The 227,821-nt window shown below is 42.6% G+C and overlaps 5 protein-coding genes across 12 annotated transcripts; 2 read left to right on the top strand and 3 right to left on the bottom strand.

Annotated features, from left to right (window-relative positions):
• The first annotated feature begins 991 nt into the window (after positions 1 to 991).
• On the top strand, positions 992 to 46,003 carry ABL2 (ABL proto-oncogene 2, non-receptor tyrosine kinase). 2 transcript variants are annotated; one of them, XM_059477989.1, is made up of 11 exons: positions 992 to 1,172; positions 30,539 to 30,709; positions 31,453 to 31,748; positions 32,979 to 33,251; positions 33,960 to 34,044; positions 35,633 to 35,810; positions 36,386 to 36,570; positions 36,834 to 36,986; positions 37,789 to 37,878; positions 39,051 to 39,224; positions 39,715 to 46,003. In XM_059477989.1, the coding sequence occupies exons 1-11, from the start codon at positions 992 to 994 to the stop codon at positions 41,409 to 41,411; spliced, it is 3,483 nt and encodes a 1,160-aa protein (XP_059333972.1). In that variant the 3' UTR covers positions 41,412 to 46,003. The 2 variants fall into 2 exon arrangements, with proteins under 2 accessions (XP_059333972.1, XP_059333974.1); XM_059477991.1 differs by lacking the exon at positions 992 to 1,172 and adding an exon at positions 26,877 to 27,099.
• A 191-nt stretch (positions 46,004 to 46,194) lies between these two features.
• On the bottom strand, positions 46,195 to 53,312 carry TOR3A (torsin family 3 member A). The gene is made up of 6 exons (XM_059477992.1): positions 52,838 to 53,312; positions 52,393 to 52,506; positions 51,433 to 51,698; positions 50,733 to 50,908; positions 48,732 to 48,856; positions 46,195 to 48,320 (listed from the first exon to the last, which is right to left on the bottom strand). Exons 1-6 carry the CDS (start codon positions 53,136 to 53,138, stop codon positions 48,070 to 48,072), a joined length of 1,233 nt encoding a protein of 410 aa, XP_059333975.1. The 5' UTR covers positions 53,139 to 53,312; the 3' UTR covers positions 46,195 to 48,069.
• Positions 53,313 to 57,073: 3,761 nt separating this feature from the next.
• FAM20B (FAM20B glycosaminoglycan xylosylkinase) lies at positions 57,074 to 82,683 on the bottom strand. 3 transcript variants are annotated; one of them, XM_059478335.1, is made up of 9 exons: positions 82,647 to 82,672; positions 81,736 to 81,975; positions 75,740 to 76,172; positions 72,332 to 72,418; positions 70,347 to 70,456; positions 68,096 to 68,267; positions 64,269 to 64,460; positions 61,922 to 61,981; positions 57,074 to 59,843 (listed from the first exon to the last, which is right to left on the bottom strand). In XM_059478335.1, exons 3-9 carry the CDS (start codon positions 76,114 to 76,116, stop codon positions 59,612 to 59,614), a joined length of 1,230 nt encoding a protein of 409 aa, XP_059334318.1. In that variant the 5' UTR covers positions 76,117 to 76,172; positions 81,736 to 81,975; positions 82,647 to 82,672; the 3' UTR covers positions 57,074 to 59,611. The 3 variants fall into 3 exon arrangements, with proteins under 3 accessions (XP_059334318.1, XP_059334316.1, XP_059334319.1); XM_059478333.1 differs by lacking the exon at positions 81,736 to 81,975 and having other exon boundaries at positions 75,740 to 76,270; positions 82,647 to 82,683; XM_059478336.1 differs by lacking the exon at positions 81,736 to 81,975 and having other exon boundaries at positions 82,647 to 82,671.
• A 25,514-nt stretch (positions 82,684 to 108,197) lies between these two features.
• RALGPS2 (Ral GEF with PH domain and SH3 binding motif 2) lies at positions 108,198 to 222,168 on the bottom strand. 5 transcript variants are annotated; one of them, XM_059477795.1, is made up of 20 exons: positions 221,967 to 222,168; positions 199,138 to 199,269; positions 196,415 to 196,522; positions 187,032 to 187,082; positions 181,432 to 181,515; positions 175,669 to 175,758; positions 172,423 to 172,515; positions 168,342 to 168,468; positions 143,782 to 143,919; positions 142,783 to 142,873; positions 140,382 to 140,449; positions 139,597 to 139,732; positions 138,584 to 138,735; positions 129,099 to 129,153; positions 125,767 to 125,844; positions 124,112 to 124,217; positions 123,266 to 123,358; positions 117,332 to 117,437; positions 116,062 to 116,153; positions 108,198 to 114,271 (listed from the first exon to the last, which is right to left on the bottom strand). In XM_059477795.1, the coding sequence occupies exons 2-20, from the start codon at positions 199,192 to 199,194 to the stop codon at positions 114,242 to 114,244; spliced, it is 1,755 nt and encodes a 584-aa protein (XP_059333778.1). In that variant the 5' UTR covers positions 199,195 to 199,269; positions 221,967 to 222,168; the 3' UTR covers positions 108,198 to 114,241. The 5 variants fall into 5 exon arrangements, with proteins under 5 accessions (XP_059333778.1, XP_059333779.1, XP_059333777.1 ...); XM_059477796.1 differs by lacking the exon at positions 221,967 to 222,168 and adding an exon at positions 221,494 to 221,666; XM_059477794.1 differs by lacking the exon at positions 221,967 to 222,168 and adding an exon at positions 215,326 to 215,419.
• On the top strand, positions 146,240 to 164,243 carry ANGPTL1 (angiopoietin like 1). The gene is made up of 5 exons (XM_059478507.1): positions 146,240 to 146,548; positions 153,038 to 153,893; positions 159,865 to 160,058; positions 161,541 to 161,811; positions 162,775 to 164,243. The coding sequence occupies exons 2-5, from the start codon at positions 153,068 to 153,070 to the stop codon at positions 162,960 to 162,962; spliced, it is 1,479 nt and encodes a 492-aa protein (XP_059334490.1). The 5' UTR covers positions 146,240 to 146,548; positions 153,038 to 153,067; the 3' UTR covers positions 162,963 to 164,243.
• Positions 222,169 to 227,821: the final 5,653 nt, after the last annotated feature.

The raw sequence follows: 227,821 nt of genomic DNA on the forward strand, positions 1-227,821 counted from the left end.
CAGCTGGGCACATGGCCCTGGCTTTACCCTCATGCCTGCTCAGCTTTGTAGGCAAACCAGCCTGGCTGTAGCCTAAAGGGACAGTGTTGCTCAGACTGGGGCAGCCTTGAGGCCACGGCCAGTGCTTGACAAAGTTCAAGAAGTATTTTGGACGACAGTCTCAGGTTTGGTTCTTGGGGCTGTCCTGTGCAAGGCTGAGAGATGGACTTAAGAGGTTCTTTCCATCTCAGGAGATTCTGTGATTCTCCTGGACTGCCTTCATGGCCGGGATGAGAGGCCTCTCCTGGGGTGACCTGGCGAGTCACCTGGGTGGCTGTTGCCCCTCAGCCTGTGCCCATGTGCATTCTTTCGTGTGCTGGTCCCCCCTAATGTGTCTGCCTGTGGCAGTGCCAAGAGGATGGTGCCATACTCTTCAGTGGTGCCCAGAGACAGGAGGAAGGAGCAATGGCCATAAACTGAAGCACGAGAAATTCCACCTCAACATGAGTAAGAACTCCTTTACGTTGAGGGTGGCAGAGCACTGGAACAGGCTACCCAGGGAAGGCGTGGAGTCTCCCTCTCTGGAGAAATTCAAAACCCGCCTGAACGTACGTGTTCCTGTCACCTGCTCCAGGTGACCCTGCCTTGGGCCTGGCTGATCCACAGAGCTCCCTTCCAACCCAAACAATCCTGGGATTCTGCCGCGGGAGGGCGGTCTGGGCTGCGGGGGCAGCCGCCCTCCCTCTATCCCAGCTTCCCTTCCTCCCTCCCTCCCTCCTTTCCTCCCTCGCTCCCTCCCCTCCCTGGGCGGACCGGAGGCGGCTGCGGGAGCCGCTCCGTCCCCGCTCCGCCGGCGCTCTGTGGTTTAAGATGGCGGCGGGGGCTGCGGGGGCGAGCCCGTGAGCCCCAGCCCGGAGCTCCGCGGGAGCCGCCGGGACCGGCCTCGGGAGAAGCGGGACGCGCCTGCCGGGCCGGCAGCGGCGGGAGCGGCGGGATGTGAGCGCGGCCCGCCATGGGGCAGCAGGTGGGCCGCGTCGGGGAGCCGGGCGCGGGGCTCCAGCACCAGCCGCCGCCGCAGCAGCAGCAGCAGCCGCGGGGTCTGCGGGGGAGCAGCGCGGCCAGGCCGGCGGGCCGCCGGCGGGAGGCGGCCGGGCGCTCCGCAGAGGGAGGATTCAATGTCTTCACCCAGCACGGTGAGCGGCCGGGGCGAGGGCGAAAGGGGCGCGATCGGCCTTCCTCCCCTCCCTCTTTTGTTGTGGTGGGTTTACTGGGGGAGGGGAGAGGCAGGCGGGGGGAGCGGGGCAGCCACGTCCCGGGGGATGCTCGCCCCGGCCGCCACGTCCCGGGGGATGCTCGGCTTCGGAGGAGCTTCCCCCCGACCCGCTGGAGTTGGGGATCGGCACTGCCCGCCAGCCCCGGCGGGAGCGAGGTGGCACCGCCGGGAATCGGGACCTGCGGGGTTCGGTCGCTGTCACCGCAGCGATTCCGAGCTCTGGTTTTGTTTACAAAGGTAAAGGTAACATGTGCCTTGTCCGACTGCTTGCCGAGGCGTTTGTGACTTGCCGTTGTACGTCTGTGGGACTGTCTAGGTCCTGACAGAGCGAGCAATTTCGTTTTGACTGGGCTATTACAGCTGCCATCTGATTCTAGGTTGAAGTTTCTGTCCACTTCTATTCTTACTGCTATGAACCGAGACCGGAAATGTACACGTTTCTGTAACCTCTCTTAGAACGACCCACACACCTTCAAATCTCCTTTGTAACCATGTTTCTTTTTTTTTTTTTTTTAATATATACTTATTTATGCATTATGTTAAGATGTCGCCAAGTTTTGGAAGGAAAGATCAACTGAAACCTTTCTGCCTTGACAAGCATGTTGAGAGTAGATGTGCGGATGCATCTCAAATTTTAAAGACCTGAATCAGCTCTGGAGAGCTTGGCTGGCTTGGCTTTAAGCAGAGAGAGAGTTGTCAGTGTTTGTAAAGTAAGGCTGCTTCTGACAGTACACGTTTTCTTTTGCTCAATAGAATGAGCTCAAGCAAAAAGATTAAGGAACGTGCAACCAGCAGTCTAAAAGTAAATATCATCTTCTGTGACTGCTGACCTGTAAGTATCTATCAAAACAAGAGCACTCCACTAAATCTGGTTCTTAAAAATCTCAGTGTTATCACAGCTTTTGAGTTCAGGGAGCAGTATCAGCTTTAAAGCCAAAACAGCACATGCTTGCCAAGTGCCTGACCCACAGTTAAACTAAGAGTTATTTTATTGCAACTTCACGTTTTACTCTTTGTATCTTTGTACGTTAAAAGGCACTTTGGCTAAAACATTGCTATCACAGACTGCACACTCACAGTGTTGAGGACATCTCAGAAGTCATGCACATCCCCACTTCTTTCAGTGGGGTGTGTCTAAGTTTTTAGTAGCAGGGCAGAATGCTGTAGAGACCGCTGTGTACACTCCTGCTGATGTCAAACTGTCTTCTCATGCTTTGGCCAGGATGACTCTTTGATTCCTGCTCCTACAAGGCAAGGACAGAAAGGACGTTTGGGGAAGTGCTTTACAGCATGTGGGGATGTGTAGTGACTTCCCAATAACCCAGTTGACACTGACTCAAGCACTTCTTTTTGTTGTTGCTGCATGTTTTGGTAGTAATTTAGTTCAGCATCCTGAACAATTCCTTCTAGCTCCTCTCCATACCCTACTAAATTTCAAAGGTAGATAGTAGGGAGAATTATTTACATGTAGTGGCAGGGAAATGGAGAGGAAAAGCTTTCTGAAGCATGCATGCATACTAAGAAGACAAATTATGTGCCCTGCCAGCCCTTCTGCTCTGTCTTCCATAAAATGAGAAACAAGAATGAGCCTGGAAGGCCAATACACTGAATAAAACTGTTAGTGCCACATAAAAAGAACATTGCTCTGGGATAAGAGTGATGGTATCTTTCAAAATAATTTCACTGCTATTTATATTGCTTAGGTTATCTGCTTCAGTGCTAAGGTAATGGATGTAGCTTTACTTAGGGTCTTTACTTAGGATTGTTTTTGTTATTTCCCTTGTAGACTGTAGCGGAAGGTGTGACTTAAAAACAAGAAACAGTTTTTTATTCTGTTAGATTATGTAGAAGGGGGGGACTTTTTGGCAACCCAGGTTTTGAGAGTTTCAGAGCAGGTTTCAAACTTCTCTTCCATCTTGGTGAATGCCTCAGCTGTGTTAAACTGTTTCCTGATTCCATTCGCATTTTACTAGGAGTTAACAAGTTAATATTAATAATCTGTAGCAAATGCTGATAAAGTTGGGTACCTTTTTAAATACTTGTCTTGGGCAAAAACTAAAATGCATGTAGTGTTCCTAAATCTGGAGTCCACTTCCTTTGTCAGAGAAACTGTTTCCTGTGATCCTGACTCTCCTTGTCTAAGGGAATTTTTTATCATCAACTTGTATTCTTATTTTTCATTTAATGACCTTGCTCTCCTGTTTTACTTAGCCAGCAGCAAGCCAGGTTTTCTTTAAGTGAGTCATATGCTTCTGCTGCTGAGATGCTCTGGTTGCTGGTGGTGTTACTTGATCCAGATGCCTCTTTTCTAGTAATTTCTCTCTGAACTCCACCTTCCATCCTTTTTCTGGGACATATATTCACAGTGTATGGAAAGTGATGCAAAAGCACAGGATTGTGGGTTAGCACTCTTGGACCAGTGGCTAAACCAGCCAGTCACAGGATGGGGCTGGATTTTCTCCCTTCCTTGGTGCAGTCATGGATGTGAAGAAGACAACCTGTTTATAAATCCCTACCTCATGTTGGCAGCTTTCCTACCACATTGTGCCAGCAGCAAACCTTGCTGAGTGCTCCTGCCAAGGTTCATTTTGAGGAGTTGCTTCTTCTGGATTGTTTATGAAAAGGGTGGAAATAAACAATGTTTTCAGCCTCAGACCTGTTTTGCTACAGAATTTTGAAGAGCAGTTTGACTCAAATGGGTGAAGTGTAAAACCCTCTTTGCTAAGCTACTGGAAATCTGAGACAAACATTTTCACCCAGCTGATTTGAACCATAGATGTCCTTGAGAATCAAGAGATTGAGTAGAGCCAGTCTGTTCCATGATTATTTGCTGGGTTATGGTTTGTGTGGCAGAAGCTCTACAGGAGAGGCACTTGCAACAAAGAATTTGAAGATGTTTTCTGGAAAGAGCAAGGGATCTGCAATGTGGCACCCCACTATTCCATCATGAGAACAGACACCTGGGCTGCTGGGGCTTTCAGCTCACTGTGGTATTGAGTTCTGTGTGTGACATTGAGCAGAAAAGTCCTAAGCAAGCTGATACCCTCATGTGATTCCATTAGTTATGGGGTTCTCCAGGATGCAAGAAGATAATAATGGAATTTGCAATCTTCTGCAGTTAGCCCTTTAAAACACCCCTTTGTGAGCATTGCTGGCATGTTGTCAGTGACTCACAGAAGCAGGCTATGGATTGTAAGCATGCTGGTTGCTGTTGGTGTAGTAGAAAGGGTGAGTGTGAACATGAGGATTGTTCAAACTGGTGTTTCCATGTGCACTCCACTGGAATTCATGAGTGCCACAACTCCAGAGGGAAGAGCTGCAGTGAGCAGTACTTAGAACCAAATTCTTACAGATCAGTGCAACCAGCAAAGACAAGAAGTGCTTGCATTACAGGGTGAGCTTTCCCTTCCAGAGAAGGCACAGGAGAGTGAAGAGGAAGTCAGTTATCTCCTTGTCCTTTCAGAAATTTGTTTGAGGAAAGGGGAACAAGCAACAACAACCAACAACCTCCAAGCTGCACGGACTCTACTGAGCTGCTTTGACCTTTGCCCAGTGACACTTGTAATTTTCTTTCAGAAGAGCCCTGATAACAGCCTACTGTACCAAGATACTCTTTGGAATGGTGTTAGCATGCTTTTCATCTCCAAAAAGACTTGCTGAGTGTTGTAGAGCGCATACTTCAGGAAAATCAGATTATTTAAATCCTGGCTGGGAAGCCTTTGCAATACCTGTTTGCAATACTGCTACAGTTGCCTTGGTGATATATTTTGGGGTAGTGGAAGGCTCTGCCACACTTGAGCTTTTGATCCAGCAGGCACAGGACATTTGTTCCCTGTTTTGTTTTCTAGAGGAGGAGTTTAGCAACCGTTTATTATGTGCATCAAGGTCAGACTAGATAGGCCTATACTTTTAAAAATAAAATTATCATTAAAGCTCCCCTAAGGCAGTCAGAGTGCTATGACACATGATAAAAACATTCTAAAATAGGAAGAAGCATAAATAACACTGTCCCTTTGAAATTCTGAAACTGAAAAGCTGGATGCTGGAAAATGGAAAGGAGAGAAAATAGGGTCAGTTTAACAACTGCACTTTGTGGGCTGCCTAAAATGTTCTTTATTCTTCATCCCAGTGAAATGCAGCAAGCTCAGGCCAGAGCTACTTGCCCACAGACTTTCCTGTCAGTAAATGCCCTGTGCAGATGGAGTATAATCACTGTATTCAGTGCCTGGCTTTTTGTACTGTAAATCAGAAATCTTGTGGGACCACAATATATAAATAACTCTTAACTAATTATTTGGGGAATAAAGGACAGTTCAGCTGAGTGTCTAGGGGAACATCCCTTGTAGAACATGAATTTGTAGGCGTGTTCTCTATTGCATCCTTCTCCATGATATCTAAATTATTCCTGCAGATCCATTGCATTAAATATTGATTTTTATACCTTGTGTTAAGCTGGGATTTTTGTATAATGAATTTTGCAAAAGAGAGGAGGCTACCAGCTGGAAGGGACAATATAATACTGACTACTGATCTAATTCTTTTCACATAGGCAGGGAACACAGTCTGAAGAAGGTAAGACTGAAATGAAGTTACCTCAAAAATTTTTTACTCAGAATCAACTTAAAAATCAAATTTCAAATCCCAGACATATCTCTAACTTCTCAGTTCTCCCCAAGTAGCAGATGGTGTGGTACAAGTTGTTCTAGCAATATTTCACAAACTTGCTATTGCTTGCAAGTGCAATGTTTTGCAAAAAAAAAAAAAATTTTGTGGGATTTTTTTTGGAATTAAGGACATGGCCAAGTGAACAAATCGGTGGAAAATGAACAGAGACACTACAAGCAAATTACTGTAAGTGTCTTAAACCATCCTATTTTAATCTAGTGGCATCACCAGCTCACAGAATTAGAGTGGAGAGAGTTGGACTATCTCCTGGAGATGCTCTAGCAGGCTTGGCTTCAGGAATATTTCATGGCTGGTACTTATTGCAGATTCTGGGACAGTAAGAAAACCATGTCTGGTGTTCAGGAGGAGTGACCTGCTCTGTGACCCACTTCAGCATATATCATGTTTGTTTGTTCCTAAAGCAGGCCAGTCCTTGCCCAAGTCAAACTGTACCTTGTAGATCTTTGCTTTACAGCTGAAGCCAGAGATCCTTAGCATGATTTATTCTAGCTCATTTCTCTTAGTTGTCACAACTTCATGTTTCCAGGATACTTACTATCCATTAACTGCCTTCTAAGTACTGCTGACAGCTGGCTGGTTTACAGCCATGAGAAACTATCAAAATCCAGCTAATACAAACCAAGAACTTTGTACTTACTCCAGTAGGGATGGGTGGGGAAGTTGTTAAAAGTAACAGAGGTGGGTTTTGTGTGTTGGCTTGCAGAGCTCATTTTCACCTGGTTGTGTTTCAGAAAGCCAGGGATGGATGGATGGATGGATGGATAGATGGATGGATGGATGGATGGATGGATGAGCACAGACCAAAGCCTCAGGTGCATCCTGTGTCCAGCCTGATCTCCCAGATCCCCAATCCCTTAGCAGTGCTTCAGCAGCCTGTAATTACAGGTGACACAAGGCTTGCAGTGCCAATGGCCCCAGGGCTGGCTCTGCAGGTGAATCTGCAATGTAGGCATAGAGTTTCCTTCTTAGCAGCCTTCAGCACAGTATTGACTGGTAAAGAAATACTTCTCTTGGTTGTTTGGGCCAGTGGCAGCCCTCTTTCCCTCCCCACAGCAGGAAAGAAAACTTGTGCTGAGGTGCAGCAGCATTGACTTGCTGGCTCTGAGGTCGCGGTTTTCTCACCTTACTGCATCATCCTTCACATTTCTCTGGCTTTGTGGTTATGAAATACTTTATTTTAAAGTATTTCTTGGTATTACCCATAGAGATTGTTCTCTCTGGAATAAGTGACACTTACAAAACCATTGAGGCTTCCTGTTGGTAATGCTGCAAACCACAACAACAAAGCTTCGTTCTATTACCCATTTCTGCTTAGGAAGTTGCCTGTGCTTTGTGGGTTTCTCTATAGAGACACGAGCATCTCTCACTATGATTACTTGTCTGCAGCTGGGTGTAAATTAACTTTTTAATAGGTGGCTTTCAGTACCAATTAATTCAGCAGAACAATTAAAAAAAAAAAAAAAAAACCAAAACCCTGAAATAACTTTGCCTTTTTTGAAGGGGAGACAAAGATGTACAGAATTACTTCACTAAAAATTAAATTAGTTTTATTTCAATCTTCTGGTGCTCTTTAGAGGTCTGTTAAACATACTTCTTTTTCAAGAATTTCCCCTTCTCTTCTACCATTAACCTTAGAATCTTAATCTTACTAGAATACTTCAATTAAAAATAACTACATGTATTAATAAACATGGAGCTTCACTTACAATAACTTGAAAGTTTTCTGTGACAATAGTGATGCAAGAATTGGGACTACAGTTATGTAAGAAAAGTAGCTCTTCAATGAAGGAACACTCATTTTTCTATAGGACAGCATGCCTCATCCTTTCATTTATAATGCTGCTGAGTTGGATCTTGGCCTCTTTCCTGGTTTATTTGATGTTTTCTTGGCTTTATTATTTATTATAAGTGAAAAGGATGTAGCTGCTTCTTGTTATAAGCTATATATGGCAAAGGCATAGGAACCATCTCCTGCTGCTTTTGGGTCAAGTTAGCAATTGAATTATAGGATAAGAGGATGAGAACATTCTGGATTTGTGACCCTGTGCACCTCCATGTCCATTTCTCCTTTGTTTCTTTAGTGATAATCCCAACAAAGCATCAAGCATGTCTTGGCTATTCCTGTTTGTTGTCATCTCAGCTGAGATCAGCACCATGGCTAATTTTGAAACAGGTTTCAGGCTTGCTTCTGGTTGAAAGAAATTGTGTGAATTTTGGCTAAATTATATAAATATTAGACATTTTGGAGCATGTAGCATAGACTATGAAGTGTTCCTGTTTTTCAGATTGTGTTTTCAGTTAATTTTTTTTCAAAAAGTTAACTGCAGAGAGTGGTGCTCCTCAGCAAACACCCCAAAACCCACAGGAACTGCAAAGTGAAGAGACATTTCCCCATCACAAATCTGGCCTGGGCTAGGAGCTTGTTTAAGTATTATCATATCCAAGTAGATTGGTATTACCTCCTACATTAACCCTAAATATCAGAGATCTAAAAGGTGTTTACAGAGCACAGATCTGTTTCCTAGACAAAACCCCAAAATATTTGTACATTTGAATTTCGTATCCCCTGGATTGTGAAGATAACCCTTCAAACCCAAGCTGGAGTGTAAATTAATATAATGAGGCCTTCCTTAGGCTGCAAGGGCAGCTCAGTTTCTCAAGATGATTTCCAAGCCTTTTCTGCTCAGGGTTGCTTTTGCTAACCAGCAGTGTCACAGAGTTAACAAGACTGTTCAGTTTTTACTGCTGCTATTCAAAAACCCGTGGGAGGCTGCACGACTGATGAGAATATCAATTTTGGGCTGCTGCTTAGGAAAGCCAAGAGCAGAAGCAGAGCTAAGGTACAGCTGTAATGGTATTTCTGAAAATTGCTTAATAATAGAAGGAAATTGGAAAGATGATTTAGATTAGCCTTAAAGGGTTTTTTAAAAAAGAAATTTTAAAGTGTTGTTTCCCACCCAGCAATCTGTCAAAACTGGCCAATTAATGAAAGTGTACTGCTGTTTAGCAGTAAAAAAGCCTATTTATGCCAATCTTTTAAAAACTGATACAAATTGGGTCATCTAGGAAGAAGGAAACGCACTCTAAGAAATGTGAATAACCTTGAAGATGTTTTGAACAGTGACCTAGCTTCCTTCTTCCATTAGGTCACTGGGTGCAGCAGAGCTCAAGGTCATACAGGCCTGACTGGTTTGCATAAACATGGACTTAATGCTTGTGTTTAATGCAATTTTTTCCTTAAAAGACAAGTTTGAATTATAAGGCTTTTTCTGTGTTCACCATTCCCTTCAGTACAAGTGAAAGAGAAACAGCATCCATTGTCTGAGAGCTGATTTGTGGTTCATTTTATCTTGTAAATTTAGTTTTTTCATCTATAAACTGACAAATAAAAAATTTCAGTCTAATAAGTGGCAGCTCTCAGGCTCAGTTCCTAGATACTAAAGTTAAAATAGCAAGTTTTAACAGCTTGAACTGTGAATTGCTGAGTGTTCTTTGTGTGCTTTTTGGAATATTTTTGTTTTTAATAGGAGTGTTGGTAAAGTTCCTCTCCCAGTGGCACCTTGATCAAGGCATAAAGGCTGGGGTGGAGGTGGGACCTTGAACAGGTGCTCTGAAAATGCTTTTTTGATTATTTTATGAGATATCACTCAATTCTGGTTTGTTTTCAAACCTGCTTTCCACTGACCTGAATGGCATCAAGTAAGCCTGATGAGCTTTATCATTTGTGGCAGTAAAATAGAAATTAAAACTAAAATAGTGAGAGCCACCTCTCTGCAGGATTCCTGTGCTCTCCTCTCCTGCCTGGGAAGATGAGCAGGGGTTGGGGAGGTTTTGGCATCTGTTTCTGAGGCAGGGAGAGGTCTGAGCTTGGGGAGGGATGAGCAGAGCTTGTGGGATCAATAGCACTGTGAAACCTGTGCTCTGGCCTGATTACTCACTGGAGCACAGCAAAATACTTCTGCACTAGTCATCAGTTGTATGCTCATTATTCAGGGTTGTGTTTGTTGGGTTTACATCATTTTATGTTGGAATAAATAGAGAAAGCAGAGGGACTTTATGATATTAAAAAGCCTTTATCTACAGAGGATCCTTAGAATAAATAGGAAAATGGGAAGGTTTTGTAGTGTTAGTGTTTCAAGTTGTATTTAGCCTTTCTTTTTTAAATTCAGGATCTTAACCCTGGGGATATAAGGTTTGCAGCATAGATGTGGGGAAGGAGCTGATTTTTCATGTTAAAGAAACTGTAATTTAAATTTTTTTTTTACTAATTAATAAATTTGAGTCCAGTAATATAACTACAGAAGAACAACAAGCCAATTTTTAATATTTTTTTCTTCCAGAGGTGCATTAGATGCCTTGGGATTGCTTTGCTCACTCAGTAGGTGCCCAAATGCTGATTGGAGTGGCTTGGCCTGCCATGGCTATCCTAAGAGATAGAAATCCAGCAGGTTGAACCCTTGTTACATCCTCTTTGTTAGAAAATGTTTTCATTTTAGGTCATCATAAATAAATCTATTTGAGTTTTTAGGGGTAAAATGTACTTAAAGAAGGCACTGTCCTCTAAATCAGACTCATTGTTTATGTGGTAATTCTTGCACTTAGTTAGAAATACAGATGTGCTTTAAAAAGTTGAATTAGACCACAGGGCTTATGTCTGTCAAAGCTGAGGTTGGCTGTAGTTTTGTGCAGAAATTCAAATTCTTGTTTTGAATATGCCTGTATATTCAAGTGTATGCCTGTAATATTCCATCTACTGTTGTCAAAGGGCTGAGCTAAATTTGGCTCAGAGCCTTGGCACGTGTCTTTCTTTCCATGCACACACAGGCGCCCTGACAGCAGAAGCGCAGGGACATTCTCTGTGTGCCATGGCAGCATTTCTGCTCAATAAAACACCTTGGTTCTCATTTCCTGCTCGGTGGCAAGCCTGGAACTGCTCCTAGGTGCAGCCTGGCTCTGGAATAAAGCTCAGCTGGGCTCCCCGTGCCTGCTCTGCCCCAGGTGGGGACTCGGTGTAAACTCTGAAATTTTCAGCTAACAAGGTAAAAGGATTGATCTCAGCTGCTCGTTCCAAACGCTATTTCAGCCTGCCACGAGAGGGTGCTCCAATGCCTTCATTTATCCCTTGCTAAAAGGTTTTTCCCACTAAGAAAAGTGGGGTGTGTTATTTAACAATACTGTGTTGCAGTGCTTTAAGTAAGTGTTGGGTTATGAAAGCAGGCAGGACCCACACAGCAAAAGGCAGATGTGGCTGTATTGAGATGTAACAATACATGTTTATTTTGTTTTTGCCATTAAGAGCTGGGCTGTTTCCCTTTTAGTTGTTTTGTTTCTGTTGGGCTTTATCCTAAGTTAACTTCATCTGCCAGCAAGGGAAGTTTCCCAACTTGTTTATGTGCAAGCATGCAGACAGCTTTTGTGCATGGAAGGACATTAAATCTGATACTTTTGCTAGGTAATCTGAGCACTCAAATTAAGAATCACTTCTCTTTGCTTCTGTGCACTTCTCATCTGTAAAATTACAATTATGCTTGCTTGGTTTATGGAGCTGTTTAGACTTAATTTTGGCACAAACAAATCCAGGAAAGCTGTCTGCAGGCTAAATTAAATGTTCAGTCATACACTCTTGTCTCATCCTGTAGGCTTTAGAGAAATATGTTTGTTGTGGCTCTAGCCTGTATTTCAAAACATTTGTGGCGTGGTAATAGGTCCAAGGGAAGGGTAATGTTTGTATTAATTGTTGGACTTGAAAAGGAATCCCAAAGCACAGCACTTTGCTCAGTGTTATCTCTCAAATATCCATAAAGAGACTGAAGCTCCAGTGAATTAAAACAGAGGGAGAACTGTGGAGTAATGGCTTTGGCTGCCCAGCAGTAGGGAAATGCAAAGGGAATTGCAATAAAACATTCATGCACTTGGGCTGGTGCCTGGGAAACAGGATCTCTGCAAGGACATCCCAAACCTGGTGTTAAGGGCAGGTAATTACCAAAAAATAAAATCACCTGACACAGCAGTGGGGTTAGCCATTGACTGCTAAGTTGTTACACTAAACTGGGATGCATTTGTGTTTTTCTAAAAGTCACGTATTAATACAAGCCAGTGAAAGGCCATGCTGAAAGAAACACATTAATCAGTCCTAAACCTGCCTCCTACCAAGGAGATATGAAAACCTGTTTAAAATACAACCAAGAGAGACTTCCTATCTTGTATATTGTCATGCAAAAGCAAAGGCATGACTTCTGGCATGCTGTAGATGCCCTTTTATTCTCCCACAAACTCTCCTAACTTGCTACAAAGTTGAGATCTTAGATGCATTTCAGGCCTTGGCATCTGGTTTTTTATTACATCATCCTCCCATCTATTCTTCCTCTCACAGAAAAATACTCTTCATCACACAGTTACCCCTGAGCTGCAGGGAGATGGGCTTGTAATGTTTGAAACCTAATAAAGGCTATTGGGCAAACAACACCTCTGTTCACAGTTAGTAGAGAAGTGGGCTTTAGTACATAGAATTTACTGTTTTCATACACCAAAGTGAAGGCTGCAACTCCAAGGATTGCTCCTGTGCTTTCAGAAATTAGATAGTGGCCCTTGGGAAGTGTCATTCCATGGACAATATGTGTGAAATGAGGGTGCTTGAGGCTTAAGGGGAAACAGAATTGAATGTCCAGGAATTTATGCTGGTGACTAAATAGGAAGAAAGATTCCCTTTCCTCAGAGCATTTAGCATTCTTACTCAGCTGGTGTCTTATTTGGAGCCATATCTATTCTGAAAATGGAACAGTTGATGCACAATGTCTTTCTCTCTGACTGTGTGCTCCTAATTTGTTCCCAAATTCTTTGGCTTTGCTGACAAAAGATGTCAGCTCTAGAACCTGGAATACAGATGTGCAGGAACTGGAGAAAATAATTTCTCCCTATGAGGGTACCATCTCTCTCTCTCCCTCTCTCTCTATATATACATACATACACATATATATAAGATACTAGCATGAGTAAAAATCTCTGCAGTTAGGAAAGCTATTTTCCACAACAGTTAACTATTTAATTTTTTTTTCTTCACTGGCAGAGCAGTCAGTTTTATCAAAGGAAGACTGTTTTGTCACACAGATAAGTGAGTCGTGAGCACACAAGATGGTTTATGCAGCACATCTCTAGCAGGACTATGGATGCAGCACCCTTTCCACAGGCCTTTTTTCCAAGTTTGACTATAGAGGCTTTCTGTTATGCTTTGCCCCATGGCAAGTTTTTTAACCTTTTTTGATGCTTGAACTCAAAGCTGTTTATTTTAATCCTACTTCATTAGTGCGAGTAAGAGTAGGAGTTTTTGTTTAGGCATCATCAATAGTTGGGACAGTAGCTGTTTTCAGAGTCTTTTATGACTTTGATTGAAAGTGTTATTTATTAGTGTGAAGGTTTTGTAATGAAAGCTCTGAGTATTGCACTTTAGGTAGGATCACTGATCAACACCAACTTGAGTCCTGCTCTGGAAGCCATAGCTTCCAGATATTTAGGAAATTACTTTTGCTTTGCTTTAGACCTCCTTCATAGCACAAATTTATCCTACTACTCTGTAGGGCTGTCAAAAGAATAAAATACCAAAACTGCAAGACACTCAATATATATCAAGTGCTACAGAAATATCCTGTGTAGTATCAAGCCATAATATTAGCATGCCCTGACTGAGAATGTTGTGTGGGCTGTGAATTTAATGTGTCTGAGAATAGGCATTTACTGCTGGGTAGAGCCTGGTTAGCAGCAGTGAGAGGAGTCACCCACAAAGCAGGTACAGCCCCAGCAGAAGTCTGGGATTTAATACATTCTCCTGCTCTTCCTTCCTTTCATTGCTCATAAAACATTTCAGCAAAACTTGTGGATCTTACTGTTTAGTTACCTGAGCAGGGGAGATGGTTACCTGCTAGAGGGTTTAGAAATAAATCTTACTAGAATTCGTATCCTCAATGGAAAAACATCATTGCCTCTTGTGACAAATCTAGAAGGCAATGATTCAGATTTAGCAAACCTCATAGTTTGGGATGAAATACTCATGCTGCTGTTTCCTGACTGCCTCTTGACTAAAAGAAAATCAGTGGGTGGCAGGTGAGCCCTCTCAGCTTTGTATGGTAGCCCTCATGCAACTTTAAATCTGAAAAAAAATGTGCCTGCACACCTCATTGCAAGGATGAATGCCTGGTCCTTGCTTCTAGAGACAGCTGCACAGCCAGCACATGTGTCTGCACCATGATCCCACCCCAAAGCTCCAGACAAAAGCAGGAGAGGAATCCCAACAGCTGCAGAAGGTTCAGTTTATGAGTCTTAATTAGGGTTAGGAGGTGGTGGAGGTGTTTCTTTTCATAATTGTCTAGTGATGGTTGGAAGGGCTCCAAATCCCAGTTCAGGTTGTCTGGGCAATGCTGTGTCTTCACAGGGGAGGAGTTCTGAGCCTGTGTTACTGCCACATCCCTCTAAAAATACAGAATGCTTTTATGGACCATAGGGTTTTTCTGTGCCCTACCAGGGTGCTCTTAGTTCTCCTTCCTCTTTTCCCCGCCCAAGTTACACATGTTTTTGCACAGCCTCATTTTTCCACTTGTGTTTTTTCTTTGAGAGGAGGGTACCACCCTTGCAGCTCTTATGACATTGGCAAAACTCCCACAAAAACTGGTTTGAGTCCTCCACACCCAGACCTGGTTATTTTTCCTCATCAGTTTAAAGGAAAAACCTGTATTTTATGTATTTGTCTTAGATTACAGCAGCCACCTTCATGCACTAAAAACAAAGCCAAGACTGTCAGTTTTCTATTTTACCTGTTTTTCTATTTTACCTGTCATCATGTAGGATGCCCTACCCTTGCTTTAGAAACAGAATCATTAGACTCATATATTTTGAGTAACTTAGTTTCAACCCTGCTTCTGCAGCATGTATCTTTTGTATGAAGTCTGTTATAAATAATCTGCCTGTAATATTCACAATACATAGTTTCTAAAAGATTGACTAGGAATTTTCAAAATAAGAGGAGTAGTTTGGGGGTTTTTTGGTTGGTTGGTTGGTTGGGTTTTTCCCCCTGTGATAGGGAGGAGTTATAAGTTGATCTAGGAAGTACCTGATCTCAAAGTAAAGTTTTACAGGATATTGCCTACTTGTATCCTGGACATCTGAATAGCAATGTGATAAGGCTGAATGGATGGGAACTTGTCAAAAAAGACCAATATTTGTGCCCAAAGAGTCTAGTTCTGCCAATGAATCTGTTAGTCTGGTTTTGTAGTAATTAGGAACGAAGTTCAGAATCTAGTTCTGCCAATGAATCTGTTGGTCTGGTTTTGTAGTAACTAGGAATGAAGTTCCTACCCTGGTAATCTTTCACTGCATTTTCATGAGACCCAATTCAGATGTGGAAGTTTTACTGAGTTTGACATTGCTGGGAAGAGGAGAACCATCCCAGATTAGTCAGTCCTTCTGAGGGCTGATTCCACTCACTGCATTTGCTCACAACTATTTGATGTTTGCCATTACTCAGTCTCTGGCGTCAGAGCACAAGGTGTGACCCTGTGTGTTTAAGTCACTGATCTTTTTAGAGGGAAAAAATCAAAATCTTGCTTTATGCAGGTTCCTGCTGGATGTTCTCCAGGCTGTCATTTTTTGTCTATCAGTCATTGATTTGGGTGCTGTTCAGAGGCTTTCCCTTTTTGGGGCACTATTCATGATGAAAGCATGACCTTGAGGGGTGTTGGTCCCACAGCCTCTGCTGATGCATCGTGCTGGAACTTCAGCATCCTTGCTGGAGGAACTTAGTGTGCTGGGTGCTTCCAGTTTACACCTCTTGGGTCAGTTTATCAGGGACTGATCATACAGGATTTTAAAAAATTTAACATTGTTATGCATGTGTGGTTTGTTTTAGACTTAGACACTTAGCTCCCAAAGCAGCAATAAGTCCATATTTCCTTGCCTCACTATTTTTGACAGTTTTGGCACTTGCTCAGCTCTATAACCTATCCAGGTTACTTCTAAGCAGCAGCAGCTCTGTTATATTGCCTTTTAAGTGCTTAAAGTAGCTTGCAAATAGGGAGAAGACAGTTTCTGGCAGTGATGTAGATGAACAGGAAACATGTCATTAATTCTAAAGACCCTTCAAATAACTTCCAAATATTAATTAGCTCCTGATTCTTCTAAGCAAAGTCCTTCTAAGCTAAAAACCCATTTTAAACCTGAAGCACAGCAGCTTTTAGTCAGGAGTTAATGGGATCTGCCTCTGGATGCTCCATGGCTTGCCAAGGAGCAGCTCCTGGGCTGAGGCATGACTTGGAGTTTGCCTCAAGGGTACTTTTTCCAAAGAAATTTGCAAATTAAGTACCAGTCACAGCAGCTTGGAATTCCAAAAGAGAACTGCCCTGAAGGGCAAGTTTAGTGGCATCTCCAGAAGCTGGAAGTGGCTGACTGGCTTGTAGTAAATAAGGGGTGTCCATAAGGGTGGGGTAGAGAAGCCCTTGGCTGGAAACGGGATCTGCACGGGATGGTAAATGTTCTGCTTTCTAACTACTGTACTGAGGAGAGCTATGGTCATTTAAATATCTTCAAAATACAGCATTGCCATAGGTAACTGCTGTTAATAATAGAAATGAAACTGAAAGGTCTCCCAAGCTGCCAAAAGCTTTGGAGTGGCTTTAATTTCCAGTACGTGGACAAAAGACAGAAGACAGGATCCCTTTGCTGTAAGAGGCTGAGTCAGAGTGAGTACAAGTTCCCCATGACTTTTGGTTGCTTTAGTAGCTGATTTAGAGCAGTTTGTACTTTGAGAGGCTCAAGAGAGAATGTTTTGAGAGGAGCTGCCTGTTGTCTTGGGATTTCCAACTTCAAGACAGCACCTGGTGTGCTGGTAGAGCCCAGCAGTGAGCCCTGATCCCCCTTTGTGTGGCTGGGTCCTGCAGGGATACAATACAGCCCTGTGTAATCCAAGCAGTCAGCTGTCTGACAGCCAATACAGGCCAGCAACAACTGGGAATGTTTTTCTGTGGAGTGGGAGGAAGAAGGAATGAGGTGGAACTCTGTCAAATTAGAAAAAAGAAAATATCTCAGTTGAGCAAGACAAAGGGACCTTTCTTGGCCTTTCAGACCAGAAGATATGGGGATGCTGCAAGTTGGCATAGCCAGACTTTGGTCTCAATTTCAGTTTTAAATGGACATTTCATAAAACAACACTCCCAAATGAAGCAGCTCCCTGGAGGCAGCTGTATGGCACAACTGGCAAAAGTCTTGCCATGGATGTAGCAATGTCCTTCTGGCAGAGCCTTTTATTGGAAAAGCATCTTGCTGTGCCCAGTAAAATCACCCAAACTGCTGTTGTGGATGGATGCAGTTTAGGAACTAAGCACTGCTTTCCAGAGCAAGAGGAAACCAACTGCTGAGTGAGGCACAATGTTACACCTCCCACTGGGAATTTCCAGCCCTTTCCCTCTTCCTTCCTCCCTCAGAATATATATAGTAAATACACTAAATTAAGCCCTGGGGGAGGTGGCTCCCAAAGGCAGGAGCTGTAGCAGAGGCTGAGTGGCCCCAGTTAAAAGTGGCTGACAATACCATGGCCAATGCTGGGAGCATCCCAGTCATACCACCCGGCCTGGCAGCAGGGGAGATGTCTCAGACAGCTATGCTGGTATTGAGTGGGAGGAAAGCTCCTTAAATAGCCACCAGTGGCTCCTGTTCCCTCAGCGTGTCAACACTAAGTTGTTGTTTTATTCTCTGAACAGGAAAAAGTAGTCAAGTCATTGTGTGGCAAGCAAGTGATAGAAATGAAATAATGTTTTTTGCTTTTTCTAGCTGCTGGATCTGTTTTAGCACACAGCAGATACTTTCCTAGTCATTTTGCATTTCTATTCAAAAACCTCCAAGGAGCAGATGAAAACCAGAACAGAAGAGGAATAGATTTGGGTAAAATCAGGAGAGTACCATTCTATTGAACCTCATCACTGACTGCTCCAAAAGAACTTATCTAGGTTTTGGGTTTGGAATACCTGCGTTTTGAGGGGGTAAGGCAGCATTGGTACCTTCCCCATCATTGTTAATCTTAGTATGTGGTTAAATTACAGTTCATAATCCATTCTTGAAAAGCCTTACTCTTAATATACCTTACACTGTCTGCTTGTTCTTATTCCAGGTGAATGGCAAGTGTTGTTGTGGTGCCAAATCAATAAAATAGAATTTCATTTAATTAATATTGTCTCACAGCCCATTACAATCCTAGATAATTCCAAACAACTGTTTTCCTCTTTCAAATTTCCCCAGCAACAGGAGGGGATGTTGGCAGTGGTATGGAAAAACAAACCATTAGTATTCAGGTTAGCATTGTAAATTGGCAACAGATCTCAGCTCTTTAGGGGATTTGTCTTTTGACAAATTGTTAGATAAATCTGAAATTGTAACTAGCTCCCTTGTGATGTTTGTTTGTCTGTAGGCCAGATTCTGTCCTTGCTAGCCAAATTGAAGGTTAATCTAAGCATTTTCCATGTAATTTCTGCTTTTTGAAATGGCAGTCATGAACCTAGGAAAGAGATGTGGCCTAATGTGTCTGGGGAATTAAGTCACTCATTTCCACACTGTTGTACTTTGTTTGCTTTTCTTTACTGCTCTGAAAACAAATTAGTAGAAAAAACATCATCTGCAGGATGGTTTTGCTCTCTTGGCATCCAGGGAGAGCCAAGTTTTCCTCCTCCTGGGTTATTTCTCCCTAGAGCAAATGATGCTTTCTTTAACTAGATGACTTCTAGCATCCTTTGCAAGGTAATTTTTATCTTTTTTTTAAAGTGCTCCTCACCTTAGGAGAGCAATATCTGCTGACTTAACCAGACCATACACTACCAACCACTGCTTGTAGTATATTACTTGTTGGAAGACCTCAATTTTTTTAGTGAATAGGGTCTAGAAATTCAAAAGCTCTCAAACAGGAATAAAGTCTTTTACTCAGCTTTCTAACTTTCCTTAAATTCAACTCTTTGTTGGTTTTTTTTTAATTAAAAGCAGACAAATGAGATGAAGAAGAAAGCAAATGGCAAGTGCTAAACTTGCAGGAGGTTGAAGAAGCAGAAGAGGATTCAGTGTGATCATGTAGAAGGTGGAACCCTGAGGAAAATGGTTCTGCCTTTGCATGTGAGGTATTAAGTTCTGAGCTGCCCCTGTAACAACAGGAATACATTTCTGAGCCTTAATAAGACTTATCATGACAACATTTATAGGCTCCCTTCAGCCTGGAGGAGAGGTGGCTGAGGTAGAATGAGAGAAGGGCTTATAAAAATCATGAGTAGCAGAGAAAGCACCTGCAGGTACTGATCATTTGGGATTTGCCTTGTAGAGACTGAGCATCAGCAAATGAAATTAGGAGATGTACGGAACAGTCAGAGCCTGTTCTTTGTTCTGCAAGGTGCTCTGAGCTCTTGATACTGTGGCAGCAGGATTTTGTTTATGTGTGAGGTTAGCTTGCAATACTTCAGACAGCAACTGGACAAAATAAGGCCTGTCAGGAAGTTTAACTGCAACAACACAAGCTCTGGCTCCAAAACACCTCGAGTGCAACATGTTGGAGGCTTGGAAAGTATTCTGGAATTATATGATTACCCTTTTGCCAGGCAGGATGCTGGGCTGTAAGTGACCCAGGACTGTGGTTGTTGTGTGCCTGAAGAATCCTAGTTGTCAGCTGGCTGACTTGCTTTTGACATATTTAAGTGTTCTGCTAAAAATGAGTGTTCTGCTATCATACTTCCGTTAAATGTTCTGTAGTTTTGATGTTAACAGTCAAAAAGTGCTCTACTCCCTAAAAGATAATCCAGAACTTGTAAAGCATCTTTAGTAGCAGACAGATGAAATGTGTATCTTAATTGCATAAACTCCATCAAGTTTAATACATTGGCTAGTCTTACCTCTCTTGAAATAATTAAAAAATTATTGTTTCTTCTATTATTCTGTCTTAAAATATTTGATCTACTGAATAATATCCATTACAAACATACTAAATTATATAAACGTTTTCAACCCAGCTCCACTTTACTTATGCACAATTTTGTCTATTCACCTGCTGTTATCTTTCTTTGTAATAAAATTGATTTCATTTCTACATCAGCAAGTCAAACCTTTTGTAGTTTTAAGTGCTTTTAGGGGTGCTGAACCTGCTGAGTCTTACATTGGCTTCCCTTCCTTCAAAGCTGTATTAATTCTTCCATAACCCAGGAAGGATTTTCCAAAGACATTATTTCAGGGAGTACATTCTTGACTTCATACTGAATTCAGATACTGCAGTTAGATTTGGAAAAGCAAATGCAGTGACACAGCCTGAAACTGCAAAGCTGTGGCAGCACTGGGCTCAGAATTCTCCCTCTGGAGAGGCTGGGTTTGGAATTCTCCCTCTGGAGAGGCTGGGTTTGGAATTCTCCCTCTGGAGAGGCTGGAGCTCGTGTTACCCTGCTCCCTGAGCAGCTGCTGGGCTGGTGCTGGTGAATGGAGCCCCTTGTCTGCTCGCTGGAGCCAATGACAAGTGTCTGGCTTTCACCGAGGGGAAGCGGTTCCGCAGCCGGAGCTAAGTTTAGTGCCATGGATTTGTTCCTCTGACTTCACATTCCCGCTGCCCCCCCTGCAAGGAAATCAGGCCAGAGGGCTGAGGAGGAGCAGGACAACTAAACCTGCCTCAGCCAGGGCTCAGCTGGATGTCAGGGGCTTTCCAGCTTAGGAGTTTTCCCTGGTTCTGAAGTTCACAACACGACATGCAATTTTTGGGCAAGTATTCACACTAAAGCTCAGCTTTTCTTGGAGGAAAGGAAACACTTGGTTGTTTTCTAAGACAAATGTATTTCAAAGGAGGCAAGATCACAAGGGTATTTTAGTCAAATGAAGTAAATATTCTAAAAAGGATCCCCCTTCTTTGTTCAACAGAAGAAAATGGCTGTGGACAATGGTTTGAACAGCATATTGGTTGCTGACAAATGAGGTTGAGAGTTTTGTGATTTATTTTTAGCTGGAGAATTTTTTTTTAAAACAGAAGTACTGTGTAGCCTTGGCAGTTGCTGCATATTCGGTGTGGGTGGATGGAACTGAGAGATCACATCTGTGCTAAACAAGCGTTTTGGGATTCCATTAAAAAATTAAACTCATGTACTGGAAACTGAAGCTGTACCAGCTCACCTGGGGAGCTCTGCCCTCCGAATATCCTACACAAGGTAAGCACTGCTGCCTGCCCAAGGCACTTGCAAAAATACTTGGCCTCAAGATATGACATCAACTCGGATTTGGGCTATTAGAGACATTTTCTTTCTCTCCTGACATTACAGGTCAATGAGTTAATCTCTATCCTTTCCTTCCAAGTTTTCCTTCTAACTAAAAAGGCTAAAAATAAATTTCAAAAAGGCAGCTGAGAAACAGTTTAATGTGGTTGTTGATCCAAGTGCTGAGTCTAAGGAGAGTACCTAATACTGTAAGGTATCTAATAAGATGTAATTATGTCACTGGGAAAGCAGCTTGGACATTTATATCATGTTAGCTCAAAGGTCTGATCAGTTAGTGCTTTACAGCTGCAAAATAAACCTCTCTCCAGCTAGACTTTGTGAGTGTGGGTATTTCTGGTTTATTCAGAGATCAGCTGAGCTGTGATTTCTCAAGCAGCCTTTTTGCAGAAGAGCTCTTACTGCAAGTGTTTGTGTTGCACTGTGTGTAAATAAGTACCCAAGTGATTTGCTTAGAAGTAGATAATATCTGGCTTTGATGTGGCCAGTAGTAGCAACTCCCCAGGAATTCTGTTGCAGTGAAGTGTAATCCCCATTAAGCAACTTCTCTCCCAAGGTACTGATTTAAAATAGTGCTAAATGACTTGCTGTAAGCTGGCGTGTATTTGGCCATCCCACCTTTCCTGGAGCAGGACTGGGTGACCTAATCCTCCTCACCCTTCACACTGGAGAGGCTTACTGGAACTTGCCAGGACAGAGGAAGAATGTCAGACACTTTTGATCTACAGTTTCCCAGTTAGGTTTGAAACCTGTGTCCCTTCATAGCACTCCTTTCCCTAACTCTGACATTGTGGCAGTAGTTGCTGTCTGCTGTGGGCAGCATTCAGAGGAAGAGACTGGAGCTTCAGTACTCAATGGAAGGAGGTATGTGGTACAGAGCATTTACACTTGCTGCTCTCTGCTTGTTTCTAGACTCTTGCAGTTGCAAAGCTGACTGCCTCTATAGGAGCTGAGCAAATCCTTGGGAATTAAAGGAGCAAACACTAGGATACAATATTCACAATTTTGCAAAAGGGTTACATTTGTAGTTTTTTGTTCTAAGAACCTCTTTGTATTTAATTTTAATTACATTAAAATCTCTCTTCAGGAAAGGAAAAGGTTTTTTCCTTATCTGCTGTGCTGTTGGGTTTTGGTTCCTCATCCAGAGACCCATGTAAAGAAGTCAGACTTGAACTGTGTCTGGTCTGGTGCTTCTGACCATTCCCAGTACCTGTGCCAAGATACAGCTGTTCTACCTTCTAACAGCTGCTAGCTCCAGCTCTCTTGTGCTCACATGGGAACCTCACCCTAAAGTGCTTTGTAAATGTTTCTAAACCCCTGCATCATTTTGCTGGCTGCAGTTACCAGAATTGCTTTTCTGACAGAGTTCTGTGAAGATCTTAGAGGTGATGAGAGCCAGACTATTTGGTTAATAGTATTGTACTGAACATGATCTATACTTCATCTACTTCAAAATTCTCTCTTAAAACAGCAGAGCTACCAAATGCTGCTGTGGATGGTTCAGTCACAGCCTATACTTTGATCTATGAAGAAATTGATGCATCTTGGTTTCAAGGAATGAAGATTTTCAAATGAAGGCTTGGGAGTTTAAGCTTGATTTATTTCCTACTGGATTCTGCACCAAAAAGCTACTTCACCAGAAATTAGTTGGGGAAGAAATAGGGAAGCACTGCATTGTGTTGATAATGGGAGAAATGTGTCACTGACATCTAAGCAAAGAAATTGGCTGAGGGACACCTCTGATTGCATTAATAACCAGGGAAACAGAAGACATGCAGTTTTTCTAAAATCTTAACACAGCTAACCCCTTGTAATGTTCAGGTAGACAAACAATGTTTTGAATTCTTCATACATTGGTGGAACTAAATCAATTGAGATCAATATCTCTCTCTCTCCTTTTACCAATTAGATTCACTAACACCAAATCCCAAAACCTTGTCTTCCCTTGGATTTCTGTATTAAGCTAGCCAAGAAGCCCCTCTCCTAGGCAAAGACCTAGACACACTTTAAACCACTTTAACCCCTGTTTCATATCAGCACTTCATCATGTTGCAAAATTAATCTGTTTGCAAGGGATGAATCATATAGAGATCTCTTTCTCCATGTATTTCTCACCTGAAAACAAAGATCCCTTTTATCTATGTCAGATATATTTTGATAATTGAGGCATGACAGTGCTGCCAGCTTGAACTATTTCTTTTTATATGATGTGAGCTGTTCATGATGCAATTTTGTCACTGACTCTGAAATCTCCTCCCTTTCTGTCTCTCCCAGCCTGGTGCCATAAATAGAAACCTACTCCTTGCCCATGCCGAGTTCCTGGCTTGGAGCTGTATTTCTTGGCTTTCCTCAGTGGGTTGTTTACAATACTTCAACCTTGCCCCACTCTGTGGGAGGCCCCAGGACTAACTATGGGTCTGTGCTTGGCTCTAGCAAACCACATTATTAAGAGTCTGGTTGCTTGCAGGAGAGGAACACCTAGGAATGGCATTTAGGTAGTGCCTGCATTTCACCAAGGCCATATGTGAGCTGTCTGACCCCTTCTAACCAGTGTTTTGCCTGGCCACAGGGATGTCAGCAGAAAATCTAGGTGGTCCATTTAGGTGAAGGCTGCAGTCTGTTCCAGGCTAAAGGAAGTTCATAGGTCTGCTTCAATACTACCACATTATTAGACAGCAGAAAGTTGGCCTGTTCAGCACTGGTTGCTTTTCAGTGTGTAACTTGTCTTGAGTATTTTTGGTTAGCAGGAAGCACTGTTCAGAAACAAAGCTGCTGTAGAACTTGATACTGTTCCAATCATGTCAGCAAAATAGGAAACCCACTTGCTGCTGTGTTATCAGTTTTGTTTCCTTGTATTCATTAAGGCAGAAATCCTCCCACTACGAAGCCAGTTAAAGATCTGAAGGTCCAGTGGTGTAATGTTTTGTATGTGATGTATGTTTTGAAGGTGCAGTGGAAAATACCAATTATACCAGCACTTATTAAGTACTTGATGGTCTACTTTCCATGAGTTGATGACCAATGCCTGTTCTTTGCTGGTCTTATAAGTAAGAAAATAAAATGAGTCTGTCTATAAAACTGCATCCTACATAATTTATTGGTGTTTAGTTCAAGGACTCAAGAGGAAAATAAAATATGTGGCATGTTCAGGGATCTTGGTGGCTTTGTGTTTGAGTTGTCCCTACGTGAAAAAATACACACAAGTCTACACCCTGTGGGTTTTGTTGTATAATATATCAGATTAAGGCTGTATGCAATTACCAGTATTTGCCCCGTAAGCCTCCTTGTCTCTTTCCTTCCATTGACAAACCAGTCACTTAGGCCTATGGCAAACAACACCAAATCAATTTCAGGGCTGTATTTTCATTACCACATTCTTTTCTTTGATTAAGAGATGTTGAAATTCAGAGTATAGCAAGTTTTCTAGAAGCTCCCTGAACTATACATTACCAAGTAGCACAGTCAGCAAGATTTCCTTTTATTCAACTTTTCCCCACTGCTGGAAGAACTAGAAAAATGCTTCTAAATGGATGACTTAAGTTGTACAGGAAGGGTAGCCACTCTCAGGAAACAGCTTTGAAGGGCACCACAGGGAATAGGGTAAAGAGCTGGGAAGAGCTGCTGTGCCTGAAAGGTGGATTCTTCCACTGAGGAAGTTGAGTGTGCCAGAATTAAGATTTTATGTCATGCACTTACTGTGAAGAGCACAGGAACAGGATGCAGATGTGGTAGATGCAGGTGTCAAAGTGATGGCCTGTTGTGTAAAATATCTATCTAGGAAAATCAGTTTTAAGAGAGAGACTGGCCATCTAGAAGGCAGAAAGATGCTTGGTTTTATTCTGGCTGGGTGCTTTTGACAGGACCTTATGAACTGCTGTGTACTCTGTGTCCTTTCCACTGGAGAGCACCTTCAGGAGGGTGCCTGGAAAGAGTGTAGGCACAAAATTACTCTGCTGCAGGAGACTTACAGGCAAAATGTTTCTCACCAATAGTGCCACTGCTGCCAACTACATGGTTCCCATCAGGAGCTCTTAGCACACCAGCCAGCCATTAGGCTGTGGCTACAGACTCTTCTGACAGAGGCTAAAATTGATGGGGTAAGTAGGGATATGTGCAAAATACATTATTAATCCAATTTAACTTCCTGCTAATCCTTCTTTGTTTGAAACACCAATTACTCATCCCTTGTACTTTAACTAAGAAGTAAATGTGTTATTTTAGCTAAGGTTAGTAACTGTTACAGCTGAGGCTAATCTAGCCACAAATCCATACATAGCTTGCCCTTTCCTGGTACCATTTTAGGTAAGGGTGATTGTCACAAAGCTTGTCCTTGTCTTTCTGAAGCTGTGCTGGCTTTCTCCACAAATTCTGATTATTCTTTGTGTATCAACAGATATGCTAAGCTTAGTACAAATGCCAGTGTAATTCAGAGTACTTGGAGCAAATGCAAACTGAGAAAACAATAAACTGCAAGAAGCAAAACAAAGAAGAAAAGAGAGAAAGCCTAGGAGCTCTCAAGTAAAGGTGTCTCAACGTCTGGCCACTGGGTAGCATGCTGCAGGATTCACTGAGCTTGGTTTTGGAAGAGGAAGAAAAGAGATCACCCCCTTGTCAGAACTTAAGGAACAACAATATTCAGGTGTCCTAAGCTAATTCTTTGCCTAGTTAGTTTTCCACAAATGTTGGTTGTTGGTTGCAGGGGAAATAACTCTTGTCAGAAGCAATATGGGAAAGGCAACTCCTCATCATCACAGCATCTCCACAGTTCTATATACACTTTTTCTACATTCACAACCTTACAAAACACAGATATTTGGAATAAGCCTGCTTGCTTACCTTTAGTCTGGTTTGAGTCATCATGACACAGTGCAGCTGCCCCATCACAGAAGGTGAAGTTCACAGATCATGGAAGTGCTGCTTTCTTACCTCACTGGACTGCAGCAGCTCCTCTCCCCCTACCAAAGCCTAAACCACAGACTTCCCTTTCCCTGCTCCCTTTTATACCCCTCTGCAGGCCCACCACCCTCCCAGGTGTGAGACTGCCCTGGTGAGTGCTGGTTTGTTAACCCTTCCATGACCAGGAAGGAACCTGTCCTGCCACAAGGCAGCTCTACTAGAAAACCAGGGCTTTTAAAGAATTCATCAACCAATCTGGGGGGTTTGAGAGGTAATTTGATGGAAACTGTCCCAAATGTAATTAAATCAGCAAATGTGCAGCTCAGACTGAGTGTACTGTGCTGGCCTTGCTTTCTGTGTCTTTCTGAGTTCTTGACACGTCCAAGAGTGTTCATGTGCTCAGTGTTTGTACCTCTCCAAGATGTGGGTTTTCACCAACATCATTTGCTGTTGATTCCTGTAAGTAGAGCTCCAGCAGTGGTATGTGGAGTGGAAAAGTGAATCAATCTGGGCGGTCCCCTTAATGGGTGATCTGTTTTGTAATTTGTGCGAAGGAATTTCTCCAAGGAAACTGTTTGCTTTCTTCCCAAACACTTTGTTACCTAACTCATAGTGGAACAAAACTCTGTCTCTCCAGCTCATCTCAAAGTTGTTTCAACTTGCAGTCCAGTCCCCACATCCTCTGTGTGTTGAGCAGTCCTGGAAAGCTCCACCCTCCCATCCAGTTAATAACCAGTTAGCCCAGGGTCTGATTTTCCAGTCTCTGCTCTGCCTGCCTGGAAACACTTCCTTCCCCTTGGCCCCCGGCCTTGCTGGCAGTGACTGCTGTGTGTGGAGCCCTTGTGCTCAGCCCAGCACTGGTGGTGCCAAGCAGCCTCTTTGCTCTCTGGGCAGCACAGAAAATGAGTGTGGGGACAGTCCTGTTCCAGTCCAGCAGCTATGGGAAGGAGGGCAGGCTGCTCTGCTGCCTCAGCGAGGGCACCTCTGAACCCACTGTGAGCTTCACAGGTAGGATGCTCGGGGTGGAATCCTGTCCTGTCCCTTTCCTGTGTTTGTCCAAGTGCTTCAGTGAGGATGAGGTCCTTTCAAATTTGTCTTGTAGTATGAGGCCAGCCACAGGCAGGTGTGAGATTGCCAGCTTTTATTGGGATTTTAGGATTAGTGAAATGCTTCTTTTCTATGAGCAGTTACACAGTATTTCAGAAATAGAGACCACTTCAGCACCTAATGTGACTCTGAAATTTAAAATTTAGCATATTCTGCCTCCTGCTCTGAGACCAAAGAGATTAGTAATTATAGTGTTTGAGACCAAAGAGATTGGTAACTGGAGTGTTTGCAGCAAAGGTGGGGGACAAAGCCCCCCCTCACATGGTGGCTGGATAGGAAAGCTTTCATATCCGGAGAGAGGCAAATTGTATTGTGGGAATAAAGGAAAGGAAGGAGATGGATGAAGCATAACCTCCTTGTGTGACTGTGTATTACTTGCTCACTAGGTGATGATGTAAGTTTTCCATTGCATGGGAAATGAAGGTGATAATATAAGATTTATGGTTAGCCTTGAAAAGGAGCTGATATAAAATGGAATTTCCCAGCTCATTTCCTGACTTTTGGTGCGGACTGAGCTCACAAACTGTTTGGCTGGAGGGGCAGCATTGGTGGCATGCTTTGGTTATCTCTGTGGTGATCATATTTCTGTCTGTGATGGATGGTGTAGATACCTCACTGTATGGAACAGCGTGGGCTGGTATGGAATTATAACCTGCAAGAAATACTTTTGTAACCTGGTAAAAACCCCTTTAGGTGTTGGGTAAGCTTTACAGTTATTTAGGCATTCAGGTCACTTTAACAAGTGAAGGAAGTTAGTGAGACATGAACTCTTAAAAGCATTTGATTTTTAGGTAATAAGATTTTTAGGTAAGCACTGTAGCTAAGTGATTGAAGCTTCTCATCAAACATTAACTTATGGCTTTTTTGTACATCAAGTGGGTGTTAAGAACTTGTGCCAGCCTCCCAGGCATTCCCAAGAAAGGGCTAAGAGTCCCACATCTGCTTTGACTCCCCTCTGCCAGTCCAGCACAGCCCCACACGTTTCCATGTGGGCAGAACTCCTAGTACTGAGCAGGTGGCATTTCTGCTGGCTTCACCTTGCAGAGGGCTCAGCTGGGCACAGGGCTTGCTGCAGCACCTCTGGGGCTGGGCTGGCCCTGGGCTGCTCCAGGCTATCCATGGCTGCATGGATGAGCACTTAACTTTGGGCTTGGCTGCTCAATGTGTGAGCTTTTCTGGCTGGAGAAGGAAACTTAAAGGATGCTTTGACTTAGAATAAATGCTATATTTTTGTTTAAAGCCTTTCACTGGTTGGCAGATACATAATTGAAAGTAAGAAGGTAATTAACACCATTAAAGGATTTTTGAGCTGAAAAGTTGGGATTTTTTTGGAAGTTACCTACTTTTGTGTTTGCTCTCTAGCAGAGATGTGTAAGTCAGGGTTCTCATACAGCACATTTGACTTTGCTTAAAGCACTGAAACACTCATAACACAACTCACTGTGGAGCATAAAGAATGTATTATTAAATTAAATAGTATTTTTACTCCATAAAGAGAGCTGGATTTAGGAACTGGTGTTCTTTCATGGAGCTGAGTATGCACACATCCAGCCCCAAGAAAATACAGTGGGATGTTGGCAGCCATGCTGTAATGTAGGTGGCTGAGCACTGGGATTTCTTATTTTCCATGATAGCTTCCAGCCTGATGGGTTAACATCTTGTAAAACTAATTGCAGTTGAAAGTTAGGAATAAGAAGTGTGTGTAAATATTGCATCTGCAGGCAGTGCAATCAAGGAACTGACATTTTGGTGCCTTAGTCTGTAGGCTCTTCTTTTTGTGCTAGGAGAACCTTGACAGAAGGCTACTTTTAGGTTATTAAGGAATTGCAAGGTGAGCAGGTTATGCAAGAAATAGAACTCTGAATAATTACCAGAAATGCAGTCAAAAGCCACTTAGCTAAGTTTAAAATGGAAACAGAGCAAACCTCAACCACTTACTTTCTCATATACTTACAGTACAGTTAAAAAATTACATTTTAGGCTGGAAACCCCCCATAGTCCTCATTTTCCAGGCTTGAGCTCTGGCCTGTGACACAGATGTGGCACATTACTGTGCCTGATACATGGCACAGGCTTCTTCCTGTTTTGTGTCTCACTGACTTCCCAGTTTTCCTGTCCTGTGCTGCATTTGAGCTCTTTGTTCCTTTTTCAAGTGCCTTACAGAGCAGCTCTTGCTCATGAGTGTACATCTCAGGGGCCTGTGGAGAAGGGGGTAAGTGTAGCCATACACACATTCTCTGGCAGTGTCTGCTTAAAAACTTCCCAAGCCTGACTTCTCAGCCATCAGAAATGGGCCAAACCAATGTCTGTTAGACAAAGAAAGCCTCTGATTTTTTTAGAGAGAACTTTTTATGTTTAGTGCATTTAATGAAATCTCTTTGCAGTATACATTTCTCTAAGTAAGTTCAACTAGAGAATTCAGAAGTAGATATTGGGACAGGGACTTAAAACTTTGCTGTCAGAGAAAAAATATATAACTTTAATAAGTATATACCTTTACACCTCCATATGTTGTTGTTCCCTTGAGCAACCCTCATGTATGAAACCACATAATTACTCTTTTTCTTTCTTAATATTGACATTTATTCTACTACATGTTCCTGGAAAACCTTCCCATGACTTAAAAAGCCAGTGATGGTCTTGACATAGCACTAGCATGAAGTGTTCTCAGTTTTGCTTCTTACTACAGTTCTTCCTAAACCCCTGTGGATTTAGATTAGTTTTAATAATCACAAGAACTGTAGGGACTTCTTTCTTTTGTTTCTAAAACATGGCTGATTCCTCCCCCCACTCCCTTGTAGTGACAAGTTGCATCAGTTGTCCATTGAAACAGCAAAACAAAATGCTGCTGCTAAATACCCAGCATCACCTATACTGCCTTCTGTCCCTGCTCCTGTCAGTTTTCCACCTCTGTTTGCACAGTCTCGAAATGTATTACAAATCACTGGCATTCCTGTTAATACTGAACCAGTTACTCTCCCAGCTTACACATCTCATTTGTGCCATAATTCACTCTTACTTGTATTTGTAATGTTGGTTTCAGATCCAGGCTGTGTCCACCACAGAAACAATAACATTTTGTGATTGAAAGGTTTTCTTCACTCCTTTATGTAATTTTAAAAAGTGCTTTTAGTCGTGCACCTACAGGTGTAGATATATAATAAATATTAAATAGAAATTTTATATACATAGCTTGCTATTTGGCTTATAGCAGTTAAATCACCTTCTCCAGGAGTTGGACTGGATGATCCTTGTGGCCACCTTCCAGCTCAGGAAGGGAAATGATTAGAGCTGTACACAAAGTGATTCCCTGCCCTGTCCTGTCCTTTCCTTTCCCCAGAGGCCCTGCACCGCCCCTACGGCTGCGACGTCGAGCCCCAGGCACTGAACGAAGCCATCAGGTGGAGCTCCAAGGAGAACCTGCTTGGAGCCACTGAGAGTGACCCCAATCTCTTTGTTGCACTTTACGATTTTGTAGCAAGTGGTGACAACACACTCAGCATCACCAAAGGTAACACTGGGAGTGCAGAGCACCTGTGGGCTTGAAAACTTAGCAACAGAGATCAGGAAATGGAATCCCTGCCTGGACAGGAATGGGAATAGTGCACTTAGAGACTGGGAATAGTGCACTTAGAGAATGGGAATAGTGCACTTAAGAGAAGGTGATTCCCTACGGCAGTGGTGGGAAGCAGACAGCCCGTCCCTCATGGTGCTGGAGGGACACCTGCTGGGCATTTCTGCTGGGACAGGCACAGTCCAGCCCTCTCCTGTGCCAGCTCCCCACATCACTGGCCCTGTGAGGAACCTGCTGTAGGAAGGGCAGAGAGAAATGGGTATGTCACAAATGCAGTAACAGAACTCTGCAATTTCAGCTGGGGGCAGAATCAAGAATTAAGCTTGCACAGACACTTTCTGATTCTGGTCAGTACATTTGTCAGAACTGTTAAATCGTATGGCATTTAAAGCTTCAAGAAAACAAACCTGAGCCCTCCAAGAAAATAAAGTCTTCCTATTCTAATAAGCTGGATATGAGAAGCTTTTTGAGTTTAACTCACAGCACTACATCAGTGAACAGTATCCTAGGTATTCTGTCTGAGCCTTTGCTTCATAAATACCTTGTATGTAGCAGTTTATTTAGAAGATGATTTCTTTTGTTAAGCTACAAACCCAGGCTCAACTTATGCTGAGTTTCTCCCTCAAGAAGACCCAGGAGCTTGCACTGTGCTTATTTTGGTTTTTCCTTTCTGGGCCCAGGTGAGAAGTTGCGAGTCCTGGGTTACAACCAGAATGGTGAATGGAGTGAGGTACGTTCAAAGAACGGGCAGGGCTGGGTTCCAAGCAACTACATCACGCCAGTGAACAGCCTGGAGAAGCACTCGTGGTACCACGGGCCTGTGTCCCGCAGCGCTGCCGAGTACCTGCTCAGCAGCCTCATCAATGGCAGCTTCCTGGTGCGGGAGAGCGAGAGCAGCCCGGGCCAGCTGTCCATCTCGCTCAGGTACGAGGGACGTGTGTACCACTACAGGATCAACACCACCTCAGATGGCAAGGTGAGCACCTCTGGCAGTGCTGTGGGGAGAGGAGATGGAGATAGCATCTTGCAGAACCTCAAGTTGGAGATCCAGGATTAATATAAAAGAACACGTGTGCCAAGGGTTTGGTGGTGACTCCCCAAAAAGCACTTTGGAAGAAGTGCAGACAGTTCTTGTCTGGGCTGAAAGTAGCTGGGTAGCAAGGCAGCTGTGGTTGGAGGTGGGGATAGCCTTCCACTGATCCTCTTAGAAGCAGCAAAGCTTTGGTAAATGTCCTGGTTTAGGGCAAATTTGGGAGAAAACCTCCAAAGGGCGCCCCTTCAGAAAGTAAACCCACACGGCCTCTCCCCACAATCGGTTCAGGAAGGATTCCTCAGAGAGAAGGGGAAAGAAAGAACCTGTTTATTTAACAGGCACAGCACCCCCAGCACACAAAAGGAACAATACCGGATGACAAAACTCTTTCACTGTTCTGAAAGATGACAAATTCAGAAAGTCTCTCTTGGGGGTGGTCGCTCTGTTATCAGTCCCTCTGGGTAGCTGCTGCAGCCCAAAGGTGCAAACTCTCAGTGTTCCCAGGTCCCAGTCCAGAGCAGGTTTGAGTAGGTCCAAAAAAAGGAAAGGAGAAACAGTCCAGGAAAAATTTGGACTGTTTAGCTAAACTAACTAATGAGCAGGAAGCAAAAAGCAAGAGCAAAGCAGGAGCAAGAGCAAAGCGAAAAGTCAAGCAAAAAGCCAAAGCAGCATCATGTACTGCCCCGTCTGTGGGTCCCGCCAGCTGTGGGGGAGTGGCTGATAGCAAAACCAAAACAAAACTTTCACTCTTCACAGCCAGTCTTGAAGGCACAGAACATAATATCCAGCATAAACAGAACACATGAATGGGGATACAAGCATCAGAACATCACTCTAGGACAGTAAGTCAGGATTTTTAACCAAAATGAAGTAGTGGCATGTTCTGTTGAGATACCTAAGAATTCCAGCTTCTAGTCCTGTAAAGCATGAGGCAGGAGACATTTTGTCACAAGAACTAACACAGATCTTAAGTGATGGCTTACATGTAGTTGCCTTCTGCAGGTAAAAATCCCATAGATTAATAGTTATTTGCCCAACAGGAAGAGAACAAATATTTTAAAGTCCTGGTTTTCTGATTAAAAAAAAAAATAGAATGTTTGTACCTGTTTTCCAACGTTACTGAAAACTTGCAGCTGCCTTCATTTAAGCAGGTTCCTGTTTCTTGCTTTGCAGGTCTATGTGACAGCAGAAAGCCGTTTCAGCACGCTGGCAGAGCTGGTGCACCATCACTCCACGGTGGCAGATGGCCTGGTGACAACCCTGCATTACCCAGCCCCCAAGTGCAATAAGCCCACGGTGTACGGGGTGTCCCCCATCCATGACAAGTGGGAGATGGAGCGCACCGACATCACCATGAAGCACAAGCTCGGGGGAGGGCAGTATGGAGAGGTCTACGTGGGGGTCTGGAAGAAATACAATCTCACAGTGGCTGTGAAAACGTTAAAGGTGAGTTCTCACATTCTGGGCACTGCTCATTTGGTCACTGTTTATGACATGAGTAAGGAAATTGGAATGTTCTCAACTACATCTCGTGATATGAACATCAGAGAGTGCAGTGTGCTGCTCTGCATAAAATCCCTGCTTGGGAGTAGCTTTGCAAATCAAAGTGACCCCATCAAATTTGCACCAGTGCACATGGCTTAGAAACAAATTGGAATTTTGGCCCAGCAGGAGCTACATGGCCAAGTCAGACCAATAGAAATTGTTACAAACCCAACTTCCCTTCCTCCAGAGTAGCTGTGGAGGCTTTAAGAAATCAAAGATGTAGAAAATAGCTTCTATAAGCTGTCCTCCACTCCTGAAAAGATTCAGCCTCTCCATTTGTCTTCCTTTTCAAAACCTTTGTTTCAACATTAACAACTGCAATTCTAAGTGGCCCATGAGTAAGTTAATTTTTATAGCTATACAGGGGAACAAAGTCAGTGATCCTGAGTCTTCCTCTCACCAACCACAACACCAAATGAGCAAGCCTGGCCCTGCCAGGGTAATGCAGATGGGTCTGCAGGACAGCCAGGCAGCTGTTCAGGGCTGGTACAGTTTGCTTTGGTAAAAGCCAAAACAACAGAATGGAGACAAAGATGCCATTATTTATATTTAACCAGACCTTGGTCATGAAGGTAAATGTTCCCTTCTTTTGCCTCTCTGTCTATCTAGGAAGATACCATGGAGGTGGAAGAGTTCTTGAAGGAAGCTGCTGTGATGAAGGAGATCAAGCACCCAAATCTAGTGCAGTTGTTAGGTGAGTGAAATGCCTTGCTCTTTGTGTTCTTACTTAGTCTTCATTTTGGCAGAAACTTGCCTGGTTTAAATGCAGTGGCAGCTTTTCTGTATTTATATAACTTTATGAATCAGGTCAGGTTATGGGGTGGTATTTTTGACAGCTTTATGTAATACTGGAGCTAAGAGACACTAATTTTAAATAAAACATCAAATACAGTCACTTACATTAGTAGACAACTTTGCTGTTGAGGCACAACTGTTACATAAAAGTTTGTAATATCAGCCTCCTGCTGCTTTGTGTCCTTGGCCTTAACATGCTCCAGGGTTCAGTGATCAGGTTCAGATTCCTTCTCTGCTCGGTTAAATCAGATTTACAGAATAATTTTCTGTGGCTTATTTTCCTGAGAGAACGAGAAAAAATGTAAGAAAATTCAAAGTGAAATGAAAAATTCTGTTGGAAGCACAACAAATACCATTCTCCATACTTCTCAAATCAGAGACATTTACAGAAAAGGCTGCATTGAAAAGAACAAATTAGTCCATAATTAGGCAGAAGACACCAGATTGCTGCTGCTGTGAGGAACTCTGTGTATCACCAAATAAGTACATGAGATCTAACAACCCAGGACTGGAAAAAATCCACAGGCTTTACATGGTGACTGTGCCCTGTTGTCTCACTGGCAGATGCATGATATGATGATCATTATTAAATAGTTTGCATAGCTGTTAAATCCACATGCACAAAGATTCTTAGGGAGACACCCTAAACCTTTACTAGTGTTTAATTGCCTCTGGATTTCTGGCACTTTCAGAAGCAGAGCTGTCAAGCCAAGCCTAGGATGAAAGGAGAAATGTGAAGAATGTGAAGGCTTTTAGTAATGGCAACTGTTCTGTACCCACTTTAAAAACAGGGCACAGATGAAATTGTGTGCCAGCCCTGTCTGGTTCCAGGAGCAGCAGCTCAGAGATTTGTCACCAGAGAGGTGCATTTTTGCTCTTTCTGATGCACAGTGCTTTACTCCTGAATGTGTAAAGAGCTGCAGGGGGATCCCAGAGCTGTGACAAGAGTATCCTGTTGCCCTCCTCCTCCGCCTTTACATGCTTTGTACGGTGACTGTAGCAAGGAGTCATCCCAGGAATGTGTGAGAATGCTGCTCTAGGAGCAGGTCCCACCGTGCTGATTCCCTACCCAGCACATGGGAGTGCCTCACATCACTCTGTAGTGACATTTCAGCCTGGAAATCCTGCCAGCTGACAGGTACCTGCTTCCAGTTGGCCACTCTTCAGCTTTGTGGAGGCAGAGAAAGGAAGAAAAGCTAACTGTGTGTTCATAATTCCTCTTTTTTCATTCTGTAACCTTTCAAAGAACAGAACTACTGCTTCATGAATATTAGATAGGAATAGTGATGCTTTCATAGACATGTTTCTCTCTAGCCATAAAGTGGATGGAGAGAAAAACAGATTGAAGCCCTGAGTTTGGGCTGCACTGACCTGGGTGCATGGGAGTCTTCACTTTCCCAGAGGAGCACTCAGTGGTACAAAATGCAGTGTTGAATCAGGAGCAGTGGTGAGGAAGGGAAGCTCTGTTCACCTGCTGCTCCCTGCAGGTGTGTGCACCCTGGAGCCCCCGTTTTACATCGTGACAGAGTACATGCCCTACGGGAACCTGCTGGACTACCTGCGCGAGTGCAACCGCGAGGAGGTCAGCGCTGTCGTGCTGCTCTACATGGCCACCCAGATCTCCTCTGCCATGGAGTACCTGGAGAAGAAGAACTTCATCCACAGGTGGGGGAGGTCGTGTTGAGCTGCTGCAGTTTCAGATTGCAGTGATAAACAGGCCACCAGAATGATGGGCTGGGAATTCCAGCTCTTGGGGAGGTTTCTGCCACAGCTGGGATTCGCACTGGCTCATCCATTGGCTCTGGTGGCTTCACTGCTGTTTTTCAATAGCTTTTCCCCAGGACTTTGATAGCAATCTTGTGCCCAACTGCCTGGCAATACCTGTGTGCAGACAGTGCCCACCCACAGTCTTGCTGAAATGCAGATAAAGCTGTGTCATAAACCTGTTACCAGTGTGTGATGAGCTGCTGATCCCATCCTGTCCCATCCTATCCTTGACACTGTAACAGCCACCATTACTGAAAATTTAATGGAATTTAAAAAGTTAATCCTAATCCAGATTTACCTCATTGCTCCTAAGAATAAATCCACTCAGTTTCTGACATTGTTCAGGGCAAAGCTCACCTTGCCTCTACCTGCTCTATACTGAGAGCACTTCCTCGTCCAGGGGAGCAGGGCCCCAAAAGTGCATTCTGAAGCCCTGCTCCTGCTGCAGTGGTGTCCTTTGTTCCTTTGTACAGGGACCTGGCAGCACGGAACTGCTTAGTTGGAGAAAACCACGTGGTGAAGGTGGCTGACTTTGGCTTGAGTCGACTCATGACTGGTGATACCTACACAGCCCATGCTGGGGCCAAGTTCCCAATCAAATGGACAGCTCCTGAGAGCCTGGCCTACAACACCTTTTCAATCAAATCAGATGTGTGGGGTAAGAAAACTCACCTTCAGTGCCCTTTTCTTGTTCATTTTGCTTTTTTCTGCCAGCCCAGATAATAACTTGCTTTCTGGCCTGGGCAGAAACCCTTGTGAAGACAGTCACATGCCAGGCCAGAACTTCATGAATCAATAACATCTTTAGCATGTGATATCTCCACATAGACTGGCCTGAAATACCTGCAAGGAAGGCCACAGAGTAATGAACAACAAGAGGGCAGACTCATGACCAGGAATTTTGTTTTCCTCCTTTTGCAGCCTTTGGGGTGCTGTTATGGGAAATTGCTACCTATGGGATGTCACCATACCCAGGCATTGACCTCTCTCAGGTGTATGATCTGCTGGAAAAGGGCTATCGGATGGAGCAGCCAGAGGGGTGCCCTCCCAAGGTGTATGAGCTGATGAGGGCATGTGAGTATCTTCTTCCAGTTGTGGGAACAAAGCCTGGGAAGGTGGGAGGAATCTGGAATTAACAGCAATACCTGATCCTCAGCATATCAAAGTTAGAGTAGATTTCAGTTATGAAACAAAGAAGGTGGGGAATGATGAAGGATGTTACTGCTTAAAAAACCTTAAGGAAGCTGACAAAAGCCCAAAAGCTGGGAATTCATATGATCATAATGCAAAACAAGCAGAATGCCAGTCACTTTCCAGACCTTTTGCTGATACCAGCAGACAGTGCTTCCAGAATACATCCTTCTAGTGCAGATTTCTAACTGCAGAAATTACACTTTTCATCATGATACTCTTCTGTAACTTTCCAAGCTCCATCTAGGATCAAGGCACTCTCCTCCTCTTTCCCCTAGAGGGTCCACACATCCTTCTTTTGGAAGGGTCTGCCTGAAATATTAAGAGCATGGGAGCAGGATGGTGCCTGAAGCTTTACATACTCAGTTATGTGTTCAGTCCAAGCAGCCAGGGTAGCAGATACAGAATTGTCCTTTGCCCAAACAATTCAGAAAGGGGGATGGGGAGATCAGAAAAACCTGTAGAGCTAGCAGAGAGCTGGGATTTCTAGACTTGGTTCCTTTTTCTCATTATTTGTCTGTGAGGATCAGTAGGGTGCTAACTGCTGCCATGAGTCAGCACCTGTGAATGACTCTAAAGCCTGTTTAACAGTGGGTCAGAGTGTGACAACTTTCTGTCTGCTTGGAAAGAAGAAAAGTTCATCTCCCTGTTTCAGGCTCTGAGACTTTGCTTTGTGGCATTGCAGGCTGGAAGTGGAACCCACCAGACCGACCTTCCTTTGCTGAGACCCACCAGGCTTTTGAAACCATGTTCCACGACTCGAGCATCTCAGAGGGTGAGAGCTGCTGTTGTTTTCTTCCTGGAGCACTGGAGGTTATCCCCAGAGTGCTGTGTCTCAGGGATGGGCCCTTAAGGCTCATTTGCTGGCAGTGGGGTTGAAATGGAGCTCCATCCCTTATTGTTTTAGCCATAATTCGGATAAATAACTTGTTTCATAAATACTGAATAAAGTTCAGACACATGCCAGGGCAGGGAACAGTGTAATTTCATTTGAGCAGTAAATGCCAAAGAGCTGATTTAAAGAATATTGTCTCCTCTATCAGAGGAAATCTCTTGTTTTTCAGGTGAAGAGTGAGGAATAGTAAGTGATGGAGAGAGAGAAAGATGTATGCATATCACAGTCCCTTGCTGACTGCAGCAATTAGGTCATGAAATATTATTCTACCAGCCTCCACTTTTAACAAAGTGTGCTTTAATCTCTGGATTTTCTGCTTAGCTACTTCTAGGAGCAAATCTGTGCAGCTCAAGTCTGAAATATAATCTACGAGGAGGTAAATACTGGTGAGGAATGTGATACTATTCAGCAGACAAGCAGAAATGTCAGAGCATTCTGCTCAGTTTTTAAATTAAACATGCAACTGATCCATCAACTTCCCTGCTAATCAAAAAGGCACCAGATGGAATTTTACCAGTGAGGATCTGTAATAGACACATCCAGTGGCCACACAAATGCCAAGCTGGGTCTGGCCAGGAGGTTATGGGGTTTTTCTGTGTTTGTTTTCTTTTTGTTGACCTATTGTTGACATGCAATCTTCATTTCTTCATCTAGGAGGATGCAGTGCTTTGCCACAAGCAAAGCAGCTTAGACCCAGATCCAGGGAGGACACAACTTTGGGGGTGCATCAGTAGGAGGCACCTTGATTAAAGACAGGCAAACGCATCCAGTGCTGCCTTTAGCTCTTGAGCAGCCTTTAATAGACCCCTGGTACAGATCCTACCACTGCTGGGTTTTTTTTCCTGAATTTATAAAGGTGTAAGGAAGGTTGTTAGGAAAAACACCTGACCCTAAATACTTCTAGACTTGAACAAAGACTAAATGTATAAATTATGTATTTCTCAGTCATGGATCTCTTCCTGCCAGTCTGTGTTTGCAGTAAAGACCCAGAGTTTTTTTCCCTCTTCCTTTTTCTGATCTCTGTTATTGACTGTTCCCTTTTTTCCTTACAGAGGTAGCAGAGGAGCTTGGAAGAACAGCCTCATCCTCATCCATAGTTCCTTACCTGCCCCGCTTACCCATGCTTCCCTCCAAGACAAGGACCCTGAAGAAGCAGGCAGAGAACAAGGAGAACATTGAGGGAGCACAGGACACTGTGGAGCACTCAGCATCCAGCTCAGCACCAGGTGTGAAACAAAGAACAACCTGACATGGGCATGTTTTGTGCTGCTGTGTGAATTATTTACTAGCAAGTAGTTTTTTCAATGTTCTTTTAGTAAATCCCATTGTGTTTTTTTTCTTTCCATTTCAGTTTTGCTGCTCTTTTTTAAATGACAGCTTCAAAACTGAAGTTAACAATGCAGCAAGAGATTTTCTCCTATACTTAGGGTGTTTGGAAAGGAGCAGAAAATTATGGGAAGGGAGCAATAAACTGAAAGAAAAGAGCAGCTCTTTTCTGATCTCTTTCCAAAGTGGCCTTCTCAGTATAGACAACAGACAAGTCAGATACAGGAAAAAAGTAAAGAAAAGATAAAATACAAGTGCTTGCTTCTTCCCTCACTGTATCTCTGCAGCACCTGGGCAGGTAAATATACCAGGCCTGTAAAACCCAGTGCAGGACAGGGAGGTGGAAATGGAAATAGATTGTCCAGCTTGACACCTGTCTCTCCTGGCCAGGTTTCATCAGAAGCACACAGCCAGCAGGCGGGTCCCCCGCACTGCCCCGCAAGCAGAGGGACAAGTCCCCCAGCAGCCTCCTGGAGGATGCCAAAGAGACCACGTTCACCAGGGACAGGAAAGGGGGCTTCTTCAGCTCCTTCATGAAGAAGAGGAACGCTCCCACGCCTCCCAAGCGCAGCAGCTCCTTCCGGGAGATGGAGAACCAGCCCCACAAGAAATACGAGCTGACGGGTAACTTTTCCTCTGTGGCCTCCTTGCAGCACGTGGACGGGTTCTCCTTTGCTCCAGCACAGCAGGACACGAGCCTGGCTCCCCCCAAGTGCTACGGAGGGGGCTTTGTGCAGAGGACCTTCTACAGCGAGGAGGGCACTGGGCCCAGCAGTGCTGGGGCTGTGAGCACTGGTGGAGGGTGGTCGGGCATCACTGGCTTCTTCACGCCACGCTTGATTAAAAAGACGCTGGGTTTGCGAGCAGGAAAACCCACTGGCAATGAAGAAGCTTCAAAGCCTTTTCCAAGGTCAAACTCTACATCTTCCATGTCCTCAGGGCTTCCAGAGCAGGATAGGATGGCAATGACCCTTCCCAGAAATTCCCAGAGGTCAAAAATTCAGCTGGAACGGACTGTGTCCACCTCCTCCCAGCCCGATGAGAGCACAGAGAGGGCCAGTGACCTGATTCCCAAAAGGTTTGAAGAAGGTCCTTCTTTGACCAGAGAGAGACCAAAAGCAAAACTCTTGCCAAGGGGTGCCACAGCGCTCCCTTTTCGAACTCCCTCCGCGTCGGAAGAAAAGGAGGGTCCGGGGCTGGTGGCAGCTCCAAAGGGCAAGGAAAAAAACAGCAGCCCACGACAAGGGGCCCTTGAGGATGGCGAGAGGCCGGGGTGGTCATCTCCGGTAAAGGCTGCAGCAATACTTCCAACCACTCATAACCACAAAGTGCCAGTCCTAATCTCACCCACTCTAAAACACACTCCAGCAGACGTGCAGCTCATTGGCACAGACTCTCAGGGTAATAAATTTAAGCTCTTATCTGAGCATCAGGTCACTTCTTCCGGCGACAGGGACCGGCCCAGACGGGTAAAACCAAAGTGTGCTCCACCTCCACCACCGGTGATGCGGCTCCTCCAGCAGCCGGCTGCCTGCTCGGACGCAGCAGAAGAGCTGAGCAGCGCGGCGGGAGCGCAGCACGGACTGGAACCCAGCGAAGGGAGTAAGAAGGCAGCAGCAGCAGCAGCACCTGTCGGTGGAAAATCCGGGAGGCCCGTGATGCCTCCGCCCCAAGTGCCTCTGTCAACGTCTTCCACCTCCCCACTGAAAATGGCCAACGGCACGGCCGGCGCCAAGGTAGCGCTGAGAAAGACCAAGCAGGCGGCCGAGAAAATCCCCGCAGACAAGATCAGCAAGGAGGCGCTGCTGGAGTGCGCCGATCTCCTGTCCAGCGCCATCGCCGAGCCCACGCCCAACAGCCAGCTGGTGGACACGGGGCACCAGCTGCTGGATTACTGCTCAGGCTACGTGGACTGCATCCCCCACACGCGCAACAAATTCGCCTTCCGGGAAGCCGTGAGCAAACTGGAACTCAGCCTGCAGGAGCTGCAGGTGTCCTCGACAGCTGCTGGCGTCCACGGGGCGAACCCCGTCCTTAATAACTTATTGTCATGTGTCCAAGAAATCAGTGATGTGGTGCAAAGGTAGCTACTGTCAATCTGGGTAAGAGAAACACACACGGGGAGGGCGGGACTGTTTTTCTGTACTGATGCTTTCAAAAGGAAAGACTGATACTTGAGTATGTGAAGTACCTCAGATCACTGAGTTCTCCTCACGTTTACAGGTTCATCTCAAAAAATTGGGGATGGAGAGGGTAGATTAAAGCTGTAAGGGGCAGAACATCAAGGATCTGTCCCTACCTAGCCAGGCTGATCAGCTTGGTATGGCAAGGGAAAGAAAGTTCCCTCTCCTGCCCTGGAGAGGCAGGAGAACCCATGGCAGGTTCTCCCTCTGGGCAGGTCGGTGGTGACTGCCGGAGCCCTGGGCTGGCTGCAGCTGCCTGGCTGCACAGATCCCACCCTGGCTGCTCTCACCTGTGCTCTGCTGTCCTGTCAAGGCCAAGGAAAGGCACTGGGGCTCTGCTGGTACCAAGGGCAGAGCAGCTCCAGAGTGGGGTCATGTACAGCTGGGAGAAAGGTCTAATGCACTGACAGTATTCAGAGCTGCTGGAGGTGGATGCACTGGTCTGGATGGCTTAACTTCCACGGCACTGTTGCTGCTGTAGTGAGAACTGCAAGATTAGTTAATATATGGAACTGTCCCTTTTCCCTCCTGTCCACCTCATCCACCACGTTCTCATTGTCATTGTATTGGAAGTGTCAGGGATGCTGGGCAGACTTACCACTGGAATTCCCCTTCCCACCACACAGCCTTCAGCTGATACCTATTTCTAGTGATCTAGCACAGGTGCTGCTTGATGGTCATTTTTGAGTAGTTAGGGGCCCTTGCACAACTTGCCAGTGTTGTTGTTGGGGTGGGTGGGTTGTTCCTTTTTTGAAGCTCTAGATTGTTTTTAACTTGTTACCACGTTTACCCCAGTTCAGTCTGATCACCGTGAGGACCCATGGTAGGTAAGGCAGAGCCTCTGCCCCCCTGGCTGTTCTCCACATTCCTTTAGCAGTCACAGCACTGCAGGGCCAGCTGGAGAACCACAAAGTACAGCCCAGCCTGCCCACCACGTGTCCTTACTGCTGCAGGATTCCCTGCACCTGTCCCTTGCCCTTCACACTGCCAGATTCCTGGGATTTGTTCTGGTATTTGCTGTCTCACAAGCTTCTCTGCATCCCAAGGTGATAAAGTATGGCAGCACACAGGAAACACCACAGGTATCTCCATGGATTTGTTCCCTTAGTTTAAAGGCTAGACCAGAATCCTACACTGTGGTGTAGGGAATGTGCACATAACCTGTGCACTGCTGTGCCTGAGGCGTGGCAACAAAAGCTGTGGCTCTGCCTTGAAGGGCTCCCAGTGGGTCTCTGATGCCTTCTAACAACCCCAGAATGAGAGCAGCTGAGTGGTTGGTGTTGTTATCCTGGGTCCTGGTGCTGTTTGCAGACTGTTGTGGCCTCAAAAAGCTGCTCTGTGTCTATGCACAGCTCCCCAAGGTGTGAATGTACTGGCAAGTAGGAAGAGCTCAGATGCTGGTTTGTGAGAGGAAGGGAAACAGGCCTGAAACCTGGCTCCAAATACACCTTCCTGCATGCTGCTGCTCACTGCACACTGCTGGTGATAGAGGGTCTTGCTTGCTTTGCACCTTAAGCCTTTATTTGTTTGGCTAAAATGCTTTCTAAACTTGTTTTTGAAGTGTGGCTGTGCTGCTTTCAGTCTGAGCATTTAGAGTGGAGCTGTGGCAGGGGTGTGACTTTAGAGGATGGGCACTTTGTTTCTGTCTAGAAGCACGTGGTGGTGACTGGAAGCAGGCTGGGTGTCTCAGCAAGTGTCCCTGCCTTTTCCACAGAGCATGAGACAGGCCTGGAAACATCTTCAGAAATGTGCTGAGAATCCTCATTTCATTTCTGTTGGAGCCAAGCACAGTTGTTTCAGGGTGTGTGGAGGCACAGCAGAGGAGCAGCATGTGAGGTACAATGGACCAGTGAGCTTCTGGCCCAGGAAGGGAAGTGCTCGGGGGGGAAAGAACCAAGCAACTCCTCGAGGTGGCAATTCCTGATCCCTGCAGCCCTGAGATGTCCCAAGGCTCTCCACAGGCAGAGCACCAACCCCTTATCTCCTAGACTTTACTGAGGGCTTTTGTGGTTTACCTTATCTCTTTCAGCCATCTTCATGGAAGGTGTGCATCCCAACTGACTGCCTTGGGAAAGGTGACCTGCAAAGGGAAGGTGCCTTGTGGCATTGCTTCACAGGGCCTGTCAAACAATCAGAAGCATTTAGAAGGTGGGGGGCTCTTCCCTTGGGGGCAGAAGGCCAGGTCATGCTGGCAGGCCATCACATGGTTCCATGGTTGTACTGCTGCTCAGCCTGGGACAAATGGGCTGGAACTGAAGGGATCCCAGGGAAAGGAATTTTAACCAGAACATTTTAAAGTTTAGCCCAATTCTGATGAGCATTTTGAAATAAACTTTTTTTTTTCCCTAAATGCCAGTCTTCCAGAAAAGCTACAGCAAAAGTGGTAGAATAGCAATATGGAATTTCTAACTACTAGAACTCCCCTCTCGCAGAAGAAAGCAGCTGTGTCCCAATGAACACTGTGGGCCATCCCCACTTCCTTTCAGGTGCCACATTTTCTCCTTGCCCCTGCAGCAGAGATGGGCAGTGGGACAGGGCAGCATCCAGCTGATTTCCAGTCACAGAATGGCTGAGGTTGGAGGGAACTTTGGAGGTCTCCTGGTCCAAACACTCCCCAAACAGGGCCACCAGGAGTCACCTGTGAGGACCACGTCCAGGCAGCCTTTGGGCATCTCCAACACAGAGACTCTACAACCCCTGTGCCCCACACAGGAGTGTTTAGTTCTGACCCCTCCTCTGGGTCAAAATCAAAGGCTGGTGGAAACTGGGGACTGTCACTCTCATGGGAAGTGTTTTCCCTGCCCTCACCTACCATCTAACATCAGGTGGGCAGATTGGCAGAGGTAGTGCTGACTTGGCAGGTTTTTTTCCCCCTGGATTGAAGGCTGTGGGATTGCTGGGACTTCTGCTGCCCTAGGGTGTTTTATTTCCAAACTGCAATGCTGCCCTGCCCTCTGGCAGGATAGCAAAAGGAATCTGGGAAAACTGGTTCTGCTGTAAATTACCATCCAGTTGTCTTTGCTTCCACTGCTGCTTCTAGGACTTCTACCATTCCCTCTCCCTTTAGCTAGGTCTGCCTTTCTCTTCAGCCTTAAAGGTCTCCACTGTGGCCAATTCTCTGCTTTCAGCCTGGCACCAGATGTGCAAAGGAACAAACCCCATTATTTGTCCCAGTGAAGAGCACTTCCTACTCCATGGTTTGGGGCAGGCAGGGGACAAGGCAGAAGTCCCGTTGTTTCTTCTCCCCAGCACTGTCAGACAGCTGTGGGGCACAGCTGGAGCTGGGCTGGCTCTCTTGCACTGCTGTGGGCCAGAATTTAAAGCAGTTGTCTTTGCCATGGGGAAGGCACCCACGGGCCTGCTGCTGCCAAGCACAAAGCACAGAGTGAGCTCAGGGGGGCACTTTCTCTTCCTACCACTGTGGGAATCAGCTGACTCACAGGTGCAATTCTCTCTTCTTCCTGCACTGTACACCCCTCCTAACCCCAAAGTGGTGCACTTGATTTAGTCATGTTCTTCATTAGTGTGGGCAGGGTGAGGCTGAGCTAGGAGTCTGGGTCTTGGGACTGCACCAGATTCAGCCAGTGGGAATGGGGAATGGCAGGGGGCAGCATCGCTGATGGCACAGCAGGGAGGGAGAGAGGAGAGGCTGTGCTTGTCCTCCTCAGGACTTTGTCCTGGGTGCCACTGGCCCTGTGGCTGTGAGACACAGCCAAACATGAGGGCTGACAGCTGTCAGGGTGCTTTGGGGGACTTGTGGGGCACAGGGAGCCAAACCCCACAGTGGAGACAGAGCAGCCCCTCCCCACCAGGCTGAGGTGTGGGTGGGTCACACTGCAGCCACAGAGCAATCCCAACCCTCGTGTCCTACCACTCACCTGAGGCAGGCTTGGCCTCCGGGGCATCCACAGCACTGACAGGCACCAGTGACTCCCCAGGATGGTGCTTCCAAAGCCATCAGGCTGCTGCCTTCTCTGGGACACGCTCAGCTCAGCCCTGCTGCCCACCAGGAGCTGGCAGGGACACTTCAAGGGAACTGCAGCATGTGTGGAGGCTGCTGGGGTGGTGCTGCTCCTCCCTGGAGTGTGGAACAAAGGCCTCAGCCCGTTCTCTGGCAGCAGGTCCCAGGAGGCTCTGGGACACTGATCTGTTTCTCCCAGCTCCAGGCTAAGCAATGTCTGTACCAAAGGAGGTCGTTCTTCCTTCCCCATGTGTCTGTTGTGCACGGGAGGTGGAGCCTGCTGGGCTCACATGGCACTGTTTGAATTGGTAGTGAACTCGTTGAGGGCAGGAATGGATTGAAATGAATCACGTTAATCACCAATCACTCTTAGCAGTGTTGTCAACTGTTTTTGTTTTTTAATTGTTATTGTAATATATTTTGGTTGTTTTTCTAATTTAATTCTCTCACTATCGTCTGACTGTGAACTGCGAACAGTGTTAAACTTGATGTAAATAAGGCCTTGGAAGGGCCTCTTTGCCTGTCGTTCCACAAAGTTTTGCCAATTTGCATTTTGTTTTAAATAAAGGTTGCAATATTTTATTGGCAAAAACCACTTGAGTAAATGCTGCGGTTTTTTTTTTTTTTTCCCTCAATGAATATTTGAAACTGCTCAGTCCTAACCAGAAGCTCTTTCATTTGGGTAGAAAAACTGTTAAAAAAGAGAGAGAATTTATTTCCAGCAGGTTGCAGAAAAAGCAGTATCTTTATTTTAGAACCAAACTGTTGCCCTGGCGTGGTCAGAGAGCAGCTGTTGCTGTGGTGGGGCTGATCAGAGCTCACCCAGGTGTGACACACACAGGTGACCCAGCAGAGTGCAGCTCTGGCCTCCCTCTTGTCAGTGTCACCCCCACCTCCCTCAGCAGCCACAGCCAGAGCTGCTCCATGCCCCCCTCAAACCAGTCCCCAGTGACCTCCTGCCACCCCACCCTGGGGCAGCCTAACCCAGCTGAACACTTCTTGACATTCAGGAAAAATCCTGGCTTATCCTGGCTTGCACACACAACCTTTAGGCTACTCACCTTCAGCACACAGCTTGCTAAACTTCTGCCCAGGTGACCAAACACAAGCTGAGCCGTGTCCTGTGAGGCAGCACCTGGAGGCACCACCCCAATGGTGCCCAGGTTTCTGACACCTGAGATTAACCATAAGCCCAGTGTCAGAAATGCCTGATCACCCCCCTGGCACAGCCCCAAGGTCTGTTCCACACAGCTGGGTTAAGGCAGCTGCACTGGCTGAGAGTGGGAGAGCAGCAGGCTCATCCCTGCCTGGGGCTGTGACACCTCCTCAGGTAACAGAGCCTGGAGGGACGCAGGGACTCAGAGGCTGCAGGGCCGGACTGTCTGTCTGGTCACTCCTCCCCAGAGGCCACACTGCTCATCACTGGCACCACAAAATGGCTCAGGGCTTAAAATAGACCAAAGGTCCCCCTGTGGGGGTGGCTGGGAAGCCGAGCCCTGTCCTTGGCAGGGGCTGTGTCACTCCTGGCCAGCACAGCCCTGTTGGAAGGGAGTTTTGACCCAGAGGTCACAGAGCGATTCCCGTAACGCTGATGAAATGTTTTGGAGCTGCTGCAACACTCTTATCACCTGGCCAGTACCCAGACAGCAAACAGCCCCTTGGAGTAATAATAATAATAATAATAATAATAATAATAATAATACTGTACCAGACAAAAAGCCACAGCATGAAATGTACTGAAGACAAAAACGAAAAAAGGAAGGAAAAAACCCCAAGCTTTTACTGCATCCATGAAAACTCGTCCATGAAAATTCAGCTGCAGCATCAGGATGCTTCAGCCACCATCCTCCTCACCTGCCCTCTGCCCTTGGGCAGAGGAGTTCTCTCCCCTTTTTGCTTCTGCAGTGAAGGCAATGGGCTCTGCACCAACCTGCTCAGTAAAATAACTGCAGCAGAAGTTCCCCTCAGCCCAGCAGCTGCTTCCATACAACGGAAGACTCCAGTGAGAGGTGGACACTCCAAGGTGAGAGCTATGGATTTGGCATCTCCAGAGGAGACTATTCAGTCCTTTTTTCCCTGCACAGACTGCAGTCCTGGCACATGTGTCCCTGAGCAGCAGACACCTTAGAAAGGCATGAGAGCAACAGAGGGGAAAAACTCTACTCCAGCAAAGCAGTTCTGTGTGATGTTGGAAAATGACAGAGAAAACTGGGGACAGGGACATGGCTTTGGCCACACTGTCTCAACAGGACCAGCCTGTCCAAGGCCTCCCGTCACCACACAGCAACAAAACAAGGACTTGGACATTCCCAGTCCCCACTCACATGGAACAGCATCTGTCAGCAGAACCACATCACCCCTCCAGCTAAAGAAGGGACTTAGAACAGCAGACAGGCTCCAAAAGCAGCCAAGCACAGGCTGTCCCCACATCCCAGGAGTAAGGGATGCACCTCCTTCCCTGCAACAGCTCTGAGGGGCTTGAGTCTCTGTTAAGCCCCTGTGCAAGTGCCTGGCTGGGTCATTGCCTCTGACCCTGTGCAATGAGAGCAGCAGCTCCCGGAGTGCAGAACCCCTTCAGCACACGTCTGGTCCCCCTGGTGTTCAAGGAAGGAAATAATTGATGCGCTGGGGCACGGATTTGCAGCCCTGTGCAGAGAAAAGCTTCTCCTCTTTGGGGACAAACACCATCATCTGGGCCACCTGGTCGAGCGTTGCCTCGGTGTAGGGAAGGCCCCGGGCCAGGAAGGCGTCCCGTGCACACAGCCTCACGTGCTGGTACTCCAGGGGCAGGAACGGCACCACGAAATCAATCAGCTTCTCCCTGAGGAGCTGTCTGTGGGCATAGCTGTTCTCTGGAGCACAGCAAAGGACAAGGCAAACTCAGAAACTTCACCTGAGAGCATCATCCCACCAGGCTTGGCTCCGAGGGGCTCATCCAGTGGGACCCCCTAGTGCAGAGCTGCTCAGCACTCTGAGCACAGAGCATGTCTAGGAGTCACACCAAGAGAAGCCCCAGAGAAGCCTCAGCACTGCCCTGTGAGGCTGAGCTGCCTCTTGCCCCAGCCATTTTCAGGGCTGAAGGGGCCTGAAGCCTCTTGGCTCACAGGGACAAGGCTGGAGCTCTCATTGTCAACAACCCCTGGAGTGAGGGCCTGTTCCCCCAGCACAGCCCTGTGTGGCACTCAGTGGATGGGACACTGCAGAGGGGCAGCCTTGCAGCAGCCTTGCAGCAGTCCCAGCCCCCAGGCAAGCCCAGGCCTTACCTGCAGCCTCCTGCAGCTCCAGGCGCAGCCGCTGCTCCAGCAGCTCCAGGGGAATCTCCTCCCGTGCCCGCCCGGCTCGCCAGAAGTCCAGGGCCACCTCATTGATGGTGTTGCCACCAAGATTGCTGTGGACACAGAGGGAGGTCACTCAAGATTTCCCCCAGAGAGCTGCCAGCACCTTCCCTGCAGGCTGGCCCCAGCAGTGCTGCAGAGGATTTGCTGTCTAGGATCAGCACATGGAGAGCCAGTGTTCTTCCCAAAGAGCCCCTTTCCACAGGAATGCAGCTGTCTGCCATCCTGCCAGGGGCAGCAGGATCCTCCATCTCCCTCAGTCCCCTGTCCTGGCTTGGGAAGCCACCAACCTTGCAGGTGACACCTGGCTCCACACCAAACGCTGAACAAGCCACCACAAAGTCCAGGTTAAAGGGCAGAGCACGTGGCAGGAGCCCCACTGGAAGTAAAGGTCCAGGACAGGGATTCCTGGCAGCCCAGGAATTGGCACAGCATCCTCTGCCCATGGGACAAAGCAGCAACACAGCTCCCACTTAAGGGCTCCTCTGGACACCCATGGGGGCAGCTCTGGGGTGGGGTTTGCAAGGTCCTGCAGCTGTTGAGGGTCCCAGGACAGCCCTTCAGCCTGGAAAGCAGGTCCAGGAAAGCTGTCCCCCCTCCCCAAGTGCTGGTGAGGGGCTTGTCCCCAGCCCTGAATGCCCCAGTGGACTGGGAAGCAGCTGGATGCAGAGTTTGTGTGGGTGGGAGGCAGAGAGGCAGTGGGAGGCACAGATCTTGCACCCCACCCTCATGTCAGAGGCTCTGGACCCCAAACTGAAGGCAGAGAAAACTGAAAAGCCAGCACTGTTTCCCACCATGCCACCACCCAGTGTCAGGGAGAAAACAGCCTGTACTGATCCTGCTCCCAACCCAGAGCCCCTTGAGGCTGGACAGGCAGCCAGCCCCACCCCATCTGCAGGACTGTGCCAGTGCCCACAGCAGCCCTGGGGCACAGCCATCCTGCTAAAACAGGTCAGTGTCACACTGCCACAGGAGTGATGAAACCCCTGGGGTGACACTGCTGCAGTTCAGGGCACCCTGCTCCCCTCTGCCTGCTGACACTGTGACATTCCTGACCTGCAGGGCTGCCAAGCAGGACACCAGGCCCTGTGCAGCTGGGCCACGTCCACCCCTGCTGAGCAACAGGGCAGGACCTGCCCCTTGCCCCACAGCCCCTTGCACACAGGTGGGACCAGAGTGAGGGGAGCTCCACAGGCACTGGGCTCACACAGGGAAACCTCTCTGAGGGAAGCACCGAGCTGGGAGGTTGGAAGCCTTGCCTGGATGGTGGAAGTGGAGGAGGAAAGCTCTGCTCACCTCCAACCACCAGGAACAGCTCTGCCAGAGCCAAGCCCAAGGCTGCAATTCCCAAACTGAAGGGAGCCCAAGATGCTGATCCTGATCTCTCACTCTTTAGGGGCACTTCAGTCAGGTGCCTGCCTCACATCCTGGTTCTGAGATGTCCCATTTCTCCCTCCAGCTGCATCCCACACAGACAGTGCTGGGGTGCACTTCCTGGGAAAGGAACCAGCTAAACCAGGCTGTGCTGATGCCAGGATCAGCCTCACAGCACCTCAGTCTGCAGCCACAGCCAGGCAGTGGGAACTCCCCAGCTCCTCACAATGCATGACAACTTCCCACCAAGGCCTTCAGCCCCAGCTCTGCTCCCTGGAGTGTGACATCTGCCCAGCTGGGCAGGGTGACACCGTGTTAACTGACTGTCCTTCCTTGCCTCCAACTCCAGACTCTGGCTCAGGTGTCCCAACCCAGCTGGACCTCAGCTCCTCCTACAGATGTTCCCAGGGAGGATGCCCAGCATCCACAGGTAAAACCGAACATGGATGCAACCACCATGAAGGAATGAGGTTCCTGTGCCCTCCCCTGCCACCTCAGCCCCTTGTATCACACACCTCTGGGGACAAACACCATTACTTGGGGACCAGAAATCACCTGAGGAAGAGGAAGATGGATCTCTGCTGATCTGCCTGGCCCTTGCTGGTGTGCTGAGCCATGAAGGGTGTGATGGCATCCAGGAGGTTGGAGTGCAGCTTCTCGGCCTCGTCGAAGATGAGCAGGGCCTGCCTGCAGCGCTGCAGGGTCTCGCTGATCTGCCTCTGCAGCTGGGCCTGCAGCAGGGAGGGCACTCAGGAACCCTGGCATCCCCTGGCATCCCACAGCTGCTCCATCCCCTCCCACCCAGCAGGACAGGGCAGAGAACAGAAGAGCAAAGGCAGGAAAACGAGTGAGGTGAGATTCATTAGTTTAATAAGTGAAGGAAAGAGGAAAGAAAGACATCAGGTGGTGCAAAGGCAGCCACCCCCTGCCACTAACAGACTGATGCCCAGCCCGTCTCTGAGCAATGGCTTCCTGCCCCCAAACCCCTCCCTGCAGCTTTTATTCCAGAGCATGGCAGCACATGGGATATCCCTCTGGCACTAGGACTCAGCTCTTTGGTGTGTCCCAAACTTCTTGTACTCAGCTCATGGGCTGAGTGGGAGAGGGGGGAAGCCCTGAGGCTGTGCAGGCACTGCTCAGCAGTGACCAGCCAGTGCTGAGGGACCCAGTTTTACCCATAAACCCAAGGCACAGCCCCACATGGACATGAACTCCAGCCCAGCCCACGGGACCATCCCCTGATGTTGGCTCTCACCTTGTAGGAGTCCACGTAGTTGTGGTGTGGGAAGTGGAGCAGGGACACGAACACCCTGACACAGTCACTCCTCAGCCCGTCCCGGAACAGGTGAGTGGCCACCATGCGAGCCACAAAGTTCTTCCCTGTGCCAGACCAGCCATGGAAGGACAGCACCAGAGCCTTGGGGGGCCGTGGGCTCTGCAGGAAGCCCTGCACCGCCCGCAGCACCACGGCCTTGGCCAGGTGCTGCCCGTGCAGCTGCCCATTGAGCTCTGCCTCCAGCCCTGCACAGAGAGCACAGGCTCAGCTCCTGCCAGCACTGCTACTGCACGTGGGGTTAAGAGGAGAAAACGTGGCAGGGATGCCTGGCCAAGAGGACTGTGAAGTGGCATTAAAGCCACAGGCTGCCTGTGCCCCGCCTCTGGCCCCAAAAAGACACAAATCTTCCACTGACTCCTTTTTTCCTTTAGGAAAAGGCAGAGATGCTTGGCAGCTGCAGAGAGCATTGGTGCCCCAAGGCCCTCCCAAGCTCCCAGTGCAGGGTTTGCATCCCAGGAGTCTCAGGGACAGCAAACACAAAGACACCTACTCATGGCTTACACACAAGTCTCAGTGTGCCCTCCCGACCTAGGGCAGGGTCCTGGGCCAGTTTGGATCCTGCTATATGTGCCTGGAAGCTATGGGATGCAGGCAGGGCTCGTGGCAAGCTGGAGCAGATACTTATGCAGTAAGGAACAAACTCTCTTTGGTCTCAGAACTTCAAATGGGACACAGGGCTGAGCTCAGCCTCTCACCCTCCCACAGCTCAGCACTCCACTCAGAAAAGCCCTTTACTAACGTTCTAGAATACACTTTAACAGGGAAAAAGCCTCAAAACAAGCCACAAAGCAGCACAGCCCCTTTACTAACTTTCTAGAATAGACTTTAATAGGAAAAAAAAAAGCCACAAAACAAGCAACAAAGCAGCACAGCCCCTACCTGTGATGTTGTTGATGATCCTGCAGTCTCCTGTCTCGCAGCACTTGCCGAAGCTGCAGTACCAGGCAGAGAGGATCTCCAGGTAATCCTGGCCAACCAGAGGAAAGCCCCAGCCTGGCAACGGGAGCAGAATGAGCAGAGAGGTTCCAGGAAAGGCTTTTTTACATTTTGGGCTCACGGCAATCCTCTCTCAGGTGCAGGGACTCAGCCATGTCCCTGCGGACAGCCCTGGCTGTGGGGACAGTGAGCTCGGAACTGGCAGCAGCCCGAGATGGCTCCGAGTGCCCAAGAAGTGCAAGAGCCTCATCCCGGGGTGTGCCAAGGAGGGAGATGCCCGGGGTAGCACCTCGGGAAGGAAGGGCAGCGCCACAGGAGCCGGGGCACAGCAGGGTCCGGATCTGCTGTTCCCTCCTGGGCACGGGAGAGAGCAGAGCAAGGCGCTTACCTGGGATGGGACTGGCCTCTCGTTCTGCTTGCTGCTTCTCCTCCTCCTCGCAGCCCTCCTGCCACACCTTGCACGCCAGGTACTGCCAGTAGTGCTTGGAGAGGGCTCCCAGATGCTTTTTCACGGCCTCGTACCTCACCCTGCCCCACGGTGTCCCCTCCGGGACGGCTCCCTGCTCCTCTGCCCAGGGCGCCCGGGGCGGCGGCGTTGTCCCGGGGCTGCCCGAGCCGCCCAGGAGCAGCAGCAGCACCAGTACAAAGCAGCCGAGCCCGCGGGGGGCCGGGAGCCTGGCCGGGCCCATGGCAGCGATGAGGGATCGGGAATGGAGCGGGTCCGGGAATAGAGCGGGCCTGGCCCGGCCCCGCTGGGCCCCGCGGCCGGCCTGGCCCGAGCCGCCCTCACTTCCTGAGGCGTTGCTGGGAGCAGCCACGGGCGGTGCCGGTGCCGGCCCCCGGCCAGACGTGGCTGCCCTGTCGCCGTCGCAGCCAAGGGGACCCGACAAAAGCCAAGCCTGGGGCCAGCGGCGGCTGCGGCCCCGCCCCGGGCCCGGCCCGCCCCGGCCGTGAGGGGAAAGGCTGAGGAGGGGCCCGGGGAGGCTCCCGGCCGTGAGGAGAAGGGCTGGGGAAGGGCCGGGAAGGGCCCGGGGAGGCTCCCGGCCGTGAGGGGAAGGGCTGAGGAGGCTCCCGGCCACCGCCTCCCACAGAGCTGCGGCACCGGCAACGAACGCCTGGGGAAGGCAGTGATCTGGATTTTAAACTGCCCAGCGGCTCGGCTGAGGTTGTGCAGCCGCAGACACAGGAGAAAAGGACATTGAGGCAGCTGTTCCTCAGTGTCCTTTCAAAGGGGACACAAAAATAAAAGATGAGGAAATAAAAACAAGGGAGCAGCGGGGGAGAAGCAGGGCTGTCCAGGCTGCGTTGGCTGCCCGCTGTCCTGATATCCTGAGCTCAAGGCCAAAATGCTTTGGAAATAGAAAGGATTTCAAGGTTATCCCACACGCTCAGAAAAATAAAAGTAAGGAGGATCATAAATAGAATTAATCCAGCCCGGTAATTGCCTGGTCCAGGTGGATGGAGGGGGGATGCAGCCCAGGCGTGGAGCAGAGCGCATCACCATCTACAGGTGCCTGCAAATATTACACAGCAGCATTTCACATACTGGGACCAACAAAACGGCCCCTTCAGCTACAAAAACAGTCAGGCCGAGACCTGAACACCACTTGCAACAACTTAAACAGAGCTAAAAATAATGCATTAAAGAAATAAATTTAAATCAAACTTGCTGTAGCTATAGCAAAAAAACTCAGAAAAACCTGCTGTCAGCCTTTCTAGAAACTAGTTGAGGTACCTCAAGCGTTTATACAGATTTATAAAAAATTAATAGCTGGAACATTCAAACTTGGCCCACCCAGGATAACTGCTCTAGCTGAAAAGGGCTTATTAAAAGGGACAGATGCCATAAAAAATAGATGGTTACATGTTCTAAAGGAGAAAAGAAAATTTTGAAGGATAAACTGACTGTCCAACACTGCACTAGCTCAGGGTATAACTCCTGGGATGTCGGCCCTGCCCCAGTGCAGCAGACAGTCGGAGCCAGAAGGAAAACCAGCTCTTTAGGAGGGCCTGGCACAGGGTGCCCAGAGAAGCTGTGTCTGCCCCAGCCCTGGAAGTGTCCAAGGCCAGGCTGGATGGGGTTTGGAGCACCCTGGTCTGGTAGAAGGTGTCACTGCCCATGGCAGAGGCTTGGAACAGAGGGATCTTTAAGGTCCCTTCCAAACCCAGCCATTTTGGGATTCTTTGAAGGGGCATAGGAAGCACATGGGGTTTCCCTTGCTCTGCTGAAACCCCAAGTGCAGTTTGCTGATCCTGAGGTGAGGCTGGCAGCAGAGGCAGCTGCACAGCCCCAGAGCTGATGGGAGGATGCTCAGCTTGTCACTCGCAGCTGGTTATTCCAGGCAGTCAGTCCTGGTCAGCAGCAAGCTCCTGATTAAGGCTCCACCACCTCAGCTCAGCTCAGCTGCCATCTGAAGAGAAAAAGCACCACAAGAATTGGTTATGCCTGGCTTATTCCACACCCCAGTGCAGCTCAGGACAAGCAAACACTCAGAGGGAACCTCACAGTCCAGAATTTCATTTACAGGCTCTCCAGGGAAATGCCATACACCCATCTTTTAGTTTTTTTCCCCATTTCCATACAGCATTTTCTTCTGCACTCTGACAGAAGGCAGGAGGAGAAGAGCCTCTCTCCAGAGCTCAGTATAAAACAGCTATGGATTAGATCACTAAATAAAAGAAAGATCTAGAATAAAGGGTATGAGAGTAGTCCTTTCCCCTCCTTCCTTTTTCCCCCACAAAGCCCTATCTATCCCCAGTCTCTTAAAAATATTGAGATTCTACAAAGAACCAATCACCAGTTCCACACTTGGGATATGTGAACTAAGGACTTCTTTTCCTAATTTTCAGATTCAATAAAAAAATTGTAGGGAAAGGATTTGAGGACCTCAGGGAAAGTGCTTATTTTCAACCCCCTTTGGTTCTCCATTGGCTCAAAGCTGTTTGTGCTCATTCTTTTGTAAAAGTACATTCATTACATAATCAGAAACACTAAAATCTCCCAGTTATACAAATTCTCACTCTGTTACTATGGCAAACCACTCCAAAAATACAGAGCAGCAGAACAACAAAGTGCTTGGAACAACGGCTCTCAACTGCCAGTTTCTGCATGTCAGAACTTAAAAGCATCTGTAGCTGTTGAACTGTTCATACACAAGCAAGAATCCTGTCCTGCTCCCTGAGCAACTGGCACCTCAAAAATAGAGATGGAGGAAAGGAAAAGTTACTGTCAGCACACAATGCTAGGAAACAAAAAATCCCAGAATATCCTCCCCCACAAAACCCTCAAAATAAACCCCAGAAAGCACTTCTTACAGGATTCAACAATGCTGAAATCCAAAGTTTCAGTGAGAAACTCTAGTTTAAAGCAAACCAGGTTTCACACTACTAGTTGATGGTACAGGGCAGGTCAAAGATCCCTGAGATCAGAAGTATCTCACCTCCTGCCTCTGAAACACTCCCTGCTGGGGCATTAGGAAAAGCTCTGCTGCAGCCTGAGTACAGCTCTGCTCTGGGGGAGCAGTGTCCATCCCTATAAAAGCTCAGCAAGGCAGCCACGAGCACCTGCAGCTCTAGAGACCCCCTGACAACCCAGGATTCCTCCCTGGCTCCTGGAACCAGCTCTTGGTTCCATGGCCAGCAGATGCAGGGCCATGGGATGGATGCATGGGCAGAACCACACCTCAATTTAGGTGTGTTTTATTTCTGTATCCCTTTGGGACACTCTTCCTTCCTTACCAACAAGGCTCTGGCAAACCATCTGCATTTTTTGGATATACATGACTGGAGTAAATGCCACTGACAGCCATTAGCAGAGGAGGAACTGGGAGACAGCAGCAGCAAAACACTTCACACATTCAGCCCACCACATGTTGGAACTGCAGAGAGACAGAGAGGGGAGGGAGAGAGACACTTAGACAATCCATCAGTGTTGCTTTATTAAAATCTTTATTCACACAATGTTGCTTTATGTGGGATCTGACCCCGGGGTATAGGAGTAGAAAGTCATGATTGCATTCTGTTTGCTTATTAGCAACTCCATTTGTGCAGCAGCTCCCAGGGGCCTCCTCTGGCACATCCAAGAGGGGGAGTCTGCTTCCAGCATCCTGCTCCAGCTGCTGCACTAAATAAATTACCTTCTTAATAAATTAGTACTTTTGAGCTGAAGTTTGTTTTTGGCAAGACACACTCCAGTTCATCAGCTGCCGGAAGGAGAGCTGACTCGAGTGTCTCCTCCCCCTGATGGCTGACTTGGGAAGGAGAAGGAGGTAAATAGCAGATGGCTGATGAGGCTCTTTAATTAGTTCTTGATTTCTGTGCTTCCAGTGCTCTGATATCATTGATAGCACGACACAACCAGTGTGTAACCTCTGGGGCCAGTGGGTGACACGTGCACAGTGAACAAGAATCAGAAGGTGTCTGGAAACCTCCTCCCAGAGCACCTGCCTTGCAAACAATGCTATTTTTGAGATTCAAGCAGACCCTGTTGGAACGTGGATGCTGCTCCTCATTTCCTTTGCAATGGTTACAATTTAAAATCTCCCAGGGTTCTGTGTTTGAGCAAAACAACCATCACTGCCAAAAAGGCAGAAATTGTCACAAGGCCAAAACCAGATCTTGCCGATTTTGGTTTAAGAGAGGAATTTATTTTTCTTTCTTGCTGCAGAACACCAACCTCCAGTAGTGTTTACAACAAGAGGCATCAATATCACAAATAAAAAACCAATCCCAAAAACCAACCATTTCTTGCTTCCTTCTACTGATAATGCTGGACTTCATGCCCTTTGTCCACAAGTAAACCAAAATAAACCAATACCCTGCTTTAAATCTTTGACATTTATACTGGGGAAAAACTCATCCCCAGGTTCCATCTGACAGTAAAAGCTTTAGCTAAGAGCAACATGTAAATCCTCAACATTAATTTAATTTCAAAGACTGAAAGGCCTTTTTTTGAGCCCATTATTAAATCAAATGTAAATATCAAGAGTGATCATATAGAAGTCAAAAATTAAATTTTGGTAGATCCCTCCCAAAATATTAAGAGCTCATGTTTAAGCTCAAAAGAAGAATATGCTTTCAGAAATGCTACAAGCCACCAATCATGTGCTTCACTATCTCCTCTTTGGGTAAATCATCTGAAATTTCCTTGGAAACAGCTTAAACCAGCTTGCTCCTGCCACAAAGGCACCATCCAAAGTTTGTTCTGTTATCAGCTGATAGAGGCAAGAGCTTCACAGTGTCCTCAGAGCTGGCTGTGTGTCACCATCCTGACTAGGAACTCCAGGAAATAACTCCAGATCCCATCCCATCATCTCATTGCTCTATGGCATCTATGGTTGTGGCCAAGTCCAGAAGAGAGCAAGAATAACAGAGAATTCAATCCCAGGTAAACAGTCACATTCTACTTTCAAGATACTCTGCTCGTGCAGTGAGAAAAAGACTTCAACAAAATAAAGCAGTGCCTGCATTTTTCAGATAAACCCTCTCCCTGACACCTCCTGGACCAGGTGTGGCCAAGGTGCAAGAACAGAAAACAGCTCTTCACCTGCCTGCCACCCTGCAGTTAGAGAAGAGGAAGTTAGATTTTCCTGACAAGAAAATCAAGGAAAAGGGCTCAAACTGACATTTTGGTGCTCCTGCTCTTGAGTTCAGTAACCTGTAATCACTTGGGGAAGGGAGCTCCTTCCTTACACTAAGGACCATGCTGGCTGAACACTGATCCAAAGCTGTTCAATTTGGAAACAATGATGAAGCTGCTTCTCTTCTGGAGACACAAACTGAGACCTGCCCCAAGGTGATCAGTTCCATGACACAAACTCAGCACAGGCTGCAGTGCTGAAGGACAACAGGACTAGCACAAGGTGAGTGTTGCAGGCCTGTCCTGAAAGCCAACTCTTCTCTATCTGTGGCAAAACCACTAGTGAGGACTCCTGATGACCATCCCAGGCAGAACATTGCAGAGGGGGTTGCAGGAAGCAACTGGGGAAGGCAGAAAACCTCCTGGAAGTGGTCACAGCTTCTGAGCTCAGCCACAGCCAAGCCAGGTGAACGTGGGACCCTAGCACTGGTGTCCCCAGAACAGCAGTGCTGAACTGTGGTCACAGGGAGCAGCAGGAAGCTCTCTCAGGTGAGATGAAGACAGAGCAGAGCTCAGGGATGTCTGCACACCTCAGGTGACTGACTGCTGGTGGCTGGGGAAGTCCAGCAGACACCTCTTCCTCCAGTCCCACATGCCCAGCGGCTGCACAGCACTCAGGGCTCACAGTAAAGCAGCCTGACCTCGCCACACAGAACTGCTGCCAAGGACAGATTCTGTCCTCCTCAGCTACAAGAGAATGAACATTTGGTTATAATGGACACAGGACCGCAAGGATATTTTCTCTACTCAGACCTTGCCAGATTAATTGAAAAAAAGAGGGACAAGACACATGGAAACTTACTATAACCCCTTAACTATCAAGTGCTGTATAACCACCCTGTCCTCTCCTAAATCTCCAACCCTGTGCATAAACCTTCGATAGGACTTCAGCAAAAACACTGAAGCATTATCACATATGAGGCAGCCCCCTTTCCCAGCCTTTTATCAAGGAAAAGCCAAGTGAGCAGCAGGTCCCCTCTCCCACCCCTCAGACAGCCAGAAGAACATCCCACCCCGGGGGGAGGCACAACTCTTCAGTCCAACAGTTATTTTATTCACCCCTGCTCGTTCTCTAGAGAAGCAGTAAAATGCCCAACCAGCTCAGAGCTGATTGTGTACAACCCTGAATGAACAAACTCGCCAGAGTAAAGGGGGAAGAGAAGGGGAAGGGACTGTTCTGTCCATCTCTGAGGGTCCCCTGCAATGCAGTCCACAGAGGATTCAGTGTTCCACACTCTGCACAGCACCCAGAGCCGCGTTCATCCAGCGCGGTGCCCACTGCTGGCAATGGACACGGCACAGAGGCCACCACGGGGCTGAGCGACCCAGGCTCCTTCCCACCTCTCACTGCTGCCAGCCCAAGGAGACAGCCACTGTCACCTCCCTTCCTCTGGCCTGGGAGCTGTCCTGTTCATGTCAGTCCATTTGGCCACAGCCCTTCTGAACTGATTGTGCTGTTTTTCTATCGCTTGTTTGTTTGTTTGTTTTTTAAAAAAGGAGTTTCATCTCGTGTTCCTGCTAGGATTACAAGTGAGACAGAGTCATCCTGTCTTCCACCAGCACCACATCTGGCCCAAACTGGTCTGTGCACTGCTTCACTGTAGCCAGGATGCTGAGGAGCCGCTGGTCCAGGGCGTCCAGGTGAGGGGTGGAGAGCACAGGTGAGATGGGGTCATGAGACATGGCAGTTTTTAAGGCAGACTTCAGGACTCCATTCTTCAGGTAATTCAGCCTGTTCCAGGTAGAAACCCGGATGCTGCAAAAGAAACAAACACACATCACCACACCAGGCTCCTGCTGCATCCCTCTGGGAATACTGGCTCTTCAAGAATGGAGACTCAGCGCAGAAGTGGGTTTGGGATGGCAGGGTCCAGGTGGAACTGCATCTCAGACAGGATCTAATGGAATTTGAAAATTAAAGGTGATGAAGAATCAATCTGGTGTGACAAAACTCTGATGTTACACAGGAACACTTCCAGCTGAGAGCACAGAAGGTCTTCCATCCTGAGGCCTCCCAGACACAGTCTGGAAAGGAAAGGAAGGAAAATCAACAAATTCAAACAAAGGTCACCTCAGGAAGAGCATCACTGACCAATAATGAATCACAAAGGACAAAAGGCAGTTGACCAAACTTCCAAGAAAGAGAACACAGCAGTGACCTTTCCTCTTCACTGGCCACTGAGCTTGCTTGTGTCAGCTCATCTCAGCTCCCATGTTCTGTGAAGTCTCTTGGGATTCTCCCCCAAACCTTTCAGGGCAAAATCTTTAGCATCCCTGGTCTAAACCCTTGGGTTTGATGGCTTCCAATAAAACCAGCAAAATAAAGTGTTGTAACAAACCTATAGTTAAAACAATTATGCAAAGTAATTATCATATGGCATTTGCCCAGTACCAGAAAGAAGGAAAATCTGAAAAGCAGGAAATTGCATAGTCTCACAGAGATAAACTTCTTCTCTGGTTGCATTTGGGGGAATCAAGATGACAAAGACACCAGAAGAATTTCAATAAAGCACGAAATTAAACATATATTTAAAACTAATGCAGGAAAACTAAAGAATTTAGAAGTTTTTTAATTGTTCTGCATGTGACTTTTAAAAAGATCTTGCAGAACATGGGCCAGGTGTACTGCAGCATGCAGGAAGCTGTGCTTAGTGCAAGATGAGAGCCCAGGCTTTCTGCAAAGGTCCCAGGCTTCAAAGGTCCCAGAGAATTTGGAAGACAGAACCTTTCAAGACAAGCTTCACAGACAAGCTCCATTTGGAAGGCTTGAAGGAGTTCATGTTGAAGTATCAGAGTCAGGAAATTGGTATCTCAGTATTTTTCTGTCTGGAAATTTTCACAGAAGCCCAGAAAGGCCTGGACTGGAAGGGACCTTAAAGAACATCTCATTCCACCCCCCCTGCCATGGGCAGGGACACCCTCCACTAGATCAGGTTGTTCCAGACCCTGTCTTACCTGGCCTTGGACATTTCCAGGGATGGGGCAGCCACAGCTTCTCCACAAAACCTGTGCCAGGGCCTCCTCAGAGGGCAGAAATTCTTCTCAATATCCCATCTAACTGCCCTCTGTCAGTGTGAAGCCATTCCCCCCTTGTCCTGTCACTGCAGGCCCTTGTCCAAGTCCCTCTCCAGCTCTCTTGGAGCCTCTTTAGACACTGAAGGGGCTCTGAGGTCTCCTCAGGGCCTTCTCTTCTCCAGGTTGAACACCCCAGCTCTCTCAGGCTGTTCCAGAGGAGAGGTATTCCAGCCCTTAGAGCATTTATTTCCTAATGAGAAGTAGCAATGGCCTGGTAAGAGACTGGACACAGAACAGAAATCAAAAAGTCACAGCCTCTGAAAATAAAACCACAGCTCACCAGGCCAAAGCAGAAACAAAACTCTGCAAAGAAACTACACATTTTACTTGAGAGGAGCCCCCTTAGCAGGGCTGCAGGCTTTTTTTATAAACCGTGTTTGGAATTCTTAAATTGCCTTTATTAAATTGCCATCCTTCACTACTGTCAGGGAGAAGTCAAGCAGGGATGTGAATGCTGATTTGCCAGGAGCTGGGTGGGACAGCTGCAGATGCAAAGTGCCTGTCACACTGACTGTGGGTAGAGCTGAACCACTGACCTGGAGGTGAGAACACTTTCTGCAGCCAACCTCTGCCTTCATGAAAATGGATTCCTCAGCTTCTTGGGCAGTGCCCATCCATCAGACAGACAATATCTCAAAAAGTACAGCACTGTGGACCCAAGCAAACCTTTTCAGGTTGCCAGAATGCTCCCAAGTTAATGAAATTGCAAACCTAAGGACAGAATTACATAAGTGAACAGCACCCCTGTGTTTCACTTACATGCAGCACTGATAGAGAGGAGCCAAGATGCTTCTTTCATCCAGGGCAGGGTTTCCAAAGCTGAAAAGCAAAATGAAACCCAAGTGAACCAGCTGAACTCCTAAGGTTGTTCTCAGCATAAAGGGCTTTGTAAAGAATTCAGAGAAATCAATACTAGGCAATTTCATGCTCCAAGAGATCAAACAATATAAATTAAAATAAAAACAGTCAAAGACCAGTTGCAGATATAACTTTCATCAGCATGAGCTAAGCAGGTAAACAGAAGCAGCATCAGCATACCCAGTTCTTTATCAGACCAAGATAAGTTTAGAAATGATGCAGGGGTAAGGAATAACTGCTATTCTGGGCATGCAGAATGGGAGCTTTGCCTGTCTGACACAGCTGGGCAGGGAAGGAGCCCAACAGCACCAACAGTTCACTAACAAGGTGATCAACTTAAACAGTTCAAGCCAGAAAGCTTCCATAGTATTTCAAGTTTCATCCAAACACATGCTGGATTTATTTTTCATAGTTTCACCTTCCTCATAATACTGTTTTAAACTAAGAACTTTCCCTTCAATAAAGATGAGTTGCTGCAGGGGCCTGGCCTTATGCTGCCCAAATAATTCTGTTATTCATAGCTTTAAAACTCAATAAGCTCCCAGGGAAGTGGTCATGGCACCAAGGAGCATCTGCTCTTACTCACATGGTTTAGTTTTAGGTAGCCCTGTAAGAAATAAGGAGTTGGGGTCAGTGACCCTTATGGGTCCCTTCCAAATTGAGATCTACCATGGTTCTATGAAAAACTGTCCCCTACCCATTATTTCAAAGGAGCTGAAAGTAATTTAAAATTTTATTATAAATAAATCACTTAAATTTTCAAGAAAACAATTTTCTGTCAGCCTGCAAAGCCCCACCACAAATATTTTCATAATGCCATAGGAAAGGACCATAACAAAAGGACCTGACCTTCAAACCCCATATTCACTTCCAGTGACTAATCCTTACCTTCCTTCCTCCTAGCACACTGTCAGTGAGGAACAGAAAGAACATTTTTGCCAAATTCACCTAAAGCAGCAGTAATTAAGCAGTCCCAAGGTGGAATGCATCCTGCTGTCATACTGGAGTATTACTGAATAGGCTGATGTCAGAAGGATGGATGGAAAGATGGATGGAACAACAGAACCACTATACAAAAGATAAATGGGAAAGGAAAGGTAACTCCAAGCCTTGCAAGGATCTGCAAGGTCTCAAGTGCTGTGTACACTGGGTACAAGTGCTGTGCAAAGCCAGGGCAGAGCCTGCCACAGGAACTGCTGGTCCTTCACAGCCACCAGAAAAATAAACAATCCAGAATTGCTGGACTAAATTATGAGTAGGCAAATAGATGACCTTTATGTTTTTAAGAAAAATCAATCAAATTGTTATGATTTAAACAAGGCTGTGTCTTCAATGTGATTTTTAACCTAAACTATAGTGGACAATCTAAAAAAACTATAGCAAGGACAGAAGAATTCACATTCTAAACACATTTTTAAAATATTTTTGTTCAGGTAAGAGTTAATGTCGACATTTAGAACATGATCATTTTTGTGTTTGGTATCACTTCTACCTCCATTCTAAACTGGGAACCTTTCAAAGCCAGAGTAGGCATATCCAGAAGGCAGGGAATGCCCAATAATTCAGAAACACATCTTAGAAAGATCTGCTTTTATTACAGCACTCACTTTTACTGACTGGTGATAAATAAAAAAGCCAAAGTTTTCAATCTTCCATTAATTAAAAGCCTAAAAGGAAAGGGCATTTCTGGGATAGGAGGAGAGACTTGAGCAAGCCTTTGAAAGTTGTTTTGGGAAATACTGTGTTAACTGGGGAGTTTCTGTAAATTGAGTAGGACTTTGCCAAGACAGAAGAGTATCTAAAGCACAATCACAGAGTCCTAAAATGGTTTGGGTTGGAAGAGTTGGGTTAAAGCTCATCTTGTTCCATCCCCCTGCCATGGGCAGGGACACTTCCCACCAGACCAAGGTGCTCCAAGCCCTGTCCAACCTGGCCTTGGATACTTCCAGGGATGGGGCAACCTGTGCCAGGGCCTCCCCACCCTCAGAGGGAAGAATTTCTTCCTAATATCTGATATAAATCCACTTTCTCACTTTCTTTCAGTTTGAATCCATTCCCCCACGTCCTGTCAGCACCACAGCCTTGGAAGGACCCTAAGATTTGGTGAGTAATTTCTGATAAAAAGGAAAGAGTATTACAAAAGCTACTAAAGAATAAAGAGAGGAAACAGAGAGAGAGAGACAGAGCAGCTAACTGTGTGCCCTTGCAGCCAGCACTGCCAGGGCAGCAGGAGCATGGCCAGGCTCACCTTTTGGCATTGTCCAGCAGGATGAGCATGCTGGCTCCCTCGTCGTCCTGGAAGCTCTCGTAGTGGTGCCGGTCGGCGTTGCCGATCAGGTAGTCGAAGATGGCCGTGTCGATGATGTCCAGCAGGCGCGGGCCCGAGTCGTACGGGGACGTTTTCTTCACAGCGTCGCAGTAGCTCTCGTCATACTCCCACCTGCAGCACAGGGAACCAAGCAGCCTTCAGGGAACCACCCTGCTCAGCAGCAGCAGCTACAGCTGCCCTGGGGCACTTTGGGTGCACCAAGAAAGGGCAGCAGCCCAGGCTAGAGCAAGAAGGCAGAGCTGGACAAGTGTTTATGAGCAGAGTAAAGCCTGCATTGACATCCCAGCCTATGGAGTAGTTCAAAGATACACAAAGATCATCTTCCTATGGAAAACAAAGAGTCTGCTTCCTCACAACTCCACAGTAGCCAGCCTGTGTTATGGGAAGATTACTGCCATGCCTTGCCTCCCTCAACTTCCCAAGGAACACCTCAGTTCTGTGTGTGTTTCCACTGCCTTGAGCTGCTTCCATCAGGCTTTCCATCCTCTTCCTTTTTTCTTTTTAATGGGCCCCTCTGCCCCCAGAAGGGCTTCACAGTGGTCACTGTCCCTCACTCACAGCTGTCTCTTTCCTCCCCTCCTCTGTACAGTATCTCACCTTCTCCACTGACATGATTTCAAGCTTCCCTCTTATCTCCTTCTCCACATAATTTCATAACACAGATGTCATGTCTCAATTCTCCAAAGCTAGGATTTTAAATTTCCTCATTTTCTTCTTTACAGCTTTCAAAGCTGTTCAACACCACCAGCAAAAGAGCCAAATCTCTGGTGTATATCCTTTCCATCTGTCCACCTAAATAACAAGGACATCTTCCACGTAAGGACTGAAACAATCCTTCACAAAATAGCAGTTAAATTGGAAATGCCTTAAACCATCTGTGATTTGGAAACAGAGATGGAAGAAACACAAGCTGGAGAGACTTTCTGACATGCTCAAAACTGCAGATAGTCATAAAAGTAGGAAGATCAGAATTTACTGACTACAAAAGCCACATATCCCACTTCATCTTCTAGTGGTCTGGAACCAGAGATCCCAATATCCCACCTTTCTTCCAGGTGTCCAAATCAGAGAGCTTAAAAATTTATCTTCTCAATGTTCCTAATAACAGATCACCATGCTCCTCAAATGCTGTGCCTAAATCCCCCTGGGAAGAGGGATCTTTGCACCAAGGTCCAACTCACACTCAAGGTGTTGCACAAATCCACACAGCAGTGGATTTGTCTCAGAACCTCATCTCCTTGTTCTGGCTACATTTCTTATGCTGCATCCCACTCTCCCTCAAGTGTTTCTTTTTCTCTCCTTTTACTTCAGAGCAGTACTTAATCTCCTTGCCACAATTGTTCAGATATGGTATGCTCTCTCATTGTCCATGCAGTGCTTCAAGAGACACTTTCATCCAACACTCATTTCTGATAATTTACATTGTATTAGCACAGGCCTTGGAAGGTCAGAGATTTTGTCCATTACACCTCCATTAAAAATTACATACACTAATGTGCCTGTGTGAATTACGTTCAAAAGGTCAGCTTAAAACAGCAGCTAGAGCAGGAAAAAATTCTTACAGTTATTTTTTCACAATTACCAGGCACAGAAAAAGGAGAGCATGACACCAAGAACCTTTAATTCTGATCTCTCAAAGTGAAATGTGCAGCATGACATGGTGAAAAACACCAGAACCTTGTAACCTCATCTGAAGGAGGTAAGTGTGAGTTCAAATACACCAAATATCAAATCAGCACAGGACTCAAGGTAAACCCCTGTGTAAGCAGGCAGGGTGTGATGAAAAGGAGCCTCTCAACAGGAGGAACACCTCCAAGAAATTCATCCTGTTCATCACTGCATGTATCATGTACTGAACACAGCTGATTTTGACCTGCTGGGAAAGAAAAAACATCTGCTGCTCAAAATTCAATCTGTGCATTTTGTACCCTAAAACAATTCAAGAGAGCCTTTGGATGAGATTCTTTCTGAGAACAATCACATAATTGGAAATCAATGGATACTTTAGATAAAGGACTGAAAATCTCTTCTAATCACTTTCAAGTTCAAGACAGAGTCAGAAAAATTTACTAAGCTCAAACCCAGTTGTTCAGGTCATGGCAAAAACATTCCCACCTCAAGAACTCAGATGTGTTACATCTATTGCAGAATGGTGCTTACAGAAGAACAAATGTGGGATTTGGCATTCTTGACATGCTGAGCATGGTCACCAAATACTGATGGCATTCAAAGCAAAGGACTTTCCAGGGTGTGTTGATGTGGCACTGCCTGATTTTTTGGTAACAGGGGAAGGACACAAGTTTGGCTTCTGTGAAAAGCTGCTGGAAGCTTCCAGCATGTCTGACAGAGCCAATCTCTGATGGCCAGCAGTGGAAACATGACAAGTGACTCCCCAGCACAGAACCTGGATGGGATTGGCCTCTGGGCACTGTGGGATCTTGCAACAATCTTTGAATTGGTGCAAGTTGACAATGGTACCTACAGGCAGCAGTTTTTCTTCTAGTTGAAGAGGAGGAGGAAGTGAGGACATGTGAGGAAAACAACATGGAGACACCAAGGTCAGTGGAAAAGAAAGAATGGGAGGAGGTGCTCCAGATGTCTCCAGGAGCCAAGATTCCTCTGCAAACCATGGTGAGGACATTGATAAAACAAACTGTCCCCCTGCAATGCATGAAGTCCAGGGGGGATGCAGAGATCCACGCACAGCCCATGGGAAAAGTGCTCATGGCAGAGTGGGTGGATGTCAGAGAAAGCTGTGGTCCAGTGAGAGGCCTGAAGAGAGAGAGGGCCCCTGCTTCCAGAGAAAGAGAGAGCTTTATTGTTCTCTCCTTGCTCCCAGACTGGAGCAGCCTATCCTTAAGACTGCATCCCATAGAAAAGTGACCCACAACAGTTTTATGATAACTGTTTGCCTGTGGGAGGGACCCAATGGCATAGCAGAGAAAAGACTTCTTTCCATGAGTGAACAGGAAAAGCTCTCCAATGATGAACCAAAACTCCCACACCCTGTCTTCCTGCACTGTTGGTGGAAAGGAAGGTGGGGTTGGGTGGAAAAGAGGTGGTTTTTTTACTTCTCATTATCCTCCTCTGACTCTGTTAATAACAAATCTACTTTATACCTTTAAATTTGGACCTGTTTTGCCCTTAGAGTGTTTTTTTTTCTCCTAGTCGTTATCTCAACTCATGAGTCCTTTGTTAATTTTCTTCCCTCTCCTCTGCCCAACTGTAACAGAAGAGGGTAAGTGAACAACTTTTATGAGTGCCTGGTGTTTGGCCAGTGTCAAACCATGACATAGGGCCTAGCTTAAGTTAAACCAGTCCACAACTCTGAAAATTAACTACAAGGATCATGAAATTAGGTATGGCACAGTGCTGCCACATTTCAGGGGCCACAGCATCAACAGAAGGTCCAGTGGCACAGGAGAAGAATCTTAGCCTGCCCACAGACAAGATTTTCAGAGCTTGGAGTGCCTGCATTGTGGAGTTCTGTTCCAGCCAAGATACAGGAAAAGGGCAGTGCTTAGTATTGTGGAAAACACGGAAGATTTTTTTTTTTCTCCCTCATTTTAATTTCAATTTTATTCTGGACTTCTCAGCTTCTACGGCTGTGCTAAGAAAGCTGTCAACACAACTAGTTTTGTGTTGGGTAGGTTTTGAAACCACTCAGAGCTCTTTAATTAACCACGGGCCATTTCAGTGCTAATGATCATCTGTAAGGAATGACACTGCCACGTTCCCTCTCATACCTGGCAAGTTTGCCCTCACGGTAGGTCCTGCCCCAGGGGTGCCGGTGCTTCTGCAGGGGCCAAACGTCCGGCAGCCACAGGGTCACCGAGCCCTCCATGATGTCCCCATCTGCACAGGCTGGCTCTGTCTCCCGACAGTAGTAGCACTTCCCATAGAAGCAGGTGTTATTGCCTTCACAAGAAAAATTAAGAGGTATCAAATGAAGAGGTATTAATCCAAGGAATCCAACTGAAATTCAGGAGCGTGTTGTTGCAGCAGAGGTTTCCCCATGACAGGATTTCACTGTGCTTGTCTTTGTGGTTCCTGTCTCTGAGAGGCTCAAAAGAGATTACACAGACATCCATTCCTTCAGAGCAATTAAAGAATAATATGACAAGGAGAGAGCAATTAAATTATATTTTCTAATGACTTTATCACTCTGAAAATTAATACATCACACTCTCAACAAGTTTTTGTGATTCCTTCCTAGTCCTGAGGACCCTGACTTTGCAATGTTAACACTGCTTGTTTTTCACAATTCATACTTCATGTGTCAGATTTCCGACTTGAAAAAGCTGACCAAAGAGAAATAAGTGAAAAGAGACCCAAAGGGATTTGGTGCCCTGAGACCTGCCACACATCTCAGTACACAAGCTGACTCAGCAGAGGAGACAGAACCAAGTATCATTCTCACATGATCTAGCAATGCAGATCTGTCACAGCTTCATCAGTGTGTTCTGACAGGAGAGGAGCAACAAAACACTGCAGCCTTTAGTCCACTAACACTGATGCATCCTGGAGTAGCCTGCATTAGTAGTTTTAGTTTAACCTTTTCTATCTTCCCCTTTTTAACCCACCTTTGCTTGAACCTCGCCAAGTTAAATCCAGTTCCATGCTCACAGATGTTCTTCCAGAATATTCTTCAGCTATGTCTCACTTGGTTGTGATGACCCTCTGTCCTTTCTTCCTTTGGTTCTATATCCAATATCCTCCCCAGAGCAGGCTCAGCTCTCCAAATGCCATGTTCCTCCCTTTCCACCCTCACACATCCCTGCCTCTCAGGCCTCCATCCACACCCTGAGCTCCCAGAATCCTGTCACTCAACCTGAGGATGTCACAGATCATCACCAACACAGAGCTTGCAGACCAGATCTCTCATTTGTATGGAAAGCCTGCAAGTCTCTCTTCCCATCCAGGGGCTGCAGCAGGTCTAGCAAGACACAGAATTCTTTTAGATTCTAGCTGTAACTCCAGTAAACCTGCACTGAGTATGAATGAATTCTCTCTTCTTCAAAAACTCAAGAACTTGGTCAAATTTGGCCTAACAAAACATCATAACCTCCTCCAAAGATCCACCCATTTCTTTAGTTCCTGCTTTGCAGAATAGCAGTTCCAAGGAATCTAAGAAGGAGCAATGAACATTTCTGGAGCCTTACTTCTCAAGTCAGCACTGCTGCTAGCAAACAGCTTGGTTATCTTGGCTGAAATTGGAAAATGGAAAGCCTGCCTGAGGCAGGAACCCCATGTGAATGCCAGGAGAGGCTGATGAGGCTGAGCTGAAACTTTCATCTGGAAGTTGCACCTTGTAAGTGGCAGTGTCAGGCAGCAGGTGAGACTGCCAGCAGGGCTGCTAATAGGAACGTTACCAGCGGTAAGGAACAATCATCTCTGGAGCCTTCTGATTAGGAAATGAAACAAACAAACAAAAGAGTAATAATTGGATGGTTTATGAAAGCCTCAGGGAGTTAAGGCTGCAGCATAAGTAATTTCTTGGTGCTTAATGACCACCTGGTAGGAGTTCACATTAATAGCTTCCATTATGTGTCCTTCACAGCATTATTGCTGTAAACAACACAGGGAAGTTCTGCCATTGGTTGTAAATGCTCTGCAGGCTCTGATGCAGCACAAACAACATCTAATACCAACCAGTGTGTCAGCTCTATAAATTACCCCAAATCACCACTCTCTTCACATTAAATACAACTTTATTCTCTTCTTTTCAGGTCTAATCACAGACTTTTCTAACCATTTTTGACAGCAGAGAGAAAATTCTTACTCAAAAAATAAAAATCCCATCTGTAACAGCAGCATGAGGGAACAGTACTTGAAGAAAACCAAGTCCTCCTTGGGGTTATCCAAGATCTCTCCTGGCACAGAAAGAGCTTCCTGCATCATGGTTAACTGCTCTGAACTGTGTCAGGCTCCCACAGCTCTTTTTTCCCATGAAGGATTTTCCCTTCCCTGGGCAGCACAGCCCATGAATGCACTTACCCACAGTCATGAAGGTGCCCAGGAGCTGCTCCGTGGCCACGGGCTTGATCTCCGTGCGCAGATTCACAAACCTGCCAACCACCAGCGGGGCTCGGCGGAAACCCAGGATTCTGATTTGGGTAGAAAAAACACAGCCTGAGAACTGGCAACACAGGCAGCAGTTCAAAACTAAGACAAAAAACCCTCTCGGTCTCTGTCAGAGATGATAGAGACCAAAGAGTAAAGCTGGAGCCCTGCAGCAACCTCCTCTCTTCTCTGAGGCAAAGTAAGGAAACTCATTTTTCTTATGTGCCTGGATATTAAACTTACTTTATAGGCCATCAGTGACATCCTTTGTTAAAGCAACAGAGGATGCACCATGCTCCAACTCTCAGAACTCAGACCTCACACCAGAAATATCCATCATGTGTCTGAAGCAGGCTGAAGCAGGAAAACCATATGGGCTGTGGGTTGGTCACCTGGAAAGATAATTTCTAATTTGTGGGAACCACTATCTATTAAAATGTTGTGCTTAAGCCAAATTCAATTACACTTGAAAGCAACCAATCCAAGAGTTGTTTTGTTTGGCACAAGGAAAGAGAAGGGAAGAGAGAATGGTAGAATAAAAGTGAATGCCTGAGAAGGGCCTGGAAAAACAGAGGTGGGAAGAATACCCATAAAACTTGCAGTTACAAGATCCAGGTTCCACTCCCATGCCTGCCACAGCCTTTGCTCTGTGACCACAAATGACTTGGGTGTTTGTAATGGAATTTTAAAAGTGCTTAAAGTACAAACATCAAAGGAGTGTCAGCCCCAACTCTCTTCATGCACTTTTGACACCCTCTGGATAAAGATCCTGAAAAGGTATTCCTGAAGAATAAAGAGGTGCAGAGCCACAGACAAAGACCAGAGAAAAGAAGCAAAAATCATGACCAAATGGAGAGCAAAGAAGAGTTAAGTGAGATTTGGACACTTGAGAGAGGCTTTGATTGAATGTTCAATCATTGCTTTTTCAGGGAACCTGAAGCCTGTATGCTCCTTGAAAGCACAAATGGACTGACATCTGGCTCCTTTATCTTTTTATCTTCTTAATATACCCCGAGTTTGGCCCACAGCACAAGCTGGCTGTAGCAGCAATGGGTGTTACTCAACTACTAATCATCCTGGATATTCTAATTCTTCCTAGAATTACTGATTTCTACTGTGCAATGAGCTCCACAGGTGAATCAGGACTAACAGACATCTCTGTCACCACCTGTGAGTTTAGTCACAGTGATATGTACTCTTTTCTATGTACTGAGAAACTTCAGTTTCAGTTTTTCTATCCTTTGTTACATTTGTCCCTCCTTATTCCTTTTCTCAAGATTTTATGTGTTTTCACCTCCAAATCTTCCTATGAGGAAACAGAGACTGTGCTCATTTCTGTTATGTGAAATTGCAGCTCTAGCAGCATTTCATAACTATTGACATTCAGTGCCTGCTGTATTCTGTCCCATTCTTTGAACATCCTGTCATTTTCATTTTTTCCTGTAATTGCACCTCCAGCACAGGTCCACCAAAGCACCTGGGTACTCCAAGCACAATTAGGATATGAATAACTGGATTTCCTCTAGGATGCACTGATGTATATTTACTCTAGACTAAATTGTTAGTCTAGACATCACTCTTGACTTTTTAGTGAACTGGACATAAACTTAGCACACACATTTAGTATTTCAGACTCTTCCACAGCATTTGGCTAAGCTCTTTCTCCCCTGTAATATTAACTAAAGTGGTTTCAGGGCTCATTCTCCTTTCCAAACTTTTCACAAGTATCTAAAATGTTACATTCTTGAACAGATCTCAGAAAGAAAGTTTCACAGAATGAACTAATTCTTATTTTGGCTTCAGTGTGGTAAATTGGCAGGTCAGAGGCAACTCCCATCTGAGGTGCATTCTTCAAAGAACCCCTTTCTTTCTGGTGTTTTCCACAGACAATCAAACCAGGTAAAGCAGCAATTCCATACCTATCCAAGTGAAAGGCTGCCACCTCTGCGTTGTGTCTGTCGTAGCCAGCGTAGGGCTCTCCTTCCACTATATAATCCCTGGCATATCTGGAATTGAAATAAATCAAATTTAGTGAGTCTATGTAGAATCCTATCAATTCTGCTGTTCAGAGTAACAATTTAATAATAGTTAGAGTCACTGGGTCACTTTGCAAGTGACTGCCAATGGAGAGTGGAAAAGCATCAATGGGATTAAAGTGCCCAGACTGTTGAAGTGGTAAATAAGGAGGAAAGGTCAGTGATGTACAGTGGTGTCCAGAGCTTGGGAAGCAGCTCACATTCCAACCAATACATTTTAATCCAACCATATGCCAGGTCACATCTTAGAGCAAAGAGCACAGACCCTGCTGTGGAACAGGGGGCTATTTGTTCTGGAAAGCAGCAACTCCACAGATGATTTTGGGGTTAGAAAGAATTGTACATTAACAATTCTCATTAACAAATACAATCTTATATTGTGGAGGAGATGGCAAATGCAATCTTTAGTAGATAGAAAATCAGCAAGTGTGAACCTGAGGACGATGCTGGGTATAAACAGAGCCTTTAATCTGGCAGAGAAAAGACATGGTGAACAGCAAAAAACAGAAATTAGTCACTCATTGCAAAAACAATGGTGCATTTTGGTGAAGTGCAAGGCTTTTTGCTCCCCTTTTTATCTTTTAGTAGATGGTACTTAGTCAAGGCAAACACCAATTTCTCAGTTGCCTGACATTTGAATCAGGGCAGATACTGCCTCAGCACCACACTGCAGCTGAGTGTGAAACACCACAATCAATACTAAGCAAAGGGGTGAAATGCAACATGTTTTCAAATAAAAAAGGCCAGATTAGGTTATCTATTTTCTTATTTCCATCTATGTATCAAATTGTGTAAAGTGGATTATTTCCAGCAGAATTTGTGTTCAAGCAGCAGCAACAGCAGTGTAAGAGCAGGCACAGAGCTGGACCTTGCTGTTTTAGCCTTGCTCAGGGAGGATGTGGGGTGAGAAGACAATCCACTTCCCCAGCCTGAGCAATGCTCCAGCTTCTCTGCAGGGCAGCTCAAAAGAGAATTCAGCAGTGCAGGATTCCTGCCAAATGGGAGCCTTCACCAAACCAGCACCTTCTGTCACATATACCACCAGATGTGATGACAGCAAGTATTATTTGCTAGTAAATAGGGCTGAATTTCAAGTAAATTTGAAATGAGACAGTGAATCCTCAGAACATGTCCTCCAAGGCAGGTCTTTGGTAGGCACTTACAGCTGGCTTTTGGAAACATGGTCACATTTTGAAAGCTGCAGAGCTAAAATTTATTAGTAAATCCTGACCAAACTCTTTGTTTCCATGCACAGTAGGCACCTAGTCCTTTCCAGAGCAAAAGTAATGAGGTAATTCCTTCTTCCCCTGCTGGGAAGTTTGCTCAGAACTTTTCTTAGCAGTAACTTTGACAGAGCTTTCAGGTCCAAAGCTGGTTAAATAGACTCTCTTGCAATGCCAGAACAGGACTCTGCCCACAAGCCTGGCTATTCAGCAGTCACAAACAAAACATGGGCCTACCAGGATGGCCAAGCCACCCTCTCCAGTGCTCCTATAAACACTCCCAGCTGCATGTGTCCTTGCTGGAGCTCAGAGCCTGGGTTTGCCTGCACAGACAGGGCATTACAGAATGCAGTTTAACTCTCAGTTAATGCTTGACTGCACTCCCTGGCACAGAAAGCTCTATGGGAATGCCGTGAATCCCCAGTGCTTCCACTGGAGGAGATGCCTCCTGTACCACCAGGACTTTGTGTGCAAGGCTGACACTGCCTGGGCCTGCAGGGGAGCTCCAGCCAGAGCAGGAATTGGCTGTACAGAGATTTTTTTTTTTTCTCATTCTCTAATCATAGAATCACAGATTGGTTTGGGCTGGAAAAACATTTCATTCCAATTCTGCTGCCATGGGCAGAGACACTTTCCACTAGACCAGGCTGTTCCAAGCCCTGTCAGACCTGGCCTTTGAACACTTCCAGGGATCTTCTTCTGGACAACCTGTGCCAGGGCCTCACCATCCTCAGAGGGAAGAATTTCTTCCCACTATCCTATCTATCCCTGTTCTCTGTCACTGTGAAGCCATTCCCCCTGGTCCTGTCACTGCAGGCCCCTGTCCCAAGTCCCTCTCCATCTCCCTTGAGCCCCTTTATGCACAGGAAGGGGCTCTAAAGTCTCCCTGGAGTCTTCTGTTTTCCAGGTGAACAGTCCCAGCTCTCTCAGCCTGATTCCAAGCAGAGGTGCTCCCACCCTCAGAGCATCTTTGTGGCCTCTGCACTCACTCATTAACAGGAAATCTTAATGCCTGCTTAGCCCAAAATCTTTTTCTGTGAAGACACTTCTCATCTGCAGTGAAATCTCCTAAAACACACCCAGTCTTACTTTTTAACAGCTTTCTTCTCCTTTTCCCCAAAGACAAAGAGTTCAAAAAGCTTTACAGCCAAGACTTTCCAAAACTTTTCAGAACATTTAATCATGTCAGTTTTTTCTGAGGATCATTGTAAACTGAGGCCATACCAAGGAAGTATCACTACCCTCCATTCTCCAGTACTCACTGCTGGCAGACAGAAGGCTCAGGGGCCCTCACTCTGACCTACCCAAACCATTTTTACAGCTACATTCAACTACACCAGACACACAGATGTACTTTTGAGACCACTGCCAAGTTTCCTTCCTTCCTTCCCTGCTCCTGAACTGCACCCTCTCCTGACAGTCTGACACAACAAGGAGGCAAAGCTTGTCTCCAAACTGCCAGAAGCTGCACTTCCACAGGCAGGAAGATACTGCTCAGAAACACCAGATCCCCTCAGGACTGAACACAGTGATTATTCTTTTAATCTACAGACAGGCTGTATCAAGGCTGTACAGCCTGAGAGACAGCTAATGTTACTAGAGCACCAGCAAGGTTCTATTCTGTGGATGCCATGGGACAGAGAGAGAGAAACAGCAAGTGTTTCTCACAGTGACTTGTGAGGAATTTCAGGGAGCTGGAAAGATGTGATAACCTGTTGACTATAAACAATTTGCAGGTGCTGTTTGTCTACTTTATTTTAATCTGTTCCTCTCAAGGACAGTGCGTGAGCAAGATGTTTCTGTAAGTTAGCCAATAGAATAGAATCTATCCTACCACTGTATAAAAATCGTGTGGTTCTTTTGAATAAAGCCTTCTTTGCCTTTTCTACAATCCTGCCTCTTGCCTGTTCCTGCCCCGACCCCAGTGCATGAGTGACATTATTCTGTCTCAAAAATAACAGGATGGTCTTTCAAAATTCCTAACTTAAACACTAATGTGACAACATGGAGAAGAATAGTGTATGTAAATGAAGCAGCTGTTAACGCAGACATTGAAAGCAGTATTTACCTCTTGGGCTTGAAGACAACCTTCTGTCCTCCTTCAAGTATCAGCAGAGCTTTCAGCTGCGTCCCTTTGTAGCCCACATCAGCCTTGATGATCTTCTTGGTGCTCATGGCGTGCATGACAGCGCCCAGCTCGGGGGTGTCCTCGGGGTACACCTCTCGGGGCACCACCCACTGCGCGGCGATCTCCCAGGGCGACTGCAGCGTGTGCTCCAGGCGCGGCTCCAGCGCCACGCGCAGCCCCGCCAGCATGCGCTGGAACGCGCGCTGGTCCTCGCGGTGCGCGGCCGACGTGTCCAGGTTGTCGATGAGGAAAACCTTGGTGAAGATGAAGATGACGAGGAGGATGGCCAAGAGCACGACTCGCTGCTTCAGCTTCATGGTGCCTTCCGGCCCTTCTCCCCTGAGCCTTTCTTCCGAGCGTTACGGGAAGTCTGCTGGAGATCAGGGTGAGGAAGGGGGTGTTAGTTGGTGAATTTCATGCCTAACTTGCATTGTAAAAGATGTCTCAGCACTGAAGCGTCTCCTGGTACCCCTAAAAATAAACAAAACACAAACTTACAATCCCGCAGATCCCGCCAAACTCAAAATCAAGTTTATGCTTGGAGCATAAGCCTGCACTCATAGAAACCTGTATCCTACAGCCTGAACACTTGTGTTAAAACACACTGGCCTTGCTGCCTTCCTGCAGCCTGGCTGTGATCTGCACAGAAGGGGAAATTGCCAGACAGCATCTCTGCACAGCTGAAATCATAGCAGCTGCAACCACCACAGGCAAGACTTTTGCAGGGAACTGTAGTTTAGCGTGATTGCTCCAATTTCACACGCACTCTTCCATTAGTGCAAGATCCCATGATTGCTGGGGTCCTAAAGACCAATCCCTCAGCAAAGCTCCCAGGTCGATTTTAAGACAGCTCACAACAGTGAGAACAGCTGCTCAACCTTCTTTCTTGAAGGTACAACACATAAGCACAGAATAGACTTAATTGTTTATTGCCCTTCATTTGCTGCCATTATAATTTACTCAGCTTTTTTTCCATTCTTAAAAAAATATGAGCTGGGGTGGGGGATGACATCTTTACTTCCTCACAGTTAGCTAAGTTCCTTCTGCACTCAACTGTAAAACCCATAACCACAGAAAATACATAAAGTGTCTGCAATCTCAACCAAATTAACTAGAAAAAATATCCCAGACCACTTGCCTGTTCTCATATCCTCACCTACAACAGTTAAAACCACATCTGTTTCCATATTTACAGTGGGCTCCAAGACACATCTGGTCCCTCAAGAAGCCTTGGCCAGGGCAGTGTTTGCATGTAAGGACCAGAGAATGCACCATCAACTGTACTGGGTTATAAAGACAGAATTACCTTCCTAGCACTAGCTGAATGCAGTCAGAAGCCAAAGAGAAAGGGGACATGAGGCACACCTCTGAGGGGCACTGGGAGCCAGCAGGAATTTCTCTTCAGCAGCCACAGTGATCATGCAAACCCCAGAGAGCACCCTGAGCTGAGGGAGGACTGACACAGAAAAGCCTTTTCATGCAATTCAACAGTAAGTGTATAAATCAGCCATAATTAATCATGGCACTGGAAAAAATGAGCTGCCACAGGCTCCTTCACCAGCAGCAACCACAGGACAGCCAGGCCATGCCTGGTGAGGCACACACAGGTCACAGCCCTCAGTGCACAATCAGGCTGGCATGGTGTAAGAGTATAGTATAAAAGTATAAAAGGACATGCAAAGCCACAGAGGACTCCACAGCACCCAGAACAAATTTACATGAGGTCTAGAGCAGACCCACACAGCTCTCCCACATCCCTGTTAGCACTCACAGCAGGACAGAGATCCCAGCAAGGGCAGAAGCCTCTGGGATGCTTCAGACTAGAACCACAGTGTCCTGTTAACTGTGTAATACTGATTTTAACCTGCTGGAAAATAAGTGCTTGTGCTCATACTGAAAGAGAACAAATCACATGTTTATATGGAAATTAGAACATATTATTATTCTTCATCTAGTTCTGTTTTGGCAGCCTGTTCTTCTCCAGACAGCACTGCCACCTGCACATTACCCACTGCAAGCACAAGAATGTGAAGCACACACAAGGAAGATGCACCTGACCCAAAAGCTCTCACTCCTGCAGATACAGACTCACCCAGGAACAGATCCTTAAATAATAATCACATTATTCTTAAACCTAAGCAGACAAGCAAAGCGGATTGGCTGCACCTGCACCCTCTCATTTTAACTGCATAATTCACCTCTTTAAAACTACTAATTCTGAATCATTTTGAGCACTGCTTCCACTCATTTTTAAAATCTATTAGAGTTTGTAAGGAGTTAGGCAGAAGAACAGAGGTCATTTCAGAACAGTTACTCCTGGCTGTGGGATATGAGTATGTCTACACTCACATTTTAAGAAAGCCTCACAGTGCAGTGCTGGCTGATTAAAGCACTAAAGCTCAGGGCAGGGTGTTTCACACCTCTGCAGCTCAATATGAGCACTCACTTTTCTACACTGATTTCCAGGAATGCTGAGTTTCTCTAGGGATATTCTTCCTGGGACCTGGGGGGAGAATACAACTACAGTCACCCAAATGAAAGGTAATTTACTTAGTTTATCTTCTGTTACGGCTTTGAAACTAATTTTGGCTGAAACCCTCCAATGAGGTAAACAGAAGTTACAAAAACAAATAAAATTCAGTATTTAACTATTTGCTGGTGAGCTGGCCGTCACTTTTTAGTGACATCTGAGGACATGAGTCATCGGCTGCCTTCCTCCAACAAACACCAAAGCACCCCCGAGGTTGCCATGCAATCAATTTCCCAGTGCTCCAAGCACAGCCTGCACTTTGCTCCTTGGTGCCAACATTACACTCTCTGCTCTGCAAGCCAAGGGATTTGAATCCTTTTTTGAACAAGTTTACCACGGACAGCAAGAACTTGAGGTTACTGTTCTAAATTGAAGATGGCAAGGGTGACAGCATCAAGGCAATGTAAGAAAATATTTATGCTGTTTTGGAAGAAAGTAATTTGAAAAAGACAAGTCTTTGGCAAAGTCTTGGATTGGAAAGGAAGATTATGAGAAGTCCAGAAGTGTCAAGCTGGCCCTGGAATGAGGTCAGAGATGAGAAAATTGAAATAACAATACACCACCAAAATTTTAAAAGGGAAAAAATAAGGTGAGCGTGAGCAGATCTCTGGAATGAACAGCAAAAGGGTCTTGGACAATGACAAAACTAAACCCAGCCAAAAAGAGAAAACAGCCAGAAATAAACAGCCCTACCAGCTTTTTAATGCTGTAGTCAACTGCAAGGTTTGCCTAAGAAATGTTTCTTGTTCTTCACTACCTCTTTGGGAAATTTCCTGATCAGTTCTTTCTCTTATTACAACCAGGTCTTTATTCTCAGCAAGTAGGAGTCTCCCAAGTCAATATACAAATAACAGCATCTCCTCAGTATCATGGAGGGTCACTGTGCACACAAAATTAAAGAATTAAAGCATGTCTTCTGGCATTAAATACCAACATCAGACCACTTCACTCCCAGTTCAAAAAACAACATGCAATTTGCCTGTTACCAAAATTACAGCTACTATAAGCAGCCTGCAAAGTTACCAGAAAAATCCCACAAGACATTTTTTATTGGAGTCACAAAATCAATGGCGTGCCTCATATCACAATCTTATTTTTATATCATAAAGCTTTTTAGCTGCTATGTCAAAAATACTTGTGTGTACAATTTGCCAGGATTTCATTATGCTCCAAGTCACAAATCAGGTCCAGGGCCAGGCAAAGGTTTAGTTTGGCAGCATAAGTACACAAAAAATCATAGCTCAAACAGACACTGATCTGAAATGGATATGGTGAAAGTAGAGTCTAATTCCTGTTTAAAGCAAGGGGTTTTTCTTATATACACTATACCTTTTGGGATCACCTATCAAAAGGCCTTTAGAAGTTCTCCAGTAAATCCTGGAAAACGCCTTGAAGAAACATCGCACACAGTAGTGACATTTTCCTCTCCCCAAAACATCCTTCAGTCTCACCAGATCAATCTTCCTGCCCATCCTCCCCTCTCTGGCCAGCTCCTTGGTGGCTCATGCCTCCCTTCTCTGCGTGAGCCTTGTTATTCCAGTTTCCACAGGCAGGCTCCCACAGACCTTTCCTTGGATTTCTCAGACTCATTCTGTCACTTCCACTATCTGCGTGCTGCCTGCTTTGTGTACAAGTTTAGTCATCCAGTGCTCAAGGCTTCCCACGTATTTACTTGTCTGCTCTTTCTCCATCTCCTTTCTTCCTAAAACCCTCGTTATCTACAGGCAAAATCTGTGACAGTCTACACTCAAACTTTCCACAAACACAACTGCACCCCTGGTTGAGAGCTATAACACTGATAAATGTGAAAGACCACGAGCATTTTAACCACTGCAATATCTCTGCCTGCAGCTGCAACAATCAGTAACGGCCTGAAATATTCTCACACAGCTCTGGAAAGAAACAAAATCATTTTGTCCATCTGTCTGCCCACCTTGGCCTGCTACATCCCTTAGTTAACTCAAGAATCTGTCACCTGCATTTCTGCCAAATTTGTCAGAGGACTATCTGCATGAGCTTTACAAAAACCACAGGCCAGATAGAGGACAGAAGCCTTGAGAAGCCAAGGACAACTGGGTAAATATCCTGAATCTCTCCCAGCTGCCGGCACAGCAAACAGGAACACCTGACTCAGCTGGCTGCACAAATAAGGACAGGGTGGGTGGGATCCAGGCAGCTCCTGGGTGCAGCCCTGGGGAAGGAGAAGCCACCAGGCACTGAGGCCCCTGGGAGCCAGGCAGGAGCTGCTGGGGTAGGAAGTGGCAAACAACTCCTCAGGAAAGCAGGCTGCGTGAATCCTCCTTGCTGAATGACTTTCCACCAAGCACCCTTTCCTATGGAAACAAAGTTTATATAATCACACTTTTCACTTAGATCCACCAGCCAATTCCAAACGCATCTGAGAGGACAGTGGATGTTTTGAAGCCAGGGTTTATGTATTTATTGGAAGCTGGCAGCCAGGGGTGCTGCAGGAAGGGCCACAGTGTTGGCTCAACAGTTGTCTGCTTGCCTTGGCCATGTGGGCAACCCAGGGGCAGGGAGCTGGGAATGCCACGTGGGCAGGGAGGGATTGGGAGCACTGAAAGGGGGAATGGAACAGGACAGGGGCAGGAGCCAAAGGCACTGATACAGAGGGTGCTGGGACCTGGTCAGAAGACAGCCAGAACAACCCTCCCTTGTTCCCATCCCAGTTCCTGACATTCCCCCTGACCACTACAGGTCAATAAAACCAGCTGGAAATGCTTTAAGGAGCCTTGTTCCACTTGGAAATGAAGCCAAGGCAGTGAGAAAATTCTGCAGTTTCCCTTCTCCACTTGACATGTTTATTCATCTCCTACATAAGACTGACATTAAAAATTTAGTGAGGGTCCATGTACCAATCTGGATTTTAGCAGTGATGAGCCTGTCTCTGCTGGAGGATGGTGCCAATCAGCCTGCTCCACTCCTGAGGAGAGGCAGGAATTCTGGGGTCAGAACCGAGCTGACAACTTCGTACCATGAAGCAAAATAAACTCTCCACCTCAAATGGAGGCAAATCTTGTAGTAACTATGTGGGTCAGACTTAAGGACACGACGGGTGCATGGAGTAATTTTCAAATTAAAACAAGACACGAGAACATCTGTTCTGTAATAAATACAAGGTGAGATCCAATCACAATGAATCCACTGCAAACCTAGGATCTACATTTTACAGTTTACTCTGTTTGCTCAGCCCCTAAAGCACTATGGATGTTGTAGGGCCTCAGAAGGTACAATGAAACAGCTGCAGTGCTTATGCATATCTGTATCCAGAAAGGATCCAAAGAGAGATATCCTTAAAAAGGGGTCAAACCCATGCCTTGAACAACCACAGCCAGCACTCTTCTATGGACACACACATTGAATTTTTCCACCAGTGGACAATGACCTTCGCCAAGCTGCGCCAGGCACTGGGTGAGAGCCCACGGTGCAGACGGCTGTTCCCAAGGGTTAGCAGATGGCCAGAGAGGCTTCACAGCTGTACGGGGCTCGGTCCCCAACTCAAAGCGAGCATCCAGAAGAGGAACGAACCGCAGGAGCGCAGATACAAATCCCATCTGCCAGAGCCGCGTCCGTGCAGCCCCCGCCGAGCGGGGCTGTCCGGGGCCGGAGCCGGGCTCGGCCGGACCTGTCAGGAAGGACGGGAGGGGCTGGAGCGAGTCCAGAGAAGGGAACAGGGCTGGGGAAGGGTCTGGAGCACCAGTCTGGGGCTGAGGGAGCTGGGGGGGCTCAGCCTGCAGAAAAGGCGGCTCAGGGGACCTCACTGCTCTGCACAACTCCCTGACAGGAGGATGCGGCCAGGTGAGGGTGGGCTCTCCCCTCAGGTAAAAAGCGATAGGACAACAGTACGGAGCCTCACCCTGCGCCAGAGGAAGGGGTTGGTCACAGGGAGGAATTTTTTTCACGGTAAGGGTGATTAGACATTGGAACGGGCTGCCCGGGGAGGCGGCGGAGTCACCGTCCCCGGAGGTGGGTAAGGAAAGCCCGGACGTGGCACTTGGTGCCGTGGGCTGCTTGACAAGGCGCTGCTGGGTCACCGCCTGGACTGGAGATCCCGGAGGTCTTTTCCAGCCGCACCGACTCCCGGATCCTGCGATTCTCCCGCCGCTCCGGCCGCGGGGGCCCCTCCGGCGCTCCGCGGGGCGCAGCCGCCCCTCCGCCCCCTCCCTCCCGCCGCCAGGCCCGGGAGCCCCTGCTGTACCCGCCCCGGGCCGTAGCAGCGCCGCGTCGCGTCCCGTCCCGCTCCCGTCCCTCAGGCGCCGCCGGCCCAGCCCCGCCGCCCGCGCCCGCCTCACTCACCGCGCCCGCCGCCCGCCCGCCATGGCCCGGCCACCGCCGGCCCCCGCCAGCCCCACAACATGGTGCCGCCCAGCTCCCCGCTCCCGCCTCCCAGCCAATGGGCGCCCGCCCCGCCCGCCGCGCGCCGCCCGCCCGCCAATCAGCCGCCAGCGCTGCCCTGGCCGGGGAGACGCGGCCGGGCGCCTCCAATGGGAACGGCTGGGGGGGCGCCCGCCAATGGGGCGGCGGCAGCGGCGGCGGGGTTAACCCTGGTCCGGCCGGTGCCGCTGCTCGGCTGCGGGGAGGATCCCCGGCTTTTGGGGGAAAGCCAGCGAATACATTTGTCACACGCGTTGTCACACACATTTGTCAAGTGCATATGGAAAATACTGAGCCGGGGCTGCGCGCAGCAGGAGCAGGATGCTGTGGCAACGGGTCCTGTAACAACGCGCGCCGCCCTCAGAGGCACTCGGCTCTTCGGACTTTGGAATTACAGAATTATAGTTTAGAATTACAGCCCTCTTAAACAATATTATTATACTATATAGCCCTATTATACTACACATTATGACTATGTGCAGTCTTGAGCAATACACCTCCTTTTATAATCTAGCACCAATAAATTGGATGCTATTCAACCATAACATCAATAGAATTTTATCTCTCCCCGTTCAACTACAAATAACGAATTAATTTAAAAATTTCCCCCGTTCAACTACAAATAACATATTAATTTAAATTTCCCCTCTACGCTCACACACTCCCAATATGAAATAACGCTCCAGTGTCAATTCCATCTGGCAGGCAGCGCTGGAAGTTTGGCAGGGAAGGCGCCGCTGGTGCAATGCCAGCCCGGCTCAGCAGGAGCCACCACCCAGCAGCACCGAAATGTGCTCCAGAAACTCGGCAAGGACGGCAGAGCCGAGCAGAGCTCACGGACAGTCCAGTCCGGCACATCCCACCACAGGTACAGCCCCTGCATCCCCTTCCTCCACAGCTCCTCACTGTCCAGGACGTTTTCTCCATTGCTTCTGCTCCACTTACTGTTCCTCATCCTTTTTTTGGTCCCCACAGAATCATTTAGGTTGGAAAAGACCTCTCAGATCATTGCATCCAATGTAGTCTCTTGGGCTACCTTAACACTGCAACAAATACTGCACTTGCAGACTGGCCTGAAGTGGAAAATAAATGTATTTCTTTCCAGGAATTTTCCCTTTCCATCCTCCATTTTTAGGACTGGGAACGAAAACTTTTAATGGGACTTTTTAAAACCCCTTTGAAAAAAATAATTAAATCATACCTAGTGCTTTAGTACTTGCTGCTGCAAGGTTCCAAGTGCCTCAAGCAAACATCTTTGCAGACATCCACACTCAGGATACTTCTCTTGTGCAATGCTCTTGCTAGAAGGAAAGATATTTAAACATATAGATATAGATATATATAGATAGATCTAGATAGATCGATCTCTATATATAATAGATAGATATAGATATAGATAACACAGTTTCATTGTTATGGACTGCTCCTCTGCCAGCTCCTCACCCAATTAAAGTTTTAAACCTAACTACAATCTCAGCTTTCATTATTAATTAGCACATTAATATTTAAGTGCTGAGCAATTGTCTACAGCTATAGAAACACTAAGGGCTAAGAAGTGGCCAAGTGCATCAGGTTACAGACCAGGCAAGGGGCTGGGGATGTGGGATGGCCAGGGGACCAGCAGGACACAGGGTGGTCATGAAGGGCCATCATCTTCCAAAGGTGACAGGCAGAAGAGCTTTGTTATCCCTTGCCAAGGGCAGAGCCCAGGAAGATCAGGAGAAAGAGCTGGAATAAGGACTGTCTCAGGCTGGAGAACAAGGTCTGGCTGGGGAAGAACAGCAGCCAAAGGGCATCTCAAAAGCTGGGGCTGGTGTGGGTAGGAAGCCATGGAGGCTGTGAAATAATTCTATCTCTCCAGGAAAACCTCCCCATGCTCAAAAGAAGAAAGCTTTAGATCAACATGCACTCTCACCAGATACTGCACAGATCTTCCTGTTCAAAGAGCTGTGTGATCCTGGCAGCAGGCTGAAGTCAGATTTACACAACACAAAAGAAATTCCTGAGTCAAGGATGGCACTTAGACCTAGCAAAGCATGTTAAGCATGGCTTTGCAGAAGATACCTGTACAAAATAAATCCACGTGTCCATAAGCTGAAGGCACAGAAATAATTTGAGGCAGGGTGCCTCTGAGGTCAGGTATTAAGCAAAGGTGCCATCCCCAACTCTCTCCTTCCCTGCCAGGCAGTGGAGAGACAAACTGGAGTCACTGCTTTGACTCACCCAGGAAGAGGAGTCCTTGGATCCTGTGAAATGGGGAAGAACATAAGAGACATGAGACAGCAGGGAAGGACAGGGCAGGTGAGCTGAGGAGCATATAATGTGCACTTAATGTGCACCAAGGCTTGTCACACCAGTGTGAGAAATTCACTCAGCTCAGAGCCCAACTCAGTGCCCACCTTCCCCTGCCTTCCCTGCAGTGTGACCTGTGGGGAGAAGGAAGGGCCACAAGGTCATTGCTCAGTGGAAAGGTGCCACAGGAAAGCTTTCACTGGGACTACAGAGTGGCAAAGAGGTCCTTCAGCACATGGTCAAAAAGGCCAGATCCTTGGTACTGGGGTTAGATGGATGGAACCAGGTTTGGACAATGTGTAAACCCTCAGGAGTGCCCCAAGCACAAAACCCCAAGTGTGGCTGTGCTGACTCAGTCCAGGTGACCTCACAATCAGTGATAGCAGCTCTGCCTGCACCTCAGGAACAGACAGGCCAGCTCAGGCTGGCTCCTCTCCTGAACCTCTCCTGAACTTCTGTTCAGCAAGAGACTTCCCTCTGCAGATCCAGCTGCTGGAGCTCCATCACTTCACCAGTGAGCATATGAAGTCTCTAGCACCAAATGTCTGCTGCTCAGCATTTCTGTCTCATGACTCCTTAATCTGTTTCAGGGAAAAATCAACAGGGTTAGTTTGTATAGGTGCTTTGAGCCATCTGGGTGACTTTGCCTGGAGCAGATTAGGAAATGCACACCCCAGTTGCTCCCAGACAATGCTGGATACAGGAGTTACAATAAGAAATTACATGTGTCAGGGTTTTAACAGAACACCACACCCTGTACATGAAGTTAAAGTAGTTATGCAAGGCATTAAAAAATCTTTTTAAAACTGTCAGGCTTATTTATACAGTTGTAAGTGTGTAATTAAATATTTGGGAGATTTTTTTCCCTCCAAAACTGTGTTTAACTGGAAAGACAAAACACACATTTAACATTTAAACCTCCTTAACTGCTTTTAAATGTCACCACAAATTAAACAGTGTTTATTCTCAGTTTAATTGACAGCACCACGAGACGTCACCTCTCCACCTGAGCACAAAGGCTTTAAGGGAACAGCAATGCACATTTGCATTGCACAAAACTGATTTTATTCTGCCTGCCTCCTCACCAGCACCTCTGTGTACCTTTGATGGCCCTGTGCCTGTTCTCCTGCATAGGAGCTGATAATCCCAGATTCATTCACTGGAGGAGCAGCCGCCAGCTCACTACAGAGCAGGTCTCCTCTTGGAAAGGAGGAAGAGTCCTGGTCCTTTGGGAGAAGGAAACCAAGAGTAGTTAAACAAAGCCCACATGTTTTGTTGGGGTCCCCTGGAGGACAACTAACTCCCCTCTGCATCCTTTCACCAGAGACTGTGCCAGGAGAAGACAGAATTGTTAACATCTCATCAGAGCTGCACGTACTGGAAACCTGACAAGGGAAATGGAGTGGCCATTTCAAATGGACTGAAACTGGATAAAACAATAAATAAATTTTAAAATATCTTTTTAAAATTCAGACTAATTTTAAGCTAAAGTGCAAGACTAGTTTGGCAATTTCATGAAGCATCAGTGCCCAAAATCAACTTTTGGAAAGTAGAATCCCTGCCCATAGCAAGGAGTTGGAACTAGAGGATCCTTTAAGTCCTTTTCCAACTGAAACCATTCTGGGATTCTATGAATAAAAGCAGTGGGCAGTTGTTATGAGCCTTCTGTAAAATTTTAGGGTTCAGCACAGCCTGGGAAAAAGAAAGGGAGAAGAGAGACTGCCTTGCTTGGAAAACAAACTCCAGAGACAGATGCTGCCAAGGAAAAGGGGCAGTACCCATAGTACCAAGATTTTACCTTTCTTTCTCTCTAGGGAAGTGTTGGAGATATTGGATTAAATCAATTCTCAAGCTTCTAACAACAAATCAAGCTCTGTTGAGCTGGGGGGTTGAAACAAGTCACTGTGCTGTGCCAACATGCCAGCCAGGCTGTTGTGCGTCTTCTCTTGTACGTGGGTATGAGCCCAGAATAACTCAAGATATTTAAATCACAACTAGCTGACTTCAGAGCAAACCCAGTAAGCTGTGCAGAGACTCTGATGGTTCTTCCTATCACTTTCTCAGGCTGTCACCAGAACATGGGGATTTATTTTTAATGTGTGGCCTTCATCAGATTCCTGGTATGAAAGTCCTTCCTTCTTCATGTGAGCCTTGTGAAAGAGAGAGGTCACAGCAAGGATCCTGAACACAGCCTTGAGAACTGACCTGGAGAACTTCTAAGTCATTTAGCCTTGACCCCAACTTGGCTGCTAATACAACAGCTACAGAATGAGAACTGCTTTCATGAAAAAGGCTTCTAATTCCTCTCCTGGTGATTCAAGACATCACTCAAATTTACCCAACCTTACTAAAGGAGTAATTGATGCTGAGTGTCCTCCATGGCTACCCAGCTGACACTTCCTTGCAGATAACCCCCTTGATGGTTTCCCTTCAGGGCTGTAGGCAACTGCTGCAGAATGCAGGGTGAATTTCCCTTTTGTTCAGAAGGTTGTGGTGTTGTTCAGTGGCAGCAAATTCCACAGACAACTGGAAGGAAATGCTCCTCTGTGAACAGCAATCCTCAGGACCAAAGGTGGTTTGTGAGAGGGACAGCCTGTGTGACCTCATGCACAGCTGTGGATATTGCATCTGGAGCACAACCAGGAGAGCTTTCAATGGGGTAAGGACAAGGAGAGAGCAACCAGCCTTTTTGGAGCTAAGCTATTCACATGTCAAGTCTAATTCTATTTCCATGAACACCTCCTGTCTTGGAAGCTGGATCTTTCTGTAAGAATTTTTTCAGTGTCTGTAAATACTTTTAATCTCAAAGGTTTTTCTGAATGGACATTGGCTCTGTGCAGAAATCCCTTCCTTGTTCACTGGGATGGGATCTACAGGGGATACTGCTCCCAGGGCTGCAGCTCTGCTCACTGCTCCCAGCAGGATGAGAGCACAGAGCTCAGGGAGGGGTGACATGGCTGGAGGTGAAGGAAAACCATAGCACAGTCTGAAACTGCTGTGATTTTGAGATGGGAGATGGTATCTTTATAGTCACTGATACACTGGAGCTTGAACTTCCTCTGGGATGGAGTGAGGGTCTAGAACTGAGGCTGATCAACCAGCACCAGTGGGAAAATGGTTCCTGAAGTGTAAGACTAATGATATCCAACCTTGCTCACTCACAAATAACTCCTGCTCTAGCAAACTGAGTTTATGTGACAACTAATTTCTACGGCACATTCTGGTTCTGCTCAGCCCAGTTTGTTTCAGTTTCCCCTTCTGCAGACCATGTAAATATCTGAAAATTAAACATCCTATCACCCTTGGAGGAAACCAATAAGACCAGGCAACTCTCAAGGTGAAGAGTGCACTTGCAGCACTCAGGTGCTCCAGGCAGCAGGTGAGGAATGGGACAGCTCCCAGGCTGCCTGCAGTGCTGGCTGCTCTCACATCACCAGGAGCCTCCTCAAACACCCCCCTCCTCTTTCTAACCTTTAATCCTGCACAGAAAGGGGATCCTGTGCTCAGCCTGGAGTGAGAAAGGAAACTGATCCTTTTTTAACCAGGATGCTCTCTGCCCAGAGCACAAGCACAGGAAGGCATCCAAGACATGTTCCAAAGAGCCAGACCATCCTGTGAGTGATCTGCAGCAAGAACAAACACAGAGCTGCTGCTCTGCATATTCACAGTGCACATTTGCCAATAAACTTTGCAGCTGTTGCATTTTTAACCAAGAGTCCAGACTGGAAAGGAAATGATTACCACCCTGACTTCACTTTGCCATGAAGAGCTCCCTCCAATGCTTCCAGCTGTGCCCAAGAAAGTCCCTCAGGAAACTCAACTCACTGCAGGCACATTCTTCAGATCTTGTTAGAACATTCCTCATCATCCTCTTTTTGGTAATTGAGCTTTTGTGGTTTAGCCACGGGACTAAAGAAATATTTCTAATAGAAAAGATACAAAGGATTTTCACTTTTTAATCTGACTTTGTAGACAACAAAACATTCATTGGAAAAAATAAAAAATTTCTCTAAAAGATGGCATGAATGAATCTAATCACTGGCCTAAAGTATCAGAAACAAAAATCAGCAAGACCTGGAGAAGGTCCCTCCAAACATCTCCACAGGGTGTCAGTGTTATTTCAAATTTGGGTCATTTTATGCTGGAATCACACTAATTTCTCACCACATTATTTTTATGAGTCTATTCCTCAGAGAGCAGCTGCCACCACAGAATTTTGCCCATATTTTTCATTCTATTTAAATTAAATTCATTTAATTAAAACAAAACATCTTAAAACAGGGAGATGGAAACACACACTTACCGTGGTCTGGGGACAATGGGAGATTTCAGAAGGATCTGCAATGGGATCACCATTGTAAATCTGCTCCCAATTTGCTGCTGGGATTCTCAGTTGCTGCTGGGCAAGGATCTTCCAGCAGCTGATCCAGAGCCCTTCCAGAGGCACCAGCCCAGGGCTCCATGTCCTTTTCCTGACATGACCACCACAAGAGTCTGCCACGACCCATTCAGCAATTGAGAGCCATTTGAGAGCTGACTCTGAGGCAGAACAAAGCTGTTTAAGTTGACCCTTGCCAAAAATTATTTTCCAGACATGTTACTACCATGGCTGGGCTGGAACAAGGTCCCACTGTGCTCTGGCAGCTGTGGCAGATGTGTCTGTGACACACAATATTCCCCCAACGTGGGTGCCCCAGCTTTGCCCATCTTCCAGTGGCCCAGCTTTCTACAACACTCCTATAACAGCTCCTCTTCTAACCTGGAATTATGAGAGTTACTGGAAGCACTGCTGGATGTCCAACAGGGATGAATCCCGAGTCAGGAAGGTTCTACAACTATTTACTACTCAGCATTTCAGTTCTTTATCATATTATTCTAAAATTTGCCATTTCTTATGTTTCAGTGTTAGGGACATCATCCCAAAGAACTTCTCCTGAAAGCAACACTCAGGAAGGTGCCTGTAACAGGCAGCAAACAGGCAGCACATTGTGTTAGCCCTGCACAGAACAGGTTCTGCCTCACATATCAGGCAGCACTTGGACCAACAGGGGTGGTTTTCAGCAGGAACATCAATTTAAGCTGCCTCTGCCACACTCCTCACCATTTATCCTCCCACCCCTCTGCCAGCCTTTCAATGTGCCAATCCCATGGCCTGTGAGGCTGGGCAATAAGTTGAATTGCAGAACTGACCTAAATTAAAAATAATTTGGCATCAAAGTAAGTCAGTATATATTTAACCCAGATTAATGATCCCATCCAATTCCCAAACTGCCCAGTAGTTGTGCCACCAGGACCAAGTGTGAGAAGAGCACTGGGTGGGAAGGAGACATTTAAATCAGAGCAGTTCAGTTTATATCCCTGGAGTCTGACTTGCTTAAAGTAACAAAGATATGAAACCCCAGATCTCCAAAAATGCCTAAAAATTCAACTTTCCATAGACTACAAAATGGTTTGGGTTGGAAGGGACCTTAAAGATCCTCTCATTCCACCCCCCTGACATGGGCAGAGATACCTTCCACTTATATATTTCCACTCCAAGCCCCATCCAGCCTGGCCTCGGACACTTTCAGGGATAGGGCAGCCACAGCTTCTCTGGGCACCCTGTGCCATGGCCTCCCCACCCTCAGAGGGAAGAATTTCTTCCCAGATTTCAGGATTTTCTTGTTCTTACATATTTGGTGTTTATGTCCTCCATAAGCAAAGAAGGGCAACAAACAGCATCATGCCCAGAGGAGAGGAACAGAGGTGGGGAAGGAGCTGGGGCTGTTAAGCCTGGAGAAAAGGAGGTTCAGGGGACACCCTGGTACTCTCTACAACCACCTCACAGGCAGTTATAGCCATGTGGGCGTCAGGCTCTTCTCCCAGGTTAACAAGTGATGAGACAAGAGGAAATGTTGCACTAGGGGAGGTTTCCATTGGGTATTAGGAAAAATTTCCTCATGGAAAGGGCTGTCAAGCCATGGAGCAGGCTGCCCAGGGGAGTGGGGGTGGAATCACCATTCCTGAAACTGTTTAAAAACCCTGTATGTGGCACTTGAGGACACAGTTCAGAGGCGAGCACTGTGGTGGTGTTGGGGGAACAGTTGGATTTGATGATCTTAGAGGCCTTTTCCAGCCTTAGCAATTCCATGACTCTAAGACAGCTGCTTCTTTCTGCTTTCCCCCACCACAGAGAGCAGGGCACCAGGCAGAGGACCAGCCTCACAGCAAGCCCAGCTCCTGCTCAAAGCTACCTGGTGGTCTGCAGAACATAAAAATATTTTGGAACAGCTGCCCTGGATGATGGCAGAGAAGGAATATTGACTGGCACCGCTGCGGCTGCTTCTTAAGTCTTTAAAAACGAAACATCATGGCAGCTATTTAGTATGGCTTTTGAAAATTCAAATATTGACAGAAGGAAGTTTTCCAAAGGTTTTGCAGGAACCCCAGCAGTCGAAACACTGCGGTGTCAGATGTGGGCAGCAGCACAAGCAAGCCCCACAGAGGCAGGAGAAGTTCCAGCACTGTGCCCTCTGCAAGGCCTGCACTGGAGCTGGGGGTGGCAGGGCTCAGGGTGGAAGGGAGAGGCTCAAATGCCCTGAGGAACTACAGTCACACATGCCAAATCCTGCATTTTACTGGGAGAAAGTGACTTCACTCTTTACCTCCCCTTCCCCACTTCCCCTGCCCCAAATGGACAGATGTGGCTTTGCAAGAAATTAATTACAGATGGAGGCTAAAAAAAAAATAAAGGGGAACCCCCCTCCTCCCCCACCTCTCAACCACAAAGCTTTTTCCTTTGCAGAGTTGAGGATGGATGGGGCGACCTGGGAAAACTGGCAGATGGAAAACCCATTACAGATGTGAGGTTTGGAGAATAAGGTTGAGGGACAATTTGAGAGTTGTAAATTTTAACTTTGGGGGTTTAAATGCATTGCTTAGCAACACAAAACAAATAGGAAACAGGAAGCCTCGTGAGAGAGATGCTTAAATATTTTAAAATCCCTATTTGAGCTGAAGACTACATTACCAGAGACCTGAGGGGCTGCTATTCTCAACAGCTCCAGTCAAGTCAAAAAGAAAATAAGGGCTGTAATCTCATTTCCACACCAAAATGTACATAATTTATTTTGGTCAAGGAAAAGAGTTATTTGTTTATTCCTGCTCCTGTTTTGCATGGTACAAACCCGAATAAGATCAGAATACATAATGAAATTTTAAGCATTTTGCTGCTCAGGAAAGGATATCATAACATGTTCAAAGACAGGCAGGGAAGCTGCTTTACTGGGGATGTATGTATTGTATATGATCATTGCTACCATATGTCTGACCCTCACTGCATGGTCCAATGCCATTTTATGCTGCTGCATAAATCATCTCCTGAAACTCCTGACATCTCAGAGGATGGCAGGGGCCTCCATCTCCAGGGAGAGAAGGAGAGGGATGAAAAAGAACAGATCACCTGGAAACAAATGTTGAACTTTTTACACTATTTCTTCACCATGAAAAGGGTAAGCGGGGAGGAAAAATAACAACAAAAAAGACATTACCAGATTTGAAAGGTCAAATATTAGTTTTGGCCTTTTTTGTTTTTTTCATCTACTGAAACAGTGGAGACACCAAGTAAAGCAATGTATGAAGCTTCTGAACAAACCTGTGGCCAAAGCCTTGCCTTCTGCAGCAAAACATGAAGGAAAAATTTGTTAAAAGATTAAAAAAGGAATTCCCAAGGAACCAAAACTCCTTTCAAAAATTCTCTTCTTCTCAGAGCCTGTAAAGGCAGTTCTTCAAACATACATACATTTTTAAATACAAAAAAAGAGCAGACATCAGGTAGTTCTTTGCCTTGTTCTGTGGCATCAGCCCATGGTGTTACCTCTGGGGTGTGCTGAGCTGGATGCACCATGCACTGATCCTCTCCTGAGCTGCTGAATGTGACATCATCCTGCTGCCTTCATGAAGGAGGGCCACATCAGTGGAGTTCAGAAATAACCCAGACATTCCCACTTGGTTTCACTGCTTGAGCAAGAAGGGATAAGGCAGGCCCACAGTTTTGGAGGCTTTTTTCTTTCTTTTTTTTTTCCCCTTATCTGAAAAAAGCCAAGCACAGAAGCTCAACCATAAATAACCTGAAATAACTAATGCTTGCAAGAGTTAAAATCAGTAGAAAAGCTCCTCAGTGGCTTAGAACTCCAGGCCAATAAAACCAGCTGTTCATAGAAATACTTAAACTTCAAAATCACTGAAAAAACTAGAGGCATAATGGACACATCTTGCTTAATCTAATGGCCAGAAATATGGAGAGCAAAGAGCACTTAGAGAAAAGGCATTGTGACATAGAATCATGGAATGGTTTGGGTTGGAAGGGACCTCAAAGATCTATTCTAAGCCATCCCAATCCTAGTGGACACCTTCCACTAGACCAGGTTGCTCCAAGCTTTGTCCAGCCTGGCCCTGGACCCTTCCAGGGATGGGGCAGCCACAGCTTCTCTGGGCATCCTGTGCCAGGGCCTCCCCATCCTCACAGGGAAGAGGGAAGAATTTCTTCCTAATGTCCAGTTAAAATCTGCTCTCTGTTAGTTTGAAACCATTTCCCCTTATCCTGTCACTCCACACCCTTGTAAATAGTCTCTCCCCATCTTTCCTGCAGGCTCCCTTCAGGCACTGAAGGCCACCATGAGGTCACCCCAAAGCCTTCTCTTCTCCAGGCTGAACAATCCCAACTCCCTCAGCCTTTCCTCAGAGCAGAGCTGCCCCATCCCCCTGATCATCCTGGTGCCTCCTTTGGATACTCCAGCAGGTCCTTGTCCTTCCCCAGGGCTGGAGTCAGCTCTGCAGGTGGGAAGTATTTCTGTACAGACCCTCAGCAGTTTATAAGCAGCACTACACCAGCTGAGATTACCAGAGGTAAAGACCATGGAGAAGACTCAAAGATCCAACTCCAGCTGTGCTGGATCCTGGCAGCAAGAGATGTTCAAAATGCAGCTAAACACTGTTTTGTGGGCATGCCACAATGATGGTGTAAATCAGCAGTGTCTGCTGTCTGTACACCTGCCTAAAGCCAGCACTAAGCCATGCCTGGAACAGGGGCTTTTGGGAAACACCTTGATCTTGGGCCAAAAGAGGCATGGATGAAAATCTCCTAAAGGAAGGATTTTAGATGGATGCTTTTAGCTTGGCCAGGGACAGGAGCAGAGACCACAGGCAGGGTGATGGTAGAAACAGTGTGTGTGGTGGGTGAGTGTTCCCTTTCCCCATGTTCCATTTTCCCATCTTCCTATCCACACCCATGGCACAGAACTATCAAAACTTCTTTCCTCCACAGTCCTTGCAACGCTCTTTTTGTTTTGTTTTTTTTTTTTTTTTGCTTTGCAGATTGGAAAAGTGAAGGGTCATCTTTTCAGTCCCTGAATTATATACTAGGTTATTATATCACCCACATTTACCAGATCTAACTTGAGAAAAGACCTACTGAAAAAAATCACTTGGTGGACAGCACCAGCAGATGACCCTAAACAAGGCCCCAGCAGCTCCCAGGAGGTTTTTCTACAATCAGTTAAAACTACTTGCCGAGATGGTAAATACATGCTAGAAACTGATGGTCTCATCTAAGCACAGACTCCCTGCTGCTGCTGGTACCACCCCTAACTTGGGGTAACATTGGCTGGAAAGTTTTCCAAAATTCCCCTGGATAGCTAAGGGTCTAGTTTTCCAGGATTAAAAAGGCAAGCAAGCCTGGCATCTTACACCATAAAAAAAGCCCTTATAACTTTATTCTACTCTGCAAAATTCTCATGGGTATTCAATGCACAACATGGAAAGCAAAATGAAACACAAATTCATTATTTCCCCTTTGCCAGCTGCTTTTCCTTGCAGTGAAACTTCCTGTCATGTTTCCATCACAGATGTGCTGTGAGACTGGCCTGCTGCAGCACTGCTGCCCAGCTTGGCTTGCATTTATTTTGGAAGAGAATGGCATAGAGAAGGCATAGTGAAAAGTGAGCCTTGTTTTGTTGGATTCTTTCCTGGATAAAGGCAGGAGTTCCTAGCAAACCCCACTGTTTGTGGCCAGAAGGTTCCCCTAGCCAAGGATGTGACACCAGGTCACTTGACACAGGGAGCTTAACAAAGGGAAAAAGCCCTCAGAGTTTACTCCTGCTCTTGGCTGAAAGCAGGCTGCTAAAAACTGCACTGGAATTGAAGGGCATTGTGGTGTGGAAACTGAAATCTCATCAGATGTTCCAGTGGAAAACAGAAGGAGCAGCTTCTCCAGGCACGAGGCAGCGCTGCTGCTCTTGGAGCGCCTGAGGCAGCCAGAGCCAAGGGGCTGGGCAGGCCCTGCTGAACAAGACTCACTTCTCTGCATGCTGCTGAGACTTGTTGGTGAAACCTGGCTTTGACACGAGCTTCAGGCAGAGGAGATAGATGTGGGGCAGGAGAGATGACAGGGAAAAAGAGCACGGAGAGAGATAGGAGGGGAAAGGGGCTGCCTTGTTCCCAGCGCACTGCCTGCCCCATCCCTCGTGAAAAGGCCCCTTCAGGCAGACCTATCTGTCAGCCTCTGACCTGCCTTTCAACATTATGATGCTCTTTGATTTTATTCATTCCTGCTGGAGGTTTTGCTTAAATATAAACAGCAGAGCATTTCAGCCGGAATTAAAAAAATACAAATAAAAGAAATGAGAAATTCCCCAAGCCTCCAGGCACATTTTAAAACACATTAAAAAGGATAGGACAGTACCAGCTTCATACATACCACAGCTGCAGTGACTCGCAGCAAAAGTAAGGAAGGTTGAATGTGCTAGTGTTTTGTTTTAAAATATGGCCTTCACATTCAGAGAGATCTCTACAACACCACAACCTGAAGGAGAGATTGAGAAATTCAGTGATTCCCACCTTCCCCACCTTGATATTTCTGCTTTTCCATGTGCAGGCAGGCTGGACTGTGAGAGAGCAGAAGCTTTTGTGAGGTCCCCAGGACTCCTGGAAACACAGGCAGCTTTACACCAGGATTTACAACCAGTAGGTAAAGAACAGCTCCAAAGGTGTTTTATTACTTGTGATGAGGGACTATCAAAGAAGCCACAGGCTACTTTGCCAACTGTTTGGTGTTACTCCTTTAGTTCTTACTGGCAACCCTCTAGGCGATTGCTCTATTTTTCTTTCCCTCTCCCACTCGCTTATCTTTCATCTTCCAGTTTCTAATATTAACTCAATTTCATGTTGGAAATCAATCTGCACAAATGCTAAAGAAGTTCTGCTGCTAAAAGAGAAAAATAGAAAAGAAAAAAGGCAGCAGGTCAAGTGCCTGACACACACAGAGGCCAGGATAAATTACACACACACTGAGGCCAGGATGCTACTCCAGCACTTTATCACAACACTGGTTGTGCAAACAGAAGATGAGCTCTTGAGTTCTTTTAAATGAGTCACCAGTAAAGGCAGAAAGCTTTTTTGCACAGATTTTGACATTCCTATTTTCTGGTTTGAAACATGGCCAAAGGATGAACATGGATGATTTTCCTTTGGTAAGCACAGGGCTTTAATGACATGCCCCACCTTGTGATTAACAGTAATGTCTGGGTTTCTTGATTCTTCTGACACGAAGACCAAACAGTGTTGGAAACTGTGTATATTTACCATATCCTTCTGCTTTTAGCAGTTTTCAAATACTGCCCAAAATATAAGTTCAGACTTGCACTGTGATTGACACTTGTACAATCACTGTGGGAGACAAAAGATTAAGAAATGTAAGTGAATATTGACTGACACTTGTTTGCCCTGGGAGAAAATAAAGAGGCCCAGGCCAGGGCAGTCATGTGCTGCAGCATCAGTACAGATGGACTGGCTGCCTGTGTAACTTAAACAAAAATGGGGAGAGAGAGGTGGTCTATGCTGTTAATCTATACTGGAGGATTTAGAAGCAAATAAAGCTCTATTAATCTTTTCTAGCTTGTAAGTACAGATGTTTTACTTTTTGTAACACTATTTCTAGTTAAACCCAGATGGTCTAAATCAAGCTGTAATGCTTATTAAAGATATTTTCAAAAAAACCATTTATTCCATCCCTTCAGCATTCCAAGCAGTTCAGCAGGGCAGAGCACCCACCCTGAGCAAGGACTGCACATGGCATACTTGAGTCTGGTAAGGGAACACAGTTCCAGCCGGGGCTCCCTGCAAATGGCTCCTGCAGCCAAGACTGAGACTTCCAGACCAGGAGTCACTGGTGGGTGTAAAATGCACCCAGTTTCTAAGCTGACAACAGCCACAAGTACTTTTGTACACCAGTGTACAAAAGATGTACACTAGGGTATATCTTTTTTGAACAAAATACTTTTTTTTCTCCTCTCAACAGAGAGCTACAAGGCATTTTGGGAACCAGAATGGAATCTTTGAAGTATTAATAATTTTTCTTCTTTTTTCCTTCTCTTTGTAAATTGTATCTTCACCAAGAATTATGTTTACAAAACTGCCTATACATCTTTTCCATGGATTACACTGTTTATAGTGACCATTAAATTCTACACAGAGCACTATGTAAATGACCAGCTAAGCCTGGGTAAACATCTACCTTGTTTTTCCAATCCCACCACTACTTTTGCATTTACTCTTGTTTATCTGCTGTCTTGCAATGCCTTTTCTTGGTCTTACAACCACATTAACTTGCTCCTGCAGTCCTTTCTATGAGCATATTGTTTAAAAGAAATACCTATGTTTTTATGTAATAAAATGTGAAAAAGCAAAACCCCAAAGATGCAGTCCAGCGTAAATCATGATGGAACACTGATAATAAACGAAACCTTATTCATGCCAGATAAAGCAACAAATCCTAATTTAACACACCAAATAATTTATCCTTAGCCAGAAAGACACTCAGACATTCAAACAGCCGTCTTTGTACATATGGAGAAGCTGCCAAGTCTCCATACTTGAATGATCTCATAGACTCTGGAAAAAAAAAAAAAAAGAAAAACAAAACATTTTACCATACTAGCTGAATACACAGGGGGAGAAAAGGACCAAAATGAAAGCATTTTAGTGGTCTGGGTCCTAGTACAGATCTGCAGAGAAGTGTGGGGAAAAATTATGGCCATAAAGTCACAGAGAAAAAACAGAGCTAAGCAAAACCTTCTCTAAGTTTTCTGGCCTGTAATGGTGCTGTCTATGGAGCAATGAGGAATAACCACTCCTGATTATCTACTGCTGTTGTTCTCTCCCCAACTCACATCAAGCTTAACACAAATTTCTCTCTGAAACAAGGAAAAGAGACTCTTTACAAGAGCATGGAGTGACAGGACAAGAGGGAAATGGCTTCACACTGACAGAAGGCAGGTTTAGTTGGGATATTGGGAAGAAATTCTTCCCTGTGAGGGTGGGGAGGCCCTGGCACAGATTGTCCAGAGAACCTGTGGCTGCCCCATCCCTAAAAATGTTGGATGGGGCTTGGAGCAATGTGGGATAGTGGAAGCCACCTGCCCATAGCAGGGGATTGGAAGGAGATGAGCTCTAAGGTCCTTTCCAATCCAAACCTTTCTGGGATTCTGTGAAAAGGTCTGCAGCAAATGATGAGGACTGTTGGAGAAGTTAATGTGTAAAGGCAGTAAATTCCTCTGAATCATCAGGAAAAGGTGTTCAGTTTTCACCTACAATGCCTTTTCCTTTTGGTGTGAGGACTGCTGAGTTAGAGGGGTAAGGAGAGCAGGGGACAACAAGGATACAAGCAAACAAGAGGACATTGATCCATGTGCTGCTGCCTAGGAGAAATATCTGTGTGCAGCCCAGTTGGCTTGGGCTGAGGACTGAGCACAGATAGTTATTGAGCTCAGCTTGGTTCCCAGCTGTGTACACTGGACCTGATCCTCCACTTGGGTAAATTTCCAGCTCAATTAGGCTGTGGATGATGACAATTTTACCAGCTGGAGACTGGCTGCATTTGGGGTTTGCTGCTGTGCCTTTTATCAGGCAGCTGCACGTGTAAAACCAGCTCTGAGATCATACACCTTACCCTGCTCAGGTGAGACACGGGCAAACACAAATCTCAGGTGTAAACAGCAACTGAGCAGTTGGGATTTCAGCTTTGTCAGTTGTTAGGTCAGCATGGGATGAAATTCCAAATGTGCCACATACTCAAACTCCCAGCTGACAAGAGAGACCTAAACAATCCATTATAGAACTGAAAATGTGAATTTTCTTGAAGCTTTACATCTTGTTACCTACCTGTAACTCAGTATCTCCCTACACTGCTGTTCATAAATGAGGAGAGCAACCTCAGATGGGAGACCCAACCCTGTCTCAGCACCTCTCACCCCACCTCAGCCTCTCCTGGATTCCACAGCATTCTCCCCAAATTGGGATGGCACAGGCAGGGCCACGTTTGGTGACTCTGAGCGTGCAGGGCACAAGCCCAGCTCTGTGTCTGTGTGGGATGAAGCAGCCCAGCCCAGGCCATCCCAGCCCACCACACACCTGCAGGGACTCCACACTCAGCCCACAGCTCTGGAATCTCTCTCCTCAGCCCTCTCTGCATAAATCAAGCAGCAGGGAGGCTCAGAAACATGACGAAAACGTTGGCTAGAATATCTCCTGCTGTAAAGACACAGGAGGAAGGGGGATACTAAACTAACCTTGCCTTGGATGGAAAAGCAGCTGGAATTTAATGTTCTTGGAAGCCAGCCCTGGCTGTTCAGACATGGATCTGCCAGGGAAGTCCCCAGTGGAGGCATCGCTCATTCTCCAAAACTAAAACGTCAAGAGAAAGCCCTGGAAATCATTAAGCACTCTGTTCAACATTTCTTGAACAATCTCAGGCAGGAGAGGGAGGAAAAAACCCAAAAAGTCTCTCAACCAGACAAATTCTCAGTGTTAATATAAAACAGAGGGGGGATCACCAGCAATCTGAAGTGGAATTTTGCTTAATTGTGTCAATCTGAAATGATTACAACATTAAACCAGCCTCAAAAAAAAAATAAAAAAACAAAAACAAAAAAAAAAAAAAAAAAAAAAAAAAACCCCAAAAAAATCCCCCCAAAAAAGAAGGAAAAGAGCAGGAAAAGATAAAACTGAAGTGTGCTTGGCCTGGGCTTTCAGAGTCTTCACTATCACAGCCCACCCTGTGCAAGTGCCCTGCCCCAGCTGCACCCCCACACGTGGCAAACTGCTTGGCCACCAGGAACTCCCAGTGGGACAGAAATGGTGCTCAAACAGGAGGCAAAGAGAAAACCCTCCCTGGAGAAGAGCTAGCAGATCCCACAGAAGCTGTGCCTCACTGGCACCAGCCCCACTTGGAAGTACGTCACTGCTTTTTCCTAGGGTTCCAATTAAAAAGAAAGGAGGTAATTTTGCCATCTGCCACAGAAGCACAGCTCTAGAAAAAGAGTGTGTGTGAGTTCTAATGCTGCACCAATTTAGACACACACCCCAAGTGGCTTTTATGAAAATACACTTCTGGAGTTTGTTCTTTCCAGCCTTTCCTTTCTCACAGATGTCCTGCTTCTCCAAACACTTTGCTGGTGAGGTGGCTCCTAAGTCACTGACACAGAGTCAGGGTGGAAACACACCCCAGGCACCACCACCTTCCACTAGAAACACAAATGTTAAAGTCATGCCCACTGAAAGAACTAAAAACCCACCTGCCATATTTGTAGAAGAGAAGCAAACAAGATTCTGCATTTTATGAGTTGGGTAAACAGGTTGCTTATTGTTGGCTGATCCAGTAGGTGCCAGAAACAATTTCTCTTTTCTGTGTGATCCAGAAAGCATTTGGCAATCTCTTCTGGATGAAAGCTGTATCAAGGAAAAAACAAATCATTCTGTACTTAAGTATCAGACTCTCAAGAGTTTGAGAGTGCTAACTAAGATCAACTAAGTGCTAAACTTGATTGTTTTTTTTTTTCTTTTAGGATCAGTAGCATTTCTTACAATGCTGGAAAACACAGGTAACAATGATCCTACTGAGGACTGCTGCAGGCTGATGGAGCTGTTAACTCTGGTGGCAACAGAAAAATAGACTTTATTCTGTTCCCTGGTGTCTGGACAAGTTATGTCTACAAAGCAGCTATGGAGCAGATGGAAGGGGCAGGCTTTGAAGCAGGCTGGAAGACAAGGAGCAGAAGGATCCCCAAAAGCAGCCCTGAGGGAAGCCTGGCACTTCCTTGAGGGCTGGGGAAAGAGGGAGAGAAGCACAAATCTGAGGCACTAGTGAGAATTACCCAAATTTGTTTATGCACATCTATTATTGCACACATTTCAGCAGAAAAGATAGACATTGCTTTAAAAAACAACACAATAAAATGAGAAACAGCCTTTGTGCATTGAGATGAGACACCTCTTCCTAAACCAGGCTTCCCAGCTGAAACTAACCACGTTTATTCCAATATCTAGCAGCATACATTGGATTTAAGTTGACAGAAATAAAGAAGTTTTATCCTCCCACAAGTTGACTGCTATAGCAATTTTCATCTAAAGCAGCAGCAGATTACCAGGACAAACATATTCACAGGGGTTTCCTTTCAAAAATCACTCTAAGACAAACATATTTTAGTGGCAGAAAGGAAAAAAGCTCACTAGTCACACCAGCAAAATACTATTTCCATTTAAAATGAAGAGCGTGGCAGCTCCAGTTTAATGGAAATTAAAGTGTGTTGGCACTGTCAACTTACTGTAAACCACTTGAAAGCTTTGTTTAATTTTTAATTTAAAAAATAATACAGGAACAGGACATACTGTCAATACTTTTCCAGATCCAATCCCACTTTCCATGTGTGCTTACAGTTCTTGATTCACATGACTTCAATTTGAGTTACCACAAGAAATGTGTTACGACTTCAAATCTTCAGCCTGATCTTTCAGGGAAAATTAAAAGAGCATTTTTCTGTGGTTTGTAAGTAATTATACAAAGTTAATAGTACAAAATATCTGTTTTCCATTCATCTTTAATATAATCTTTAATAATCTGTTCTGATTAGTCTTTAATACCAACAAAGGAACTAGGGCCCAGCTTTGGAGAAACTGTATCAATTAAAGTTTATTTTCAGCACAGCTGAGACCCCCATGATTTAAATTAGGATAAACAAAGGCTCAGAGGTATTTGAAACCTCAGATTCTTTAATGTTCAGATATCATAATGTGAATTCTCAACTTGCAAACTCAGATTTTGATAGAAGGTGTGACCAAAGGAAACTTTGGGCTACTCTCACTAAGTGGCAGGTTTCAGAGCTGCACCATTTTGGACCTGCCTGTACAACAGGACTCAGTATTTTGTACTAATAAATTATTTTAAAAAAGAACCTTTAGAAGATTGGTTTTGCTTTGATATTTAACTGTCTGACAGTGTTCATAAGAGCCCACAGCAGCCTTCTCACATTGCCAAGCTGTGCCTTGTGGCATTGCACACATCTCACTAAGAGTGGCATTTCTCTCATGACCTGATTAAACCCCACAGAAACCCCCACACTTATGGGTTTGCTCCCCACTGTTCCTTTGAGGAGCTGGAACAGAAACTTGCCCTCCTTGCTGGTGTGAAACCTATCTTTAATCTACAGCCAGATTATACAGATTTGCTGCTCATGTGACAATATTCTCTTATTTTAGATGTTTCTTTTCCATTTCTTGTGTTCCAGGATATGCGTAAGGAGCAGCTTCGAGTTTCACAATGTGGGAATAATACATTTTTGAAATACTAAAGTGAATTAGGAAGTAGATTTAAAACAGTAACATAACCTTAAAATATGAAGTGTTTGCCTAAACGGCTCTTTTAAAGAACCATGAGAAATTAAAATTCATCTAGTTACCAACATTCAAAACAGCATTGACTAAATCCAATTTGTTATTTCCTTGCCAGCAGCAGATTTTTACTTTAATCTGACTGGCTATTACATTTTCATTGCCTATCCTTGACACTGAAGGAACAAATGCTGGGTTGATATTATCAGAGCATTCGATGTCATTATCTAACTAGAAGTAACAGGCAGCACAATATATTTTAGAACTCTTGCTTAACTAAAGGACTGGATGAGCTCAAGGTGAACCAGTCTGATGCATCCCAAAAGTCTCCTTTGGAAGTTCTTACTACATACATGGCAGGAGGGAAAAAAAAAAAAAATCTGTATTTGCTCATTTACATTCAGCACTGAAAAAGCAGCACTTCAAGGATCAAATGGAACAACACAAAGCACTGAGTTAGAGAAAATAATAAATGTATAAGCCTTGCAGGATTTGTGACCTGCTTTTAGTCTTGAAAAGGATCAGAATATGGGGGTGAATTGAGAGTTTTGCATACTTTCCCTTTTAAACTTGGACCTAATAAATAGTTTTTCCTTACTGTTTTATTTGAATAAACTATTTTACTCATATTTTCCCTGGCCACTTTTATGCAGACAGAATGACAAGAAGAACACAGAGCTACCCCTTCTGAGGCTGGCAGGAGACTGAGCAGGAGCAGTGGGCTCAGTTACCCAAATGCATCATTAACCTTGGGAGCATTACTGATGAGCTATTGGAAACCCTTCAGCTCAGTGAGCTTTGTCTAGAGAATTGTTTTTATTTTTGATACTTTAAGCTTCTTTGAGTGCAAGAGATCGCTCTGTCTGCACAGAGTCTCACAAAATCCCTGAGGTTCCATGTCCACAGACACCCCCCTACAGCCCTGGTACTACCAGGATTTGAATGATTTACCTTGCCCTGAATTTTTCTTGGGCTGACTGTCTGAGACACACAGCAAGGTCACTGATGGGCTCTACCTCCACACATCATCACTGTCAAAAAGTGATTTAAATCAGGGTAGCTGATGGATTTTGGCAAGAAACACCAGAGCAGACCTGCTCTGACAAGTTCTTCCATTATTTTATGCATTTATGATCCACTGGAAAGTGCACTGGATACCATTCTGTTAGTGCTGCACAATGAACGTGAGATTTATTTCTCTGCTGTGCCTCAGTTTCTCCACTGTAGCACAAGGACAGGATGATAGCAGCTCCCTCTCTGGAAGGCACTCAACTGACGGATGAATCCCATGGAAGATCAAACATATGAACTTGCTGATGTCCTGAACTAAGGCATCACCACATTCTTGAGGAACAGCTTCCCCTGCAATCTTAGAACCAACAAGGTACTGAATTTTCAAGCTTTGATTTGGACAAATGGGACTGGAAGCAGAGCAGCACAACAGAGAGGATTTCAGCTGTTTAGTAAATATTCATTAGATACCAGAGTAGCAAGCTGGTGTATCCATGTACAATGGCTAGGAGATAGATAACAAAAATGGCATCTACCCTGAAACAGTTTCCTCATTCTAGTTAAGGTCTCTGAAGGAACCTCACAAATGTCCTTCAGACCCTGAAGGGAGCCCGTAAGACAGATGGAGAGAGATTGTTCACAAGGGCATGGAGTGACAGGACAAGGGAGAATGGCTTCAAACTGGTAAGGGGCAGGGTTGGATGGGATATTGGGAGGAAATTCTTCCCTCTGAGGGTGCCCAGAGAAGCTGTGGCTGCCCCTGGATCCCTGGAAGTGTCCAAGGCCAGGCTGGACAGGGCTTGGAGCAAGTTGGGATAGTGGAAGGTGTCCCTGCCCATGGCAGGGGGTGGAATGAGATGAACTTTAAGGCACCTTCCAATCCAAACTATTCTGGGATTCTATGAAATTAAATGCAAAGCTGTGTGCAAGAACCCTATGTGTCATTGACATTGCATGAAGTATTTTAACTCCTAAAAGTAATAAAATACAGATGTCTCTGACAAGATGTGAACCAAGATTTAACACAAATCTGGGGTACAGTTCACATTGGCTCTGTGTTAGTGTGTTCATACCACATTCCTTCTGCTCTTTATCATCTTACAGCTTCTTTTCAAAGAAACCAAAAGATTTGCAGGAACATTGCAGGAACATTTTCACTATTGAGCCATTATCCTATTGAATGAAATTGAGAAAATGAAACTGTAAAGCTTTCAATACACAGAAGTCATTAAGAGTCAGAACTTACTTACCTGGTTAAAAGTTCCCTCACTGTATGTTTACTCCTGAAGCCTCTGATACAGGTGTCAGAGACAGGGAATTAGAACAAAAGCAGCACTGGTGTAACAACACAGAATTTAATACTGATGGGGACCTGATTACTGAGGTGAGAGTGACTCAGGTTTGGTAACTCCTATACACAGTATTTTGGATGTGCAATTCTAATCAGTTCATAAAATGCTTGCCAACACCAAATATATCCAAATCAAGAAATTATAAGAGATCATAATTAGCCCATTTTGACTGTCTTGCTTTGACTAACTCTTAGATTCATGTTTATACTCATTAAAGAGAATCCTGCTGTTCCAGCACTAAGAACTCAGGGCTTGCATTTGCTTTTCCCAGCTCCACCATGACACATTACTGAGCTACTCCCACCACCATCAGTTTGTCCCTGAGCCACTGCTTTGGGACTGCTCCCGAATGAGGGAATGGCTCCCTCCTCTCATATTTCATATTCCAGTCACTCTGGACCACTGCAGCAGATCTGCAGAGTCAGGCAGTGAGAAACACAGGCCACAGTTTACCCTTGGCTGTCTCGTGCCATCTCCAACAAGCAATGCTTTGGTCAAAGGCTTAGCTGCTCTCTTTGACCTTAGAACAATTCAGCTCCTTATCCCTTTTCCTCAATGAAAATGACACATTTTCCTACCTGAAAAGAAAATGAAAGAGAGATTAGCACTTTGCTGCTGGCTGTGCTCTTGAATGAGGTTTCTCTTTAGCTTAATAAATGCTTGGACTCACTTTGTGTTTTGATACACATAAACCCCACACTTTTTTAACCGGAAAAAATATGCTTTTATTTTGCTCTTTGCAGGTCTCCTTTGAGCAGGCCCTTTCCAATGTTTTAGAATTAAAACAATATTGTCTTATACACTGGAATTATTCATCAGGTGCTTGACATGCTCTATAACACTAAACACATCACAGAAAAACCACTTCTCTTACAGAGCAAGACAAAGACATTCAGAAAAGACAAGTTTTGCACAGTCTTCTGTAGCAGCTCAGGGAGACAAGCAGAAGGTTTTATTTTGGATCTACATTTTGTCCTCAAGCACCAAACTGAACTAAAAATGAGAAACTGAATGAGGCAAAGATAAGCATTACCCATGTAAGGATGCTTCAGTATAAATGCTCAATTAAAGCAAAAAGCTAATAAAACTAAGAAAAACATTACTCACAAGTTATGAGCATGGATTCACTCTTCTGTATTCAATTTATTTGTTGATATAAAAACCATAACCCTGCTCTGTTCTGTGAAAGCATGTAGGCTGTGCCAAAACAGTATCATCTGTTTACATCTGGCTGTCTTCTGCTCACATTTTTGTTACCTAACATTCTCACTTAAAAAACTAACATTAAAAAAGAGGAAAAGATCATCTTCTTCCAGCTGGGTTATTTCATACTTCTGTGGTCTGGTTTCTCTGCTTTTCCCACAGATGTGAATCCCTCCCCCAGCACTGTGGCTTCTTCCCATGCAAAAGGAAAAAAAAAGGCAAAATGAAGATGAAGTTACAAAATCAAGGCAATTTCAATTCTTTCAAATCTTACAGTTTCACAAAGAACATTCATTTGGTGGATTCAGCATACACACCTGGGGAAAGAGCAGAAGTGCATCTGGAAATAAAATCATTCCAGTTGGGAAGCAAGGAAGGGATCAGATGCCTTTCCCACACCTCTCTTCTCATTCTGTGGATTTGGAGGCCATCTCCAAATGTACACAGCAGCCTGAGAGGCAAGAACATAAGGAAAGGGGCAAAAGGAGTCCTTGACATGGTCCTTGACTTGGAAAAAAGTTAAAATTAAAAAATACACTGAAGATTGTCACTCCAGCCAGTTCTATCAGGCTCTGCAGAGCTGCTACAGCCTTTCAATATCTAAAGGCAAGGGAGAACCTGACTGACAAAGTCAAGGATGAAAACAGAGCCTGACTTGGAATCTTTGCTGTGGACAGAGATGCAGCTCAAACAGGTGAGAGAAAGTCTTTTCCAAGAAGGATCTGAAACAAGAACGTCTTTGCTCTGTGCCTCCCACCTTGCAGAGTCTGGAGTCAGCTTTTGAGTTAATAAAGCAGCTTACCTGAAAATGTTTGCTATGAAATCAGCATCTTTCAAAAGGGGAGGATGAGAGAGAAGAGAGAGAAGAGAGAGAAGAGAGAGAAGAGAGAGAAGAGAGAGAAGAGAGAGAAGAGAGAGAAGAGAGAGAAGAGAGAGAAGAGAGAGAAGAGAGAGAAGAGAGAGAAGAGAGAGAAGAGAGAGAAGAGAGAGAAGAGAGAGAAGAGAGAGAAGAGAGAGAAGAGAGAGAAGAGAGAGAAGAGAGAGAAGAGAGAGAAGAGAGAGAAGAGAGAGAAGAGAGAGAAGAGAGAGAAGAGAGAGAAGAGAGAGAAGAGAGAGAAGAGAGAGAAGAGAGAGAAGAGAGAGAAGAGAGAGAAGAGAGAGAAGAGAGAGAAGAGAAAAGAGAGAAGGTCACCAGCTCATTAATTTTGTTTTTCTTTTCACACTATTGAGCAGAAAGCATTTCTCAAACTCAGTAATCTGGAAGTAAGAAAAAGGAGGGGGTTACAAAATTCTACTTTATTCCTTCTCTCTTTGTAAATACATTTGAAATGAATGGTTCCATTAAGGAGAAAAGGTGAAGGAGCCCAAGGCTCACATTCTGACAAGCATTTCACAGCATTTCCCCCAGGGCTGTATGATCAGTAAGCCTTCACAGCATTACAAAGGCACAGAGAGTAGGGAAGCAACACCAAACAAAGAGCTAAGGAAATACAAGGCTTTGCATGCTATTCATCCATTCTTCATTTTCAATTTCTCTTCCATGTAGTTGCTCCTTAAGAGCCAATCTGCTGATGACTGCCTTCAGTGAGTTTAAATTTACCACAGCTTTAAGTATAGAAGCAAAAGACAAAAAACCCTGATAAACTACCAAGGAGAGAAAAACCACATAATTTAACAGAAAGATCTCTGAGACCAGACATCCATCTCTTCAATGAACTGTACTTCCCTGCTAGTCTCTAGATTTCCTTTGCACCAGTGGACAATGGTATCTTTACATGCTTCATTTCAAAGGTTCATTGAAAAATGCCACCAAAATTTCAGCTGATCTCAGCACCATTCCAAAAGACAGTCAGATAACACCTAGCTGGAGTTTGGATGCAGTTTTTTAAACGAGAAATTAAAACTTCAGACACAGTCCATCTTTTAAATCATTTATTTCAGTAGGAAAGATTTTTGAAACCTGTTCTTAAATTCAATTAAACTAGCTTATGCAAACACACAATTTTCACACACACACACACACACACAGAACAAAGTATTAAAAAAGGTGAAGGAAGAGGCTTGAGGACAGCCAAACTGCACATCACTCAGAGAGATCATAGTGCAATCCCTCCATCCCTGGAATGCCTCACACCAGCAGGGAACATTAAAAATGGCTTGTGTTTACTGCATGACACCTTGATCCCCCTTCCAAGGATGGCTGGTCCTTACAGGATAATTATAAAACACTTCCATGTTTCCTGGTGCTTCTCCCACTCCAGTACAGTAGTTTTTGAGTGGATACACTCCTGCACACAAGGAGCCAGAAGTGCCAGTAAACCAGGCACCCCAGAACCCTTTATTTCAACATTGAATTGATTTACACTGCTTGCCTGCTTTGCAGTTTCAGCTGTGAACAGCTTTGGAATGGTAAGAAATTACTTCAGCAAATACACATGAAGGCCAGAACCCACCCAAATAAAGAGAAATAATAATAATCAAACACACAAAGGAAACAGAGTATTTATGGTGGTTTTAGTCACTCAAGAGCAAGACCAGGCTACCAGCCAGAACTGTGCCATGATCTGCAGGAATTTGCATTTCACTACATTTTATACACCTTCTTTTCCTTAGCAACTCAGTTACTTGGAGAAAACTTGTCAGCTCAGCTCTGCAACAGCCAGAGCTACACCAAGTAATTTGTATTTTCCCTTCTGAATTTTCTGCTCTCTTTGAGTATTCTTAGAAAGAGGAAGATTAATTTTCAAATTAGCCTTGCAACATCTGAATTTACAAAAAGACTATAGTAAAACTGCTGTGTTTTTATAAGGATATATTCCAGGAAAACAAATATTTACTTGCTTAAGAACAACACATTCTTTCTTTCATTTCCCCTTCCAAAGCTTCTGAAGTCTTTGCTGCTAAAACAGTCTCTAGTAGTTGTTTCAGTGAAGGACAGTGCTCCCTACACAGTGTTGGCACCAGAAATACAACATACAAAACTGAGCTTTTGGGATATTAAGATTTAGCTAAGCCTCCTCTTTCCCCAAACAGTTTTCTCCTGTGGTGTTTATTTATAACAAAAAGCCTGCAAGATAAATTGTCTCCTAAGAATGCTCCTCAGTGTTTGTATCAAAGTGGGACAGACAAAAGCAAGCTCCTTTCTAACAATGTGAGCTCCTGAGCTCATGTGGTCTAGACCATGACTTGGACTATGCTCTTCATCTCCCCTCCTCACTAAATCTACTCAAGAGACATAACAAAATGAAAATAAGTTAATTTTTAAGAGGTCTGAGCTACTTCTGATAAAAGCTGAACAAGCCCAAGCTACCAGAAACCTCTGCATTTTTTCCTAAAAAGAGGCTATTCAAATACAGAAATAATACTAAAGCAACTCAAGCCACAGCTATTTTACACTGACCAAAACAAGTGACTGCTGCAGAAATGCAGTGGCTGTCAGGAATGTCACCCCTTGGAACACTGAGGACACAGCCTGCAAGTCTGCCATGGTGGGACTCAGCACTGAAATAAAGGAATTGGTCTTCAAGTTCATAATAAGGCACTGACAGAAGTCCTGCTCCAATGCAAGCACTCACCCTCCTCATGTACTACAAATCAGAATGATGGTTTGTAAAGGAAGGGATAACCCCTAGCAAAGAATTCCATGTCCACTCACACAGATCTTTTGATGGCAACTTTCCCAAGCCAAACCACCTTATGAGCAAGCTGCTTTTAGAGAAAAATTAAAGGAAAAGGCTAATATTAAAGAATAATAACAAAACTTTCACAGCTGTCTCCTTGTAGGATGAACAATTCACTGATGGGATTTAGTACCAGCCTCGGGGTTTTTATACAGCAGGCAGCACTAAAAGCTGGCCATGAATAAGGTTGGAACTACTAGTGTTGGTGAGTTAGAATACCAAACAATTTAAAAGGACAAGTAATGAATAAAAAGGCCACTGACAGAGCCAGAAGAAAAAGCATCCCATGTTTTTTACCTTCATTTGGACAATATTTGTTACAGTTAATTAAAACCATAAGATCAACTTGCCTTTTGTCAAAAGAGACCTCTGCTTCTCATGTGCCTCAGCAGCACAAAACCCTGCAACTGCTTCTGCTGGGAGAGAGAGATTTGCTGTCACCATGTGTTAGGTCTGATACCGATAGAGGAGAAGTGTTGAAAATACTGAATGCAAATACAGGAGGCTGATGTTGCAAGAAGCATCAAATTTGATTAATTTATTCCTAGTGAGGAGTAGATAACTAATAAAACCCTGCTGTGATTTTTTTATGCTTCCTTTTGTTTCCAATATGTTTTCCAATGTGCATGCTTCTCTAAACATGATTTTAAAGCAGGGTGCTAAAGCTCATTCATTAAGTATTTAGGTGACTCATTTAGTATTTGTAGTTTTAATGCCTATAATGTGCACCTAAATACTTATTGAATCATAACAGCTTGAGTAATACTCCTCTGGCATAAAACAGACATCTAAAAATGAAAAAGTGTCTGAGCTGAGCTATGTTTATTCAAACTACCAGAATGTTTTAAAAATAAAAGTTATAAAAATTATTTGCTTTAAAGGGCACTGGAATAGAAATCAGGTTTGAAAATCCTAGCCAAAAGTAGCAGAGATTAATTAGATAAAAGTTAACACTAAGCAGTGCACTGTAATATATTTTAATGCAATGCACCAATTTCATAAACCAGACATTCCCTGTTGTTTAATCTTTGCCAAAATTTTTAGTTAGCTAAAAGGTTGGTTATCAGTCAGCAGATAATTTATATTCATATTTGGACTCGTGCTAGAAGAGCTACTCTAAATAATTTTTGCTCAAATACAGCCAAAACTAGGAATTGCAAGGGGCATCTTTAGCTTCAAAATCAAAACATTAAGGGATAAAGTGACAAATAGTAGCTGAAGTGATTTAGCACTTATTAACAAGATAAACGATTAGAGCAAGACATTAAAAAAGAAAATCAAAGAGAAACTGCCAACTGTCTGAAGCAGTCTGGGTGACAGCCTTACCTGAACACCATGAGCTCGCTGCTCTCCTTGTTTTCTCAGCAATACTTTCAGTTATTTAACTTTTTTAACTCCTTTTTTTTAAAGAAAGAGCATTAGTACATTCTTTACAGTGTGTCATTTAACTTGTCTGAGTCTTTCCACAGCTTAGCTGAGGCAGCTCTCCCTGAGGGAGCAAACCCAGCACCTCTTTGTGAGCACCATTTAGCTCAAGCTCTAGAAATGTCGGTGTCTGTGCAGGACTACCTGGCCATAAACAAAGAGAAAGTTCTGAACTACTCACTGTGACAAGTGCCAAAAATACTTCCTGTGTTGTCATTACTCACTCCAGTTATTCTGGCTACACATTTAAAGAAACTCCTCCCATAATATTCAATCTCTCCCACAAAAAACCAGCAGATCTGAGGGCAGAGAACAAGGAAGAGTAGGAGGCCCAAGGACAATGAAAGCTGGTAACAGCAATTCATTAAAGGATAATTTGTGAATTCTTTTCCCCACCATCCTCCTACCATAAAAACTTAACTGAAAACAGCTGGAAAAATGCAAAAATCCAGTGATAAATGACACATCCTGACCTGGCTCTGTCCTTAGCAAAGCTGAGGGCTGTCAGGCTGTGGCTCCCAGTTGCATCTTTCCTTTCACTAACAAAAGAACAGACACAGTTATGCTGCAATGAACCTAGAATAGCTTATTTAAAAATTCAAAATCCACAGGTTATTATCCACAATGCATTAAAAAAAGGACATAAATTGTTAAAAAAACCTACAGTCTAAAACCTAAAAAAACCAAACAGTCATTGAGAAGAAATACACATTAGGTAAGTTTGAAAACGGAAAAAACCCAAACTCAAGTTGTGCAAAGTCTACTAAAGTAACACTGCTGGCTGTCAGGATGTTGTCTTTACTATACACCCAAAGTGGGTAAATCTGGGAGATGTGTGAATTGCAGAAGGATTCAGCACAAGAAACCCCTTCCTAAAATTCATGACTTCAGAACAGACTTCATTCCCCACATAAAGAAACAGCAACAAAAGAACTGCAAGGGGAGCCAAATTCTCATAGTCCTTGTGGTGTAATTCCAACAGAAGCATCCTTCTACTGTTTTTCTTTCTACCAAGAGCCAATTCAGAACAATTCTTGGAAACATAAACCACCCTATTAACCTTTACATTACAAGTGGTTGGGGTTTGTGTGTTTTGTTTTGTTTACTGTGAGACTGGATTACCTTTCCTTTTGCCTGCCAGAAATCAAAAATTAATCATTTCCATTACACGATTAATTTGACTCTGGAAAAAAAAACCCCTCAAATGTGAATTTATAGGCTTCTACTCAGATGCAATAAACAAACTATACATTTTCAAAATAACAACTACTAGTAGAAACCTTTATTAGATAGTCAGAGAACTCTGAAACAGACTGGTAGGTAGCTTGTTTCTGTTTAAAAAGGAGAATTCATGGCGGAATCTGCAAGCATATTTACGGTCACTAAACCACAATGTCAATGGAACAGTTACTACTTTTTCACAGACTTCAAAGCTCCAATATCAGAGTCATATTTTGGACAATGTTTCCTTGCTTTACAAATATCATATTTTTGAAGATTAAAGAGAGACCAATCATCCAGGAAACTAGGTGACGTCAAGGAAACCCCAATAAAGCAAGAATCAAAGTCTTAAGCATCAAACACACACATAAAGCACAGCTCCCTTTTTACAACCATTATGTTTTTCTCTGTGAGTAATTTCAGTGACCAAGAATGATTCCTGTCAAGGATGGAATTTTGATGGCCCCACACTTTTTCTCTCCTTAGGTTATCCTACCTTCTAATAAATTAGCAAATTGCCTGAAGATCAAAAGAGCTCCTGTATGTAACGTCTGCTTTAGGCCATGTTATCAACACCACACAACGTCAACTACTTTGACCGAGACAGATACTAAAATCAATTATTGCCAAATGAGAACACGAAAGCTTGAAATTGTGCCTCTATCTTTTTAAAATGTCCATCTGAAGTGATATTATGAAACACCACACACTAACAGTGGTCCCTAACTGATAATTAGCAGATACCCAAAGTCAAACATCTCAGTGAGCTGTACCCAGGTGTTGGTGTTTTGTCATTCAGCTTTTCTGTGAAGGAGTCACAGGCATAGAAACACATGGGATGAAAACACTCAGTTCTGACCCAACAGTGCTTTCAGTTTTGTCTCATACACACACCCCCCTGACTGCCCCAAACATGTGTTTTTCACCAGGAATTAGGGCTAAACGTACCAAACTGATTTTTGGCTCAGCTCTGTGCCCCTGTTGGAGTCTGGCTCCCATACAGGACCAAGGTTTGTAAGCTCAGTGCTGCTCTGAACTTGCAGTTGTGTTGCCTTTCTTACAGGTCTGAGAGAAATAACACTGCTCCAGGCCATGTGGCTGGGACAAGCTCCCCTCCAGGACTCCTGGGAAGGCCTAAACAACATCTCCAGAACATGTAGTACCTTTTACCTGGTTCATACACAGCTTTTGATACAACTCTTAAATACCAGTTTACTTGTTTTCTTAAGAATGCCTAAAAAGGTGAGTTATTTTCAAAATTAGTATAAAGTTAAAAGAAACTCAAAACTAGCTACAATCTAACTCAAGCACAGCACCGCCAGAAGTTTCACACACACTATTTGGTGTTTCATGTTGTTTTTCCTTTCACTCTTTAAGGCAGTGGTTTCCACAGGTCAGTTCTCAGAACATAATGAAGCATGGTCCATGGCAATTCATGTTGCAACTCCATTTTTAATTTGGGGGACTCCACTCCCCAACCTTTAGTGGTTTTGTTCAGGGCTCCAGAGTTCAGAGATCGAGTTGACAGGTTCTGTTCTGGCACAGAATACAGCTGGCACATTTTTCATTAGGACCTTGTTCTCAATTATGAGATGGTTCACATTGTCCTTTTTTATTGTTTTGAATTTGCCTGTTATTCAAAGGTCATCAAGTTGGCAGGAACCTGAAAACAAAAATATAAATGATAGAAGAATTTATTGCAGGTAGTAGTTACTTGCATTCAACTGTTTCATAGACTAGACACCTTGTTGAAATGCACATCATTCTGTCTTCAAAAAAAGGGAGAAGGAATGCAACTATCATCCAGCAGGAAAAATATACTTAGAGGTGCAGAAACCCCAGGTATAATAAAAATATTAAACTCCTGTGAGGGTGACAATTTTCTTATATGGTTGTAGAACTTCTTAATTTTGATGACATTTAAGATTTGTCATCAAAACAACCTTAACATGATCAATCTCAGCTCTGCTAGACAAGGAGAACCCTCTCACCTGAGCCCCAGCTAGAAAATTCTTGGCACACAGATCAGTGATTGATGTAGGCCCCTTGGTCTTTTTAAAACTAATAAAAAAAAAAAGGCATAAACAATTCTTTGGTTTTTCCCATACCAAACCTGAATGCCTGTTGCAGCTTTTACTTATGAAGAGATTAAAGCTAATGTTTGTAATATATTATTTTATATCCTCATTTTCCCTCCACCAGGAATCTGTCTGACACAAACATCTCTCATTTAGTCAGGTTATTGAAGAGCCACCACATTCCTGACAACTGTCAATAAATAGTCAGTTTGGTCAGATATGAATCAAGCATTTCTTGCACTGCATTTACCATTTACCTGCAGAAGCAAGAACGCTCAACTGGGCTAAAGCTGCACCAATAAAATCACAAATAGTATCTATTAAAATAGTTCTTACTGTTATTCAGCTATTACTATTAAACAGACTAGGTGTTTATATTCCATTGAAAACACATCTGAACATCCAATTTTTCTAAGGCAGTTACACTGTTAACAGTATTGCCAACCCTTACTGAACCAGAGCTGTCTTTAGAGGACAGTTTTTCACCACTTACTTGCAAACTCTTTGCCACTATTTGCTACCTTCCCCACTTTCTCCAGCCAGGAACACAATTTCTCTCCTTTGCACTGTCTCAAATACCTCCACGGGAGCTTCTGCAACCCTCCTTACTTCTTAAGATCTCTCTCAGAGGCAGAATTGAACAAGAAAGCACAGAAGGATAAGGAAAAGCCTTTTTGTTTCCCCATGAAATTCAGTAGGATTTCTGCTCTGGCAACTCCATAAACAAATGTGCAAAGAGAAGGAAGAGTTCAGGGAGACAAAGTAACTTAAAAAGGATTTTGCTGATGAAAAAGGTCAGGAAGAATTTATACAACAACTGCATTTAATAGGGGTTGGAGTTTTATCTTCCTTTTTGATTAATAGAAAATGCTACTTTTGCTTTCGAAGACTGGAAAATGTACCAAGGGCTAAATTACTTTCTGTACATTTTAGGAATACAAAATACAAACACAGCAGAAAATGTGCATGCCCATGACCTGAAAAAAGGCATTTCAGGAGACTTATCTGGAATTGATATTGAATGCTGCAGATATTGAATGCAGCTTTTTATATAATTGTGCAATAACCTTTCTCAAATGGGCAAGACAAAAATACTGCACTCAGATATTTTAGAGCGTTCCTTGCATTTCCCCAATTGCTGTAAATAAGTCTCAAGGTAGCCCCAAATCTTTCCTCATTACTCCAGAAGCTGTGAGGACTTGTTTGCAAAGGGCCAAACAGAAAAGCCAAGGGAAATCCATCAGCACATGAAAGGGGTGGACAGGCTGCTCAGGGAACACACAGAGCCCTCAGTGACAGCTTGGTCACCTCGAAGATCCATCACTTCTGAGCTCTTAAAAGCTCATTTCATTTAATTTCACTGCCTTGCTCTCACCTGTTGTCTGTTGCTTTGGCAGGCAGCACTCAGGTGTTTAAACCAGAGCATTGCATTCATTCTGTTTCCAGCTTGAAATTTATACGAATTTCCTAAGAAAGAGAAAAAAAAAGAACTGATGAAGAAACGTCAACAGTGCTCTTTTTTAAACACTTAAATCCTACCCATATTGAAATACCTCTAAATTGAAATATTATGAGAAGATTTATTAATAGATGGTCCATATAACTTTACACTTTGTCTGGAATAGGTGCAATTGCTCAACCAATTGAAGAGAAGTTTCAGCTTTCCTCTCTTCCTTTCCAACATTCTAGATTTCAACTAATGCCTGTCTCAACTAGGAAAGAACAAAATATCCCTTAAAACAGAAGTGGTTTTGTTCACTGCCATTACTGTAACTGCTTTATAATATCATGATTTTTTTAACCAAGTGCAAGGTATCACTGAAATGCACCCTGGAAAGCTACATTTGAAAATATCAGAAAATCAGTCTTAAATGTATTGATACATTTTAGACCAGGCTGGAGTTACACAGTGCTTGTTTGGGTTCAGGAAGGTCAAGTGTTAAAAAAACATTTCAGATTGCTGTTGCAGAGTTTAAGCTGACAAGCACTCACAATTTATACTTCATATCAGCAGTGCTAGGAGAGATGTTTGGAAATAAAATGTACTAAGACCTGAAGCAGACAAAGCAATAAATAATTTTAAGCTCCTTTATCAGAACTTCTAATAATGTTCTTTCTGCACAATTTGAAGTGCTGTGGAAAAGTAACATTTTCTTCAGAGTTTCAGCTGAAAGCAGCCACTGTGTTGGAGTAATGGAGATCCACAGGATTCTCCACATAACAGTCAAGATCTCTGAGGGTAACAGCACCACATTTGAACAGATGGTTTGGGTTTTGGTTTTCACTTGGAGAGAAGGGACTCTCAAGCAGCTAGTGTTAGCTGAATCTTTTTTTTTTAATTGTTACTTAGATTTCACACATGTGAAAATGCCTCTAAGTGTTCCAAATATATTTTAAAAGAATATAGATGAATACTTCCAATTAAAATCACATCTGGGGTTGGTAGGAGTTTGGAGAGTTCTTTCAACTCAGTGAGGACTCAGGATTCTCCATGGGCTGTTGCTCCCATGCATTCTAAAGGAGAAGATGACATGTTGGACAGCAGCTGAAACTGGAAGGATGTCACCTTTCACCTGCTGGTTTAGTGGCTGACAAATGACCTCAGCAGAGAAAAAAAGAAAATGTTTATTCTGTGCACTGCTTACCCTTCTCAGAATCAGTCAATAAGAAGAGATCTGGATGCTCAGGGTCATCTGCCATCATCACCATCCAGCCCACCACTGAGACACTCTTACTTGGTGTGGATTTGAACTGGAAACACAAACAGGAATGAAAATGGAATTAAAACAAGAGGCCAGATCGGCCAGAACAAGCACCCAGCAGGGCACTTCCTCGCACTGTTAAAGACTGGGTAACTTCAAACAAAGCAGAGCACTTCACAAGATTAAGAAAATTAACAAAGGTTTTATGAAATTAGTGCAAACAGAACTTAAAACAATATATTCAAAACAAATTAAAAGGAATATCACAATCTGCAAAAGCTTGTTAGACATCTAATGTGCACTGCATGATTACAGCAGCATTCCTCACCACATTAGTTCACATTTCAATGTACAGTATAGTTCTAAAGCATCAAGGGATCAGGGACACCTTTCTCCAGACCAGGGTGCTCCAAGCCCTGTCCAACCTGGCCTTGGACACTTCCAGGGATGGGGCAGCCACAGCTGCTCTGGGTATCCTGTGCCAGGGCTTTACCACCTCACAGGGAGGAATTTCTCCCTAATATCCCACCTAAACCTGTGAAACCATTGTCTAGGTAAGATTATCTGTCTGGGACCTGCATAACTGGCTGCATTTTAAACACTAGTTTAAAATCCATTAGAACTTGGAATGAACAAATGTTAGAACAGAAACTGAAAGAAAAAATATTTAAACCAAGTTCAAACTAGTTTAAGAGTCCAGGCTCTTTGTATACACACACTAAAGTATCTCAGAGAGGTGGACAGATGTGGTAAAGCCTCAGAAGAGGAGCAGGTAAATGATAAAGCTCTATCAGATAAGATTTCAATTACAGTGAGGGCTGTAACTCTTTTTCAAACAGCAACTGAAATTTCTTTGAGGAGGCAGTAAGTAGTGTCAGTCTGAAGTAAAAATTATGGCATTTTATCTGAAAGAAGTAATAAACACAAGGAAAGATAATAAAGTTAAGGATACAGCTCAAAATTCTTTAAAAAAAAGGAAGTGTATATAAAAGATTTGTTATGGACTCACTGACAACACTGCCTCAAAAAGTATGATGACACAAAACTAAAAAAGGACCTACAAAATGCAAACTTCCAAGTAGTCCTAAAGCATTAATAGGTCTTTTTCACAGAGGTGGAAATTTGAGACACAAAGCAGTTTTAATGGATTATAGATCAAAATGTACCTTTTGAACAACACTTATTTCCAGAGTTTCATAGAAACAGCACATTAGGTTTCCTATCTTAGTTGTATGTCCCAACAGGTATCCAGTATGTGACACTGCCATGCAATCCAAAGTGCCAGAGCTCCCTCCCTTTTCTTTTCACCCCAAACCATCAGTTAATCACAGTGCTTCTCCATAAAATGAAAAGCTCCACACAAGGAAAGTGTTTCCTGCCAGCATCAATCCATCATCTCTAGAAACACATGTCAGCCTTCCATCCCTGTGCTCAGCTGGATTTGTATTCCATGTTTACACAGTCCCCAGGGCAGCTCATTCTCTGCTGATGCACAATCTTGCTAACAGCAAGTCTGCTTTGTTAACATGAAGGGAATGAAAGCTTCATTGTAATTTAATGTTCCTGGTTCCTATTTGCTTTTTGTAATACAGGCCACTGGAATGACTCTTATTATACACATGGAAAACTGCACAGCTCTGGCACTAGGCTTCACATAATTGATTTTTGCTGTTATTGTTGTTGTTCCGAGCTCAAAGGCTTTTACAAGTAAATCTTTGAATCAAAAACTCTGAATTAATATGTGAACAGACTTTTCACTCTAACATTTTGGCACCTACAAATCTCCTCCTCTACATCTCCTGTTGAGATTCTACAGATTTATAATATTCAAATAATTTTTTTTGTGGCTGAACATCCTTCCCAGAATGACAGCATTTTTCATCAGGGTATTTCGGTGAAATGCCTGAGCCACAAATACCAAGTTTTCTACCCTAAAAACAAATCCATCTAATTTTGATTATAGCATGCAATGGAAGGCTTAGAACTAATGAGGGTTTGTGCTGAAGCATGAAGCATAAAAAGTCTCTGTTGCTTTTCAAGCACCTACAAACACAGAAAGATCTCTCATGCATGCTATGTTGTCACAGAAACTGGCAAGGCTCTCAGTCCAATCACTATAAACAGTTCTTTTACAGGTGTATTTTTCAAAGTGCTTATTTGATGTCTAAGTTCAAGTGGCTATTCTTACTGTTGCCCTTTTCTAAATGTGCACAAGTGCTGCAGTTTTTCACAGAGGCTTCTCTGTGAGCTCCATTTCAGCATACAAGATAAAACCATTGTCCACACATTCCTCTCAGATTGTGCTGAACTAAATTTCTGGGCTCTTGAGTTCACATGCTTATTTACAGACAATTCTCCATTACTGTAGTAATAACTGAAACCTGTTCATTATTTAAACTCAAAGCTGATTTTATGCTGTTACTCTTAGGAGATGCAGCACACAATACTGGATGCACTCCTTGGCCTTTGACCACAGGCAGGAGAAGAGCTGCCTTGTCTGTGTCTAAAATGGAGGGGATTTCTTGCCCCTTTTGCTGAAATTACTCTGGGATTTTTATGAGGTAATTTTCCAAAGAGCTGGCTATTATAAGCTTGGAAGAGCTTTGAGTGTCGATGCATTCCACGCTGCCTGGAGCAATTGCAGCAGCAGAATGGTCAAAAGCATGCCTGTAATCAAGACACGTTTACCCTGAGAGCTGCAGCCAGGAAACTTTATATAGCAGACTGAGCCTTTTGTTGCCAGGGTTCCTTTCCATGTCACAGAGGGCTTGAGAAAGGAAGCAGAAAAGACAGATGTTTAAATGGCTCCAGAAGATGCTTGGAATATTTTGCTGAGGTAAATCTCCAATGTATTAATTTTCGAAAAAGAAACCTGCTCCAAAGTAGATGGCATCATCCTTTTTATCTGTAAGTAAAAAACCCCAAAGCCTAAATCTAGCCTTGGATCTCGTCATTGTGCAGAGTGAACCTCTTGGGAATATCACTGGACAGTATCTGGAGCATTTACTCATGCTCTTGCTATCTAGGGATGATTGACCATCTGCAGTTCATTCTCTCCTGATAAACTTTTCCTGAAAATGCAACCAAATGTGAACTGAAGCATGATCCTTGACAAGTCACCTCCACAGACTCCAGAACCAAAGCTGAGGCTCTGTACAATGAATCTGCAGTGAAATAGATGGAAACCTATGCCATGAACACAGGCAGAGCAGCTGTACAAGTTACTGACCACCTATTATTAGCCTGTTTAATGGAGTGGAATCCAGCAACCAATCCCTCTGTCTCAACAGTAGTTACCAGGTATCCCACTCTAATTTCAAAATAAAGGTCATGCTCTGTGATAATAACAACCTCTGAAGCAGAGGTTTGCTGTGACTACTCACTTCAAATTATTTGTTTAAATAAAAGAAAACCCAAACTGTAGTAAACAGTTATTACAATAGATAAACCTCAACTGCACCTGGGAAACCAATCAGAGGCTGAGCTCCACAACAGGCTTGGCATCCACAAACAGAACAGAGCCTGTCTGCTGCCCTAAAAAGCTGAAAGCAAGACATGAGCTGTGTACAGGCTGTGCTGGACAGTTCAGGCCAACTTCATAGAGCCAGCTATTAAAAAGGAATTAATGTTCTTCAGCAGTCATTGCTTTCGACTACCACTCCTCTTCCTCTTCCTGGGAATTGCCTTGCTCAAACTCCTCTCATTATCTGCAAACCATGAGGCTGGTAGGCTCCAGATGGGAAATCCTGGACCCCAACACCTCCTCACCTCTGTTTGCAAACTTTCTCAGTGGTTTGCTGGAACAACAAACCACTTTTTTCCCTCTTGAACAAAGAAACATGAGCACACAAGCAAGTGAGACAGATTTTGGCTTCTTAAGCCTCTCTTCACCAGCAGTTTAGATGTTGTAGGTACCACAACATATCAGAGACTCAGAGAATATCAGAAGTCAATTCAAGAGGTTTAGAAAACAATCTCTGAAAGAGCACTGTAAATGTATGTGACTGTATTTCCAGGCAAAGTAAAGGCTTTTACAGGAACAGGGACTCAGAAGGATCAGGTACCAGCCTGTTTCTGTTTTTCTTTCATTTACTTTTGCTAAAGAAAGGGTAAGACTATCTAAATTATTGAAATTGTTATTCTGAAGGAAACAGGTAAACAATGCAAAATTTATATACTTAATTTCCAATCAATATAATTCCTTGCTAACTAATTTTTTCAAATTCTCTAAACCTGCATGCTATTTAGATTGTTTCCAAATGCTAACACAGAAGAGTGAAAAAGGTTCTGAATAAATAGATACAAGTCTTGTAAAATCCTCCATAATTTTGTAAAGAACAGTGAACCAGAGAGACTTACAAATACACATTCTATTCCTAAAAGAAAACAAAATGCAATTTTGGCACAAAGCCCAAAGGAATCACAGCAGTAACAGGAACACAAAGTCTGACATTACCACAAAAATTTCTTTTCCATTTCTCAGTGTTTCCAGAAAAAATAGGCAACTAGCTGTGAGTGACATAATGCCAACAAAAGTTCTCTTCTGGTTCCTTCTTTTTTTTAATACTTTGCATTTCTACTCATAAGAGCTTACAAGTCTGCTCTTCCCTTTTAATGAGGTGGAATCCTTCCCTAAAGTTTTCACTGAAGCCAGAAACAAATGCATCCAAACACATACACTTCTCCCAAGACACCCAGAAGACAGAAGGAGGTTGGCTAATGAACCTTCAGCCTGAAGGTTCAAATTAAGCAGGATCAGTTTCAATCTTACCTAAGCAAAGCTAGTAGGGGTGGATGGCCAAGAAACCACATAAATAGTTCTGAAAGTAATGAGCATTAGAATACTGTTTCCTAATGAACTTCCAATAAAAAGAGGGAAATAATCTCTTAGATTAAGGGAACTTTATACACAAACTTTCCACACAGCAACTTCAAATATGCAGGAGCCTGCAAACAAGAAATGTTAAGCTTCAAATCTCCACCCTCTGCACATAAAAATGTTAGAATAAGAAAACAGCATTTTGTACCACAATTCCCTTTACAAGGATCCCAAAAGCAGAACTCATTCTGCAAAATCCCATAAGCTCTATGCAAAGCAAGTGTTCTACAGTGAGGGATGGCATAAATTAACCTGAAACATCCACCAAGGCAACCAAGTCATGATTCTGAGCAGTGAATGAAGTCAGATTCAAGTATCTCAAATTTGACCCAGTTTCTTAAAATAATCATTACAATAAACTAGGGACATCAAATAGGAACAATGCACATCTTAACATCCATACAGAAAATCCTCTTGCTCCTTCCCCACACAAACAAAGCATTTTTAGCTTCTTTCAGATCAAGTTGCAGCAAATAAAAGGAACCCCAGCATCATCTGACACTGCAGCTCTCTGCTGAGCAGATGAAGTGTTTGGTACTCCACTGCAGTTAATGGCTTACAGGATTATACAGAAAAACCAAATGGTCTAATTTTACCACACAGAGGAAATCAGTACATGTTTAATTGTTCTATCTTGTGACTGCTCAATTTTCCCTCATCAGTGCTTGTTTGGATTTCAAACCGTGACAAACTTCTCCAAGACTGAAATCATCCAAAGACAGAGCTTTGAAAATGGACAGACCAATGACACAGTTCCTGTCCTGAAAGACCAGCAAAGTCAGAGACACATGGCAGATGCAAAGCAGATGTTCTTGGTGTAGCATACAAATGTAAATGATATTTCCCTGGGGTGTATCCATATGAGGTGACTGACTGACTGGGAGACAGGATAGTGCTGACTAGAAATCAGGCAAGGCATGAACTACTCTCAGTGTTTACATCAGGAAATCACATTTCAGTTTTGGCAGGTGATACTGGAACATGCCTGCTTTACATACATGTTTTCTCTCTGTAGCCTTCAGGGATTTTGCAGCGTAGTAGAAGAGTTGGGCTCCACACAGTGCTACCCAGTATTTTGTCCAAGATGCTACCTGCAGAGAAAACAAACAAACAAACAAACCTAGAAGTGCCATGGATAAGTGAAATGCTTCATAACACTGAGCTTTGAAAGAGGAGGCATCATCCTGCAAGAACATGAGAGCACTGACTGTCCAGCCAAGCATCTGCCATGTTTCCAAAGCTGCTGTTTGTTACTCATGCAGGCCTATGAATGCATGAAAACTCCAGAAAGCAGAAAGATCATGTGCCTTTCCTCTCTAATCTGACAAAAATGCTCTGCATCTTGCTCTATACTTCCTGCAATCCCTACAGAACACTTTGTGGAGTCAGAGTTCATCTGCCCCTTTCCTTTTCCATCTTAGGTGCTGCCATAAGGTATCCCCCATTGTCCTGAATATGCTGAATATTTTGATTTATAATTTATCATCATGTATTTGCAATGTAAATGCTAAGGGTGATCACCTATTGAATAATTGCTGGGATTTACCTACTGTTAAGGAAGACAAAACATGATTCTCTCCATTTTAAAGTCATCAGTAACTGTAGAAAATTTTATGCAGCATCCTCTTCTCTTCTACTTCTGGTTTATATGTATAGTCTTACAAAGTGAATAAATGCACCAAACAGAAGGACTGAAACTCTGGCAATGACCCTAAATCTTAAATCAGCAAGGCAGAGGAGATCTTAGACACTTGAACTAGTTGCCCAATGGTCATTTTACTGTATTTATAACTGGGCAAAGGAAGAAGGTGAGAAAATTAATTTATTAAAAAAAAAAATCTTACTGTAGGTTTTTTGCCTTCTTTCAACAAAGTCTTCCTCCTGAGAACACCTTGAATAGTAACTGCTCCTGGATACAAATGAACAGCCAAATCTTCAGATTCTAGGGAGCTGAAAGGAGCATGTGAAGAGTTGTGTGAAAAAATATTTTTCCTAAAGTAAATTTCCAACCATTACCAAAAACTAATGCAAATACCTTCATTGTAATTTGAAAATGCCAACTCTCTATTTATTTGACTTCATTGTGGAAAAAGACTTTGGCTGTTACAAGGAATTGCTGTTGTGGAATTAACACTCGCAAGCAAAAGTGATCAGAAAAATTAATTAGCCAAGCAGGTAATCCTTAATTAAAAAAATTAAAACTCAAAACACAACTAAAAGACAAGAAAAATTAATTTTATAAAGTAAACATTTGAAGTACATTGGTAAAGTTGCTGTACGTGTTAAACCTCTCCTTCAGCCCTGGCAGGAAAGATTTGACTATTTTTTGGTTAGAAACACCAGAACCATTAGCACATCAAAAACAAAGCACAGCTCAAACATGCACAATCCTTAAAATATCTGAAAGCAAGGAGAGTGGGAGGGAGCAGGAATAAAGAGTAGAAACCCAAACCACAGCTTTAGGTGTTTTAATGCAACTGGTGCTCTACTGATCAGCTGCCCTACAAAGGATTGGAGAGCAATGGGCTGAAACAAAGGCCAGGTACAGCACTGAGGAAAGAAAACTGAACTTGATTAAAATGACAAAGCTGACTGGCTTCAAAAACATTTCCCATCAGAGAAAAGTTACACCAGGAATAATTTCAGTGAATGTCAATCAGAGCATGTAAATAAAGTGCTGAACCCAGCAGGTTTTTAGAAAAGCCAAGAGATTGAACAGCACCCAAAAATCATGGTGAAGGAAGCCAGGATTTGTTGTTTCATCCATCCTATGTCCAAAGTAAACTGGAAATGTGACAAACACTTTCACTGCAGCACCTACTGAGGATGATGATATGGAGACAATTTTGGACACTGACAGATGTGAACATGGGTTTAATTCAGTGAGACAGTGCTTGCTTCTTAACATGACAGAGGTTTCACAGTTAATGGCAATTTCTTTCCCAACTACAGTGAGACAGCTGGAGACAGAATCAATATCCATAAGGAATCAGAACAATCAGTTATGTTACTCTGTCAGCTTGCAAATATTATGTGTACATAAATTGGGGGCAATTTGAATGTGTTACTCATTTTAGGCATCTCTCTGATTTCAGGGAAGACGAGCAAAGAAATTCAAAACAGAACTGCCAGCAAAGAAAACATCTGGAATGCCATCCATTAGCACCAGGAGCAGCTTTGTTTCCCCATGAGAACTACCAGCACTGCTCCACAGTGGCAGGCAGTTCAAAAGCTACCCTGGCAAAACATCTTTAGCCTTGATAGAAAGATCCAATGGTTCAGATTTGGATTTGCAGACTGGAATGAACAGTCCTTAGGCTGATATAGAGTAAGTCATTGAAGGGGAAAGTTTCAAGTCTGAAGAAAAAGGTCTCTACCTTTATTTTGACACACAAGTTAGAAAGGGAACATCAGAAAACACCCACTTAATTATTAAACCAAACCAAATCACCAACAGCAGAGGGAAGGTTTGACACCTCTGTGTGCAGTGGGATTGTACCTGCTGGCCTTCATGTGGCCTCGATGGCCATTTCGTGACACTCTTGTCCCCGGGCCGAGAGAATGGTACAACCTGTTCCTGTTGGATTCCATTATAAATTGGATGTGTTACAAATACTGTCATTCACACAAACAGCACCACTGCTACAACTGCACACAGCTTCCCTTGTGTGCATATCACAAAGCCACTTCTTCCACGTAAGAAAAAGCGAGTAATTTTATTTAAAAAAGGCATGCAGAAGTAAATAATATGGTTTTTCATTTCATCAGATGTTCTCTTTGTCAGAACTCACAATACTGAAGTGTTTTACTGGCACTGAAGATTAACACATTTTTAGAGCAAAGTCTGCGTTTAGTTTAGACCAAATAAATGTAAAGGAACCATACTGCTAAAACTTACATTGAAATCTGACTTTAATGTTACTACAAAAACAGTTTCACTTCTATGAACGAAAACACAGAAGCTGTTGGGCTGCAAGAAACCACAAGCTCTGTCAAAATACACCTGACATTGTTTAAAATCCTGTTGTGCTCAGTAACATGGAAATCAGCTCAGCAATATTTCAATTTTCCAGTCCATCTATGGTGTACACTTGGCCTGTAAGCTCCACATTTTAAATTCATTTACCTGATCCATCCTGTTATCCCTATTCAGTCACTGTGCCCCAGACCAGCCTTTAGAACACTGCTTTGCTTCACTGAACTTTATTTTTCTGAATCAGATCCTTTTAATTGACTGAATTCCATTTAAGTCAACACAAGCATTGTTGAGGCACTTTGTCCTCACATCCTTTTTCTATCCATTTTTCTAGCTGCTTGTATTCTGTTGAAAGACTGAAGATCAGCAATTCTTTGGGAGCAGGCAGTTAAGTACAAGCCTTATTATCAATATCAAAAAGATATTAATGAATCACCATCTACTAACCTGTTCCACAATTTGCCATTTTGTTTCTCAACACAGCAGATATCTTTGAACTTATGAATTTTTTTTCAGAGCACACTCAAGATATAGGCAAATAAAACAATAAGGAAAAATAAAGTAAAATTAGCTGCTTATTTTTGTATACATATGGCATGCAAATTAAGTATGTTTTCTTCTTACCTTTAAGCTTGTTTTTTATTGCATAACAAGGAGGCTACCACTCTTGGAATCCTGCTATTTCAGGGAAATCTATTCAGAGACACTCAGGATGACAACCAGTGAGACTGAAGTGTCACTTAATACACTGCCCTTAACAGGATATAACTCTAAGGACTTGAAATTTTAGTCTTTCCAGTAATTTTGATTGGCCTTAAGGGACACTCCAATGCTGAAAACTCTTTCTCAAGTTTCAAACTAAGATTCTGTTGCATTTAAAAACAATCAGTGGCTTTAGTTTTCACCCCTTCTGCATTCCTCAGCTACAAGCAGAAAGGCCAGGAAAAACAAGAATACATTTTACATTTCCTTCTGTTACTTGGGGAATCTGTGTGTGGAGGAATTGTTTTCATCCTCTTAAGGGCTACGATGCAGATTTAAGCCTTCCTACCCAAAGATGTTCCTAAAACACAGAGAAATACTGAATTCCTACCTTCACTGCATAGAAAACATTCATGAACACTGGATGTATCCCAGTTTTGCCAGAGTTGATAATTCCAGGCAACTAATGTCTCTCCCTCTCTTAAATATTTCTGTAAAGAATGGAAACCACTGTGCTTCACTGTACAGACTAAAACCAGAGGGAGACATTCTCTAGTTAGCTTAAATTTTGACACCTGCATGTCAGTGTGTTACCTATTAAATTTTAAAACATGCCTCATCATCTTATAAAGCAAGGAACAGACTCAAGGTTGCTGCAGATCTCTAGGAATTTCACACATGGTGTTGGGAATGTCTGTAAGGAACCCTATCCCTCTCCCTGGCAACAGGCATGAGAACTCACCCTGAAACACAAGAAATCTCCAACAGGGCTCCCAAAAGCTCTCTCAGGAGAGAGGGAAGTACAGAAGACAAGTGGAATTTGGAGGAGGAATCTTCTGTTTGATATGGAGCAAACATTTTAACTGGGGGAGCCTGGGGCTGCCAGCTCTCATTAGCACAGGAATGAAAAGTCCCTGCTTTGTCTCAGAAGTCCACACAACAATTCTGAAGAGTGTTATCATAAGTTTAAACCTAAATTTCAAAGCTTCTTATGCTGCTCTGGGTAATAACACTCAACTCACCATTTTTTCTAACTTAATGACTTTTTATCTTTGAGAAACAACTTGATACCAATACACAATTCCATAAGGCAGCAAGGAAGGGAAAGAAAGAAACCTTTTGAATGTTGTATGTGCTCTGTGATGCAGCCTGCAAGTTAAGAGATTGCCTTTCTGACCCCATTTGTGTTCTCTGCTCATGTGGAATGTTACCTGATGAAATTCTTTAGGGCCTTTCCTCATGTATGTACTCATATTTAAGGCATGAGGCATCCAGAAGTTCACCTTTGGCACAGAGAGATTTTCAAAGACTTCTTCCAAAATTAAGACAGAACTTTTAACTGCTTCAGTGAGTTCAACAGAATGTCTGTGGTAACAGCTCCCAACTAAAAAGACAATGTTTTTTGACAAAAATTCCTATGAAAAATGTAAAAGCATGGTAGAAAAGTCATCCATGGTAACTCTGAAGCTGATGGATTACCTGAAACTGTGTTATAGAAGCAAGCAATGCACTGTACTGTGCATCTTACTCAGCTGTGGGAAGGTGAATATTGCACCTTTTTCTATGTTAAACTACAGCTGTTTGTCTTTTTCCACACTCTCAAATACAACATGAGAATGGGCTGAAGTGGTCAATGCCACCTGAGCACTCACAGGTGCTGGAAAAGGAACAACTTGTTAATTCTGGACCACAAAGTCAGACATGAGCAAGGGGCATTGTTGTGTAACAGTGACGGAAAAAGAGGTGACAATGTCAATGAAAAGAGAGCAAAGGGACTATGAACAGATGAGTGTCTCAGGGAAAGTGAAAATGAAAATCACAAACACAAACAGCACATGTGACATCCACATATATAAAACCTGTGGGGTCTAATGGCTCTCTGGCTGAGCTCCTTCAAGGATGTGTGCACTGAGTAAGCACCTAATTAGAGAAAAGTCCTAATAACCCCATTAGATAAAAGCCCTAATAACCATTAGTGAGCAGAAGGTGTTTCTATGCTGCTTTAACAGATCCAGTGAACTTACTACAGCTTTTTAGTGTTCTAACAGGCAGAAGATGTCTAGTTCAGTGAAAAAAGCATCATTTTGAGGACTGAGTGAGAGACTCTAAGTAACAATGTGAATAGAAAACCACAAAACCACAATTTTTCTTACCTTTCAAATGCTGGCCAGGAAGTCTCTTCACTGAGTTCAGACCCATCACTGCTACCTAGAGAAATATAACAACACATGATACATTATTTCTTCATCTACAAACCATGTCTGTCAATTGTATCTAAACAAATCGATATTTGAGATTCTGAATATCAGAATATTTAAGATGAAATGCAAAAAATACTTCAGTAAAATGCTACAAGGAAAACACTTTGTGATTTGCTTCAGGAATTCCACATACACTGAGATGGAGATTGAAGGGACAGGGTCTAGTTCCACATTAATAAGTTGAAGAAAAGTAGCACTAATAAATAGGAACCTTATTTTCAGAATATAAAGAACACCCTAAACACAGATTTGTCTGCATTTAGAAAAACAGGTCACTTATTTAAACAGTTTCTTATCAAGTCACACACAGTCATGACACAGAGGTGTAAATTCATTGTTAAATCTCCAGTATATAATTTGAGAAGCCTTAAACAATTTTTAAAGCTATCTCCCACTTACTCTACCAGATCACAACAGTATTATTTCCTTCTGTGCTTTGTAAACTAATCCAGAAACATTTTATTTTAAACACTGAAAATAGAGGAAAATCTCAAATGTCTGATGCATCCACTCATGGCAGTCCCATAAATAAGACAGTAACTTTACAATTCCACTAAATCCCATCAGTCTGAAAATAAGCATTTAAACATAGAGACAAGGTGGGTGCTATCTGTAATGTTAAAAATCAGTAAATAATTATCAATAGGGATGCTGTTAACAGGAATCAGCAGCTTTTATACACAATTCCAATCTGTGCCTTGCTGCTCTGCACCTTTCAGACCACCCTAGCTGCCCACAGGAGCTATTAGCCTTGTTCAACACTTCAAACCTACATTCCTGGCTCCAGATAATCCCAAAGCCTAAATATCCATGCAATTCAATGTCAGTCAATGCTTGAAGCCGCCTTTTGGCACACTAACTTGCCACCTTGTCTGGTCTACTGCCTGAACACCCATATAAAAAGGGAAGCAATAAAATAATACAATTATTTTGAAACAAATAAGAAAACAAACAAAAAATCTGAATCAATGTTCCTTACTCAAAAGTTCCCTCAGAGAAACAGAGGCTGAAAATGGGAACCAGTTCCCTCTAAGTTTACACAGAAAATCAGCAGGGAAAAGCAGTGCCCTAAAACATCATGTGTACAAAGTAGGTCTGGATATCCACTGAGTAAACACAGAGTAAAGATGGAGACAATAAAGGTTTACACACGGCAGGGGTTATTCCAGCCCAGAGCCATGAAAATCTCAGCATGGGCTGAAGTTCCCTCTGTGTAAAATTTAAAGAGAAAATAAAAGCCTTTATCTGCCAGCCAATTCAACTGAGATGCCTCTTCTGCAAACATTAGCTCAACATCCACATATTAACACCACCTCTATGGGATACTAGATCATTTGCTCTCAGCTTATTCTGAATTTTTCCTAAAGGCAAGTCCTAACCTGGTTCACACCAACTCTACGGGAAGAGCCATTTGTGTAGTGGAAGGAGCTATGAAATGCAGAAATGATGTTGCAGTGGGCTGCAAGCAGAGAGGTAAAACATTCAGCAGGGAGGTAAAACATTCAGCAGGTAACCTGCATTACTTTCTAGAAGTGCCTTTAAGTTTTTAGTGTGTCCATTTGCAGATCATTGATCCTCAAGCATTCAGCTGCAGGGAGGGTGACAGCAGCAGGAAGCTCTGGGCACAGAAGGGTAGCACAGTTACTCCTGCTTGAGTTACACTTCCTCTGAGCTGACTAAGTGCTGGCACTTCAGGTGACCCTCTCAGACTTACTCTATCAGCAAACATTCAGGTGCCACAGGGCAGGCGAGCAAAGGAGTGGCCATAACAATAATCAGAAGTTTTGCTCAGCACAATTTACACCTGAGCTGCAACATGGAAAAGACAATGTGTGGCTTGAGCTCCACATTATCCCAGGTACTTCTCTACAGAAAGACTACCAGGTGAATCATGAACTATCCCAGAAAAAAAAGGAATAACCAGTGGAGTAACCTGTCCAGGTGGAGCTTGGTCTTACAGCAGGAGTCTTTGCAAAGTCCTTACCATTTCCTGGAAGAAACAACTACCACTCAATACCTTCAGCAAATTCTACAATCCACATCACAGTGAAAAGCTCAGTGATTTATTCCATCCTAAGGAAACCACAGCTGTATTCTCTGCAAGGCAAAACATGAAGTCTCTTCTAATTTATAAGTGGCATGGTTTGGGGATGAGGAGACAGAATCAGATGTAATAATTCAGAGAAAAATTTAGGCAGGCATTTTGGGTAAGGCCTCCCAGCTGACTGTCTTTGAGGAAGGATGTTTGTGGTACAATCTCCCACAGTAAGACCTTAAGGTGCTGAAATCCTTTTAGCAGCTGGAATGACAATTAGGATGGTAGAGTTCAACCCCAACATGAAAATAGCTTCCCTTGCATATAATTGAAGTTTTTTTTTGTGGTTACTTGGAGCAATCTGTTCTGCAAAATGGTGCAGCAATTTCTGTCAAGTCATTCAGCCAGCACTGAAAGCATTAGGGAAACTTAGAATCTTATTTATTTTCTTACTACTGCTTAGATTTAGCTTTGTATTAGCAAGAAGCACATGACTAGAGCTCTACTTAATTTAGGCCCCTGTGACAGATCCACACAATTAAAATCCCCTAATAAGACAGCATTATGAAGTTATTGTTTGCATTTAAAGCAGGCTGAGACATTAAAATTCTACCTGAAATGACATTTTGATGGCAACTGTATTAGCTTTGCTAATCAAGTTATATTCAACTGCTGTGCTAAGTAGACTACAGAAAGATTTAAAAGCTAGAGCTGCTTTGTAAAAATGCAAAGCAATCTAGATCAAGAGCTAAAATGTCACCTATCACAAAATTACAAAGTTCCTTGGTACAGTATCAGTACAGTATGAGAAAACCTACAGGAATTTGGGGGCTTTCTAAACCAGAAGTTTCACTTAAAAAGTTAAATATATACAGAAATTAACAATTACACTTAAAAGGAACATCAATTTGTAAAAAAATTGGACAAAACATCATAGCAATTGATTTAACATTGACATTGATGCCTGCAGCGGTTGTAAAAATTATAACAAAAACCTGGAAAAGGTTTAATTTTAGTGTTTGACTATTCCTCTAACATCCATATAAAAACATCTCCAACAGGATTTTTTAGATTCTAAAACCCTCTAGAAGATACTTTGCAAGACAAGTTCTGATACTGAAAAAAACACCCCTCCCCTGAAAAGCAAAACAAAATACCTGATATGCCTCCTTCCATAACAAAACAGAGGTAAAAGGGACTGTTTTTAACTTAATAAAAGTTAGATGTCTAGCCAAGCTCTGTTTAAACATTAAGTGCACTATTTGAGTGTCACCTCAACTGGAAATATTTCATTCATTCAGTACTCTAAAAATATATCACCTTCTTAAATTCTTCCCAAGTATGTACTCAATATTTGAGTTTTTCCAACAACCTCAAGCAAGTTCTTCAGGTTAAACTTAATAACAAATCCTAGGTAGTATAAGCCCTTTATGTTAGTTACAGTTCTAAACAAATTTTGGCTTTATGTAAGAAACCACTTAACACAAAACACTATCTTCCTAGTTTTCTTCATTGCTAATAAATTTATGGTTCAGGATTGAAATAAAAGAAAGTCTTTATGAAGGCTATCTTAGGAATAACAGCATTTGGCAAGATGGCTTTTTTGCTAACTGTGCTGGTGATTATCTGAGAAGGCTCAGGATTGTCTGCAGAGCCCCAGCACTGCAGCTCTGTTCAGATGTGAATTTTCTGCTCACATCTGCAGATGTGCACAGGCAGATGGATGTCTGTGAGATGTCTGTGCTCCAGGCACACAAACAGCATGAGGTTCCCAGTTATGGGATAGGGAATGCCTGTACTATCCCATATCCACTCCCCTGGTCACGGCACCCACTCGCTGCCCCAAGTCTGGGGATATTGAACACTTAACACAGGCTTTCTTTATCCAGAAGTTAGTCCCCAAAGTTAAACAGGTGTTAATATAAACAAACCAACCCCAAAGAGTTTAAAAAGTCTTCAGACTAAAAATTCTTTCCCCTTCCCAAATCTGTCATCGACACTCTCCTGGCTCCGGTTACACCGCGTTTCCAGAGCTGGGGATGGACCCAGCAGAGCTGAAATTCTACCATGAAAACTGAAAATTCTACCACAGAACTGGTCAAGAGGCCTGAACACCCATGGCTGCAGCACAGCCCAGCCCAGACAGCACCTCAGAGATGGGCTCCATGCCCTGACAGCTCTGCTCTGCTTGGTGAGCTCACAACCACACTGCAAATCCTCATATGCAGTTCATGACCATTTAACTATTTAAGTTCAGTTTAAGCAGCTCAGCTCTCGCTCCCCAGTTCACCAAATACAGATGGCAGCAACTCTGGCAATATCATGCCAGAGAACTGATAGAAACTTTTAATACCATCACTGAATTTCATTGTGAAAAATCAGCAAAAGCAAATAACCAAATGGATAAAGATGGGGCAGAAACAGGGGGTTTGTGTAACTACATTGATGTAAACACATCCAGAGAGTGAGCCTGGGACCAAACAGTACCAAGAAAGCACCAAGTTCTTCCTCAGGAAGAACAGGAGTGCTAGACTGTATCTTCCCCTCTCAAATCCAGGCACCTACATGTGCATTTTTAACCTCTAATATTATACAGTTTTTAAATTTATCTTATCACTAAAGAAGCAGTAGTTCACAATAGCATGTCTGGGTATCCACATTTAAGGCAAAAGACAGGCATCCATACACTCATATAAAGAAAATATATGTATAAACCTGACATATTTCTCCTGCCTGAAACCCTACCTGAAATCTGATCTGATGACTCAGTCCTCCACACCTGAACAGCACAGTACAGGTTAAAGAATCAAACAAACAGTGGCTGTGTAAAGGTCTTCCCTACTCTACAGGCTGCTAAGACCCCTGAAAGTAAATGCATAGACTGTGTACCTACACCTATACTTCATTTATTTAAAGAGAAATATAATCCCTTGTAGAATTCAATAACTTCGAGGTGGTGACTTAATAGAGGAATTCATTAAAAAGCTGATTTCTCATATGTATTTCATCCAGTTTACTTTGGAAATGTACTGTTCTTACAAAGAAACTTTCTTACATTAATTCACACTGATTTAGAATTCCTTTCTTTGACTCTGCAGCATTAACTCCTCCAATTGCATTAGAACAAAGGCTGAAGTTATTCTCCAGTGATTGCAACACACAAACAAAGGCAAATGTTCAAGAGTTCTAGTTTTTCTAGAGCTTTCATCCATATCATTGCAGATCAGGAAAAATAATTGGGGAAAAAATAGCTTAGAAAGAATTTTAATCCAACACTGCTACAAACACAACCCATTATTGTTTCCTTTGAATTTTTAAACACCTCAAGTTAGCATCTCAATTTCAGCAGTGTTCCCGTGTTCATACCTTGACTCTGTTTTGAAGTGGTATACATGAGAGAGCACTCTCAAAGAATAACTTCCTTAGTAAAATGACTTTGCATCCTCTAGGTTAGATGCTCTAAGAGGAGAAAAGCCACACAGAAGCAACGCATGAAAAGAAGGGCCTGTTTTACACAGCTCCCTTTACTGCTTAGGAATTATCTGAACAATTTGCCATTGTAAACAAACTCAGCTTAAGAAATTATGTAACACAGCAGAGACAAATTGCTGGAAAGAAATGGTAGAAATCCAAAGCTTCTGAGAACATTCATGAAACCAGCTGAACATTCCTGTAAAGATACTTAAGATCACACTTAAGCAATAAGTACTTTAAAAACGCAAGAAAATTGGGAATTAATAGAAGACCATATATTCTTTGGAAAAATATCCTATGAATTAAAGGAAGTTTCATGCTATTTCTGAGTGGAACAAGGATCTAGTAAAATCATCTTAATTTATCCTACTTTTGAGTGAGGAGGTGACAGGAGGCAAATACAGGCATGAGAACAGGTGGTACAAGTGTGCAGGTGGTTCCTTGAAGCCAGCCAAGAGCAATGCTCACACCTCAGGAGGGCAGAGTGTACACAGTGACCTCACCCAAACAGTGACCTCATCCAAACACAGCCCTCCAAGAACAAAACCACGTTGTAGCTTTAGGCCTGGCTGATAGCAGTGAGTGGGGGTTCTCAAGGAACTTCCACTGCAAAGTAAAAGCATCTGTCCCAATCTACTAAAAGCACATATTCTGGACTGTCCGCACAAAACAGACATTTTCAGCACTATTCATCTGTCTGTATTTGCTTGTGCTGTCTCTCAAAAGTGTCTGCAATCAACAGAAAGTTTTAAGGACTCAAGCCATTATAACCTCTTTTTAGCCACCCACCTAAGAATGAGATGAATCATATCCTTGAGGATTTCAATTCTCTAAGTGATTATAAAGAGCTCCAACTGTAACCAGCTCAAATGTAGTCATCTACTTTATAAATATCTAAAACTTAAAGAGACTATTTTCTCTTGTTACACTCCTGAATTCAAGAGAACATTTCTCATCTAACACTGTGTATGGGACTGGACAACTGTTTCTTCCTTCTTACTAGGATAGCCCTGGCACTGCTGGAAAAAGATTTCTCACTTTTTAAAATCTTGTCCAGATGACAAGCACCTATTTATAATATAGGAGGATGGCAACAGAACCAGAGGTACAGCTCCCTGATTCCAGCATAACACATGACCATCAGCTATAACACCTTCCCACAGCTTTAGGAACAAGAACTGTTTTGACGCAAGCACAAGAAATAAATATAAAAGAGCTGTATCTTTAATATTTTTGAGCTTGTTTGTTTTCACAATGAGTTGAATGTTGAGGCACACTCACCCTCCAAGAGCTGAAATTAGGAAAATAATCTGATAAAGTTCTGGCTGTCACATCACAGATCCACCTGTTTTGAGCAAACCCCATACCTGCCTCACTTACTGCACTGCTGCTGCTTTAGGAATCATTCATTGCAATAAAAACCACCCAGTCAGTATATTCTTCATCTGTGAAAGGTTAATGACATGGGTGTCAAAACTGTGGCATGCTCTGCACCATTCCCAGAGTGGACTGTCAGCCTTTCCCAGCAGGGCATAACCAAAATGTCCATCACCACCTTCCATGTGTGCTTTAGGCTACAGACTTGCTGATGGATCCCTGTGGACAGTGTTGTTACACTGGTGGCGTTTTGATATTTAACAGAGGCAGGTCCTATCAGATCCTCCAATATGAAAGGACTGGAAAGGTCTAGACACCTCTGAGCCCTCAAAACACAGGAGTGATTTAAAGCAGCATTACAGTTGTCTTTAAAGGCACATTCAAGGTGCTGACATAGCAGAAACTCTGTCCATGTTTTGAAGAAGGATCATTTACCCAAAAAGTAAAGTCCCATATAGGCTTATATGTAAAAAAGGCAGTCCTGTTTCTAGAGCAACAGGTTTAAATCCACATTTATGGGCAAGGTGAGGAATAACACTCCTTTCAGTACACACATTCAGGAGACATTTTCCTGACAGTCTTTTGAAGCTGTGTTGTAGAATACCATAAACCTCCTCTCTGCTGCAGTGACTGTACTAATTCCAAGTCCTGAGTAAACAGACTACTTCAAACATGATGGAGGAACTCAGCAGCTTCAATCAACTTCCTTAAATCCTGCTGAGGCAGCAGCACAGAATGCCAGACAACTTACATTTCCAAGAATTCTGCAGTAATAGATACTGCAAACCTCCAGAACCTACCCTCTTCCATATATATTTCTAGCACCTCTATCAAAGTTTTCTGTCATTGAAGTTTTCATCATCAAGGAACAGCAAAAATAACACCACTGCTGGACTGTCAAAACAGTGATAAAACTGAGTATGGGGAGGCTGCAGATGAAAGAGAATGGGAAAGGGGAATTTCTAACAACAAATGCTGATCTTGCACAAAATGCCCAAGGTTGCTGTTTTACAAGTCATTTATACAAGTCTTCTAAAATGGCAATTTTGTTCCAGCTTGTCAGGTCATGCTTGAGCTAGAGAACAGAATTGAAAAATTCAGAGAGGAGACAAAGTAGGAAAATCCTATACTCTCCAAAATATAAAAATGGTGACTGGGTCTCAATTGCACCTTATGAGAAACTGCCTGTCAGCTCTGGCAAATCTTCCCTGCTAGGCTGTAATGGAGGTACAGAAATAATTTACTCAGGAGAAAAAGGATCAACTGCAGAGAATTTCTTAAGTATTTAGATAGAAAACATCCATAAAACATTGCCCTGAGAAAAGGGCAATGCTACATTTCAGCAATGGTGACAAAAGCTTGGGTCTCCTGCACCATGCAAACCCTGGGAATGGAAGCTGCCTGGATGCTAAGGAGAAGCACCATTCCTGATGAATGGCTTCGAAATGGAAAACTTTGCCACAGCAGAGAACTTGCAGGGACCAGAGTCAGGGAATGCACATTAAATAGTGGAAGCTGCCTGATGTGAACAGGTTCACTTAGACCAGCTACTTAGGTCTAATTCTATATGGTCTCCTCCTCAAGAAAATACATGTACAGCTCCTGAAAGCAGCATCATCTGACAATCTATGACCTTATTTCCTTCCACAAAGGCTAAAAAACAAAACTGCTTTTAAAATTCAGTTATCCAAAGAAACGTGAAGCGCTACAAGGATCTTTCATCATCATAAATGCATCAAAAATTGAACACCATTGAATTCTATCAAAAAAATAATTCTGAGGAAAAGGACTGCAGTGAGAGGTTCCATTTGTCAGCCCTGGCTGTAAACAGGTGGATTTGAGAGGCACTTGTGTCCTGTCCTCTCTCCATCTAAAAGATCTGCGTGCAACAGGAAAAAAGAACGCCTCTTCTCACACAGGAAACTCAGGAAGCAGAACTTCTCAAAACAAAGCACCACCCTAAATACATGAAGATAAATAATTTATCAAAATTTAACAGATTCTGACATTTTGAGGTATTTTAAAGTTAGATTTCTATCTTCTGCCACAGTCAAAAGCACTTAGAAATTATGCTCTTAAAACTGTCAGCCATTTACACAGTCAAGTCAATATGGCATTTTAAATAGAAATCCCAGTATAAAACTTCAATTGATATAGGGGGTAAAAGATAATAGAAAATCATGTCCTGTACGTCCTTCTACCTCCACTGAGGAAGAGGACTATTGGAAGCTGTTATGACTAACTAACAGGGATAAAGAAAAAAAATAATTCAAAAAATCCCAAGCAACAACAAAAACAAGAATCTTTTTCAGAATTTCTCAGTTCATAGTGTGTAGATGAAGTCACCCTCCTTGCCCTACATGTCTCGGATTTGTTCGACAACAGGAGCAGTAATTTGGAACAGCACTGCTGCAGGCTCAATCACCAGCCAACTGTGCTAAAGCCTTTATTAAAAGCCCAGGCAGTGCCTGGGTGTGTTTGCAGCTCCTACCTATTGAAATCCCACTGGACAGGGTGGAGCTCTCAGCCTGCCCTCGGGAGGGGACGTGGGGCTCCATGACGCTGTCATCCAGCAGGTGCCGCGGTCCCGCGTTGGGGAACGTCGCGCTCTTGAACTCCGCCGTGTTCATCTTGTGGATGAAACTAGAAACCAACCAGGACACAACGTGACAACCTCGCCTTTGGGACCTCCCAGGAGTTGCTTTAACATCCTGAAGGACTGTGTGCAGCGTGCCAAATTAAATCATGGCCAAGCCATAAGCAATTGTACACAAACTGGTAAACTAATTTACCTAAATTACTGGTAGGAATTGCCAGTTTTAAAACTGCACAGAACTCGTGTAACAAAGAGGAAGTCAGGAGTACATTAACAATTACTTTCAATATCTTATGCTATTTTTATCTTCTATAACAATGTATTTTTGTCTTCTACAACACTGTATTTTTGTCTTCTACAACACTTCTATTATTGAATGGCAGCACTGCATTCTACCTCATTAAAAGTAAACTTAAATAATAGAAGTTATTAATTACTGAATAGATACAATCTTGCATTTTGAAGACATGACAAGGGAAATGATGAGATAATGATCAAGATTATTAGAGGTACACTTATATGGTAAAAGGCTGAAGCCATTACTAAACAGTGTACCAAGAAAGTCCATAAAGGAGGTCTCCCTGTAAAAATATCAATAAAGCAGTGATATAATTTTGAATTTGAAATAATTACAGTGGCGATGAGTTACTAAAAACTGATAGTTTTGTCATTCAGAGACAGCCATTCTGGTTAACTCACTGACTAGTCTTATCATTAAAACTTTAGCCTTCCTATTTTGATTAATTCTCTTTGGTTGGGATACCAGTTCTGAGCTTGCTCCCTGGCCACAAATTGCTCTGTACTGTGTACAAGTTGTGCTGCTTTTTACAAGCAAAGCTTTTGTATTGAAAGATGATACTTCAAAAAAACAAAAAGCTCAGGAGTTTTAGGTTAAGCAAAATGCTGACTTGTAGCCCAGACTGTGACATTTCCTATGTCCATGGGGTATCAGGTTCCGAGGTGAAGGGGGTGTTGGTGGTAGCAAGGCTCCTTCAGCTGCAGCATTTTTCCTTCCACTTTGTGGAGATGCTCCAACTTCAGAGCCTGGGAAGAAAAAAAGATATTACTCCCAAATCACTTCAGAATTACTGTCAGGATCACTTAGAAAATCATGGAAAAGTTGCACAAAACCTAAAGTCCCTTTCTAAGAGACAGCTTCAGTAAAGCTCTTTGATCTATTGACAATTAAACCCCCTGCACTTCAGGGTTTTTGCAGAGGATCAAAACCAAACACACTTAGTTGAAACAGACCATCCAGTGGAAGTATTTTGCAAGTCCTAAAGGTGGCTGCATTTACTATACCAGCACTGGGCATGTCCCACTGATTCTACATTTTCAAACTCCTGCCTTCAACCACTTTTGGCATTGATCAAGAAGAATGTTCATTTTTGGAAGCATATTATGCCATGAAAAGTTTAGATGAAGGCCCTTCTGTCTAGACACAACAAAGAATGAATATTTAATAGCTCCTCACCCCAAATGACATTAACAACTTAGTGCCACAATACATACAAGAACCTAAAAAAACAACTCAATTCCTTCTTTACAGATCACCTTTAGATTTTTTATTACAAACATGCAGTGTTTAAACTTCACACTTCTTTATAGCCTCAGGCAAATATTTTCCACGTCTGCAATTCTAAAATAATGCACATGACAACCTCAAGTCTTCTCACATTTATTAAGCATTTACCTACTAAATCTTCTCTGGAAGCAGCAGAATGGGGGGTGCTGGTCCCTGGTTCTATCTTTAATGAAAGTCTGCATTAAAGAAACATTAAAAATTACTTTATCAGGAAATAAAAATATAAGTTTATGAAGAATAATTTTTAAAATTTATGATTGCAAGCTGCCTGATTCTGTGATTGCAAGGAATACTATGAAGGTAATACAAACAGTGCAAAGTTATCTTTAGCACACATTATTTCCAAACTTGATTCTTCCTGCCTATTGCTTTGGTTCACACAGACCACCAGGACCTTCAGTGCCCTGGGATGGCTGGCACACACATGAAACTGCTACTCCAGCTAAAACCTGGGAAAAATAAAATTGAAAATAATACACAACTTCTCCCCCACCTTGGCCAAAACATTTATTCTTGGAACACTTCATATTTTAAATTTTTTTATGAAGTGCACTAGTGTGCCGAGCACCAAGCCTTTTGTCTTTACTGGTCCAAAAGCCAAAATCCTCTTCTGTGTTTTGGAAAATACATTATCAACTTGATTTCAGCCATAATTCAAGCTTTTTCTGTAACTTTTTAATGCCATTTCCAGCAGGCCCACAAAGAAGGCAGACTATAGAGGCAGATAACTCCAGGAAGATTAAGTGTATCTTGTCCACACAGTTTGCAGAACTAAAATCTTTGAAACTACTAACACTGAAAAAGCATCTATTTAATTTTGGGGAGGAAAAATTTAAAGTTTGACAGCTCCTCTTCCTCCCATTCCAGACAGTATAGCAATGATTCATTACAATTTTATAATTTAATTTTTTGAAATACAATCTTTTAGGAAGAAAAACACGTATTCAAGTCACAGTTGTTGTTCTCTAACTTCAACCTTTTTGCTGATAGACACCTTAGGGGATGAAAAGTAGAAGAGCCACTTTAAGTAAGAAGAATTCTTCAAATAAAAAGTAGAATTTGACCATAAAAACATTCAGTTTGGAGATGTACAAAACCCATCAGTGCAAAACCAGACGTGAACAGCAGCCACGCTTCTGATTTATGTGCCATTGTCTCCAGTCACTGCCCTGCTACCAAAACATGGATTGTAGAGGATGAAGAGACAGCAGCTCCTTCATCAATCAAATTCCCCCTGCTAGTGAGTCCTAGCCAGTGAAGGTGAAGGATGGTGGAGAGTGGAATTCATGAACACAGTGTCCTAAGGAGACACTGCAGATAAGAAGCTTGGGTTTTGGTTAGCTTTTTTTTTCCTTCCTTCAAATGTTTGACCACAGAGTTTTACTCTCAGTGATAGACAAGTGACATTTCCCAAATCAGGCTGTAGAACATCCCAGGAAAAAGGTGAAGCTGGATGTTTCCACAGGGACACACAGAGAACAACTTCCAAAGCTCAGAAGTGAAGCCAAGGGTGTGAGTCCTCGTTAACAGTTCTCTGACATAAACTGAAGGGTCCCATTTGCTGCCTTTCAGTAAATCCAAGCCAGGGCTATTAAATGGCAAAGCACAGCTGCTCCTGAAGTGTGCATCCCCCTCCTGCCATTCCAAGGGAGCTGCACAAGCAACCAATTCAAGCCCTCTGAGGTGACAAACTTCCCGGGCGGGCAGGATGGGAATGGGTGGGGAACCTCCTCGAGCACATCAGCCAATGAACAAAACCCCCCTTCATAGGCACCAGATTTGCCTCAGGGTGTTTCCTATCCTCAGTTCCTGTCTCTTGCCAGAGATTTCCCTCCCCCAGTTTTGCTGGATTCCAAATCACTTATTACAGTAATAATCTTTTAATTAAGGACATGGAAACCTTGGGTGGGAGGCTGGGAGGAACAGGCAGAGAACTTGCCTCTCAAAAACCAAGTGCTTACGTTTTACTCACACTTTATAAGCTAGTCAAAGAGAAAAGTATTAAATGAAGTATTATCTGCAAGTCAAAGCTGTAAGTCACCCTCAGTAAAAACCTGGCGCTGGATGCACAGATGGTTTTGATCTGATGAAGAATGACTTGAGCCATCTCCAACCACAGGATTCCTCTTAATGACAGAGCAGTGTTACAGGTGAGCCATGTTTCTCAGTAGACCAAACCCACCTGAAGCAAGTGCTTGGTGCAGTCTGGCACAGAAAAGGGAGCGGATCTGCCATTCAGCATGTGGGAAAGTGCCTTGAGCACATGCTGCTGGAACCACAGCTGCTCACAGCTGCAGTGTCTGAGGTGCATCACCACAGAATCACAGAATGGTGTGGGTCAGAAGGAACCCTAAATCTCATCTAGTTCCAGGCCCCTGCCATGGGCAGGGGCACCCACATAATATAATACAATTCCCCAATGAATGTGCAATCTCACAAGTGACAGGCTTCGAGTTATAGAAGTAATATTGTAATAAGTTATGGTCCGTTTATAGCATTTTGTACTTACTTGTAATTGTCATCTTCTACAAACTTTTGTAGTTCTTCTATGTACTGAACTGAGTTTAGGTATTTTTGGACATGAGGCAACATAGGAATATCTGGAAAACAGACAGCATTTATTGACACTGTGCCACTCATTGGTAAGCAAAGTTTTCTGCAGAAACTATTTGAACAGATTCAGATCTCTTGCCTTTTTATGTGAGATGGAGGTACAAACTACAGGCCCTAATGATACTGAAATTTTAGAACTTCACAGCAATTCTCATGCATTGAGCTGACAGTCTCCACACACACAAACTCCAGAGCTGCTCATCAGAGCACACACAAGGGAAAAGTAAAACAACATCCTTGGCCAAACCAAAGGCCCAGAACTGGAACATGGAGTCTGAGGACCCCTTCACAGCCCACATTCTCTTTACACTGAGCTTTCAGGGAAGCCACAATCCTCTGCTAATTCACACTCCACCATCACAAACACAGCATTAGGACTTTACTATAATAGGAAGAGGACTGTGAGGGAAACCATCTTTGAAAAATAAATACATTATCTGATCTATGGACAGAACTATAAATGTCCAAAAGACAAGCTGAATGTATTTTATCATCTCCAGTAAAAGTACTATTCCAAAAGAAATCCTATTTTTAGAATTCAGTCATAAAATTATGAACACAGGAATATAAGCTTATAAATACCAGTAAAACTACTCTTGAGTATGATGTACTACTACACATGTATGATCAGAAAAATGTATACTGCAGTTTGCTCAATGTAAGAGAAAGGCAACTTTATTCTGTCTCCTCACCCTGATGGGTGATCGTCTTAACCAACAATACTAGAATAAACCCAGACTTTTGGGCTGAGAGGATGAGGGAGGGTGTTAATGGCATTCACACAGATCCAGCCTTACTTAAATTGAATCACAGCAGACAAAAATTAAAGCTTTTTAAGTTTTTCTCTTTAACACTCTGATATTTACATACTATATTACCATAGCATATAGCTTACCATATTCACATGACTGCTGCAAATCTGAGATAATTCGAAGAATGTTGTTCATTAAATTTGTTCTTTGCTCACTTTCCAGAATGCTTGCTGTTGAGGGGTAGGCAGAGTCAATATATGTCAAGTCTGACAGATAAATACCTGTAATGAGATTAGAATGAGAAGTTTCTTTGTTTAATGTCTTTCACTGAGCAGGAAAAAACCTGTCATCAAGAATATTGTGAAGCATTTTTGCTTGCACTAACATTAAAGCAGGTTGATAAAGCATTGTCTCAGAACAGGAGTTTGGATTTACCTGGGAAATAATTTTAGAAATCTAAAAGTAATTACAAGGACATGCACAGCTACTCATAAACCTCATCTTCTCCACAGCACCAATTTACTACTCTCTTGACAAACATGAAGCACACTAAACACACAATACTAAAATACACCATCAAAATTAATTGTTTAGGAAGTCTACTACTTCATTCCTCCAAAGCAGCAATTAAAAACAATAGAAGGATAAATTATACCCAAAACACTTCAAGCTAAATAAAAACTCAAGCTCAGCAACATGGGAAAGATTAACTTAGAGAAAATGAGCAGCCAGACTGAAATGAATGAATCCTGCAGTTTGTAATAATCACAGCTCCAAAGAGCCAACAGCCTGCTAGATAAGTCACTGCCTTCTTCCCCTGAACTGCTTCCCTGAACTGCTCCTTCAGTCCCCTGATCGTGTAAAGAGAAACTCCTCCTCCTTACACACTAATGCTGCAGATAAAATGTTTATTTTATTTCCAACCCCAACCCCATTTCTTGAACTTCACCTGTTTGTCTCAAGTAAGCAAAGCATATCCTGACCAACTCTGCTGTTCAAAGGAAATGGCCTGCATCCCTTGCATCTTTCACAGATATCCCAATTTAAAAAATGACACAAATGTAAATAATATTATTTAAGAAACTTGTTTCAGTATAAGGGAAATTTTTACATTATATTTTACTTCACCTCTCGGCCTTGTACAACCAAAATCATAACAAGGACTTTGGCTTTACAGGTGGAAGACTATTAATACAACCTCACAAGAACAGCAGTTGTGTTTGTATAGCACCTAACCAGCACAGTCCTCAAATGTGAGCTGGAAAACTCTGGGCATCCCTCCAAAACCAACACACACTCACACACACACACACGTGTGTGCGCACACACAGAAACAAATTAAAATACTTGTGGTTGAAAGGTGACACATAAAAAAGTGAATAAAAAGGTATTATACATGACCTGATATACTACTAAATCTCTCAATTTTCTGTTCTGCTAGAAACAGTTTGCTAAAAAACAGAAAGGATAATCAGAAACATCAGGTAGTGGCATTTAATTGCTATGCTACCTAAAGTGCATAAGCTGTCCTGAATCTGAATTTACTAACCCATGTCCTAACAAGCCTTAAAAATCCCAAACCCACTCAATCTTCCACAGAAGGAAGTAAATCATACTTATTAACTATATTTAAGGAAATTCCCTGTAACAGGCACCTGCACTATTATGCAGGATTTTATAAACCACTGTATTTGCAGAATTACCACTGAATGATTTGTACTGATCTTTTCTTTTAGCCTTCTAAGTCTTCTGTAAAGAGCAGCTCTCTAAACCTATGGGATGCATTCCTATGAAATCTAAAATAATTTTGAAAGCATACAAGGGTAATTCTCTTTCAAATGTAATTGGCATTGCCATTGTGAAGAAACCAGAAAGATCAATGGCAGTAAATTGAATGCACTCACGTGCTGCCTGAGCATGGACAGGACCAATCCCAGATCCTGTACTTCTTGTAGAGTGTAATCTCTGTGGCTTTTGCTACTTCTAACACCAGTCAGATGTTATCAAATATTCTGATACCTACCCAAAACCATCACACACAGAGTTTTAACGTTTTCCACATGTATTGGAGAATTCATGCCTTTAACAACTGGAACTGTTTCTTATTAAGTGAACGTCAAGAATTGAATGCGACATTCTGTTGAACATTCTTCTAGACTACAAATGCTTCATTTTTCCTGTTGTATCCAGCCAGGCTGCCCCTTTTATTCCCAGCAACACAAATCGAGTTTTATCAGCCTGAAAGAATCTTTCTTCTAAATGAAGCCCAGTACTGTAATAACTTGAAAGGCATCTTTAGGCAGCATAGTAAAAATGTTTGATTTGTAATTGCCTGCTGAACTCTTGCACAGTCCGTTGCCATATGGTACCTCCCTTCTACTGGCAAACAATCTTTCCTTGTTCCTAACTTCTCAGCCTCCCTACCCCCTCCTTTTCTGGAGGGTATGGATAGGAAATCCGAAGGAGGAGTTTCTTCTGCTCTCCGAGTGCTCGCGGTGACATCATAGGTGGGCTGAACGGCTGAGCCGAGCGTGTGTTTGTTTAAAAAAACACTGTCCAAAAGTGATGTATATGGAATCTGGGTCAGCTGTGGCTGGTTAGAGCACTTCTGCATGTGAGAATTAAACACTGCAGTTTCAAAAAACATCTCTCTCTCTCTTCTGGAATAACGCATATTGGAGCATTACTTTTTTTCTTTTTTTTAAACTGATTAGTTAGCTTGGTTATCGTATGGAGAAACCCAATTCCTCAATACAGCTTGGATCTAACAGAGAAAGACAAAAGCAGTTTTCAGCTCCAGCTGCAGATTAACACTCCACACCATCGCGTAATATAGGAAGCAAAAGCAATTTGGCCTCTGGATTTTCCATCTGCCACAGAAGCAAACCAGCTGGAAGACTTTATTTCTTGGTAAGTTTTAAAGTTATTCTTACTTACAAATTTAATTTTGAGCTATTTCTGAATGCTACATGCATCTCCCTCAACATACAATTGTGAAGAAACAAATCCCTCTCAGCCTGAGAAACATTTGACAACTAACATTAAGACTCATTTTTGTGGCATTTGGTAGACTTTGGAAAGAATTAAAAAAGGCACTGCATAAGAGCACAGACTAACTTGTTCCAGTTGTAGGGATGAACAAGTTTCAGTTGTTTAGCTGCATTGTTATCTACAGTTACAGAAAATTAGCACTACCAGATTCTTTGCTAAGCATGTAATTTGGGTACTGTGAACATACTCATGTGGAATTCTGATCCTACCAGAAGGCAAAAGCCAAAAATCCTACCGATTTCAGGGCAGCTGGATTTCACCCAACACCAGAGCATAGACCCAGCATTACTAGAACTAGAAAATGGATACCTCAATAAAACCACTGTGAAAAGTCCCAAGCAAATCAATGCACATCTGTAAGTAGCAATCATTGTATATCGTTTCAAGCATGCTTTTATTTATGGTACTACTGAGGAGCTGAAGTTGCCTGAGTCCTAGAGCCAACCAAGAAACCAGAGTCATACAGTGATTCTGAACATAATCGAGGTTGTAGCACAATCAATTGTGCAGCTGAAAATCCAAAGACATTGCTGCAACAGGCACCAATACCTTCCTTATTTGTACCTCGATTGAACTGCAGTTTGTTTCTAAATAAAGATCCATTTCATAAACATGAAATGCAGTGTACAAAGTCACAATACATTAAGTGGAAAATTGAGGGATTTGTTACAGTTCACTAGTGGAAGAAAGGGAGAAGAATGCTGCTGCTAATCGATGATTAAAACAAGAAAGTTGCTTACAAACAGAAGACAAAAATACAGATGAAAACCAAAAAATACTTGCTTATACACAGGAAAAGCGTAGAAAACTTTCTTCATGCTGACTTGGAAAATAAAATACAGTAAATAATCCAGAACAATGCAAATGAACTTCAGTGATGTATTTGCATTTACAAACTCAGAGCTGCCTGACACGGTAAGAGAGAATGAAGGGGCTGATGCTAAAAGGAGAGACCAAGTGTTACAGAAGACAAACTTAATTAAGATTTAGTAGCTACCAGAGGAAAAAAGTCTGAAGCAGCCTTGATAAACAAGAAAGATGGATCCTTTCCAAATTCTTGAGCCCTTTTCCTTACTATTCTTTTGTGCTGATTTACATAAGGAGGAGAAAATAATCTAAACAACAACACAATCCCCCTTTGAAGCACATAATGTGCTTTGGACACCAGGCTCCATTCATTCATCATCAGCCAAGGGCTTGATTTACACTGCTTAGAACAATTCCTAAACCTTCCACAAACGAAAACAGCTGAGTCAATAATTTTAAAGTAATAAACTGGCTGTATACAAGGTTTTAACTCTCCCTCCTTTGCTGCCTTCCAACTTTAGAGTTGAAATTTTGAAATGTTTGTTTTAAAACAAATAATGCAATACTAATATTATGCTGCTGCCAAAAGAATGATCTGAAGTACAGTGAAAAAAATATGCTATTTGAAGTTTTAAAGGAACTTACTAAAAAGAATGGAAATTCTGAACATTTAAACTTTAGCAGTTACTACATGGCTCTGCTGAGTTTTAGTTACTGTTTTATTGGGCTTTGTTTTGTGTAATGTGCCCTATTGGTTTGGTCCTTAAAATTTATACACCAATGAATGAAGTACAATTTCCTACAGCAAGCATAACTGGATGCTTAATATCTTCAGTATCTGTTCTAAGCAGAACTCTAGAGCCTCAAAATCACACATTTCCAACAAAGTGCACCACTGCATTGTACCTGCCTGTTCAAACAATGCAAACACACACAGTGGCTGCCAACAAATGCAAAGGAACCCCCATGCTGAAAAAACTTCACCAAAAAATCTGGAAATGCCATGAAATTGTTCTGTGCTTTCAGGATATCTACTATGACAAGATTAACAAATCTCTTCTGCAGAGAATTTCTAAGAATTTATCATTTGTAAAAGAGGCACGTTTTCAATGACAACCTCAAAATCCCCTGAAGATTTTTAGATTGCCTTTCCTAAAAGGAATCAGATTGATGTCAATCTCTGAAGCAGAATTCTGTGACTCAATACATCACATATCTGATGAACAAAACCCAAGAACATATTATTTCTGGATCCCAGTCAATACAATTGAAAGTAATCCTGTTATTTCAGCAGAGGCAGAGGGAAAAGCACTTGTTTATATAGGGAGAAGTAACTTACTTAAATCCAGAGATATACTGAAATCCATGGGAACATTTCTCCTATAAGAGGAGGGGTTTTCCCACCTTAGTATTACTTCTAATGTCATGCACCCAGTTTTAAAAAAAAATCTACAAAAATCCTCACTTAGCCTGTGCAGACATAGGGGAACACAGCTTATTGATTTCAGCTGCTAAGGCAAAGCTCAGCAGAAAATGAAGTCTGTGTAACATCAATAACTGAGCTCCCTGATTAGCTGGTTTCATGGGCAGAGCATCTTTAGTCTCAGCATTGTAATTTACTTTCTTAAAGAACCCAGTCTGTTTCTCTTCCTGCTACACGTAAGAGGGCACTGCTGGCATTTATCACTTGACCAAATTCTCTTAATAAATATTTGGAATAAAGATAAGTACTGATACTGCACTTTCTACACAAAAGGAATCCTATATTCCCATTTATATACAAAAGGAATCCTATATTCCCATTTATCTGCAACTTTGTTATATTCACCCATATCACCCTACACTGCCCAGGGAGAACAAGCCTTTGTCAGCTCTGGAGAAATAGATTCCAATTTGTGTTGTGGGTTTCCAAATTTTACATCTTGCTGAACATGACTCACAGCAGTACAACAAAGAACAAATAGTTTGTTGTGCAGAAAGCTAAAAAATGCCAAATATATACCAGCTTCCCCACATCCTAATCCATGCAACTCTGTACTTGTGATTACAATATTTCTAGGGGGGGATAACAGTCTGTGTTACAGCAGTTAAAAATAGAAGCTGCTGGTTTGTTTTGCTCTTTTAAATTGGAATTTTGGACGTTTAAACACTTTTTAAAGTAATAAATCAAAAACTAATTTTGAAAGCGAGTTGGGGGTTTTTTGCACAGGGATCACTCTGGAAAAAGAAAGAAATCAGAAGAAATGTCATTAAACATAAAATAGTATTGAAGCCCTGTCTACAGCTCTGAGTGTTTCTGACAAGCTGATGAAGAAGCTTGTGTTGCTGTGAATAACTGCATATTTTCTTCTGCAGAAGCTATAAAACATCAGCAGGCCAGAACATACATAATGGAACTTCTACAGAAATCTGAGGCCCAAAACTGGGTGGCACAGAAACACAACAGAACCAGCTGAAATGAGAGTTTGTTCTAATCTAAAAACCATGACATTTAATAAAGAGTTAGATAATGTATTTCAGAGCAATGGTATCTGTAATTACAAGATATTTGCTGCATTTCCAAGGTCTGCACCAGCAGCTCCACTCAGCAGAGGTGACTCCAAACCTTCAGGGAGGGTTGGAGACTGGTTCTGCCTGAGCTGATCCCTCAGCTGTCCCCTAACATTCTGCCACTACCTAAACACCTAAACCTGGGAATCCAGCACAAAATGTGTCTGATCCAAAATCCCAAAAACTATTTCCCAACTCTAATTTTAATTTGTCATTTAGGTCTTACATATTAGGCTATCATTCTGGGATACTTTGGATAAACAGCTCCTATTTTTTTAAGCTGCTTGCCCAGAACATCAGGAAATTTCTGAAACAGTATTTTCATTTCCTTCTAAGCTGATTAAAACTCCAGGTAAATACCTTACTCAGAACCTATTATTGTATAACAAGTTGGGCATTAAGCTGCTCAAACTTGACAAGCAATATTTTAAAACACTTCATTTTTTCAACATCAGCATTTCCATGGAAGTATCTACATTCCTACCAGGTAGATTCTCAGAAGGAATTCATCCCTGCTTATCTGAATGTCTCAGTTTACTACAAGATATTTCTGAATTTCAAATTCTAGGGCATAATCTTATGCAGCTGCTGGATTTGGCTATGCTATATTAGACCCTTTAATTCATCTAATGGTCTGACAGCATATGTATAGACACAGGGCTTGAAACTTTAATACATAAGGGTAAAAGTTCAAAATGAACACATTTAATATTAAAAGAAATGCAGAAAGCAGACTGCAGCAGAATACATGGTTAGAATGTGGACTGTGTTGCAAAGTGATTTGTTTTGAAAGATTAATTTAAGTTCTGTGTATTTCAGGGGGAAAATGTGCTGTTGTGGGGAAAAATCCCCAGCCATTCATTATTTTAGTAACTGTAGGGTCTTAAAAATTCCCAAGAACTAAAATGTTATTCATTTTCTTGGACTATGAAGTACCTATTACACCCTGTGAAATGAAAACAGCAAAATACTGGAATTGTACTATGGCTTCATCCTCAAGCATATGCCACAAAGTCTCTTTCCCTCAATCTGCAAATAGTAAATGCAAAAGTATCAAAAATTAGTTAGGAGATGCAAAGAGGTTTTAAACTTCAGATAGTTAATTCAGCTCATCTTTGGCAAATTAGAAACCACACACAGACCAGTTTCCCATGTGCTTCCCATGACGCATGTGAGCATTTAACCTAATGAACTACCAAATCTGAGCACTGTCCAAGTGATTAATATTTTAAATGCCTGAAATTACCGAAGAAAAACACACAACCAGCTCTGGAGAAAAGTGATATTTTTTCCTAACTTGTTTTTCTTTAAACAGAAGTTACAGTTTCAGCAGAGAAATATTAACAAAATTATTAAGTTTTGGTTTTGATAGCAGACACAAAAATACCTATTACTGCAAATTAAGTATTTTAAAATAAACTCCTCAAACTTATGGTGCTCCCTCCATTTATGCAGGGTAAGAAAGGATTTTTAGTACATGTTAAATGTATTTTCTTCCCTTTACAGAAGCAGGACTTGCAATACGACGACCAGACAAACAAAAAGTTACCAAAAATTTAAGCAGAATTTCTAGCTCTAACTCCTGATTGCATGTACATCATGGTTTAAAGCTTGTAACCACAGCTCCTAGTGAAGCCAAAAAATAAAAAAATAAAGGCTTGACAGGTTTCCTGAGGCTGAGCAGACACCATTTATTACAAGAATATTAAAGCCAGTAACAGAACTGGGAAAAGGGACCCAACCCAAAAGTCACCTTCTCATTTGTAATGTGAACGTAAAGGAAGCAGCAGAGCTCTGCTCTCCTTTGGGATCACTGTGCCAGGAATGCCAAATGCACTTCAATTTGGACCCAGCAGGAACAGAAAGATGATTAACTTTGCCTGCTCTTACTGTATTACTCTTTGTAATTACCCAAAGGCCACTGTAGAAAGGCTATCCAAAGGCTGGCAAAAGGAGGCTGGAAAGGAAAGCCAGATCAACAGCTGAGATAAGAAGAGTGATCTGCTTCACAAAGCAAACAAATCATAAAAAATGAAGGTTTTTTTGTTTATTTAAGTGCTATCTTTGTTTATAATCTCAAATATTTTAAGCTAAAAAACAGGTCTCACAAAACATTCCCAGATTTTTCTCACTGCACTTTAACTCTTCAGAGTTAAAAGAAACTCCTAGTTTTCTTTAAAAGAGGAATGAAACACTTCAGTATGGTTTTTATAATGACAACATACCTGATACTTCAGCATTATTGGATAAAGATGTTCTCAAAGATACAAAAATAGAGCGACAACAATTCTAAATGTTCATCTCAAGGCAACTAAACAGGGACCCATATGAAGCGCAAACAGTGCTCTAAGCTTTCCTTACAAATTCAAAGTCACTTGAGTAAGTAATTTTTGATGTTTGCAACAATATCTAATCTCCTCCCTAACACTCATGTCCAAAAATAGTCTTAAAGATGCCTTTTTCAAGCCTACTAAATCTCTGTATATATAAACTTGAAAAATAGGTGTATATATGAATGAGTATGTATATAGTAATTTAATAAATTATACATATCTATCTATATACAAAGCTAAAGGAGGAGCAGAAAAGCTTATATAATCAAAATCCCAACATTTATATAAATAATTTCATCTCCCTCCTTCCCTTCCAGGAAGGTATTTTGCAAGCACTCCGTGCTCCATAACCTTGTGCAGGTAATTGCAGTGGGCACAAATCTGAGCAATCTGATAACGGAATGTAACACAAGATCTAAGCACAACAATGTTTCTGAAAAGTTACCCATTGCAACAACTCCTTTACTAAATCCTGTATCTAAGTTAAGGTGTTTCCTGCTCAAAACAGCCAGCCAATTAATGGAATCTAACTCCAAGGAAGAGATGCCAAAGGCATGGCTACATACATGCAAGCAAGGCAAACCCATCAGTTTAGGCAGTTTGAAAGTCCAGGAGCTTTAGTAACACCTCTGGTTTAATGACTTTATCTGTTCAACAGGCTCCTGGCAGTGGTCACACCTGCTTTACAATGAAGATACTGAAGTGGACTCTGGGTGTCCTGCTGTTCCTGCTGCTGTCTATTGGGCGCTGTACGGAGCAATCCACGCCGAGCAAGACGCCCCAGCAGAGGCAGCCTCGCTCAGCAGACAGGCCAGAGGAAGGGAAGAAATGTGGTTACACCTTCCTGGTCCCAGAACAAAAAATCACGGGGCCAATCTGCGTGAACACGAACGACCCGGGCACTGGGAACAGGAAAGATGAAGTTACCAGGATGGACATTGAGAACCTGAAGGATGTGCTGTCCAAGCAGAAGAGGGAGATCGACATTTTGCAGCTGGTGGTGGATGTGGATGGGAACATCGTGAACGAAGTGAAATTACTGAGGAAAGAAAGTCGGAACATGAACTCTCGTGTGACCCAACTGTACATGCAGCTCCTGCACGAGATAATTCGCAAGCGCGACAACTCGCTCGAGCTTTCCCAGCTGGAAAACAAAGTCCTTAATGTTACCACAGAAATGCTGAAGATGGCAACAAAATACAAGGAGCTGGAAGTAAAATACGCGGCGCTAACCGACCTGGTAAACAACCAGTCGGTGACAATCTCGCTGCTGGAGGAGCAGTGCCTGAGGATCTTCTCACGCCAGGACCCCCACGGGTCCCCGCCCCTGGTGCAGGTGGTGCCCCAGCACATCCCCAACAGCCAGCCCTACACTCCTGTCCTGCTGGGGGGCAACGAGATCCAGAGAGACCCGGGCTACCCCCGGGACAGAGACGTACGGCCACCGCCCGACCCCGCCACCGCTCCCACAAAGAGCCCCTTCAGAGTGCCCCCTCTGGCTCTGATCAACGAGGGTGAGTTACCTGTCACTATTTATCTAACCTGAGATCTCCCCGCTCCTGAGAGAAACTGTCCCAGCTGCTGAATCTTTGCTTCTTTTTTGCCGGGGTAGGGATTAAAAGCACAAGATGGTATTTCTTGTTTGGACTCAGATGTTTATTAGTTCTTATAGCCGCATTTCTCCTCACAGAGAAAAGCAAGGCACAACTTCCCAAGAATATTTTCTGGGATTCACATTCTCTGAACCTCAGAGAGAGAAAAAAAAAAATTCTTATCTCAATTGCTGCTCCTCTTATTCACAAGTGGAATGCACTGTGGAAGACTGTTTACCTGAAGGGAATTGGTAATTGGATTCTGATGACAGTGTTTTGATTAATTGACCAATTGAATCCATGTGTGTGTGTCAGGACTGTTGACTGACAGTCATGAGATTCTGGGCAGTTCAGTGCAGTTAATTTGAGTTGAGTGCTTGGCAGATTCAGTGTAATATAGTGTAATATAGTATAGAACAATACAGTAATAATAAAGTAATTAATTAGCCTTCTGATAATATCATCATCTCCCCCATTGTCAGGGTTGCCATGCTTTTACTACAAGTTCTTATCTATATTCTACTATGAAGTGTGAGTTCTACAGAACTTCACTCTAACAAGTGAAAAATAGAGTCATCTCTCTCTCTCTGTCCAAGGCTTTTTATAGATAAACTGTCCAATCAAGAAATGACACCTAAATTATTTTTACTTTTGACCCAATAACCAACCACCTGGGGCCTGCAATGTGGACTTTTTTATCCAATTACACAAAACCACTCAAACCCATGGAGAAGAAGGTGAAGAGGAAGGATCAGCCTCTGCCCTGAAACCTCCATCTTGCTTTATATTTGTTACTATATTCTAAAACCTTAAAATCTAGGTTTTCCACCGTGTGATATTACTTCTATTCAAACTCCACACCCACAATCCCAGTTCTATCATTCCTTTTTGGAAGCCTTCTCCACGGCCTCAGGTCAAATACAGTGTTCTCTTGGGGGTCAGTACCCTTCAGCACAGAAAGTCTAAAATCCTCAGTAACCAGGGTTTCAACACTCAACCATAAAAACAGAAGGAAGAATTTAAAATACTGGTATAGCTCACTCTTGCTCCTGATTTTCTCTCCCCCTTCTACCTCCCAGGGAAAGCTTTAGTTTACCAAATGGCCTAAACCTCCCTAACATTAACTTGAAATGGCCAATATTCAGGAATTTAATCTGAACAATACTCACCTTCAATTCACAATGTGTTGGGGTTTCTCTCTGCAGCTGGATTTGAGTTACGGAAATATGAAAATTCAGTATTAGCATAAACTTTCTAATATTTACCCATTCCTTTGATGATGCCTGCTAGCTACATGTTACAGTAGCTGGCAAGAGTGGATAAGAGGAACTAATTAATCATAAACAAATTAAATAATTTCAACTTGAAATTGTCCTTTATACTTACATTTGAAGAAAATTCTGTTAGAAGAATTTTCATCCTTCTATTCTGCCCTGCTTTAAAATGAACATCTAAATCCACCAACACAGTCCTGCAATGAGTCTCTAAGCGTTCAGCTGAAATATTCAAGAGTGGTAAGTTTAAAAGGATAATTGAACTGAGGCTGGATCCAATTAGAGACACTCAGCTTTGAAAATTTAAAATCTGTACCTACACTCTCAGTAACCTCTTGTCAGTGGGGGGTGGAAAGTTAAACTAAAACCATAAATATTATGAAAATACATTCAGGAGACTGTATCCCACCTTCACATGTTATACTCTTTAGGTCATTAGATAAATTCATGTATCACTAGGAATCAAAATTAGTGACAAAACAATTAACTACTTCTGAGCTGCCCTAAACCCTATCACGCTTCTCGCTTTATTGAGATTTTGACAGAATCACTATTTTTAAAGATTCAAGGATTCAGAAAAACAAGTTTTTCTCAGACTTCCCTTTGAGTGCTTGTTCTTGGCTTCTGCTAGCACAGCAAAAGGGTTTGGTGTGGGGTTTTGGGTTTAGGTGGCTGTTTTGTTTTTGTTTCTTTCAAATTGCCTTTAGTCACAGCTGAAGGTTGAACTTGGTTCTTAAGATGAAGCCAAACATTCATTTGTGACTGCTCTGCAGCATTACACCCAACCAGCTGCTGATGTAAAGAACAACTATTTTTATTCAAGGTCTGCAGAAAATTCAGGCATGAGCCCAAGCAAAATGCCAGATGTCATGTGAATTTCAGTGGCACATCATGACAGAAAGGAAACAGTTCATATCAAAGCAGTGGCTGATGTCTGGTCAGACAGCACAAGTATAACTCTAAAAAAAGCCATGAGTTCCTGCTTCCCAGCAAAGCCTCCCTTCCAGGTGCTGCTCTCAACACATCTTTTTCTCAATTCACGCCTGCTGCACGTACAAAAAGAGGCAACAGCACTAAGAGTTATCCTCTGAATTATCTACCTGGTGTTCACTGACGCCTCCACACCTAGAAGTTCAGAGTTTGAGTCTGTTTTTGGAAGAGAACACAAAGAAATTTTCGGATGCTATTGTAACATTATTCACCTTCCTTTAACACTGGATTCTTGAGTTAAAAGTTTAAGTGTTTCTTGCAATTCTTGCTTGGGAAAAGGAAGGCGGAGAATTGCTACAGCTGGTAGAGCATCAGTCATCACAACCAAAACTGGGACAATCCAACACAATGCCCAGTTACTATCTCTGGTTTTAAAAATTAAGGTAAACAGATTTCATGGTGCACAGAATCAAAACTATGTCATAGAAGAAACATCTTTATGGTTAAAAGATGCAGATTTTTTAGAATGTATAAAGATGTCAAAAAAGACCAATGGAAACCAGACAGTTCCAATTAGAAACAGGCCTGTTAAAGAACTGATGTCAGAATAAATACCTGCACCTCCTCACAAATACTTGCATGCAGGAGATGGGTCAGAAAGGTCAATGTGCATCTGATTACTGTGAGTGGAGAGAAAAATGCAAAATATATGGGGAACAAAAGGATGAAGTTCTGTTTTCTGAGTATGGTGGTTATTTTGTACAAAAATTGCTGTAAAAACAGAGGAAGGTTAATGTACCTGTGAATTGTAGTTGTCACAATTACCTTATTTGGAATGATAACCAGTGATCCCCAGAATTAGTATCACTATTTTTGCAAAAAGTAGTTTCAAGTTAGTTAAGTACTTGAAAATTAGACACTGCCCCATATAATAATTTCTAATACCTCTTGGTTAACAACATACCTTATTTTTTTAAACATATGTCCAATTTTATTTTGGACTTTTCTTCTACTAATGCCCCCAACAACCCTCTCTATAAAGCTTACACAAGCACAAGTTCTGTATCATCACCTCAAGATAACATTTGGCATCTCAAAATGGGTTCCAGTCATCAAGTTATCAAGCTTTCAACTTAAAATATTTAATCTCTTTCCTTCTCTACTTCATTTAATTTAGCACAGAATATGATCTGCACTAAATCATTCATCTAAGCCAGAATTTGGAAGTGAAATATTTAGCAGATCATCTTCTCAGAGTATTTCTGACTTATCACTGCCTCGGTGACATACATACACAGACTGTTACAAAAGACTAGATGTGCATGAGATACTTAGTCCTTATATAAACTATAAAACCTGTAAGATTTTAAACAGAAATTCATGCTTTTTTCATCAATCAGATCTCCACCCACACCTGCACTGAGGAGAATCTCTCCCTTTCACAAACCTCAGTATTTCCTGAACAATATCAGTTCTTATAATGTGAACATTAAATAACCATACCTAACAAAGAATTTACTTCAGTAAAAAGATTCAAGGCTATACACCAAAAATTATGGGATATGTTGGATTTCCTTACATTCAGAGCAGAAGTCTCTTACCTCTACCACAACATTAATTTATGTTAATACATGCAGACAAAGCTGAGCATCAAAGCACATGAGCTGTATCCTGTGAACTTAAAGCCAGCTGAACTCCAGAAGTGATCCAGGTATTACATAAACAGACTGGTACAATTCTGTCTGACTTAAAAACTGCTTAAAATGACCCCAAACATCTGCTTGGGTCCCTCATGGAAAAAAAACAAATGCTCAAGTCCTCCTCCAACAACAATCATGTGGGATAACACCCAAATAACAGCAGATCTAACTAAGCCATTCTTAGTGTTCAATTAACACTACAAAATAGAAGGTTTATTTGTTTATATTTTTTCCTAAAGCAATAATTGCTTTACAAAAACACTCCTGGAACAAGATCCCTGCTCAGTTATAGAGCATCCAAATTTACTTCAGACAGATCAAGGAAAGGGAATGAGACCCTGCTTAGTCCAGGAAATTATCGATCCCCTGGACAAACTCTGGGAATTTAAATTGTGAACAAGAGGGAAAAAAAGCCCTTGTACACCAAAGCTACAGGATTTCTTTCCTGAGGTGCCACTGTTTGCCCTGGAAGAATGACAAAGCCATCCCAATCCTGACAGTGCACAACACTTACAGCAATGGCTCAGTGTCTGTGACACTCCTGTCACAGCCACAAGCTCTGAGTACTCCTCATTAGACACATGAGCTTCATGCACTCTAATTATGCTTTACAGATTTCTTGCTAATTACATACTTGTCCAACTGACAACTGCTACCTGAAAATCTTTTAAAAAATGCCATTTTCAGCTTGCTTTTGTCACACAAGCTTAATCTGTAGTGAAGTGCCTTTCCCTCAGCCTCTACTTTTGATTAAAGAATAACCTCAAGAAATTTTTTCTATGCTGTTTTGCACATGAGCCGTTTCTGTGACTGATGTCTTCTCTCTGAATTTTCAAGATCTGAGAAAACAAACCCTCTGGAAGGAGAGGAAAGCTGTACCTAGTTTATTTGCAGATGTGCTGAGTTTTCAAATACATTTAGGGCATCCACCATTAACTAGTCATCAGAACATACTTTGCTTTTCATTAGTAAATTACCAGTATCTATAAACTAACTGAAGTAATGACACACAAATAAATTTTTTTTCTAAAAAGCAGAAAATGAAAGCATTACCAAAAATTGAAAGGCAAACTAGGCAAGATTTTCAGAGACATGTAAGCTGCATCCTTCTCAGAGAATTACCAGATGGTCTTCTCTAAGTATTATTTGTAAAACCACCATTTACATGGACTAAAACAGAGCTTTCAAGCAGCACTCACAACAGCAACAGGAATTTTGTGCAACCACAGCCCTGAGAACAAATATGTGAGTCCTTTTAGCTGCCCAAAAATCCTTCTCCAGTGCTTGCTTATTTCCTTCATCAGTACCCATGTACACACATGACACCAGGATGACACAGGAAACTTAAGAAATATCCTATCCACAGGTAACAGCCTAATCCTCAAAGTGCTTAAGTACATAACAGCAGAAAATAATGCAGCATAAGAATTCTCTCTGACTAAATTCCATGTCTGTAGTCTCTCAGTAGATATTTCTTATAGCAGCTCTCAAACTATGTATATATTCAGAAACAGGTAGGGTTAGTTGGGTATCCTGGGTTTGTTTTGTTTTTTACTCCCACCAGTTTCAAACTGGTGTGCCAGAAAATGAAGGAAATTGATGTCTGCCTTTTGCACAAGAAAATAATTAATGAAAAATCATATTGTTTCTCAGTATCAAGAGCTGCTTGTATACTTTGTATAAAGTATACAAGTATACTTATATATATAAGTATAAACCTTTGCCACAGCAGACAAAAAAATCAGGTGCTGGTAACCAAAGTCCATTAATTATTTACCAAAATGAAATTTTTGTTCCAAAACACATGGAGAGATGATACTGACATGTTTATGTATATATACAATTAATCTCAGACAGTAACTTTTTGCACTGTTCTCCATAGTAGGTTTATACCTTAATTGAATTCCTGACTTTCCAGTACAAAATATTCCTGGACAATGGGCACTGCACAGCCAATCTTGAAGGCTTATAGTATTTCTTTTCCAAAAGGTCCATTCAAAGACTGCCAACAAGCCAGGGAAGCTGGGCATGCCAACAGTGGGATTTACATGATCAAACCCAAAAACAGCAACGAGCCAATGCAAGTGTGGTGTGAGAACAGCCTGGACCCTGGAGGATGGGCAGTTATCCAGAAGAGGACAGATGGATCTGTCAACTTCTTCAGGAACTGGGACAGTTACAAGGTAAATTCTAGAATGCAGAACATCAGTAGGCAAAGAAAGATAATTGAAAAGAGTGATCATCCCTCAGAGGCAAACACATTTCAGTGAGAATGTCCCATTTCCCTCCATGCACAGTTAACTTTGCATGAACCAACCTGGCTGAGACAGCCTGGGTTTGTAATGCACAACACAACTGGGAGACATGTTATTCTAGACAGTGGCTGGGAAGTCATTAATTACAAATTATAACCGAACACATGATTTTTACTAACACACTGAGAACTTCAGTGAGTATTTGTAAAGCTTCATTTGTCTCCCTTATGAATAAGCAAACTCAGCCAGTGAAGTTATTCATTTAAATGATTCATTCTCACACTAAGAGATTTGCTGGATTGAGGGCTCAACTTAAAAATAGTTCCAATAATGAATTAAAGGAAGTAATTTCCACCCATTAATTTAGGTTAGAAACTTAAAGATGTCAGGCTGGTGAAAGGAAACACATTGCTGTGTGTTGCTGTGATATTGTGCACTAGCAGGCACAATGTCTAGGATGACAAGAGGATGCTGCTCTGGAGGAATTACATGCTAAATGGGAAATCTGAAAATCATTTTGTTGGGGTAATAATAATAATAGTACTACTAATAATAATTACATCTAGGATACAAATTAACATGAGGATTTTTGCTTGCATTCTTGGAGTTTTGTGATTCAAATATTAATCCCTAAATCAATAATAACTACAACAATTATTCAATATTCAGTCAAACAAACAAATTATTATGCAAAGCCTTTACTTCTCAGAGCAGTCCATGGTTGGTTTTGGAGTTGTTAAATGTTCTAAAGTGTTTTAAGGTAGTTATGGAGTGCCTGATAAAGCAATCACCAACATCTGAACCTAATGCAACACCAAACATTAACAATACTGGTTTACTTGGGGAAAGCAGACAGCAGATAGGAAATATCACTTCACAGCTACTGTGCTGGTAGTGACTTGAAAGAAAATGTGTCTTTATATTAATTTCTAATAAATCCTATAAAGAACACAGAGGAATAGTGTGATTAAATTCACAGTAAGAAACAACACCAGTTGCAATACAGAAGCAACAAGAAGTTATTTGCCATGAATGCTGAGACTGTGCAATCATAAATACCTTTTTCAACCTGGAATTATAACCTAAAATTCCATTATTCACCCATTATTACAAATCCCCTTAGCTTTGTCAAGAAATATTGCTTCAGTTTCCCTATTCTCCCTCCCTTTACCTTAAGAAGAGGAGGACAGCAAGAACAGAGATGTTTTGCCACCATTAATGGTGCTGGCAGCATCTCGTGCAGCTTAGCAGTCCCAGTGCAGCAAAATAAAGCACTTGAATGCATGGGTTGAAGTCGTTCAGAGGCTCTCAGGACCCAAGTTCCCCTGGTTTATCACACTCCTGCTGATGAGTGTTTTAACAAGCACGGATAACTAAGCTAACAGCACCTTCCCATCTTCTTTTTCACAGAAAGGATTTGGGAACATTGATGGAGAGTACTGGCTGGGCCTGGAAAACATCTACATGCTCACCAATCAGGATAATTACAGACTCTTGATTGAGCTGGAGGACTGGAGCAACAAGAAGGTGTACGCAGAGTACAGCAGCTTCCGCCTGGAGCCCGAGAGCGAATTCTACCGCCTGCGCCTGGGCACCTACCAGGGCAACGCTGGGGACTCCATGATATGGCACAATGGGAAGCAATTCACAACCCTGGACAGGGACAGGGACATGTATTCAGGTAAGCAAAGTGGTGTGCCTGAGAAAAGTGAGTTAAGTGTGTTCCACCAGTGACACTGCCTCAAAAAATACAGCACAGGACAAAAACAGTGTGTAAATTCTGGTAAAATAACCCTATTGGGAGAGGCTTCGAATCAATGATGATAAAAACCACATTGGGAAGGCCCCCTTCAAGCCCCTATACCTGTCAGAAATTCAAAATCTATCACCCTCACTGACAACACTCTGCAGCAATTTTCTGTTTAGCTCATCACTTGCACGTGACTGCAATCAGAGTATCTGTCCAGGTGATGTCTGAGTAGTGCTGCTGCCACAGAATCACCAGGAACTAAAGCCTCTGAAGAGCATGAAAGGAACTGCAAGTGTGCAGAGGTTAATACTTTAGAAAGGGGCCCATCATTTGGTTTTTGCACTCCTTAAAGCTCCCTTTCTCTCATTTCCGCCAGTTTTTCCCTTGCAGTAACAGGAAGCCTGGGGAGTGCAATACTTCAACTGCCTTTCCTCAGCTGTCAATAACCATAAAGCTGGACAAATCCTGCAAACTCTTAGACAAGCCTGTAACAGTAAAAACACAAGTTACAAGCAGCTCTTTGTGGAACCCTGGCCCTGTGTGCTGCTTCGGGCTGTATCAACTCACGTTGCTTCCGCTGGAGTATTTCTAAACAGCGCATAACCCAAGTTCCTTGGGTGTTAGCTCATGGACAAGCACTGCTGGCAGGCTGAGAGGAGTCTCTCCTTCATTTTCAGCTGTCACATTAAAGACCATGTCAATAACTCCCCCTCCAGCAATGGCTGCTGTTACACCAGAATTTACAGTTTAGCAAGAACAGCAAGCTGCGACCACAACAGGCTATGAAGCACTTCCAAGCTGCCTCTGTGAATAAGCCACAATATGAAAACATTTAGCAACCCTCCCTTTGTGCTGCTTAAAGCTGAAGCTCACCCATGTCCTTCTGTTCCACAGGAAACTGTGCCCACTTCCACAAGGGCGGCTGGTGGTACAACGCCTGTGCCCACTCCAACCTCAACGGGGTCTGGTACCGAGGGGGCCACTACAGGAGCAAGTACCAGGATGGAATCTTTTGGGCTGAGTACCGGGGAGGCTCCTACTCCTTGAAAGCAGTTCAGATGATGATCAGACCTATAGACTGAGGAGGAAAATCCCACAGTGCTCCCATATAAAATTCTCAGTGTTTGAGCTCCAGAAAAAAATAAAATGTTACTTTTTAATCATTATTTTGCACAATCTGCCCCTGCCAAAAGCAGGTCTACAGTTTTCCTGTCTTCTTTCCCCTGTTATGTTCCCCTCTCCTTCATTAGGACCCTTCTCTACTGTGACAGTGTTTTTTTTAAACACACATTCACAAAAGCAGATATTTGTGCTTGCAAAGCATATTTATCTTTTTTTTGAAGATCAACATGCTTGATGTAAACAGTCAAAACTGGTAAAAAATTCCAGGTCTTTGACAAAATATAAGCTTTTCCAGTTCAAAAAGCTTATGCTTTTTCAGGTTAGCTCAACCCTTCAATGTAAATATGTGAAATGACATTGTCTTGCTTTAATGTGAAAATTGATTAGTTATTTAACAATTTATTTAAAAATGTTGGTATTACTTTCAATGGAAAATAGGACTTCACATTACAGTTTGATATTTACTCCAAGAACCTACATAAAAAATTTTAGCTTTGCCAGCAGAGAAAGATTTTTGCAACAAACAATTATTCCAAAAAGAAGAGGCAAATTTAACACAAAATACAAACTTCTTAGGGAATTCTCTACACTGCTAAGATCTGCAAGTTCTACCTTCTGTAAAAAAATTAGGCAAAATGTTCCTTGTGTATGAAAATCAATTGTATAAAATTAATGATAAACCTGAGACAACCAAATTACTTAGTACTTTTTTCACCTTCAAGCTTTCTAATTAAACTTTGAACTTTAATGGCAAAACTGAAAGTCCTGGTATTAAAATCATAACTTGACACTTCCCAGCTCCACTCAGGAGTGATGAGGGCTCACCAAGCATTCACACACAGTCATCCAGATAAGTCTCTGAATATCAGAAGTTTTCCTCCAACACAGTTTTCTGCTCCCACAGTAAAACAAAGCTTAGAAATCAGCTCTGAGTGTGTTCTCCCTGAGATCCCAAACTTGGGCTGCTCTTATGACACACACATTTCCCTTCCCTTACCCCTATACAACTTGTGATACTGTTAAACTAAATTTTAGCTTCTAGATATCAGATTTTCACTGGAATTAATATGTAATTTAAGAAATTAAATAGAAAATACTTTCCCAACATTTAACAAAAACTATACCACAAACTAACTCAAAACAAGATATTTCCAAAATCAGATACAACCAAACATTCGCATTAGGTACCAGAATCTTTCTTCCTGTTATATAAAATTATTTTATAACTGCACTTATAGCCACACAGGTTGCTTAATTTAATTTTATATTATGTAAAACTGAATATGCTGTTCTGAACTGTAAGCAATGTGTTTGTTTAGCAACCCATAGGTGCCTTCAGGATTGTAAGGAACTTCGTCCCTATTTAAATAAGAAACCATAATCCAGTATTATTATGTTAAATTAGTCATTATCAATTACCATGCAAAGCCTCAGATGTAATTCAGATGACAAAACCCAGCATTTTGCTTTCAGAACACACCCTCTGGAGCAGAGATAAAGCTTCATTGATTATGTATGGCTGCAAGGCTTGTAGTTAAATCTTTGGTCAGAGATCAAAGCCAACCAGTTCCACCAATATTTAATTGGGGTTGGCAGTGGTGGGGAACCAGTCCCAGTATATTCCATACCTAAATTCCAAGAATTTTAACTGACACAAATATTTATGATTACAATTCTGAAATTGTTCTTCATACAAGGAATATTTGTTTGTTACAAATATCATACAGATCTCATTGATTGAGTGTCTTGCAAAACATTTTTTAATTGCAAATGCTTAAAATTCTGACTCTCTATAGCCGTTCCTTTTTTCTCTATGGTAGCTGGATAGAAGAGCAGTTCAGGTAAACTTAAAAAAAAGAAAATGCCCTCCAAAACATTCCTTTAATGATCACTTCTGACAGCTTTTAGTTCATTCAACAGGCAGATTTCCTCTCCTTGGCAGAGAGTGTATTTTACCCCATGAATCTCTTGCCTGCTACAAAAACAGTGTTTGTTTATTCAGTGCACTCAGTGAAAGGTGTACTTTGCAGAAACCCCAAAGTAAAATTAGCTTGCACTCAGCCTTTTAATTAAATCTGATATATTAGACATCTAAAAAGTGAGCCTTCCCCAATTTAAAGGATGACATTAATTAAACATCATTACAAAATCCACCGAGAAACCTCAGACTGTACAAATGCTGTGCTCTGAAAGGAAAGAGTTAATTAAGCTGCCAATTTAAGATTATGAGGAAGGAAAGCATAGCATGTCTTCTTCAGGTTGGTTCATGCTCTGTACAATAATTCACTTCCAAGTGCTTGTAACTCTATCAGTTTGCAGCTTTTGGGCTGAGTTTTCTAAGCAGGGTGAATGACTTTAAAAGTTCAATGTTTTCTCTCACACCTTTTCTTTTGAAAGATTTTCAGAAGAGCCTGTAGCACCCCTCAGGCTTCTTGCCCTGGGCACTCAGAAGCAGCCTGTCTGGGAAGGATAAAGCTTTCACCATTCCACTTCCATCAGTCCAAATTTAACCAGGCAGACCTCAAGAAAGTTCAACTCACACAAAACCTGAAACATGGTTATCACATCTATTTCCAAAACCTATTGCAAACACTATCACTGAAGCAGATGAATATTCCTCAGATGAATACTTAAGAACCTGTTTTCAGCTTTTCTCTTTCTGGATATCACTTCTCAAAGACAGCTATAAGAAAAATATCTCACAAGGTAGTACTGCTTAGTTAAATAAAAACCTTACTTCTCAAGATATGGCTCAGTTGTTTCATTGTGCAATCTCAAATGGATCAGAACTCTGGAATGAGACTCCCTTGGAGAAGAGGGTTTTACTCTAAGGTGAAATATAACATTACATACACAGGTCCCGTTTGTTCTGGCTGCTTCAGCTGTCTGGGTGATGCAACACTGAAGACATATCCCACACTGTGTATCAAGGGCCTGCTGCTGAACATATTTATTGGTGTTGCACAGCTTTTCACACTCCCATTTAAGTAGGTGAGTGCACACTGATAATGTGCTGCTCTCACCTGCATTTCTAGCATTCTGGCATCACATCACAATCATTGCTGCAAGGAGCTGAGAAACATTTTTACTTCCTCCCCCCAGCTAAATGTGGAAGCACATCATTATCTTGTCCACAGAGGGTGAGCTGTGGAAATAAGACAATCTGTACTTCTGTGGCTCCACTCCTATTGGCAAAACCTACACCAAGAAAGCATTTCAACTTTTTCTTATAATGCCAAGATGGGCATAAAAAAAAATCTATACCCACATCTGGTATTTGGCTGCCTAAGGGTGAAACACTCATCCCTGAAATTGCAGCTGAAATTCCTTTATAAGCTCATTTTCCCTGTGACCTTCCAAACAGAGGTGTCCGTGACCAGTGTTTCTCTAGAGGGGATTTGCAATTGCAAATTTAATTTTATGGCAAGTCTGATGCCCTACACTCTTGCAAAGAGCATTTTGAAGGAGCCCCCACTCCTCCTTTTAGCATGAGAGGGAATGGTTTTCCTGAGGAATCCCTGCCCTGCACATGCCATGATCACCACTTCCATCTGCAGACTTCTGGGCAGGCTTTCCTACATGTTTTAAACCAGGAGCAGCACTATTCCCTTACAGAATCTTATAGCAAAAGTATTCCTTTTAGGAATTGTAAGCTGTAATTGATAAGCTTAAAACAGTAAGTTAAACAAGCAGTTTAAGTCACTTCTGTTCCAAATTACTCTTACATTAGTAAAAATGCCTTGGGAAGAAAATGGAAGAAATAACAAATCTACTCAGGCCTTAGCAGAGATTAAAGCTTTTATCAAATGAGAAAACTTGGACTCAGCTATCAATCCTCCAGAGTGGATCCAGATTTAGCATGACTGTGTTCAAGGCAACAGGTTTTTTTGCCACTTTTTTAAACTGCACAAAATGAATTTTAGAGGGAGTGCTCCAGTGGGAATTCACTACTCCTTTGGAGAATTAAAAAAGGCTTGAGGACATTCCTTATGTCCCTAATAAGAACTGGTATCACAGGAAACCAGGTCACAACACATGCTTTAACTACAGCAGGTCACAGTAAAGAGCATTTCTTTCTAAACAGAAAAGAATTATATATTTCACTTCAAACTATCAAGTCAAGCCCAAAGGTTGTTCTAATGCCAAAGTTACACAAGAAGCTGCAACTTATTGGTGAAAACATCTGTAACTGAATAAAACTTAAAAACTGTTCCCCCAATATAAAGCTTGGGATTTTTACAACCAGCAAGAAAATAATTTGATGCTGGCTTCATGTTTCAAAAATCATGGCATACAGGTCAAAAGCATCAGCATAAGAAGCTGATATCTCAGAACTATATATCAAGTCTCTATATTGTCCATGTACATAAAATGGGAAAGCTCCATGGTTCATCACATTACATAATGCTTGGTTTCCTTTTTGTGCCTTAGTGTTTGTGCCAAACAGTACAGGGCATTAAAATCTGTCCCCCACAGTGAAGTATTTTTTTCTGTTTCTGTAGCAAACATGTAAAATTCAACCAATTAATCCAGGAAAAGTGAACAGCCCAGCAGAGTAAAGGAAGTATCAAAATTCAGGAACAGAAATTGCAGTTTAATAGGCCTTAATGACCACAAGAGCTCATCTTTAATTCAGGTACAAGAGCAACTTATTATCTGCAAAAATACAAAGAATTGGATATAAAGTGCCTTAATTTTGTGTGATTACCAACAGCTCATGAAACAAAAGCTACATTAAAAACAGCACATTTTAATGCCTGTTAATTTAAGTAGCACTAAATCAGCTTGACAAACAAAACCAACACATATTAAATGCATTTATCTAGTTTTTAGATACACAGAATTATAATTTACTAATAATTATTCCAGAAGGCTGAGTCAGTTATACCAACCTAGTTTCTCTTCTCACATTGGTGTATATTAAATGCAGCAATATCTCCACATTTTACCACGTTCCAAACTCTAAGATCTATATTTATTTCTCTCAGAGGCTTGTGATTTATAGTTTCTCATAAATTAAAAGCCATCATTACTAGAACAGTCAAGTATTTAGTATTTAGGAGGGCTAGCAGGTATAACAATGAAGTATTTCTCCAGAAGTCATTGTATCTGTACAACACATGGCAAAATAGTTTCCTAGAAAACTGATACTGGATGTAAAACCTGCAGTGTTTGTGAGCTTTAAGAGGTATTTTTCTTTTTGAGGTTCTGTCCTGCCACATACAGAGTGCTCAGAATCACCTTGGGCTGTAGATTCTCCACTAAAGTACTCAGAGTTTCCTGAATGGTTAAAAAATGGTGTTTAGCTCATGCAATTATCGGAGAAAGAGGCTGCTCACCTAAGTAGGGAATGCAAGGAGTCATCTTCAAGCTGCTGATGTAGTCTCTGAGCCTTTTGTAATTATCTTCTTTACTCATCACATACTCCAGCTTGTCAAAGGTGGCTTTATCCTTCCGACTCAGTAACTAGGCATAGGAAAAGGAAGGCAAAACCAGATGAGTTTAAGTTTGATCATGATGATTTCCTCTTTTACCCTTACAAGCACAGATTTCCACCTCCCCATTGTTGTTGCTGTTATTGGTGTGCTGGTTTTTTCATTTTTTTTTTTTTTTAACTCAACTGCTTCAAAATTACATAATTTAATTCTTAAAGAGGAGCACTTAAAAAGTTTACAAAGAAAAGCAACAATTCTGGGGGTTAAATTTAAAAATACTTCTAAAAATTAAGCAGGTAAAAATGCTGGTGGTCCTGGAGGATCCTTCTGAAACAATGCAAGTTACCAAAAAACAAATCTAACAAACACACATCACAGCTTCATGTGCAGTCCCCTTCAGCAGTATTCATGGCAGTAACATTTTCACTCTGATTATCCAAAAGTGTGCTGGCTTGGGATGGGATGGAGTCAATTATCTTCACAGTGGCTAGTATGGGCTATTATCTTGGATGTAAGTAAGGATTTTATCTATGTTTTTTACAGAAAGCTCATGGACTTGTATTTATCTGCCAACTGGCAATTTTACTGGCTCTTAATATCACAGAAATGTCCACTTTGGACAGAAAACTTTAAAGTCATGGTTCTCCTTTGTTATCCATTCCTCCTGCCTCCAATCCCTTCCTTTGACAGAATTAACAGCAACCAGGCTCTCTTTGTAAGACAGGGAAAGTAAGTCAAGATATTTTCCAAACATCTTGCTGAACTGCTGCTGCAAAACTGCCTCACTTCAACTCAGAATCAGAATTTAACAGAGTGTAAGATGTTCCCACCAAACATTTTGGCAGGAGATTCAGTGTTCCAAGTCCCAGTCACAATTTTCCCCCTACAATGCAATGACAAGGGCCAGATCATTGAATTTCCACACATATTCCCTTTTCACTTCTGTTAAAGATCAACGTAGGTGAGCCTGACAGAAGTGAAGTCTCCCTTCTGTAAATTCACTGTTGAAATAATTTATTTTTACTTCAATTCCCTATATCCAACACTTTATGAGGACAGACAAACTGAATGCTGGATCTCAGGAGAAAGCCACTAGTTGAAAGTGAATTGTCTCCCAAGACATATTCATCATTGACATTCCAGCAATTAATTTGCATCTTTAATTTAGGTTTGGTTCCAATACTTAAATGAGAACTGCAGACTCTTCCAGGAGAAGGAAGCAGCAGACTGACATGACTCCAACCACCAAAATGTGACATTTTACTTGTGAAGTTCATCTCAAAGCTGATTCCAGTTTCATCAGCCTGGACTAGCTTGCTTCTAATATCCTAAAACATTCTGCCATCATTTAATGTCTGAAAGGTTTTTGTAGTTTTGCAGACTGAAAGGTGAGACAAGACTAACATATAACAATTTTCAAATCTGAATGAAATGAACTGTATTTTCCTCAAACCATGCTGATTTGCACACTCTTACTCAAGTCTGATGTATCTTTTCAGGCTCTTTGGATCATCTCATAACAAGGTGATCCTGCATGACTTCCCCTGGTGCTCCTAAGCCAATCCATGCCATATCTCCACCTCCTGCACTCAGGGAGAAAAGCCCAAAGAAGCCAAGAACATTACAGTGATTCTGTGAGGGCCAAGTAAGGACCTATTTCTTAGTCTTTCTTTTGGAGCTGCTTGTTTTTTTAATAAAGTTTCTTCTTCTGTCTCTTGGGTGAAAAGAACAGTAAAGAGCTGTACATATGCAGAGACAATAAAAGCTAAGGCTGACAGTTTATAGCAGCAGGGAAGGATTTGGAGCCTTCTAAATTGCTCTTGGCTTTCTAGCTGCAGTGTGCCAGCACTGAATACAACCTTTTTAAAATGCCAGCAAGAAGAGATGAGGTCTCAGGATGCTGGCTCACCTCACTTCACATATTTAATAATTATCTATTTTATTGCCCAAACCCTCGTTGGTCATCGAGAATTCCTTTACATTAAATGGAGAGAAGCTGAATATTCTAGTCTGTGAACTTTCTTAGAAAGACTCACAATTCTTCTCAAGTTCTGAATGGGGCAAATCACACATTAAAAGTAGCACCTATTATTCTCCAGAGTGAGAGTGTGTGCAGGCAATGAGTGAGACAAATTTCAGACAAATGCAGACATACAGTCAGAAGACATGAATTCCATCTTTTTTAGGAACATTAGATTACCAAGCAAGTATTTAATGGCTCCTTTAAACTCTAGATTCCAACCATTTAAGGTGGCTTTCTTTTTTTTTTTTTTAGGGAATGAATATACTTGCAGCTATTTTCCTGACTTTGTAAATCGAGTTGATTGAGGGTTGCTACAAACCATCTCGGAAATGGAGAAGAAATTCTTCCTTTTTGAAAGTTTTGAGGGCTCCTGTACAACTTACCCAAATCCCTTTGTGATTCAAATAAAGGCTTGGTGTGCATTTCCTTGCTTTTAATATACAGAAAGCCAAAGGCTTAGAATTATCTTTAGGAATTTATAAACTGAACTTTCAAGAGAAGAACAACTAAATCAGTTTGCAGTGCACATTGCTGGGAGCTATCCTGCAACTTGCATTTGCAAAGGCTCATGTAAGATGATGGAAAGCACAGACTCACTTGGGATTGTATGAGGAATCAAACACCTGCAGAAATGTGGGAGAAGTTACCTGGAATTTCAGAGGCTGGAAGAGGGATGAGTTTTAATGACTGATACATATGTCAAAGCACACAAAAAAACCTTGTAAGTGCAAACCAGTGAAAAACCAAACATCAAAAGAAGCTGGGCACTGTTCTGAATGCCATTATCATGGCAGTAATGAATGTGGTTATTATTAATATATGGAAATAGTTACATTTAATTTGAGCTGTGCACAAAAAGATTTAAAAATTGACTCAGCCTCACAGTTACATAAAACTGTTGAGGCATCAATTCCAAAACATAAAGTCTGAAAAGCAGAAGCTCCCCTTGAGATAATTTTGAAGTGTTAATTTCACTAAGATTTCCTCAGAGAGATTTTTGGTATTTGGAAGCAATGTCTAACTTAATTGTGCATTTGCAAAATATGACCAGAATTCTAGAGGAGTATGTTGGCAGAAGCGAATTATCTTCAATTTTGGGAATATTTATCAACTGAATGACATTTTCATGCAGTTATCAGACAAATAAACTTTGTGCAACATCCAAGGATGCACTGATGTGTGTTCAGGGAAAACTTTCAGCTTTTTCTAGTGATATGTATCCTGTGCACAGGAGGATCTCAATCACCTCATTTTTTCTGTCACACTGAATGTCACATTTATCTGAAACAGCTGAAAAACTACACAATATATGGCTGAATAAAGACTGTTTTCTAAGCTCTGAAGTATCAATGAGCAAAAGTAATTCCTAATATTCTTCTTATCAAGGATACAATGATAAACAATATTAAAGACAGTCAAAAAACAGATGACAAATAAAAATTATTCCAAAGAATACTCTCCTTTCACAGAAAGAGGCATAATTACAAATACATTGTGTAAAGGAGCTGTAAGTATGAAATGACAATGAAAAGTGCTAGAGTTATCAGTCAGAGAAACAACAAATCTCTTTATGGAAACTGAATCGAGAGTTTCTGAACATCTGCTCTCCATAGCAAAAAAAAGAATTCCAACAGTATAAACCCCTAAATGATTAAAGTATGACCCACTTTGGCATTCAGAATTTTCCAGCAACTAAATACAAAATAGCTTCTGGCCAAATGAGAAGCCTCTGCATTTAGCAGAATCTGCAGGGAACTATTTTTCAGAGGAAAATATTTCTACAGCAGAATGGAAAAAAAAAATTTAAGAGGAAACCATAGACTTCAGAGGAACTAGAAGCATTATGTACACAGTTAAAGCTCTCTGTAGCAGCTGCTGCATCCTTGAAAAGGAGCTCCAGGATGTTGTGTTTACCTGGGAAGAAGTGAACCCCTCTCCCCTGCCCTGCTGCTCCTCACTTACCGCCCATGTCTTGGTCAGCCTGAAGATGGGAGCGCTCTGGAGCCCTGACACCACTGCCATGAGGGCATGCAGGTTATTCAGCTCATATAGCTTCTGAGGACAAAAAAAAGAGATAAACAACAATAAACAACATTCCAAGTGCTGTTAATAGTGAACACAGATTAAATAACAATATAAAGATGGAGAAATCTAGTATGGTCCTAAATGAAGTGTTACAGTGAACTGCTGTGCATACAGACCACTTTTATGGCACCTCCTAATTTTTCATTACTGCATCTCTATGGTTTTGGATTAGACTAACTAGCTGTTTCATAGCCCATAGAGAACCCTTAAAAATATCTATATAGACACACATCTTGGGGAATGTATTAGAAGTGCCAGAAATTTTCTGACATTCAAACCCAACAAATTCCTTTCATAGCATTTGATAGTATTTTAAAACAACACACCAGAAAGGACAACCCAGTGGTGAATGATGTAATCATGTCAGTACCTAGAGTTTATGCAATGACCAAGGCTACATCCAAGCACCCAAAAAATATCTTAGCAGGATGAAATCAAGGAGGTAAATTTCAAAAGCCACATCCCTAGAGTACCCCTCTCACTGAAAAGACCATTTCTGGGGTATGACAACTAACTTGTTGTGGAAAGCAACAATCCAATCAAAATTGAACAGCAAAAATATTAGGGTAAAAGAATTCCCTTAAAAACTCTATACAAAACATTGGGTTTAAGTGCATTTTCTCACACATTTGGAATTTCCCTCCCTTTTTTTTTTCCTTTCCCTCTGTCTCCAAAATATCCACTGCCTTGGCCAAGTAACTACTGGTACTACTGTCGTGAAAGCTTAAAAACAGTCTGGAGGAAAATGTTCTTCCTCAAGCTCTTCTGAACATAAACTGTTCTGATAGCTGTGAGCTCCCAGAGATCCAAACTACAGTCATTTTTGGTGCAGTGCACCCAAATGAGGTTTTAACCCTAACAAAGAGACTTTGCTAAGGAGAAATGATACTCAATCACAGTACTGCAAATCTTGTTTAATCCATTTGGAATATTCACCAAAGTAGGTTAGGATTCCAGCAAGGAAAAATAAGAAACCCTTCTTATTCAAAAAATGGTGGAAATCCTTTGTACTACTTGAAACTCAGCTTACTTCGTGCTTAGGAAATCTTTCATGAGGGAAAAGGACAACAATACCAACTAAAGGCTGAACACCAAAGGAGAGCCTCTATTTGGAAGGATGAAAGCCAAAACCAAGGGTGGTTTTCTGGCTAACGGTTCTGGAACAGGGCAAATGATGCTCTCTCCACTTAACACACTGCCAGGAAACTTGCAGCCTTTCATGGAACAAAGTCCTCACAAGTATTAGTCAGAAATGCCACTTTAATGGCACCCCAGCAGCATTTCCACTCTGGGTGCTCAGACCCCCATGATTCCTGCATGTCCTGCTGACAGTGGAAGTTTGCCCACACCTTGTGATGAAGTGCTTCCCTCTCCTCATCCTCTTTTGGGAGGATTCTTCAGTAACCAGTGCAAAGGGTAATCAGTGTTTTGTGGGGTGAGGTGGAAGGTTTTGGATGTTTCTCATACACCACAGTCCTGTTATCCTTCCAAGCAGTCCTGCTGAAGTTTGTCCCTCCACTTACACAAGAATTCTTTTTTCCTACCACACACATCCCAAGCAAGGTAATAAAGTTCACTGTCCCAAAGGACAGTGGAGCTGATCAGAAATGAAAAGAAGGAGTTTCCCAGCTGCTGCCAGCAGTGAAACAGGAGTCATCACCAACCAGGACAGTCTGGGAACTTCAGGGGAACTGTTAGCTCCAATTACCTCATGCATTAAGCAGTGCAGGTGAGATACTATTTAAGCCATACAATATGTTGCCAGCACAAGGAATCACTGTGGAGCAGATTTACAGCTCCTCTGATGGTAATTAGTGTGACCCCTGGCACCAAGCTGCTTTGATAACAGTTCTGGATAACAGAAACTGCTTCCCAGAGTTTCCAGTGAAGTTGCACTGCAGTAACTTCATGTCAGCAGCCATATGTAAGCAAAGCCAAGGTAACAAGCACAGAAATAAATGAACTGGTATGAAAACACCCCATACAGAGCTGCTCGCTTTTGTAACTGTGATTTTTACAGCTGACAGGTAAGCAAAGCTCAATCACCTGATTGTCAGAGCACATAAGTGCCTCCAAGCCAGCAGCATTCCAGCAGCCACTGCACTGCAGAGCACTGGGGAGGTCAGGCATGCTCAGGGTGCTGTGCCAAAGCTGAGCCTACAACATCCAGCAGTGCCCAGTCCCATCCCAGTATGAACCAGACCTGAGCCCAGCTGGCTTCCCACACCTGTTCTGCACTATGGCCACACTGAGCTGAACCTCCCCCTCCTATGCAGGGACATGGATCATGAAGCCAATTCTTTTATGTTTGTATTTCAAACAAAGACACAAGAACTGACTTTTAAAAATACATGAGATGAAGATACATTAACTCACCAGATATCAAAGGATGTCTAAGAGAGATCATTAACACTTCATGACCACAGCATGATTACTGAGCAGAGCCAGTGCTATCCTACAAAATTAGCTCTTGCTTTGCCCAAAGTTGAGAGTCAAATCCCCCAGGAGTAAAATATTGCTTAATTAAAAAAGGGCTTGTCAAGACAGGAAATGCACTTGAATACAAAATGAGTTAATTAACAAATATTTTACTTTTTTTTTTGCAGGTAACCTGGGATGGTCACAGCAGTCAGTTATAGTAAAAGGCAGCCACCATCTGACAGCAGAAACTTGAAAAACATCCCCTTTTTCTCACTACTGTGAAGAAGTTTCACTCTGTTTGAAGGGCTATATGTCACTCCAGATTTGCTGACCCTTTTCTTATGAATGTCAGTCCAAAAGGCTTTAGGAAAGACTGAGAGCTCCAAAATGTCTTCTGAATCAAAGTCTATTTTTCAAACCACATTTTTGAAGTTGGTATTATTTGAGTAGAGATAAAAGATCCTTTCCTTCCAATGGCAAAAGCAAACAAATAATTTCTGTTCTGACTAAAGCTGTTTAAACTGACTGCACACTTTATGACAACACAGAGGCTAAACAGTTACAGATATCAACAGAAACAACCACAGATAAGTCAGGTATCAGGCAGATATTTCCCCATGTGTATCTTTGAACTGACCAAACTGGGTAGATAACCTCTGATCATGGTGAATCCCACACTCCCTTCACAATACAAATTCTTACCTTTGCAGTTTTGATGTAGTGGCTCAAAACCTCAGCTCGTATTTTTAAAGTCTGTGCATGCAGAATCTCTCTAACAACCCAGAAGCTCACCTAAAATGTAGGAAAAAAAGCCTTTTAAAAATACAGAGTTTCAACACTGTGCTTTTAAAAGTTTTATTTATTTTTATGGAAGTATGTTCTATAGAAACAGACTTGAGTTCAGTGTAAGATTGAGGATGAGATCACACACAAAGCAAATGGCAAAACACTCAAACTTTGAATAGTGCTCTCCCAGGAAAATAAAATCACGAAGAAATGTTATGAAAAGGCTACAAAATGAAGGAATATAAATACTAACATTGAATCATATCCACTGGTTTGCTTTCCCACAACATAAATGCTGCATTACATGAATTGAGCAGCTTCAACTACAGTTCACTGACATTTCCAACACCTTGAACAAAAATTAACCCTGAACAAAATTAGAATGTAAGGTAGGAAGCATTGCCATAACCTAGCTTCCAGTTTATACTCTAATTTCTGGCTATGCCAATTACCCTCTGATGTACAGCACAGTATCATGCTCTTGGTTAAGCCCTCCAGGACTGACTTCACTGCTGTGGAAGGTCCCTGCAAAATTCAGTATAAACAGTGGCTGCTGCATTTCATACTTGCATCAATGTCTCATAGAGGCTGTACTCTAAAAGTGTTTGGTAATATGTCTAAACTCCACTGTTTTCTCTTCTCTGCTCCCTGCCACCCTCTGCCCTCACAAAGAATGACAAAAATTAAACACTGTAATAAATCAGTAGTAAATAATTAGCAAAGGGTAACAAATACTGCAGCTTTTATTCATGTATTTGCTACAAGTTGGGAAACAATTAATTATCACCAAGATACAGCATGACTGGTATTTACAAAACTACTGAAAACAGTGTATGAAGAAATTTACTACAAGTTTACTCATACATGAAAACCTTTCAACACGTCACGTTGCTTTGATTTTTAAGTGATGCTAAACTACTTCTTGTAAACAGATTTCTGGCCAAAATCTCAATTAGAAAAATGAAATATCCTGTTCCACTTTGTTCAGTACAATAGCTCCTAACACAGAAGAGCACAAAGAAGATCCACACCTCCCAAATAATTACATTTGCAGTGAAGCTACAGGGATCTGATGAAAACTGGGATGTTAAATCACAACAGCTCTTTGGAACTGAGAAATGGAAGAATGACAATAAAACCCACAAAAAATCCCCACAAACATCTTGCATAAGAATCACTTCCTTTGGTCTGTTTGTCTAAGATTGTATTAGCCAGGAAAGAATTAACCACAGAGCTCAGGTTTCTATTTCTTTTCATTTTTCTTCATTTTCTTTCCTCTTTTGCTTTCTTGCAAAGCAAAATATCTCTTCACAAACAAAAAGTGGTTCCAATTGATTAAAAAAAAATCTCAATATGTTGCCATGTACAAAAATAGCAAAGTTTTGAAACCAGTGTTTAAAGTTAAAAGGAGAAAATATGGAAAATTGTCTCGTTTTTGATAGTACATCATCAAATTGTAATAATCTGAAAGTCATAGTGACAGTAGCTGTGTTTAAATGACAGAGATTGTTATTCCCTTTGTTTAGTTAGAGAATAATTTTCCTTTAAGCACAGGGCACCAAGTGCTGAGACAATCTCAGGGGTAGTGACAGTAAAAAAGAATTGAAATTCTTGCACCTTCTTCATTGTTTAGAAAACAAAAATACATGTTGGATTGTTGCCAGGTCTTCTCCAGTATTATCTTTAATTAAATATTCTGAAGGTGTCCTTACTGAGTCCTGCCAGGAGCAGGGATTTGCATTCAGTGATCCTTATGGGCCCCTTCCAACTTGAGATATTCTATGACCCTATCAAATACAGAAGTACCGAATACATAAAATATTTGGCAGCACTTCAAAATTTTGTCTTAAAAAGGTTGACCTTAGTTTGATGCTGTGCTGTAGTTACACAGCTTGAGAAAAAGAACTTTCTTTCCCTGATTGATCAATGAGTTTTTAAGGAGATCCTTTCCCAGTGAAGATCAAGGAAATTTAAATTTTTAACACAGATTTCTGTATCACAAAGAATCAGGGAAGGACAACACACACAGCACTACACCTTAAGATCCCAAATCTCTTTGATTTGAAGTTCAGAGAGTGCTGATGGAGCAGGAGAATGCCTGTGATGGGCCAGACTGTGACACACTTGCTCAGAGCACAGAGCAACACTCCAGCATTTCCATCAGGACAAAAATCCCCCAATTTCCTCTGTCTGTCCTGATTTCTGTGGAAGTTCCCTGGCATCACAGAGACACAAACTCTCTGGTTTGCCCAAGGAAGCTTGGTTTCTGTCCCAGTCCCAGCCAGACCTCAGCTCAACACTCCCAAGCTCTTGCAGGAAAAGAAAAAAGTCCAAACAAACCAGAACAAATTTCCTTCAAAGCTTGGAGCTCTCCAGTCCCTTGAGTGACAGAGCAGGCAGGAGATACAGAACCAAACACACTTAATCACTTCCACTTCAACCACTTTGTCCTCTCTGATGTGTTTTTACTGACACAAACACTGGGGTTTGGCTGGTCATGTCTATTAACTAGTACCTTTAGACAGCACCATAACCTCATGCATTGCACATATTGAAAAAGCAATAATTTAAATAAATATTTTTGCTTCATTCTTTACATAAATAATACATATTTGTTCCATATACATACAGTCCTCTCTTGCTGCATTTAAATGTTATTATACCAACATCAATCAGCAACATGACTACCAGCCTTTGGGTATCAATAGCTCTGATACCAGTTCAAGGCAGCATTTAAAGCCTGACATATAATTGTATATTTATATTCTTCCCTATTAAGGTCAACTGAGAATAACAGGCTTAACTTTGAACATATCTGTTCTTGAATCACATCAAGATTTTTAAACTATCCCATGTTTCCCTATCTGAAATACCAATTCTGTTCTACTGGTGCTTTTAAGATCATAGTCACTGCTTCCAAAACTCTCTTTGCTTTCTGTGCTAATCAAAAGATAGGGAAATTCAAGAATATTCCTTTAATAGCATACTAACCATTTCATTTCTTAATTTCCAGTAATCACAGTTAAATCCACTGCAATTCAGCAACACTACAATATTCAAGAAAAAGTTCTTCATACAATGTTTGCATTTGAGTTAAAAAAGGATGCAAAAAAACACGTGAAAAACACATATAAAGACAGTCAGTAAAACATAAAGTTTTCCTTTGGCAAGTGGGATCTCTTCCTTTAAAACTGTTCCAATGTACTGAAGCTAGCTGACAAGTTTCTCTAATATTTTAAGCTCTCTGGCAGCACAGTTCCACTCCCATTTAAACAAAAACCTCAAGAAAGAGGTTTTCAGCTGAGGGACTCTGATAACCAAGAGATCAATAGTGACCTTTTCACAGTAATCTTCAAAAAATTGTTTATTTGAAACAAATGATAAAAGTTTATTTTCAAAAGGTAAGACAATGATCTAGTAAGTGGACGTGGCAATCGTGCACTCTGACAGATTTACCAGTAACAGCAAGTATACAGCTCACTTCCAGAAGAAAGCTGAAAATGAGAGATCAGAGTTTAGGGAAAAAAAAAAAAAAGATTCTTCCCTCCTCACTAAATATAAATTAATGCAAAACTAGCACATTAAGTTGCATACTTAAAAAAAAACTGTATCAGATATGTAGATCCATATGGGGCACCACTCAACAATGAATTCTCCAAGAACAGGAGAGTCCTGGCATGGAAGGATTCCACTGATTTCTGTTGCCTGAACCCAATCTGTTTTCACAGGCACATCCAATTAGCCCATAACTAATGCTGGAACTGCCTGGCTTCATCCTCAGTGGAATGTAATCAACTGCACAGAATCATCATTGCTTCCAAAATGCTACCTGCACATCACTCTGCTGTGCAGCAGCTGTTAGTAATTTCATATTCTCTTTATTTAAGAAGTGAGAGCTGTTCATGGTTTTCCTTTTGCAAGCTGGGGGCAAAAAGAGAAGAGACAGATGCACAATGCTTAATTTAACCCCAGTGAAATTTTAAAGGTTAACAAAATTTTGCTGACATGTATTCCTGATGACAAGGCCACAAGTCCCCGTGACTTTGCTGATTATTTATTTTAGGACTAAGCATCAGAACACCCCAGGTAAATGAAGCAGAAACAATATCTGTCCTTTTCCCTCTCTACTCCTGTACTCAGGGCTTCCTTGCTGCCAGAACAAAGGCAGATATAAACTTAATGGAAGTCCTTATTCCATGATAAGGTTTCCCCTCCTTCCTTCTAGCTACTGAGCATATTCTACCAATTCTTTAGTATGTCTGAAGCTGACTTCAGGCAGTTCCTGCAGTTCTTCAACAACTGAGAAGTGAAGTCCTTGATGAGTTACACTGCCTCACATGGTTTTTACCACAAAAACATTCCACAATATTCAGCAAAACTAAACATTTCATTGAAGAGTCAACTTCCATGAATAAGCAAGGCAGAAAATGTTGGAATCTGTGAGATTAGTGTCAAAATCATGAATGTTTTTATAGCAGCCTATACATTCTAACAGGAGCAACTTCAAAAGCTAGATCAGGAAAGTTTCAACTACATGGAGAGCAGCAACAACAACAACAATCTCTCAAAAAAACCCAAACTCTTGACCAAACCCCCCAGGATCTCAATATCTGAATGGATGGTACAGTCACAGAAAGTTTGCAGTGTACATTTTCTTTTCAGTCCAGAAAAGTGCAGAATCAGGCAAGTGTCCTAAATCCAATGCCAGACAAGCATTTCAGTCACTAGGTTAAGAAATATTCTAAGTGTTGTCAGTGAAAAGTAATAGGATTTGATCATATCCTCAATGAGAGCAATAATGAAAAGTGAGAAAGTACACAAGAATTTATAGGAAAAAACCCTAAGAAGTTGAGAGGTTTGGTCTGAGTTTCAGATTAACAAAGATCTCTGTAAGTCTGAGACTGGGTAAAGAGGTTAATTTGGCAGGACAGCTTGTAAGTCTGAGACATCATTAAACATTTACAAGATGAGAGAGGAGAGTAATAGAATTACTTCATCTGAAAGAGAAAATACAGCATTACTTAAAAAGAGCATCACAGTTTTAAGACATGATTGGGTAACTAAAGCTGGACTCCTCCAGCTTTAATTGTGGAGAAAGGGAGAATTCTGTTCTTCTTGTAATAGTTGATTTATATGGAGAAATTTTTGAGTAAAAACCCCATAAATCTCAAATTTACTACCAAAACATTATGTGAAATAGAGTTAAAGAACAAATTTTTTACGGAAAAATTGTTTGGAATTTTTAAAAGTTTGCCTAGAACCACCTTAAAAAGGTACCTATGCTGACAAGAGGCTTCTATTTCTAGGGACAAAAATATCTATGAGAAGCATAAGACACTCAACTAACACAGAGGAAATTACATCTAATTACAAGTCCAGAAATCCTGTATGGCAAACCTTTAACCTGTAATTATGATTCTGTCTTCATATAAAAGACAGCCAGCAGTTCTGGGGAAAATGTGCACTTTTCATCGATTGCTGCTATTTAAAACAGAATATTTCTTCAACACTGGTTTGGTCTTTCTGCATATCCTACAGATAAAGTATTTGCTAAAAGGAGTTCCTTAAGTTGTCAAGCAATCAGCTGTGATCCAAAATAAAAGTGATGTGCCAGAACACTTAATCCCACAGACTTTCTAAAATGTGTACATTTAATAATGCTGGAAAAAAATAACTCACATGATTGAATCTTCTGGTGAAAGCAACAGCATTCGGTGCAGAACTGTATTTCTCTTTTTTATTCCAGCCACAGCTTGCCAGCTCCTGGGAGAACAAGGATGAAAATTCACTTCTTTAATTTAGTGCATAACACATGTTCAGAGACAAAGGCATATAGAGACACAAATCTTGTAAGTTTTAAAATAACAGAGCAATAACACATTGAAGTAATACAGTTACACTTGTTCTGATTCCTTCTGAAAGTTGAGATTCCACAAGTGTAATTTCTGAATTGTGTTGAGTTATTGATTATTACCATTCATCTTTTGCTGAATTAGAGCTTTCCTAATTTTGTAACCACAAAAGATCCTGATTCAAACATGAGCCTGAGCTAGAGAGCCAAATGTCCTTTTGTTTTTCATCACTTTCTGAAGATATTTACAGAGATGATACACCTAGTTAACTCAATCTAAGACATGTTTTTAACTTGGCACATTGCATTAAAGAAATACCAAAAAAATGTCATCATTTGCAACAATAATAAAAGAAACACTATTTTCAGTTTTCCCTTCCAAAGGAGCCTATTTTGGGAAACTGCATCATCTTGTTATTTACTATCACTTAATTTCAGTAAAGAAGTTTGCATTAAAATCATAAATAACTCCATGTACCAAAATGAGCTCTTCCATTTGTATACAACAGACATGAATAGATGCAAAGACATTCAGCACACAACCTGTTCCACAGTACTACCAAGAAAAAGAATCAAAACAGACACAGCTTAATTATTCAAGTGGCATAATAGCAAAGTACAGCCCTTCCTTTTTACTTATTCATGTCTTCCTTCCACATCATCCACTCTGAAGTGCTCTCAGTTTCATTACCATGCTGTAAACTCCTCACTGAAGCCAGAGTCACACTACACATCCAGCTACCACATAACTTCAATGACTCAACATGTAACCAATAATTGTGTCACTTAAGACACAGTTTAAAAGAGTTTGGTATTGGATAGTCTAATTTTTTTTACTTTTTAAAATCAGAAACTTCTTATCTTTCTAACCAATGACCAAAAACTATTAAAGAATCTCATGCCAGTTAAGAGGGAGCCTGAATTCTTCTACTTGAAGTTTGTGTGCTGGTATTTCTTAGAGAAGACCCAGAGATTCTTGGCGAGGCACTGGAAAGAATGCAGAATTTATGGCTTTGTATTTAGAGCTATTCCTTCAAATTTCACTAGAAAGTTGTGCCACCTAAATCCACCCTGGAAAATCTGGCATGTTCAGCCCAGGAAAGCACATGCCCCTGTCCTTACACCTCCACTTCAATGAGTGTGCAAGACATAACCACACAGCCCTGAATTACTCCTGCTCCAAAGGAGAGCAGGCTCCTGGAGAGGGGAGCCATTCAAGAGACTCTTGATTAAATTCTCTATCCCTCAGCATCTCCAGTTTCCACTGGAATCACAGCTCTGCACTCGGAGGAACACAAGGGAACTCATTCACAGGCATTTGATAACCCTTCCTTAACAGCAGGAAAAATTAGTTATCACCTCAGGTTCAGGGAAAGTATGTGAATTTCTTACAAATTCAGCCATGTCCTTAATTTGCAATTCTCATCACAGAGTGAAAAACTCAATGATTCTAGGCAGAAGCTCCCCATTGCCCTGGTCCTGTACATCTAAGGGCCCACAGGGTACAGACATCAACAGCAACAGATTTGAGAATACTCCAAAATAAAAGATCCTGCCCCTGCCTGGGAAGATACACAACCAAAGCTTTTTCCAGAGATGCTGAGGCACAGTCACACAGGCATTCAGGACCTGTGCCATCCCTTCTGATTCTTCAACAGCTTAGGGTGACATCCACACCACTGTTCAGGGACAGACACAGGAGAAGCAAAGCTTTGGGAATTCCAGAAGCATTTCCCCCTCCCTTTAGGAAGTGTAGGAAATATTTAATCTCACTTGCAAGACCCCTCTCTCTTGGGCAGCCAACTTCCTATTTCTTACTTACTCTATTTCTTGATCTTCCTCTAGTATTCTACCTTTTCCACCAGAAGTTTCAAACCTGAAGTATTCCCCAGGATTATTTCCTTAGTCTGCCAGTCAGCTCAGGAGCAGGAGCTACATCACTACAACCACCAATTTCTTACTTAATGTGGTACATTTAAACTGATCTGAAAAACTGAAAGACATAGGAACAAGAATACAAAAACTGAACTTTCTCTGTAGCTCATTCTGGTTTTTATTCCCTTTTGAATACATAGCATTTTAATCTCCTTAACAAAATACTGTGGGAACATTTAAATTATAACCTGTACTACACAGCAGAGAGTGAGGTCGTGTTTCTCACAAAACCCTTTATTTAGGTCAAAGGGAAAGTTTCAAAAAGAGGAGAGAAGAAGCAAGGATTAATAGTGGAACCATTCTACAACTTCAGAGTAAGCAGAGATTAAGAATACTCAGTAAGTGATTTTTTTTTCACTGCCTAGTCAGGTGAAGCAGAGGGGATGAAGAGGTAAAGACAATAACCCAGCAGAGATTTTCAATATGAACACATGGGCAAATAATTTTGGATGACATACTAAAACATGTAAAGCAAGTGATCAGATTTTCCAAAAAAAGCAAGCTGATGTGTTCTGCAAGGGGTCATGTGGCTGTTATTTAATGTTAACACAACTACCAGCAGCACAGCCAAGCAAGTTTAAGGCTCCTTTCTTTTACAGTAAGGCAGAGCTTTACAGTCACTGCTCTCTAGAAAGCCACAACCACTCCAAGAGAGAGAACAAAAACCAAAATACCACTCACCATTCCCAGGGAAGAGAAGGAAATCTTATGACTGACTGGGAGAACTCTGTAATTTTTTTTTTCTCCCTTAAAATTAAAATGCAAATTGGCTGCTTTCATACAGATAGATGTTTATGTCAGAGAGGTGTGTTCTTTATAATCTTTATTTCTTATACTGCAGCCCATTAACTATTAATTAGCAAACAACCAGTAATTCCTTCTCCTTTCTCAGAAGCAACTTGCAGGTGGTTTTAATGAAGAAGGAAGGTGGTTTCCAGAACCCAGGAGTGACACAGCCTGCACACAGCTCAGGAAGAGGATTGTGTCACTACAGAGTATCTGACCAGGTAATGGTTCAAGTCCCTGCTTCTGGCTCATCCCCAATGTAAAGGGATCCACCACTTCCCTTAATCCCAGATTCTGTGAGCTTCCAGTCTGTTTTTCCACCAAGCATGAAATGCTGAGTTGTAGTGGACAGTGTGCAGGAACTTGAGCACATGTGTGAAACCACAATATTGCTAAGAAATTTGAATATAAACAGAAATAATTCTATTTACTTACTTCAAATAGAGGCAAAAGGCTGCTGAAGTATTTAAGTGTACTGTGAGCATGTTCATTGATTTTGATGCTAAAACAAAAACTGCTACATATTGCTTTGGAAAGTGTTGTTAAGCTCTGTTTTTTGTAAAGATAATCAAGATGAAATTCTGGTATTGCTTTTTATTGAAAAAAACCCCTACCTGTACTAATTTAATAAATATTTTAACACAATGAGGAAGGTGCAACACAATAATTTAAAAGATATTAAAAGAATACTGCTCACACAGCCTAAAAATGAAAATTCATCACCAGCAATTAAAAAATAAAGCATCTCTGAGTACATATTTCAGAAATTTTACTTGAGAAAATAAACAAACACACATTAAAGGCTAAAAAATTTGATTCAGACACCACATTGCAGTTTGGGAAGCAAAGGGAGATTTACAACCTGTGTAATGAAGATTTGCTGGTAAATTACAAATTTCAATAAACACCTTGTTTTTAAACCACAGCACACTGGAGCAAAACATTGCTCATCATCTCCCACCATGCACACAGATGAGAGCTGTGAAATTCAGTATCAGTATTCAGAATGAAAAACCCCAAGTCTATCAATGCCTTTCAGTCACTCACTGAAGACTCAGTTTAGGAGCCCTTTCATACAGGTGAAATCAGCTCAATGGTGTTTTGTTTTCTAATTACAAACTCCACACTGCTTGAGTGCACATGCCAAGGGATGGATAAAGATCTACAAGTTGAATCAAGACACGGATATGGCACAGGCTGGTAGAAACTTGAAGAAAGCTCACAAATCTACACCACTTCATTAACCTGTTGTCAAGATGCCCTGAGGTAAACTAAGCCTTCCATATCTGATATTCCCTTCTGCAAACCAAGAGAAAAGCAATTTAATTGTATTTAGCCTTTTCTGATGGGAGAGCTGATCTCTACAGCCCTTTTTCTCAGGGGATGAACAAAGTTTAGAGACATATCAGCCACCTTTCCTCATGGGTATTTCCCACTGAAGGTATCACACCAATTTTTCTTATTGATTTTTTCTTATTCTTATAAATAATTACTTTGCAGGTATATCTGCCTACACTCTCATATTTTTTCTGAATAGCCTTGGAGTGCCTTTAACTGGCAGAATATGTTTATCCTATCCTCCAATTGGATCTCTCTTTTTTAAAAGCTCTTCTCCAAAGCTTTAAAGCATTTTGCCCTTTTATTTGACTCTTTTATATGTTTTTCTCATATGCATGTCTGTGTACTATTGCTAACGTTAAGTACTGCTGTGATGTAGGTTCAAAACAGATCAAATGCAAAACTCTCTGAAGGATTAAACCAACAAAAAACTCCAAAAACCCAAACCAACCAACTAAGAAATGAACCAAAAATCACACACAGATCCACAAGTGCTGGGAAATATCTTGTGGAAATACTATGAAAGCTGATTCATCTTCAAGTACAGATCAAACAGCAGCCTTCAAAAAAATTCCCAGGTAAGACAAATGATGAAATCAATAATCATGGCCAAGAGATTGAGCTGGTTTCTCCACTTGAAGCAAAACATTCCTCAGCAGTCACAAGAGTGACATAACAAACCTGCTGCCAGTGAAATAGCTTGTAATGGACTGAAGTGACTGATGACCTGAGAAAGACTTCCACAGCACTGATAAAATGCACAACAAACTGAAAAATGAACCCTCAAAGTGCAAAACAATGCCCACAGGAAAATGCCGATGGTACAGAAATGAGGAAAAACAAATTCATCATTTATTATAGTCACTGTGAAGATGCTGAAATGAGCTCAAGTCAGCTAAAACCTGAAAGGAATATGGCATTGCATAAAAACAAATGAGAGACCACAAATCATCAATGTATTATCCCAAGAGATCACACACATCTTGAATGCCACTACAACCATTTTCATTTTGCCAAAGGAGAAGTGAAGCAGTTGGAAACAAGGGACAGGATGAAGTATTAAAACACGTATCAGTAGCTGAAACCTAAAACATTATAATCAGAATTAACAAATCAGGATGTTTGTCATTCAGAAACACTAAATCCCACATGCTTCATCTCCAGCACAAGCTGAATTTAATACCAGTATCAGTCCCCAAACAGGCTATTAGTTCCAGATATTTTTCTGTTAAAAAGCCATCTGCTTCAGAAATGTATGAAGTGGGACAAAAATTAAGATTTACAGACATACACTTGGCAATTCCAGATTTTATACTCTGGCATCACTTTTCTTATTTAAACTGAAAAACAAAGCTAAGGAAATACTTACCTCTGGCTGAATTGCTTTAAAAACAGGCACATCCATCAGTGTTATCTGACCCTGGAATAAAAATTTCAAGAAAACAAAAGTTAAGATCAAAATTAACCTTGCATTCAATTTAGGTGCTGTGCTGCTTAAGAACTGCATTTTTTCTGTTTTCTTTTCTTATTTGGCTTTCATTTGCTACCTAATCTCAGAGGTTTCAGCTTCTACCACAGGGTCACACTGCAAAACCAAAGAAAAATGTGCTCCCAGCTTTACATGCACAAATAATAAACAAATTATGAGAAATTATCCTCAGGAGCATAGTCCTGCAGTTACATGAACAAGTAAGAGCTTGAACTCAGAAACAGCACATAAAAACCTCCCTAAAAAGACAAGGAACTGACTGCAGTTGCTCAAGGGTAGCTTCTCTCCAAACTCTGAATGTCAGCCCAGCTACGCAGCTCTACTGAAACATCCCTACAACTTTTCAATCAATACTTGAACCATATTTGAGTAACAAAGCAAAGCAATTGTTCAGTTGCTCAGCAACAGTTCAAATTCAACACAGCCATCTCTTTCCCAGCAAGGCAGAGTCAATAAGTGCATTTTCATTCTGGTATGTTTGCTTAGCTTTGAAAAGAGTAAAGTCAAAGACCAGGTTCTGCATTTCGAAATATATTCACAGAGCCTTATTTTCAGTTTATTAATCCTGCACATTTTAGGATTGCTGACAGCCTATACATCTAGAAAAAAAAGACCATTTCTTTCAAAGGTAGCCCAGAAAGACCAGTGCCATCCGAGTTAGATATCACAAATTTTCTTTAAATAATGAATCCAGGGACCTTGTTCTGTTCCCTGAGCTGTCAGCTGCATGGCTTTATTCCCATTTCCTTGAAACAGCAGTGCCCCATATATACACTCCAAGGTACACACTGACAGCTTTGTGATTCCCACAAATTACAGCTGCCACTGGATGCCACCATGGATGGTGGAACAGCTCCTCAGAGAAAGCCAACCTTGCAGGAAAATTTCAACTGGGATGCTCTAGGTGAAAGTCAGCAACTACAGAGATGTACCTGCTCTAATGAGGCAAGATTTTGTCTTTTGCAAAGACAACCCAATCTATATTTGGTAGCACATCTTGACCTCTAAATGTGTTTTTAGACAGGAATTCTGACAACCAAGCATACACATAAAAAAACTATATATATATCATTTGTCTGTAGCCAAGACCCTGACACAATCAGCTGGTATTTTGCAGTACAACACCAGAGAAGTAACAAGCCCTTTATATGTTTCACTTTTACACACTCTCCTTCCTGCTCTCTGCTCCAGTGCTCTTTCTCCTGAACACCTCCATGTGGGGCTGGAATGCTGACGTGCTGGAGGGCAGGGAATCTCTGCAGAGGATCTGGACAGGCTGGATCAATGGCCAACAGGGGCAATATCCCTCTCTGCAGAGGATCTGGACAGGCTGGATCATGGCCAATATCCCTCTCTGCAGAGGATCTGGACAGGCTGGATCATGGCCAATATCCCTCTCTGCAGAGGATCTGGACAGGCTGGATCATGGCCAATATCCCTCTCTGCAGAGGATCTGGACAGGCTGGATCAATGGCCAATATCCCTCTCTGCAGAGGATCTGGACAGGCTGGATCAATGGCCAATATCCCTCTCTGCAGAGGCATCTGGACAGGCTGGATCAATGGCCAATATCCCTCTCTGCAGAGGATTTGGACAGGCTGGATCAATGGCCAATATCCCTCTCTGCAGAGGATCTGGACAGGCTGGATCAATGAGGGTCAATAAAGCCAAGGGCTGGGTCCTGTCCTTGGATCACAACCCCCGGCACAGCTAGTATGAGGAGAGTGGCAGCAAAGTGAGGAACCCAGTCTTGGAAGAGCAGCCACAGAACTCCTTCTCCAGTCCCCCATTTGTGTGCAGTTTATCAAGCTTCCTCAGAAATGTGTTATTTTTGGTGAATATGTGGCTGAGTGGGTGCTTCATTATGTTCCTCAGTAAAGCAAATTAATAGCAAAATTGGTTGGGTTTGGGAAGATAAAATGAAAAGAATGGGCAGTTCAATAAAATTCAAGTAGAAGGCACATTAAAAGATCCTTACAAAAGACTTGGGCATTTCAATAGTTTTTGACATTTCACTGCAAATCCTCCTCACTAAAACAAGATTGCAATAATAGCACAACAAAAATAAGCCAGGAAATTGATTCTTTGTTCACACTGAAGAGAGAAGACTTAAAAATAAATGTTGGCTTTCTTGCTAGCCCTCCAGAATCCATCCTCTTCATCAGCCTGAACTGCCTTAGCTAAATTGACTTGCTTCACTAGTGACTTCTGACCAAATTATTACTTTAAGATGGGATCAATACAAAATACTTATGAAATAAAAAGTATTATTAGAACTTCACACCACAATTCATATATAAAAATAAATGCATACATTTAAAACAGGAATATTAAAAAGGACATTTTAACACTGAAAAAACACACAAGTGTCAGGGTTCAGGATTAGTGGTCATTATTAAAAATATTTGAAATTGCTATTAAATACATTACAATATTTTAAAAGTCTGACAATTAAAAAAAACCTCTGGAACTTTTAACAGAGAGATCTCTTTCTTCTAGCACCATGTTGATATTAGGCTGATGTTTTTTTTTCCTTGCTCAGTTGACACATTTTTGCTTTTATTAAAACCTTAAGTAACACTGTATCACAGAAGCACTAGTTCAAGAAATACCCATTATTGCAGCTCCTTTCTCAGAGAGCTTGAAATTTCCTTTATGAGTTCCCAGGGCTTAGTAAATTGCTCATAATTCAAATGAACCAAGCCACTGACAGCTGAATATCTAAGCTGATTGCTAAAAAGCCATTTGAGTTTGTAGATATGACAATAACTCACATTAGAGTCTAAAACTACATTTAACAAAACAGATTTTTTGAAACATTAACTTGCTCATATTTATAAGTCTATATTTATAAGTCTAATGATTGAATTTTTATTCTTGTAAAACGTGCTCGCTTGCTGCTAAGTAAGTAAATAAAGCAGACTGAAAGGCTGGCAGTCTAATTAATAGCACTTGAAATGACAAAGCTTCAAAAATAATTTCTGAGTTTTATGTTATGTGCCATTGCTCAACTCTAACAGCAACAAAAAACTTCAGCCCTGACCCTCTCAAGAGGAATTTGAACCCCAATAAACAAAGCCCCTATTCTGGTTTCTGCAAGTGAGAGGGATACAATGCACTAACTTTTCTCACTCCAGCTCCTTAACCCAGCCAATACAAATTCTTGGAGAGTTTCCCTCTCCCAAATGTGGTTTAATGCTTTAATATTCAAACCAAAAATTATAAGTGTTCAAATCAACTTGTTACGTGAAGCACGCCAACCATAACTTCTCTGGTTTTAGAGCTGCCAGCTGCACAGATTTAAGAAAAATAAAAATAATTACATGTGCAGTACAAAACTGTGAACTTGTCCTTACTTATCATTTAAATAAGCATTCTGATTATGTAGAGATAGGGAAACATGGTATTTTCTCTCTTCCCAGAAGCGATACTTCTACCAAGTTCATTTAGATAATGAAGTATTTCATCATTGCACAGGGTGAGCTGAATGGAGATTTTGTTTCTGTTTGCCCTAGATCCTAAATAAGAGCTCTAGAATATAAGTAGAAAAGGTATGTTTTTAATATATCACAATTACATTTCCCAATTCTCAACCACTTGAACAGCTGTACAAGGCAAAACCATCTTCTAAAAGGGGTGCATGATCATTTTCCAATGAACACAGTGAAATGGCTGCTGGAAGACACCTCCCCACCCCTTCACAGCCACAGGAGTTCTGCATGTATAGAAAAGACCTTGCCTGGGGAGTCTCAACAGCCAAGTGCAAAAATATTTCAGCTCTCATGGGTGTTGAGAAGCTGGACTTGTTAACAATTAAGTACTTCAAAATACTAAAATTATTACCACACAGCTTCTTATAAAGAGCTTTTACCCCTCTCTCGGGGAGGTCTGCCGGGTCAGAAATTTTATATTCAAACAACTCAGAATTACATTTCTCTGTGCTGCTTCTTTGAGGAATATGAAGAAGCTTAATGAAATTCAAAAATATTTCCTGATTCTTTCTCTTTTCTATGAGGGCACATGGATTACTCTCCTTCCACAAAAACTTGTCACTTAAGAACTTCTAGTTCCATTTAAGACCACTGCATTAAGCTCTTCTCCACATTTCTGTATGAAAGTTCTCATTGGACCTGGGCTATATTCCCACTTTTTTAGTCCTTCTCAAGCATGAACTCTTTCTATCAGGCCACTTGCTGTATGTACTGTAAGTTTTCCTGCCATGTACCTACCCTAAGGACAGGGCACTTCCCCCACTGCTCCCTCCCAGACAGAAAACCCTCAGTCTAAAAACAAATTCAGTTTCTGTTTGAACTTTAAAAAGTCAAATGTCTGCATTCTGGTCATTGAAGAATACTGCCATCACCTGATTTTACTTGAAGCCATGTTGGTTTAAGCAGCACTTCATAAATTGTTCCTTAATCTGAATTTCTAGAAGGAATTATATTTAAGCCTTCCAACTTGGCATAGTGTTGTCTCTCTAGGCTGCCAGGATATTTTGCTCACTGAAAAAATAGCTAAGCCTCTGTTAAGCACAGCATCAGTAGGAGAATAATTCTGCTGTCCAGAATGAACACCAGGGGATTCCAGCTCCTGTGTTGAAGCTCTACTTGTTTTCTCACAAAGTCCACTCCAAAATTTTTATCATTAAGAGTTCCTCCACATGCTGTAATTAAGTTGCTTCTTCTTGCTCTCATTGGCAACATATTTACTCTAATACTCTTTTGTGAAGTAAAGCTAGCAGGATGTAGATAACCTGACATTTCACTGTCAGTAAGAACTCCTCCTTGTTTCATTGAAACCATTTTAAAATAAACTCTATTTTCACATTGTTTCCAAAATAAGCAGCATTTTCTTCCAACAACCATCTGACAAAGCTTCACAGGAATTAAAAAGACAGAAATACACATACATTTTAGCATGAGCTTACTCCATAGCACTTCCAGGGACTAGGGCAAAGAATAAAGAATCCTTCTTAGATAACTAGGTGGAAAAAAAAGCAATGGATTTATACAGCTGCGCTTCCCTTAATTCTACCTCAAATATTTACACCACCGTGGCTAAGTCAAAGTATAAAATGGAAAAGTGAGTCAAAAAGTAATAAACAGTCTAATAATTAAACAGTAGCTGTCTAAGGAATAAGAATTTACTGTAAAGCAAAAAATAAATATTTCCTCAACCTCATGAGGTTGGCCAGCACCTTAATTTGGAGCTGATGTCCCCAAGCATTCTCCTTCTTTCCTTCAGCCTCACCAGCCTCCCCTTCCCACTGCCACTGCACCACTGACAGATGCCTCCCCCACAAATTGTGCCCTGTGTGCTCGAAACCACACTTCTCCTGGGATGAAAATGGGGAGCATTCACTGCGACCACGCCGACCCTGGACACACCAGGGCCCCCCCAGCAGGGCCAGACACCACGGGGCAAGGCTGGCACCAGCCTGGCTGTGGCTTCCAGCCCAGCAATGAAGAACCGGGCAGTGACCAGCCTAAAAGCAGGGCTTGAAATCAGAGATGGTCTCCTTCCTAGCTCCATCTACAAAGCTGGCCATTGAGTCCTTAAGGTGTCCTGCTTTGTCAGGACCCAGGACATCCCTCTGGCTGTCCTGAGCAGCCAAGACCCCTGCCAGGGGTCTCATAGACCCTGGCACAGAGCCCAAAATGCCTGTGATTATGATTATGGAGCAAGTTATGATTATGATTATGACCCATGGAGCAAGTTACCAACCTTAGATGAAGATCTGCAAGCCATGACAAATTAAGTAGAATGACAGTGAATTTATCACAAGGTGAAAAAGTAGATTTTGGGGTTTTTAGAATGGAGGTTCGGGGAGCAAGATGGAGGTATCTGGCCATGTCCTGCCTTTCTCCTTCTTCTTGGCCTGCATCTTCTGCTGTGATGGTGGCACTTACAGATTGGTTTGGAGTAGAAGCTCACTGTCTAACATAGGTGATGGGTATTGGAAAGTAATTGTAAATATTATAAAGACATAACACTGCCCCTGGGGCAGGCAGAGTGCCTGGAACTGTCCTGCTGGAAAGACCTCAGCAGGGCAGGAGAAAGAATAAACAACCTTGAGACCGAGAAATTAAGAGCTCTGACTCCTTCTTCAGTGCCAGGCTGGGAAAAGAGATTTTCTAACGCATCTCAGGGTCACAAGCTAAAGGAGATCTTGACACTACTTCATACTCATTGAATGGGATTCTTCTTCCCCAAGATCCATGCAACACCCAGGTATTCAATACATCCCCTGGAAGCTCTCTGTAAACTGCAAGGTGATAAAGCAAACTATAAATTTGCAACAGCAGCAGGGCCTGAAGATCTCACCCATTTCTGTAACTCAGCCCTTTCTAAAGCAGCCTTCAGTCTTGGGAAGGATTAAAACCACCCAGCTGCTAACAAGGTTATACTGACTCTTACACCTCTATTACAACAAGAATTTCCATTACTGTTCCAACTGGCCCCCTTGAAGGGCTGGAAGACTTTTGCTTAAGAGACAAAGGACCATTACATGAAACAGCCCTCCTCCTGTGTACTCAGGACAGCGTTAGATGACTGCCAAAGGGGAGAATATGGGAATAAAATCACCAAAAATATCTGCACTCAGGTTTCTCTTTGGCTTGGTAGCAGCTTCTTGAAAATCCAGGATTATAACCTTTTGTTGTCCAACTCGTCTCTTACCCACTAAACGACTAAACAGAGAAAGTTTTGGAATGATAATGATGTCTTTGAGACAGTGGGAACTGAAAATACATCTGTGTCTCTCACTGGTACTGAAATCACTAGCATGGATCTTACTTCCAGCATATCTCAAAGTTCATTAACTTTCAGATTTTTCCTCTTTTTCATAACTCTACTTCTCCCATGTGTGCACAGGGACCTGTTCTGATTAAAACAGATCACACAAGGTACAGGATGGGACCTCACAATGTCTGTGTTGACTTGATCCTGATCAGTGAACTCTCACCTTTACACTACCTCTGCTCAGGAACTCTTCCATTGGAGCCAACCCTTCCTAACCATTATTTAGACAGCTGCCTAACTACCTCCTGTGCAGCAACTTACTTTTATTGCTGTTTTACTGGCTTGTTCATGTTATCTTTCCTCTCAATCAAAAGCTACTTAGGTAGCCCACAAATTATTTCACCAGTTTAGCACTTCAAAATAAATTACATTATTTTAAACAGTATTCACTCAGCTATCACAGAGACATGTCTGCAGCCTGCACTGGATCCATTCTGTAAGAGCTATCACTAAATGAGAAGCTTTCCCATACTTTAAAAAGCAACTGGGAGCATATCCATGTCCAACCCAAGAGGTACTACCCACCACCAGGAAATCTCACACATTTTTGCATCCTCACGAGTTTGGCCCAACTGCATCACTCTGGCGGCCTTCACATCCACACTGAAACCTAGATGAAGATTTTACACCTCTCTGTTGTAGCAGGATTAAGCCCAGGAAGAGGAAGAAGTGGCCAAGAAAATAAAAACAAGAGTCAAAGATACTTTTCCTCCAGGATACCTAAGTCTTTGCCAAAAATTTATTTATTTCTATAACCTTCGGCAAAAATGATCATAAAAAGACGGTATTCAAAGCAAAAAGGTGCTACTGGAAAAGCAGATACATGCCTGGGGAAACAAGCATTAACAAAGAAGTGCAGCTGTGTAAAGAAACACTGAAAAAGAAATGAAATCAATTCTTTCCTTGCCAAAGGACTGAATACTGATGATTTTGTTCAATTGTTCAGAATTCTACATGCAAAAAGTTTCATATTGATTTATAGTAAATCAAACCTGCTACAAAGAACTAGATACTTTAAAAGGAAAAAGGTTAAAAGCAAAAATGTTTCTTTTGAGGACTGAGAGAACAGCAGAATTATGCTTAGTAATAGAAAGCAAAAATACAGGCACAGCTTCATAACTGTAATGTGAAATGCTTAATTAAAAGATTCCTGTTGGCGAGTAGAACTCTACCCACTTTGAGGTATAACATGAAAACAAGAAAAACACTGGATTTGGATACAGATTTTTTCCTAACCAAGATTTCTTAAGTGGGTAACATTTAGAACACACAGAGTCAAAGGTTGCTGCATTTGAGAGAAGAAGGATTAGATGGTGGAGCACAAGAATTATGAAATGTGATTCTATGACAAGGCACCTCTGTATATTCTGCTGTCCAAGGGAGTGACAGCAGCTCCACAGAGACTGACTGATCCATTCTGCTGCCCAACAGCATCCACCACTGGTAAATAGTAGAGCCATTCAACAAACTCATTCTGGCCTGAATGCATAATCCACTGGAATTCATATCCCTAGCCCCAGATTCCCTAAGTTAGGTTTACTTTATGTACAGGAATCATAAGATAAAACTGGAAGGACAGCCAGCCCCAAAAAATATCTTCCCATGGAAAGTGGGTGATGCATTGCCCAGCTGCTCCTGACAACAGTGCAAGGAAGAGGCCCAAACCACATGACTTGAGCCTCAGTCAGGAATAAATCCCATAATTAATTATGATCCTTAGCCAAGAAGAATTTAATGTTTAAGTACCACTTCATAATCCAGCTGCTTTAAATTTTCAGTGTTCTCATTCAAATCAATTGAGCCATTAATAATTAACTGAAATAGTTATTAACAATTACAAACTAGAACAAACTAAATGGGAATATTTTGTGACATGTATTACTCCATATCAATAATCTCCCCAGGACAACTCCTCATGAATCTCATCACTTGAATTGGAAATACATTAAGAGCTTAGCAATCTTTCTAGCAACATACTTGAATCACTTAGAGGGACCATCTGTTGTCCTCACCTCCACAGGGAGTAAAAACAAAACAAAACAATCACCCAACGTTTTGGTTAAACATCTCATTATTCTGTGCAGCTAAAAGAAGAAAACTAGAAAAGCAGAGCTAAGAATTAAAACAGCTCCAGAAAAAAACCCAAGTACAGATCAAGTATAGCCTTGTAACTAAAATATGCATGTCAGAATTAAATTGCATCACATAAATGAAGAATCTTTGGTCTATGCTACATATAAGAGTATGAAAAATACCTGGACAGCAGAGTCCAAAAAGATCCATTAATTTCAATTCAAATTTCAAACAGAACAGAGACAATGAAGAACTAAAGAACAGGATCTGTTTTTAAAATCCATGGATGACAGAAATTAGGCAAAAAAGGCGCAGAAATAGAGAAGCAGAGGAAAATTTGCAAAGGAGAGTCACACACAAAGTTAATTGGAACTCCTGGACTTGCTTACCGCATATTCCTCTGGTGTGACCTTTAGAACATCAAATACCACTGCATCAAAGCTCTTCTTCAGTTCAGCTGAACCCTTGTCACTCAAGGACTCGGAGCTGCTACTCTTCTGCAGAAACAAAAAAACACTGAGCATGTTTTGGACCTGTCCTCTTCTTTTTGTCTTCTCTTTTTCACACTCCCCAAAGCAAAATTTCTGTCCAAACGTCATTGTTTACATAATTTTTCTATTGGGTAAATTATCAATTCAAATTCAGTCACAAAACAGACTTTTCCCTGATGTGGACTGCAAACAATCAGACCCTCAAAGTGACATCTGGATTTCTATGGATTTCCTTCTAGCTGCAGGAGGGCAGGGTTGGATGGGATATTGGGAAGAAATTCTTTGCTGTGAGGGTGGGCAGGCCCTGGCACAGGGTGCCCAGAGATGCTGTGGCTGCCCCTGGATCCCTGAAGTGTCCAAGGCCAGGCTGGATGGGGCTTGGAGCAGCCTGGGACAGTGGAAGGTGTCCCTGCAGTGCATGGGCTTTACCTTCCCTTCCAATCCCAAGAATTCCATTATTTCAAAGGGATTCCTCAAAACACAATAGTTATATTTCAATGCGTAATTAAATTCCAATTTTATTGACAGGAATGGTAATAACAGCAGCTATATCAACAAAAGCAATAGTCACACTGAGTTTCAAACAGAAAAAATATCACAAAGTTAAGGAAAAAGACAAGGTCTGCTTCAAGGTAATAGTTATCAATTCTCTTCCATTTTCTCTTAAAAACAAGGAAGCTTACAAAAATTACACTGAGCTACATGTGTTCCTGTTGAAGACATTTAGCAGAAGGAATTTTAGTGTTGTTTTTAAATTACAGTAATTGACATTTGCAAAAATTACCAGATCCTGGGATACCATTCTATGAACATTTATCTCTAAAATACAGGTTTTTCTTCCTTGAAAAATACAAGTGTGGCTCAAAAAATAAACACTTCATATTGGCTTCATATGTTTCATACACAGTTTTCACATTAAAGCAATACATCTGTGTTATGAGCAATCACTTCCCCTAGCACAGAGATGCAGACCTACATTCTATTTATTCATTGCTGAAGCTGTGTCAGGGGAAGTTAGGCTTGGGGATCAGGGAAAGAAAGGTTCTTCCCCAGAGGGTGCTGGGCACTGCCCAGGCAATGGGCACAGCCCTGAGGCTGCCAGAGCTCCAGGAGGGGTTGGACAGCACTGCCAGGGATGCACAGGGTGGGATTGTTGGGGTGGCCAGCAGAATCAAGGCCCTTTGTGAGAGTCTGTGCCATTTCACTGCTAATGCTGCAAGCTTTCAAGGCTGTGGACAGGGGTCCTTGAGAATTCAGCCAGCTGAAATAAACTCATTTCCATTTTCAAGCACTTTTGTTATAAGGACACATTATAAAGAAAATGCTTATTTAATAATGATGTCCACTTTTAATTAGACTCATATTACAATCTCTCTGAAAAATCTGCCTTTGAAAACACCAACAAAAGCTCCAAAGCAGACATAATTTTCAGTAACCAGTATGCTTACAGAAACATTTCAGTTACAAGTCCTCTTTCCTACTTCTTAGTCAAGCTAGGAAAAAAATACCACTTGCTTAAAGTAAATTCATGTAATTTTGCCAAAATATATGTTACTCAATTTTATCAGGTGTCACATAAACATTCAAGACTATTTTGCTCAGTAAAAAGGTTGCTTTCCTCCAAGAAAATTTCTCAGGTGCATGCCAAAAAGCAGTCAATGATTCATGAAGCAATTATAACAGAAGTACAAGAATCTATATAAAAACAAACAATGATCTTGGACACTAATGCCAGCTTTCTTGACAATAATTGTGAAATTGTGGTGGAGATTATTTGGTTCCTTTTAGTAGCACAAGATTCCAATTTTTTTGGAGTCTTTTACCTTGGTTGTGGTACTCCCCATTTCCCATATACAAGTGCACACCACACATAGCTGCTATCAAAACTCATCTGTAAACATGTAAATAAATAAACAAACATCTCTGCTACAGTGCAGAGATTCATGGAGGAAGCAACTTCAGTCAGGACTTTGTGGCTCTCATCCCTATTGACTTTGTAGTGCTCTAATTTCAGCCCAAGGCTGTTCCTCAACAAGCAGATGACAAATGGAAAACCACATTCACTTCAAACAGAGGCACCAGCAGAGGAGGCCAATCTCCATTGCTTGGCTGATGCACACACTCAGCTCACAAGCTGCTCACTTCTAGAGGGCAGAAGCTCTGATGGGCAGGAGGGATCCCCACCTATGCCAGAATAGAGTCCAAGAGACAAAGGGAACAACTTTATTCACTGCTGCTGTGTCAGACTGCCCTCAGTACACACTACAAGTACCTGTCAAAGAAAAGAACATTTCCCACCGGCCTTGCCAAGCCAGCTTAACGTGCTAAGAGTGTCTATTCCTGTTAAAACTTGAAAAGAAAAGCTTCCTTGTCTAGATGTGATGGAAGAGAACATGGAAAAAGTCAGCTTTGGCTATGGTATATGCAAGTTCATGCTCTATTTTGGTATGCCAAGTTCAGGACTTTACATTTTATTCACACTAAACTGGAGTGTATGAAACCAACACATAGTACAAGAATCTGTTGGATGACAGCTGTTAAAAGAAAAACTCACATTTTAGTGCACTTTAAAGTAAAAGTTGAGTACATGGTTAGGCAGTAACTGAGGTTTCCACCCTTACCTCTGAAGCAGTAGCTGCAATGTTAACACCACTGGACTGTCCGTTCATTAGCTCCATACTGCCCACACCATGAATCTTCAGCCCTACATTTACAGCAGCAGGATCATCTCCAAGGCTACCCAATAACCATTCCTACAAAGAGCAAAAAGGTGTCACAAACCACTTTCTGCAGGGCTTTTCATCAAGATGCAGTGCCTAAAATCCTTAACAAAAATAAATGACTTCCAAAATGGCTACACCACTCTGAGGTCCAGACTTTGGATTCTAACCTGTATTTTAAGATTACCAAAATACTTAAAACCAACATAAACTGAAGGTTCCATTAAGATCCATCAGTCACTGGCAGTATTGACTTACCATATTCTTTTCCCCTATTGTTTTCTCTATGCCAGGAATCAATATGTAAATATATGCAGTAGCCCTAACAAATTGATGTCTGCAACATCAGTTCACATACTCTGCTCTTCCTTTTATTACCAGCTTTAAAAGGTATATTCCAGTATAGATGTTAACTCTATTAGGTAACTTTGAGGTATTATCACTTCCTGTCTTATAGGACTCTTCACCAGCTTTAAGCAAAAATTATTACATTGAAAGCAATTAAAAGTAAAAATGGAATTTATCATTTTCTCCACAAATGACCCAAACTACTGCTTAGTAAAAAAAAACCCAAACAGAAAAACACACAAAGGAAAACTCCACACACTGACTTTTAATGCACTCTTGCATGAATACTACGACTTTCATTCCTGCAGAGAAAAGGCTGCAAAGAAATGGAACCCTTTGGCATCCACTATAAAAACTGTAAGACTACCCAACGCCAGTGTTACAGAGTAAAAATTGGTTTGTGCTTAAATTAATGAGCTGTTAGTGCCCTCTAGTGTGAAAACTATTATAAATCAGCTTCCATGGATCTATGTCTATAGCACAGGTGAGTGCTTCCAAAGTTGCTGCTGTTTATTAAGTTCACTTTTGGTTTGTAGGTTAATTCAGAGTATTGCATGGTCTGAAAACAAATGGAGAGTGACAGGTAACTGGTAATTCTACATGACAAAACAGTTTTACAGGAGCTCATACTTAATGCCTCTAAGGAATGCAATAAAATAATCTGAAAAGTGTTATCTCCAAGCGACCTAAACCAAGTATGTCAGACAGACAAGCTTGGAAGGCAAGAGACTGCAATATTTAAATAAGAAAATATCCCAAAAAAAGAGCAATATTTAAGCAGTAAGATATCCTCAAATTTTAAAGTGTCACCATAAGAATGCAATGCAGAAAGGAAAGCAATGCAAGAGAGCAATGTGGCAAATGTCAGTCACACACTACAGCTTCCAGGTATTTCTGAGTATTACCAGTCCCATCTGAGTTGTTCAGCACAGCCACCCACATTCCACCCTCAGTTGTTTTGGGAAAACTGACAGAACTCTCCTTCACAGGAGAGAGGATGCTACATTTCATTTTAATGTTACACTCCCAGTCCTCATGCTTTAATTAACACTGATTCCTCCACTGAAAATACATTCAACTGCACTTAAGCTTTAAATTACAGACCACATAAAGGAAAAAATCTCATCTCTGGCTTCTGAGAGTCACTGCTGTCCTGTCCTTCCCCATCTCAATCACCCTTCAGATTGTCTTGTGGAATATTGCCAAATGCACAGCTCCCCAGTGCCTCTCTCCTGCAGCTTTTTCATTTACAGGAGGGGAAAGCACAGAAATGAAACTCTGATGTGTTACAAGTTTCATTTATGTAGTGACAGTAGAGGACAGAGGTACCACATCTTCAACACCAGTGTCAGGTCCCCTGACATGCTGAAAATGGTAAATTTATCCCAAAGTAATCTCCTCTGCTAAAAAAAAAAAACCCTACCCTTTAAAAATTTGGGGTTTTTTTAAACCATTATACTTTTAAGGAAAGTTGGCACTTTGGCTTTGTATGATACAGTTATGGAGAGTATGACAAAATTGTGTAATCTTAAATAAAGGTTATATATTTGACCCTTGCCTCACATCAGCTTCAATTGTTCCCCTTCTCCATATCAATGGGAAGTGAAAAGGGAAAGAATAAGAGATGTCCTTCTTTGCAAGGAAAAATAAAAACCTGAGCTCTGAGACCTTTTTTTTGTGGCAATATTTGGATGCTGTTAATTAAAAGAAATTACAGCTATCACAGAAACCTATGGAGTTGGCAGCTCAGCCTCACATCAACAAGAGCAAATGAATTCCTGTATCAGCAAATGCTCAAGCCCAGTTTCCTCAATGGCTCCTCTCACATAACCCACAGCCACTCAGAGGAACTCCCTCCCCATATTCCCTGACAGACTTTCCACCCCACAGGATCTGCCAGGAAGGGACAGCAGTGCTGCACACTGATCCAGGTTCTCCTTTTCTACCTGCTTACTGTGATGGGAGTTGAGAGAACTCTCTTAGTTAGGTGTAGGCCACCATGCTGAGAAGTGACTTCTATGAGGCACACAAACATTGGCTTTTTCAATTTATTTTTTTTTTAATAAGCAGAAAATCACTTAGGGAAAAAAAATAACCTTCATGCAAAGAAAATGGAGTTTATAAAATATATAATCTGCCATCAAGCTGCATCCTAACAAAGCTGTCCATACAATGATAACTTTGTGCCCATTGCTACATTACAAGAGTATGCCTGAATATATTTATACTTTTTCCTATTTTGTGGAGATACAGTAAGGAGCTGAATTAGTACTGAACTACTGTAAATATATATTTATAAACTTTGAAGTTCCAGAATTGGCAACTATCAAAATGTTCTCACGTCTAGCAGCTTTCAGAAGTACATCACCACTCCCATAACAGGAACAGTCATAGCAACAGTTTTGGTCAATGTGTTACTTGAGACAGATATTGAAAAAATCCTCACACTGGAATAACTAAATAATTTGCTTTCTATACTATCCTTCTGCCCAACACCCAAATAATGTGTGAACAGCAGTATCAGAAAGTGATCAAGAGCAGAGAAGTTCAGAGCAGCACAGCTGGGTCTGTTGAATGACTGTCAGCACACTGCAGTAGTGTCACAGTGTTCACTGCCCACCTCGTGTCTCCAATTACCAAAACTGAGTTACACTGAGTAATCTGAACTTCCAGTCAGTTTCTCCTCTCCCATTCAATAAATGCCTTTGTACTCAGAAATTAATTGCATGTGGAACTGAGAGTGTTTCTATGATGCACAAACACCTAAGCATTTATGCCAGCCTGAAGCCTTGACACACTGTGAGGTATCTTCCTACCACGCCACTCATACTGTACAGTAGAAAGCAAACTAAAAATACTGATACAAATATCCATCACACCCAAACAATGAAAATACCTAGACTATTGTTGTGGTTTAGCCCCAGCCAGCAATTCAGCCCCACGCAGCCACTCACTCACTCCCCCATAGTGGATGGGGGAGACAATCAGCAGAATAGAAGTGAAAGATCTCAGGGGTTGAGATGGAGACAGCTCAGTAGGAAAAGCAAAACCCGTGTGCTCAAGCAGAACAAGGAATTCATTCCCTGCTTCCCATGAGCAGGCAGGTGTTCAGCCAGCCCCAGGAAAGCAGGGCTCCATCCTGTGTAACATGGAAAGGCAAAAGTCACTCCAAACATCATCCCTTCCACCTTCTTCCTCCAGATTTACATATTATTATATCTATGACCTAGAATAATCCTGTTGGGGTCAGCTGTCCCGGCTATACCCCATCCCAGTTTGTTGTGCAGCCCAGCCTCTTTGCTGGTGGGATGAGGAGCAGAAAAGGCCTTGACTCTGTGTAAGCCCTGCTCAGAGTAACCAAAATATTGCTGCGGTATCAACACTGCTCTCAGCACAGAGAGAAATCCAAAACACAGCCCCACACCAGATACTGCGGAGAAAATTAACTTTACCCCAGCCAAAGCCAGCACAGCTAAGCAGGGTGTGGTGCCTCCAGCGAGTTTTCTGCAAATCCACCCAAGCTGTGGTGCTGACCATTCCCAGGCAGGGGCTGCCCTGCAGATCCCCCCAAGGGAAGGCAGCTCCGAGCAGGGGCAGCAGCAGCAGGGTGTGCCCGAGCCCAGCTGAGGCAGAGCCGACTTGATCCCAGCACAAAGGGGAGCAGAGAGTGCCCTTTGTTCCAGACAAACAGCGCTGCCAGACGAACTGACTGCAGCCCAGCTGAGTGTGAGTGAATCAACTGCGGCTGGAAACGCTTCTCCCCAGTGCTGTGTCACAAGTGACTGTGACTGTGTGCCGGGGTCAGCTGCAGCACCACGGGGCAGCAAAACCACAGAACCACGGAATTTCAGAGCATCAGCTGGCTCCAACCCACGTACTCCTTCCTGGTGTCACCAGCATCGTGACAGGGAGCACACTCCTGGTCACACACGGGGATGTAACCAGTATTGTGTACAAACTGTGTACTGCAGTTGCTGGAGTTTGCTAAGCGGAACTTGCATTTGCATCGCGATTTCAGCATATTTTGTATCACACTGCTAAATCAGAAATCAGAAAGCATCAGCCATATTCAAATGGTTAATCTAGCATTTAGCATTCCACCCTCCACGTGTGGAATATCTGAAAGAGCCTGAGCAGAGAGTACTGGACTCTCACAGATGTCTAACACAACACTGACACCTGATTCCCTGCCACAGCAGATGTTTTGGCTCAGTCTGGGTCAAACACTGTCCCCAAAGTACTGTATAAACAGCATTTTAAAAGACACACTAAAATTAAACACAACCTTAAAATTACATTTGAAACTTCCTGCCCAGAACAGTACAGAAGCTTTGAGGAAACAAACACTGAAGTTTTAGGAACAGCTCAAGAGTCAAGATGACCAATATCGTCTTTTAGTCTTGCACACAATGTCAGTACAAAGAGTAATTTGTTTTGATCACAGATCCCCATTTAGAAAACAAAAGTGCCTTGCATGGATCATCATTAACTATAAATGCAGAGGTACTACCCAAGACTTTAGGGACCAAAAAAATCTGTTCCAGACACAATGAACCTCAGCTCCTGATCTTGTGGAAACTACAGAGTGCAGGAAAACTTAACTCCAAAAGGTAAAAGCTGAGACAACTGCTAAGGACAAATACAACCCACAATGAAAAAATCTGAGAAACCAAACACATTTAAAAAAAAGGCAAAGCACACACTCCACACCAAAACGAATCCAAAGAACATAAAAGACCCACAATGAAGCCGAGAGTTACCAAGGAACAGGCAAAGAACAACGAAGAAAAAACAAATTGCGCCTTCCAAACGACATCCTTCAGTTTCACATTCCAGCCACCAAAGCAGAAACCCACCCTAGTTACTGCACTGCACAAATAAAGACAATATGCAAATATCCTCAAAGAAGAGAAATGAAAATCATCTAAAGCCACACTTGAATTCAGTTTTCAGTAGGCATGATGATATTAAGATAGTAAAGCTGATAAAAATAGTAACTTCCACAAAAGACATAAAAGCTCAAGCAAGTTAACACTACTGCATTCTCCTGCAGAAAATGTATCACTGAAAAGAATAAAATCCCATACACTATGAAATCTCCAGATGTGTGAATCTTGGCAATTTGCCACTAGTGAAGACTGAGATAGGAGAGAAGACACACGTTGGGTGGAGGCATGACAAAACCAGATAGGGCAGCATAGTATTAAAAAAACAGATTACTAAGAGTTATTAAATGTTCAATACCACTACAAATATTATAACAAAAACCATTTATAAATACAGGAAAGCAATGTAATACAGGAGAAATAAAACTATCTGATGGACAGAAGAATGAAAAGAAAAAGTCAATCATTAAAGGGCTCTTGTAGCTGACTCCTGTAAAATTTCTGCTGTGAATTTCAGCTGGAAATGATGCTACTAAAGCTGTAAACATGAAGTAGCCACATGAGACCCAGATATTTACATTAGTTATGAACCAACACTACCTGCAGAAGGGACACTGATGCTGTACTCTATGCAGTTCTGGTCACCTTGTTTCCAAAACATTTTTTCCATGAAATGCATGCACAGAAGGGCTTGCAGGTATTCTCAAGGCAGTGAAACTTCTTTCCTAAGAGGAACCCACGAGACCTCAGCTTGCTTATGGTAGGAAACTGAGATCTGCACAAGGACACAATTGCCATATTTAACTATTAGGAAGATAAACCAGAAGTATATAATGCAGATAAACCAGAAGAATAAAATGCAAATTTATGCTCAAAATCTGAGTAACAGCAATTGGGTTCTTGAGCAGTTTTCAGACACCACCAGTAACAGCAAATATCTCACAGCTGCTTAGGTTCATGCTGGACTCCTCCCTGACAGAAAGTGCCACACGCTGCAGCAGGAGCAGCACAGCTGACCCAGTGACACAGACTCTGCTGGAAACTCAAAGCACTTCTGTGCTCACACAGCTCACTTCTGTCACACACACATTCCTTCCCCAAGCAGCTGCTGCACAACAGTCACAGCAGTATCAGCTGGTTAAGCTCCAAGACAGATGAAATTAGAACCCACAAAATAGCAAGAAAGGGAACAAAAAGTTCTTTCATTAGGTTTGACACTGAAGTTTTAAATAAAAATGAAGCTTCATTTAAATCTATTCATTTAAATTTAGATTCTCTTTTTCTACCTTAGAAAAATGCTTTAGCTGTCAATTAGGTAAAATTATTATTCTTTAAGACACTATTCACAGAGCACTTTCACTGTAATTTGTTCTGAATAAATCCTATTGCTGCTTTTAGGCACTTCATTCCCCAACTTAGGGAATGGAAGGAGGCTGGGGGAGAAATAAAGAAAGAGAGAGAGATAACAGCAAGGTAACAGCAAGGCTCTGTCTCATTCATATCTTGGTTTCCAGCTATCTAGGCCTCTTCTCCGTGGTTCTCCAGTACCCATGCTCTCCTTTTTAATCTCAAAAACTGGTACAACTTGTGGCTCCCATGTCCTAGGATGAGATAAAGAAAGAAAAACCAAAACTGAAAGCCAGAATATCCTTCTCCAGGGCACAAGTTACTCATTTACCAAATCCTATTACAAAAATCAAACCATTATCTCAGTCTGTCATCAACATGCAACAACAATCAAGAGGTTCAGCTCAAAATGGAAATTTTTCCAGGTTAGTTACACAAAAATAGGAAGGAGATCCTTACCACTCAAAAGCAGTTTTCCTCAGTGGACTGACTCAGGGCCAAGACTGAAATGGGAGATATTCTAGCAGAAGGCAACAAATTTGGGTATGAGAACTGGGACACAGCTGCAAGCAGTGGCAGATCTGGGCTCTCACAAAGGCACGAATCAAGCACAAGGGAAAGCATCATTGCAGGCAACAAATGGAGTAAGCCAAAAATGTGAACATGTGTATGTGCTATTCAGGCTCAGCCTGAGGTCCTAGAGCTTGGCTTTCTGCTACCTAAAGGCCTCTCTAGCAGTGGCTGAGTGTTAAAAGACAAAATGTAGGCACACCAAGACAATAACTGCACAAAACCTGAAGAACTTTCTGCTTACAAATCATCAGGTCTCTGGGTGCTTCTTCCTTCAGAGATCACCAAGAAACCTCTGTAGTTCTTGAGAAAAGTGCATAGAACAAAGCTTCATTCCTTTGGATCTGCCTATTACTATGCAAGTGCTACCAGAAGAGTGAAACTTTGAATTTATGATACAGTTTGGTTTAGTTCCCATATGCCAAAAGAGCGAGCAGTAGGGAATTCTTTTAGCACAGAAAGTACATCAGAAGTGTAAGGTTCTTCCTTCCTGATCTCTCTCCCACAACTAAAACAAACCAAAGTTGAACCTCTTGGAGCAAAATCTGCTTTCATCCTGAAGAAGAAATCCAGGCCTGCTCAAGGAACCAGAGGAGAATCCCTCCTTGCCCCAAAGACACAGCAGGAGAAAACATAACCTAGAGACATTGCTGAAGGAAATACTTATTTTCAAGAATAAGAAGTAAAAAGATTGCAAAGAAAATAAATAGGATTTAAACTAGAAGCAAATATTTTAATTAATTAGGCAGTTCTATAAGATGATAATCTTTCCCCAATTGGATTTTCAAGACCTCCACCACTTAGCCAAACAGTTGTCAGTTTTGTTTGCAAACAAGAGAAGCAGTAAATGATGAATGTCCCCTTGATTAAGTGATGCTCAGTTTGCAAAGTGTTATTCTGGCTAAGAAGTGCAGGCATGAAATCAGTGGAATTAATAAAGAACACATCTGTGGACACCATTCTGAACAGGGATATCATACTGAAGAGCATGCAACAGTGGAGCACTGAATGCTGCTAACATGGACTTCAGGATCCAAAAACTCTTTTCAGACATAGTTAGATCCAGTTTTGCTTTGTTTGAGGATAATACAAGTTACACACAAATGGGGAAGAATTATTAAGACTATGCATCAGCAAAAATATCACATCTCACAGTGAATAGTCTCTAGAACTGCTTTCTATATTCCTAGTTTCTTTATTATTATTTTCAATAAGGCAGCACAAAAAATTTCAGCAGAAGGCAGACTTGAAAATCATTGTAATGATCTGCCAATGGATCCACGCAGGTGGCTGCCTTCTCTCAGAAGGAAAAATATTTGGGAAAAATACTTGAATATAATTTTATGTACAGGAATGACAACTGACAGCCTGAGTTCTGTTACTGCAAACAGACTACAGGAACTCTGACACCAGCAGTACCAGCCTCACATGCCAAAAGCACATGTAAGAAAAAATCTGATAAAAACTAAGCCTGAGGATCCCCCCTGAATTTCCTGTGTAAACCTACACATCACACAGGGTAAAAAGAAAACTCAAATTTCCAAGCCTACTCCTGTAGGTATCAAGTGCTAGGGTCAAAATTGCAAACAGCCAAACCAAAACTAAGATGATCAAACCATCCTAGGACAGATTTTTAACAAGAGAGAGATGAGAAAGACCCAACTGTTGCTGAATAACAGCCTCCAAATCCACAGAAATAAGGACATGGTACATCCACCAGCCTTAGCTGCACCCTTGCTTTGTACAGTAAGGTTAAAAAGGAAAAGAAGTCAAAACTCCTCCCTGGTTGAACGCCTGAGTTTTTAACTGAGAAGAAAATACTGCTGAGAGAACATTTTACTGTATTTCTTTATTAAGCCACTAATAAACACTTAAGACTTTTCTCAAAGAGGACACACAATATCTTAGTCTGGTTTGAAATTCAGCTTTCAGAGATGAGTACAGCCTTTATCAGTAAAACCTGGGCAGCAACATTTCAGCCATGTTCTCTGTAATTATTCTTTCCTGAACATCATGCATTGATGTGCACTGTTGCTATAGAAATGGTGCTAACAGGGGAAAATCTATCAGCCTGAACTGCCTGTTTGGTGTGGTGACTGCTATGGGAAACTACAACAGGCATTTGGGGACAGAGGGGGATCTTCTGCCTGTGTCACCATCCCTGCATTCATTTATGGGAGGGTGTCAGGCCCAGGGCAGGCAACTTCAACAAGCAAACAACACACAAAGCAGTTATTTACCAATCTGAGCATCCCCTTCACCTCTTTTCCATATTTCTGTCTCACTTTGGAAGGGCCTCAGTAAATCAGCCAACTCAGGAGAGGATAGATGAACACCCAAATACCCATCACTTAAAGTTAAATACCTTTCTCCACCCAAGAGCAGTCAGCAAGCAGTGACCAGCAAAGCACCAGCCTAATAAAACACAACAGAAACCAAGTCACACAGAAACCTGGAAACCAAGTTAATTCAAGTACAGGACTCCAAGAGTCAGATGGCCTGACCATTTATCAGTGACCCACTCAGAGGGCTTGAAACTGTTGACCAAGAATGTTTGCTTCAACTCAAACTATTCAGAGTGAATATTCTCATGAAGGAGGACAATGTATTTTTAAGATGGCATCAGACTTTTTTTCTTGCTATCAAAATAGAAACTTACAGTAGACCACAGGGCAACAGTGTCTCTTTAGACACTCAAGGCAGACAGGAATTTATTTGAAGGCCTGAAATTCTGGTAAACCCATTTGTCATTTGTTCACAAACAACATCAGCCCAGTCACCAGAAAAATCTCAATGTGACTTCAGGTAAATGAGCATTATAAACAAGAGCCCTGCTGGAGCCATTCCTAAGCCATCTATCTGCATTATTGATGAAAGGATGTGCCCTAAAGAGGGAATGACATAATAAATATCTACAGAACTTGTGTAACTGATGTAGAACACAATGCTTTCTAGAAGACATCAAAAAGACACTGAGATGGAGCAGCACAAGCATTAATTTGAAGAGCATAGCTGGCAAAGAGTAAGAACCAGCTACACAAAATCATTTGTATACCTCTAAGGGCAGTAAAGGCAAGCCTTAAATTCTTGTTACAAAACCAAGAGAAAGCCACTGCAGGGGTAAGATTAATGACATGCCTTCAATACAGACTGTCAAGAAGGATTTTTAAGATTATTCCAGCACTGTGAATTCAGCACAGCACGTTCACAAGTGATATCCTACCCAGCTACTTGGATATTTGAGCTGTTCAGTGGATGACTGGATAATTATCACTCAAACATATCCTTAAGCTTATGAAACACAGCTGTGTCCATTTCTGCCAAATCAATGAAAGCAGACACTAAAGATTGATTTAAGTGCAGACATGTGCAAGCTGGAAACTTGGGTCCAAGAGTAATGACAGAAGTACTCTGTACACAACAGAGCTGTGATGGATTTGAGGGAAAATGGTGTTTTGAATGTAAACTACTGATTTACAGCAGATAACACTTTCCTTTTAAGGAAACCATGCCATTTAACATTGCATTTAACTAAAGAGAATTATAGTCAACTTTTTGTTAATCTTTTAACTGATAAAAAGTAAAACTGGAGTGCTGCAATGCAAGAAAGTGCATGGCATGACAGGGCAAGATACCACAAGTAGGAATATAAAACCCATTGTCATGGGACCACGAGGTGATGGTAACTTTATCTTTAAAAAGCTCACAGATTAGAACCTTCCAACAGAATCCTCTATCTGCTATTTCACTAATACTACTAGCCAAAATCTCTGATCTTAGCAAAATGATTGGAAATTGCTTTGCTTCCTTTCCAGGTTCACCAAAACCATGACAGCAATAAAGCTCAGGGAAACCACAATTAGAAGGACTAAAGCAAAGATCCTCTGATCCTAAGACATCTACCAGGTAAGGATTCCCTGGCAACTTCTGGCAGGAATCCTGTTCTAAATTTTGCACAAACATTTTTCCCCCTTCTGCACAGAGGACATCTTTTGGTCCAGAATAACCAACAACACTTTTTGGCTTTTTCTAAAGCAGCAGTCATTGGTCATTCTGGACAAATCAATGGAAGCTAATTCTTCACCTCATCTAAATGAAAATACAACACTTCTTTCAGCCCTGCCATGCCCTGTATTGCTGCCTTAAAACAAAAATCCAGTCATACAAATATGTAGCTTAGCTAAGACAAGCATTTTTGCTCTCGTGCAAGATTCACCTTGAATAAGACGAAAAACATGAAAGAAATGTCCATGACTAACACAGAGAACTGAAAGGGTCTTAGCAATTGTTTCGAAGTATTTGGAATGAGTAGCCCAAGTTAGTTTGGACAAGGATTTGATGCTGCTTTGTCATTACTGTCATTAAAGTGTCCTTGTTCTGGAGGTGCAAGGAAATCTGTCAACATGAGAAGGATGAGTGGATGCTGCACAGCAAAGAAGGAGCAGCCTTGCCTGAGCAACAAAAAAGCCCCAGTGAAGAGAAAGCTGTGCTGGGAAACAAACTCAGCTGGGAGAGCTCAACAGGGAGCCCAATTAAATATATGCATGTGTGTATATATATAAACTAAACTAATTAAGAGCTTTCAGTATTATCTCCAAGTCAAGATCATCCATATCATCAAACTAAAAAAACAAAGCAAAACACAAATTAGGAATGCATTTCCCCATGCTAAACTAGCAGGAAGCAAGTTGCCTGTTACCTGCTGAAAGAATGGCTGAAAAAGTCAATACCTTGGCTGCCCTTTGAAAACACTTTAATCTTTCAGTTTCACGTTCAGCTTGCCAAGTAGGGGAGGTTCATGCTGGTGCTGCTGTTATTTAAACACGAAAGAGAAGCAGCCACATCATAAATAGGGTATTAGTACCTTACTGTTGAAATACCCTGAAGTCACCAGCCACAACATGGTTAGTGTGTTTTGGCAGGTGATACTTCTGAAACAGCTTTATCACTTAAAAGCAAAGCTATTTTAATGATCTATACAAATTTATCTTTCACTACCTCCGAATCAGCCAACAAAAACTAGCTAAGCAAAAACCGGCATCACAACTACTAATTTAAATTCAATATTCATATAGGGATTTACAGGGTCTTTCTGACAGATGAATCTAGTTTGTTCACAAACAACAGAGCAGGGCTTTCCAGGAGAGTTGTGTGTGGCTAATAAACACCATTAACCTGACAGAGCTGGCAAACATCAGACAGCAGGGCTGCTCCATCAGAGACTGCTGCATAAAGCAGCCCCCTCACTGACAAATGGAGCCAATTCAACATCAGCTCACCCTGGGACCCAAGCAAATCCCCAAAAGCCCCATACCCAAAAGAGAACACAATTCCCAAGTGGCATTTCCAACCTAAGCAAGACTCCTTTACCTCTTCCATTATATGTTCTCTGATTTTAGGTATTGTTACATTAAAAATCATCAGCCTCATCATCAGAGAAGATGCTGATTATGAATTCCAAAAGACAGCAATATTTTTCCTGTAAGCAAAGCACTTCTACCAACTTTATGAGAATCAGAAATACAGAAAAAGCAACAAAGAACCAGTGATCAGCAAGTCTAATGATAACATCATAGAAACACACCCTTCTGCCCTGGGGAAAAAAAGATATCCAATTGCATTAACAGGCTGAACATAATAGGGAAAGATGACACCAGAGAAAGAGACAAGCAACAAAAACTTCAGTTGCTGAAGTCCATCACTTCTCCTCATCTGCCCTCCCTCACTTCAAGCAGAATCAAGAAGATAGCCACGACATTCAGTACCAGACACAGAAATGTGACACCTGAAAGCAGCACAGAACTCTGACAAACCCCAAGGCAGCAAGGGAAGCCTGTCTTTTCCTGGTCCCTGCAGAGATCTCACTTCTGTCCACATCCTTTAACTCCACTACTGCCCGATTCTGTTTTCCATTTAAGATTATTAGCTCATACAAAGAGAGGAAGAAAAAGTAAGTAAAAGAATTTCCTAAGTCAGGCAAATAAGAGCTACCTTTAAAAAAACCCCAGGTACAGCTGAAATAAAGGTCTAAACTCTTCTACAATGTACTTTGTTTACAAATGAGGGATTTCACAGAAGTTTTGTGGGTGCAGTAGCTTAGCAAGACATCTCTTGTGTTTGTCTGATAAATAATGCAAGGAGCTATCTTCCCTTTTTAGCAGTATCACTTAACAGATGCCAACTGGATTTTTGTGTCTGTCTGACAGTGCAACACAAATACAACACACCTCTGAATTGTATCAACACACAGATCTGCACAGCAGATTTCACATCTTCCAAACCCACCCTTCATAAAAGACTTTGGCCTCAACAATGCCCTTTCAATTAATGTCTTTACTGTCTTATAAGTGACAGAATTCAGATCAAGAAATATTCTTCAACAAAACCACATCAGCCTCAAATCAATAGTGCATATTGTCAACTCCTTTTAGTCTTAACATGCTTAAAACTTCATACCTGTTTTACACACTTGCTAAGTTTTGCTATAAGCCCTGACATAATGTCACCTTAAAAACTTTAAATTGTACATACAAAAAAAATAATATAGCAACGTGCAACAACACATATGTGGATATTTCTTTCCCCTCTCCCTCCCACTCATATGGCATTGATGACCAAAACCAGAAGGAATTAAAACAGCTCCAGCTGCTGGTCTTGAACAGTTTTAGACCTCACTTCTCAACAAGCCCATGTCCCTGAATACCAGCTCATACACAGCTACAGAAATACCTCTTTGAAGATAAATTAAATTGCCTTATCTGAAACATGAACTAGCTCCTAATTGAAGAAGCCTTCCCACCAAGACAGCCTCAGAAAGAGTCAAGACTGACTTTACAGCAGTATTAAAGGCAAGTCACAGCATGAGATACAGTTCAAGTTCTGTCATCACACAGACCCCTATCCACATTAAAAAAAGCCAGTGAGTTAATTAGGTACAAGGGCAAGTCATTACATGCAGGCACTGAGGAAGCTGCTCACAGGCAGGTCGTAGAGCACTCCATCAGCTTACCTGCCATTCCTCAAAGGTAAAGAAATACTTTAGTACCTCAAAAGTAGCTTTTTTTGCTTCATATTGCTTTAATGTGCCTTCAGCTATATAAAACACTGTACCTCTGGCACACATCAATAGTGAAAACTTACCAAGCTTGCTTTTTTGTTTCATCTCCTGACTACAATTTGGTAAACATCATTTTCCCCTCTAAATTCCTTTAAAATGATTCCAGGTGGACACTCAGCCACTTTAATAGCTACTGGAAGTAGAGCTGAACAACCTCCACAAATAAAATCATCTTTTGCCAGCATACCTATAGCTACCTAAGGGTATAAAAGATAATCAAAGAATCACAGTCTCACACTGTGATTAGATTTGGCACTGCTATCTTCCTTTGTCCAATGTAACACAATATGTGCTTGTTTAAAGCACCATTAAGAACTTAGCAAGGCACATCACTATGAATACCAAAATCTATTATCAAAGAGCTACCTGGCAAAATCTGTTCAAAATAAATGCAAAATAGGCCCAGCCTAGCAGGGAAAAAAATCCCCAAAGGAGGATTGTAAGAAATTATGTATGATCAACAGAGCAAACAACCAGCAATGAGTGGAGAGCAAAGCCTTTTTCAAACACAAAGCAGCAAAAACATTTCTATCACAGAGGGACATTTGCTCCGATATAAAGAACAGGAAACAGTTTCCTAAGAAACCACCCACCTGACAGCATCAGTGAATGACATATTAAAAGGTAATAATAATAAAGCCTCATAGCTAGGTAATGTTTAACCTCATCTTATCTTGAGGCAGACCTGCAAGGGCCAGGTTTTACCCACCCCAACAAATGCCCCAAGTTTCAGGCTGCTCACTGGCCACCACACTCCCGTCTCTCAGAAGCAGAGGGTCCATGTGTAGCTAAGCAGAAATCTTGCTAATACTTCAGTAATTTTGCACTCTGAGCTCCAGAAAATACTTGCAAATCACTTCAGCTGCATGAAAGGACTGAACTCAATGGATTCTACCCTAACACATTATTCTTCTCCAAAATGCCTGTTGGCATAGTTCTGTAAAGGTCTGATCAATAATTGTATCAAAATTATTTAGAGGCACTTACCAGACAAGCCTGATGAGTAATGCCTAAACAAACTGGTCAGTCTAAAAGTACATGACTAATATTCTAAAAATACATGAGATAGCTGCCCCTTCTCAGGTAGGCTTCCCAATAAAGCACATGGGAGAAGTGGCTGCTGGCAGAGTGCTCTGGGCCTGCAGCAGCACTGCTCAGGTGCCCTTTAAGCACACAGGGAAAGTTAATTACACCAGTGGCAGAGGAAGTACAACAATTGTGAGTCACCCACGTAACCGTGTGCTTTATCAATGCACTTCATAATACTGAAGTTACTAATTAGTGACGGCACTAACCAGTGATGCAGCAATGGGAAAGTGAGCAGCTTGAAACTTTGGACCTTTTTATCTTTTACTGGTCTGGCACATAGAATTTATGTGCATTCTGAAATCCACAACAAACACATAGGAAACTATGCAATGCTACCAGCATTCTAACACCTCACATCTGCTACCTGCAGATGCTTTTGGAATCCCCAGAATACTTCACAGACTTGTGGACATGATCAGCTGTATGACCAAGTTTCCACCAACACCATCATCACTGCCAACTCACTTCACCAGCCTACTGTAAAAGATGCAACAATGGTAGAGTTTACCTCTATGCAAAAGGGATTTTCAGAAGTGCCACAAGGATCCTAAAGTGCCTTAAATTTTCCTGCATAAAATCTGAAACAAAGTTTCAGCTTTATTTCAAGCTCCCAGACCTGCACACCCAGCTAGGGATTCAAGATAACCACTCCACAAGCTCAGCTAATAAACCACTGACATTTGACCCACTTTTGATTTCAGCTGGTTTATGGGAACTTGATTTTATACTCACCATTCATCTCCACCACTGAAGGTTTTTCATGTTCCTTTCTCTGCCATGACATTAGCCCAAGAGTTTGTACAGCTGAAGTGAACAGTCTGGGGAAGTATCAAACTGAAAAACAAGGCAAGGGCCAGGGGGAAGCTTCATTTCTTAGCTGGGTAAGTTCCCTGATGCAGTTCTCTCTGCTGCTCTACCTCTCTATTTCTGCCAATCCAGGCAGAGAAGTGAGCAGTCAATAAATAAGCTGCCTCACTGCATATGGGGTCACAACCTAACTCAATTACAAACCAACTCACATTAGTTACAGCTGTGGAGGACCCCAAAATTGTCAAGCCAGCAACAGAAATTCAGGGCAATTAGAAGATTACACAAACAACCTGGCAATAAAACAAGTGGACTAGAAACAACCATTTACAGAGTTTATAGATTTGAGTTTTACACAGAACTCACAAGTCTATCTGTGCTTACACACCTCCTCAGACAAATTAATATATGAAGCTAATAAAGAAAAACAGTAGAGATGAGACCTTCAGCTTTTCACTGGAGGCTTCTGCCTGCCTACACATTAATCTGAAAATGATGTATCACAGCAGAAAATGTGCTTTGTACTAGTCCTGTTTATTCACTTATTAGTCTGAGTCCAGTCACTCTGTGACACTATACCACTAATTCTAAATCTAAATGAAAATATAATACTAGAGTCTAGACAATTACCCCAAACCCTGGGCACATTAATAATGTGATAAAAGCAATCCGATTTACAAACTGCATTAAGATCACTTTTTTCAGGATCTCTGCCAGTTTTATCTAGCCACTATTATCTAAGAAATACACCTTCATCTTCTGAAAAAGATCAATATCCTTCTTCCCCAGTACAATCAATCTGAGCCCATTTCAATGAGAGCTGATTACAGAGCCTCCAAGCTGCCCCTTAATGAATAACGAGGGAGGCACAAATCAAACAACTTTTAATGCCCCACCACTACAGCAATGGTCAGAGCATGGACAGCCAGACCTGGGTCACTTCAGACTTAAGTGATTGCTGCCAATAGCACAGCTCCATTAAAGAGGAAAAGAGGTGACACATGCATATCCCAAAGCCCAAGTGCCACTGAGGCAGCTCCAAAGCCAGCAAAGCCTTCTGCATCCAAATCACTTGAAAATGGAGTTAACAGCCTGAGAGCCAGGGTACCTCAAGTTTCTCCTCTGCAAACCCTGTTACCCATTTCTTCTATGAGCACTTCAGCCCTCAGACAGCTGATGGACACACAGGACAAGCAGTATAAGTCAAGAGATTCACAAGCTCCAAGAAATTAATAAATTGAGCCAACCACTTTTTGGCAGAGGAGCTCATAGCAAGCTCCACAATCAAATTCCCTCACTGGCAGTTCTGCTAATGCCTTACCCATGCTGGTTTCAACTCCTAAACTGACCCAGGCTTGTTACAGTTCCTTACTTGCACTAGGAACTACACTACTAGCTAAAACCCACGAGAGGAAGGGCAAAGACAACTTCCAGTCAAAACTTTCCAGGTCTAATCAGCTGGTGGGGGGGATCTCAGTCTTCCAGTCAAAGGCTTCAAAAAGCCTGATTTTACTGCTTCAATATGACTGCTGAGAACAAGTAATAAACGTGAGTCACCAGAGGGCACTAACACTTCCACCAAATGGCAAATGCAGCCCTTCAATTAGGGAGGCTGATAATTACATCCACATCATCATGTATATTTTATCTGGATTGAACTTCAGCCAGCTTGTTCTAATCCATGTTCAAATCTCAACTACATACTGATGAGGCACTGAGCTACACTAACTGTTGTGGTCACACCTGAAACACATGGGACAGACTCACAGTCTCCTCAGACGGAGCAGGGAACACAGGGCAGGCACACGTTCACACGGCAGCTCAGGCTTCCCGTGCCTGCAGAACGTTTGTGCACGTTTAAATACAAATGGGATCCTGAAACAGGCATGGAGAACAGGCCACGAGTCCTGCATCTCAAAGGAACAGAATAAATAACTATTCTGAGGAGTTTGAATCAAGATCTGTCCTGTCATAGGGGACCACAAGGAGCATCAGCCTGGAGAAAAGGGAAAGGCTTCCCTGGACCATCAAGCAGCAATGGATGTGTTTGTTGTTCTCTCAAGTCTGGCATCAAATCAACTGCCTTGTTACAGCCTTAATCTTTAACACAGGAGGCTGCTCTTCACCACTGAGAAATAGGCAGGTTTTTAAACCACAAATATGATGCTCAGCAGGGGCTGATAAGAGAGTTTCTTGATGTTCTGACCAAGCAGCTCTGGAGCTTCCCAGTGCCAGCAGCACAGCCAGGGAGTTTCTGGGGCAGGAAACCTTGACTTATTGATGCAGTTGATACAAAGAGCCAAAACACACCTAAACAGGACAGACCTACAGAAATAACAGCAAAGCCTCCACGCCCCGCAAGGCACACAGCAGCTTCTTTTCCCAGTTTTACCTAAACTGTCATTCTTGTAAGGACTGTAGGACAACAAAGCCATGGAAGAGAAAGGGAATCCTACCCTTATGGAAAAGTACACCTCACCAGGCAGCTGTTGTTTGTCTGTCTGTGCTGAAGTTACTGACATGTGAAAAGTTACAGTGACAGTAAGGCTGGGCTAGGAAGCACTCAGTGAGCAAACTCGGGGGATCTCCAGGGGTTCAAGGCAGACACCACTGGTGCCACATGACAGACTACAACCCATCTGGAAGCCCCCGGGGAGCTCTGAAAACACCAGCTGAGACTGCACTGGAGTGGCACACCTCAGAGCAGCGAGTCCAGGAGAGTAAAGACCAACCTCACCTGCAGGTCAGGAACGCTGCATCTTAAAACACTGTGTGGTGACTCACTAGGCTCCCCAGTGCTTCATTTGCCATACTGTAAGATTTACCAAACGGGTCCCTTTCGAGACAAACTCTCCTACAAGCTGAAACCCGGACTGGGAACAGCCTCCCTTGGCCACAAGCAGCTCCAATGCCCATCATTTATTTCTATAATTTATTCAATTTATTTTATATGATTTGTGCCATTCTAACTCCTGAGTGACAGCCAGCAGCTCCAGTGTTCACACCACACCACAATGCAGGACACACCCTCCCTGTTTAGGGCTCTGGGCACCCTCTCCTGACTGCAGAGCCAGCACTGGAGCCCTCCCACCCCTCACACCCTGCCTTGCCCAGCTCCCACCTTGGATGGCCCCATCCTGCTGGGACCAGCCTGCCCACAGCCACGACTCCAATGCCATTCTCCCTAGAATCCCACAAGGCTTTCATGGATCTCTGTAAAACAAAAGGAGCTGCAGTCACACATCCACACATTCCAGGGCACTGAGCACACAGAGAATCTACTTCAAACGCCCAAGTGCAGCATTAAGACACTTCAGCAGTCTTTTAAGGTGATTAATTCATAAACAGACCAAACATGAAGCCCACAAAGCTTCTGTTCATGCACTAACTATGACACATGCATTTATATTAAAAGATGATTCCTACTGCAGCAGTTCCAGGTATTTAAATGCAAAGATTTTTAACAGAAATCTTTCATTCTTTTGAAAACACATTTCTAACTCTGTTTTCTAACAAGAGCTGTAAACCAATACTTAGAAGAGAAATATATTATGTCTTTGGTGGCTTACACTTTGAAAAAATGCAACCAATTACACTCCCCCCCCAAAGGATATTTTCAACTCAGCTTTAGTTATTGAATGAAAGGAGGAGCTCAAATGACTCAGCTTCAAGCAAATATACAGGAAAAGATTAACCCCTAATCTCAATGCAAAAAAAAATAGTGGAACAAAGTGATTAAGATGGAGGTGTGGCTTGTCAATTCAAATCTTTTAATATTCAAAGACATCAAGCAGAACATTAGCACACTATGACTGCATTACTTTTCTGTACAAAAGTAATTTTGTCGATTTCAGTCAATTTCAAAAATCCCAGTCATTCAAAAATCCCAGTCAATTTCAAAAATCAAAGTTTACACAAGGAGTTGTAGTTAAAGTTAGCCCTGTATCTTCATTCTTGTTCCTCAGTGCTGAGCAGCATAAAGATCAATAAAACATCTGAACACTGACATTTTTAATCTACAGTCACAAGGCAAGATAGAAGTGTAAAAAGGAAAAGACAGCTCCAGAATTCTGCAGGAAAACACCCACATTTCCACAGGAAAAAAGAAACCAAAAAAAAAAAAAAAACCCCAAGCAAAACCCATTGGTGAGCAAACAGGATAACCTCATGAAGGGTTTTTTCTTGGGGGGAGGATTGACTCCACTGGACTGAGTTAAACATTTCATATTAAAATGCAGCAAAATAAACTACAAGGCAGAATGTTTCACAAGGGGGCTCCCAGACACCGAGGGGCCGCTGTACATCCATCCCCCTCATGAATTCCCAAGTGCTTGTCCCCACCTCAGCCAAGCCACAGCAGCACCTCCGTGCAGAACACACGCCCCGCTGTGCCGGGAGGAGGAATGTTTCACCCCAGACCAGCCGGAGCGCTCCTTCACACGCAGCCGAACTCCAAACACAGATGTCACCAGAGGGCACCCTCTCAACTCCAGTGACCCAGCTGGGCCAACGTCTGAGCAGGGCTGCAGACAGCCCGCGAGCAGGGATGTGCAGGGGCTGCGGAAAGCAGGAATAACTCTGCTTCTGCAAGGAACTCCCTTTAAAAAAGGGAATTTAATCCTCCATCGAAATTAAAAAAAAACCCAATAATTTACTGATGTAGCCCAGAAACATAAAATAATTTCCAGAGTAATCAGAGACATTCCTAGAAAAAAAATCAATATTATCAACTTCTGTACAACATTATGCTGTGGCACTTGATGGTGCCAACCCAGTCCAGGTGTTTTGGCACCCATGTGGATCACATCAGCTCCCAAAAGCAGGGTCCAAGGCAGGACAGCTCATGCAGAGGTGCCTATGGAAATCCCTTGGCTCTGCTATCAGATACTACACCTTACAATAATACACCAAAAAAATGCATGAGTAGTTCTCAAGCTTTGGTCCATGTATTATTTCTAATGCCCTGCTGAGAGTTAATAATGTATTAAAATGAACACCTGGTAAGTTGAAGTTCATTAAACAAAATAATGCACAACCAGTAACACATGCAATAGGTCTGTATACCAAAAAGGGTCTCAAACCACCAGTTGGCATGAACAGAATGTTATACCCATTTTGTTTAGAAATAAACACCAACAAAGTACAACTAAAACAAAGTCAGCTGCAGAAGCAAGCAGCGATAAGAGAAAAATAGGAAATAATCATTGTGCATCCCATATTTTCCAATCCTGAGAAAACCTAAAAAGCTGTAGGCCTATCAAACATTTGATTGCCTGATTATCTATTGATCCCATTTGAAAAGAAATAGTTTCCACCTCTTGTAGTTATCTGTGATTGCAAAGCTCTTTAATTCAGCAGAGGCACAGAAGGAGGGGTGCAGGAATAAGAACCTTTTTTCAGTAGAGAAATCTCTCCAATAGTATCAGTATAGAAAACCTGTAAATAGAGATACACATCCACAGAATTTCACCAGGCCTGCAACTACTATTAAACCCCAGGGCAAGTTACTCCAAAATATTACCTGTCATCACCACTCATCGTGCTTTGAAATATTTCTACAGAACTGCCCCTCCAGCATCTGCTGCCAGGAAAGAAATAATGCTAAACACACCTCATGTCTCATAAACACCATCTATCTGTCCATCCTCTAAAGCAGATTCCCATCTGCTGGAAAGTAACATGCTCTGAAATTACCGTGGTTTACATCAAAGTGGTGTGATGTGTGTTCATCCCCTTCTTACAGCCACTGTCCACGTTGTCCCTGGTATCCTCATGCCTGTGTGCTGCCCTGTCACTCGTGTCCCCATCCCTGGGCACTGCCCTGCCCCTCGTGTCCCCATCCCTGTGCCCTGCCCCTCGTGTCCCCATCCCTGGACACTGCCCTGTCACTGCTGTCCCCATCCCTGTGCCCTGCCCTTCGTGTCCCCATCCCTGTGCCCTGCCCTGTCCCTCGTGTCCCGGTGGCGGGCCCATGCCCAGGGCAGCACCCATGGATAGCGGTATCTCTCCGCCACAGCCTCCGCTCCGCCCCGGCCGCCCTCCGGCCCCCGCGGTGCCCCACACGCGGCCGCGGCTCTGCCCGTCCCCACGCACCGACACCCCCGTCCCTGAGGGCTCCACAGACAGCGAGGGCGGGGTGTCCACGTTAGAACCCGCTCCTCAGCCCCGCAAGCAGGCACCGGGGGGGCGAACATCTTTCCCGAAGCCCCGAACCCTCCGTCCCGCAGCCAGGCTGGAGCCCCGCCGCGTACACACCGGCGAGAAGGGGCTCCGCTCCTCGCCGCCCTCGAGTGAGGAGGAGGGGGAGGAGGAGAGGGCGGCAGGTGGGCGGCGGAGCCCCGTGGGGGCCGGGACCCTCCCCGGATCTGGGAGGGGACGGAGCGCCTCCAATCCCCGGCCGGCAACAGCCCTGCAAGGCCCGGCGTGCGAGCCGGGGTGAAGCCTCCTTTCTTCTCTCCTCCTCCTCCTCTGAGGAACCGGACAATGAGCCCCGCGGAGGCGGGCGCCGGCTCCCTCCTCCTCCTCCTTCTCCTCCTCCTTCTCCCCGCCGCGACAGCGCAGCTCACCTGCGAGAGGGGGGATGGATGACGGCGGGGCGGCCGCTCGGAGGTGCTGCGATGTCTGCGCGGGTCGCTGCGCGCCGCCGGCTCCGCAGGCGCGGGGCGGCCGCGGCCACAGTGCCCCTCACACACTCACTCACTCTCACACACTCTCACACGCACTCACACGGCATGGGGGGGGGAAGGGGGGGGGGGGCGGCCGCCCCGCCCGCGCATGCGCGCAGAGACCCCCCCCAGCCCGCCTCCTCCCGGCGCCGCGCGCGGGCTGCGCACGCGCCGCCTCAGCGCCGCCCGTGCCGCCCCCAGCCGGCGCTGCTGAGGGCGGGGACGTGCGGGGGGATGCGCGCTCGCTCCCTCGCGGCAGCGCCGGGGCTGGGACAGAGCAGCGGGGCCCGGCTGTGACCGGCACCACGGTGTCAGACGGACCTGGGCACTCCATGCCACGTCCCGAAACACCTGCAGGGATAGTGGCTCCGCCGCCTCCCTGGGAAACCCGTTCCAGTGTCTGATTACAGAATCCTAGTATTGTTGAGGTTGGAATGGACCTCTGGACATTATCCAGTCCGGCGGAGCAGGTGACACAGGAACGCGTCCAGGCGGGTTTGGAATGTCTCCTAGAAGGGAGGCTCCACGCCCTCCCTGGGCAGCTGTTCAGCGGTCTGCCACCTTCACTGCAAAGTTCATTTACACTTACATCGTCACCCTTTCTGTGAGGGAACTCCTGCTGCTGTCCGACCCAAACCTCCCCTGGCGCAGCTCAGCACCATTGCCCCTTGCCCTGTCCCTTGTGCCCTGGGAGCAGAGCCCGGCCCCAGCCGGCCCCACCCTCCTGTCAGGGCCTGTGGAGAGCGGGAATGTCCCTCATGGAGCTCCTGCAGTCCGGGCTGAGCTCTCCGTGGGGCGTCGCTCCCTAACGAGTGAAAAGACAACGGGGGCAAGGAAAGGAGCTGGCCCCAAAATAAAAACTATTACATTGACAAGAGCTCTGTTCTGCAGTGACTTTTATGATTTCCTTCTCTGCACTTACAGTCATTAGGGAATAATCAGTTTATGAGGGGCAAAGCAAGGCCTTCAAGGTGTTGGCAGCGTTTCTGGAGTGAAAGCCCTCAGAAAACCACAAGGTTTTGCAAGAGTTGCTCTACAGTCACCAGAGCTGGCAGTGCTATCGTCATGGGGACAGGAGCTGGCATCGCCACCTTCCCATCCACAGCCCCAGCCAGGCAGTCTGCAGCCTCAGTGAGTTATTGCAATAATTAATAGCTACCATTTATACATATTCTGAATGCTTTGAAAGCAATGCCTAATCTCATTAAATTGTGAATTGACTTGTTTTCATCCTGTTGTGGAGCTAAGACAGTCACTGCTTCCTTCACATCCATGAGAGATGGAGTTGGTAATTTGTTCCTACACTGGAACTGCTGCCATTGCATCTGTGGCCACCTGCTATGGGTTTTAATGAAATACAGAGCCACCTGCTAAGCAGAATGCCTGATTTTTATTAGACTTGCAGACTGGTGAGAATACAGGTGCTATGATCCAGATTAAACAAGTCCAGCAGGCTGGAAAGAGGGTACCAGCTTTTAAATCTGTCAGGGAAATAAGGCAGGCAGGATTTGTGAAGCTACAGGCACAAATTTGACATTAAGCAAAGAAAAGCATTACTTTTAGGTACAGTGCCATTTCCCCAATTTAATAAACCTTTGTGCCTAGAAAGAGAACACTGTTACCTCTTGTATGGGGTTTTTTGTTGTTTTGTTTTGGGGGTTTGTTTGTTTGTTTTTTGGTTTTTTATTTGTTTGTGTTTGTGGGGCTTTTTTCCCCCATGGTAATCTAGTACAGTATGAAATTCATTCTGAACCAGAATAAATGAAGGGAAAATAAAATGCCAAATGCCATCCTGCTGTAAGGTTTTCAACAGGTGAGCCAGTGGATGGAAAGACTGTTTCACCAGATTTGGAAGCACAACAATTTATAATATAGAAATAAGAAAATATTACAAAGTCGTGGAATTGTTAAGTTGAAAAAGAGCTCTAAAATAGTTGAGGAATAAGAGAAAAGAAAAAGTAGTAAAAACACCTCAGAAGGGGGAAGCAATGGGAAATTTTTTTTGTAAGCTATTCTCCTTCACTAAAGCAGGACACAAACTACTTTATCTGGTAAAAAAAGTTTAGGGGTGTAGATACAGATTAGGTGACAAATTTTCAGACATTTTACAATCCTCTCACTAAAATGCTTCAGAAAAAACTGCCCAGTGGGTTGTGAGGAAAAAAGCAATGTCAAAGACCCAAAACTAACAGAGATTGAACATGTAGTCATTCATAATTGTGGTGAAAATCCAAAAGAATAAGGCGTTTTTAATTTTGTTGTAAATACCCTTAAAATAATCTAGAAAAAAGTGGTACAGAAGGAGAAAACATTTTTAGGGGACACAGTATTGCTCCAAATTTTGGGGCAGAGGGTGAAGATACTTGGAGTGACCCAGCTGTGTAGGAAGAAAATACAGAGATGATTATTTATCAATATTGATAAATAATCATCAGTACAATGCAGTGGATACTGGAGGAAAGAATTCTCTGTAGGCATCACAGAGGGGTCCAAACCAAAGGAAATAGTTTAAGAAATGCTCAGGCATCCTGGGCAGTGCTTCAGTAGAAATCTCTCCTCAGTTTATGAACACAGCCATGGACACAACACATCAACAGATAAAATGAGAAAACAAGAAAATGTTTTCTGTCTTGCCTTCATTTCATATTAAAAAGTTTTACAGAATGAGCAGGGAGGAGAACGTACATTAGACTGTGAAACTGAAATGCCCAATTCCACTCAAGTTTTACACCAGAGCCCCACATTTAGCTGCTTTTCACCTACAATTCCAGAATCTTTTCCAAGAAACCACCTTCCAATACTCACTTGCCAACTCTATACACACAGCTGATGCTCCTTATTATTTTACAGGTACAGACCTTCCCCATTTCCCTAAATATTATGTTTTAAATACATTATTAGTTGAATGTTGCAGCTGTGCTGTTAAAGATTCAAATCACAAGAAGCAGTGAAAAGAGGAAATGACTAGATGAAAATATGTGGCAAAATAGTCAGTTGTAATGAAGCAAGCTGCTGTCAGAAATAACAGGAAACCACTGTCCCTTGTGAGGGAATGGGTGCAGAGGCCAAAGCTGAGCCAGCACAGCCATGGGAATTGCTGTGAACACAGCTGGAAATCTTACACAGGACACCACGCTTGCCATTGCCAGCTTTCACCCAAAAGAGCAAATTTAGGGATGGTATTTGTCTGGCCAGCTTGCAGAATTCTTCTAGTAGCAAATAATTATTTACTATGGATCTCATAGGTTCTTTTTTGGACACATGCATCCTAGATTTTATCAGGAGTGATGGTTTTATAATTCACTGCCCAACAAGCTGCATCTCCCTACAAGACTGTAACCAGCTTCACTGTACCCAATCCTCCCAAATTATAGAGGATATAACATTTCCTTTTGAAAGCAACATCTTGCATCTTCAACATAATCTTCCAATTGAGAGGAGGATATTTATCTGTCTATTTTTAATTTCACACATGAAAACCATTTTTCCATTAGGCAGCACAGAAGGTGTGTGTGCTTCCACACACAAACTGCAATGCGCCTGCAGGAGGGGCTGTAATGAAATGTTGACATTGCAATCCAGGGCACTTTTTGATGTAAATTTTAAGTCTATAAAAATGCCAGCAGAGTAGAGTTTATTATACTTTTTCATTAACAGAAGGAAGCATAAGCAATTTAGAATAGAACATTCCTAATGTAAGTTACTTTAATATAATCAGCTTTACTTGGGTGGATTATAATGTAGATTATTCTTCACCATTTAAGAAAAAAGGAGAAATAGTACTTTATTATGGGTGCACATACCCTGGGATTCAAACTATACATTTATATAAAATCAAATTAATTTTGCTGCCTTTCATCCATAATATATCTTACATTTTGGTTAATTAATTACTAAGTCAAGTTATTCTCTCATTGCCTGAATCTAGAAACAGTTACTGTCATAAGAAATCATCAGTTAAAATCAGTTTGATATAAGATGTTCCAACTGGATATCTGCATAAGTATTTAGTTCCCTAAGGAATGAGAATATAGTAGAAAATATTTTATTTATATAACTGGTAAATGCTATTTTCTATTCTTACTCTTTGACTAAGTTATTCTGTGAGTCTGCCTGCACTTAATTCACACAAGTACATCAGGGTGAGAAACACTAAAGAAATGCAAAATATTGCTAAATTTACTTGTCAACTTATGAAAAGAAAATGGTATAATTTTTTTGTTGAAACTGCATAATCATTTCTAACAATTGCAGCACAGTTCTGGTATCTGCCACCTTAATTCTGTTATTTCCTGATTTTACAGTGCTTACCTATACAGGTCTTTTATAAGTGCAGTGCCATTAATATTAATTGTGCAATTAATATCCAGGTTCTAGTAAGGGGCACAATCTGTGACATTTACACCTACATACTCCTCTTTTTTATCTGTGATCCTGTGTGATGTCCTTGCCTTCGTGACAGGCAAAATAGGAGTCAGAACTGGATAAATATAACATTGCTGTAACTACCACCTTCTTCCTCTTTCCTTTTGGAGGATGTTTTTGCTTAATACATAACACAAATATATCAGCTTCTAGCCCTGAATAAGGAGGGTGAGCTTCCTGCTTCAATCATAACCAAATGAAATTTTCAGTCCATTCAGTTACCTTTGAAATAAAAAAAAAAATTAATTGATAAAAATGTCTGTACCAGAGAACTCTGGTTCAAATAGACACTAGACATCCTATGTGTTTAGAGCTTGGAGCTGAGGGAGAAAAATATGACTAGGAATGCTATGCTGGGGAGTAGATGGACGTTTCCCAGCTCCTCTCACTCTCTGTGTTCATTTGATGTGCTAATATTTGCTCCCCAAGGTGTTGTGATTAACACTGGAACACCTCCTTGGGCTCATACCTCTGCTTGTTTCTCAGTTCCCACTACCATGAAGTGAGGAGCTGGAATTAGAACAACACAAGAGCACTCTGAACCACCTTGGGGCTTTTCTTAATATTTTAAAAATCACAACTTTAAAAAGAGTGCATCCAAGCAGCAGCTGCTGAACTCGCCCAAGCATACATGTAAATATTTGTATTTACATGTAAAGTCAGTATATACACGCACAGCCGCTTTAAGAGGACTTCCTCTACATCTGCAAAACATTGTTTTCCCAAGGTCAGCACCGGCTCCTGCGCCCGTGTCAGCAGCGAGGAAGCTGCCCACGGATCACACGTTATTTCCTCGCTGTCTCTCACACAGCCGATGGATTTTTCCACAGAAGGAGAAGGCTGTTCTTTCTGTGCTGCCTTCCCACGCCGCAGATGCGGGAGCTCAAACCCTGCTTGCTGTTTGAGCCGTGTGCGACAGGGACGCTGCTGGCAGCGCCGGGGAGGGAGCCAGAGGCACAGCAGAGCCCGGATGGGCAGCACCGAGGCTGAATGCAGATGTCCTTCTTTTCCTGCTTCCCTGCTACATCACCAGAACCAGCACAAACTGCTTAAAAGGAAGCAAGCACCATTTTTATGTGGTGTAAATACCTATCTACACATTTTCCACAAAGGATGGAGATGCTGGGATGCCTACATGATTTATGCACAGGATGGAAGTAGCACAAACACCATGATTTACAACAGGTTTTAATGACCATGTGAAGGGGAAAGATACCAAATATGGTCAGCAGCAACTGTTAATTGAAACAAGTCATATTTCATCTGTGTAAACAAAGTGATGATCACGTCTGCCACAAGATTTCAAGAGATTTATCTTCCAGGCTCCCTAA

The sequence above is a fragment of the Ammospiza nelsoni genome, chromosome 9 (assembly GCF_027579445.1).
Source record: "Ammospiza nelsoni isolate bAmmNel1 chromosome 9, bAmmNel1.pri, whole genome shotgun sequence".
Classification (NCBI taxonomy): Eukaryota; Metazoa; Chordata; class Aves; order Passeriformes; family Passerellidae; genus Ammospiza; species Ammospiza nelsoni.

Coding starts and splice junctions, on each gene's coding strand:
- ABL2 (XM_059477989.1), top strand. CDS start 992: ATGGGGCAGCAGGTGGGCCGCGTCGGGGAGCCGGGCGCGGGGCTCCAG. Junction 31,749..32,978: donor ACACCACCTCAGATGGCAAG/GTGAGCACCTCT, acceptor CTTGCTTTGCAG/GTCTATGTGACAGCAGAAAG. Junction 33,252..33,959: donor TGGCTGTGAAAACGTTAAAG/GTGAGTTCTCAC, acceptor CTGTCTATCTAG/GAAGATACCATGGAGGTGGA.
- TOR3A (XM_059477992.1), bottom strand. CDS start 53,138: ATGGGCCCGGCCAGGCTCCCGGCCCCCCGCGGGCTCGGCTGCTTTGTA. Junction 50,909..51,432: donor ACTACGTGGACTCCTACAAG/GTGAGAGCCAAC, acceptor TCCCTGCTGCAG/GCCCAGCTGCAGAGGCAGAT. Junction 48,321..48,731: donor GGAGCTGCAGGAGGCTGCAG/GTAAGGCCTGGG, acceptor GCTGTGCTCCAG/AGAACAGCTATGCCCACAGA.
- FAM20B (XM_059478333.1), bottom strand. CDS start 76,116: ATGAAGCTGAAGCAGCGAGTCGTGCTCTTGGCCATCCTCCTCGTCATC. Junction 72,419..75,739: donor GTTGTCTTCAAGCCCAAGAG/GTAAATACTGCT, acceptor TTTCAATTCCAG/ATATGCCAGGGATTATATAG. Junction 61,982..64,268: donor CTGCTGGACAATGCCAAAAG/GTGAGCCTGGCC, acceptor TTTGCTTTTCAG/CTTTGGAAACCCTGCCCTGG.
- ANGPTL1 (XM_059478507.1), top strand. CDS start 153,068: ATGAAGATACTGAAGTGGACTCTGGGTGTCCTGCTGTTCCTGCTGCTG. Junction 160,059..161,540: donor GGAACTGGGACAGTTACAAG/GTAAATTCTAGA, acceptor TCTTTTTCACAG/AAAGGATTTGGGAACATTGA. Junction 161,812..162,774: donor GGACAGGGACATGTATTCAG/GTAAGCAAAGTG, acceptor TCTGTTCCACAG/GAAACTGTGCCCACTTCCAC.
- RALGPS2 (XM_059477794.1), bottom strand. Junction 139,733..140,381: donor TTCCAGAGAAGATTTAGTAG/GTAAATGCTTAA, acceptor TTTTCTTCCCAG/GCTCTGAAGTTGGAGCATCT. Junction 117,438..123,265: donor AGGCTACAGAGAGAAAACAT/GTATGTAAAGCA, acceptor TTGTGTTTCCAG/TTCAAATCCACACCAAGTAA.